The 263,441-nt window shown below is 39.9% G+C and overlaps 13 protein-coding genes across 22 annotated transcripts; 5 read left to right on the top strand and 8 right to left on the bottom strand.

Moving 5' to 3' along the window:
• The first annotated feature begins 2,281 nt into the window (after positions 1 to 2,281).
• Positions 2,282 to 5,029, top strand: LOC143732280 (phenazine biosynthesis-like domain-containing protein). The gene is made up of 9 exons (XM_077223199.1): positions 2,282 to 2,517; positions 2,632 to 2,728; positions 2,806 to 2,904; positions 2,989 to 3,098; positions 3,207 to 3,236; positions 3,320 to 3,408; positions 3,572 to 3,747; positions 3,844 to 3,906; positions 4,032 to 5,029. The coding sequence occupies exons 1-9, from the start codon at positions 2,434 to 2,436 to the stop codon at positions 4,142 to 4,144; spliced, it is 861 nt and encodes a 286-aa protein (XP_077079314.1). The 5' UTR covers positions 2,282 to 2,433; the 3' UTR covers positions 4,145 to 5,029.
• Positions 5,030 to 7,568: 2,539 nt separating this feature from the next.
• On the bottom strand, positions 7,569 to 12,893 carry unc119b (unc-119 lipid binding chaperone B). The gene is made up of 5 exons (XM_077222601.1): positions 12,556 to 12,893; positions 12,049 to 12,162; positions 10,360 to 10,468; positions 9,806 to 9,978; positions 7,569 to 9,382 (listed from the first exon to the last, which is right to left on the bottom strand). The coding sequence occupies exons 1-5, from the start codon at positions 12,782 to 12,784 to the stop codon at positions 9,270 to 9,272; spliced, it is 738 nt and encodes a 245-aa protein (XP_077078716.1). The 5' UTR covers positions 12,785 to 12,893; the 3' UTR covers positions 7,569 to 9,269.
• A 765-nt stretch (positions 12,894 to 13,658) lies between these two features.
• On the bottom strand, positions 13,659 to 23,806 carry mlec (malectin). The gene is made up of 6 exons (XM_077224408.1): positions 23,407 to 23,806; positions 22,416 to 22,620; positions 20,593 to 20,771; positions 20,236 to 20,412; positions 17,537 to 17,594; positions 13,659 to 16,692 (listed from the first exon to the last, which is right to left on the bottom strand). The coding sequence occupies exons 2-6, from the start codon at positions 22,615 to 22,617 to the stop codon at positions 16,451 to 16,453; spliced, it is 858 nt and encodes a 285-aa protein (XP_077080523.1). The 5' UTR covers positions 22,618 to 22,620; positions 23,407 to 23,806; the 3' UTR covers positions 13,659 to 16,450.
• A 1,010-nt stretch (positions 23,807 to 24,816) lies between these two features.
• cabp1a (calcium binding protein 1a) lies at positions 24,817 to 44,458 on the bottom strand. Its single transcript, XM_077224082.1, has 7 exons — positions 43,532 to 44,458; positions 32,209 to 32,239; positions 31,890 to 32,033; positions 31,696 to 31,805; positions 31,513 to 31,587; positions 27,246 to 27,318; positions 24,817 to 25,792 (listed from the first exon to the last, which is right to left on the bottom strand). Exons 1-7 carry the CDS (start codon positions 44,222 to 44,224, stop codon positions 25,767 to 25,769), a joined length of 1,152 nt encoding a protein of 383 aa, XP_077080197.1. The 5' UTR covers positions 44,225 to 44,458; the 3' UTR covers positions 24,817 to 25,766.
• A 4,496-nt stretch (positions 44,459 to 48,954) lies between these two features.
• Positions 48,955 to 61,276, bottom strand: asphd2 (aspartate beta-hydroxylase domain containing 2). 4 transcript variants are annotated; one of them, XM_077224113.1, is made up of 5 exons: positions 57,750 to 57,972; positions 57,423 to 57,571; positions 55,860 to 57,060; positions 54,723 to 54,836; positions 48,955 to 50,172 (listed from the first exon to the last, which is right to left on the bottom strand). In XM_077224113.1, the coding sequence occupies exons 3-5, from the start codon at positions 56,743 to 56,745 to the stop codon at positions 50,063 to 50,065; spliced, it is 1,110 nt and encodes a 369-aa protein (XP_077080228.1). In that variant the 5' UTR covers positions 56,746 to 57,060; positions 57,423 to 57,571; positions 57,750 to 57,972; the 3' UTR covers positions 48,955 to 50,062. The 4 variants fall into 4 exon arrangements, with proteins under 4 accessions (XP_077080228.1, XP_077080226.1, XP_077080224.1 ...); XM_077224111.1 differs by lacking the exons at positions 57,423 to 57,571; positions 57,750 to 57,972 and adding an exon at positions 60,997 to 61,276; XM_077224109.1 differs by lacking the exons at positions 57,423 to 57,571; positions 57,750 to 57,972 and adding an exon at positions 59,282 to 59,565.
• Positions 61,150 to 80,725, top strand: ggt5a (gamma-glutamyltransferase 5a). Of its 2 annotated transcripts, none has more exons than XM_077224107.1 (12): positions 61,150 to 61,540; positions 67,868 to 67,995; positions 68,089 to 68,184; positions 68,484 to 68,673; positions 68,799 to 68,959; positions 69,036 to 69,182; positions 70,677 to 70,807; positions 71,110 to 71,294; positions 71,459 to 71,550; positions 72,610 to 72,722; positions 79,016 to 79,126; positions 79,216 to 80,725. In XM_077224107.1, the coding sequence occupies exons 1-12, from the start codon at positions 61,374 to 61,376 to the stop codon at positions 79,360 to 79,362; spliced, it is 1,668 nt and encodes a 555-aa protein (XP_077080222.1). In that variant the 5' UTR covers positions 61,150 to 61,373; the 3' UTR covers positions 79,363 to 80,725. The 2 variants fall into 2 exon arrangements, with proteins under 2 accessions (XP_077080222.1, XP_077080223.1); XM_077224108.1 differs by having other exon boundaries at positions 61,177 to 61,540; positions 79,220 to 80,725.
• A 10,859-nt stretch (positions 80,726 to 91,584) lies between these two features.
• ggt1a (gamma-glutamyltransferase 1a) lies at positions 91,585 to 117,286 on the bottom strand. Its single transcript, XM_077224267.1, has 13 exons — positions 117,025 to 117,286; positions 115,449 to 115,622; positions 115,240 to 115,370; positions 114,764 to 114,853; positions 114,058 to 114,250; positions 113,633 to 113,793; positions 113,386 to 113,535; positions 98,852 to 98,988; positions 98,444 to 98,631; positions 98,106 to 98,233; positions 97,882 to 97,994; positions 93,677 to 93,790; positions 91,585 to 93,581 (listed from the first exon to the last, which is right to left on the bottom strand). The coding sequence occupies exons 2-13, from the start codon at positions 115,616 to 115,618 to the stop codon at positions 93,435 to 93,437; spliced, it is 1,722 nt and encodes a 573-aa protein (XP_077080382.1). The 5' UTR covers positions 115,619 to 115,622; positions 117,025 to 117,286; the 3' UTR covers positions 91,585 to 93,434.
• Positions 117,287 to 124,909: 7,623 nt separating this feature from the next.
• On the top strand, positions 124,910 to 183,918 carry lrrc75ba (leucine rich repeat containing 75Ba). The gene is made up of 5 exons (XM_077224266.1): positions 124,910 to 125,598; positions 146,257 to 146,385; positions 160,983 to 161,095; positions 179,503 to 179,848; positions 181,675 to 183,918. The coding sequence occupies exons 1-5, from the start codon at positions 125,326 to 125,328 to the stop codon at positions 181,900 to 181,902; spliced, it is 1,089 nt and encodes a 362-aa protein (XP_077080381.1). The 5' UTR covers positions 124,910 to 125,325; the 3' UTR covers positions 181,903 to 183,918.
• A 5,916-nt stretch (positions 183,919 to 189,834) lies between these two features.
• gpx8 (glutathione peroxidase 8 (putative)) lies at positions 189,835 to 193,217 on the bottom strand. Of its 2 annotated transcripts, XM_077224450.1 has the most exons (4): positions 193,129 to 193,217; positions 192,487 to 192,719; positions 192,101 to 192,362; positions 189,835 to 190,202 (listed from the first exon to the last, which is right to left on the bottom strand). In XM_077224450.1, exons 2-4 carry the CDS (start codon positions 192,691 to 192,693, stop codon positions 190,039 to 190,041), a joined length of 633 nt encoding a protein of 210 aa, XP_077080565.1. In that variant the 5' UTR covers positions 192,694 to 192,719; positions 193,129 to 193,217; the 3' UTR covers positions 189,835 to 190,038. The 2 variants fall into 2 exon arrangements, with proteins under 2 accessions (XP_077080565.1, XP_077080566.1); XM_077224451.1 differs by lacking the exon at positions 193,129 to 193,217 and having other exon boundaries at positions 192,487 to 192,761.
• A 576-nt stretch (positions 193,218 to 193,793) lies between these two features.
• anapc5 (anaphase promoting complex subunit 5) lies at positions 193,794 to 202,916 on the bottom strand. The gene is made up of 17 exons (XM_077224449.1): positions 202,362 to 202,916; positions 202,137 to 202,216; positions 201,938 to 202,041; positions 200,181 to 200,403; positions 199,300 to 199,360; positions 199,103 to 199,204; positions 198,831 to 199,021; positions 198,598 to 198,679; positions 197,705 to 197,797; positions 197,359 to 197,540; positions 196,149 to 196,284; positions 195,928 to 196,002; positions 195,718 to 195,839; positions 195,252 to 195,359; positions 194,557 to 194,704; positions 194,183 to 194,345; positions 193,794 to 194,096 (listed from the first exon to the last, which is right to left on the bottom strand). The coding sequence occupies exons 1-17, from the start codon at positions 202,560 to 202,562 to the stop codon at positions 193,885 to 193,887; spliced, it is 2,283 nt and encodes a 760-aa protein (XP_077080564.1). The 5' UTR covers positions 202,563 to 202,916; the 3' UTR covers positions 193,794 to 193,884.
• A 1,358-nt stretch (positions 202,917 to 204,274) lies between these two features.
• Positions 204,275 to 212,932, top strand: rnf34a (ring finger protein 34a). Of its 2 annotated transcripts, XM_077223094.1 has the most exons (9): positions 204,283 to 204,423; positions 205,764 to 205,982; positions 206,941 to 207,128; positions 207,232 to 207,430; positions 208,834 to 208,896; positions 209,568 to 209,769; positions 209,971 to 210,000; positions 210,194 to 210,235; positions 211,445 to 212,932. In XM_077223094.1, exons 1-9 carry the CDS (start codon positions 204,418 to 204,420, stop codon positions 211,627 to 211,629), a joined length of 1,134 nt encoding a protein of 377 aa, XP_077079209.1. In that variant the 5' UTR covers positions 204,283 to 204,417; the 3' UTR covers positions 211,630 to 212,932. The 2 variants fall into 2 exon arrangements, with proteins under 2 accessions (XP_077079210.1, XP_077079209.1); XM_077223095.1 differs by lacking the exon at positions 210,194 to 210,235 and having other exon boundaries at positions 204,275 to 204,423.
• A 290-nt stretch (positions 212,933 to 213,222) lies between these two features.
• kdm2ba (lysine (K)-specific demethylase 2Ba) lies at positions 213,223 to 234,856 on the bottom strand. 4 transcript variants are annotated; one of them, XM_077223092.1, is made up of 12 exons: positions 234,780 to 234,856; positions 234,524 to 234,592; positions 233,295 to 233,343; positions 219,977 to 220,243; positions 219,328 to 219,471; positions 218,963 to 219,049; positions 218,148 to 218,465; positions 217,057 to 218,063; positions 216,146 to 216,309; positions 215,899 to 216,060; positions 215,567 to 215,785; positions 213,223 to 214,647 (listed from the first exon to the last, which is right to left on the bottom strand). In XM_077223092.1, exons 3-12 carry the CDS (start codon positions 233,301 to 233,303, stop codon positions 214,457 to 214,459), a joined length of 2,568 nt encoding a protein of 855 aa, XP_077079207.1. In that variant the 5' UTR covers positions 233,304 to 233,343; positions 234,524 to 234,592; positions 234,780 to 234,856; the 3' UTR covers positions 213,223 to 214,456. The 4 variants fall into 4 exon arrangements, with proteins under 4 accessions (XP_077079207.1, XP_077079208.1, XP_077079205.1 ...); XM_077223093.1 differs by lacking the exons at positions 234,524 to 234,592; positions 234,780 to 234,856 and adding an exon at positions 233,442 to 233,538; XM_077223090.1 differs by lacking the exons at positions 233,295 to 233,343; positions 234,524 to 234,592; positions 234,780 to 234,856 and adding an exon at positions 225,219 to 225,702.
• On the top strand, positions 234,539 to 246,248 carry orai1a (ORAI calcium release-activated calcium modulator 1a). The gene is made up of 3 exons (XM_077223097.1): positions 234,539 to 234,871; positions 242,257 to 244,416; positions 244,564 to 246,248. Exons 1-2 carry the CDS (start codon positions 234,758 to 234,760, stop codon positions 242,800 to 242,802), a joined length of 660 nt encoding a protein of 219 aa, XP_077079212.1. The 5' UTR covers positions 234,539 to 234,757; the 3' UTR covers positions 242,803 to 244,416; positions 244,564 to 246,248.
• The last annotated feature ends 17,193 nt before the right edge of the window (positions 246,249 to 263,441 follow it).

The following is a 263,441-nucleotide window of genomic DNA, read 5'->3' as shown; positions in this document are numbered from 1 at the left end:
TTTAGCAAATTGCAACACACCGGCACAACTAAGGTTTCTGAGGGAGTGATTTCATAGAATCAGGAAGTCAACCAGTCATTCAAATGACAAAGAAGAAAGCGGCTTACAATAAAGGTGAAATTTATGAAAAATAAGGCTTTAAAAAAAAGCACAAAGACATGTTATATTGCACCCCATAAACACAATCATGCAAAGAAAAAAAACAGTAAACCACCCCTTTAAAGACTCTTCACTGTCAGCTTCTAGCTCATATTTTCTACCACAGTTTTGAGGTGCAACTCTTACAACTAGTCTTAGTAAACCCCATTGTTATAGCTCTAATATATCGTCCTCCTCAGCAAAACAAGGACTTTTTAAGTTAACTTGATGTAGCCTACTAATGGGCGACTTAGTACCCAGGCATGACAAAATATTGCTGCTGGGGGATTTCAACGTTCATGTTTGCTGTGCTTCTAAACCATCTTCTGTAGAATTTCTAAATCTGATTGAGTCTTTTGATTTTACTCCAAAAAAAAAATCAGTGGGTTTCTGGTCCAACACAAATCCATGGCCACACCCTTGATCTGATTTTAACCCATGGTTTCTCTATTTTGAACAGAAATCAATGTGCATCTTTCTCTGACCACAGGCCTGTACTCTTTACTGTCCCTCTCACTGGACGAATTCTCCGAAATCCATCGCTGGCACGTTTAACTCGCTGTCTTACTCAACATTCTAGTGAAACATTTTCTGCAGCCTACCATGATGTACCTATGTAACTGTTTGGAGTCTAACTCTACTCTGTATAACCTGGACGCTGATGCACATCTTAATCTTTTCAATTCCACCTGTGCAGATATTATGAATTCTACTGTGCCTTTGAAGTTTAAAAATCATAAGCCCGCACCAGTGCCCTGGCACACTGACATTACCCTTAGACGGGCTGAGCGCCAATGGAAAAAGGACAGATCATGTCTCTGTTCATGGTATTTAACACTCAATTATATATTTTGAAATATTGTCTTGCACTGTCAATATTGATTGATTGATCCAGATACTAGGCCTACATTAAGCATCAAGATTACAAACTGATATGGCCTGATGAGGAGGAGGATGATGATGAGTAGGATACGTGCACTGGATACACAGAAATGCCCTTTCTTAACACACCAGCTCGAAATTCAGTTTTGGCTCATATAGTCAGCCTAATGGTGCACAGAATTAAGCATTCATGATGTATTTATTTATTAATTTGTTTATTCATTTATTTATTTAACATGTATGTTTGCATTAAAAGTACCATTTCGGCAATGAGAACATTTCTGAGCCAAATGAAGATAAAGGTGTGTTCTGGTGACTGGCGTGTTTATTGAACCAATCAGATCAGAGTAAAACGGGTGTCAGCGAGAATCTCATCTGATTGGCTACATGATGAAGTTGGACCCGCCCTCCTCTTCGCACTTGCAAACCTCTTTTTTTCTTTTTTTTAAACACGCTTGCAGAACTCAAAAACTAAGCCAGAGACTTTTAGATTAAGCGCAGGTAAAAGAAAGACGCAACTGTACAAGTCGGGTTATTTCGGAAACGTTTTGCCTCATGCACACAAGTCATCTAGACATTTGCAACAGTTTATTTTACCCAAATAATTTGTTTTGCAGTTCCTGCCTGGCTGCCTCAGTTGTTTTCGGTTGCAAATTGCGGTTCACGGGCTTGCAGTGCTTTTGGCCGCATTTGCGCGCAAAAACCGTGCCAACAGTAGGCTATAAGCGCGGAAAAATTAAAGTCTGAAGAATACAGATCCTATTTATTTTGCTTTAACATGAAGCTGCTGCTTCAAAATACATGAATTACACGAATAACAGTTCAATGCTGCAAATATTTTTTTCTTACACGTGAAGGGCGATTTACGCCTTTACAAATCTTCTCTTGCACATGCAAATTTAATTTACGCTTGCAATTTTATGTACACTTTCACAAATCTTAACTTGCGCATGCGATTCTTTATGTGATCATTTTACCTTCATATTCTTCATATTTATTGAAAATAAAAGCCTTTCCAATCTAATATGCGATGGGGAAAAGGAGACCAACGAGATCGCAACAGGCGGATTCGACCTCGGGTACGAATTAAAACGCCTTACTCTCTACGCAACTGCGGGTAAACAAACTAGGTCGTTTATTTTTTGGAGCCTACACCTCAACCAAACTTTACTGTGTGAACTCTGGAGATAGTTTGGCAGAGACAATGATGCCTTTTTTGGTCTCATGAGGTGGAGCAAAAAGCAAAGCGCCCATTGGATGTATAGCGACAAAAAAAAAGAAAAGAAAAGAAAAAAAAGAGGTGAGGTAGGCCTAGATTGAACGAGTCAGATAAACAGCTGGCAAAATAAAGTAAAATCTCCTGAGACCTAGCTGGAACTTCGACGAGTCAAAGACAGCGAATTTACCACGACAATGGAAATTCCAATATTTACTGTTGATGCTTTTACCAATGTACCTTTCAAAGGTAATCCTGCTGCAGTGTGTCTTATAGAGAATGTAAGTAGCTATTACACTATCACAAGACAGTCTTCTATATACGCCGTCAACGTATAGAAATGTAAATGTGTTAGCGTTACAATGTAATAGAATGTTTTTCTCTAATATATTTAGGAGCTGAAAGATGATCTTTACCAAAGCATTGCTGCAGAGATGAATTTATCAGACACTGCTTTCATCACAAAACAGAATTCTATGGATTTTACCTCAGGTATTCTGCTGCTGAGATGCATCTTGAAATAATCAAACAACGCTGATTTACATTTTGGATATGATGTATTTTTTAAGGGGCAAGGTTTCGGTTACGCTGGTTTACCCCCAAAAGTGAGTATCCACTTTGTGGACATGCAACACTGGCCTCAGCAGCAGTGCTCTTTTACCTTAAAAGTAAGAAACGCTCGTCCTGACATTAATCTTTTACCAAAAACAATGGACTGGTGACTATTCTAAAAGCACAATATCCTCACACAGAGAATGTCAATCCTGTTGTGGTGTTTGATACTATGAGTGGGGAGCTTATTGTGCGCCAGCATGAAGAATCTCTAATAATGGACTTCCCCTTAAACAAACCAAAGCCCCAGGTATGACCAAAAGACACTTTGTGGACACTTTCTTCAACAAAACAAAAATGGACTCAATCAAGCTGTTGCTTTTGGTCTGAATTTAAGTTGTGGATGTTTTATTTGCAGGAGCAACATGAAATCAAGGACCTTTTGAAGGTAACACTGCCAGTTTTATTTCTGTTTTTAGAATGACACAAGCAGAGACTATTTTTTGTCACCATTTTGCCTCACGTTTTCAGGCTGCTGTTGGAGACTTACCCATTCAGGATGTGTGCTACAGTCCAGCCATAAAAAATCTAATGATTCGTCTAGCTGACACATGCAACAGGTACTGCTGGACATTTCTGAAATTAACAAAGAAAATTACATCGATATTTGTATGCATTAAATGTGAAAACAGCTTTGCATAGAAAAAGAAAAACGTATCTATTTTAAATTCTGTGTGAAGTATGTTACATTCTGCAGTGTTGTTAATTCTTTATTGTTGGCAGGTCTGATCTTATGTCTTTGAGGCCAGAGGCAGAGACTCTTGTGAGAAATGAGACCACTGGTAAGATTAAAAGTCTCATCGTTACGTTGAAAGGAACACCGACCTCTCAGTCTGGATATGACTTTTACTCCCGTGTCTTCTCACCCTGGGTTGGCGTCCCTGAAGATCCAGTCACTGGTGAGCAGAACATGAGAAATGTGTACAATGTAAACTCATAAATATTACTAAGCCAATACTAATCAATGCATCATACTACAACTTTATTTCTAAAAGGGTCTGCACATACAGTCCTTGCTGGCTATTGGTCTGAGAAGTTGGAGAAAAAGAAAATGATGGGTAACAGCCTCCTTTTCCTTCATGTCATCACAAACACTGGAATAAAAAAAAGAAGTTATTCTAACATCAACAAAACAAGCTGCTCAGATTAAGACATTTATCTCATCTATTTTTGTTTTTTTTAGCTTACCAGTGTTCCAGTCGTGGTGGCGAGGTAAAGCTGGAGATGAGAGATGATGGTCGAGTGGACATCATTGGTCAGGCGCAGATCATTCTTCAAGGAACTCTTAAAATCTAGACAAACTTGCGGATAGTTTTGATGGAAATGATTCGCATTTAATTTCTACTTTTGTTTATATTCTTGTGAAGTGCATTCTAAGTTATGTGCCATTTGATCAAATTTATACAAAAGTTTGTTCTGGTTCTCGATTCTGATCTAATTTTGTCTCTCATATTGTGCCCTTCTTTCTGTGTCAAGGAATCTGCTCTTGCACAACACAGTCTTTCTGCTGCTGATCTGGGTGACTTTTCTGACATAGGATGTTTAAGTGGACACATTACATCAAATATTCTATTTATAACAAAATGATGAATTCTCATGATTTTGGGAATTATGTCTTTACTTAAACATGACTTTTTTAAAAAAATTCAAATTATTCATAAATGAAATGGAAAAACTCAATCTTGTCACAAGTTTACAACCCTGAAACAATGAGAAATACATGTGATGGGATTGAGTTTTTTTGCTCAAAGTGGCCACTGCTCCTCCTGTAATGTAGGAGAGTACATCATATGGCAGCAATGAAATAAGTAATTATACTTATGAATTTAAATAAATAATTTGAAAATAAAATAGCGATATATTCTATAATATACTATGTAAAACTTGCAGTATTTTCTTTGTAATAAATCTGTAAATAGTAGTTAGATACTATTTGCATCTCAATATTTTAGTATAACAGTGCTGCAATAATATATTTAGTGTAAATGATTATATTTATTAAATTAAAGCAGCAGTTATTTGCAAATAGCGTTAAATGCTTTGTCATATTTATGTCATAAGCAAAATATTTTTAGATAGGATTTAAAATGATTTGCTGTCCAAGTGACGTTGCTGCCACCATGTGGTACAATGCTGGATTTTACTGTGGAGTCAAGAATAAAACAGATAAAGTTTATAAAATGTATTTCATTTATTTCTCTGCAATTGCAGTTGATTTTGGCAAAATCTTTTGATCCGGGGGCCGATACGTGTGTGTGTGTAGCCTATATTAATTTTATTTAAGTAAAATTACTCAACTTTTCTGCTACTGGTGTTCCCATCATACACTGGGCTTTGAATAATTAATTAGGTTGATTTTTCACTGTTTTCCAGCTGTATTTACACGGTTTTATCATTGCTTTTGTTGTTAGGGGTAGTAACTACCATTTTGTGACATTTGGAGTTCATTTTCTACTCAAAATGACACATTCAAACACAAAAACGAAACATCAAATGTTACCGTCATTATTGTCTGCCAAATATTGAGGCTTCTGCGTTCAAATAATAGTTTACTTCTGATTTGTAGAAATATCTCACTCAATATCTATTGTATTAATTGCTTAGATGTTTTTAAATGAAGCATATACTTAAAAAGTGTTATAATTCAATGTTATATTGTTTGAATGAAATGTATTTCAAAGGAAACCTGAACTAAATAAATATTACTCAACTTTATAGCCAAGTTAAAATTACTTATTTTATTTGTTACTTTCACTTAACTTAGTTAAGTAGAGTTTACTTAATTCCATTTGTGAAATTTACTTAAAGAATATGTGTGCAAAAACTTGCCAACAAAAGTAAATTTTACTTCGTTTTTTTCACTGTATCTGCCAATAGACTCAGAAAAACGTATTTCAAATGAAAGTTTTAATCATTGACAGATATTTGTTCTTGTTTTAAGCACAAACTCGCTTAATTTTAAGCACAAACTCGCTTAATTTTGTCAAATTTTTCCAAAACTTAATTTTGCATTTGCATCTGTAAATGTATCTTCACTGTAAAAAATAAATAAATACAAAATGATGCTGCCTTAAATCTCTAAGTATAAATCAACCTGGATGTTTCAAGTAATTTAAACTTAAATTACATTAAACTGACTCAAAAAATAGCTAAATCTTGTATAACATAAAAAAGTTGAAAATTGCTTAACCTATTTTGATGAGTTGGAGTTGAGTTAGCAATGTAAAAACATATGTTGTCATAACTTGTTGATCCTTTTTTACAGTGTGGATTTAAAGATGTTTAGCTTTTTTTTTTATTGGGAAAACAAGACAAAAATACTGAGGAAGATTTTTTGCAATGAATGCAAGATTTAATGCCATGACTTTATGGATTTTTTGTTTGCCTTAATTTGTGCAAGGGTGAATTAAGACTTAATTCACAGAAACCATAAATGGCTCATTTAAAAAAAAAAAAAACGAAATGTATTCCAGTTGACATTACACAACAAATGTAAAGCATGAGCAGTATTCCTAAAACAGCTGCTATGACTAAATCCACTCATTAGTGTCCATGATATAGAATAAACTGAATATTTTAAAGAATAATAAATACATATTATTATCTGTCTCAGTAACTCTAAGGGGTTACAACATAATTTGAAGACACTAAAAAGGGAGGAGCATTGATCAAACCAAAATATGTTATCTTGTTTGCAGTTTAACAAAGGTAATGGATCAAAATATGTGTGGGAAATTACTCCATGTAGGTTACAGCATGTCAACACAGAGATGGGCTGGGTAAAACAAACTTGACGATTCGATTAAACTCTGATCTCGATTCAATTTAATTCGACTCTCTTGTCATCAGGCATACATCGCTGGAGCACGACACATTAAAGAGCACCAAAGCGACATTGTTTGAAGTTCGTGATAGGCCTACATTTGACGGCATTTGAAAGCTAAGACTTTGTTTCATATCAAAATTAATGAAACTTTTTCAATTTATTTTTAGGGACACGCTAAAAATAACATTGAGTGCGTTTTGTTCACTCATGCAGCTGAAAATAGCATATAATTTTGGGATTTATGAATCGATTAAAATCGAGAAATCAACATTTTCAACCCAGCGGAAGCCCTAAGTACCTGTATCGAGTATAAGCATCAGACAGACATGCAACCACGAATAATTCACAAACATGGGTCCTGTAGCCTCATATTACAACTTCTCTCTATTAAGGACACTTAAAAATGTAAAAAAGTCACCTGACCAACTGACTTGTTTGTGAATAGATTGAGAGTTGATGACTGCCTTTGTGAATGAATAACCATGGGTATCTTGCAACCGTCACATGATTTGCTTTGATCATGAGTAAATCAAATCAAATTTAAATGTATTAAATATGTAAAATTGGGCATATCTTGGTGGGTATCCAGAAGCTTTTTTAATTTAGTTTTTCAGCCAATCACATCGCCTAATTCACAACCGCTATTAAACATCATGAATCAGAATCGGATCAAAGGTAAACATCAAAGCTCTGATAGAGGCTAAACAGCTTGAAAGGTGCACAAGGACACCATGTTGGGAATCCCATCCCTTTCTGTGTGTGACACGAGTGAAAACATGGTTGCTGGATGTATGCACAGCTGAGCCTGACATTAAAAACCCTCGTACATGACACAGACAGATGCCCTACGATCAAATCCATTCGAGATCCCTGCAGGACTGAAACTACACACCATAAGAAAGGTCCACTTTTATTTTCAATCAGAAAGACTTGAAATAAAGCAGTTAGACAAAATAAAACAAAGTACATTATAAAATGGTCAGTTTAGGGTTGAACATTTTGGGATTAGTTTTTTTTTTAAGATATTAAAAACTTTTATTCAGCAAGGATGCATTAAATTTCTCATAAGTGACAGTAAAGACATTTATACTGTTACAAAAGTTGTTCATATAAATGCTGTTCTTTTGAACTTTCTATTCATCAAGAATCCTGAAATAAATGCATTGTTTTCCTATAAAAAAAAAAATTAAGAAGCACAATGTTTTCAACTTTGACACAAGAAATGTTTCTTGAGCATTAAATTAGCATATTCAAATTATTTTTGAAGGATCATGTGATGCTGAAGACTGGAGTAATGATGCTTAAAATGCAGCTTTACCATCACAGGAATAAATTACATTTTAAAATTCAAATAGAAAGTTATTTAAAATTGTAATATTACACAATATTACTGCATTTTTGATCAAATACATGCAGCCTTGGTGAGCATAAGAGGCTTCTTTCAAAAACATTTTAAAAATCTTACTGACCCCAAACTTTTGAACGGTAGTGTAGTTATATAAAACACTGCTACTGTTTTAGGGTACGTTTTACAACAACAAAGTACTAAAAATGGAAACGTTTTTCCCTTCCTGTTTTTCACAAACAAACAACGTTGTCAAAACAATCCCTGTTCACACAGATCTGCGAAAACGACTAAAAACGCTGTGTTCTGCTGCCAGGCCAGTAGTTGGCGATGTCACTTTGTAAAGAAAAACTACAAGCCTACTGAACACATAATGTGCATGCGCATGACGTCACCGTTTTAACAGATCCGTGTTTTTGTAGTTTAAAAGGAGGCGACAACGGTATAATTTTCAAAAACTTGCACTATGCAACCCGTTTTCAAACGTTTGCATTTTCAGGCCCTCAAAACGCTGTTGTCATGTAAACGAACAGCCAAAAAGCATAAAAAGTTTTCCGTTTTTAGCTGAAAAGGTGTCATGTAAACACCCCGTTTAGGGTTATGGTGAAAACAGATCATATCCTCTTTAACTGTACTGTCTGGACATACTAACCCTGATCACGTGTCTGAGTGTTGCAATCTCAGTGATGATATACCCCAATACTGCCATTCTACCCCTTTAATGAACTACAAAAACTGCAAATCTGTGCAAAAACCCTCTTTTTGTTTAATAACCAAAGATTTATGTGGCAGGATCGCTTAATTTTAGCACAATTGAACAAAGCTGTAGCATCGAAAGACCCCATTCAGATATTCAAGATTCAGTTTGGTTAACAGGACTTCAGAGCTTTAAAAAACGTCACAAAACAAGACACAAGGTGGTGTTGGGGGCAAGACGTAAGAGAACAAACATTACAAAACAACAACTCTTCTATTGTAGTCGCCCCTAAAGCAGGATGACAGGACAGGAATTCTTCAGTTCCGGCTAGTCGAGGAGAAAGGCTCCGCTTTTTTGGCCAAACCCACAAATAGTGCGTGCAGTCTGTGGAATGCAGGCTGGGTCGATGCTGCCAGGTGGCAATGCTGGTGACAACACCGTGTGTTGTTGGTAGCGAGGAGACGGTCCTGCATTTGCATTCCACGCAAAGACTTTAAGCAAAACCACACGGTCACTCCAACAAACTATGGTCAGGTTTCCTGCTGAAGCAGCACTACTGGCCCCCGTTGTAAGCGTAGTCTGCCTTGTTGTGCATGATGAGTTTGTTGTCCACAAAGTAGAAGCTGTCTGATCTGGTCTCATACGGGTGTTCAATCATCAAGCGTACTGCAGGAAACAAAGGAACGCCACTTTAACAAATGAAAACCAACATGTACAGCGCTGTCCACTATCTGAGCACTGGCAAGAGAGTGAGGTCTGAAATTTGATACAAGCCTGACAGGAAAAGTGAGATGTCAGACAAAGTCAGGTCAATGTGTTACTTGTAAAGCAATTGGTTACTCTTTTGTATAAATTAAAATGTTACTGCAAAACGAGACAAAATTACGAAGTAAAAAATTACACTTTTTTGCAGTGTATTATCTGTTAAATTCAATAAAATAAATTTGCAGTACAGTTAAGTAAAACAAACCAAAAAACCAAAACATAAAACCAAACAAAACAGCACATCTGGTTTAAGAACTAAAAGATCTGATATATTCAATACCAGGAGGCGGTCTTGAGTTAGTAAATAGCCACCAGAACACTCACTGAGGTCATCTGGGAGCTGAGGAAACTCGTAAATATGTTCGCACGTGTTCCGACTGTTCGGGATACAGAAGCCGAAGTCAAAGTCAAAATTCTTCAGGAGGCGGTCTTGAAAATAATGCCTCTCAATCATTCTGAAATTGGTAACCGGTCGATCGCCCACTGTGAACTCCACACTGAGAGAGTGTGAAAGGAGATAAGAGACATTACATACCAATGCACAAGAGTATCAATCCATGCACTAAAAACCCATTCAGGTCAGTTTGCTTATTGCTAAACAAGTGCTTTATGTCATCCAATAACACTAATTTAAACCGATAACATGACAATCGACAACACAGACTGAAGTTTGCTCATGTTTACTGCACAACTGAAAGAATTACTGAGGACAAATCATGATTAATTCATGATTTCTGTGGGATTTGGCTAATAACATTGCTCAAGTGTTGCAGCGGATGACACAAGCTCCTTTGTTTCAAAACATGAGCTGGTCAACTGGATTTCAGAGCCACTGAGGTTTGTTTACACAGCAGAATGCACATGGCCGACAGACTTACGTGGCTCCGACTGTGCGTAACTTAAGGAACGCCGCTGTGAACTGGTATCGAACGAAACGCCCGGCACTGGTGTCAACATCTCCGTTTTCCTCATCCTCCTCATTAAGGTCTGAATGCCAGAAGTTGAGAAAGAGTGTATGAGTCAGGGTTATTATAGTTAACTAAAACTAAACCATAAAAAAATATATATATTTCTTGAATAAAAATATTTTTTAATTTTATTTCAGCTAGTAGTCAAGGCAACATATTTTTTTCATTTTCATTTATGTTATGTTGAAGTACTAACTAAAACAAAATAAACAAATTTAATAAAAACTATATAGGCATATTTTAAAAAGTAAACAAAACTCCTAAAACTTTAAATTAAATTCAAATGAAATAAAAATCTAATTCAAAATATGAACAAAACCTATAATTTATCAATAATAATAAAATAACAAACCCCTTTTGACCAATTTCTATTACTTTTCCCACTGTTCATGATTACGGTATAAGCATTTTCTTTAAATCATTTTACAGAGATTGCTTTATACTATTATATTTATGAACAAAAGTAGCCTATGTCAAAAAGGATAAAAAAAAGGATAAAAAAAGGATAAGAACTGAATGTGGCTCAATGGAGACTCAGAAAGACAAATTGTCCTTGAATTTAGTTATTTAAATTGAGTTTATTATAGTTAACTAAAACTAAACTATAAAAAAACAATTCTCATTACTTGAATTGAATTAAAATTATTTTATTGCAGCTAGTGTTCAAGGCAACTATTCCTATTCTTATTTAGTTTATGTTGAAGTATTAAAATAACAAATAAAATAAACAAAAACTTAATTTAAAAAAAACTATATAGAACTTAAAGTAATGAAAATAAAAAAATTACTAAAACTTTGAAATAAATTAAAACTAAACAGAAAAAAATCAAAATCAATATATTAACCTATAATATATCGATAATACAAAAATAACATGAGTGAACCGTGGCAACACAACCTTTTTGTCCAATGAAGTTCCATTACTTATCCAGCAGTTCATGATTATTGCAAAAGTATTTAAATTATTTTATAGAGATTGTTCTATGCTATTATACTTATTTATGAACAAAAGTATTTATCGAAAAGGCTAAAAAGGATAAGAACCGAATGTAACTCAATTGAGACTCAGAAAGCCAAATTGCCCATACAGAGCAAAACCGGAAATATAGATTCACTACAGAAATTCCAATGAACATTACATGATACAATTCCCTCATATTTTCAATAGCAACAGCAGCAGAAACCTCTAAATAGATTTGATACCATAGAATTGTGGTGTAACGTAAGTAGCAGCAGATCTTTTCTTCTGTATTTTGATAAACATATGCATTATTGAAAAAGTAAAGAAAAATGTAGGTTGTGGCTCTCTATCCATCGGTTGTTGATCGGACGGAGGCAAATCTGAATACGAGCTTGAGGTCAACTGTAATTAAAGCACAGGGTTTCAACACTAAATGATTTGAGAAGTCCAACATACATCACCAACAAGTCTGTCGTTTTACTGTAATATCTACTTACGGCACTGTTACTAAAAATAATGATGTGAAAAGAAAGAAAAAAACTCACTTACGTTAAAAGTAATAACGTTTGTTATGTTAAAAGAACCATTGTGTGGTGTCACCTATTAGTTTAACTTGAGGACAAACAAAGGAAACATACCACAGTGTGGAGGTTTAGCAATCTCAAAAAGGACTGTCCCCGTTTCCAGGTCTCTGATCTTAAAGCGTGTGAAGTCAATGTTGTAGATGTTGTCCTCCAGTTTACAAAGATAGTCTGTGGAGAGAAAATGTGGCATGTACTTCAGTAAAACATGGGAGGAAGATAGTATATACTAGTAATCTCTGAATAAGAGACTGAATGAATTGAGTAAACGCATGCAAGAATATGTGCACTGAGAAAGCTATTTAGTAATGCTCTTAACATGATGAAGTATCCATTCCACAGTGCTTAATTAGCCATGTTTAAAATAGACAAGTGCTCTCTGGAAACTCATTAAAATGTCTTGCATGGATTGGGCCTCTAACTATATAACGTTAAAGTAAGTAAGTTAAAGAAAACACATAACGTTACTCAGAAGATGCTGTAACTCATTGCAAATGTACATTGAGAACATCTGAAGAGTTGTGAGATGAAGCGGGTATTACAGCGCTGTCCCACAACTCTTACCGCGAGTGACTGCGCGGAGTCCCAAAACTTCATCCGGAGTGATGTCTCTCCCCAGCGCCCGCAGCTCTTCCTCCGTTACAGGCCGTCGGTCCACTGGATTTCGTCGCGATTTCAGCCTTTTCAGAACGCCGCCTCCGGTTTTGCGTTCTCGGGAAGCCGCCGCCGCCATTGAATCCGAGCCGTTAACGGCGGCGGCTGCCGTTTCGTTGCGGGAGCTCTGACTGTTCATCTCTCTGAAATTTTCACTTGGTGTAGCGACGAAGCGCGAACTAGTCTGCGTCCCTACTGAACTCGACGCTTGCTGAATGCAAGATGGCGTAGCGCGTCACTATGGAGAACCTACGCTGACAGGGATGCGCTCTGATTGGCTGAAGGCGTTCGAAAGTTGCTATGGTTACCGTAATTTCTGTTTGCTTTCTTAAGTCTCCCCTATCAGCTCACGTCAGTTTATTAAAGAGAGTTTTGTGTTTAGAATGTTATTATTCTTCTGAGCCAGTGCAGCTATTTTTTAAACTATTAATTTATTTTAAGTATGCAGCCTCTATATACTTCTATCCATTTCATCTAATTTTCTCTTAGCCCGTGTTATGTCTTCCACATCTTGTTTTAATATTTTTTTTTCTTATAAATAAAAAAACACGCATTACATTTTATTTTTCTGCATTTTTAATTAATTGTTCTTTATATCTATTTTTACTAATTGTATTTTTTTGTAAATTGTTTATTGATTAAAAGACCTTTAGCTTTTCGCAAGGCTCTTTATTAGTAAAACCAAAAAAATAATTGTTTATATTTTTTAACGCATTGTAACTTTTTTACAGTTTAAATGTATTGTTAATTAAGCAAACTTCAGCTTTTGGTAAAGGCACTATATTAGTAAAACATAATGGTTTTCTTACATATGTTTACTACTTTTTTGTTCATAATAAATTCATTGTTCATTAAGCAAACTTCAGCTTTTGGTAAGGCACAATATTAATAAAAAATACATTACAATTTCAATGATTATAGAATTGATTTATAATCTCAAACTTAACTAGTTGTTAACTGACATATGAATTATGAATGGATGAAACAATGAAAATGATACCCTCAAGGCCAGATAGATAAAATAGCACATTTATTAAAAAGAAACAGCAATAATTTGCAGTTCCCACTTCAGAAACCTTCTCTAAAGACAGTGCGGGCGGGCAGGTAACTTTTCCAATACTATTTCACCATTTTATGTTCTCTTCAGTTCTGAAGGAGGAGGCTAAAGAGGGGACAGGTAGTTTAACATGACTAACATTTTAAACACAGAAACTACATCCCTCATAAACGCAGCAGTTGGTGTGGTGTGGATGGAGTAATACACATGAGCTCTTCATGAAGGAGGACACAATGAAAGGCCTCCATGTGGTCTTTGGCTATTGTCCAAGAAGTTGTGCATCTGTGCAGGAAAAACTGAACAACCTGTTTTTCAGATGACAAAACGATGAAAAACTGAACAACCATGCAAAAACACAACCTACAGAAATAAAGATCAGAGCACAAAAATGGTAAAGCACACGAGGATGTATTCAAATTTAAGGCAACAAGGAATCAAAAGTACACAATGCATGACAAAAATAAAAATAAACAATCACACAAACAAACAAAAAAATGATTTTAAAACCACACCAGGCAGTGCAATAATTCACACTAGTAAAAACTCAAAAATACAAATAAATTCAAAAGATCCTGAGGAAATAAAAAAAAATCAACTACTTACTTCCTGGAAAATAAAGTCTTTCAATATTTTTAATATTCAAACCCTTTTGCTTAAATTATACAACATAAAAAAACAACAACTGTAAATTAACAAACCTCAATACAATCCAAGCTCTTTCTGACGATGGTCAGTGTGTCTATGTGGATGCAAATTAAACCATTATCATGATCCACAACCAAACAATTTTTCAAGGCCAGTCTTTCACTTGGCCAGATATTTAAGAACCCAGAAACCCCAATAGTAATTATATGAACGAAAAAAAAAGAAAGAACAATATTCTGAAGAGAAAAAATAATCGTATGGCACAACAAACCAAGTACCTTATATACACATGCACCATGTAAAAGTTTTAAAAAAAGAAAATAACTTTGGCGACGATAAGCAATCAACTTTCTGCAACTCCGAAAAAGTTGCCTCAATGTTTTTATGATTGTTTCCTATTAAACCAAGGCAAAACCTGCCCTCTCATCCAACTCCTCTTGAGAAGGTGAAGGCCAAGATAAGTTACAAGTTCACACAAGAGACGGGATCAAACAGACAGGAGGCGCTCGCATGTCAGACAGCACAGTCGCATGAGCACTCGATTGTGGTCTGATGTTTCAGCAGTGTGAGAGTTGGTCTCTTGATAGCACACTAAAATCACATTTTAAGGCAGGCTTGCTTGAGCGAAACAAAAAGGAGCATTTTGAAAAACAAATAAAGGGGGGGAAAAAACAAGCAGTAGCGAGGGATGCAAACAGTCTGAAATAGAAAGACGTGACAAAACTATACCAGTTACAGAATGTGCTGAGAAAAACAGCGATGGATGAGTTGGAATGCAAAAGTTCATTTAACATATGCAAATAAGTAGCTAAATGACAGCACTGAACTTTGCCATCTTATGGACCCTTTCACAGTGTGTGGCAGGCATGCATCTGTCGAATTCTACCGCCACAAGTATTCTGGTGGTTTTCTGTGAGCCGCTTATCCAAGCATCTTCAGTGGCGTTGTTGAAAATGGCCTGTCTGGTTGAACCAAGAGGAAACTAACAGTGGTAAAAGCAAACATGGCAACATGACAAAGAACATCCTGACTAAAGCATCTATCGTTCGTTTCACCGTGTAATAGGTGACCGAGCCCTTGAAATGATGCCAATACTAAGATGCTATCCCAGACACATCATGTACCAATGAGAGATGAGAAATTAAAGGAATTTGACACTTTAAAATGCACATTAGTCCAATAATACAATCTTTCTGGGACCCAAAGGCCAATGTATTAAAGAGCCTCGGTTACGAACTCATGTTTCCATCTAGAAAGGGAAACAAGTATGCTCTCGTTTAAGAACGCATGCAGTTATTCAGAGACCAAAATGTCTCTGTAAATGGGAAAAATAATAATTTATATCTCCTTTGTGCAGCTGGAGATTCAATACGTTTTGCTGTGGTCTGAGAATATGTGATATGCTTTTCATATCTTACAAACAATGAAAGAAGCTGCAGGAAATGAATGAGAGAAGCTTGTATGGTTGTGAGGGAAATAGAAACCATGGTCTCAAAAACGCTTTGATTCACCACTGAGGTTCAGATGCATTAACCAAATGAGTGACAAAGTGTCAAAAAGGGTTCTGAAAATTATTGTACAATTTGTGCCTCCAACCAGAGCAATACAACCCCCCCCCCCCCCCCTACCCCCCACCCCCAGCTCCTAGCCAATAACTTTCCATGGGTTAGGACACGTGATCTAGGAGTGTCCTCAACTTTTCCTCAGTATATCCTGCTAGACCAGACAAACCAGGTTTGTAAAGTGGTTAGTCCTGTGCGTGTATGTGCATTTAGTCGGTACCTCTCAAAGTCTGATCTCCTCGAACTAAAAATGGTATTAAATGTGTACAAACACAAGTACAAACACACACACAAAATGAACTTGCATTCGAAATCCATGTATTTTCAAGGTCTACTCTTTAAAAAAAACAGCAATATCTGAAACCTCCTCGTTTCTGCATGTCCCTCGCCCGTTATTTGCTCTCTCTCTCACTCTCTTTCTGTCTGTTGTAATGTCAGTCTATATTTCTGCCTGTCCCCAAGGCTGTGCGCCCCCCCCCAACCCTCCACAGCCTGATGTCCGTCCTTTCTCCTCTCTCTCCCTCCTCTTCACTAGTTACCCTCAAAGACGGCAGAGGCAGAAGAGGGTTGGGATGAAGACCCCGAACGCCACGAGTATAGGGAACATCAGGCTGCTGTTGTCAGCGGCGTACGGGTTGGGGGTGCGCGGCCCGGACCGAACCGGATTCTTTAGAGAGGTGGAGGTGCTCTTCTTTTCGCCTTCTACACCCTCCCCCTCCTCCTCTTCCTCCTCTTCTTCCTCTCTCTTTTCTAGTCCAGGATGTGGCTGTAGTTTTGGCACATCTGAGAAATAAACCAGAAGTTATGAGAAAGTGCAAAAAAAAAAAGATAAAAAACAGCAGAATAGATACAACAGAGGAAACACAAAGAGTAGGCCGCTCTGAAATCGTTTTTACCCCCAAATTCCATTTCCCCCTCTCCAAATTGAGTTTTATTCCATTTTAATTTTATGGATTCCATTTTTTCCGCTTTCATTTTTATGGATACGGTTAATGGTTAAACAAAAATGTTCAAGTGTTAAACGTGTAACATTTTCATTTACACGTGTAATTAAAATAATTAAACTTAAATTAAAAGGCCCCTAGAATGAAATCAGTTTTATTTCCCCCCAAATTCTGCTTTATTTTTTTTTTTCCAAATTCCATGTTTTCTAAATTCTTTTGAATGGTTTGATTACATTTTAATAATCAAAAAGCATGTCTAATCAATAGAATTAATCAAAGTTTAATTAATCATTTATTAAAATTTGTACAGTGATAGGGCCCTATGAAATGTTATTAAAACATGGAAGAAAAATTATGAAAATCATTGATAATAAGTGAATAAAATAAGTATGTGTAGTAGACAAAACAGGGGTACACCTTCATACAGAGACACACAGAACATGCCTACTTTATATTTATTTAGCAGCCTTTGCTCTTTAATATTAACAGACACTAGTAGTGACTAATATCGTGATTTAACTGTACAGCCCTTTTGATTTATTAATCCAAAATTTGCCAAATTCCATGACATTAAACGTTATACAGCAAATTCCAGTTTTGACTAAATTCTGCGATTCTATCCGCTCTTTCCACATTACGAATGGACAACTTGCAACCCAACCAATCCCAGGGGTTCCTCTTACCCTCTAGCTTGCCCTTCATCACATATAGTGCACATATCTTTGGGTTGTCATAGTAACCCTGTGGACACAAGAGATAGATAGATTAGGGTTCACAGTGCTTACAGTGGATGAATGCATGCAAACACATGGAGAAAATATGCAAATCAATTCTGGTATATTCTGTGTGGCGGTTGGCCTGCAAAGTTTCTAACAGTGAATAAAAGGCCGAGGCGTGCAAAAGGTCAATTCTGCGGCTCTTTGAGCCGTCGTTTCGAACCTCAAAAACAGATACAAATACTATGCAAAGTTTGTCAAAGCACTGCATATCGGCAGGTGCAAAAGCATCACAATTATTCATTTTACGAATGAGATGTTTTAACCGGTGACTGACACATAAGCTAATGTGTGTCGCATCCTCATATCCATTAATGTCCCCTTCCCTCTGGATTTCCGTCATGCTCAATGTGCACGGTTCCGCAGAGACTAATCGCTGACAGAAACCCCACAAGCCAAATCCATTTGTTGTTTACATAAGAAAAAGGAGCTGCTTTGAAATAATCAATTTAATTACACTACTGGAACAAAAAAACGCTCCAAGAAACAATTAGTTTTCACAGAATTCGTCTTCTTGGAAATACTAAGCTTCAGTGTGTGTGACTGGATAACTTCATCACAATAATCGATCAATATTTCTTTAGTGAAAAAGAACATAAATAACGAGGCTTATTTAATTGATCAATGTCTTGTGTATTCAATAAAAGATGGCTGCAAAACAGTCACTGAAAGAGTTATGTTTGCTTTTAGGGATTTTACCACGCTGAAGCGGAAATCGTTGAGTAACTTGCATTCTGTTCATGTGAAAAATATCTTGTTATTGGTAAATCTACACTACTATTCAAAGCTTTGGGGTCAGTTATTTAAAAAACACTTTTATATAGCAAGGATGGCATTAAACTGATCAAAAGTGATGGGCAAGAATTTCGTATGAATGTCTATTTTTTTTTAAATGCTGTTGTTTTGAACTTTCTATTCATCAAAGTATCCTGAACAAAATGTAAAATAAATGTTTGGGGTTTTTTTGCACTAAAATATTAAGTAGCACAACTGTTTTCAAGCCTGATAAAAATCATCAAATCAGTATATTATAATGATTTCTGAAGGATCATGTGACACAGAAATGATGCTGAAAATTCAGCTTTGCAACACAGGAATAAATTACATTTTTAAATATATTAAAACAGAAAAGTGTTATATTAAAAATATTTTAAATTGTAATAATATTTCACAATATTTCTGTTTTTAGTGTATTATCAAATAAATGCAGCCTTGGTGAGCATAAGAGACTTCTTTCAAAAAAAAAAAAAAATATATATATATATAGGCACACCTGTGCAATAATCATGCTGTCTAATCTTCTCGATATGCCACACCTGTGAGGTGGATGGATTATCTTGGCAAAAGAGAAGTCCTCACTAACACAGATTTAGACAGATATTATCTCTCAATATTTGAGAGAAATAGGCCTTATGTGTACATAGAAAAAGTCTTAGATATTGGAGTTCAGCTCATGAAAAATGGGGGCAAAAACAAAAGTATTGCATTTATAATTTTGTTCAGTGTATATATGTATGCATGTATGTATATATATATATATATATATATATATATATATATATATATATATATATATATATATATATATGCACACACACACCTTACAAACCCCAATCTTTTGTACAGTAATGTTGAAAAATGGGCACTAGAAAAATGCATGTCCTAATCTCACTGACATACATTGTTTTCATGCAGGCACTTTTTCTTCACTTTATTACGTGAAAATGTGCAAAATGCAGAAGATTACAGCTATCATGCAACTCTATAATTTCACAATCATACTTTTGCTGGAAAACAACAGTTTATGCAAAAACATACTATTGGTTTGTAGTTTTCAATACATTCTTACTGATACTTCCAAGACTATCAGAAATCAAATTCAACAAAACCCACGTTTAGAGTAGCAGATCTTGCAACAACAAAGTGGTTAAAGTGAAAACCAAGACCATGACAATTCAAAATCAATTAATGCAAAATTTTCAATAGCCGTTTTCATTCAAATTTGCAAATATAACTTATTAACAAAAATTTAATACCGCATAAAACATTTGCGAATAAAGCAGCGTTTCCATCCAATGTGTGTCAAGAGAACAAATGCTATCTTGCTGTTTGGAAATGCAATCATGTGAGACGCTTCAGGGAGATCATTATACCAAATCATTCTGATTGATCAAACTAACATTTGAGATGCTGTGCGATGAAATTGGCCACTGGTTAGTCCAGTCATCCAATCGCATCCACTGTTGAGGTAAAGCCACATGAGTTCTTTGTTGTGCATTGAGGGATTTATTCGGTAAATGAGTTTCCACGATAGTAAATGTGCATGTCTTATCAGATTAAAAAAGTATCCACCTCAATTAAGCGTGTACAGGGTTTTTTTATGCGTATCTTTGGAATTTATGTGCATCTTGGTATTTCCATCCAGCATTTTTTAATGCAATATTCCAAAATGCACATTAAAAAAAAAAGCTGGATGAAAACATATCTAATGACAGAGCAGCACTGGCTTGAAAGGGCAAGTAAAAGGATCGGGTCAACTGGCTCAAAACTCTCTCACACTGACCAGCAGATCCATAAAGGTAATAGGAAAATATAGGGTGACTTACCTTAACAAACTCTACCGTGAGTTTTCCATTAAAAGTGGAAACTTCACCGTGCACACTCAGTTTTCCTCTTTTTATCGAGAATGGCACTATTTCATCATGAGCCGTGCTGTGACCCACACGGTCAAAGATATCCAGATCCTTCACCACAACATGGCCATTTAAACGCACATCAAAAACCTGAGAAAAGCAAACAAAGGGGTTTCAAAAGACAATAAAAGAAAGGAGAAGAGAGAAAGAGATGAGGGAAAACTATGAAATAGATACCTTGGAATATCATGAATTATTAATCATAACCACATTCAAACATCGACTACCAAGAGTGATTGTGTGCACCATGGATGTGAGCGAAATCCACACCTTTTGTTGAGACTGAGCAAAGTAAACCTCAGCATATTTCATGACCAGTATGTAGTCTCCTTCTTCTCTGATGGGTACTTCATAACCGAATGTATCCTCGTTGTATCGCTCCGTCTGGTAGAGAATCTGATCCTCCGGGCTGGAGCGCAGGATAGGCAGACGGACACCATAGTCTGATGCTGGAGCAAAGTGGGAAAAAAACACCAACAGAGCCAAATGGTGAGTTTGTGTGCAAGTGTTGTCCCATTTCTTGTTTTATAACATGCTGAGCAGATGTCAAACCAGATTAAGGATTTCATAAAGAAGCCTTGTTTTGTTCCCATATCCATGTATAACCAACGTAGAGCCGAGTGGAAAATTAAGTACCACGTTTATTAATACGGATCATTATCTGGTGACAATGATGCAATAATGTGAAATAAGACAAATAAACATGTCTTTACAGAGCTTTAAAATGCACTATACAGGCCCTGACATGTGCTCACTGCATTTCTCATCAGACTCAGGAAGTGACAGTCATCAAATCTTAAGCGACACGAACTTCCTGATATGATCAACAGCTCTAATAACAAACTACTATGAGCCAGATGAGCTGACAAGCAGTTCTTCTCTTCATAATATAGTATGATTAGACATTCTTATTACAATTTAAAATCATATTGTAATAAAACAAAACAGTGCAACCAGAATACCTTTAATATTTTTTAATTCTTAAGGGGATAGTTAACTCAAAATGACAATTCTGTCATCATTTACTCATCCTCAAGTTTACGAATCCACGTGATTTTCTTTTTATCAGAGGAACACAAAAGATACCTCAGTCACCATTTATTTTTATCTTTTTCCTTCTAATGAAAGTGAATGTGGACTGAGAAAAAAAATCATTGGTTAATAACTCCTTTTGTGCTCCATGGAAGAAAGAAAGCCATATGGGTTGGGAATGACATGTGGGCAAATAAATGTGTGTGAAAAATAAGTAACCTTTAGCATACTATACTCAAATTTATAGAATATTCACTGAATTTAATGTTTTCAAACACTTAACTGCTTGTTATTTACAATTTTAAAAAATGATTTACAGCTATACAACACAATTGAATTTCTTTAATTTTTAATTCATTGTTTTAATTGCATTACAATACATTGCTTTGATAAAACCTTACAATGCTGCTGCTTGGAATTCATTTCAATTTGACACAGGACATGGACACTCGTTCATTCATTCATTCATTCATTCATTCATTCCAGACCACCACTAACAATAGTATGAAGGTAAAAGAGTTGCAAAACTCAAGAGCATGTAGATGTGAATTTGAGAACTTGTACAATAAATATTTGTACGCTAAAATTTACACTCACAGCTCTGATGTGAAAACCTGCGAAATAAAAATCTGAAGTTGAATGTTGAGATTTGCACTCGCAGACAATAGCCACAAATCTATATTCTGAATTTGAAGCTGCAGACAAGCAGTCACAAACATGTAAAATGTAAGAATAAGCACAACTATGTACTACCAATGTGTGAATGTCATTGCATTTCTGTGAATGACGTTTTACACATTTGTGACTACATGTCTGCAGCTTCAAATTCAGAATACGTTATATAGAAAGATTTTTATTTCAAAGGTTTTCACATCAGAGCTGCGAGTGTAAATTTTACAAATATAAATACAAAAAAATAAATACAAAAAAGTACACATATGTATTTTAAAAGTTTTGCTATTATTTTACTTTCATACAAAAGCCACCCCTTCTTTTGCAGTCAAATATGGAGGGAAATAAATAGCACTCCTCTGCCATCCGTCACGTAGTCAAGTACTCACCTTTCCCCAATTTTCCTTCCAGTGGATCTTTTTTGAAATTAATGCCGTGCACGTCAGTGTGCGCGTCGCCGCCGGAGTTAACAGCCCAGATTACTCGCTCGGCCAGACTCGGGGCCCCGCTCTCGGCCTGACACACTTCCACCAACAGCCACAAAGCTGCAAATACGAGCCGGGCAGCACAGCGCAATGTCACCCTCCTCATAGCCTGCAACACGAGAGGAAAAGTGAAAGAATGAAGAAAGGCAGAAGCGGGGGAAAGCGGTCTGTAAGGAAGCCGGTGAACTAGGCCTACAACTGACACTCGCGTGCGCTTTTCACCCAGCGCTTGACCTGGGGTTTAAAACGACAATAACGCGGTGTTAAACGTAGGGTGAATGGCCATTTTTAATCCTGGGTTAATTTTAAATGGAGTCAACATCACGTTTAACCCTGGGATAGCCAGGTTAACATCTAATTATATTAACAATGGTGCACGAAGTAAAACGACTGTGCTAAAATGTGACAGCACGTTGTTTAGCAACAAACAACCAATCATAAACTGCCTCGCAGGTCAACTCATTAAATATTCAGACGCCTCTTCAGTTGAAGAAACTTTCACGCACTGTTTAGTTTCATTGTCCGAGAGAAAAATGTGAAATAGTCTAACTTATGCATTCCATTCTTCGTCACTATTTTTTTTAATAATATGTAGCTTTTTTTCTAAACGTGTCGACATTTACACAGATAAACGGGCAGTTAGCTCGTGGACGTCTCGAGCTGTATGCGTCCAATCGGCTTTACCGACATCATGCATATTCAAATGAGCAGGTTAACCCAGGCTTTACAAATGTGCAGTGAGAAATATGTCTAGGATTAATACCAAAACCAAGCAGGGTGAAGAGCAATGAACAGTGTGACCATTTGAAAATGATAAGATATGTTCCAGAATGGTTAACAATTTCATGTGTGAAAAGTCCAAACCAATATAAGCCAATATTTATGTCACTCTTACTGTGTAGTCTGCGAAATAACTCTCTGTAGTGGACGGCCGGCTCCGTTCAGATGCTTGGGTTGCTCGCTGTTGTTGAGCCGTCCAGATCGCCGCACATTTACCTGCCTGATAGTCGAGTTTAGCTCTGGGTGGTTAGCTGGCTAACTGACTTCCCTCTTGCTCTGTCATCAGTGTGGCAGCTGTAGTCTGCAGGTATATTCCCTCACATATGCACCCCTGTGTACGGCGTGTGCTCTCTCTCGTTTAATAGATGATCACACCGAGGTTATTCAACGCTTATATGCTGCTCAACACAGTTATTTTTGAGCTTTTTGCGCCTGAAATCACTGCAATTTCTGACCGTGAGGGCCGCGTCAGTACTGTGGGTATGTGTGCAGTCAGCAGCGCAGGTTGAAGGGATGGAACAGTAAGGAGAGGCAGACTAACTTGATAGTCAGTTTCCGGAGCGGGCGGGATTTTTGCGGAGATCAGCCAATCACACAAAGCCGAGTGACAGGTTCTCCGACTTGATTTGCTTGTGATAGCAATAGACTCATAAAGTACGACAGATTCTGACCAATCACAATCGATGGAAGTGTCTGGAACCAGCGAATCAAGTGTATCAACTTTCACTCACTTCCTCGCATAAATTAGCTGGCTTCAGTTCATTGGTAACATTGTACCTACGCAGCAAAGCTGGGCGGGATTAGGCAGAGAGAGAACAGACCTGGAGAATGAATTAAGTTTTATTTTAATGACCAACGTAAAGAAACAGAAAAGCAATGTTACCATATTAATTTTTTTATTACGTATACTTATTTATTCGTACGTATATAATAATTGTATAATGAAATCATAAAACAGCAATTATGTTTATATGTATAACAACAATATTATATATTCAAAAATATTATTATTGTTGAAACGATATATTTATTAAAAACACATTACTATGAAGGAAGTTTCATATTTGCCTTGCAGAATGTTTTATTCATTAATTAAATTAATACAATCATATATTTCATTATAGATTACATTTATTTAAAACGCAAAATATGCTTCTTTTTTTAAAAATTTAGATGCATGTACATGGTAAAACCATCATGATGACAGTTGCGTGTCTTTTACCACACGGTGGCATTGGCATTATTTTGAGCTCTCGCTAGCTGCTGTATTCACAATGAAAACGTTGGAAAAAATAAATTCTGTCCCGTTTTGGTCCGGAGGAAAAGGCCCGTTGCCATGACAACACGTACATTCTGTTCCAGCCGCTGGGAAAGTGATGCTCGTTGCTGAATGATTTGGAGAACAGCTGAGCAGACAGCAGCCAAATTGTTGCTCATTGTGTAAAAATAGCATTTCTTTAGAGCAGGTAAGGCAAACCTTTAGTCGAGTAAAAACGAATAGAGTAATGAGGCTTATACACAAATGTGGTGATGAAAAATATACGCTATTAATAGACACAGTTTTATTTGCTTATTTTGTTACAAGTTATTAAAACCACTATATTACATATGAAGGTCTTTTTGGCATGCAATAATAAGATCTGTTAACAGTTAAGACTACAAATGCCTCTGACAAAGATCACGCAAACAGACATAAAGAGGCTCAAGTCAAATAACTAAATATTCACTGTCTTTTTCTTAACCATATGATCAGTTATTGAACATTTGCATCGATTCAAATAGGCCTGTGTAGTGTGAAACTGTGCTCTTGAAATTAGTTGCCTGAAAAGTATGTCATGGCAACTAAAAATAGTGAATCAAAAATTTCTATAGAGGCCAGCAACACAATTTGGTTCCATCTTGCACAGTGGAATAGATTTGTTTTAAAGTCATGCACTGTGATTTTAGAACAGAAACAGACAAATAGTTTGACAAGGACAAATAATAATAGAGTCAAAACTTATGAGCTTGACTCTTATAACATATTATCAGGAAATCAATGCATTTACACCATTACGTTACTGCTAACAAAATAGACATCACAGAGTGTGACTGTGAAAACTTTCTGATATCATTTTCTTCGCCTAGCTTATCACACAGAGACACTTATATAGAACAACAGGAACAACACTTAATGTAATATTGCCATAATCAAGCATTGTACTCTGTGCGTGTAAAAAACTTTGTTTGGTCTTGCATGGTTGAAAGTGCAGAGACACTTGGCTACAGTATACTTGTATACTTTTTTTGTTTGTGTGTGTGCGTATGATTTTTTTTTCTCTCTCCAAAAACTCCAGTTTTCATTTTTATACCACACACCACTGCCTCAGCAGTGCCTTTCTTGCAGTAGTCTAATATTCTGTCTGCTTTGACCAGCAGGAAGCAGTACACCATCTCACTTTCTTCTGTTGGAGACACTATATGAATGCTGCCCTTTCAGCGGGACACCATTCGCACAAACTCTAAAAGAGACAGAGAGAAAATAAATACAGAGACTTTAACTTAAAAACACTGCATCTATTGTCTGCTTTTACTTTTTATTAGCAAGGCCGTAACGCCGTCTTGAACATTGGGGGAACCAACGTGGTTGAGGGGGGCGTAATTAGTCTTTTTTTAAAAAGTCCCCCTGTGGTTAAAATTAAGTTTTTAAAGTTGTTTATATATCTGTGTGCATGGTGTTTTTATTGTGCTTTAAGACAAAACCATGTGCAATATCATAAGTCAAGACCATTGCTTAATGAATTTCTACTTAAAACTGCAGTGAAAAAAAGACAGTCTCAAAAACGCAGTTTGAAATCGGTGGTGTTTTTGACGTCACAAACTACTCTGTAGCCAATCATGTCAACGTGCTGGCGGGCTTTAGCATTAACCGCGAACTAACAGTGGAGTCTCGAGAGATGCCATGTGATCCCGGTATATTTTTTTGTTTATATGAAAAAGCAATATAGCGGGAATTTAGCAATATAGTTGGTGTGTGATGTGTATTACGATGTATTGATGACCTATATGCCTTTTTCCACTGACGTTCTGAGTTGTTCAAAGCGTTTCTGATGATTGTTAAAAGGCAGACTGAGATGGCGAACGGGAACATATAGCTTGTGTAACATTAGCAACACATTATTGGCTGTTTGATAACATAGTCAAGCAAAAGGCTTATCATATTCATTACTTTTATGTGTCCGACGTTGTAAAGATATATACCATTGTGCAGCGTTTACCTCAGTAAGAGTGAATCTGTAAGCCGGCGTGAATGAGTGGATGTTGGGCTAATTGGCATATCTATGTTTCTGTGTATTATAAATGAAGCAAGGGTTTAGGGTTGCATTCAAGCTATTTTAATGCTGTAGAATTTTTTTCAGAGGAAAAAACGTAATTTTTTAGATCAAAGATGAGTTTTAAGGGAAAAAATGATTGACTAGGGGGAGTTATAAAGGAATTAAACCATTAAAGGATTAAAAGGAATTTAAGGGAAATAAGAAAAATAAACAAGAACAGCAAAAAAAAAGCTCACAATCTAATAGTAGTTGTGAAGTAATACGTTTAAAAAAAAATGCACACAATGACTCTTATTCAAGTGTAATTCAAGTGCGAGACGCGAGTGCAACGGTCATACACGTCCATCTAGCGTGTGTTTACATAGAAAAACAATGGAAAAGTTGCACGTTGGAATGGAAAAACGTGTTGTGTGTGAACTGTCCCTTAGACCGCTGAGGCAGACCAGCCTCAAATTTTTCCTTTTAAAACTTTTTGTCATCTGAACAACAAACAGAGCGGAGCGTAATGAAGAGCGCAAGAGCAGAATCAAGAATATCAAATATCGGGGAGACAATTTGACCATTTCTAATTATTGGGGGCACTTGTCCCTCTCAATGTCTATGGTGGTTACGGCCCTGTTACTGTTACTGAGATTCTTACCTTCAAAGTCTACTCGGCCGTCTCCATTCAAGTCAATGTCTCTCAGTATGTCCTCTAGGTCTCGATGACCAACCTAACAAAAACAAGAATAGATTGTTAAAAATCAGGTGACAGGAACCGTTCAGAAATGTGACTGATCATTCTGGTCTTTTCCTCACACAAATCTAATCAAAATGTGGTCACAATGGAGTGTCATTGTATGGAAAAGAACTGTGTGCAGATTTTTCACAATTAGTAAATCCTAGGTAAACAGCATTCAGGTTTGAGAAAAGGGTGGCACTTTATTTTACAGTATTGTTCCCCATGTACATACTATATTTTAATGATTATAATAACTGGGTCTAACCCTGAGTCTACCCCATAAACCTATTCTTAACCCATGCAGTTGCCTTATATTATTTATATAGTACTTTCTTGGTAAATACACTGTAAGTACTTTGAAAGTGCACATGCTGTGTAAAATAAAGTGCAACCGAAAAAACATGAGGGAGAGTAACCCAATTGCAGATGTTTCATTTTTTGGGTGAACTTTTAACAGAGATAGATCTTTTCTTCTGTATTGTGACATACAACCTACATTGAAAAATTGGTGGGCACTTGGTTCTATCGGTTGTTGATTGGATTTGGATAGAGGTGGATCTTCTGAATGCAAGCAGTCAATTGTAAGAAAGGGGCGGGGTTTAAGCTGTTTTCACCAGTCTATTGAGTTGTGAAATTTTGATTGAAAATTACAAGGACGAAAAGAAAAAAAAGTGAAACATATGCATGGATTCCATCCATCCACCCATCCATCTTCTTCCGCTTATCCGTGGCCGGGTCACGGGGGCAGCAGTCTAAGCCAAGATGCCAAGACTTCCCTCTCCCCAGACACTTCCTCCAGCTCTTCCGGGGGGACACCGAGATGTTCCCAGGCCAGCCGGGAGACATAATCCCTCCAGCGTGTCCTAGGTCTTCCTCGGGGTCTCCTTCCGTTGGGACGCGCCCGGAACACCTTCCCGGGAAGGCATCCAGGAGGCATCCGGAACCGATGCCCGAGCCACCTCAGCTGGCCCCTCTCGATGTGGAGGAGCAGCGGCTCTAGTCTGAGCACCTCCCGAGTGACCGAGCTCCTCACCCTATCTCTAAGGAATTGCCCAGCCACCCTGTGGAGAAAACTAATTTCCCATAGACCCACAACTAATGACCATAGGTGAGAGTAGGAACGTAGATTGACCGGTAAATCGAGAGCTTCGCCTTGCAGCTCCTTCTTCACCACGACAGACCGGTACATCGACCGCATTACTGCAGAAGCTGCACCGATCCGTCTCTCAATCTTCCGTTCCATCCTTCCCTCACTGGTGAACAAAACCCCAAGATACTTGAACTCCTCCACTTGAGGCAGGAACTCTCCACCAACCTGAAGTGAGCAAGCCACCCTTTTCCGACTGAGAACCATGGCCTCAGATTTGGAGGTGCTGATTCTCATCCCAGCCGCTTCGCACTCGGCTGCAAACCGTCCCAGTGCATGTTGAAGGTCCTGGTCTGTTGTGCCACCACGACAACATCATCCGCAAAAAGCAGAGACGAAATCTTGTGGTACCCAAACCGGACATCCTCCGGCCCCTGGCTGCGTCTAGAAATTCTGTCCATAAAAGTTATGAACAGAACTGGTGAAAAAGGGCAGCCCTGTCGGAGTCCAACATGCACTGGGAACAATTCTGACTTACTGCCGGCAATGCGAACCAAGCTCCTGCTCCAGTCGTACAAGGACCGGACAGCCCTTAGCAAAGGGACCCGTACCCCATACTCCCAGAGCACCCTCCACAGGACACCGCAAGGGACACAGTCAAATGCCTTCTCCAAATCCACAAAACACATGTGGATTGGTTGGGCAAACTCCCCTGAACCCTCCAGCACCCTGGAGAGGGTGTAGAGCTGGTTCAGTGTTCCACGACCGGGATGAAAACCACACTGTTCCTCCTGAATCAGAGGCTCGACTATCAGCCGAATTCTCCTTTCCAGTACCCTGGCATAGACTTTCCCGGGGAGGCTGAGATGTGTGATCCCCCTATAGTTGGAACACACCCTCCGGTCCCCCTTCTTAAAAAGAGGGACCACCATTCCGGTCTGCCAGTCCAAAGGTACTGTCACCCGACCGCCATGTGATGTTGTAGGGGCGTGTTAGCCAAGACAGCCCCACAACATCCAGAGACTTGAGGTACTCAGGGCGGATATCTTCCACTCCCGGAGCCTTGCCACCGAGGAGCTTCTTGACTACCTCCGTGACTTCAACCAGGGTGATGGACGAGTCCACCTCCAAGCCCTCAGCCTCTGCTTCCTCAATGGAAGACGTGTTGGTGGGATTGAGGAGATCCTCGAAGTATTCCTTCCACCGTCCGACGACATCCTCAGTAGAGGTCAACAACTGCCCACCTCCACTGTAAACAGCGTTGGTATGGCACTGCTTCCCTCCCCTGAGGCGCCGGACGGTTTGCCAGAATCTCTTTGAGGCCAACCGGTAGCCCTTCTTCATGGCCTCACCGAACTCCTCTCAGGCCCGATTTTTTCCCTCCACAACCACCCGTGCTGCAGTCCGCTTGGCCTGCCGGTAACTGACAGCTGCCTGAGGAGTCCCACAAGCCAGCCAGGCCCGATAGGACTCCCTCTTCAGCTTGACAGCATCCCTTACTTCCGGTGTCCACCACCGGTTTCAGGGATTGCCACCTCGACAGGCACCAGAGACCTTACGGCCACATCTCCGAGCGGCCGCGTCGACAATGGAGGTGGAGAACATGGTCCACTCGGACTCAATATCTCCAGACTCCCTCGGGATCTGGTCGAAGCTCCACCGGAGGTGGAAGTTGAAGATCTCTCTGACAGGGGGCTCGGCCAAACGTTCCCAACAGACCCTCACAGTATGTTTGGGTCTGCCAAGTCTGTCCAGCTTCTTCCCCCGCCATCGGATCCAACTCACCACCAGGTGGTGATCAGTTGACAGCTCCACCCCTTTCTTCACCCGAGTGTCCAAGACATACGCCCGGAGGTCGGATGAAACAACCACAAAGTCGATCATGGACCTCCGGCCTAGGGTGTCCTGGTTCCACGTGTACTGATGGGCACCCTTATGCTTGAACATGGTGTTCGTTATGGACAAGCTGTAACTAGCACATAAGTCCAATAACAGAACACTGCTCGGATTGCACGGACTGCACGGGGAGGGCGTTCCTCCCAATCACACCCCTCCAGGTGTCACTGTCGCTGCCCACGTGGGCATTGAAGTCCCCCAGTAGAACGACGGAGTCCCCAGTTGGAGCACTTTTCAGCACCCCTCCCAGAGACCCCAAGCGGGCCGGGTACTCTGCACTGGCGTTCGGCCCGTAGGCACAAACGACAGTGAGAGACCTATCCCCGATCCGAAGCCACAGGGAAGCGACCCTCTCGTTCACCGGTGTGAACTCTAACACATGCCGGCTGAGCTGGGGGGCTATAAGCAAACCCATACCAGCCCGCCGCCTCTCACCATGGGCAACTCCAGAGTGGTAGAGAGTCCATCCTCTCTCAAGGAGTGTGGTTCCAGAGCCCAAGCTGTGTGTGGAGGTGATCCCGACTATCTCTAGTCGGTACCTCTCAACCTCACGCACAATCTCAAGCTCATTCCCCGCCAGCGAGGTGACGTTCCATGTCCCTAAAACTAGTTTCCGTGTCCAGAGATCGGGTCGTCGGGACTCTCGCCTTTGACTGCCGCCCGATCCACTCTGCAACAGCTCCTTACGGTCCCTCCTGCCAGTGGTGAGCCCACGGGAGGGCGGCCCCACGTCGCTTCTTCGGGCTGGGCCCGGCCGGGCCCCATGGGGTAAGGCCCGGCCACCAGGCGCTTGCATGCGAGCACCAACCCCGGGCCTGGCTCCAGGGTGGGGCCCCGGCTGCGCCATGCCGGGCAACGTCAAGGTCCTCGTTTGCATTTCTGTCATATGCTTGGATTATTTGTTCAAAATAAGCTAGAAAAGGGTCAATTTTCATTTCATATCACTTCAAAGTCAGCATGAAACGGAAATTGCATTAGTCTTTTCTTCCCTATTGTGATGTATATCCAAATAAAATTGCTTCTCGAACAACAACAACAACGAAAATTGATTGGTGTGGTTTGCTATTGCTGTGATCTTATGTGAGTGACAGGTCGTCATGCCCTCACGCCAGTAAACACGAAGTTACTTTGATTATAGATAATGAGTGCACATCATTTAAAAAAAAAAAAAGCTAAATAATTCTCTCTACCAAAAGCACTAACCTGTTGTCCCAGCAGCTTCCTCATAGCTTCCCTTAGCTCTCCTGTGCTTATTTCACCATCTCCATTTGTGTCAAACTAAAAACATATTAAACATTTTAGTTAATATTTCTTTATTTTTTTATTTGTATATTATATTCTTTATATTATACAGTAAATATTTATAATATATAACTCTCCACTCACTTCTTTGAAGGCATTTCTGAGCTCTTTTATGCCGATCATGTCCGCTGTCTCAGCAAGGAGTTTAGGTCCCATCAACCCTACAAAGTCCTCGAAATCCACATGGCCACCTACTAAGAAAAAAAGACTGATGTCAATATTTCGTAGTGAAAAAACTTAGCTGATAAGATTATGGCTGTGCGCATCCAGAAGCTTACAGTTCATGTTGATTTGCTGGCTCAGTTCTATTAGTTCCATCTCTGTGGGCATGTATCCCATAGTTCTCATGCAGTTCCCCAGGTCTTTACAGCCGATAAAGCCATCTTTATCCTTATCAAACTCCTTAAATGCTTCTCGCAACTCTTCACTCGTCAAGACAAACCAAACACATGAATGGCATGTTAACACACAGGTTAAATGAAACATGAGGTCTAATTAAACAATAAAAGGTTCAGTTGTAGTTGTAGTTTACACAGGTTTGAAGAAGGTAAAGTAGCTAAAATAAGTTTTCAAGCACATTTGAATCATCTAACTTACCATCAATCTCCTCTGGTCTCAACTCACGATTCTGTAACAACAAAAGATGAGGGGAAAAAAGTCAAAACAACATAAGCAAAGGTTAAATTTTAAAGACAAAACATCAAAAAATTCAAACTCTGTCCCTCACAATAAAATCCAGGTCATCCATGAAATAAAGTTCTTCTGGAGATGGTTTCATTAGCAGAACACCTTTAACCAGTGATGCATCTAAACCACCCAGAGCAGCCATTGTTGCTTCTAGTCGTTCAAAGACACCCTAGGTGTATTAAGACTCGTTTTATAGTGTTTATAGTGCGTTACAAAAAGGTGAGGTGGCCCTGGTCACGTGGCAATGGCATTTCTCCAGCGTCACAGCTAAGTGAACAAATCCCGACAAGTGAGACACATCTGTCCTCATCTAACAGTGACAACCTTTAAAGGCGATGAAGGAAAGAGAAGGAGAAAGATGGAGAACAGAAGCTGTAGCATTCACCACGGGGGAAGAAAGGAGTATAAACATGCCGTCTTTATTGACGTAAGACCATGACATTCACGCACACACACATGTAAAAACATGCAACCTAAATTGTAGACCAAAACAAAGGAGAAGCAATTTATGCGACATAAATACATACGCCTACGCAACAGCATGCAGAATAAGAAAATCTAAATTGCTTATGTAAGTAGTATCAAACATTCCAAGGCAAAGCCACACATAAGCAAGTCCGTATTTACAGTAACACATCAATCACAACGTGCGTGACACTGCAGTAGGTCTATGTGTGTGTTCGGGTATTTGTTGTTTCTAAATTAGAGCTTTCACATCATTCATTCATTTGGTAGATGCATATTCTGGGTCTTGAGTGACCTGGGACCCTCTCTTAGTCTCTTATGCTCAGCAAGGCTGTATTTATGTGATCAAACATACTATAAAATATTGTGAAATATCATTACAATGTAAAATAACTTTTTTCAAAAGTTTAGGGTTAGTAAAAACTTTTTGAAAGAACGTAATACTTTTATGTATACGTTTATGTATAATGTTTATGTATATCAGTTTTACTTAGAGGAACTTACAACTGGTCTTCTGGTCATTTATTTTCAGATACAATATGTCTCTGTTTGATTCCACATCCCAGAACACCCTGACTTTGTATAGCTCAGAAATTTAACTATCAGACTATTTCCCCAAAAATGTCTGTGTTAACATCATCTATCTTTGTTACAACACTTTTTCCAGGCTCTTGAACATGCTCTATAAAAAGGAAAGATACTTTGTGTTGTGTTAAGCAGACAAAGACTCCTGAGGGTGAATGACACCAGAGAATAGTTCACCATGTGGTCGATCAGGAGCTCAGAAACAACATGTTGCACTGATAGAAACACCTTGCCACACTGTCAATGAGGCTCCTAAGAATTAACATGTTAATATAAACACACAAATCACAACAAATATGTTAACATCTATTTTAGCATTATTCCTCCTTTTCTCTGCATTGCTATGTTTTCATATCGTTCAAGGATAGTCAACATTAATGGTAGTAGTCAACAAGACCATCAATTAAGAACAGCAAGTCAGGTCTGTATATGCATTTCAACATTCAATCTTATGCATAACACAAACACATGAACTCACAAAACATCACTTTTGTTATTTATACACTGCCACATCACATGTGTTGTGAATGTCACAGAGAAAGGACTGTCTGTCTATGTGTGAATTTGTATGTGTGAGAGAGACAGATCCCTCAAAGCATTCCCATTATTGAACATTTGCAATTCAGCCAACATTTTCCATTCATTCATCATAACAGTTTACTGAACACATTGTGTAGACTGGCTCTTCAGATCTATACACTCTCACGGTGACTATAAACAGAGGAAGGGAAGGTGAGTGTGAGATAGATACAGGGAGAGATACAATAAAAAACACCAAAGACATAGAAAAGACATAACATACATTATCTGGTTTAATAGCACTGGGGAACAAAATAATGTTAAGAATTTATTAGTTAGAAGACTATTTAAAAGAATAGTTACGAATGTTAAGATTACTACGTTAAAATGAATAAGTTATCATTTAATATACAACACTAAGATTAACAGTTCATGTTTCATATTCATATGGTTAAAACATTCTATATGTAATTATGATTTGTGAATTTACTTCATTTCCCAAGAGGCATTGAGCAATGGAAAGGGCACGTGATGCCGAAAAGTTTGTTGGTAATTTGCAACAATCTTCTTGTGAACGATTTGCTGAACAAGCACGCTATATTTCACTTTGTTTCCTTTTTTTCATTAAACGTCAAAACGAAGCAACGTCTCATCGTCTTTCCTAGTCTATAAGACGATAAATGTACAACAAATAATTCAGTTAACGTGTTCAGTCTGACTGTGTATGCCACAATGAGGTATATTTACAGTTAGTGAATTCAAAAATTTGTTTTATCAAAAACAGCCCATAGATTAGAGAGAGACAAACTTTATCGACATTTAAATCTCTTAGACATCACATTGTGGAAAAAGATAATATAAGTATCAATGTGTAACATGAATGTATTGTACATATCTACACTGTACAAAAATTAGGGGACTTTTTTGTAAAATGTTACCAATTAAATAAGTAGCACACTCAACACACATTAATAAACATCTGAGGCTGGCTAGATTACAGAAAAATCAATCTCAATTTAGTCCATAACTTAAATACTAAAATGTAGAAAACAAATATTTTTTGAAGTTATGAATACAACAAAGATTATTGCATTTTACAAAGTACCAAGACCCTGGATGACAAAACCAGTCTTATGGGTCATTTTTTTTAAATTGAGATTTATACATCACATGAAAGCTGAATAAATAAGCTTTCCATTGATGTATGGTTTGTTAGGATAGGACAATATTTGGCTGAGATACAACTATTTGAAAATATGGAATCTGAGGCTGCAAAAAAATCGAAACATTGAGAAAATCCCCTTTAAAGTTGTCCATTTATGTTCGCGATGGTGCTGCATTCACTCACAAAAATAAATGTTTTATACATTTACGGTAGGAAATTTACAAAATATCTTCATGGAACATGATCTTTACTTAATATCCTAATGATTTTTGGCATAAAAGAAAAATTTATAATTTTGACCCATACAATTTGACCCACAAATATACCCGTGCTACTTAAGACTGGTTTTGTGATCCAGGGTCACTAATGCTAGTTAATGCATTAACTAACATTAAATAACAATGAACACTATGTTTGATATAATTTATTAACCTTATTATAATTTTAATAAAAAATACACATGTTCATTGTTAGTTCACATAGCGCAAGTCCATGAAATAGTAACACAAAAAAGCAACAAAAAAAACACAAAGTTAAAAAATGAAATAAAGATTGTTGTTTTACAGGAAAATAACTTAAAAATGTAATGTTGAATTCAATGTGTTACTTGCCATGTCTTTTAATTTTTTTGTGAATTTTAGTAGCAATTTTTGAGCAAAAAATTTAAATACTACACAAAACGTTCAGTACAGATGCAACTTTAGATTTTAATAATGCATTAGTAAATAAAATCAACATTAACTAAGATTAATAATTGTATTAAAGTATTTTTATGGTTAGTTTTAAAAATTAAACCTTGTTGTAAAGAGTTACCTATTATTACTTATTTATTTATACTTAATTTATTTATTTTTTTTATTATTTTTTATATATATATATTTTGATATTATCACAATCTCTCAAGAAAATCTCTCACAATATCTCTGCCTTTGGCTCGGTTAACTCTTATTTTGACATTTTGCCTTGTTCTTTTCTGTTTCCCTGCTGTTCAGTTTTGGTTTCCTCTCATGTTTTGGTCAGTTCTTCTGTCAGGGTTGTTTGCCACTGAATATATACTCCCTGTTCAATTCAGTCCCTTGTCAGTTCTCGTTTATGAATTATGTGGTTTTGCTTTTTCTCCTACGCTTCTCCTGGGATCTCCTGACTGTTACGGAATACTGATAACAGAGTGGGGAAACGGGAACAAATGTCAAAATAAGAGTTAACAGAAACAAACATAAACCTGACACTATCGTGATGCTATGGTATTTTTATTTCACTATGTGGTTGCTAGGCTGTTCTAGGTGGTTGCTTACTGGCCCAAATCAAAAGTCCACCTTCACATTTCCATTATATTCAGGTCCCTATACATCTGGCTCAAATACCTCCTTCAATTCCTTTGTTTTATCATCAGTCAGGTGAAAATCGTAAGTAAGATATCACAAGCCGCCTGGTTTGTATCATTAATGTGTAAATGGTAGTGCCACACCACTAATAACCATTATCTGGAAACTGATGAGAACCAAGGTGTATGCAAATGAAAATAACTGGGACACATTTCAAAATGTAAATTCACTCCCGTCTTTTGTTTGACGTGCAGAATGAGGATTCCAGGCTTCTGCAATCAGCATTCATAGGCTCTAAGATTATTCAAAGATTTGCCCTGAAAGCCTGAATTCATTCAAAGTATGCCTTGATAGTACAAAAATATGGTGGTCTTTACTGATAATTAAAGCTAAAAATAGCTCAGTCAGTGAAATAACAATGGAAAAATGGGGCACAAGATGTGCTTGGATCTCAAACAAATTGGGAGAAAACATCATGAAACAGAACATAACACCACTCATTTTTACTTTGTAATCTTTTTGTATAACATGTTTTTTCTTTAAGTGTAGACGTCATTAAATGGGGTTATTTACGGGCTCTTGGTAAATTCAGTACATTGGGAATCAGTGCAGTATGAGGTGTTTCATTAGTCATTGGTTTAAGAGAAATATCTGCAAATGGGAGAGAGGAGGGTGTAAATGAGAATCTGTGTGTGTGCTTAGAGAATGGGAGGAGAGTGGGTCTCATTCAGACATGCATATTGCCATTCTCACAGCTGACACAGCGGCACACACACACACACACACACACACACACACACACACACACACACACACACACACACACACACACACACACACACACACACACACACACACACACACACACACACACACACACAGTCACTTTAATGCTCACAAGATGCAAATCAACCAATACTGCTTTTGTTTGATTCTGATTCTGATTATCTGCTTAGATATATATATATATATATATATATTTATATGGTTACACTTTGTTTCTGTCCCCTCAGACAATAAGTAACTTTTCACCGTGTCAACTAACTGAAAGCTAGAAGTATGAAAGTATTAGACTATTAACTGTTAGGGTTAGAATAAGTTGACATGTTGCCAACTATAGAGTCAGTAACAGGTCGGTTGGAGGAGCATCAAAATAAAGTGTTAGCAGATATTAAGCAGGCAGTCTATAATACTCTAATGAGAGTTAGGTGATATTTAGTTTAAAGTTAACTATAGTCAACAGAATGTCTAAAGGAGACCATCAAAATAAAATGTTGACGAAGAGGAAACCACGAGGAGATTTGCTCCAATGAAAAGACCTCAAACCAGAACTCAAACTCGCAACTGCTGATAAGCAGAATTCATTTTCAGATGTTTTATTACTGATTGCACAATAACTAAATTATCATTAGAATACGACAATAAAAAATATCATATGCATTGTGAATATGTTATTATTTTAAATTTAAATTATAAAATTGTGTAATTATCCAAACAATACATTAGATAGGCCACTTTACATGTGAATATTGGTGCATTGAAAGCCTCCTGGGAAATTTGTATTCACGAGTTGGGAAGTCGTAATTACAACGTCACGTGTGTTCAAATAACTTTGGTCGGAGCAAAATGGCGATGTAGGCTACCTTTCTTGCATAAAATTCAATCCGGTTTTTTACCTCTACATCTACAAAATGATGAATAAAGAATGTGCATTGGTGTTTTTTGCTTGTTTATGTTTTCATTCAATTTAAGACGGTGCTGTAAATTGAATCTGTATATTTTAGCGAAATATCGAAATATGTTTTGTATAAATACAATAGATACATTGACGATTATGTTCAGTTGGTTTCTTTTTCACTCTTTGACCTGTTCCTGTTTACCTTATTTCCTAGTTTCCTTGTTTGTTAGCCCCACGTCTACTCATGTTTATGCTACCACATTCCTTCTTCGCAGTGGGATAGTCTTCTTTGTTTTTAATAAAGCTGCAACTAGATCCTTCTCCTGCTTTTGCCTGACCTCACCAATATATATATATATATAATCGATAAGTGAGCTAAAATGTAACCATTCAAAATGGTCGGCAAACTTGGCACAAACCACACTTATCCTTGCTGTAAGTGAACCTGCTCTTAATGAATTTTGTATTTTATCCTGCAGTTGTGTTTATTATTTCTGAGAACACATGTTGGCATTCGCAGTTAGCATTGTTTTTCCCTTCTCATCACAGTCCTGTCAGTACAGACCTATTACAACCCACCTTTGAGTTGCAACTTACAAAAATTGTAATGCAGGTTGCAGTTGCTGTCCTTGTCCTTTATCCTGAGCTTAAAAGTATTCATAAACCTTTCAGAAATGTCATAGCCACGCTTTCATATACAAGCCATGACTATGACATCAAAGCTTTTTGAGTGGATACAGAGGCCAATTAATGGTGCTTCTGTTTATGTTGCTCGGTTATCTGTGACACACAGATAAATGATATTTTCTGGCTCTCATTTTGTTCCTTAAGAATCTCTTTCTCTCTCACATACGCACATATGCGCATCTTTTTATCTGTCATCCTCCATCCATCTCTATTTCCCCCTCGTTTTTCTCCATGAGATGATTCATCTTGAGAAACAGACTCAGGGGCCAAAGCCCTTCTCTGCCTCTTCTCCTCTAATATGTTAGTTTTATCTATCCCCCCGTCCCCTTTTCAAGCTCTCTGTGAATGTGCAACCTACTTTTAACTGTCACCTCTCATCCTGTCAGCAGACACAGTCACAAGCTCAACATGTACTCAAACACACCCATCGCATTGCAATGCATCTATCACACAATATCTTTCATAAGTACACCTAAACAAACAAATATGTGCATAGGCAAATAATTCAACGGCAAAAGCAGTTTCTAAAACTGTCATAATACTGGTGCATGCATTATTGTAACAGGATAAAGATGAGGCAAGACTTGGAAAAAGAGGATTACTTTAAAGCTGTGATTCCCAACCGGGGAATATTTAAGTGGAATTATAAACCTGCGCACATATATTCAAACGCACATAACTATAGAATCAATTCTTAATGCGCATGTGAACGCCATCAGCGTCTATCACAGGTTCACGTTTAAAGTCTGTTTAGAGAGAACGGTGTCGTCTTAGCGGCCCCTAATTTAATAACAAACTATAATTTAACCGGAAGTGAATCAATCAAAACTAACTTTAGCTGGAAAAAGCATTTTTCAAGAGCCACTATAAAACCAAACCAATCTCTGTTACCTTAAATTATATGTTTATCTCTGTAAAGCTGGTTTGAAACAATCTACATTGTTAAAAGCGCTATATAAATGAGGATGACTTGACTTGACTTGGTTTCCACGGGGAACTTGTTGAAAAGATGTTGTTTTTTCCCTGTTAAACATAACATTTAATAGATTAAATTAACTAATCATATTTTGTTCATTTTCGTTTTAAGGAAACTGTTTTATAAATGTGTGTGGATGACACTCATAACAGAATGAGTAAGTGAGTCTGATTTCCACCGTCATTATTGATTGTTCTTTTTATTTTTTAGTTTATTATTAGTTATATTAATGCTAGTAATAACCTATTGCTAACTAAAAGTATACTGCTGCATCAAGATCCACCTCTCCTCTCCTTCGCCTGTCCACCATAACAATGACAGAAATTTTAGTTTAGACGTTTATAGCAGAGATGCTAGAGCCTTTGACAAGTGTTTGACAACAGACACAAAAACATATGAGGGGAACGACACACGCGCACAAAGGGTTCTGAGGCTAAGAATAGCGCTAAAGAGAAGGGGAGACCATATCTGGTTTAACATTTACGAGATTCGTGGAGGGAAAGAGTCGCATCGGCCTCAAAGGACAATTTTGTCAGTCTTATTTCAACACCCGAAAAGGCAAGTGTTGGGAATTCAGACAGGTGTGTCACCCATGTTATCTGAAGCCTGTTACACTGCATTTCTGGTAAATTGTGTTTACACACACCAACACACACACACACACACACACACACACACACACACACACACACACACACACAGTGAGAGACTGTAAGCCAGCCTCACTGATTCATACAGCGTCTGAGGCTGACAGCCTAAACAACATACTTGCAAACAGAAGGTTTCTCCCAGTGATGTGAGATTCCTTCACGAATGCCAATGAAATAGACCAAAATTTTACACATGAATGATGCATAGGCAATAATGGTGATTTTATATTAACTGTTTAGTAAATTTAATACATTTCAAATTAAGTAAGAAACCCCATAATAACCATCGCAATATAAACAATGACAGATGGAGGGTTACTGTGAGAAAAGCTCTGACCTCGAAGGCGAAAATCATAATTGGTCTCATTTGTCGATGTTTTCTGACTAGCCGCCAGGTAATTTGACCCTTTAATCTAACAAGTGGTGTTTTTTTTTGTAATTTTTATTTTTACGATTTGTACATTGAGAATAGCTCTGACCTTGGACCCGGATATAATTAATTGGTCTGATCTGGTCTATGTTTTATGACTAACCATCCAGTTTGTTTCCACCCTCAAAAAGAAGTCTGTCTTATTAAAATGGATTCTGAAATGGAGCGATTTGGTTTTAAAAGCTTTCCGGATAACAATAATAGGACGACCCACATTAGTGTAGCTGCAAATGAATGCATGTGTGTTTGTGTGTGATGTTTTATAACCGTATCAAAGTCATTGTGCCATCAGACATCAGAACCGCTTTTCATCATTTATACACAGAATCTCTTTTTGATATATATGCCTAAAAAAGATTTGCATTTCACAATGAGACGTTGTATTTATCGATTCAGCCTTTCGGGTGTCTAAAGCAACAAAGGAGCATCCGGAGCTCATCCTTCCAGCAAAGACTCTTTTATTATTAATGCAATTGATTTTCAAAGCAAACTTCTGTCATTTGTGTATACCGAAGGCAAGCTTCCACAATGTAGACAGCCATTTAATCAGCGGCATCTAACAGATGTTTCCTGTCAGAAAGCGTTTGATCAATAAGGAAACACTGGGATACACTGTGAAAATGAATTCATATTCATTCCGATAATATTGCTTATTATATGTTCCTTAATCAAAAACATCTTCCTGGGTTACATATTTTGTTGATCCTGGAGCAACATTCCTGTACAAAAATGTTGTCCATATACCCCTAAACCTAACCATATATCCTTAACTTCTCCCTAAAATCAGAGGGAAATTATAGGATAATAACACTGATGTAGAAGCACATTACCCAGGTTGTAAGCCTAAACTTGACATAAACTGTAAACCTGTCCCTCAAATCTGATTGGTTGATTGGAATGTTGGTCCAGGATCAGCAAAGATGAGGATCCAGGAACATGTTGCACTTGGTGAAATCAGGTTTTGTAATTTGTGTTACTCGAGACACAGATACTGTTTCATAATAGGGTATCATATGCCAAGATATTGAGTTGAATGGTAAACTGGTCTCGGCAGCCAAATTCGTGATTCCCACAGGCAGCTATTTTCAGACTTGAATGGGGAAAAAAATGAAATCTTCGTAACTGTTTGTTGAAATTCTGTTTCAATGACATATTTCAAATAATAAAATCTGAAACCAATTGCATCATAAATTGTGTTTCTTATAACAAATCAGTCAAGCAAATGCAGGATGGTCCAGCAAATACGTTTTCATATTGTTGAATGAATAAATGTGATTGGCTATTTTAACTGTAAAGATGTCGTCACACTTACCTTACAAATTATTCTGTGTGAAATCCAGTGATTTCAACAGGAATTCACACAATCCAGAACTTCACATGAGGGCGAAATATTTCCCCATGCGGATTTCTCAGCGGGTTCAATTGGTCATGCAGATTCACCATAGTGACGAACTGAAAGATTTTGGGGTTCGAACGTGTCTTGTAACTATTGACAATAGACAAAGGACTTTTTGGCCTGCAAAACTATACAGAAATTTTGCTAAAGTGGCCACACGCACCTTGATTTCTTAAACAACTATGGAGGAAGACACATCATTGCCATATTACAGGATGACAATGTAAAGATTCATCAAGCTCAAACTGTGAAAGAATGATGTAGTCCAAACCTTAAATTCATTGTAAGTGTTTGGGGTGTGCTGGAGGAGACTTTACAGAGTGCTCGACTCTTGCATTGCCAATTCAAGATCTTGACAAAAACTGTATGCACTTCTTGAAGGTAATAACATCACAACATTTATTTCCATCAAAAGGTGCATCAATTTTTGGTCAAGATCTTGAACTGTTGCCAAACATATAACACAATAAAAACATAATAATCACTTCAATAATTATCCAACAATAGACTCTTCAACATTTACCAATTACCGATTTCTTTTTCTTTTCTTTTTTTTGTCCAGGCAGTGTATTTGTGCTAGTAGGGCTGCCATTCTGAATTTTTGTTTAAAAGAAAATGCTGCAACAACACTATACGACCAAAACAAAATATATTAGGCTATACTTAAAATTTTCAGATTAAATGTGCCCTCTTTGGATTGATTTGATCATATGGAATATGATGACATCCATTTTTTTCCCCACACAATGGCTTTGTCTGTCCGCCATTGTGAATTTAAAACTTACTCTTTCAAACTCTTTAGACATTTAGGTACATTAAACAATTGTAATATTCCAAGAAGGTTAATGTTGACATCCAGCAAATAATAACATCATAAGGACATTCCAAGAATGTTGTTCTAAGGACATTTTCTTTCAACATTTGAGAACATCAAGTGGGTTATAAATAACATCATAATGTTCTGAAAATGTTGTTCTCAGAACAGCATCATAAAGTCATTCCAAGATATTAATATTAATAATGTTATAAGAATGTTGTATCAATATTATTTAAATAACGTTTTATCTTAACATTTACATAACATTTAAAAAAAAAAGTGAAAGTTGTGGGAACATTCCCAGTTAGCTAAGATTCCACCAAATGTAACTTGGTGACAGATTTGTAAGCATTTGATTTAGCCTATTGCCTGAGTAGGCTAATTGTATATGACGTTTATACACTTCGCTACTAAAATCATGACTGACTAATAACATGCTAGTAGCATAAAGTTTGTTATTGACGTTATTGGCCTTACAAAAGCTATATTTAAATAACAGCCCTTTAAAAGTCGTATTCTCCGTGTGTGTTCGAGCCTTACCTGTCCGAACACTGAGCTGAGGAACGGACGCAGGTTAAAATCCGCTTCAGAAGATGCTGCGCTGGACCGCCCTGATCTCCGGGAGGAGCGGCTGGAGGATGCAGGCACCGGCGAGGATGAGGCGGTGGAGGGGGGACACGCCTCTCTGCTCGCTGACGACCCTGGTCGAGCCAGATGAGGTGATTCAAAAAAGAGAGCCGTTTCGTCTCTGGACTCGGAAAAAGACTGAGTTCTGGTGGGCATGCGAGCGGCGTGAGAGTGTTTGGGTCGGGGTTCTTGGGGCAGGTCGTCCCGGGTGGACCGGTGGTGGTGATGGTGATGATGACGATTATGGTGATGATGATGATGATGATGATGATGGTGCCGTCTGGTGGTCCTTCGTTCCCTTCCACCTGGAAGCTCCGACAGGTCCTCCTGACTGTGAGCCGTGGAAAGAGCGTGTCCATGGGAGTGGGAGTGTTGTGGGTGGCTCTTCTGTGCGCTACTCCGCGTACCGACCAGTGAGGGGTGACACAGGGGTCTCCGCGAGCTCGCATCGCACTCCGCCGAGTCCGCTCCAGATGACGCCGTGGATCGCTGATAGTGTGTCCGCCGAGCTCCGGGGTGATCGGGCGGCTGAGCCGCGCTTCTGGCCGGTGCGGAGGATCTGAGTAAGGAGGTCGTCGATTCGCTTTTGGGGAGAGTGAAACTCATATCCTCCGCTTAGTAAAATGCCCTTGAAGGTAAAGGCTGAACTCTGAGGTGTCTCATTATTATCGTTTGAATAGAATAGCCCAGCGTTGAGTGCTGAGAGTACATCGGCACCTCCTCGATGGCATGTTGAAATGATGCTGTCGAGATCTCCTCTCTGAGTTGGTGCCACCTGATTGCTCCGTATGAGAGCTATTCTGGTAGGACGCGTAGGTAAGGGGAGATGGGCTCGGAAATAAACCAAAAAAGATTCAGAGGGAGAGAGAGAGAGAGAGAGAGAGAGAGAGAGAAAGGACACGTGGACCGTTTTGTGTGCATCATCACATGCCTGTGGGTGACACAACACAACATGCAATGTATGGACCAAAAACATGTTGAAAAAGGATCCCTCTCTCATTGTCTATTTGTGATATTTGTTAAGGATTCTTCATATGCATAAGAGAGTTGATGGATTCATATATATTATAAATCATGTTAACCACTGTCCACCCCTTATGGGCATAATTAAAAACTTTCCAAAACACATTAAATATTATTCTGGTACATAGAAGCAAAGCACATTTATTTATGTATATTCTGAGCTCTTGTTTAAAGATAATATATATATATATATATATATATATATATATATATATATATATATATATATATATATATATATATGTGTAGTTTTGATGGAAAATGTGTATTTAATATTTAACTTTTGAGATAAGTTTATTAGACAAAATATAAATAAAGTTTATAATGCATGTTTACTAAAAAACATGTATTTAATTGCCTATTCAATTATGTATGTAAACTTCTGAGGTAACAGGTTGATCAGATTAAATGTAAATAAAATCATTTATAATTTATGTCCTGTCTATGTGCAAATTCTGAGCTAACTGGATTATCAAAACATATATTTAATATTTGATAATGTCCAGTATTGATAATCACATTTCCACTTAAAATTGTTACATTAAAAATTCTATTCATTAATAAGCTTATAATGGCAAAGGTAAAAAAAAATAGGAGATCATCAAAAATACTTGTCAGAGGAGTTTGACATTCGACTTCCCTTTTTACATACAGACCTATCGGATTTTATTTCTAAGCCCAGACATCTTCCCTAAATTGACCAATCGTGTCGATCACGATCACATAACTGTTGCTAAGAAAATCTAAAATAAAATAAAAATCAGTAAGAAAATCTAAAATCAGTTTATGCAATATGGTCTGTTTGAACTTTATGTTAAGAACTTTTTGTTTTCTTTACAGAGTTTTCTCATTTTTCCAATGCTCAATTTGATCATTTTAGTCTTCAGTTTTTTATTTATTTATTTATTTATTTTAAATTCACTTCCACCATCTTGAATGTGCTCTGTGTCCCCGGGGTGGTAAAGTTTTCAGAACGCATCATGTTGAGGAGTCTTCTCTCGCCCACAGATTCTCACTTGATTAAACACAGAATCCCTTTGCACAGCATGTGCAGGACATCCCAGCCTCAGGCCACTCCATGGTCCATTTATTCCTTATGAACCAGAACTGAGATAACCTGCATAAAACATGACATTTAAACTCAAAAGTTCACCTCTGCCTTGCACATTTCCAAGCCTTATTTCTGAAACCGCATCTTCAAAAGATGTATGCAAGCATACACAACATAAAAGGTAAGGCTGTAATCTATAGAGTTATATTATTAGGAAATTGAGACATTGTTGTTCTCTTTTGCCTGTGCTATCATGCATGAAAAGAAAGAGTCATCAACATTCTTTTATTAGTCTTTCTTATAACAGAATAAAGTACTGTAAGTACTAAGAGAAAATCGTAGATTCTGATTATCCTTCAGAGAAAATCAACCTATTTCTCAATAAGCACAATTCTCCTCAATAACCTGAATTCTCAAAAAGCATAAATTCTGACAATATACTTCAATTTTCTTCTGTTTATGTGTCTAGACGATGCATTTCAGGTTCTTTCAGCAAAGGGCCTTTTGTTCTTTACTAACAGGGTTTGATGCAAATTACAGACATACGATGTGGTATATCTGCACCTTGACTTTGTAAATAGGGTGTATAATCAGAAGTTTATTTTCTTCTAAATATTCCTGCATGATGAGTGTTGCCAAAATAAATGTTGTCTAATGCAAAATTTAATTTGACATTTTTTAGCGTCTCCCGTCTTGCTCACTTTTGTTGTTGTTGCATTCGCCCAGGTTGTTAGGTTACAAATGGTTCTATGGTGCGTAGCCTAAGCGTGCGTGCGTGCGTGCCTGCGTGCGTGCGTGTGTGTGTGTGTGTGTGTGTGTGTGTGTCTTGTCTGCTGTTGCTCAGGGAATGTGCCCTGCAGTGTCCCTGTCTGCTTCATAATGTCGCTCCACTACGTTGCCAACCTCCAACAGCTGTCGCGGTTTTCTCTCTCAGACACTGCTATTGTTTAAAGATGCCCTTTTGTGCTAATGTAGGCCTTGCTCATCCAATTAAAAATCCTAACCTTGACCTTCAGAAGATGAGTGGAAACATTCATTCAGACTCGTTATTAGCTGCTCTTTCAGATGCCCTGTCACTTCCATCTTGAAATGACTATCTAGCTCCCCCTTGCGGCAATTATCCTACATCGCAATAAACTGATGAACGTTTCTGTGCAAGCGCAATCAATATCACACAGAACGTCTTTTTTCAATGTAATATATTTTAACTTAAACGCTTTCGTCTAGAGCATGTTTAGCCTACGTGCGAGACTTTTAACATTTTTGCATTGCACCAATTCTAGCATCACTGGCTGCCGGTTCGCTTTAGGGGTGATTTTAAAATTCTCTTATTTGTTTACAGTGCCTAAATAACCTAGCTCCCCCCGACCTTTCTGAGCTATAAGTGCAATACAATCCCTCCAGAGGTCTCAGGTCAGGGACACAGAAACTTTGAACTATCCCACGGTTCAGACTAAAACTAAGAGGTCATCCTGCCTATGCCATTGCGGCCCTACATTATGGAATAGTTTTCCTTTTCATGTTAGATCTGCGTCAGTCACGTCTGAAAACCTATTGTTACTCAATTGCTTTTAATAATCTGTAATTTGAATTGTTATTTGAATTTTGTTTGTTTGTCTGTTGTGTACTTTTACGCTGTTACGTAAAGCAAATTGGTCAGCTTGCCTGTATAAATTGTGCTATATAAATAAATTTTGACTTGACTTGACTACATAGAAAATTAGTGAAAAAGCTGCGCAGTGGAATGAAAAAAGAAAAGAAAAAGTATGGCGCAATATGTACATTTTCTACATACATTTAAATAGTGCTATTTGCTTAAGTTAAAGGTGCATTGTGTAATATTTCTGAGGATCTATTGACAGAAATGCAAGATAAGATCCATAACTATGTTTTCAGTGGTGTATAAAGATCTTGCATAACGAACCGTTATGTTTTTATTACCTTAGAATGAGACATTTATATCTCCATAACCGCGGGCACCCCCTTCTATGGAGGTCGACATATTGTGTCATTATGTTTCTACCGTAGCCGACAGCGAACAAACAGCGTTACAGAACGTATTTTGTCACTAAAAAGAAGTTTTCAGTGGTGTATAAAGACCTTCCTTAATGAAATGCGCCGACATGTTTCTACAGTAGCCCTAAACGGACAAACGCGTTTGGTTACTATGTTGCTCTTCGTGCAAGGAAGCAAGCTTAGTTCAGCGAATAAAACACTGTCACAATGATGAACAAGTAACAATAATATTCGCAATAACATATACTTTACTGAATAATTAAGTAAACATCTTTCTTAATTTATCCTTGTAAAGAAACCTCATTGCTGAACTGGCTACTCTCTGCTGTCTCAGACCATGACATATTTTCCAGTCAGCCACCGTAACTTTTGTTGGTTGCAATTCGTAAACTCACCACTAGATGCCGCTAAAAAAAACACACTGCACCTTTAATGTGGCCCGGATGTGACAAGTTAAGCTAATGGGGAACATTCTCAGAATTTTGGCGAAGGTTCTCTCAAAGTTATGAACAAACAACCTTCCACTAAAGTTAATAGAATGTTTGTTCAAAGTTATCTGTCTCTAATAACATTTATGTCCCCATAACCAAGAAAAAACGTTTTTTAAACATGCAAAAACCCAGACATTTTGAACGTTCAGAGAACATGAACAATATGAACATTAGTATATTTTGTTGGCAGGGAAGTGTGTCTGCTGCTGGGAATTGGATTCGACATTTTACATGTTGGTTCAAAGGCCATTAATATTTACATAAGAACATGTAGTTTGGAATGCCATTCTAATGATTTTCTGCAGTATTAAGGACTTATGAACAACAACACTGACTGAATATTAGATCTGCAACCTCTGCAAAATGCAATCTGGAGAACAGAAATGGACCGTAGGTGGATTGCATCTGACTTTTATCTACCGTTTTATTCATCTACTATTTATCTCTCCCTTCTGTGTTAGCAAAAGAGGAATATGTATTATGTAAATCTCCAGAGCTGCAGTCTGATAATGTCTGTGCTTTGCAGCACTAGCCTTCTATCTGCCACCCCCATATACAAAATCCTCCAAACATCCAGCGTGTTGCTTTAATGTTGGTCCAAATAGCAGGTGTTCCTGAGAAGCTAATTTTATTGCTACCAGATCTTTTTCATACCCACCCACAGTTAATTTGCATTAACACAAAAGACCATGTCACAATATATTTTCGAACACATTTAAATACAAGCATTGTCACAAAGTACACAAAGCCAAATATTGAATTAGTTCTTTATTAAATCAACAGAATTACTCAATCCATTGCAAAGTGAGTCCATGGCACACAATTTGGAAACATGGAAGTAGGAACATTGTCATAAAATTGATCTGCAACTCCAAAAGTCTCACGATGATATAAAATGTCACTGCTCACGAAACGGTCTCAAAACGGTCTGTCTTACAAAAGGAATGTACCAATATTGATGCGACAACCACGAAAGCTCTGCTTACAAGCAGTACGACAAAGCACAATAAGGTTGAACCCATCACATATTAACAGCCATAACGTTGCGTTTTCCGGAAATTATGAAGCGCCCTGTCCCTCTTAAGTTTCACAGAGATACAAAGTGATTGATAAGTTTTGAATCGTTTGGAAAATTCAAGGTAGGAAAGAGTAAAGTGGAAAGCAGGCTGATTTGATGTGCTCGTATTCTTCCCCATCGCAACGATCCGACCCTGACTTGGACGTGGCGGAAAAATAACTTGCCACTAGTGCGTTTAATGGAGGAGGTCATTTTCACTACAATAGCTGGTAGTGCTTCAGTTCACTTCGCATACCATCTCTGCCATATATCCACATACCTTTGCTGTAAATGTCAAATCCACTGTCACTGCAGCATATGTCGTTTTACGACTGTTTAGCTTAGCCTCTGTAAGCCTAACCTCAGTTATGATGTACAGACCAAACATTGTACGATGCTTCCTATACAATCCTACCAGGCTTGGCAAAAAGTGCATTTCCATGTGCGATTTACTGCCAATGCTTTTGGTGAAATGATACTATGACACTCACTGGGTATAAAGTGACCCTGCAGCTAAATTGTAAGAACAACATGAACATTGCGAGGGCTTTGTCTCAAGCACAGTTCACCAGCAGGTTTTGGCTATGGTTAAACTTGAAGAGGTCTGTAAACATTGATAAATGTACAATAGTGACGGTACATCGGAGTCTCTACTGAAGCAGTGCCAAGAAGGATAGTGAGAGAAAAGGTACGTATACTAGAGGAAGAGACTGATGCTCTCCACACTCTGTCTTTCCCTTAGCACTCATCTCAAACTGTTAATACAATAGAAATTGTTAACCCTTTTTGCTTCTCCCAGCTCTCTTTCAGCGTCCAGGGGTGAAGATGTAGTCCAGTGCCTGTCTCTCGGCTGCTGCCACGTTTGGATGCCACAGGTCCACCATGAACACGACTCTCGGGCCATCTTCTGCAGAACCTGAGCACACATACAGTATATGGAATTCATGGAATTCAAAACTTTTCAGCATGTTACGAGTGGTTGCCAGGGTGTTGCTAATGTGTTCGGGGTGGTTTCCTGTAGGCCATTTTATAAAATGCAGGCCATTTTATAATCCGTCTATCAAAAATACTTAAAAAGTCGGCATGAAACAAGTTGCGATAGTCTTTTCTTTTTCTATTGTGAAGTTTATCCAAGTGAAACGGCTTCTTGAAGATGAAAACATTTTAGGCGGGACTTGATTTTGTTCATCGGAAATCGATTCGATGAGTTTGGTTTGCTAATGTTGTGATGTCATGTGAGTGACAGGTTGTCCCGCCCTCACGCCAGTAAACATACGCACAACCGGCGCAACGTCATAGAATGTCTCTGAATAGATTCACGCCTACTTTAAGGGGAAAATAAAAAGACTTCCCATAGAATCAATACAAAACAGCATTACAAAACAAGGTCCGTACACAGCCGACAGGCGTGAATAACTTAAGAAATCACTAAGATTAAACATGTCAAGTAATTATATGTCCTCAACCCTGCCTGCCATAGAGCGTGAAAGATGCATCAACAAACTTAATTTGGTCAATTTAAAAACATTTCCCTTCATTCTCCCAGGGATAAATTGGTGTAACAACTCCACCCAGTGGCCATAGGTGTCTTACCCGGACATTTACTCGTAGTCGTACCTCATCGAGTAACCATGGTAAGCACGTGAATGATTTTACTTCGTTTTCTAAAGTAAACATCTTTAAATACATATATTATTTCTCATAATATACATTATAATATATCTTATAATATATATAACCCCACTGGGTGGGGTTGTTACACCAATTTAACGCTGGGAGAATAAAGGGAAATGTTTTTAAATTGATCAAAATTAAGTTTGTTGATGCATTTTTCAAGCTCTATGGCAGGCAGGGTGGACGTATAATTACTTGACATGTTTTACATTAGTGATTTCTTAAGTTATTCACGCCTGCCGGCTGTGTACGGACGTTGGTTTGTGCCGTTATTTTGTATTGAAGTCTATGGGAAGTCTAGTTTGTTTTCCCCTAAAAAGGGGCGGGGACGAAATTGACGGTAGTACGTCTGTCATTAGAGAAGAGAAAAGATGACGCTGCAATGTTAAGGGGAAATTATTTTGATTAAAGAATTTGAGGGCACATTAATAACAGGTATTTGGTGTGAATAAAGAGTTATTAACGGGTATTGTTAGGGGTAGGTGTAGGGAAGGGCTTTAGGGACAGGGACAACGTCCCAATAAGCTGCCATCCATTCATGATTTTAAGAAATATAATCATATATACTGAATATATTGCTATTTTTTTATAATATGGTTTTATAATATCACTGTTTTATAATATACTACAATACACTGAGGTGCAAATAGTATTTGCCACTATTTGCACTAAGTGTAAATAGCATCCAACTACTATTTACACTTACGGTGAATAGCAGCTGCCCATTTAAAAAAAATAAAGTGCACAGATAAATCATTCATAGTAAACGCTGTAGTCTAGCAGAAGAAATAGGTTCCCATGTACCCGTTGGGCATTTTTTTGTAACCCGGTTTTTTGGAACCCTAATGATGTCTAGTTAAGAATTTTTGTGTCCCATGGGGTTTGTTTGGCGGCCATCTCGAAGTGATGTCATCTCCTGAACCACACAACATACAAAGACAAATTAACCTATTTTTTCATATAATTCCGACACCAGGAATTAAATGGAAAGGTCATTGACATGGTACAACCACTCTTTATTGGTGAAAAATAGGCAAATAACACATTTTAGGCATAAAATTATATAACTTTTGCCATTTTGTTTTTGCAATAGTTTCCTGCATTAGTCCTGTTTGTCATATAACCACGAATAAGGCGTCAAATCGTGTGGATTATTGAGGAGAGGTGTGCTATATCTTTTATAAGTGATCTGGCGTTATTGGGCAAAAAATCCCATAGACTTAACATTGCAACGAATTTTGGCGAGTCATAGCTCTAAGCGAGGATTTCGTAGAAACATATGGGCTACCACATTTGAAAAGGCTGGCAGGCTCTGTAAGAACATACCATACAATGAGGTGTAAGTTGTACACCTGGGGGGGGCAAGAGCTGCCCAAATTTGCCCCATAGACATACTATGGTGAATGGACGGCAAATGAAACAGGGATTGCGCATACGTGTTTATCCTACTATGTAACTTGCATAGGAATTTTGTATCAAACATAGGCTAACTCTGGATCTGGAGACAGGGGTGGTCTCTCAGGATCACTATTAACCCTTTTAGTGTCACCCCCCTTTTTTTGAATATACATGAAAATGCACATTTCGAACTTAAATGGTTGTAATTCAAGAATGCTTTGGAATATAGACGTAAGATTGGTCTTGTTTTAAAGAAGACATTTGGCAGATTTTTGTAGAAGTTAAATAAATTAAGAAAGTGAAACAGAAAAAAAAGTTATAGAAGTTTGAGTTTATGAAAATGTACAATGTAAAAAATTTAATTATTCATATTTTATATAAAATATATTTTTTCAAAACCTGGGCGACTCTAAAACTGCAAAAATATCAAAGGCAAAAATCTGAACAAGTTGTGTTTCAAATTTATTTGAAACAATATATATTTCAAAAAATGAGCTTTCAGTAAGATTTTGTTTGGGCGCAGTACCAAACTTTTTCACTAGATGACAACCAGACTCCATTACTGCCCATATAAGGGCGCCTCCATTTCCATATGTGTTTTGAGTGATATGAACCATTATTTCCACAATTTTCATACAATTTATGAAGTAGACATCCTATTCAGAAGTAATATGAGAAGTTTGGCAGATTTTGATATGATTTCAACCTCTAAGAAACATAAAAAGAACACGCATGTTCATCACTATTTCAAAATAAAGGTCTAAGAGTATGAAAATATTATTGTTGCAAATTGATAAATTACAGCTCCTCTGTAATTTATTTTGAAAATCAATCACCAAATATGGAAACTAGAGATTGTAATCTTTCAAATGATATATCGTTTGTCAAGATTAGTTTAGGTTTAGTATAGGATATTACTGTTTTAAAAATGTAAAGGATTTGGGCCCACCGGTGGGCCCGTGACACTTAAGGTTAAGCCATCAAGCCATGCCCTAGCAACCATTTAATTGGCAGCTGAATTGACCAGCTGAGCTTTAATAACGGTCTCAACATAGCCTGAACTCAAAGATATCTTTTCACAAGTTTTTCCAGTTGGATTCATATCTAAATATTATGAAATCAAAATTCTAACAATAAAAATGACTTTTGTCAAAGTTTAATATTTTTTGTACTGAAAAAAAAAAAAGTTTTTCAATAATGTTACATTATGATTAGAATCAAACCTGAAAAAGATAAAAGTTGAGTTTTTAGTTTATCATTTATTTCAAACTACTTTTTCAATATAATAGTACAAATGTAGTCTACACTTCAGTTACTAACTGTAACAGAACAGATATGTACAGTAATATTATATATTGAGTACATATTATTATTATTATTATTACATACATATTATTTTTAAATAAAATATGATTAACAGAAATAGTGACGCTTGCCTTAGTGAAACTAACGGCACACTAGATATATTAGCCGATATTTGGCATTTTTTAATTATTTGCATCGATACGTTTTACTGTTTGGCCAAAAAGTGTCATAAGCAGGACTTGTATTTTGACAGAGCTGAGAAACGCAGTGCTTGGATACAGATGCATGGAGCTCCTATTCTCAGCCTTCATTAGTTTACTCTCTGAACATAAAGCTCTCAGATTTCATCAAAAAGTTCTTCATTTGTGTTCTGAAGATGAACGAAAGTCTTACAGGTTTGGAACGACATGAGGTCGAGTAATTAATGACGGAATTTTCAATTTTTCATTTCACTATCCCTTTAACAGTTCCGTCTAATAACTGAAAAGCAAATACTATAATACTTTTTCATATGCTGTCAGCATTCCTCAAATACGCATATTAAACAAGTCTTTAAGCATCTAATAAACATTTAATGCCCAGAACCTGGCAAACTGCGACATAACCAGCTGTTAGATCTAGTGTGCATAGTCTGTATAAAAACATGTGTATTGTGTGAATTGGATGCAGACAGGAGAGTTCAGCTATCACTGGAAACGAAAGAGCAAGTATACATTTTTTTTTTCAAATTATGCTGTGCTACATCCAGTTTTTCTTTGTCATATTCATGAATCATGACACATTCACTGTGTACTGTAAAATTAGTGTTAGCTGTAAAAATATGATTCCTAATGTGCAAAAATTAGATTACTAAGTGCACTGTTGGTTACAGTATTTACTAGCTTTTAGCCTTTTTTATTAATGAAAAATACTAACAGGATTATTATATTATTATTTATTGTAGATAGTTAGAGACTACATAATTAATAAATTCCTCTTTAAAGTATAAATTTAGTTTTTCAAATGTATTCATTTTCAAATGATTTGTTTCTAATTGCACCACAATCTATTATACTTATTCTGCACACTGTTACTGTTTCTGTTTCTCACCATCATGAAATGCAGTGTGAAGAAAAGAGTCATCGAACAGCAGGCAGCTTCCCTCAGACCAGCACTGCGGCTCTCCACCAACTACCAACTCACAACCAGAGGGCACCTTCAGTCCTGCGCGCACACACACACACACACACACACACACACACACACACACACGGAAAACGGCTATAACTTAAACAGGCAAAGACTGCTGCATGTCACATATAATGCATACATTGCCAGTCAGATGTTTGGAAACATTCGACTAAAGTTTATTTTTCTCATGATCTTGAAAATGCTTGAAATCAGTTCTGTAGAGAAATATAAACTTATATATTAATTTCTTTACATATCTAAAAGTTTTTTAGTAAAAGTAAAGCATCCAACAAGTGTCCAGCAACTCCTTTAATGCTGATGAAGTTGGGTGGTGAATCTGAAGAAGATCAAATATGATTTGTTTAACATTTCAACATAACACTACCATTAAAAAAGTTTAGGTTTGGAAATATTAAGATCTTCTGCTCACCGAGGCTGCATTTATTTGATTACAATACAGTAAAAAACAATATTGTGAAGTATTACAATTTTAAGATGCTAAAATGTAATTTATTCCTGTCATGGCATCATTTTTCCAGTCTTCAGTGTCACATGATCCTTCAGAAATCATTCTAATATGCTGATTTGCTGCTTAAGAAATATTTGTATTATCATCAATATTTCAAACAGCTGTGCTGCTTAATATTTTGTGGAAACCTTGATGCATTTTTGTTCTAGATTTTTTGGTGAATAGAAAGTTTAAAAGAACATCCTTTATTTGAAATATAAATAGGGGTGAACTCAGGATGATTGGGACACTTTTTGTCATTGAGATGACTGGAAAAATTAATTTAAATAAAAAATAAATTTTAAATGTCTTTACTGCCATTTTTGTGCAATGTAATGCATCCTTGCTAAATAATTTAACATTTGAGTGGTAGTGTAATTCAATATTATTATAAAAAGTCCCATACATCTATCTGTGATACAGTATAGATGACTATTATTTGACTTATTCTAAAATGTCAAAAACAGTTGTAAATAATAAACAATAAGTAGCTGTGCCCAAACTTTCAACAGGTAGTGTACATAGATTCACATCCTTTGACTTCTTACCAAGATGGCAGCGCAGGCGTACGTTGGTTGGGCCGTAGTGTTCAGTGATGGTTGTTCCAGGACTGAGCACTGAGAAGCAGGCGTTTCCAAACACATTATTCGCAATGAAGGTACGGAGCTGGCCGAGCACCCTCCACGTACGCGGGCATCGCCTTGCGTTCAGCACCATCGGAGTTCCCTGGTTCACCAGATAGAAGGTCCACCACTGGCCACGGGGTGTGCTGTTGGCCTTCCAGCCCAGTGGAAGCGAGGAGCCGGTCCGACTTGACTGCAGCCGGTACACGCTCTCGAATTCGGCCAGAAGTGCAGGGAAACTTCTCTCCAGAAGCTCCACATCATGCTTCTGCGCCTCCCGTGAGAAGAAAGGAGCCGAGGGAAGGTCCGGCAGGAAGAAGACCTCGGGTTTCTGGATGGAGGGCCGGCTGCAGAGCAAATAGCGGCCCTGCTCGCGTACGCCCTTGTGGACGCGGCCCATGCCGGCCCAGGTGTAGCGCTTGGCGTACTCCTGCAGGCTATGGTAGAGCCTCTGGTTCAGGCCCTCGCCGGGCTTGGAGCAACGGAAGCATTCGGTTGACTGGCAGTAGGCAAAGCCGTTGAGTTCTTCCTCGCTGACACCGCTTCCTCCGACCTGACGGAGTTTCGACGAGCCTCCGCGGGCCGAGAGATCCGAGGCGAGAACTCCACCAGGTAGGACTCCGCGACGTGGCTCTGGGCTGAAACCACCACGGAGCGAAGGGACGGCGTGCTCGCATCCCACGCGGTAGCAGTACCAGATAAACAGAAAGGCGAGACAAAGAGCAGTGCCTAGAGCACTGGTCTCACACTCTCGCACCGACTGCATCCCACCTGCCACCCATTCCCTCATCCGCTCTAAAGACCACTCCATCCCTGCATAAGAACATAGATTCACACTCCAACTCAAACACACACTCTTAGACGTACAGAGATATGATTTCGAGTATTGATGTCTGTTGGGTTCGGTTTGATTTGGTGTTTTAGTAAAGTGACGCTGCCTCGTGTTTTTGCTTCATTTTCGAGGAGCTTTTTGTCTAATTGGATCACGTTCCAATCGCTTTGGTTAATTCAAGCGAGCTTTTCTCATCCGTTTCAATGCTTTCGGAAATGTTGATAGTGTGAGGTGTTTCAGCTGCTCCTCGCCTCCTGATCCCAGCCAACAGAGACACAGTGCACCGGAGGGCACCTGGAAAAGAGAGGAAAAAAGGGAGATATAAGGACATTTTGTGATAAAGTGCAACAGAATATCACCAAGCCGACATTGCCGATGAGGCAAACTGCATCACACCTGCCTTCATAGCCCGGTTTGACCACGTGATCATTATTATATACCACCCACCCACACATCCCCCCCCCCCACCCCCCACCCCCCACCAACACACACACACACTCACGCACAGACGAACCGGCAGCTTGATAGAGACCGCAGCACACACAGACGGGCATGACATTTCAAATTCAGTCTTTGAAACACCTCCGCACTGCACTCTTTAAAATCATGAGTCAGTAGAGAATTTCAAGGTATACGGCAATTCAGTCAACACTAACCTGAAGGAACAAATTTGACCATATAGCCTAATTGGCTGACACGAAGAGAAGCGGGAATTGTTGCATTACTGTCGCATTAGGACCCTTCAGATAGAATGCAATGCATCCTGACAGACAAGTAGAGATGAAGACAAAAACAAACCCGGCATCTGTCAACACAGACAGATTGAGAGAGAGAGTAACAGCAGGGGAATGCGTACAATAACACCACAAAGAAAAAGAAACCCCAGCTACCTAATGCAACATTTAAATCAAGAGATTCAGCATGCAATAATACGATTATAACGAGTCAATGCGCAAATGACGTTCATTCAAATTGATATTTACCGAGAACTGCACTGCACTTCTTGTCTGTCAGATTTTCAGCGACTGTTCCGCCCGGCAATGCCAGTTATCCTGCCTCTACACTTCCCTCTCAGACACCCCCCTGTCGCTGTTTCATTGCAGTTTCTGGTCCTGCCCTTATGTCCGTAGAGCGCTGTCAGACGACGTCCATAACGCCAGAGACAACCGGGCAGAAAACAACATGACAGACGCCCGACGTCTCATCATTGAAATCTGGGCGTTTAGAAGACTATGACTGACTGGCTACTGAAACCATAACAAATACTTAATTATAATATTAATATACTGCCTATAATAGCACCATTGACATGGATAATATTTATTGTAGGCCAAATAATCATTTTAAATTAGCTATTAAAATCAAGCTTCCCCTTATGCATGCAGGTTGTAAACCGCAAAAAGAGGGTTGTAGCCTAACTGTCAGTAGTGTGGTGAGGATTTTGAATCATCCCAGTGACTCGAATCTTTTCTATCCGTTCAAGAAAATAATTTGTAAATCAATTTATTGTTATGTTCAGTAGAGCCTCTCTGCGGGTTATATCGTTAACCGGTAGGTGGCGACAAGCCAGTGATTTTCTGCTCGAGCGAGTCGAAGATGAAGATGAAGATGAAGATGAAAGATGAATCTTTAACACAAATGATTCGTACAAAACAATGACTCGTCCATGGTAGAAACAAATTATCCTTCATTCGAATTTGCGTGTCCACCAATACCAATAAGAGAAAGAGTGTTTAAGTTTCCCTATGAATTACAAAAACAATATTGACTCGTTCATTTCAACAGCCTAACCAAGACAACAATAAATTAGGGTAAATACATTAGCCTAATAATTAAAATAATGAGTCATTCACACAATCAGAATTCAGTCTCCCTTCCCTTGTTAATTCAATAGGCTACGCAAAGGTGTCAAGGTGAAAAAGGTTTGCGTTGGTCAAAACACTTAATATTAATAAATAGATTTGAAAAAGATTCAGAAGATTTCAACGATTTGTTCATTTAAAATATGAATTAATTTGGATATAACGTGCAACAACAACTAATCACGGATAATTATGATAGAGTGAACAAAGTAAATCCCGCTTCTGCCAAGTGGTTATTATATGTGACAGCTTTATTCGCACAGTGCGTGTTACAGCCCAATAAAAGCATAGTAGCTGTTACAAGTGACACAACAGCCTACAATTCCCATGGTGCACTGTACGCCAAGCCGACAACTTCATATGACGTCATGCTCATGAGACCAGTTTCCCCGTGGAATCGCCAACAAATGTAACGCTTTGTGGATTGTTTATAAATATCTTTATAGTAGGCTATGTTGCAAATGGTCTTCGTCAATTAGTTTTTTGTTGTTGTTGCTCTTATTGGTTTCAATGCCATCTCAGTAGGCTACAGGTTTGCGGAAGTCTGCTTACATTGTTATAGGAGTATCCTGTTCAAAATGGTTTGCAGTCGCATAAGTTAAACCAGCCATTTTTCAGAATAGGCTACAGTCTGTGACAAATTTGAAACTTGCCTTGAGGTGACACACGAGATGAACCGTTTCCTTATGTGCCGTGGGTTTGCGTCAGTGAGCAAATCTTCAAAGATAGATTTCATTAAGGACCTCCCCTTTCCCCCAGCCCTCATACGAGATAGCCTACCTCACAAAATACTACAAAGCCTAGGCTACTTGAAAAAGTTTACAAGTCATATGCAGGTTTAGTTTTAGTTACGCTTATCTATAGGCTAAATACAATTTTGCTTTCTAACATCTGTCATGAAATCACAATGGACAGAGAAGGTTACTGGCGCGAGGGCGGGACAACCTGTCACTCACACGAGATAGCAATAACAAACCACAACGATCCAGTCAATTCCCTTTAAAGTCCTTACATTTGGTCTTATTCGAGAAACCATTTAAATCGGATGATCTCTTTCTTCATTATTGTGACATAGGCTATATCAACATCATAATTAATTGATGAAATGCCAAACATTTTGAGAGCCAAAGTGAAATTTATTAATGAAATATAGTAGCCTACTTTAATCAATACATTTTGTTATGCATGCATTTCTTATTGTCTTAAGACTATTTTATTCAATAGTTGATTATAAATATGATAATATGTAACAAATTCAAACAAACTCTGATTTATGCCAACGATTCTTTCAATTCAATTTTAATTTCACAATAGAATTTTAGTGGAGGCTATGAATTGGCCAATACAATGTTCCAGTCCTGCTGTATTCCATGACATGAAACATATTCAACATGTCACTGTCCAACGATCCTATAGTGGGTTTTAATTTTTGTTGGATAGCAAAATGCTTTTCCTTAGATAGTCAGAGCTTTTCCCTTTTCCGAATAGCCTATGCATACTCCCAAAATTCTGTATAGTATACGAAATATCTATGTGCAGGCTATGCGCATCCAGTAGACGCTTCAAGCCCAAAGTATACTTAAGTTTTGGTACAAACACTTATCATGTGTAGAGTTGAATGCATAGCCTTTCAAAATACTTTGATAGCACGCTCAACATATGGCTGCACGTATTCAGTATGATGGTGAAATTTACTTCACTTGCACTGTATATTTCCTAACATAAGTGTAAAACTTAAGTATACTTTAGGCACATACTATGCTAATGACATCCAATGATAATTACATTTAGCGTACACGTTAAAACTAAAGTAGTTTGGGCTTTACTGTCCGATGAAGCCACATGAAAGGAGTCGTTATATTCATAAATGGAGGCAGGGAACCCTGAATGACTTCATCACATGACATGGCCTACTTGGAGAAAGTAGTGTTCAGATTTGATTATACCTGTGATTCCCCACCCCCATCCCCAAACCAGTTTTTTTCCCTTGTTTTTTTTCTGTGATTGGAAGACATTTTACAATATGAATGATTTCTGATTAAATAATTTGTTTGTTGACATACAGTTTGATACGGAATTGTTTCTGGTTGGAGAAAAATGACATGTTGCAACTGTCCCAGGTCTCCCCTAACATCTGATTTGACGGATACATTAAACTTACACATATTTTACCACAAAATTACTAAATCAAGCCCATTACACAAGATTACACCAAAAAAAAAAAAAAATCATAAAACAGAGTTTACTTAGAGTAATCTAATGTAAACAGGCTGGGATTTTATAGTTAAATATTTTTTCACAGAATCAAACTAAACAACAAAACTGTTAGTAAGCGTCATGTTAGGAAGAAATGGCTAAAGTAACTCACTTTTCACGTGGCAGGAATATGATCTCATCTCTCTGAGACCCAACATATGTGGGGGTGAGAGAGAAAAAAGGTTGTAGCCTAAATGTAACTCAAACCCCAGGTGGTCGTCCAGCTGTCCAACCCTTTAAGTTACTCCAGTGGGAATGTCTCTGTATGAGTAAAGTCTGCCAAATAGCATTTGGAGAGTGCGAAAACGCTTCTTACAGCAACACTTTCGGCAATCCGCTTTAGACTCGACCTCTACACCTTGACAATGCGCTTAATTAGGCGTTGACAGTGTAAAGAAGGGGAGGGATAATTGTGCGCGACCGCAGCTGCTGTAGGCTACGCGAGAAGAAGTTCAGCGATAAAGCAAAGACGCTCTGGGTCGGGTTACAATGGCCAGACGAAAAGAGAAAGTTTGTTTGTTTATGAGTATTCCGCTTATATGTATTATTGTAATTATTATTATTTGCGTGGCTCACTTTAACGAGGAGTGCGCTGAGGGACTCTACAAAAAAGCAGCTGTGGCAGCGGACTCGGAAACCTGTTCAAAGATCGGGCGGTGAGTGATGGCAGATACACGGTGCCTTACTGTAGGCTAGTCTATACATGAATTCTTTGCCATCTGAAACGTGTTAGTTCAAAATCATAAATAGTGTGCTTTTGGATGATTACTTACATTTTTTAGAAAATACTTTAAAATAGCTTTCGAATCTTTCATTCGAACATGCACAATGATGTGGAATATCATGTTTTCCCTGGAAAATGACAACAAGGTTTTTGTAATCCTGTGTGATGGCTGGGTCAGGTAAATTTGAGGACACGAGTGGCTAATGCGGTGAGACGTCCGGTTAGATGTTCACAGAAAGTTGGAAGTTAATCAGTTGAAAATTCTTCACAGGCACAGCCTAGTAATCCTCTCTTGACACCAATCTCACTAAAGAAACATTCCTTGACAACAAGTGATGATCATTTAGCCCTATAACGCCAAAATCATCAGTATAGGCTACGATTACTTCAACAATATTGTAGATTTAAGTTTTGCTTGCTATAAATAAAAGTCAATTGTTTCAGTAGAAGTAGGCTATAGGGACATGGGAACCGTTTGAAAAGTGGATTTACACATTTAGGAATGGGTCTTTGAAAGGTGACAGTCCTGTGGTTAGAAAGTAGGCTAAGCATTAAAGATGTATAATATGGATCATTTCATTTGTAAATAAAAATCATTGGTTATTCCGCCGTATGACGGGTCTCGACGCGCCTTTGATACGCGACTGTCCAATGTTTAATTAAGATGTTTGGTACTGTATATTTTCCATGTTACTTCCTCTTGTGTTTATTTTTATTTTTTTTTATTTTTTTTTTTTAATATCTCTCATCAACAGTTGCTCGAAAATTAGACCTGGGGTTGTTAAACAGTCGAGGGAAGGCAAAAAAGGATCTGTTAAATTGTATTTCATTGCAGACAAAAGTTAACATGTCAATTTAACATGTTCAAGACAACAGTTTTTAACATAGACTGCCAAATTATTGATTATATTGACATGTTTCACTCGGAAATCATATGATTAATTGTGATAGTTTTATTTTAATTTTATTGACCTCTATTATATTTTGACAGCAGCTAAAAAGGATGATTTAATTCTAGAACTTTTTGAGTTATGGCTTGAAAGCTTTTACCGATGTATGATTTGGTCAAATAGTGTGTTCGGGGAGACCAGGTATGGTTTTAACGCTTCTTGCTTCAGCATGTAGCTCAATGAATGTTTGAGGTAGAGTGCTAAAACTTTTATACAAAGTACTGGCTTTTTTTTTTACTACAAAATGCACCCATTCAAACCTCTATCACAGCCATTGTGAGTTGTCAAATACATGGTGTGCCTTTGTTACAAACTATTCCATCATACCAGGTTTGGTTGTAACACATGCTGGGGTAAGTGTTACAAATAGACAAAAGAAGCAAAAACAGCAGCCAGTCCATACAATATTCTTCAAAAACATGTTTACTGAAACAATCCCAAAAAAGAACAATACAAAAAAATTCCTCTTTCTGTGATCGACTACAGCTCGAATACACTTTAAAAATACACAAACAAATTTCCTTAGCAGTTTTTATGCTTAATGAACACTCATAAGAACATGTAGGTCTAACAATAACAACAAAAAAGGTTTAAATTAGTGTCTATGTGTGAATATTCTCAAACAGAGTAACAATGGTGAAAAATCTATGCTGCCGAATGCAGGTTTGGTGGGCCCAGAGACTGCAGGGCAGATTTTACCCACACTTCCTTTTACTTTGAGTTGCCAAATGGCTCCATACAGACAACATAAACGTTTTCATTGTATGAGGTCTCAGAATCCTCTGGCTTTCAACATTGTTGTCGCAACTGATCTCTCTGACCTGCCCTTCTTTGAAACCTCATCAGTTCCTTTTTATAAAACACTGGCATGCCTATTATAAAATTATTTAAAAAAACAAAAAAAACTGTTGTTAGTTGCATGTAAGGGACAGTATGGTTGTAACAATTTTTAAACATGTGTTACAACCTACCTCACCCCTGTCAGCCAATATAAATTAAGAATGTATCATAATTTTTCATGACAACTGTGAAGTGATGTGAAGTACCAGGTGATATTAAAATAGCCTAGTGTGCAAATTAGCTAGCCGTATTAACATAATGGTTTGAAATTAGCAGGTTAAAAATGCACTATATTTTGCCTGAGAAACTACAATTTATTGTAATATAAGTTATATGATTTTATCTGCAAAAGTTTAAGTACTAAACAAATATATAGTTTTTGTTAAATATATATATATATATATATATATATATAACCTAAAAATCAGCTTTTTCTTTATATGTAGCCTTGCCAAACATTCATATGGGATCTGGGAGGACGTGGATAATTAATGAAATGATCATAGGACTCCTAGCTTATCCCTGATTGGTGGAATTGGTGGTGTTACAACTCTCCCTGTTACAACCATACCTGGTCTCCCCCTACAGGTTTGATTGTGAGGTTCAAAATGTCCTCGCTGTTAAAAAAAATATAGTGAACCTGCTGAACACGGACAAGTGAGCCGGACCTCACAGTTAAAGGCAAGCACACACACACACACACACACACACATGCGGCCCCATATGTGGAGGGTGAACCTGCAGGGTGGCTAGAAATTGCACTTCCCCTTTATAAACACATTTAAATCGATTTTCTTGAAAAAGTTTCAAGTTATGTGTCACCGCACAACCTCCACATCCCAGATTAAACGCTCCCGATAAAATGTGTTATTAAAGCGTCTACGTTCACAAGCCTGTTCATTTTAACAGAAAAAGAAGCATACAAGCGCTCCCTTTATAATCACATAAAATCTGTCACTCAGTTCATTGCAATCTCACAAACTTCCATTATAGTCAATGAAGCTGACTGCACAATGAATATTTAAAAGACAAGTTCGGTATTTTACATTTAAAGGCCTGTTTTAAGATCGTTTCTGATGAAATAGAATGGTTAAGATTGAAATTTGGACAAATGCTGCTGTCCCGAGAATTTTCAGTATCTGTATTAGCATTTGAGGGGATTTGATGCGCGTGCAGAACTCCGAATCCACTCACCACTCAAAACGCCAGTGTTTTTAATCAGTGCTAACTTAAACACCTCTGATTGGCCATCACGTTCAAGAAATTGAACTTGAAATTGGCCACACTGCTCAACGCTGCAAAAACACATTGCAAATAGAAACCTTTGACGTTCTCCTGAGCGCAAAAAGACACTCGCGGGATCGTTAGACAAAAGTTTCGCCGATATGCTATTATTGCAAGGCAAGGCAAGGCAAGGCGAGTTTATTTATATAGCACATTTCATACACAATGGTAATTCAATGTGCTTTACATAGAAGAAATTAAAATAATCAAAAGAAATCAGAATAATTAAAACAGTTTAGAATAAAAGATAAAATACAGAAATAATCAAATGAAATCAGAGTAATTAAAACATAAAGTAAAATACAGTACGAACAGTCGGACGAACAGTGGCACAGTGCTCATTCAGTAAATGCACAGCTAAACAGATGTGTTTTGAGTCTGGATTTGAATGTGACTACTGTAGGAGCACATCTGATCTCTTCTGGAAGCTGGTTCCAGCTGCGGCTGGCATAGTAGCTAAAAGCAGACTCGCCATGCTTAGAGTGAACCCTTGGTATTTCTAGCCGATGTGATCCTAATGATCTGAGTGATCTGTTGGGTTTATATTCACTGAGCATATCTGCAATGTATTGAGGTCCTAGGCCATTGAATGATTTATATACCAGTAATAATACTTTAAAATCAATCCTAAATGTAACTGGCAGCCAGTGTAAAGACCTGAGGACTGGTGTGATGTGTTCATATTTTCTGGTTCTGCTCAGAATCCTAGCAGCAGCGTTCTGTATGAGCTGCAACTGTCTTATGGTCTTTTTGGGAAGGCCAGTGAGAAGTCCATTACAATAATCCACCCTACTGGTGATGAAAGCATGCACAAGTTTTTCTAAGTCTTGACTGGAAACAAAGCATCTAATTCTTGCAATATTTTTCAGGTGATAATATGCTGATTTAGTTATTGCTTTGACATGACTACTGAAACTAAGGTCTGACTCCAGAGACACACCCAGATTCCTGACTTGATTTTTAGTTGTTTGACCCCTAGACTGAAGGTATGCGTTCACCTTGAGAACTTCATCTTTGTTTCCAAACACAATGACTTCAGTTTTGTCTTTGTTTAACTGAAGAAAGTTTTGGCACATCCAATTGTTTACTTCATCAATGCATTGGCAAAGGGAGTCAATGGGGCTGTAATCGTTAGGCGATAGGGATAAGTAGAGCTGTGTGTCGTCTGCATAGCTATGGTAAGCGATTTGGTTCTTTCTCATTATTTGGCTCATTGGGAGCATGTACAGGTTGAATAGGAGTGGCGCAAGAATTGAGCCTTGAGGGACTCCGCATGTCATGGATGTCCACTCAGACTTATGGTCTCCTATACTCACATAATAACCTCTGCCTCCTAAGTATGACCTGAACCATTTTAGGACTATCCCAGAAAGCCCAACCCAGTTTTCCAGCCTGTCAAGAAGTATTTTGTGATCGACAGTGTCAAAAGCAGCACTGAGGTCGAGTAGTACCAGCACTGATAATTTGCCTGTATCAGTATTTAAGCGAATATCATTTATTATCTTTATGAGCGCGGTCTCTGTACTGTGGTGCGGTCGGAAACCAGATTGAAAATGGTCAAAGTATCCATTCGAGCTTAAGAATTTGTTCAGCTGATTGAAGACAACTTTTGCAATGATCTTGCCTATGAAAGGAAGATTTGAGATCGGTCTATAGTTGTTTAATATGGTCTTATCCAGATTGCTCTTTTTCAGGAGGGGCTTGACAACAGCAGTTTTCAGGGAGGTCGGAAAACTCCCAGAGAGAAGTGAGGCATTTACCACTTCCAGGAGATCTGCTTCTAAGCTGTGTAACACATTTTTGAAAAAAGATGTGGGAAGTGCGTCAAGGGCGCAGGTTGATGTTTTTAGTTGCTGTACGGTTTCTTCCAAAATTTTGCCATCAATTTCTTCGAAATCAGACATAGTGGCTACTTTCTCGTGCTGTTGTCTGATCTGCCTGACCCCAGCGCAACTCAAGGAGGAGCTGATCACCTTTCTGATATTAATGATTTTCTCAGAGAAGAAAGAAGCAAACTCACTGCACTTTCTCACTGAGAGCATTTCACTGGGAATCTGGCTTGGGGGGTTTGTCAGTCTCTCTACAGTAGCAAAAAGAGTGCGCGTGTTGTTTATATTGCTGTTTATAATATTCGAGAAAAAAGTCTGTCTAGCTTTGCCTAGTTCCTTATTGAAAGCATGGATGCTGTCTTTGTAGATGTTATAATGGACTACAAGTTTTGTCTTCCGCCACATGCGCTCTGCTTTTCTGCATTGTCTTTTCATATTTTGCACTGCTGTTGAGTTTCTCCAAGCTGCTTTTTGTCTGCCACTCTTCTTCCTGACTTTCACAGGAGCAATATCATCAATTACACTCTTAACTTTTGAGTTAAAAGAATCAAGGAGAAATTCAACAGAGTCAGCAGATATGCAATTCATATTGCGGATATGCAATTCATATTGCGGAGATAACTGATCCTAGACTTGCAGTTTTGAGCAGCTTTCCCTCTAAAAGCAATCAGAAGCAGCAGGCAATTGGTTTGAACCTATGGGCGGCCCTGAACGATAGCTGCCTCTACGATCAGTACGATGACAAAAAAGTTCTGCGAAAATGACTCGAACAATACAATCTGAACAGAATCCTGCAGGAGAAGAGGGAGCAATCAAACTCTGGTTTGGACCAAATGTGTATAAAAGCCCATTCACGTCAACTATAAAGAAAATAACTGTGATAACTATAATTTGCATCTACACCAAACGCACGATAACATTCTGTTTATTAAACTAAATGAAGTCAGTTATGTCATCTGCCGATCAGGGTGGGTTCTGATTGGCTGTCAATATTTTTAAAATTCATTAGCTAAAAAATAATAATTTTCAAACTGATTCCAACAAATTCTTTCCTCTGTGCTGTTTTCGTTATAACTGAGATGTCTGCTGTTCTATTACATTTAGAATGATTTTTATAACTAGGCCTGTATCTGCATCGTTATTATTGTTCTAGTTATCGCCCTTGGTGCGAAAGGGCCTTGACAGATACGCTGTGAATTTTTTTCAGTTCTTTAATTTTGGAAACAACACATTTTCTATATTGTTACATAACTATAGCCGCCTTTAAATTTTAGGCAAAGGGCCCTTTGCAGGGGGATCGTCATATTTGGAGTACTTTGTATCCCACAGCTCATTTTCAGTCTTTTTTTCTCCCAGAGATATATTGCAGTCTGGTGGGTCAGCGGTAGATGGCGCCATTGCTACTTTACTGTGCACGTCAATCATAAATCCCCAGAGCATGGGCATTGGTGGAGGCTGTATATTTACAATACGGGAAAAAAGCGGTGAGATTCATCCTACATACCTTAAATTACTTATTATTTCTGCCGGTATAATGTATATTTTTGTTATTATTTATCAATGTCTCTGTTATCTAGGCAAAGTGAGAATAATCAATGCGAGAGAGACTGTCCCAAAAGCTTTTAAAACAGACCTTCTTGCCATGTGCCCAACAACAATACAGCCAATGGAAGGTGAGAGTGCGTTAAGATGGATGAACTTTTGTTTCTTGCAACCACACAAAGTATTCTTTCTATCACACATTATTTACCTTTAAATATGCTGATAGTGTAAATAAAGTGTTTCCTTCATAAAAAAATATTTGAAATATGATACTCTTAGATAAATATATACAATGCCCTTGGAGGAAGATGCAATGCACTATTTCTTTTTTTACTTACAGACATTGTTATGCTTTACACAGGAAGTAGCCATCTCATTTTTCATAGATACACATGATAGCTATAGTTTCTCTCTTTTTCTCTCTCTATAGGGGCTCACTGGATTGGTGTCCCGGGTGATATCCGCGGCTATGAGCGAGCTCATAAACTGTATGGACGTCTGCCGTGGGCCAGTTTATTTCAGCCCACTATCAAGATGGCTAGAGAGGGCGTCCGCATTCCCTATGTGCTCTCTCGATTTTTGCCACTTCTTTTAAAGGAGAAGCCAGACTCACCACTACGGTAACACATGTACTCCCATTCAGAATGAATCCAGACTCATAATGTTCCCTTTTACACAAAGAGGGTTTTTTTTAATTAATGAAATTTAAGACCGAAAAAGTCACCTGGATGTGTGTGTTTTATAGCCAGTTATTCCAGAATGAACAAGGTGAGCAATTGAAAGAGGGGGACATAGTGAAATTTGAGAAACTAGCAGATACACTTGAGATCATCGCAGAACATGGGGCGGATGCTTTATACACTGGAGACATCGCCAAACACCTTGTCAGTGATATACAAGCTGCAGGTAATTCACAATTTCACTCTCTACAATTCTGATTTGTATACATATACAGGAATCAGTTTATTTATTGTGTATTTAGGTGCAACAATTACTCTGGAGGACTTGAGTTTGTTCAAGGCGTCTGAATCGGATGCCTGGGAAGTGAATCTGGGAGAGTATGACATGTACTTTCCTCCACCGCCAGCAGGGGGAGCTACACTTAGCTTCATACTCAACACCATGCTAGGTGGGACAGCTTATTAACCTGTTATGTCCTTTATTAGTTGTTCTTGCTACGAAAAGCATCACTATTAATGTTGTTCATATGTACGTTTGATGATTAAAGTACCTTATTAAATTTAGGGGCAGAAAATATTCCTTAAGCATTTGTGCTACCAATATGAGTAACCCGACCATATACATTGCCATTCAAAAGTTCGGTAAGATTTTGCTCACCAAGGCTGCACATAATATGCTGCTTAATATTTAAAGATTAATATTTTTTTGAATGAATAGCATGTTGAAAAGGGCAGTATTTATTTGAAATAGAAACTTTTGTGACAATGTAATAGTACTCTCGTTTTTGATCAATTTGATGCCTCCTTGCTGAATAAAAAATATTAAGCCCATAAAAAAAATTACTGACCCCCATACTTTTGAATATGGTGTAAAGGGGCCAGAATATCATAAAGACGTGACTTGAGCTCTTTTGACTTTGGCCACCAGGGCTTGACATACATTTTTTGCTCAACAGCCACTGTAGCTAGTGGTTTTCCAAAGTTACTAGCCACTCAGCTTTTTCACTGGCCACAATTTTGACATCGATACCATGGGGAAATACTGACATATAGATATTTGTAATATTATCTCATAATTTGGCAGCAGGTATATTAGGTTTCAGTCACTTTAAGACCTGACACACAGATCCATTATGCTGTTACACATGCTTTTTCTTTCTCAACTGTTTACATTTATTTAAAAAATAACTGACTGTGTTTACGTGAAAACTCGCCAAGACCGTCAATTTGACATTATTTTGCTTGTATGTTACTGTTTAGGTGCAATAAATTACTAAATTTTGTAATGAGGGGTGGCTTTATGTGCGCACTTAGGCACAAAATCTGTGGGAATGAGTAAAATTATGCGCAAGCCCTGATACAGCAACAATACTCATCCAGAGCAAATTAAACGAGCGAGTGAGGGGAGGCTGGTTTGTGTGTAAACTCGCTGTCAGAGAAATGAGATGAAAAAGCGCAGTTGGTATCATGTATCTATTCTGTGGAAAATGAGTATTGGATGCATTTCATATATTTCAGTATACATATCGAAAAATCAATATTTTTGACAACACTACATTGCACTTTGTTTATTATTTCAGATGCCTTTTCGAAAAGACTACAATTGTAAAATGTATATATTATATATAAAATTAAACCCTCAATCCAGCCGCATCTGGTGAGTTGGCGGGTGTTAATGTCAAGCCCTGTCTGCCACTAAGAAAACCATTGAGAAACAACATCGCAACCACAAAACAATGTGCTAAAAACACTTGTAGCAACCACAATGTTGCTATTTTCTATCACTTCTTTTTTGTCAAACGTCTTTTGGTGCACTGTGGTATCCTTCAAAAGAGTAATATATAGTTTCTTCGATCATATTAAGTTAACGATCAATTTAACAAAATCTTTTTTTGTTGTTGTTTCTAAACTGTTAGACTGATTAAGTTCTCTGTGCTCCTCAGGTTTTAATCCAAGCTCTTCATCTCTGGACGGGGATGAGAAGGTCTTGACATTCCAACGTTACGTAGAAACCTGTAAATTTGCCAACGGTCTTAAGAAGTTCATGAAAGATCCCAACTTTGCCTCTCAAACGGTAGGCTCTTTAGGACTAACTCGTTTGTTTTACATATTAAACTTCCGTGTAAGCGTTATAGGCATGACACCATTGGTCAGGCTCTGCTTTAGTAACTCAACAGAAACATTATAGTCATTACACTCTCTAGAGGCACTGGTGTAATCTGCGATAATGACTTAAGTGCTGTGTTCTGGGTGATCATTACTGCAGGCAGTAGGGTACAGCACAGCAACACTGCCATTATTGCTGGCAACCCACTGGTTGGCACACAAAGTCATGCATTTGTTCATCATCCTCGACGTTCTGTGTGGCTTGAATAGGAGGCAGTTGAGATCATTCAGAAGCATTTTGCGGACAAAGTGAGAGCAAAAATCAGTCCTGACCGCACTCATGATGCCAGCTACTACAACGTCACTCCATACCTGGACTCACATGGCACCACTCATGTGTCCGTGCTCGCTGAGGATGGGATGGCGGTATCTGTGACCAGCACCATCAACCAGATGTACACTCAAGTATCATTCAAATCTTTTATACAAGCTCTAGAGCACAATGAGATAATATTGTCATTATATTATTACTTTACTACTTAATGCAATGCTATACTGGAGAAAAATGGTACTTTAGAAAGTGTCAAAACTGACTAACTGTTCTAAAATTATTTTTTAGATTTGGATCCAGAATTTTCTCCTCCAAAACAGGCATCCTGCTCAATAATGAACTTGCAGACTTCTGTGGAAAAACAGAGCAGATTCATGCTGGTTAGTAAACTTTCACAAATGGCTGATTTCTGACATATACAGTTCCCAAAATTAATGGAATATTTCAGTATCGGCAAACATTCTATCGGCATTTGCAGTTGCAATAGGACACTTACAAGTGAATACACACTGTTTTTTAGGAAGCACAATAAATCGGTACAATATTGGTTAACAGCCAACATTACAGATTATTTTATTTATCATATCAGACGATATTGGATATTTAATTTTGCATGCTAATTTCCTCTATTTTTTACATTTAAATGACCTATGCCGCTCACTTTTTTTTAACAATTATGAAAAATTATATTTTCACTCAAGTTCAACATCATAAGTTCAACATCAACGGCAAGAAACATATTGTATTAAATAGGAAATTTTGAAGTAGAAAGACTCCTTATATTATCTTAATGGATAATCTTTGTTTTATTTACACCATCGAAAAATCTTTTTACAGTGTTTTTACATTGAATAACATTAATCTTTATAATAATGTAATCTTTAGCAAATCTTTAGATTCATATATATTTTTCATCTGTACATTCTATTGTTGCCTAAATTTGCTTGCAATATTTAAATGATTGGTTTTAGATTTTAGTGTTTTATTTTTTATTCAGACAAAAGAGTACAGAATTTTAATCTCTGCCATTTATCGCTTATCAGACATAATATAATTACAGGCTTACCAGTATCATTCATAATTTAAAAAATATATAGACACATGATTTAATAATTATACATTTAGGTAACCTAAAACATGTGATAACAACTAATTGGATTTATTCAAAATGTCTTTTAATCAGACTAAATTAAATTAGGTTGCACCAACACAAGTCATTTTTATAGGTTAGATCAAGTAAAAATAGATCCCTGCAGTTTTTTCGTTATCCCAACATCAAAAAGGTTGATTCAGACAGCTTCACAGCTCAAGTAATACATGGATTGTTAAGAAATAATTATTGTAAGTGCTTTATTGAAAATACAAATACTGGCGATAAAGTTTAACTTGTATGTTATTTTTGTGGTATAAGTATCTGTTCTGTGTGTTTCTATGTGAAGGTGAGCAGCCGCCTTCCTCCATGTCTCCAGTGATCCTTTACTCCCGATCTCAGAAACACATCGTGGTCATAGGAGCCTCAGGGGGCAGTATGATCACCACCGGGGTGGCGCTGGTGAGTTTAATCTGCACTTTTAGGGCCAGATCTACTAAACGGGACCAATTAGCATTATCCCATAGAAGAGCCGATGGAGTGGAACGTTTTTTTTCTCCTTCATTTTTCCCATTGGGATTTATAAAAAATTGAGATTAAGTGTTATAAGCCATGAACCAAGCCAACCAGCTACGAATCCCAACACTACAAACTTTGATTTGAATTGTGTTTGGGAAAGTTTTTTTTTTTTTATTGAAAATCGGACAATAAGGCAAAAGTACAAGACAGAATTACAATCCCATGAAGCATTGCGAACAGCATAATCGAATTAAAATTAAGAAATATAAAACTTATTTACAAATGTTGATTATATATAAAATCAATATATTTTAAGTTTTTTGCAAAATATACAAACCTGACTGTTGACCATAGGGTCGAAAACAAGCAGAGGCGATGATAATCAGGTGTGGGTAATCTAACACAGCAAATTAAAAATAATGTGGCTTTGCAGGCTATATGTTCGGATAACATCTTCCTTTGGAATTCCACATAAATAAACACGAGTGGAAAAAAAAAATTCTCTACCTTCTACCAGACACTCTGTTATGTGCAGTGCCTCCTCCTAACAGCAACTATCACTGTCATGTCAAGCGCAAAATTACAACCCCAAATCAGAAAAAGTTGGGACATTTTGTAAAATGCAATAAAATCAAGAATCTGTGTTTTGTTCATTCTATTTAACCTTTTATTAACTGACAAAAGTACAAAGAAACGTTTTCCAATGTTTTCACTGACCAACATAATGTATTTTTTAATCTGAGCAAATTTTGATTTTTATGGCTGCAACTCACCCCAAAAAAGTTGGGACAGAGACCAAATAAAAGTGAAAAGATTATTCAAATTAGATTATCCAACTATTTTGAAACGGTCCACAATGAGCAGGTGAATTGGTAATAGTTGAGGGTATCATGTTTGAGAGTAAAAGTGCTTCTCAGTCTTTTTAAGCAAAGATGGGTCATGGCTCATCACTTTGTGCCAAATATCATGAGAGAATTGTCAACAAATTAAAAAAATCCCATTTCTCAATGCAAGATTGCAAAGAATATATGCCTTTCATCATCTTCCATACATAATATTGTCACAAGATTCAGGGAATCCAGAGAAATCTCAGTCTGTGTTGGGTAAGGCAGTAGACCACTGTTGAATATGCGTGACCTTTGACCCCTCAGATGGCATTGAATAAGATACCATCATGCTAATCCGTTAAATACAGCCACATGTGCTCAGGAGTAATTTGGAAAACCGTTTTCACTGAACACAGTCTGACTCTGCATTAAGAAATGCCACTTGAATCTCTGTTACGCAAGGAGAAAGCTTTACATCAGTTCTATGTGGAGATCCCAGCGAGTTCTCTGGGCCTGAGCTCATCTCAGATGGTCTAGAAGACAGTGGAAATGTGTGCTGTGGTCAGATGAGTCCATGTTTCAGCTTGTTTTTGGAGAAAAAAAATAGACATCAAGTTTTCAGTCCCAAAGACGAAAGGGACCAACCAGACTTTCACCAGCGACAGGTGCAAAAGCAAACATCTGTGCTGGTATTAAGGGGCATCATTGCAAACGGTATGGGTATCTTGCATTATTGTGAAGGTACCATTGACATGGAGGCATATATTTGGATTGTACAGAGACAAAAACTGCCATCAAGATCAAGATGATCTTTCCTGGGAAGCAAGACAATGCCAGGCCTCATTCTGCATGTGCTAAAACTGAGTGGTTTCTAGACACTCCTTACCATAGAAGGGATGTGCCTGTTTACTGCAGTCCAGATATGTCTCTTATGGAAAATGAATGACCCATCATGAAAAGGAGAATCAGGAAACGATGACCACAGACTGTTAAGCGGCTGTCTTGTATCAGACAAGATTGGGCAAATATTCCACTAGCAAAACTCCAACAAATCACAGATTCTTGATTTCATTGCATTTTTCAAAATGTCCCAACTTTTTCTGATTTGGGGTTGTAGTTAAGACGTGCTGTGCCTGAAATCTCATACTATACAGCAATGTTCCCTCTAATTGTTTTTCTTGCTGAGCAAAACTTTTTTCTATTGGGCGGACATTTTTCGCCACCGGAGCAAAAATATCCTTTATACCTGACCTGAACAGCATATGTAGAAACACAATGCTTTCAACATTCAGTTGTAACTTTTAACTTGAATGTGCCATTTCTATTGTATTTGACCCTTGATGTAACTTATTGGTATTAAATCATATTTTTGAAAAACAAGCAGTTAATTAAGAAGTCACTAAATGAAGCACATTTTGGGTTACCTGATATTTTTTTCACAGTGCTGTTAACTGTACAGTCTTTACCAAGAAATCCTATGAAAAATAATTTACAAAATCTTCTGCAGGACAGTTCAATTCTTTACAATAATAGAATATAGTATGAAAGAAAAGTAAGCTGTTACACTGAGATGGTTTGGGAAACCATAAAGTGTTTTTGTACATTCAATTAATTGTGTACAGGAAGCATTAAATCATCAAAGTTAAATGATTGTTTATTGCTTATGAATTTGAATTTGCACACGAGTGGGTATGTAATTCTTACCATTCTGTGTCCATCAACCGTTATTTTCACCACTTTAATCAAAACACTCTTCTATAAAACATGATGATGTGATTTTATTTCACTTGTCTTTGTGTTTCTCGTTGCCTCTCGTATTGAGCTATTTGGTCCGCACACAAGACTCACTGCCAATCACACGTGCTCACATCATTCTCTTTCTATGAAACCTGTAAACTGCATTCACCAGTTTTCACTCTATAGCTGTTGACCAGAGCACTAAAATTATTTCTCACTTAAACTACAATCAAATGGATTTCCCCACACATTTCGCGTCAGTCCTCTGCGTGCTATTTTATTCTTTTCTGCGCGGCCGCAGCTTCAGAAGCTGTGCGGCCGCGCACGCGCGCAGCTTAGAGGGAACATTGCTATACAGTAGCCTAGGTACTGCGTTTGGTTTGAAACTTACTTTGTGACTGTTAAAAAAGTTCATTCTATTTAGTATGAATGTGTGTAGTATGCATGAAATTCTGGTATACTACATCCGTCTACATCCATCATGTTGTCACTGTCATGTGACTTACGGCGTCAGCTGCGTCACTTAACTGCCATTCACAACTCCTCTCCAGTGGCCTCATGGGACATTAAAGTGTCCATCTAATGCACATTTCACATAGACTGTAAAAAAATATGGACGTAGTGTCCATGACGTCACCCGTAGGTTTCTGAAGAGCGTTTTTGAAGCCTAAAGTGGGCGGAGTCGCTCGTCGCCATTTTGGAAGCGCATCACAGTGCGTCACTCCCGGATAAACGAAAATGGGCAAAAAGGCGGGACGTGGGTGGAGTTGAGGTGCCTGGATGCTGAAACTACGCCCACCTAGCTCGACGTGATCGAGTTTGCTCAGGCTAAGCTAATGTGCTACTGGCCTCGCGCTAAAATGACAGCTGACTTGAAGTAGACCTAGTTAAAGTTCATGTTCTTGCCCTTTGAAATACTATAATAGTTAAAAGACATAACTAACCGTGAGACTATGTGTATTGTGATGCATTATTAATCTCATGCAGGAACTGACAATATTTGCTCTGAGCGTGTGTGTGAGTGTGACAGTGATTCATGCGCATACATGTCAGTCAGCGCGTCATCGCACGTCAAGTTCGTAGAGAGCTTTATTCAGTCCATTTTCAATTCTGATAGATATTACCGAAGAAGTTCAAGTAATGCACTAGAAATCCGCGCTCATTTAAGGGACGAAGAGAAAGCACTGACACCTGCAGGATTTCATCTGACGGTACTTTTTATTGAACACTAAAAAGTTAAATAAGCATACTATAGTCTATCTGCTCCGTAAGATCAACGGCACCGCAGAACGAGTGTGGCCTCTAGATCTTAGACGTTTTTAAATCTGAACTCCAAAAAGCAACGATATTGTCAGACATCTATGAGTGCATGTTGTCACAGAGGAAAACAACTGAAGAACAGCGCTGGTTGTTCTCTCGATACTCGACAACGACGGAATCCAACGGCGTGGGCGAAGGTATAAGGGCAGCGTGTAATAAACTGTATGAAATAATCCCAAAAAAAGTACAAACACGGCAGAGATGACAAGTTCAGCAGCTGGAATCAGCTGAGGTGACATGATGGCTAACAGAGAGCAGACAAACGGCTAGTAATAGCAGCGGCAATTCACCTGTCACTCAAGTGGCCACGCCCTTGATTATGCAGCATTTTAAGGCTTAATATAATTTAAACGAATGAGTTCTAAAAAAAAATGCACCCCCCTCACAGTTGTCATGAAGGGCAAAATTAGCTGTATAGACCAAAACAACTTAGGACACCAGGCTGTAAACATATTTTTTTCTGCGGTAAAGTTGGGCATTTTAACATGGGGGAGATACAGATTTGACTCACTTTTGCTGCCAGCCTCAAGCGGCCAGGCGATGAATTGCAGTTTAATTCACTTCCGTGTTGGTTTCAAGAGAGAGACAGGGAGGTTGCCGCTTGGCATTTGAGTACCTTGACAAAAGTATTAGGTCTGTTAAGAAGATGAAAAAGCTGAAAGAAATTTTTAAAAAGTTTCAATAAACAAAAAGTTCATTTAATGACTACAAACTCAGGTAATCCACAAAGATGAAGGCAAAGTAACAGCATGTCTACACGCAAACATGAACAACGACCGTCAACTGAAGGGTGAAACAGAGCAACTAAAATACACAGTGATAATGAGATGATAACGAACTGGTGTGATGATTAGAGAAGTGTCCATGACAATTGATCATTGGCAACTAAGACAAAGGCTGCGTTTACACTTGGCATTAACATGCGAATTGTATCCGGATGTTGTCCACATACACATTGAAAAGACAAGTGTAAACGCACTTCTGATCGGAATGTTATCCGATCAGCGTGTCCAGGTTCGGAGGTAGTCGAGGACGCATTGTGATCGGATCTCAGTGTAATGTAAACGCAATCCAGCCATCGTGTCTGCATTCACAGGTGGACGTAATTTAAATCCCCGACAGTCTCCCCGCGTGGCTGTCAGAAAATAATGGCCAGACGCAGTTTAGACAAGAAATTAAACTTATTTGAACCTTACAATAAACGTCAATCTTTAAAACAGTTTATTTAGACTTACATGATACTATGTGTGTCATTTTTCATTTTAATTTTGCAACATTATCTGAACGAGGCGATCGCCGGCCTGTACAATCATAGTCATTCATGAGATATTAAAGAGCTGCACGCTGCTTTGCCAGAGGAATAATCGGAATCGGATTTTTTTTTTTATGTTTTAAATGTTGAATGTTTTTATTGTTTCAGCATGTTTATCAATCTCCCATCTGTCAATATAGTCATTGCACGCTATAAGCTTAAACCCAGATGATCGATGTGACTTTAACATGATCAACCCAGTTATTTTTGTATGATCAACTCTGGATGTATTCCTTCGTTCAAAAAAATTAATTTGATCTAATTACTGGAGATTGAAAGTAAATTGAGTGAGTGAAAGCAATTGGGACATTGTTTAATTTGTATCATCTTTACTCTTAATCTGGTGTCGTGCCACAGACCTAATTTATGCAGGAAACAGGAATCCGATCGGTTATCCAGATACAGAGGCTACTTAATGTGAACAAATGTCCACACAATGTCCACAATGTCCTGATTGTCTAATGATCCGATCTGCTTGATCGGATCACGGTGATCGCATGTTAATGCCAAGTGTAAACGTAGCCAAAGACACATGTGAAGTCCATGGAAACAGAAGTGAACATTAATGTTACAAGGTCATCCGGGTACTTTTTCCCTACTGTTTTTTGAATACTATGTATTCGGGTATGCTACTCTGTTGGCTTACTATTTTTTGCATACTATATAGTAGGAAAGTATTCGATTTTGGACGCAACAATACTTTTTTGTGCTTTAAATAATGGTACAAATACCAGTAAATTGACGAATACAAACCTTAGTAAATCATGTTGCATTATTAATTTAAATACTCTCCTCCCATAAATGTTGTGTCTGAAAGGGAAACACCTACAAATGCATGTGCAATAAGGTCGGCTGGAAAAATAACAAATTTTTAAGCTAATTTTTCACTGCGTGTCTTTAGTCAATTCTGACTGTAGTGTTTTAATGCCAAAAAAAGGTTTGTGCTGGTGCAAGCTGTTTGTAAATCTTACCCTTAAACTGAGCAAATTTAACGCATTGTGCATTAGTAATCCAACTCTGACTAAAACCCCTCTGGCTAGACTCTCATGAACTTCCTGTGGTTCGGCAAGACGGTACAAGATTCCATCGACGCCCCTGTGGTGTTTGTGGACTCCAAAAACGTTCTCAACTTTGAGCCCTCGTTTGACAAGGTAAGTAGACACAAATGTCCCTGTAGTAAATTGTTTGTAAAGGATTTAAGTGATATTTTCGAGCCGCTTTAATCTCTTTTCTTCCTCAGATAGTTGTGGAGTCACTTAAAATGATTGGACACAAAGTCAAAATCCCACAGATGTTTTATAATGTGGTTAATGCAGTATCAAAGGAAAACAACTGCATAGAGGCTGTATCTGACTCGCGGAAAAATGGAAAAGCTGCAGGGTATTGACCTGGAGTGCAGCTGGAGACTAATTCACACCAGATCTCTCAACTCTGCTTGATGCATCTGTGCCGTGTGTGGATGAAGTACCCTGGGCGGATGACAAACTGACAAATAACAGCAAGCACCATCAATATGTGAAGTTTTGACATTTTAATGTAAACATTATGAATGAAATGTGTGTGTACACACACAGTATACAGTATGATATTTTATCATGTGCGACACTATTTTAGGGGCACATTTAAAAAATCACTGTGTACTACAAAACTTGTATAATATGAGTTGATTTGTATGTATATAAAATGAGTTGATTTGTGCCATCTAAAAGACCCTCTGGCGTCTGAGGTGTTTTCTGGGCACTCGAGGTGTTCTGACATGCTCTGACATTTGTGCTTATTTCTGTTACTTGTAACATTTCCATGGCTAAAGTCTGATTATACTGTATTCAGCACAAACTCTGCTACAGTAATATATCAACAGAATTTATGTAAATTTTTTTAGTTTTGAGATAATGACCTTTATGCGTGGTTTGTGAAAAAAAATGTCACTAAAATAAGGTCATGAAACCCATACTGAAGATTGTGTCACGTAGCCTAGAATATTTGCTTCAAAACTATGTGAAAAACATCATGTGTACTCATTCGGATAAAACAATATATTGATTTAAAATTTGTAATACATGTTTTGTGTAAGAAAGCTGTATGCGAGGAGGCATTAATCATCATGAATATTGATATCTTTCACACCTGAGAAAGGCAAAGACCCTCCCATATTGGCCCTATCAGGTGCTATCAGGCCCTATCATTATGAGGAACCTTGCACAAAGAATGAGGAGAGATTTAAAAAAGAATGTATTTTTGATTGTTTGGATTTATTTACAACACAACATAATCCAAAGCACATTATTGAACACCTTGATCTAAAGACAGAGACTTGAACGGTCACACACCTTTGTACCATTGAAACATAGTACATATACCTGTCATTTCCAAGGTGTTTGATTTTTCATTTTACCATGTTCATGTACAGAGACTCATGTGAATGTTTAAGTCAGCAGGACTCATCAGTGGCATCTGGTCCCTGTAAAAAAAAAAAAAACCGAAACAACTGTGAACATGATGATATCAAGAACAATAGGGCTGCATGATTTTGGGAATACATTTAAGATTTTTCTGGTTAAAATTGCGATTTAAAATGTACAAAAAATATATATAATGAACACCAGGTTTGTTGTGCCTTGTAGTCATATGCTTGTAGGGCTGCATAAAATAATAATAACAATAGCCTGTAGCAGACGGCCTACAAATGGTTAAAAAGGAACACTTTAGTAGGCTACACTACACTGGAAATAAATATATGGATTATCATATGTTACTTCCAATGTTTCCATTCCTTATGACATTATGAAATGAGATTGGAGTAAAAACATGAAGCCTATTGTTTTGCTTTTTTTAAATGCACGGCGCCAGTGACTCAAACTCACAGCGTGTGAAGAGAGCATTTACTGAAGCGATGGAGCCGCTCCGAACAATGAAACATAATTGTTACCACATTATACATATTTACGTTTGAGCAGATATCCACAAACACAGTATTTAAAAGTAAACACTGGTCTAAACATTGTAATATTCACCACATTAGAGTAAACACTCATACTAGCCTACGCTAGCCTCATACTACTTTTATTTCATGGGGTTTTATTATCGAACATAAAAACATCATCGTGTCCTACAAGTATATAAATTTAGCATTGAAAGGGGGCCTACCTGTCTATAGTTCATATTTCAACATGTTTCTGTCTATATATATACACACACATACATTTTAGTCTGGCACTAGTTTAACTAGTAGCTACAATATGAAGTTTATACAACAATAACATGCTTACTATTATGAGTGGAAATGTCTTTAAAAATCTTTCTCATCTTCAAATCTTGTTCTTCTAATTCTTCTGAGGTAAATCCAAGGTAAACAGCACAGCACAGCACAAACACAACATGTCTTCCAAACTCGATGAAAAGCAGGGAAGCACTGAAGTCTCTGATTCTTTGTTCCCTTTCGAGAGGTCTCTCCTATTGCGTAAGAACCTTATGCTATGGGAAAACTCGAGAATATTGAAGTCTTTATGTAAAACGCATTGCAGCTGCACAGCAGACAGCAATGAGCGAAGGAGCTCGGTCATTGGCTGTGCTGCGGCAACTTGCTGGAACCAATGACGGGGCGACTCTGAATGCGCGACCAATGAGCGCGCCGCGCGCGTCAGAGCCCGCCAAGATGGGCGTGGCCAAGAGCTATATATTGGGCGCCCTGTCATGAGAGTTCTTTAGATTTAATCTCCTTCAGCGAACACCTTCTTCGCTGAATCCTCCGGATTATTGAAAGCCTTCGCCGCCGTGGAAAAGCATACCAGCGGGATTGCTACGAGGACGTCGGCATCTTCAGCCGCCTTCGAACGCCATCCTACTGAGCCATCCGGCGCGCTACACGCTACACGCAAGTATTTACATCTGTTCGCCCCGCGACATTTGTAAAAGAGCAAATTTCTGAGGCGTTGTTTCAAATGCCTTCCTGCGCGTCGTGCAGAGACCTTCTTACGGACGGGCATCGTCACATCATCTGCGCTCTCTGCCTGGGCCGGGACCACGCAGAAGCTGCTTTGACCAAAGGCGGATGCCCGGAATGTGACGACCTGGGTCTCTCCGCACTGCGGGCTCGCTTCACCGCTTTCGCCGCGAGCGAGCCCATCGCCGACACCCCTCTGTTTGAGCCGCGTGTTAAGAAAAAGCGCCGCTCACAGAGACTTCCTGAATCTGAGCTCAGTGACGTCACGCCGAGCCAGTCTCCGTGTGCTTCACCGCCACTCTTGTCTTCCCCACCGCAGGTTCAGTTCACTCAGCCGGACCCACACCCCTCTAGCAGAGTGGTGGGCCTTGTGACTTTCGGCGCGTCCGAGGACGACGGGGGAGTAGATGACTTTTTGTCCATCGACGCTGCATCTGAAGACTGGCCGGTCTCCACTTACGACCCTGCCCCGTCGACGCTAACTAACACGAGTGGGGGCTCCTCTATGGATACAGAGATTGTCCGCATCCTCTCGAAGGCCGTGGAGGACCTCGGGCTCGATTGGTCTTCTCCCGAAGAACCAACCCGAAGCCGACTGGACGAGTGGTTTCTGCAGGGGCGCCAGCAGGCCCCTCGGCAAAGGCCTTCTCCTTTCTTCCCGGAAGTTCACGACGAACTCACCAAGTCATGGAAAGCCCCCCACTCTGCGCATCTGAAGCCTTCTTTTTCATCGTCGCTCTCCTCTGTGGACGGCGCGAAGGAAAGAGGCTACGAGGGAACGCCGCCCCTCGAGGAGGCCGTGGGCAATCATCTCTGCCCGCCCTCCACCACCGGATGGAAAGCCAAGGCTTCCCACCCCTCGAAGGCCTGCCGCACTACTTCGGCTCTTGCTGGTTGCGCCTACGCCGCCGCCGGCCAAGCTGCGTCAGCGCTTCACTCAATGGCGGTACTTCAAGTGTTCCAAGCCAAGCTTCTCCGCTCCCTGGACGAGTCTGGCCCCGAACTCGGAGCCTTCAAGGACCTACGCAGCGCGACTGACATAGCCCTGCGAGCCACGAAGGCCACCGCCCAGTCTATTGGCCGCGCCATGGCTAATTTGACTGTTCTCGAGCGCCATTTGTGGCTGACTCTGACGGAGATGAAGGATGCGGATAAGGCCCCGTTTCTCGACGCGCCTATCTCCACCAGCAGGCTGTTTGGACCGGCAGTTAAAGGTTTCGCCGAACGCTTCACTGAGGCCCAGAACGCTTCACAAGCTATGCGCCATTTCCTGCCTAAACGCTCCAGCTCATCGCAGAGCAGACAGAGGCCGCCACAGCCGCAGCGGGCTAGAGCAGCCCCCACCGCCTCTCAGCCCGCGCCTCAGACTGACGCTCGACGCCGCTCGTGCTCCCACAACCGCAAGCCGCCTCCTGAGCGACGGGGTCCTCGGCCCAAGATTGTGCTGAACCCTGAGCCTCGAAAGCCTTCCTAGCCACAGGAATGAGAAGAGAGAGCGCGTGTCTCGCAAAAGCCGGACCACTCTCTCTGCAAAATCTCAAACATTACCCAGTCCCCGTACAGGTGGCTGGAAATGTCTATACAGCAGTCAATGGGCCAGTCACAGAGCTCGCTCACCTGCAAACAAACGCCGTTTTTACGGCGACACACTGAAAACACAAAAAGAGTCTTTTTCTGCCTGTGTCACTAAGGGTTCACATGTCCACAAAGTGTGCATTCCAAGATACTGTCAAAACAGTGCCAAATTCATTCCCAGCTCAGGCTGCACGCCCCATGAATGTAGATCACGTGCCTACGGTCATGTACGCACCACTACACATAAGCACTGTTCACACAGTTATGAATTCATCCCCAGTAAAAGCGGGAAACATTATAAAAGTGACGCGTGTGCCTACCACTGTCTATGCACCCCCACTTATAAACACTGTCCCTACAGTGTCAAACACAACCCCAGCTCAGGCCGCGAGTCTTACAGACATAGCGCGCGCTGTTGTAATCACACACGCGCCCATTCACTCAGCTGCTCAGCGCGTGCCCGCGCCTCTGAGAGCTACGAGCTCAGGCGATTCGCTGGCCGGGTCCCTACGTCACAGCGGCCCGCCCCTAGCCTGTATTCAGCCCATATCTGTACACGCAGCGGCATGGGAAAACATTCCAGATATGCCGAAATGGGTGTTGAATATAATAAAGCACGGATACTCGCTCCAGTTCGCTCGCAGACCACCACGTTTCACGACTGTGGTCGAAACGAAAGTGAGAAAGGAGAGTTCGCATGTTCTACGCACCGAGGTGCGCAAATTAATAGAAAAGGGCGCTGTGGAAACTGTTTCCCCCTCTATGAGCGGGGCAGGTTTTTACAGCCGCTATTTTCTCGTCCCGAAAAAGGATGGCGGTCTCCGCCCCATCCTAGATCTCTGACACCTGAACAAAGCACTAATGATTCGCTTGTTCAGAATGTTAACAACCAAACATATCCTCGCGCAAGTACGCCCAGGAGATTGGTTTCTCTTAGTGGATCTGAAAGATGCTTACTTTCACATTCCAATAGCGCCTCATCACAGGCCTTTTCTGAGATTCGCTTTCGAGGGACAGTCTTACCAGTACACAGTACTTCCGTTCAGCCTGTCCCTGGCTCCCCGTACATTCACGAAATGTATGGATGCAGCACTTTCCCCCTTGAGACGAAGGGGAGTGCGAATACTGAATTATCTCGACGATTGGCTGGTCCTAGCACAATCAGAGAGTCAGTTAATAACACACAGATCTTGGATTATCAGCCATCTAGAATGCCTGGGTCTAAGATAAGCAAGTATACTTGCAAAAAGTATACTATCTCCCAGCCAGAGGATTTCTTTCCTGGGAATAGTTCTAGACTCGATGCAAATGACAGCTCGTCTCTCATCAGAGCGCGCGCTCACCATCCGGCGCCTTGCAACATCATTCAGGGCGGGCGCGCGCGCCCCCGTCAAGCGGTTTCAGAGGATGCTGGGTCTCATGGCCTCAGCATCGGCCGTACTCCAGCTAGGATTGTTGCATATGCGTCCTCTCCAACGCTGGCTCAAGAGCCGCGTCCCTGCTCACGGGTGGCGTTCGGGCCACCTTTTAATCAGAGCGAACCACGGCTGTATAAAAGCCCTGACGCACTGGAAAGCCGCTGACTGGTACCAGTCAGGCGTGAGTCTGGGTGTGAACACAAGGAGAAAGATGATCACAACAGATGCCTCCAAAATAGGTTGGGGGGCCCTTTACGAGGGCAGGCCTGTCTCCGGCTTTTGGTCAAACCCGGAGAAGCGCCTACACATAAACTGTCTGGAGATGAAAGCGGTCGCTTTGGCTCTCAGAGCCCTGCTTCCACATCTAAAAAACGAACACGTCCTGGTCCGAACGGACAACATGACGGTAGTGTCGTACATAAATCGCCAGGGTGTACTCAGGTCGAGCTCCATGCATTCAATGGCCAGGAGACTCATCTTAGGGTCCCAGCACAACTTGCGCTCGCTGAGAGCAGCGCATGTGCCAGGCGCGCTGAACCAAGGGGCAGACATGCTATCCAGAGACAAGATTCTCCCAGGAGAATGGGCTCTCAACCCGCTGACGATTCAGTGGTTATGGAAAGTCTTTGGCGAGGCGGAGGTCGACCTCTTCGCCTCCAAGGAGAATGCACACTGCTCTCTTTTCTTCACGAAAAGCACGGACACGCTCGCCCAGAGCTGGCCGAGCCGCCCCTTATATGCTTTTCCCCCGATCGCGATGCTGCCACAGGTCATCAGTCGGGTCAGAGAGGACAAAAACGCAGTGCTCCTGATAGCCCCACTCTGGAAGAACCAAACATGGTTTCCAGAATTGATGCAAATGCAATCTGCACCACGGCCGATTCCACTGAGGCCAGACCTCCTCAGTCAGGCCAGCGGGATGATATTTCATCCCCGCCCCGATCTGTGGGCCCTTCATGCATGGCCCCTCAACGGGTTCCCAGGAACCTCACGAGTGGAGCGCTAAAAACCCTCGCTGAGGCGCGGGCGCCCTCCACGAGATGCTTATATGCCCAGAAATGGAACGTGTTCAGTGACTGGTGTAACGCCGAGGGCCTGAACCCTGAAACATGCGAGATTACGAACGTACTCGCTTTTCTACAAGGGCTTCTGGAGGCGGGCCGCTCCCCCTCCACGCTCAAAGTATATGTGGCGGCCATCACAGCATCACACAACCCTGTGATGGAACGGCCATTGGGAAGAAGCGACCTAATTATTCATTTCCTAAGGGGCGCTAGGAGGATGAACCCTTCACGCCCCCCCCCCCCCCCCAGTGCCGATCTGGGACCTAGCTACTGTCCTTGACGCCCTTAAAGGGCCCCCGTTCGAACCACTCCGAACAGTGCACCTTAAGCAGCTCTCGCTCAAAACTGCGCTCTTGCTGGCACTCGCCTCGGTCAAGAGAGTGGGCGATCTGCACGCGCTTTCGGCAAGCGCTGCCTGCTTGGAATTCGGACCTAACGACTGCAGGGTCGTCCTTAGGCCAAAACATGGGTATATTCCTAAAGTGCTCACCACTCCCTTCAGAGCACAGGTTATCTCCCTAACTGCGCTATCGTCTCCAGCAGACGAACACGACCCTAACCTACTCTGCCCCGTTAGGGCTCTCAGAGTGTATTTGGAGCGTTCTGCTCTATTCAGACAGACAGAACAACTGTTTGTATGCTTTGGCGGCCGTACGAAGGGTTCCGCCGTTTCAAAGCAGAGAATCTCTCACTGGATAGTTGAGGCTATAGCTCTGGCTTATGAAGCCAAGGGACTTCAATGCCCCTGGGGAGTCAAAGCACACTTCACCAGGAGTGTGGCTTCTTCCTGGGCGTGGTCGAGCGGGATACCGATCGAGGATATTTGTGCGGCGGCAGGCTGGGCCTCACCGTCCACATTTATCAGGTTTTACAACCTACAGGTCCCGACATTGCATTCCAATGTACTATCAGCATGATGCTAGTAGAACTATGAGTTCGTATCTAGATTATGTATGTGCTTGTGTCACACTGAGCGCCTTCTAGCCGCTCTTTACTTTTTTACCACATATAAAGCTCGCCTCTGCCGCCTAGTTGGATGATAACTTTGCTTTTTAGCTCAGGCACCTGCCTCTGGCTATCATAAGGCGAAGTTCAGCACGCACGGCGTTTTGCATGGTGTTCCCATAGCGTAAGCTACTTACGCAATAGGAGAGACCTCTCGAAAGGGAACGACTCGGTTACTAACGTAACCTCGGTTCCCTGATAGGAGGGAACGAGTATTACGTAAGCTGCCGTGCTTGTGCTTGGCTAGTTCGCTTCAGTCGTTTTAACCTAAAGAACTCTCATGACGGGGCGCCCAATATATAGCTCTTGGCCACGCCCATCTTTGCGGGCTCTGGCGGGCGCGAGGCGCTCATTGGTTGCGCATTCAGAGTAGAGGCTGACATTTTTTCGGGAATCCCACGGGTCACGGGATTCCCGTGGGATTCCTGCAGGATGGGAGTCATCTTTGCTATCAATCACGGGATTTGGACGGTACAGGATAAATGGTTAACGGGAGCAGACGGGAGCGGGAATCAACCAATAGCAAAGACGACAAAAAAAGAAAAAAGTAAATGCATCATTTTGTAGTTTCCTTTTAATACGCCTACAATGTAACGCAATTAAAAAATAACTACACGACCCAGCCGTCCCAGAAGCCATCAGTGCTTTTTGTCACGGCTTACCGCCGAAATTCAAAGAGCAGTGATGGAGGGAGCTAACAGCCGCGGAGAAGTCGATGTGGCAAAAAATGATTTACAGCGCAAAGTCAGAAGTAATGACATGTCTATTAAGTTCACAGAACTGGTCGGAAAGTCTGAAATATTAATTAAGTTTATGAGAGTAGAATGTGACGGTGATAGCACAATGTACGCTGCTTGTAAGACATGCTTAGTCTTAGTCAAGTGATTCAGGGACGAGCGGTCTGAAGAAGCACACTTGCAAGGCAAATTCGGGAAAGAATCAGGCAAGCATCGCTTCGTTCATCAAGCGAAAATTGCCGTATATGGGAGCGGTACAGGAGCGGGAGTCAGTTTAAACAGGAGCGGGATGGGATTGGGAGTCAATTTACCAGGAGCGGGATGGGATGGGATTATTTTTTAAACTTTGGTCTGGGAGTGGGACGGGACAAGATTTCTTTCTATGGGAGTGGGACGGGACAGGAGTGAAAATCCACTCCCGTGTCATCCTCTAATTCAGAGTCGCCCCGTCATTTGTTCGAGCAAGTTGCCGCAGCACAGCCAATGACCGAGCTCCTTCGCTCATTGCTGTCTGCTGTGCAGCTGCAATGCGTTTTACATAAAGACTTCAATATTCTTGAGAAAAGGAGTTTTCCCATAGCGTAAGCTACTTACGCAATACTCGTTCCCTCCTCTCAGGGAACCTGAGGTACCTTAGTAACTGAGTCGTTTTGAGGTGATGAGGGCGTTTACAGGTCTACCTTCCTTCACGTGCACGATTTGAATGTCAATTGCTCTTGCACGTTTGAGAAACTATACATCTCGTTACTTTCATACCAATTACTTAAACAGAGTCTGTGTGCCAAACATTCGCTGAGTACAGGTCATTTTCTGTCGAGTCTCAGAATGAACTTCACATTGAGAGAGACGTCAGAACGCGCATCAAGTTTATTTTCTTTATTTTATGAAAAATACAATATTTTGTTTTTATTATGAGTGTACACAGATAAAAGAAGACAATAAACATTTTTGAATGATGTATAACACTTGACTGTATGACAAAAATCGACTGAGTTATTTGAGTCTCTTTTGCACTGATAAGATAAAAAGCGAGCTGGTCGCGACCGCCGACCCCACCTATTTTTTAAATTGTAATAATATTTCTGTTTTTACTGTGTATATTTGATCAAATAAATTCACCCTTGTTAAGCATATAAATTTTACTGGTTAGAAAAAAAAATTTTCATTAAAAATTACATGATTTAAATGAAAATATTTAATATGTAAAATATTACTGTGAAAAATCTATATTTGAATGTTTAAGGGTTGTGTATCTATATTATAGTATCGTACATTATAGTGTAAGCTATTCTATTCTATATATTCTCATATAATATTAGCTGAAACACATTTCCTAATTTTTGGGAGGCCACATTCCCCAGGGGCCCTGAATATAATATAACATCTATGTGATTGTTTTTACTTGGATGTTGCTTGAAAATCCCATATCTTAGATTTGAAATTAGATTGTGTCAAAACATTTGTAATGGTGTACAATAGGACTCTACAGGCTCTTCAAAAAGTCTTCAGTCACATTATTGATTGCTGACCGCCTGTCACAGTTCTTGGCAACTCTCAATAGCTCTGAAGTGTGCAGATGGATGGTCAAAGGGAATGTTTAGCTCAGCTGCTCACCAATGATGCCTCCACAGCAAGACACCCGGCATTTCTTTATAATTAACTTACAAAGCTCTGAAAATAGGATGTGTCTGACTCATGAAAATGCAGCTAGATCCCATCGCAGGCTATGAACAATGTGAGTGATTGCATTAGCTTTGGCATCATGATCGGAAAGATAAACAGAGCATTATGAGCTCCAGCTATTCTTGAGAACAAGAAATAAACGTTGTTGTGTAATCGCTTGGCATAAACACTAAGCATAACTTGAGTGGCAGTCAGCAAACCCTAAGAGCCTGCCGTCTGTGCAAGCCTAAATCCCAGTAACTTCCATTTGAAGTCCACAGGGGAGCTTTAGTCCTGATTCTGCCTGCTGGTACCCAAAATCTTTCTCATTCTCATTCCTTTATGCTTTCCATCCTGGAGCTGAGAGCATATGGAAGCCAGAGGGTTTCCTGTCTGACAGTAGAATACTGAATCATCTCTCCTCAGTTCAAACTTACTGTCACCCTCAGCAACTGCCAGCTGTGTGACAATACAACTGTCAGACACTTGTGCGCTTTTGGACATTACCTTTTGTGTGTCAATCAGTGGATTTTTCTTAGTGTTCAGCTCATTCAAAGTATGAATGTGCGCACTGAAAACTCTTTGACAGAACATTCATGAATCTTAACAAAGTCCCAGTGAGTTATGAGCATTTGCTGGTGACGACACTCCTGTATGTGAGTAGCTTCAGGGCTCTTATGGAAAAGAATGCTTCCTTTAATATTTTGATACTGTCTTTTCCCTGCTGAGGAAACTCAACATGGAAATATGCAAATCACACACAGACAAAGCCTGAGGCACTTCACTTAAATGTTTTACAGGCTGCTACTGCATTATGGAGTAATGCTTATGATATAAAAACAAGTTATGCACTTTTGTACAAAAATATACATATAATGTTCTAAAGTTGGTCGGTATGATTTATTTAAATGTTTTGTAAGGTCTCTTATTCTCACAAAGGCTGAATTTATTGAATCAAAAATACAGTAAAAGTTATATTTTGAAATATTATGGCATTTCTTATTATTATCAATATTGAAAACAGTTCTGCTTCATACTTTTGTGGCAATCATGAGATTTTTTTTTCAGGATTTCTTTAATGAATAGAAAATATTGTGTGAATATGATATTTTTATGACAATGTAAGTAACGAAAGTATACATTTCTTTCACAAAAAAAATCTTACTGACCCCCAACGTTTGAATAATAGGCTACTGTGAAAAATTCGACAAATTAAAGATTAAGAAAAATAGCTATGATAAAATGAAATTATGGCTGCTTCTTGTGGTTAAAAATGCTGCCTTCGGATGATGCATTCTAGTTAGGAAGGTGTCGAGGCATGTCCAAAACCACTGTTCCTGTATCCTGATACTTCATTTTTGAAGACCGCATAGATGTATCCCACAATCCTCTGCTTTCCATTCCGTGACAGTTGAGCTTAAAAAATAAGTCTGAAAGTTGTGGTTGGTTGTTGGTTTGCAATTGTCATGTTTGACCAACGTTTTCCACTTCGGATGTCATTTTCTAGAGAGATATTACTATTCAAGTTATTAAATATTTTCTTAGTTACCACCAAAGCTCGCTTTATATTGTATATCATTACATTGTTGCCTCAGAAGTCTGTCCGAAGTCAGTTTCGTGAGGTACCTTCGTGCACAAATGCTGCCTGGAAAGTCATTAGCCTACCTGACAAGGCAGCATGGCAACAAGTTTTTTTTTCCTGACGCAGTGTATGGATATTACACTAGAATAAATGTCAAAGAATAAAGATGTAATTAAGGCATCTTACCAGCTGGGGCTATTGGAGCCATGACAAACCTTGATTGTTTACAAATCAGAACGTAATAACTTTGATTCAACCGGTGGCGTGTGTTGGGGACGAAGCCGGACGACCGACCAATAACAGAAGTAAGGAGTGAAACCTGTATGAAAACAGTCCATGTCCAACATGTCCAAATATGTATAGGATACTTCCCTACTACTATGCAAAAGGAAGACTTTGCTAACTGGGCATGTGATAATTTAGGCTATCATGCATTTCAATTTTCAAAACATGTTTTTGCCTCAGAGCTGGTTCAAATGGCACTGTTTCATAGAATACAGCTTGCATTATTTAGTAATTAGCTCTTAAAATATTTATACAAACACTTATGAATGCGATGGCAAACATCTATGGGTCCAAAACAGTTTAATTAACAGCATAGCAACAGCCAGACCGACAGTGGATGTTTAAAAAATATATACACAAATGTATTTTATTTGTCAGAATGCACTTAACATTTCCACCACAGTGTCATTTCATGATATTGACATGACATTAACATCTCTAGCTACATGAAATAGCTTGAATGTGATATACATTATACAGTATGATATTGCAGTTTTATGATTTGGTAACAAAAAAAGACAACATTCAACAGTCTAGTGATAGCTCATAATGTAATTCAAAATAAAATCAGACTTACATAATAACAGGGACTTCTGATGAATATTATGTTTAATATAAGATGTTGTTATGATGGACCTGGGTATCTCTTAATAACCTTTTTCATGGCCTGACTTAAATGTTTTTAAGTCACAGTTACACAATGTTACATTATATATTGCCTTGCAGACTTCTAATGTAACATTCAGACCTGAAGTGAACAAAGTTTTACCTTAAAGATCAGGTCTGTTTCATGTACACAAGTCATTTACTTATAACAGAAAAACAGTTGTTATTGTCGTTCAGCATTTCACATTATGAAAGTCGTCTCGGGAGAGAATGGCAGTAGACAGAGTAGCATGTCCAGTGAGGTAATCTGATGCATTGCATGCCGTTCTCCCAGGATTATACTTATGAATGGCTCTGATGTCAATAACAGCTTCTCTTCACCATAAGAACAATATCATTCCAGTTCACTATTTAAAAATGAATATGTTGGTTGCTGCTTTAATCGAACATTCAGCTTATAGATAGTTATAGTTTCCTCACACATTTTAGCAGTGTCTTGTTATCCAGTGTGTCTACCATAAAAAATAGAAACTTAAAGAGGTAGTTCACCCAAAAGATAAATGGTTTTCCAACTTATATGACTTTTTTCTTCTGTTGAACACAAAAACAAATTAAATTTTATACAAGTCATACTGTCCACCATTTTTGAAGCTTGAAATCTCTAGTAATTCATTGTTACTGCTCTGAGACTATCAAATAGCACATATTTTGTGTTCTACAGTAGTACATGGGGGGGCTATCCCTTTGAAAATCAGCTAACACAAATATATTCTAAGAACGGTTTGCTAACATTCCCTTTATTTCTGAATGTTCTCTGAACGTTCAAAATTTATGAATTTATGAAGTTTCTTAATAAAGTAGGAACCTTTAAAAATGTCCAAATAAAACGTTTCAGAAAAATAAGTTCTATGATCAGTGATGTATCGATAATGTTTTGTGCTAACGTTTTGAGAACATTATTAAAGACCCTGATAACTTTGAACAAACAATTTATTAATGTTACTGGAGAACCTTGCCAGAACGTTAGCCAAAGTTCTAAGAACATTCCCTGTTAGCTGGGAAGAATCTCAGTCCCATGCAGTCAGCATGATGTACAATACATTACTGTAATATTTTTATTTCATACTTATTTCCCTGACTTGAACAAGAGTCGCACATCCTCATTTTGGAGCACTCTCAACATGGATCCCATGTCCATCAACCAAAAAACCTCTATTACAATGGAACATGATATATTACTTTTCGTGCCTACGGCTGAATCATTACAATGGAATCAGGTAAAGAACCCCCACATACTGATAATCAACACTCTTCTCTACACACAAAAGGAATAAATAAGCTTGGTAAAACCATAGACCGTTCAATATGAAAATAAGGCACTATTGATACCGATGAAACATTTTCCTGTCAAAAAGAAAAGTTAATAAATACAGGGAGTCTTTGTGCAACCTTGTGCATTATGGTCCATGTTGATTGTTGGGCTGAAAGGTGTATTGCTTTTGAATGTGTACATTAGTTTTTCCTGGATGTCACCAATGACCGAAAGTCCACAAAATGTGAGAAAGGCTAGAGGGAGTGGCGTTCAGTATCCCGCAGGATAGCCGCCTTTCCTGGGATCAGATTCAGCGCAGAGTTTGTCCCCTTGTCGCACGATGGCCTGCACTACTGCTCCTGGCGTCCTCAGCAGCTCCGTCACATGATTCTTCTGAGCCAAGCCATCAAGAACATTCTGTAGAATCATGTCACACAGGCGTTAGAGAGTTAATGAATTGTTTTATCATGACTTCAATTCAGAAAATTCAGTGGTCAAGTGCAGAAACCCACTTGCTCAAAGTCCTGTTCCACAACTGTCATGTTGGGGTTGAGTTGGTTGTGGACTCTTGGCTCTGTAACCGCTTTCTTCAGATCGTAGTGAAAGAACAGTGAGTTCAGGATCACCTGAGAGAAGTGAAATAAGTGTTATAAGGGAGAAAGTGAAGGGAGACATCCAAATCACAGTAGCAGTACGATATTGCTGTATATCAGCACTTATGTGATATACTTTTGATATTATATATTAATTTTCGTCCCTACGGCCGAATCATATATCTGATATAACAGATCGACGGCACATATGAGTAAATAAATAAGAAACAACAACTGTGTCTGTAAAAACCCTCTTTTGTGCAGAATTACTTCCTTCTGCCATGGATTCAAATCTCAAGTTGACAGTTTAAAAACATCACTTTAGAACTAGTAACAAAGGAACGTCGAGTCCCTTCGTTGATTATTAGAGAGAGATTGGCTAAACGAGTGTATTACTTGCATTCATCTTATATAGCATTCATTCTTCAGGTCGCAGTTCCCTTTCGAACGGTCACTTCGTATTACATAGCTATACGCAGTGGGGAAAATCCTTTTACTCGATTTACTGAAGCTTTTGTATAAAACGCATTTGCAGCTGCACAGCTAGCACATTGAGCGTCTGGCTCGCTCATAGGCCGTGCTGCGGCAACTGCACATCCAATGGCGTTGGCGTCACAGGTAGCCCTGTGTCATTACACGTCAGAGCCTGCCACGGGGGGCGTGGCCATAGCCTGTAATATTCCCCCGAATTCGCCATTATAGCAAATTTTACTCCTTCAGCGACAACTTCATGTCTCTGACTGTTTTACTAAGCCTTTCGCCGTTGAACAAGCCCTTCAGCCTGAGCGAGCATCATCTCAGCAGACTACGCCTTCTCAGCCGGTTTCTCCTGACGCCGTCTCACCTGTGGCTATCCGGCGACGACGCTATATCCTTTCTATTGTATATCCTGTGTTTAAGTGTACGAGGCGTTGTTTCAAATGCCTCGCTCATCTTGTTTCACGTGCGGATGCACGGGCACACAAAGTGCGTCACAGGCCTGGGAACCCCCCATGCTGAACCGCACTCTATGATGGAGGCTGCTCTCTCTGCGAGAGTATGCCTGTTCGGTCATAATTGCATCATGCACTCGCGGCAAGCTCTCCTTGTGGACGACAAACGGCCTCTCGCGCTCCCCCCCCCCTTCTTCCCTCGTCGCCTCGATGGAAGAAGTACGCGGGTAGATGCTCACGCGGCTAGCTCTCATTACAACACAAGAGAGCTACCCCGCCCTAAAAGTACATCATGTGCTCGCGGCTAGCTCTCCTTTGGGACGGCAAACCGCCTCTCGCACTTCCTCCCTGTTTTTTTCCTCGCCGCCTCAACGCAAGAAGCGCGCGGGTAGATGTTCGCGCGGCTAGCTCCCTTTACAACACAAGAGAGCTACCCCGCCCTAAAAATACACCATGCGCTCGCGGGTAGCTCTCCTTTTGGACGGCAAACCGCCTCTCGCGCTCCCACGCGTTCTTCCCTCGTCGAGCCTCGACGGAAGAAGCGCACGGGTGGATGTTCGCGCGGCTAGCTCTCTTTACACCACGAGAGCTACCCCGCCCTCTGTTTTACACATCACACGGAAGAGCATTTCGAACAGAAATGTTATTTTCCTTTGCATGCCCGCTTCCTTCCCTCATTGTGCAGCGACGGAAGAAGTGCGTGGTCAGATGTGCATGCGGCTATCTCTCTTTACAACACAAGAGAGCTACTACCGCTCCCTTACATTCTGTTCATCACGCAGAATCTCCTCCGTGATTCAGACACAACAGCGCAGGTTTTATGCCTGGAATCAACCACGCTGAAACTGTTATCTCTCACTGCAAAAGCTATAAGAGCTCTTCTCTGTCAATCCCCCCTGTGGTCAGTGGTGGATTCTGAGATTCTCGCTACAGAGACCCGAATTCGGATCTCGGCTTCACTGAATTTATTTATTTATTTATTTACTTCAGGGAGTGCGCGTGCTAAACTAATCTCGACGACTGGCTGGTGCTGGCACAGTCGAGAGCCGAGCTACTGGCTCACAGGGATTTGATTCTCGGCCATTTAGAATGCCTGGGTCTCACAATCAGTGTTACAAAGAGCAAACTGAACCCCAGCCAGAGCGTGGTCTTTCTGGGCACAGTTATAGACTCCGTGATGATGACAGCGCGGCTCACACGAGAGCGCGCCCTTAAAAAAATTTCAGAAACTTCTCGGTCTCATGGCAGCAGCATCGTCAGTACTCTAGACGGGATTACTGTGCATGCGCCCGCTGCAGCACTGGCTGAAATGCCCTAAACGGGTACCCAGGGACCTTCTTGCGAAGGTCTTAAGCACTATCTCTGAAGCAAGGGCCCGTCTACCCCGTCTACCCCGTCTACTCCAGCTGGAGCTCGAAAAATCGTGTTGACCCAGAGTCATGTGAGGTATCTGTGGTACTCTCCTTCCTGCTGGAGCTGTTGGACGCGGGCCGCTCCCCGTCCACGCTCAAAGTGTACGTGGCAGCCATTGCAGCGCATCATGCTCTGGTGGCTGGCCAATCACTAGGAAGAAACGACTTGGTGGTATGGTTTCTAAAGGGTGCTTGGAGGATTAACCCCTCCAGACTTCATTCTGTGCCACCTTGGGACCTCTCCACGGTCCTTGGGGCCCTGAAGGCCCTGAAGGCCTGACCGCCTTTTGAACCGCTCCAGTCGGTTGATCTTAAACCTCTCTCGCTAAAGACTGCTCTCCTGTTGACATTGGCATCTATCAAGCGAGTGGGAGATTTGCACTCTCTCTCTGTGAGCCCTTCGTGTTTGGACCAGATGATTCCGGAGTCATTCTCAAACCCAGGCATGGTTATGACCCCAAAGTGCTCTCAACGCCGTTCAGAGCACAGGTTATTACACTATTAGCCCTACCCCCTTCTGCAGTGGATGGGTAGGATCTTCTCTGCCCTGTCAGAGCGCTGAGAACCTATCTGGAGCGTTCTGCGTCTTTCAGACAATCAGAACAGCTTTTTGTCTGCTTTGGTGGCCGATCTAAGGGTGATCCAGTCACTAAGCAAAGACTGTCTAGATGGATATTGGTTTCCATTTCTATGGCTTATACCTCAGTGGGTCAGGTGTCGGTATCAAGTATCAAGGCCTATTCAAACAGGTGGCATGGCTTCGTCATGGGCCTGGTCATCTGGCTTTCCCATTCAGGACATTTGTGATGCGGCCGGCTGGTCCTCGCCTTACACATTCATGAAGTTCTATAATATGGAGGTGCCTTCCCTGCAAGCGAAGGGGCTTTCGGTATGATTAAGGCTGACAGCGTCTGGTCTTGTCTAAAAGTGTTACTGTGCACAATCACACACACACATATATATATATATATATATATATATATATGAAACCCGCTTTGGCCGGTTGTTTTTCCTATGCTAATAGGCTATGGCCACGCCCCCCTTGGCGGGCTCTGACGTGTAATGACACAGGGCTACCTGTGACGCCCGCGCCATTGGATGTGCAGTTGCCCCAGCACAGCCTATTAGCGAGCCAGACGTTCAATGTGCTAGCTGTGCAGCTGCAAATGCTTTTTAAACAAAAGCTTCAGTAAATCGAGGAAAAGGATTTTCCCCACTGCGTATAGCTATGCAATACGAACTGACCGTTCGAAAGGGAACTACTCGATTACTATCGTAACCTCAGTTCCCTGAGATAGGGAAAGAGTATTGCGTAGCCGGCCGCACTATAGCAGCCTGGAGAGTTGTCGCTTCAGTCGTTAAACCTGCTATAATGGCGAATTCGGGGGAATATTATAGGCTATGGCCACGCCCCCCTTGGCGGGCTTTGACGTGTAATGACACAGGGCTACCTCATTGGTTGTACGTCAGAGACGCCCGCGCCATTGGATGTGCAGTTGCTGCAGCACAGCCCATGAGCAAGCCAAACGCTCAATGTGCTAGCTGTGCAACTGCAAATGCGTTTTACACAAAAGCTTCAGTAAATCGAGGAAAAGGATTTTCCCCACTGCGTATAGCTATGCAATACTCTTTCCCTATCTCAGGGAACTGAGGTTACGATAGTAACGAGTAGTTTTGTTCCTTAAAAATTTCTGCCTCCGGCCGAATCACATCCGCACTAATATATATCCATATCACACTGCTACTCGTGTATTAAATAGATTTTGATATTTGTGGTTACCAGAGCAGTTGCTGTAGTGATTTTCGTCCCACCTGAGGCCCCAACCACCATTTTGACTCTGTTGTGTTTGTCAAATATTATCGTGGGGCACATCGATGAAAGAGGTCTTTTACCTTGTCAAAAGAAAAAAGCAGTATGTTAATACATTTTTTTTAACAGTGTGTGTATAGAAATAAAAAGGGGTATTATTTGTCATTTATTTTAGGCTGTAAAACCCAAGACACCTGGCTGAATGAAGTTGTTGGGTGAAGGGGGAACCCCAAAGCCATTGGTAATGTAAGGAGAGCTGAAATCATCCATCTCATCATTAAAGATAATCCCAGTTGAACGTGACATCACCTTAGAGCCAAAACTGTGAGAAAACAAGAAAGATCAAGATAATCAAAATCCCCCCTGAGGTCCACTTATAAAGTTTTTTGGCACCAAAAACAATCATAATTTTCTTTCTCAGGGATCCAGACTAACATGTGAGAGCAGACTATATAAATATTGTTAGAGGAACAATGTTTTGGAAAATAAATAAAGTGAGAAACACAGGTCTGGGGCCCTTTTTTCCTCTTACTAAAGGTTGATGGTGCTGGTGGCCGCTACCGCGCTCCCATCCTCTGCGATGACTGACAGGTGAGCCGTGCCGTGGTCATCGGGTACAAAGTACTCGGGATCATAGTAGGTGTCTGGGTGAGTGGTGTCATCTGTAATTTTACTCCTGATGTTATCTGCAAAGTAGTCTGAAGTCATGTTTTGGATGAGCTGGGAAAGGAGATAATTAAAAAAGAGATTTACAAGAGGTCATTGAACTTGTAGGTGCAGTTAGAGTCCTTGGGAAAATATAGTCAGACAATAAAAGGACTCTTTAAACCACTTCACAGATCTTGAGTAAAATTGCATGAGATCGGGTTGCTTTAATTCCCATAGCTCCTTGGGTAAGGCACAAAAAAAAGCTAAATATGTACAAAATAGTTGAACTCACGTCAGTAATGTTGAGGAAACGCGGGTCTCCCAGTTTACTCCTCTTAGCATAAGCAAAACGAAATGCCTCAACGATGCGGTGATATGTCAAAGTCTTCTTCTCTGCTGTGGACACACTGCTGTTGGAGAAGTTGTAACCTAGAAAATGAGATTTGAATGCTTGATGTGAATAATTACTGTAATACATTTACATAAGATCAAAACAAGAGGTTGATACATTGAAAAATATATATGTTTACATAGAAAAACAATGGAAAAGCAACATAGTGTAATGCAGAAACATCCTGTGTTATAGTTACACGGCTCTCTGGAATACTCTCTGGAATATGGAATTCTGCAGTCAGATATTGTCTAATATTCTCTATCGTCAATGGCAATGCCGTGTATCAGTCCAATCGTTCCTCTTGTTTCATGTAAACAAAACTGGCACTGGCATCTTGAATCTCTTTCATAGATTGCAGTGAAAATGACCTCAGTATTCATATTTTTATGCATTATTGAGTTGGATTCTTGTTTTGTACATCATGATGGATTTAAAAAAAAAGATTAGATCAAAGTCAACTTTATTGTCATTTTTAGCACATTGCATGGCAATTGTTAAAAACGAAACACAGTTCCTTCAGGGAAGACTGAGACTAAGAAAGGACAACAGTAATGTAAACAATAGATATACAAAAAAAATGAACATAAATTATAAAAATAAAGCAATATATTAAGGGCAGCATTGAGGTACGAGTATTTTTTAATATAGATATGTACATATATATATATATATTATAATGGGGTTATGGTCACAATCTTTAGGTAGGTTGGCGGTGGTTAGGTGCACTCAGGCATGCGGTTCAGAAGTCTGATCACTTGCGGGAAGAAACTGTTTTTGAGTCTGGATGCCTCCTCCCAGATGGGAGGGCCTGCAACCAGATGTGGGAAGGGTGAGAGAAGTCCTTCAAGATTGAGGTTGCTTTTTACACACACCTTGTGTTGTAGAGATCTTCAATTGCAGGAAGGCTGGTCCCAGTGATACGCTGTGCCGACTTCACTACCCGCTGTAGGGCTTTCCTGTCAGATGCAGAGCAGTTTCCATACCAGACCCTGATACAGCAGCTCTCAATGACACATCTGTAGAAAGCAGCGAGGATAGAGGGGGTCATGCCAGCTCTCTTTAGCCTTCTTAGAAAATATAGGCTTTGTTGGGCCTTCTTTACTAAGGAGGAGGTGTTCGATTACCATGTGAGGTCAGTGGATATGTGCAGGCCCAGGAATTTAAACTTCTGTGTTGTTTCGAGATCTCTGCCTTTGATTGATAAGGGCTGGTGTGGGGCTTTGGTGCGTCTAAAGTCAACAATCATCTCTTTTGTCTTGTTCACATTCAAGGAGAGATTATTGTAGTCACACCAGGCTATGAGTTGGTCCACTTCATCCCTGTATGCTACTTCGTCATGGTTGATGATAAGCCTCACCACTGTAGTGTCATCTGCAAACTTCACAATGCTGTTGCTTTGGTGTTTTGCAGTGCAGTCATTGGTCAGAAGGGTGTATAACAGTGGATTCAGTACATAGCCTTGTGGTGAACCCATGGTCAGTGTGATGGGCTGAGAGGTCTGTGTATTGATTTTGACAACCTGTGATCTGTTGCTCAGGAAGTCAAGAATCCAGTTACACATTGATGTGCTCAATCCAAGTGCTGACAGTTTTTCAATTAGTGTCTGTGGGATGAATGTGTTAAACGCTGAGCTGAAGTCAATAAACAGCATTCTAACTTATAAGTCTTTGTTCTCCAGATGTGTGAAGGCCGATGAATTGTGAAAGCACTTCATGATCACAGGGGTGAGTGCAACAGGGCGATAGTCATTTAGGCACGACACCGTGAACTTTTTAGGCACTGGGGTGGTGGAGGTGTGTTTGAGGCAAACTGGGACGACCGCTTGCTCAAGGAAAATGTTACAAATGTCTGTAAAAACATCCACCAGTTGGTAGGCACATTCCTTGAAAACACGGCTTTGGATGCCGTCTGGCCCGCCAGCTTTGCGTAGGTTCACCCTAAAAAGGGTCCTCCTAACATCACTCGTAGAAACAGACTGCACAGGTGACCACTTGGTGGCGAGGTGGACTTGACCACTTCCCTTTGGTTAGTTGCTTCGAATCGTGCATAGAACGCATTCAGTGTGTTTGGTAAAGATGTTTCATTCATTGAGGCAGAGTGGTTTTTTAGCCTGTAGTCAGAGACATGTTGAATGCCTCTCCACATCCCCTGTGCAACATTGTTGCTGAACTGTTCTTTTATTCTGGAGGCATAGGATTTTTTGGCTGCTAATGCCGCAGTTGAGGTTGTTCCTTACTTACCTGAGTGCCATCCTGTTGCCCGATCTAAAGGCTTCATCACGGGTTTTGAGTAATGAGTGGACTTTAGCATTTAGCCAGGGCCTTTGGTTGGGCCATATAATAATGTGCAAGTCTGATTACAAAAATTATTCATTTACATTTACCTGTATTCATTATTCATCAAATAGATTTCATTTACATTTATAAATTTGCCAAACACTTTTATCCAAAGCAACTGCACTACATTGCACTGAACCAATACATTTTCTGTTCATGCATTCCTAAGGAAAGAAACCCATGACCTTGATGCTGCTAGCGCCACGCTCAACTGTTTGAACTACAGGAATGTGTTAGGTAACATTTTTATTTTGATGGTCCCTTTTGAACATTCTGTTGACTATAGGCTAAGTAACTTTGCAACTACATGTCAACTAAATCTCATAAGAATATTAGTAGATTATCTAGATGTTTTTAAGATTATTTTTATTACTTTGATGCTAAAATTGATATTTCATTTTAATTTTTACAAAATTCATTTTTATTTAAAAATTATTTAACTGTCCAGGTATGTGTACACCATGCAACAAAGGCGTAAAATGGGACATAAAGCCACAGATGACAATATGGAACATTGTGTTTTTTTATTTTGGCATGTTATGCTATGTATATCTAGCCTAGAAATCTAGACGCACTCTAGCGGCAGCAAAAATTATTTTGCAGCAAAATGTGGTCAAAGCCCGTCTACGGAAAGCCTGACCACTCCCTATTAAGCCCTATTGTACCGAATTTTGGTTGTAGTTCCACCAGAGTTCCACTGGGGGGGCGATCGTCCGAGTGCAAAATGAATGGGAGTCCATGGGGCTAGACGGCTAAAGAAAGTTGCCATTGAGAAATCTCAGATTTGAATGTAGGTTATGCAAGTTCAACATTGGTTATAGGTCGAAAGTTGAATGAACGAGTACTTATGTCCTTTTGATTTCTTACAGGTTGAGTTGTTGTTGCCCATAACACGCTATCATTCTGCTAATGGACGCTGATTGGTCAGTGAAGGACTGATTACGACCAGACATACCGCCTGATGGCATCGTGGCATCCGAAGCGGGACCAGAATGTTAAGGCGGACTTAACTCTTCTAGCACGTGTATTTACCTGTGTCAGCTGTGTTGTCGATGGCTCGAGAGAAAAGAAAGTGCAGATCGCGAAAGCACCAAAGTCACTGAAGGATTGCCGTAAAGCTGTTCTCTGGTCGTACGATGTGTATGACGTCATTGATATTTTAAAAGACTTTTTAAAGCAAATAAGTGACTCTAAAAAATCTAACACCCAATAATCTGTAATTTGTTTGCATCTCCTTTCGAAAACAAAATTCAAATTACTAGACAAAAAATTATATCCTGAGAAAGTGGATTTTTAGGGGTATATCTCCATAGACCCCCATTCATTCTGCACTCGTCCTGTGAGCGCCCTTATATGGAACCAGAGTGGAACTGCAACCAGTTCAGAACCCAGAAGTTTACTGAGAGTGAAACTTCTCCCCATATTAGACATTGGCCGTTTCTCAATATGCGTTCTTGTCTGTACTTGTGTTCTTGTGGACTTGTGAAACGTCATCAGTCGCTGCCCAAGTACTGTCTCAATACACAAGTTTGCATTTTGGCAAGAACGGTTAAAAATCCCGGAAGAGTTCTTGACACGCCCATTTTACCGAGGATGCATCGGTTGGTAACTTGTGTGAACTTGGCAGAAATATCCCAGCATTCATTTCGGCATTCAAGGAAGAAGCGGGGAGCAGAAAGGCAGAACAACAGTAAGTCGTTTTTCTACAATTTCGTATGCTGTTTCATCACTAAATTCACTTCTGAGAACATTTGATGCTGAATCTACTGTGTAGATTTCAAATATTGCCATTTTTACGAAAATTTATGGCGAATCGAAAATATGCTCAAACATTTTCGGTAGTGAAGAATCTCCATACGCGCACGCGGGTGTAGCTAGCGAGCCAACCGGCCAGTCATGCTAAAAACCTGGCTGTTATCATCAATAATTCTTGTGATGTTTGGGTACTGAAAACGGCGCTGTGCGGGGGTATTGCGCAATACCATCAAGAACACATCGCCTCAAACTGTCAGCAGCGTTCTGTGTGCTCGTCACCTTGTAAGTTCATTCTTCCAAGAACAACTAGCAAGAGCGTTCTCCCCAAGAACACAAGTCCGTTCTTTACATTCTTGGTTTTGAGAAACGGCCCTTCTCTGGTGTGGTCTAGCAACTCTCCGTTGGCATTCGAACTGGAAAAACCAAACTCTGGTCAGGCCAATCACATCGTGTATAGAGTTGGTGGGCGGGCTTAACATAATGACGGCAGCGTTGTGACGGTTCCGCATGATTTCTATAGGTGATTTCCTTGCTACTTGAAAACAAAGAAGATGCTGCTGGCGAACAGCGGTCTTTCGAATCGGCTTTGGCCGCTACTCTGGATGACTTGGAGTTAAGAGAACGTCACTTAAATCATTCTTAAAAAAGGAAGATGTGTTCGGTGACGACCGGATACGGCAAAAGTTTAATATATCAACTAGCTCCGCTGGTGGAAAAACACATGGGACTCACTCAGCAACAGCCGTTCGTTGCTCTGGTTGGTTGTAGCGCTGTCCTAGTGCGTGCAGAGGGAATTTGAAAGACAACCGTTTATCCCGCCCCTCGGATTGAGGTATGCCAATATTGAGTTCCCAGACCCAACATCTTGATGTAGATCTGGCTTGCCAGGCTAATGTATATCAGCTCAGTTATTAAAAACAATAATTTCACAAAATAATAACAATAAAACACATATTGTAGCAAACTATAACGGTAGTTACATATATGCGGAAACCTATAGCAATATGGGCAAATCATGGGAAAAAAATCATTGCTGATTGGAACAACTTATTGTATTTTCATCTTACTTCATATTGAATAATCTCTTATACTATCACACAGTCACTGCGCATGACCAATTCTATAGCATTTACTTTACTTTTCATCTTAAATCACTAGAGAATAATGACAAATATTGTCTGAACCTCTCACTGAGAGAGAACTTATCAGTATGTTTTGGGAAAGGTTCCTGATAAGAGCAAAAGCTCGACCAACTTCAACCTTGAAGAAGCTATGTATCTGTGTGCGTGTGCGTTATTATTCTTTGTTACAGGTCCTGTATTAGTGAGGTGAACCACTAGTTCCCTTTCGTTGTCACTCCGAGTTACGTCGGATGACGACGAATGGGGTTTCGCTTAGAAAGCCTATCAACTTTGAGTATTACAAAACGAGCCAATGGCAAAGAAATGCCATGGGTCTGCGGAATTTGCATGGCGTAACTCCGCCCCACCTCGTGGGTATAAAAGGAGGAAGCCGGCAGCAAGCAGATATGTTTTCGCTTCGGAGCCAAGTGTATTCTTCTCTCCACAAGCCATCTCTGAATTGTCAGCTTTACAAACGAGTACCTCGAGTGTTGGTGTGACGGCGATCTACGGTGAGAGCGTGCTTCCTGCTGATCTGTTGCAGTGGTCTGCCAGTCGGTGCGTTTCTCCCCGGCTGCTTCAACACTTGAGTTTTCTCTCACTAAAAGAGCTTACACGTGGCACGTCTTTTTAAAGACGGCTCGTCCGTGCATTTCTAGTTGCAGCGGACTGGTTTGGGCTCTGATGGGCACGAGCGCTGTCTAGTGTGTTTGGGCTTTGATCATGCTTGAACAGCGCTCGTGGGTGACTCATGTTCTCGCTGGGAACGTGATCATCGCGTCATATATAGGTCGAGACTCGGTGAACTCGCAAGAGTGAGAGTCCCCTCATCCACCCCCCGATCTTCGGCTGGTGGCCAGGGTGACCTGAGGGTTACGGTCTGGATCAAGGCGCCGACTATGTGTCCGTGACCCCAGCCCCCCTCTTCAATGACGGTGCCCGCTAGTGAACTGCTGATTCCCGCGAGTCTACTCTCTGGTGGCCCGCGTGTTTCAGTTGAAGCTACAGAGGAAGATGCCATGTCTGTTGCAGCATCGCTAGGTGGGTTTGAGTCTTCTGGAAGTGAGGGCTCGTCACAGCTGCCACCTTCCGGTGTGCATACGGCTGTGCCTGAGTCTGATCCGGAGATGACGACCATGCTTTACTGGGACGATGGGTTTTGGGTAAGGCCGCCGACCCTCGTCCACAGCAAACCCCAATACCTCTCTTCCCGGACGTGCATGATGAGATCTCGAAGTCCAAGAATGCCCCCTTGTCTTCTCGGGACCGCTCGCTGATCTCATCCGCCTTTCCTCCCCTCGATGGGGCTGCTGCCCATGGGTAAACTGGGGTTCCCCCGGCTGAACGCTCTGTTGCGATGCTATGTGTCCTCAGAGTGCTTCTTCTCGGCGCAATCCTAAGCACCCGCCCGTGGCCTGTAGTTTTTCGTCTACGCTTGTGGCGAGATCCTATAGCGCCACGGGACTGGCAGCCGCCTCACTGCATGCCATGGTCATTCTGCTGGTCCACCTGACCCAGATGCTCATGGACCTGCACGAGGGCGGGACTGACCCAGGGCTCTTCACTGAGCTGCGCGCCGCCACTGACCTTGCTCTCTGAGCGACGAAAGTGGCCGTACGCTCCCTGGGTCAGGTGATGCTCACCAGTCTGTGGCTGAACCTGTCTGATGTGCTGGATGTCGCGCGGACCCGTCTGTCCGACATTCCCATATCCCAGGTCGGCCTCTTCGGCGGTGCGGTTGAGGGCTTGCCCAACAGCTCTCAGCCGCCCATGAGCAGAGTGAGGTTGATTCTGTCCCGACGGCCCCGCCGTCCGCTCAGATCCCTCGTCTGCCCACCGCCGAAGGCGCCCTCCCGCGGCTCCCACCCCGCCCGTTCACGGGCCGGCTCTGGGGGCCGCGGGCGGACGCCACAGCCCTCTCCAGCCCCGCCCCCCACTACACGCCGGGTTAAGCGGCGCTCGTGAGACGGGCACCTCGGCGATGGAGCAGACTGAGGTTGATTCTGTCCCGACGGCCCCGCCGTCCGCTCAGATCCCTCGGTCTGCCCACTGCCGAGGGCGCCCCCCCGCGGCTCCCACCCCGCCCGTTCACCCGGGTCGGCTCTGGAGGCCGCGGTCGGACGCCACAGTCCTCTCCAGCCCCGCACCCCGCTACACGCCGGGTTAAGCGGCGCTCTTGAGTTGGGCTCCTCAGAGATGGGACTCAGTTCTTTCCAGGAGTTGGTAGCAGGACCACTCCTTTCCCCGGGGAGGGCCGGGGAAGAATCCTTATTCTCCAAAGAGCTGATTCTCCCGTCTCTGAGCACAGAGTTCTCGGACGTCACAGAGCGCCGCCCACAAGCCGTGCTCTCCTCGTCCCCCTCTGTCCCAGAGGTGGTTGACATGGCGTGCCGTCCACGGACCGCTTCGCCGCTGTCCCCCTCTGTCGCCAGACCCCTGGCAGAGCAGGCCCCCGCGGGACGACCAGCCTGGTCCTCCCCTGGCCCCTCTGCCAGGGCGCGGTTGCTAACTGTGCCCCCACATCGGGCCGCTATGCCGTCCACGTCTGGGCCAGTTACTCCGCTTCGCTGCCCCTCCGGGGGGACGCCTGTGGCTCGCATGATCCCGTTGGTTCAGTTCCTGGGAGCCTGGCTAGAGCTTCCCCGTCTGTCCCACTGGATCGCGCGTACCGTCAGGCTCGGCTATGCGATTCAGTTCGCACGGTCTCCTCCCCGCTTCAGGGGAGTCCGCTCCACTTTGGTCGGTGGCAATGCCCCTATCATGAGAGCAGAGATTGCCACCCTGCTGGCGAAGGGTGCAATCGAGACTGTCCCTCCAGCCGAGATGAGGTCCGGCTTCTACAGCCCCTACTTCATTGTCCCCAAGAAAACCGGTGGGTTACGGCCAATCCTGGACTTGCGCGTGCTGAACCGCTCCCTTCACAGGATGCCGTTCAAGATGCTCACCGCCAAACGCGTTTTTCGAATGCATACGGCCCCAGGATTGGTTTGCAGCGATCGACCTGAAGGACGCCTACTTTCATGTCTCCATTCTTCCTCGACACAGACCGTTCCTCCGGTTTGCTTTCGAGGGGCAGGCATACCAGTACGCGGTACTCCCTTTCGGGCTAAGCCTGTCTCCTCGCATCTTCACGAAGGTCGTCGAGACGGCCCTTGTTCCCCTTCGAGAACAAGGGGTTCGCATCCTGAGTTATATCGACGACTGGCTGATCCTAGCTCACTCTCGAGATCAGGTTTGCGAACACAGGGACCTAGTGCTTCGGCACCTAGCCCGTCTGGGCCTTCGGGTCAACTGGGAGAAGAGCAAACTTTGCCCCGTGCAGAGGATCTCTTTTCTCGGTATGGACATCGACTCGGTCGCCATGTCCGCGCAGCTTACGAGCGAGCGCGCGCAGTCACTGCTGACTTGCCTAAGACAATTCGAGGGCAAGAGTGCGGTTCCACTGAAACTTTTTCAGAGGCTCCTGGGGCATATGGCATCTGCAGCCGCGGTCTCGCCGCTCGGATTGCTTCATATGAGACCGCTTCAGCTTTGGCTTCGCGACCGAGTCCCGAGGTGGGCATGGCAACACGGCACGTTCCGAGTACCAGTTACTCCGACCTGCCGTCAGTTCTTCACCCCGTGGGCGAACCTCGGTTTTCTCAGGGCCGGTGTCCCCCTGGCACGAGCTTCCCGGCATGTTGTTGTCTCAACAGATGCCTCCTCCATGGGCTGGGGCGCCATGTGCAATGGACATGCTGCTGCGGGCTCCCTGACAGGACCCCAGTGGCTGTGGCATGTCAATTGCCTCGAGTTGTTGGCAGTACGCCTTGCCCTGCACCGCTTCCTGGTGTTGCTCCGGGGTCAACACGTACTAGTCCGTTCAGACAATACCGCCACTGTAGCGTACATCAACCATCAAGGTGGTCTACGCTCCCGCCGTATGTCACAACTCGCTCGCCACCTCCTCCTATGGAGTCAGAAGCATCTGAGGTCGCTTCGAGCCATCTTCATTCCCGGAGCGCTGAACTGTGCAGCCGACGAGCTCTCACGGCTTCAGCCTCTCCCTGGAGAATGGCGACTCCATCCCCAGTCGGTTCAGCTGATTTGGGACCAGTTCGGGGACGCGCAGATAGATCTGTTTGCCTCTCACGACTCGACCCATTGCGCCCAGTTCTATTCCCTGACCGAGGGCACGCTCGGCACGGATGCTCTGGCGCACAGCTGGCCGCAGGGCCGCAAGTATGCGTTTCCCCCAGTGAGCCTTCTTGCGCACACTTTGCGCAAGGTCAGGGAGGACGAGGAGCAGGTCATTCTGGTTGCCCCTTACTGGCCCAACCGGACCTGGTTCCCCGAACTAGTACTCCTCGCGACAGCACCTCCCTGGCCGATCCCTCTGAGGAAGAACCTTCTTTCTCAGGGACGGGGCACCCTATGGCACCCTCGTCCCGATCTTTGGAACCTCCACGTGTGGCTCCTGGATGGGACGAGGCAGGTTTGAGTACCCTACCACCAGCGGTGGTGGCTACCATCACTTCCGCTAGAGCGCCGTCCACGAGACACGTCTATGCGTTGAAGTGGAACCTCTTCATCAACTGGTGCTCTTCTCACCGAGAAGACCCCCGGAGATGCTCGATCAGTGTTGTGCTTTCCTTCCTTCAACAGGGGCTGGAGCGAAGGCTGTCTCCCTCCACCCTGAAGGTCTATGTTGCCGCCATTGCCGCACATCATGACCTCATCGAAGGTAAGTCGGTGGGCAAGCACGACCTGGTCATCAGGTTCCTGAGAGGAGCGAGGAGACTAAATCCTCCTCGTCCTCCTCTCGTTCCCTCTTGGGACCTCTCAGTGGTTCTAACTGCCCTGAAGAGTGCTCCCTTTGAGCCCCTGCAATCAGTCGAGCTTAAGTTCCTGTCTTGCACTGGCCTCCATCAAGAGGGTTGGGGACCTGCACGCATTCTCCGTTGACGAAGCGTGCCTGGAATTTGGGCCGGCTTCCTCTCACGTGATCCTGAGACCCCGGCCTGGATACGTGCCCAAGGTTCCTACCACTCCCTTTCGGGACCAGGTGGTGAACCTGCAAGCGCTGCCCTCGGAGGAGGCAGACCCAGCCTTGGCACTGCTCTGTCCAGTTCGCGCTCTCCGCGCCTATGTAGACAGAACGCAGTGTTTCAGGACCTCAGACCAGCTCTTTGTCTGTTATGGTGGGAAGCTGAAGGGAAAGGCTCTCTCCAAGCAAAGGTTGTCTCACTGGATAGTGGACACCATTGCTTTGGCTTACCAGCAGCAAGGTCGACCGTGCCCCCTTGGTGTGACTGCCCACTCCACCCGGAGTGTGGCGTCCTCTTGGGCTCTAGCGCATGGCGCCTCGCTAACAGACATCTGCAGAGCTGCAGGCTGGGCGACACCTAACACATTCGCCAGATTCTATAATCTCCGAGTGGAGCCTGTGTCCTCTCGTGTACTCGCTTCAACCAGCTAGTACCGGACCCGCTCAGGTGTCTTCGCTTGCTCGCCATTCCACTCCACGGACTGGATACGTGCGATATTTTCCTCAGGTGAGCTTCTCCGAAAGCCCTGAGCTCCTCCAGCACTCCTGACGTCGGCGCCAGTGTCTATTGCCTGTGCGTCGGCTAGGTGCCTCCCGTGTGCATGGTCCCTCCTCTGAGCGACCCCCACATGTGTATTTCCACTGTAAGCCTCTCTGAGCGTGTGTCTTTCCCTTGGCAAGCCACCTTGCCACCCCTGGGGTTGAAATATTCCACCTGTGGCTGGACACCCCAGTGTTTTCCATATGCTTCCTTCGGGTCATATGTGTATTCTCTAAGTCCCCCCCCTCCGGGCTGGCATTAATTGCATACTTCCCCTAAGCTTGGGATATGCTTCCCAGTGTACCTTGGTATTCCTGTGTTATATGGAGTCCTTTGTCCAGGCTGACAGGGATCTCGATTTACGCAGGGCACTGGAAGACAGCTGAGAAGGTGGCGTGATTAGACTGGTAACCCCATTCGTCGTCATCCGACGTAACTCGGAGTGACAACGAAAGGGAACGTCTACGGTTACGTATGTAACCCCCGTTCCCTGAGTAGGGAACGGAGACGTTACGTCTGCCTGCCACTTTCCGCTGTACCGCGGGGATTGCCTGAGCTCAGTCTTGGCTCCTCAGCGAAGAAACATATCTGCTTGCTGCCGGCTTCCTCCTTTTATACCCACGAGGTGGGGCGGAGTTACGCCATGCAAATTCCGCAGACCCATGGCATTTCTTTGCCATTGGCTCGTTTTGTAATACTCGAAGTTGATAGGCTTTCTAAGCGAAACCCCATTCGTCGTCATCCGACGTAACGTCTCCGTTCCCTACTCAGGGAACGAGGGTTACATACGTAACCGTAGACGTTTCCAGACAAGCTGGATTCTTGTGCTATCCAGATGATCAATGGAGATATTCTTCTGACGAACAGCCATATGAGGAACTTTTTGGTAAAAAGTTGATCTGTGTCTTAACTAATCAGAATCATTCATCCTGTCATGATGACGTAGTGACTGTGTGATGGTATAATTGTTGCTGTAATGTAATGTACGCAGATCGGCCTATGAACTTGCTGAGTGTATTCTTCAGTAAAATGTTCGGTTACACATTATTTCAATAGTCTACTTTAGACATTCTACTAACTATAAGTAACTTTTCAACTACATGTCAACTAACTCTCAGAGTATTAGTAGGCTGTAGCAGACTGTCAGTAGACTGTTAGTTTAGGGTTTGGGTTAGGAGAATAAGTTGACATGTAGCTGCATAGTTACTTATACTGTAGTTAGTAGAATGTCTAAAGTGGACTATCGAAATAAAGTGTTACCACATTTTCTTTCATTTATTGCATCTCTTTACTCCTGGTCTTCATTCATCATATCTGGTCCTGGGTATCCTTATGGACATTTTTGTCCTTTTCAGTTTTGTTTTTTTTGATCACTTTGCCTGTGTTAATGCTAACTGCATAAAATTTGGCACAGGTGTGTGTTTTTATTGGAATTTTACTATTTCACCACCATTTTCTTAAAAAAATCTTTTTTGCACTAACTACACAAAATACTCCCACTTAGCGCCTTTTGGACAAAAATGTCCCCATTGAAACCCATTAAAACTGCAATTTTTAATCCCAGGGCCATTTAACTATAAAATGATGCAATTTTTGTTAAGAGGCTTTCATTCTGTTGACAAGGCTTCAAAATTTAAAATTTTACTATTTTTTATCAGATGGTGCTATTTTTCCAGGTTTGGCCTATAAAACAAATACCGCTTTATTCCTGTTTTCTGCTTTGGCGTATTATAGAGCCAATTGGATAAAATGTGCAATGATAATTGTGTGGGTGTGTTGGTATGGATGTCAGATTGTGGTTTGTATGTGTGTAATAAAAAAAAATGTGTGTGTATATGTGTTTGTGTGCTTGTAATATTTGAGAGACAAAAACTCAATTGCAAATCTAAAATCCAATCACTGTGTGCACCAGTGGAGTTTTGCTGGCACCCAATGGGGAAAATCTGTTACTGCGCACAAACAAACTCACCGAAAGCTAATTTTTTGAGATATCATCCTCAAATTTGGAACGCAATTTATTTAGATTTATGGCTTTGAATTTATATTAGTTTGAGAGTTCAACATGTTTCATAAAACATATATTTGATATAAAATAACGATAATAATTGTCATAAATAATTTTCATAAACTTAAACCTCTATACAAAATTTTTGGTTTTACTTTTTTCACTTGTTTAACTTCAGCAGTAATCTGCTAAGGGTCCTCTTTGAAATGAGACCAAACTTAAGTCTTTGCACCCAAACCTAACATTTTTATGACAGTTTTTTGACATGGACATTTTTGTCCACTTTGTAGCTATGTGTAACTTTTTTTTTATGTTAACTGCATGAATTTTGGCACAGGTGTGTATTTTTATTGTAATTTTACTATTTCACCCCCATTTCCTTTGAAATTTTTTTTTTGCACTAGCTACACAAAATACTCCCACTTAGCGCCTTTTGGACAGAAATGTCCCCATTGAAACCCATTAAAACTGCAATTTTTAATCTCAGGGGCATTCAACTATAAAATGATACAATCTTTGTTAAGAGGCTTTCATTCTGTTGGCAAGGCTTCAAAATTTTAATTTTTACTATTTTTTTATCAGATGGTGCCATATTTGGGGGTTTGGCCTATAAAACAAATATCGCTGTATTCCTGTTTTCTGCTTCAGCATATTATAGAGCCAATTGGATAAATTATGCAACGATATTTGTGTGGGTGTGTTGGTATGGATGTCAGAGTGTGGTTAGTATGTGTGTTATAAAAAAATATGTTTGTGTGTGCATGTGTGTGTTTGTAATATTGAGAGAGAAAAACTCCAACTGCGAATAACGAATGCAATCACTTTATGCACCAGTAGAGTTTTGCTGGCACCCAATGGGGAAAATGTGTTACTGCGCCCAAACAAACTCTTACCGAAAGCTCATTTTTTGAGATATCATCCTCAAATTTGGAACACAATTTATTTAGATTTATGGCTTTTATTTTCTTGCTGTTTTAGAGTTGAACTTGATTTATAAAATATATATTTTGTATAAAATAATTTTCATAAATAATTTTCATAAACTTATACCTATATAACTTTTTTTTGGATTTACTTATTATAATTGTTTTACTTCAGAAATAATCTGCCAAGGGCCTTCTTTAAAATGATACCAAACTTAAGTCTGTGCTCCCAAGCTTCACATTTTTATGACAGTTTTTAAACACGGACATTTTTGTCCTCGGTGTACCTATGTGTAACTTTTTTTAATTGATGCACAAGGGTTAAATGTAAAATCCCCTACAGGGTGATACAAGATCTTATCCTGCTCACCTTGTTGATGTTTATTTTGCAATAATGATCAGCTAAATGAACAGTACTTTCTTTCGTAATGCATAAAATGATGCTGCTCGCCCTCATGAATGAAGCTCTTTTGCGTAATCCTGGGATGACTCAATGAAAACGTCACTCTGACATAGCTTATCTGACAGAGTTAATATATGTCTGGGGTGATGAAGGATTATTACATAATCAGGTAGTCCAGGTCCTGCTCAAAGAACAACATGTTCTCTCATAGTTATCCATAACTCAGTTATCTATCAAATGTTTAAACATGATCTCTAAACACTTAAATGTTGTAAAGAACAATCCATCCATCTCCTTGATGCAAGCATGCAGAAAGACTCACCATCCACTATGTTAAGAATCAGAGCGAGTACAGGTCCACTGGATGGAGCATCAGGAATATTAATGGTGTACTCCCCCACAGTTAACTTCAACGGGGTCTCATTTAACACTGGCTTATATTCCATTAGGTCCTCAAGTGTTATAATCCCTCCTGTAGTGACAGATTGATTTGCGTATTTTATTAAAATGAGTTCAGGTGACCTTTAAGGCATGATAAATAGGGTTAAGCAAAGAAAGTATGAAGTGACCTGCAGCCTGGATATCATCCACTATATGCTGGGCCATAGATCCGTTGTAAAAAACATCCGGCCCTTCTTCCGCTATCCTCTCATAGGTGTCAGCGAGTTTGAGAAATCTAATGATATCATTTTCCCTCAAGAGGTTTTTGTTTGAGTCACAAAACACTTCACTGGAACACAGAGACAGGGCAAGATGAATATGATTTCATTAAAACTACTAGTAGAGGCAGTGTTTATAGAGTGTGGTGAGTTAGATTAGTTATTTGTTTAATATCAGTAGAATAAATAATGTATGATGCAACATGATGCAATACACCGTATACCTTGCTACACTTGTTACTTGACGCTGAGAAACTCAATGTGCCATTTTCATTTATGATAAGATTTTCCTCACAGATTGCTTTCTGTACAGCGTCCAAAAGATAAATCCTTACCACAACATCACGTCACTCAGAATCGTTTCTTTGTTTTTTGCAATGGCATTGGCCAAGGACTTGCCAGTTGGAAAACCATTGCGTGCCAGTTCTATACTGGGTTGAAACAGTTCCCTCCATGGCAGTCTCCCATGTCTTTTGTGCGCCATCTCGTAACCACGGATTTCTCCTGGTATGGCGATGGACAACCCTCCTGCCATTCAAACAAGACACAGTACAGTGTTTTCATCATTCAAGGGCCAGAATTGTAATAAGGCCAAAGACATGACGCTCATTTTATGTCCTATCTGTTCATTTATTCAAAAATACTTTGAACCCCTTAATGCAATTTAAAAAACTAAAAAAAGATAATTTCTTGAAACAATTCTGAAATAAATTGATAATTTTATTCAGTTTTGCTTATTTACTTATATTTTTTTATTGCTTAAGTAAGAGTGTTGAACTGTCTTCTGCATCATTTCACTGAATTTCATCATTGAAATGTCCTTGACATTTGCAAAAAATAGAACCCAGCCCAGGTGTGAAAAAGTAATGCAAGTGTAACGTAATTGATTACTTTCCATAAAAAGTAACAAAGTAACGCAATTAGTTACTTGGGGAGTAACGCAATATTTTAACGCATTATTTTTTTAAATTAACTTTGCCCAACTCATGCCTTTGCCCATGAGTGGAGGCTGGACTTGGTGATATATTAATGGTAATGTACCTTTCCGTGACAGCTGGGTGTTATTGCCAAACATGTTCTCTGAAGCATTCATTGGAGCAGTTTCTCTGGCATCAATTGTCTCCACTTTTCCTGTGGACAAAAACATGGAATTTATTTATTTCATTGTCTGTGTCATTTTGAGTGTTGTTTGTGAAGATTTGGGCTTGTGAGTCACCATCAATTGTTGTTCACCTAATGAGGCAGTGGTTATTCACGTCATTTGCTGACATTTACTGCCAAGTAAGAGTGACGCAAGATTTGTGGTCACTATGATGCTGAGTCAAACCATGTGCCCTTTTTCTAGGGATGTACAAAGGGATGCACATTTTGTGAAGCCCAGCAGTTTAAATGATTTTTCGAAGATTATTGGAGTATGTTATACATTTAATTCAAAGTGTTCAATGAAGGCAACGCAAAGGTCATGGATTGGATCCCTAGGAAAGCATCAGCTGAATGCATAAATGTCAGTGTTTTACCTGTTGCTGCATTGTATATGGTGAAGAACAGCCCTCCTCCAATGCCCATGCTGTGTGCATTAAACAGCCCAACACACAACAGAGCAGCAATAGAAGCATCAACTGCTGAACCATTGCGCTTTAAGATGTCCCTGCAAACATAAAGAAAGCTGGGTGTATAAGTGACGTTCAATGGCATGCAAGGAAACTCTGGATCTTTGGACTCTTACCTCCCGACCTCAGAGCACTTCCCGGCATCTGCTGCCACTGCTGCTTTTGAGTAGAAATGGTCCGGGGATACAGCAAGACTGCTGTTTCTGATCCCCAAATACACACCCATGAAAAAAAAAACTACAGCCACAAGCAAGACCACCAGCCCAGCAAGAGACTTCTTGACCATTTTCCTGAATGGATACAGAATGTGAATAAAGGACGTCTGAGATAATCATATTTGAAGGTGTAATTTGATGTATGCTTGATTAAATTTATGAGATTATCACTCATTACAATAAAAATATTTTTATTTATTTTGTAGACTGACATGTGCTTATCACCACCACTTCAATTTAATTTCCTTCATCATTCTCAGTTGATCAGTGAACTGTATTTACAGAAACAATGAGTTTCAAATATATGCAGCAGTTAGCGTGCAAATTTTTGTGATCATAGAGAAAATTTCTCCCCCCAAAATAAGCATACAAGTTACATCACCTTTTCAACATGTACTGTTCACGAATAGAAGCACGGGTGTAAACCTCAGGTAATTTTTTTAGGAGAAATGGATAACAATGAAATGTCACCCAGCTCAAAGCACCTGTTGAATAAACCCTTTACAGTAACCCATCACTATAATCATTACTGTTTACAGCTGTTCTGTAAGTTTAATAATAAGCTGAAGCATTCATTCTACAATGTCATGGCACTCTAAATTGTGCTCTGTATCAACCCTGTAACCCTGTAAATCCAAGCCATACAACAGTCACACAAAATACAATCCCTGAGTTTTATCCTCCAGATTATAGTCCAATATTATATGCATTTTGAGACAGTTAAAAGTTAAAACAGATGTTGTGGAAGTAATTAAAGGCAGCCAACAACATCTGAAAAACCACTCACAGTTCAATAAGATAGATGATAGATAGATGGAGACCGATCGATAGACAAAGAGTCAGATAAACAGACAGACAAACAGAAAGATGCTAGATCGAGACAGATCCATAGACAGAGGGGTAGACAGACAGATGACAGACAGACAGACAGACAGATAGATAGATAGATAGATAGATAGATAGATAGATAGATAGATAGATAGATAGATAGATAGATAGATAGATAGATAGATAGATAGATAGATAGATAGATAGATAGATAGATAGATAGATAGATAGATAGATGACAAATTGACAGACACAGAAGACTGATAGACAGGCAGACAGAATTAGATACACAGACAGAAAGATGATTGACAGAGACAGATTGATAGTCAGACAGAGTCGATAAATAGATAAATAGATAGATAGATAGATAGATAGATAGATAGATAGATAGATAGAGACAGAGAGATGGACAGACAGAAAGATGAAAGATAGACAGACAGTGATGAGACAGACAGACAAAAAAATGAAAGATAGAGACAGACTGATAGACAGAGAGACTTAGATAGATAGATAGATAGATAGATAGATAGATAGATAGATAGATAGATAGATAGATAGATAGATAGATAGATAGATAGATAGATAGATAGATAGATAGATAGATAGATAGATAGATAGATAGATAGATAGATAAACAGACATAACCTACCTCACAGATGATTTTGTCTGGTATCCTTTTTCCTTGTATAAGTGATGTATCAACACAAGAGTGAATGGGACTGGGGACAGATATAATCTGTGCTAATTAAAATTTAACTCCAGAGGTTAAAAATCAACATTACAAGGGGATTGGCTAAAACAGCATTATTTTTCAAAAAGTCCTGATGGTACAAACAGGTATTACTCACATGAAACCTCACCCTGTTTTTAAAAGCTTAGGAGCTTCAGAGGTAAAACTACTGCAAGATTGTGATGACAATGCATTCACCCCTCCCTTAATCTTTTAGACATTTAAAAAACAACAACAACAAATAACAGTGGGGTCAAAAAAGTCTGAAACCAGATTGAATAAAAAATAATTTAAAATTGTAAAAATGCCCAGACATTTTCTCGGATTAAATATTGTAAAACATAAAATAAATAAATAAATACAAAATATTAAATAGTAAGTAGTATTTCTAGGTCACTACTCAAACAAGTAAATGTGTTACATTGGCATGTAAATTCCCCTGTACAAAAGATCAAATGTTATTTCTTCCAATGAAGAACAAGACACTATTTGGATCATTCTGAAATCATGACGGATAACATGGATCGTCGGTTTTCAAATGAAATGTCTGTGACAACTTTAGCACCAGCTTATACAGCAAAATGTCTTACACCACATTCTTAGAAATTGTCTAAATTATTTTAATGTAGCCATTAATGTAATGTTATCGAAGTATTGTTTGTATTTTTTTTATGCTGATAATATCATTTGTAATGAATGTGGCCTATAGAATTAGAAAATAATGCATAGAAGCATTTTCACTGGTGGTTATAGACTTTTGGACATCATTATTGAAGCTTATTTATGTGAGTCAGCATTTCCTGTTACGTAAGATTTGAAAGAAACACCTCTGATGTAGCATGTTGGTGATGACTCACAGCTACATGAGTGACTTCAGATGAGGGATTCTTGACTTTGAAATGTCATGTTTATGTTTGTAAAGCTTCCAGGAACTTTATTCAGGAGGAATTGCTTCATTGAGGAATGCTAAAGATCATTTCAGGCCTTTGGCACTTTATAATACCAGTGACAGAAAATTCCATGACATTGTAACTGGCGTCAAAGAGCACAGTTACATAAAAATGTTATTGTAAAAACAGCCGGTCAGCACTTTTCAGTGTAGGACAAGACACTTTAAGCATCATTAGACCTGTTCAAGAGACCTTTTGTCTCAAAGTTGTAAATTTACTAAGTGCGTGTCAGCATGTCTTCAGCTCCTCCCATTATGTGTCACACAGTTCCGGATTTATTAATATGCTTTGTCACTCAGCAGTCCCTTCAAGCAATAAAACTTCAATTAATTAAGAAATTGATAAAGAGCACGTCTGTGCATGACTATTTGTGTGTCAAGAGTTTCAGGGGAAGAGAGAGAAAGGGAACTACTTACCTAATAGGAATTCCCAGATTTGATTTGGAAATAAGTTTGATAACATATCATGACACGTTACTTTATTAATTCATCCTATTAATGCTGACAATCGAACAATCAATCAAGACAGTTTGAAACAATTAAGACAACTTCAGCCCTTATTTATCTTAGTACTGAATTATCTTAGCATGAATTGAATTAATAAATGATACATGCTCATAACGCCCTTTTAAAAATCTTATAATCTCGCTTTCATTCTGATATATGTACAGTTTTGTTTCAGTTATTTAAGGGGAGCAGTGACTTGGACAGCCAGATGTTTTGGAAATTAACAATCAATGAGCCACTGGGATTGCTGAGATTTTCACATATGACTATATGAAAATATATTAATTATCTACTTACAAGGTGTAGCAACACAACATAAGCACTCATTTGTAAAGCAACAACGTGCAGAGCCAAATAACTGATTTTAAAGCTACACTGTGTAAGATTTTGTCCCATCTAGCGGTGAAATTGTATATGACCACCAACTGAATATTACTTTCTATCCCCTCCCATTCCGAGGGCATTTTAACTCCTACGGTGGCCGTATTATTCCAAGATTAACATGGCTTCCAGTTCGACTTCGTCCATGAGTGTTCCTTCAAGTGATGAGGTTACTTTAGAAAACTATTATAAATTGCATTTAGTTATTTAGTCAGTTAACATGTAGGCTATAACCTCTATGTAAAACGAGTAATAGTTTTACGTTTTCATTATTTTGGTTCAATTTCACTGCTAACATCAGCTATCAGGTTCCCAAATGAATGCAAGCTAATGTTAGTAAAGTATCAGTGCTCTGTAAATTGTACGAGATTGTGATGGTCAGGATTTAAGCCACACAATTCTTATATATTCATATTTGCATTTGATCAATAAATAAAAGGACATTACTATATTGGTTTGGTTTAAGATCTTTATTTGTCATTGTACTGAGTCAGTGCACGGGCTTAGTTATTTGGCTTAAAGGGTTAGTTCACCCAAAAATGAAAATTCTGTCAGTAATTACTCACCCTCATGTTGTTCCAACCCCATAAGACTTTCGTTCATCTTCGGAACACGAATTAAGATATTTTTGATTAAATCTGAGAGCTGGATCACTCCTCCATAGGCTTCTAAGGGATTGAAACTTAGCGGCCCCAAAAAGTTATTAAAGACATCTTTAAAATAGTCCAAGTGACTACAGTGGCTCATTCTTAAGTTTATCAAGCGATGAGAATACTTTTTGTGCGTAAAACCCCCCCAAAAATAACGACTTTATTTCAATTATTCATTTCCTTCTCTGTGGGCCTCGAGTAAGTTCACGTAATGTAATAGCGTAGTGCTTCTGTGTTGTACGTCACACATAGGCTCACTATTGGCCGACGCTGGTCATGTGTGTGATGCGTGTGACGTACAACACAGAAGCGCTACGCTATTACACTTCGTGAACTCACTCGAGCTGGTGGAAGTAATTACACATGAATGAGCACATATAATTTTGAAAGAACAAAGTGTTTTTGCTAAGAACAAAGTGTTTTAGCTAAGAATCAACCTAAAAAATTACACAGTGTAGCTTTAATGTGAGAATGTTATGTTTTGACCCATATGAGTGGAATATGCCATGTTTACTGGCATATTCCACTCATGCTACTACCGCCAGCAATTAAACCAACCCTCAGTAGGAACTCATTTTGTGTGTACATAAAGATTGCCTTCACATTGGAAATAAAAGACAGATTAAACAGATATTTTGAAAATAGACTGCAAATCGGACGGGGGCATCAGTAAGGTCTGTTGCTAAGGTCTATTCAATCTATCATGTCACTTATAAGATAACAGATAACAAAAAGCTTCACAGCAGCTAAATAAGAAAAGCTTAAGTGACCGTAGGCCACATTATTAGCTATAAGGCTTTCAGTGGGAGAAAATATGTCATGGACATTCAATGCCAACAGAAGACCTGTGATATGGATTGAATCTTCATGAATGTGTTAAGAATTTTCCTTTAACAGTTTAATATTTATTACACATATTCAGGTTAGAGAGCATTTCAGTGCCGTACCTAGTGAATTCCTTAATTTAGGAGAATTAACACTAAATGACCTTCCACCTACAGCAGACAACTGGAAACTAGGGATGGACAATAAACCAAGTTCAGCTGATCTAAGGGACCGGACAGGGCGGTAAGAGTAAAGTAGATCAGACAGATATGGAGGTGCAAGACCATTTAATGCCTTAAACGTTAGAAGTAATACCTTAAAGTTAATACGTGATGCCACGGATAGCCAGTGAAGGTAATGAAGCAGAGGAGTAATGTGAGCAGAACGCCTGGTGAGATCTCTTGCTGCCGATTTTTGAAAATACTGTAATCTTGCAATAAGTTTTTTGGGCAGACCAAGAAATGCAAGAAATGCATGAATTAAGGTTTCAGCATCAGCTAAAGTGAGAGAAGATCGAAGACAATATAATATTATGAAGATGGAAAAAAGAGTTTTTAACGAGAAGAAACGTGAGAGCCAAAGTTGAGTCGATTAAGACCCTAAGGTTACGAATAGATTATGAGGCTTAACATGAACTTCATCAATATCAAAGGACAGGTCCATCCTTTTGACTGAGGCAGCAGAGACAATCACCAATATCTCAGTTTTTTTTATTATATAATTTGAGGAAATTCAGGGACATCTAGTGCTTGATGTCCCTGATACATGCAGTGAGTGAGTCAGGTAGGGATGACCTATCGGAGCTGGTGGTAAGATAAATTACTTTGACTTATCTCACAATTCTGACTTTTATTCTCAGAATTGTGATTTAAACTCGCAATTGCGAGTTATACATTTTAAATTGTTTAATTTTGAGGCGTTAAACACGGATCCTTCCATACTTTTTTTTTTTTACCCTGTAGCGATGAATAAAACTGCCAGTTACATATCGCTGTTTTGATAATAGCCTACTGAAGTGGGCTTTGACTCTGCTACTCCGCAATAATCTGTTTGTAGCCTACCTAGGCCTACATGGCCTAGTAGTTGCTCACATAGTGACTGGCTTAATTTGAAACCTTCCTCTATATCCAAGCTTTGAAACATTTACAAATCTTTTGTTTCCAATTGGTTCGGATCTTGTCAAACTCGCCAAGTCACGCGATTTCAGCAAACGAGGCTTCTTTATGTCCAGAGCCGTTAAAAACTTTAAAAATGGCCCTGGTTACGTCTAATGTTTCGAATTGTTTTGTGGTTTCGAAACATTTCAAAATTCAGATGGTTCGCCGCTAAATTGCATTGAGCTGGTGAACGATTGAACAACTCTTAACTGATCTCAGGTCAGTTTTATAATGAAGGTTTGCATTAATTGAATTATCTGTAATACTTACGTGTGTAGCCTTACGTGCGTATTTGTTGTAATTTACCTATTTTGCCCTAACAAGCAGTAAATCAAGCAGTATACATTAAAAGCACGGTCATTGGCTGTGCTGCGGCAACTGCACGAACCTATGGCGAGGCGGCTCAGACGCAGAACCTATCAGGCTGAGCCCGCCAAAATGGGCGTAGACTAAGCCCTTATAGTGGCCCATTCAGCCAAAGCAATCCAGGTTACGTCGACTGAAGCGATCCCCTGATCAAAGCACAATAGCACGGCGGGTTACGCAATACTCGTTCCCTCTTCTCAGGGAACCGAGGTTACGTAAGTAACCGAGACGTTCCCTTTCGAGAGGTCTCTCGTATTGCGTAAGATTAGCTTACGCTGTGGGAACCCCCTTCAAAACGTTGTGCGTGCTTAACTTCGCACCATACAGTAGCCCGAAGCCAGATGCCTGAGGCTAATAAATGAGTAAGTTTATGAATCCCAATAGAAACCGGTCATTTGACGAGTCTCGTATGGGAAAAAACAAGGAAATGGGCCTATTAGGGCCAAATCCTTATAATGTATGTATATAAATATATATAAGGACTGTAGTCCGAGTTTAACCAAGACCAGATATGTATCGGGTCCTAAGGCCTAGGGGGGTTTGTGCTTGCACTTACACTGAAAGAACCCTCGCTTGCAAAGCGGGAACTTCCAGATTATAAAATCTGATAAATGTGGATGGCGAGGCCCAGCCGGCTGCTGCACAAATATCTTCCATGGGTATTCCACTTGACCAAGCCCATGACGAGGCCATGCCTCTTGTGGAATGAGCTCTGACACCTAAGGGGCAATGCAGGTCCTTAGAATCATAAGCCAACACGATAGCGTCTACAATCCAGCGTGATAATCTCTGGTTTGTCACACAGAGCCCCTTGGTGCGGCCAACAAAGCATACAAAGAGCTGTTCTGACTGCCTGAATGAGGCTGAACGCTCCACATATACTCTGATAGCCCTGACGGGACAGAGTAAGCTTGTGTCTCTTTCGTTTTCTGGTGAGGAAAGAGCTGCTAGTGAAATGACCTGTGCTCTGAACGGAGTGGAGAGCACTTTAGGAACATAACCGTGCCTTGGCTTAAGGACAACTCTGGAGTCGTTAGGCCCAAACTCAAGGCAGGAAGCGCTTATTGACAGCACTTGTAAATCGCCCACTCTCTTGACTGAGGCGAGCGCCAGTAAGAGAGCGGTCTTTACTGAGAGATGCTTCGGGTCTGCAGACCATAGCGGCTTGAATGGGGCACCATTCAGCGCTTCCAGGACCGTGGAGAGGTCCCAGATAGGCACAGAAGGAGGTCGCGAAGGGTTCAGCCTCTTAGCCCCTTTAAGGACATGTACGACGAGGTTGCTTCTTCCTAGCGATTGGTCGGACACAAGAGTGTGAGAAGCTGTTATGGTCGCCACATACACTTTGAGCGTTGAGGGGGTACAACCCGTGTCCAAAAGCCCTTGTAAGAAGGCGAGTACACTCGATACTTCACACAAATAGGGGTCTAGGCTCCGTGCAGCGTACAAGCCAGAAAATACCACCCATTTCTGAGCGTAGAGGCATCTAGTTGATGGCGCTCTTGCCTCAGTGATCGTTTTCAGCACCCTTTCCGGGAGACACCCGGGTATCCATTGAGGGGCCATACATGAAGGGCCCAGAAATCGGGACGCAGACCACAGGTATGTGGCGCTACGAAGGTCCTTAAACGCCTCTGGGTCAGGTCCAGACTCCTCCATTGAGCGGAGAAGTTTGGCCTGAAACACTTGCAAAACAGCCATAGTGTGAAGCGCCGAAGCAGCTTGGCCAGCGGCGCCGTATGCGCGGCCAGCGAGAGCTGAAGTGACGTGGCAGGGTTTGGATGGGTGCGACGCTTTGGCCTTCCATCCTGTAGCGGTTGGCGGGCAGAGGTGCGCGACCACTGCTTCCTCGAGGGGAGGAATCGACTCGTACCCCTTTTCCTGAGCGCCATCTACACCAGAGAGCGTCGAGGAAAAGGTAGGCCGGAATGCACCAAACGAGACGTATAGAGGGGTGCTGGTTCGCCTGTGTGAACATCACCGGTGAGGGGGTTTCCCTTGACGAGAGCGAATCACATGGGGACTGACACGGCGTGAGTTCGCACGTGTCTGCCTGCTCTGGTTTCCTTTGTGAGCGGCGCTTCTTTTTGCGCGGCTCGATTGAAGGGAAAAGAGCGGGAGTCGTGGGGTCATCCTCGGCGAAGACAGCCAGTCGAGCCCGCAGGGTGGGGAGATCCATCCCGTCACACTCGGGGCAGCTGCCCTTAGAGAGTGCAGCTTTCGCGTGGTCCCGGCCCAGGCAAGAAGTGCAGAGGATGTGTCGATCTTTGCCGTAGAGAGAGCCTCTGCACGAGGCGCATTTGGTGCGAGGCATTACAATGCCTCGGAAAATTCTCTTTTAGGTAAAAAGTGTGACACAGCGGCGAACACACTTTTATGCGATTAAAGGAAACTGCGCGCCGGATGGCCCAGCGGGCTGAAACCAGGAAGCCAACGTCCTCAAAACTGCAAAGCAGGTGGCTTGTCCCGTTGAAGGCTTTCCAAAGGCGGCGAATGCTTTTTTCCAGAGATCAGCGAAGAGTAAAGTTCGCTGAAGCAGACAAAATCTATATTCCTTTGGCTGAATGGGCCACTATAAGGGCTTAGGCCACGCCCATTCTGCCGGGCTCTGACACTTGTTGTAAAATGTTTCCCTAAATTAATAATATTAGAGCGCATAAATAGGCCTATTTTTTTTGGATGAATTTGAAGAAAACATGTACGCCTAACTGAAATTTCAATAAATCTGAGAACAGTGTGACTAATAAATCCTTGAATTGTCTTTTTAAACTAAAGAAACATCTGAGAGGCTGATTTCATTTTTTTCAAAAGTCTCAAATCAATTCACTTTTAGTGGCTGTTTTTGTCTAGAACTGATTCTAGTTTCTTTCAAATTGGACATCATATTCAACATCAGTTCCTCAGTTTAAAAAAAAAACTAAAAACTTCGATTAAAATTCTATAAACATGTTTTGATTTCCCCTCACCACCACATATCTTTTTTTTCTTGGCATGTGGGGCAGACACGAAACGCCGCGAGCCAATGGCAGGACAGCAGAGCTTCAGTAATGATCCACGCGCTGTGCTGGAGAGCATCACCATCATCCACTGAATACCAACCAGAGCATCAGGCGGACGTGTCCTACTGACAACAAACACAAATACAAGGACGTGAGAGCTGGCATAAAGAGCAAAACACTGACCAACCCGCAGCTAAAACTACTGCGTATGTCGTCGGGTGAACTGTACAAAGAGACATTGGCTGTAAGCAGATCGAGTGTGTTACCCAAGTTCGGACCGTTGAGAAGATCGCTGGGCGTTATTGTCCGTGCTGCCATGGTTACGCCGTGAGAGGTAAAAAGGTCGTATTTAGAGTAACATTGTGATTTTTAACGTGACTGAAATCATGGGCTCTAGGCTCAGCCGACAAAACAGTCTCGACAACGAAAATTTTTCAAGGAGGCGACGGACGCATCTAGACAGCACGGGAGAGAGCGATCGGAGCGGAGACTTCTTGTTTACATCCCTGATGCTCAGGTCGGATAAGCTGCCGGGGGTTCTGAGGAGAGCCAACACCAGCCCGTATGTCAGACGAGTCGCCTGGGTCCAAGAGATTCAGAAGCTCCTTCGGGAGAGGAAGATAGAAGATGCGACGGACGTGCTCAAACTGTTGAGGAAGGTGAGTGCAAATGTCCAGCAGTGCTTAATAAACAAGTGCATCTTACACAGGCAGCTGTAAAACATGCATGAGTTCTCTCTCTCTCTCTCTCTCTCTCTCTCTCTCTCTCTCTCTCTCTCTCTCTCTCTCTCTCTCTCTCTCTCTCTCTCTCTCATTGATTGGCATATTGCATTGGTAGGTCATGTAGTTGCAATCACTGACGCAAATAATGCACAAGTGCATCAGTTGCCTGAACACACAAAGACATCATAAAATGAAATTCATGCAGAAATCACCTCTTCTATGTAAACATGTTCTCATTTCCTAAATTAGAAGTCATTCTGATGTTTTTGTGGGGCTTAAAGTAGCTCTGGAGAAAACATTCAAATGTCCATTTAGATTCTCATGAGTCTGTCAAGGTCAGTAAGTTTTTATTTTTATTTTTTGTTATGACCTTTTAAATAATTGTTTTGTGACTCAAAATTCATGATATTTGTATGTATAGACTATATATATATATATATATATATATATATATATATATATATATATATAATAAAATAAGTAAATAAACAAAGTGATAAGAAGTAATAAAATAAATAAATTCAAGTTGTGCACACTCATGTGTATGTTAGGTGCAAGGAAAACATTTGAATACTTTTTCCTTGATGGTTGCACCACTTGACACTTTGCCTTTTTTTTTTTTTTTTTTGCATGTAAAAACTGCTATAAATGTTTTTCAAACATATAAAATTACCGTGAATACAAAAGTTATATTTCTAAAAACATGCCACATGTGTTTTAAACTACATTTCTCATTTTCATGATCTCAGACATCCTTATGTGTCATTGACCCATGTATAATGTATCTAGTAAAGTGAAATGGCATTTCCACTTCAGACACCGACCGTGCAGCTCACTCTGCAGTGAGTCACCTTGCAAGAAATCATTTCCCTGGATTTGTTGCTGCTATTATTTGTTGTTGAGACTCTTCACAAACACCTAATACTAATGCCTGGATGCTTCTATGGTACATTTGTTCTGTCAGTGTGACCCATGTGCTCAAATTCAACACAGAGTGCCAGTAGCACAGAACAGCAGAGAGAGAACTGACCACTGATGACAGTGGAGATCAGGAGGTCACTTACTTAAGTATGTCATGTGTATGTACGAATAAGTCAAAAGCTTATGTTTGTAAAAGGCAATGAAGTAAATAAACAATGTAGTATGTTATATGATATTTAAGGCATGCCTAGATGCTTTAAATAATAAATTGATTATTATTGTAATGCTCAATTGTCGTATTCAATTCAAACAGGTTTCTTAAACACTCCCCTCATCAACTATTGGTCAGACAAAGAGATAGCCCCCTGGTTGCTGTGTTTATTGTGTTTTGCTTTTGCAGGGCAGTATTGTTGTCTATTTATAAGCTGGGATAGGAAAGTGTATTTTAAAGGTGCAGTGAGAAATTTCTGAGAAACCCTGTTGAAAGTGTATCGGACCAAGCACCACAACACACTTGTAGCCAATCAGCTTAACGTTACATCACTGTGTATTTAAATATATGACCTACCCCAACCCCGTCCCTAAACCTACCCGTCACTGGGGTCAGATGACCCCAAGATGACGGTTCGTTTTGGCGTGGACATACACGTGGATAGTTCAAAATGCGTATAGATAACACGCCACTTGACTTGAAAGTGGCGTGTATGTTTACGCAAAGTCATGATGTCATGTTGCCAAAAGAGAAAAGATCAGAGGAATATCACTGGAAAACGTCTAGGTTACGACTGTAACCTCTGTTCCCTGAGAACAGGTAACGAGACAATGTGTCGATGACGCTATTGTGCAACGCCCTCCACGTGAACCGGTGTCTGAAAAGCTATCCAATCACGGCAATCGAATTTGACCGGCTAGAGAGCCTATGACATCACTACTAGTGCGACCAAGAAGTATAAAAGTGGCACCTAGAGAACAAACATGTCATCCACTTTCATCTGAAGGGACTGTTCAGCAGGCATCCCTGAGGCATGGCTAACAACGCTGTGTCTCGTTCCATGTTCTCAGGGAACAGAGGTTACAGTCGTAATCTAGACATTACCTTTTGAAAGGGAACTTGCATTGTGTCGATGACGCTGTTGGGGAACGAAGTAAAATCCCACCATACTGAGGGGAGTGCATGCCAATTATGGCTCATGACAAAACGTCAGAACTGGCAGTTTCAACCTGAAACGCCAAGAAAACACTCCCCCTTCGGGTCATATACAGCCTGTCAGTGACAGTATTCCCTACGGTCACTGCCCAAGCTATAAGCCTCAAAGAGGCCTCCAAACAACGAAAGGCCTACCAAGGCTGCTCAAAGGCTTGGAACCAACAGCTTCCAAGGAAGGGATTCCTTTAAGGGAATATAAGTTGGCAACTAAGATGGCGGGCGAGTGCAGCGGCTCTGCTCTTCCCAATGTGGTTGTGTTTGTTTGTTTTGTTTAGTCCCGTGTCTACAAATACCCGGAAATATAATCGACAGGAACTTTTAATGATTGGGACACTATATGGTGAATTAGCTCTAAGTAAAACGTACTACTTTGAACATCTATCACCGGAGATCACACGAACAGCAGGGAGCCAGTGGATTATTATCCTGGGAGATAGACGCAGGTGGCGGCGCAGAGACCGACGACAGAAGCGAGGTTGTAGAGCTGGGATTAGGGTCCGGCTAAGGAGGGCACCATACAGGCCCGCACTACCCAGTCTTCTTGTGTCTAACGCCAGATCACTATGCAACAAGATGGATGAGCTGGCGATGACCCTCGAGGCAAACAGATATGCTAAAGACTGCTCACTGGTAGTGATTACAGAGATGTGGCTGTACTCTGGAATTCCAGACGAACATATCTTGTTAAGCCCCGTTCACACTACAAGCGACTTTGTCGCTGCATGTCGCCAGTGGCTGGCGATGAGGTTGCTAGTGGGCGTTCCCACTACTAGTTGCCTTTATGAATGACATCCAATGATGTGGAGAAGGATCATGCGCGCTCCGCTCTTATTGGTTGTCGCTCCCGAAAGTCGCTCTTCATTTGCATAAAGTTAAACAGATCTCAACTTTGTCGCGTCGCCAGGCACGCCCAATCCGGTCGCCAACGGTCGCTGTCACGCGTGTCGCCGGAAATCGCCCGCTCCCCATTGAAATGAATGGTATGGTGTCGCTTTGTCGCTTGTAGTGTGAACGGGGCTTTAGCGGGCCGTACAGCACACCGGGCCGACAGAACCAGTAACTCCAGAAAGAGCAAAGGAGGGGGGCTCTGCATTTATTCTAACAACAGCTGAAGCACCGATGCCACAGTGACAGAAAGACACTGTTCACCAGACTTGGAGTTTGTCACCCTGAGATGCCGACCCTTCTACCTGTCGCGTGAGTTCACGGTTGTTTTTATCACAGCTGTTTACATTCCACCCAGTGCTAATGCTAGTGTAGCTGTGGACATCTTGCAAACTAGTGTTAATAAACTACAGTCCACGCACCCGGATGGGATTTTTATTGTGGCAGGGGACTTTAATCATGCTAACCTGCGTTCTGTCCTTCCCAAATTTCATCAGCATGTAACATGTCCAACCAGAGGTGATAAAACTCTGGACCATGTTTACAGTAACATCAGAGGGGCATTCAAGATCTCCGCTCACCCCCATTTAGGGCAGTCCGACCATCTGACCCTCTTTCTTACACTAGCGTACAGACCTGTGTTTAAGAGATCTGTGCACACAGTGAAATTAATAAAATGGTGGCCTGCTACTGCGATTCCACAACTGCAAGACTGTTTTGAGTGCACTGACTGGGCACTTTTTCACAGCAGAGTCTTGAGGATTACACCTGCACTGTTCTGCACTACATTAAGACCTGCATTGACAATGTCACTGTTGAGAGACAGGTCAAATGCTATCAAAACAACAAACCATGGATGACCAGGGAGGTCAAGCTGTTGCTGAAAAAACGTGACCTAGCCTTCAGGTCCAGGGACCTGGAACTATACAGCACCGCCAGATCCAAATTAAAGACAGGCATCAAGGAAGCAAAAGCAGCCTACAGGAGGAAGATCGAAGGGCACTTTAGTGAGGGGGATCCCCGGCGCGTTTGGCAGGGAATCCAACATCTCACAAACTTTAAGGGTTCAAAAGACCAAAACCCAAGCACCAACAGCAATTTGGCTGAGGAGCTCAACTATTTCTTTGCACGCTTTGAGGCGAATGGGACAAGGACTGAGTCAACATCGGCCACACCAATAACACTCTTGCCCACAGATGCCCTGACACTCTCTCTGAGCGCAGAGGAGGTCAGGAGGGCATTTCTTGGCGTGAACCCCAGGAAGGCTGCCGGGCCTGACGGGATCCCTGGGAAAGTGTTGAGGGACTTTGCCGGCCAGTTGGCTGAGGTATTCACTTCCATCTTCAACCTCTCGCTGTCTACCTGTTCCATCCCCAAGTGCCTCAAATCTGACATCATTGTGCCGATCATGAAAAAATCTGCTGTGAGTAGCTTCAATGACTATAGACCTCACTTCCATTGTCATGAAGTACTTTGAAAGACTGCTGCTAAATCACATAAAAGTTTCCCTTCCCTCCGCACTGGACCAGCACCAGTTTGCCTATAAAGCAAACAGGTCAACCGCGGATGCCATTAACACAGTGTGCTGACCCACCTTGAACATCCTGGCACCTATGCAAGACTGTTGTTTGTGGACTTTAGTTCTGCATTCAACTGCATCATCCCTGAAAGACTGGTGTCTAAGCTAAATGGACTGGGTATCAGCACAAACATCTGCAGATGGATCCATGACTTTCTCACAGACCGTCCCCAGTCGGTTCGTCTGGGCTCCCAATTTTCCTCTAATCTCACACTCAGCACTGGGGCCCCTCAGGGTTGTGTGTTGAGTCCCTTACTCTACATTTTATACACTCAAGACTGCACCCCAGCTCATGAAAGCAATACTTTTATCAAATTTGCAGATGACACCACTGTAGTTGGACTTATTCACAATAATGATGAGTCCGCATACAGGGATGAAATTCAAAAACTCTCCATCTGGTGCTCCAATAACAACCTGTCTCTCAACACCTCTAAGACCAAAGAGGTGGTGGTAGACTTGCGCAGGAGGAGGACCGACCTTGGCCCGGTCTACATCTATGGAGACACTATGGAGAGGGTTAAGGACTTCAAATTCCTGGGGACATGTATCTCACAGGACATCAACTGGGCAACCAACACTACAGCCCTTGTGAAGAAAGCTCAGCAGCGGCTGTACTTTCTCAGGTCACCTAACAAAATGAACCTCTCCCAGGAGTTGCTTTTATCCTTTTACAACTGTTCTGTCCAAAGTATCATCTCACACGACATTATGGTGTGGTTTAGCAGCTGCACCACTGCTGACAAAAAGGCACTGGACAGAGTTAGGAAATCAGCACAAAACATAATTCACATACAGCTCCCCTCACTCACTGACATATATCACACTAGATGCCTGCAGCGGGCACAAAACATAATTCAGGACTGTTTCCACCCAGGCCACAACTTCTTCACATTGTTGCCATCTGGAAGGCGTTATAGATCTTTCCAGGGTCGCACTTCTAGATTTTTGAATAGTTTTTATCCAAATGTTATAAAACACCTGAACTCATGCCCTTTGGCTTGTACTGCATTTTAATGATTATGTTGTTTTCTTTTCTTTTTTTACTATTTTTATAATGTATTTATTTATGTATTAGTGCTGTCTTGTCATAATATGTGTCAAGCCCAGGGGAAGTGCAATTGAAATTTCGTTGTTATCCGGGTGGGAATTATGTAATTTTAGGGGCAAGGCCATTTCGCCTCCACCTTTTCTTTTTTTGGGGGAGCACCAAGGCCATATGACAGGGCACAAAGGACATTGAGTACAATTCGATGGTTTTCCCATTCAGATTGATACCATAACATGGTAATTCCCTGTTCATCATGGTGAGCCTGACTGGCCTTACTGCAATGGATTCAGAGAAATCAAATTGTGCAATTTAGGAAATGCACATATGCTGGTCTGCAATGTATTGTCTATGGAGGCCTATACGCTTGTACAAATAAGAAAATTCAGCTTGAGATCAGGGCTTGTCAAATTCAGCAACCCTTGAATGTATTGAAAGAGGTCTCTGTTTCCAACTACAACCTGTTAAGCTGCAACCCCACTTTTGAAAAATCCCCAGAAATGGCATACCCAGACTGAAACAGATACAGTTCATGAACCCTTTGTACTAAAAGCACAAGTATGATCTCATTTGAAAGCTGACACCTGGTAGTTTATTGTAAATGTAGAATTAATTATTGTCATAATGAAAAAAATAGTTATAAATAGATACGATCACACCGGTGTGATCAGTCTTGGCTGGTTCCTGGAGCGTACGATCACACTGGTGTGATTAGAACGGTCAGTGCATCACGTGATCAACTGCTAAATTCAAACGTGTACATTATTTTATGTATAATGCAACGATGATAAAGTCTATCGATTAGCATAACATTATACATATAATCTATTATTATGAAAATGCCTGACATGGCTCGAAGAACACAGGTAAATCAAATATCATTGCAAAAATGTTTATTGTCTTCAAAACGACGTAATCTGCATGTTACAGCGATCTGTTAGCTCTGTTTGTGGTTGGGGATTTGGGATTTCCTGCATTGTCGAACGCTCTTCTTCATGTGTTTCAAATATGGATTATAATGTTCAGTAGAGCGCCCTCAGGCTGCTGGTATGAATTGAAAACACAGCAAATCAGTATACAGCACTCATAATGATTACATCGACGCATTGGCGCTTTATACACGGAACTTGGACAGGGCCTGGGCACAAAGGCCACTGTGGCCGTACAATGATTTTTTTTTCACGGGGCATGAAGGCCAAAGTGTAGGGCAACGGCGGCCGTGGCCGCGGTATAATTCCCACGCTGGTTGTTATATGCAATGACAAATAAAGGCAATCAAACAATATGGCCAGGGGGTCCGAAAGGACTCCTGTCCAGTCACTTTCTGAGGGTGACATAAACTCAACCCCACATGTCACAAGTGAGGCTGATCTGATCAAATATACTGACCTAGTCTTGCCAACAACCTTTCTGTTTTCCCTAACAGAGTACCTCACAGAACCAATAGTGAAACCGGAACATAGAGACAGGTATCCTGGAGAGTAGAACTCAGCATAGTGCTTTATAACCCTTGCAAATGAGGGGAGTAACTCTACTCAATCCTGGATCTACACAGTTCTTTAAAACATTGTGGAGGCTGGGCACTCTAAAGGGACCCCTAGATAAGGGGAGGTCCTCCAGCTCTAGGGCTAATCTAGTAGGGAGTCCTCTTGAGAGTCCTTCAACCTTCTAACCAGACTTAGGGTACCTAGGGAAATAATATATATATATATATATATTTGACCAGGCTGTGGGCTAGAGTCACGGAGGCTCAAAAGGAGCCTACAATGTGATGATCTTATTGATTGCTAAAAACCCACAAGATAGTGTAACCACCTTCAAGGAGGCCTGTGAAAGCCTACTACTTGACAGAGATACTTGTTAGCAAAACTAGCCTTCAGATATCATAGGTGTTCTCATATAAATACTATAGGTCCGGTTTTTCCTACTTTACATTGCCAATGGACAGTAAACTCAGCTAGAGCACTATCGACCCTTTGAATAAGGGGAGTACAATCAGCTGGAGTGACCAGCCGATTGTTTTCGACAAGCCACGAAAACGGACTCTTCAGGTTGCATTGTTTTTTGCTCCATACGTCTGTAGCATTGGTTCTGATTATGTTTCGCAGAACCAAGATATGCTGTTGTTGTAATGTTAGCTATAGTAACAGGACAGTTTTGAGGGTCATTGTTTATCTGGAGCTGGTGAACTGCTGATGACTAACAATGAACTCTTGCTTGTATATTCTCTAGTGTACTGTATGTTCATTTTTGTTCTTCCTTGTTCTTCCTCCTTCATCTGCACTTTCTTTTTCTGCGCTTTACTCTTGAATTATGCGTTTGTGCATTTTTGGGTGAGGGTCAATGAAGGAGGGGTGTGTTTGTTTGGATTGATTTCAAAGATCAACATTGTTGCTCAGAAATTATTTACTGCACCTTTAACATAAAAAAAATTCACATTTATACACTTAAAAAAAAATCCAAAATGTTTTTTATTATGTTTCCTGGAGCAAAAAGAAAGCTTGACATTTTTTCTCTTGCTGTGTTAAAAGTGTTGATATGAGGGCAGAACTTTTCACAGTTAATGAGTTCCCGTTCTCCTTACAATCTCTTTCTGATATCATACAATTAGTGTCAAAATATGAGGTAGCTATTCCTTATCTTAATTGAGTTTAAAAAGTTCTTCCATTATTTTCCTCCCAAAGATCCATCCATCCAACTCTATAAAACTTACATCCAGCCATTTCTCTCTCTCTCTCTCTCTCTCTCTCTCTCTCTCTCTCTCTCTCTCTCTCTCTCTCTCTCTCTCTCTCTCTCTCTCTCTCTCTTTCTCTCTTTCTCTCTCTCTCTGTCGATGTTCTCGTTTTTGCAGCTGCTCATCTCATTATTCCAAATGAACTCAAATGCTGTTGCTTTGCTCATCTAATTTGGCTACGGTTGATTTTCGTCTGTTGTTTTGATTGAAAAAGCATCTGCCAATTATAAATGGATCTGTTGCTAGCTGTCTTATCAAAGATATACAGTGTATGTCTTTTAAATGGTAAGAAGAAACAAGAATTTTGAAACAAATTTCTTTTTACAGTAAAATTGTGTTAAAATTTGGTGCCCTTTAACTTTTAAAATGGTAAAAAGAAGAGGATTCCAGAACTTCTTATGTGATGCATCCCATTTGATTAAATTTTGTTATTACATTTTATATTTTCTTATGATATTTATTTTGTCTATCAAATTATATTAGTGTCATGTACTGTATGTTATGAAATTATTTTTTATTTAAAAAAAATGAACGTAACTTTATAAAACTGAATGTAACTTTTTCAGAAACTATCAAAAATATGCCATTACAAAAGAAGAAAACACAATGAAAATGAAAAAAATGAACTTCCAGGTCAGAGAGCACCTGTCCATCAAAAGCTCACTATCCAATCAGAGTAGATCACTGTTAAGCCCACCCCCACGAGAGGTTCGTCTCAAAACAGCAAACGAAGAACTGCGAAGCGTAAGCAAAATCTGTGGCATTGCATTTAGAATCCACGATTTGCGAAAACGAATCTTTGAAAAACATTAACAAAGAATGAAGCATATTTGAAGAGCCTGTTAAATTTGTGCAACTGAGTTCATTTTTTTCATTTTCATTGTGTTTTTCTTCTTTTGTAATGACATATTTTTATAAAGTTACGTTCAGTTTCATAAAGTTACGTTCATGTTTTTAGAAACAAATGTAATTCCATAGTATGTTATCCTGATAGGGTTTTGTTTTTGTGTGAGAAACACTGTACACTGCCTATGTTTATTAGCTACTGTATTGATCACTGAGATCATCGGGAATGTTTTACCACCTATATTATTACAGTGGTCTGAAATCATGAAATCATGGTAGGCCTATATTATATATCACTAAATTAAATGTCGTCCCATAATGCTGAGGACATCATTTTACTGTGAATGACATATATTTTACTTTAAAGTAATTATTATTATTATCTTAAATATGCAGTGTTAAATTTAGGAGAAGTAGCTTTCCAGGTATACAGACATTTTATTTTTTCAAAAAAGGTAAAGGGTTTCACATGCAACTTCTCAAATTATTAATGCATGTTCATGTATATATTTAAATGAAACAATTTTACTCCTTAGATTTGCTGTTAAATGTAACTTTTGGGGCTCTAGCGGTTAATAAACAAAACTGCATGCATCTTGTGGAAGTACATATAGCCGGAGCTACTTCTCTCTCTCTGTTTATGTCTATGACGACGAGTCATGCAGGTATTGGGCAACTTCACAGCAGTTGGCGTCCTGTTCGGTCTAACATAGTCAGAATATAAACAATTATAGGCGTAGCGTGAGTTATTTAGGATAAGACAAAAACATGGTTTGGAAGATGAACAGAAATAAATAGTTACATGATTAAATTTGTTAGGAAAAGTGCATGAAGTCTTCCAGCAGTAGGTAGACATTTTCTTATGACAAAATACCAGACAGGACATGCACAGGCCTGTACATATCTTATATCTATTAGTCACTTGTGCATATTTATTATTCACACTGTGCCCTCTATCCTCATGTATTCAGTCTTTTATGTAATTTTCCTCCACAGTTTGCCTGTTGTCATCCCTTTGTTTTTGTTTTTTATGATCCTCTTTTCATCGTCTCCCTCTCTCAGGATGTGCTGTTAATTAGACTGAGAATTTTACATCCCAGAGCAGAGAGCGTTTAATCTACACAGAGAGATAGTCTTGGATACCTATGCGGTGATAAGCATGTCACCAGAGATTCACGGTGTGGTCCTCTGTGTGCATTCTCAGTCTTTATTAAGGCTTTCTCCCATTAGCAAGAAACAGAGAATTTAAAATAGGTCTCATGTTTCAGAGCCGCTAACAGAACCTAACAAAATTAGAGTGGACTTGGAAGGAACTGATAAGAGAACAAGATAACCCCCTGTACAACAACATGATGATGAATTGCAACGTGTGAATTTAGCATGTGCAGGATGATGATGCATCATTCAATATATTATTAGGGGAAATAAATGGAAACATGTGCTAATATATTTGTTATAGCAATGAAATTGGGGTATGCGAACCCTCTAGCAGGCCCCTTGTAGTAAACAATCATTTACAGAAATACGTCAGTTGTTTAAATACATTTATTTAAGTAGTTTAGAAAAATAATAAGCAATATAAGTGTACATTTACACAACTATGATGTACTAAAAATGGAAACGTTTTTGAAAAGTTATACAGACAACAATGTTGTCAAAACGATCCCTGTTCACAATAAGTAAAATTTACTTAATTTTTATTTGGCAAGTTTTTGCACACATATTTTTTAAGTAAATTTCACGCATGGAATTAATTAAACTCTGCTTAAATAAGTTAAGTGAAAGTAACAAAGAAAATAATTCATTTTAAATTGGTTAGTAAAAGCTTGAGTAATCTATTTAGTTGAAATTTCCTTTGCAATACATTTCACTCAAACAATATAACATTGAATTAACCCACACTTTTAAAGTATATGCTTTACTTAGAAACATGTGATTAATACAATATATATTGTGTGAGATACCATGTCTAAATATTAGAAGTTATGCATCACGTGAAAGCAGAGACCTACTTGGTAGACAATACACAATGAAGGTAACATTTGATGGATCGTTTTTGTGTTTGAATGTGTCATTTTGAATAGAAAATGTACTCCAAATGTCACAAAATGGCTGATCCTACTGATCCTAACAACAAAAACAGTGTACATACAGCTGAAAAAATCAACCTCATTAATTTTTCAAGGCCCAGTGCATGATGGGAACACCAGTATCAGAAAAGTTGAGTTATTTTACTTCATTTTAAAACGTTGATATTTACACTTTAATTTCTACATGCTTGAATTGATTACTGATATAGAATTTACTTCGAATTTTAATTCTTGCCTTTTTCATATAAATTACATTGTTTTTTTTCTGTAGTATTTACTTCACCACAAAATTATTTTTATCACTGCAGATCTGCAAAAACATCTAAAATCTCTGTATTATTCATGCCAGGCCAGTAGTTGGCGATGTCACTGTAAAGTAACACTTCTCGCCTAGAGACTGAACATGGAAACTCTGTCCAAAAGCTTCTACCTCTACCTCACCAAACTACATTTCAGACAGACTTCTGAGGCATTGAACGGTTTAATGTTCTATAGCAAAATAGAGCTTTGGTGATAAATAAGCAAATATTTAAGTACTACAATAGTAATTTCTCGCTAGAAATGACATCAAAGGAAAACGTTTGTCAAAAATTTACATTTACACACAAACTGATGACCAACCGCAACTTTCAGACACCATCTTTCTTTCTTTAGCTCAGCTTTCACAGAATGGAAAGCACAGGATTACGGGATATCAAAAGCAGTGAAATATACATTTATGCTATGCTATTTCAAAAATCGATCAGATGAAGGTCTCTCAAGAGACAGGAAGTGAAGCTAACTTTGGATTAGTCCATTGTTGTGTAAGTGAATTCTAAAACACATAAAAAAGATTTCCGTTTTTATGAAAATGGTGTCGTGTAAACAGCCCCTAAAATACCAAATCAAATTTTATTCAGTATCAGTTTAGTTTATATATTTTAGTGAACATATTTGCAATATACCGTAAGATTACATTAATTATTTGGAACACATATTAATTAATTATTTAAATGTGCAAATAGACATTAACATGCTGGATTTTAATTGATTGTATATGATGTAAATTTGGAGAGCAGTATTATTCAGTGACAAAAAAAATTGTAAACTAAGAACGGGTGCGCAACGAACTGAAAAGGAGGTGGAAAGGTTCATCTTGCTAGGAGAAAAGGTGCAACACTCTCTCTGGAAGAAACATGAATTCGGCACTAACTTCAAACCTGTTCAGATAGAATAAATCCCACAGAAGATGATGTTCAGATGTCAACTTAGACGCAATAGTAAATGCACTTAATTCTATGGTCAAGTGGAATTTCAAGCAGAGGGGGACATTCTACTCTGGGGGCATCTTGCCCGGTCTTCCTCTAGATGTGTGTTGGTGACAGGACTGCTAGTGATCTCACATTGATGAATAATTCTTTTGGGATACAGAGATACCAGCTAGCCAGACTGCATCTTAAAAACAGTTGACAGCCCCAGATCTCGTATGATATAACTTGAGGCAGCCCTCTTCCGGTGCTTGGTGTTTTACCCAAGTCTCTTTCTCAAAAGTGTGTTGTTCATACTAAGATAAAATGGTTTGTTTAGGTAAAGTGTCAAGCATCATTAGACACTCACAAAAACAAACAAAAAAACATCCATCTTGCCCACTCTTTGAGACGTGTATGTGCACATAACTGGGCCTACATATCTTATGTGCTTTTTTCATATTCTGCTCACTTGCTGTCTGGATTTCATAGAACACTATTGGCATTTACATTACTTGGACACAGTTTAACTCTATAAATTAAAGTCTTTTATTAGCTTTTACAGACAATGCATAGCTACTAATTTGCACCAAGGAAACCAACAAAGGATCATTGGAAAACATACAATTCACTGCAGTTTCCAGTTGAAATGAAAACCAGAGGCAGTAAAAACATATTTTTTAAAGTTAAAATGGCATGGTTGCTTCAGCAAATGTGATTTTATCTCATGTTTGCTTTTTCTAAACACAATCGGTTAGGGTAGGTTAGGGTAGGGTTTAGTGTACAGTATTTGTATGTTATTTTCAAATGCAATAGAGAATTCAACTTTTAGGGCCACTCACTGAACATTTCATTTCCAAACTGCCGCATTATGTACTGAATCTCAACCAACGTAATACAATGTTGTCAGATTCACTTTCACCTGTTTCAGATTAAACTGAACACACTTTTAGTGCCACTCATTTGACATTTCACTTTGAAAGTGTCGTGAAATGTGCACAAAACACCGTAATATCATTTAGCAAAAATGTTGCCACAGGTACATTTTTCCAATGAGCCTGGGTTGAAAGAAACAAGCTCAAATATCAATCCAGCACTATCCAATATTTATTATGGAAATTCATGCTGGTCCAAGCTGGGCTTTCCAGAAGCTGAATTGACCTCTGTGCTCTTTTGAGATTCAGCACCATAATTGGGGAAAAAAATGTTTGGTGCCAGATGGATGGAGAAGAGTAGGGAACAGAGAGGTGGGTAGGTGTGGGCGTCTCTTTTCCTGCAGCTAAACACATTTAAGCATGCACACTCCAACTGCACTGAGTGCAAAGACCTGTTCCATCCATTTGCAAGTCACCATAGATAAAAGCATATTGTTTCTGAATATTAATAGCCCAATGGAGGCTGTTTCATAATCCCCTCTCTGTTACTGAAAGTCTGTGCCTCTCACTCAAGATTTTAAAAGTTGAGAAAGTTCTAAATTAGGACCATTTAAGCCACAATGGTGGATTCTACATCCTACTCTATGCAACATGGAGAGTTTTGCAGTCAAAAAAACAAAATATGCGAAATATATTACCTATTTTAGCTTCAGGTTCTAAAGGGTTAAGTTCCTCCCCTGTCATACTCAAGGGTCGGGGTTGTCAGCCACCCAGCCGCAACCGGGTCCAGCTTTTCAAAAGAGAGAAACTCAGAAACAGAGCATGGCAAGTCGTGCTCCCTATCGGAAATACTAGGGACCAGCGCGCCACCCTCTACCACCGAAGAAGAAGCTGGATCTGAGATCGCTGATCTCAGCTAAGAAGAAGAAGTCCTGAGGCTTTTGCACCCAGGACTGAGGGGGTATGCCGCCCTCCAGGACGGGGCACGTACAAATTCTAAAGCGAGCTCCTTCCCGACACCCTCACACCGTTTTTCCATCCCTACCACCTCTGGTGGTTCGGGGGGCAGCGGTTTTCAGGGAAATGTTAAATATTCAGTTACTTCCTGCCGGTACCCAGGGCAGGGGATATTTAACATTCTCCCATCAAGACATTGTGTCACGAGACGTTGAGTCACAAGATGTTGCGTTGCCGACACTGCATCAAAATTAGGACCCCTTTCAGAGAAGTTGGCAGCGTGGAAACTCCTGCCAAACATATCTCCTTGGGTTATGAGATCCGTAGGAAAAGACTACAGGATACCGTTTGCGTGCCATCCTGCGCATTTCAACGGCATGGTCTCCACTACCATGAAGCCGGAACAGGCTCACTTGCTGATACAATAACTACGAACTCTGGTGGACTAAGTGGCCATAGGACATGTTCCCCTCCCAGGCAGACAGTCAGGTTATTACAGCTGCAGTTTTCTGGTTCCCAAAAAAGATGTGGTGTTGTATTCAATTCTAGACCTTCCCAGTCTGAATCGTTCTCTCAGCACATTCAAGTTCAAAAGGTTGACAGTCAAAATGATTGTGTCTCAAATTCAACGCAACATTGGTGTCACAATATGATGTTTTATTAACAAAGTTCGGGAGAAGCCTCAAATTGATGGCTGTATTTCTGGCCCTGAAATACTTCCTCTGGCAGTCAAGGGGCTACCATGTCCTGGTGCGGGTGGACAACACTGCGGTAGTTGCTTATGTAAATCGCCTGTGTTTGCGCCGTTTGAACAAACTAGCGTAGCAGGATCTGCTTTGGGCTCAGGACAGTTCCTGTCCCACAGGTCAATTTACATTCCTGGAAGCACAAATGTTGGAGCAGATTTACTGTCCAGATGGGAGGTGACACACGGGGAAGCTCCATCCCAAGGTAGTCAGTCAGATCTGGGAAAGCTTTAATGAAGCAGAGGTGGACCTCTTTGCTTTGCTTCACAACACAATGTCCCATTTACTTCTTGCTGACTCCTCCAGCCCAGGAAATGTCTCTATGCTTTTCTGCCTTACGCCCTGGCTAAGGTCCGTCAACAAGGGTCTTGCCTCTTGCTGATAGTGCCTTGTGTGCCAACCAGAGTCTGGTTCTCGGAAATAATATCCCTCCTCGACGCCTCGCCCTGGGCGATACTGAACAGAACAGACCTTCATTCTCATGCGGAGGGGACGATGTTCCATGCTGGCACAAGCTATGGAACCTTCATTTTTGGCCCCTGAGTGGAACTGGCTAAGAGATGCTGGACTTCCAGCGGATGTAATAGAGACTATTCAAGGACTCCCTCCACTAGAAGAATGTATGCTTTTAAGTGTTGCGTCTTTGAAAGGTGGTGTAATGTACATAATGCAGACCCAGTCCACTTCCAGATTGTTTTAGTGCTGGAATTTCTGCAGGGAAGCAGGTAGATATGTCAGCAGGCATATGTCCTGCTATTCTCAGAGGATTTGTGGTCGCTATTTCGGCTTTCCACACTCTGATTGACTGGGGTTTCGGTGGGGAAACGCTTCATTCATGAAGCTGGGCGACAAGGACCACCCATCTGAGTGAAAGTTCCCTCATGGGACTTAGGCCACGTCCACACGAAGCCAGAGCTTTCCCGATCCGATCTTTTTTTACCTCGTTCTAAAAAAAATTTTCCGTAAACACTGCGCCGTCTCAAGAAATATCTGCGTTAACACGAAACCACTGGAACCGACTGAAACTGATGTAGTATACATGCCAGACCAGTATGAGGCGCTGTATTTCTGACACAGATACACTGAAAACAGAGAAGAAGACTTGCGCATAAACCTTGCGCGCTGTATACAATAATATTAGGAACAGTAGCTTATTTTTTTCTTTCTTTTTAACCAAGAACTTTATTGAACAATATGGAAAACCATAAATGGCCTGGTACAAGATAGGAATGAGTCACGATATTCGATTAGTTAGCATGATGCATAAAGCTTGCCACAAAGAACAGGCAAATAGCCAAATATTATGAATGTGTCAAATATAGCAAGGAGACATTTTAATTATTTATTAATAAACTAGTGTTTTCTGTGACGATGCTGACTCGCCACCTTCGCAGTAGGTGAAGTTGCTTATAGAGATAAATGCACACTTCATACGGATTATAAGAGAGTTGTCTGTTTGTTTTCGTTTTGAATTGTTTTGTTTAAAAGTAGACATTTTAAGCTTAGATATATTTCTGAGTTTCTGTTCATTTATGAGACAAGCTCCAGTTCACGTGGGGTGCAAGTTATATCGCGTCGAAGCCTCCGTGTCCTGGTGGCTATTGTCTGCTATATTTGCTTCTTATTTATTAAATCAAGGCAATTGGTTGATGAAATATTGATTAAAATTAAGATACAATTTATACAAAACGAAATTCACTTTAAAGAAAGGCTTCATATAAAACAAAACTTAATGAAGTGGTCAAAATGATGTATCTCGATATTGCGCATCTTATGATTAGGCTACTCACGCTGTTCACTTTTCATATAATAAACATATATGAAATGGAAAAAATAACATATTATTTAAACATAAATATGAAACTAACTTTTCTTTAATGGCTACAACATGTGGGCCTACAGTACAGAGAAATTTAATGTCGGAGCGAACGCCGTGTTACCGGTGAGCATGAGGGGGCAGAGGTGCGTTTTTTTGAATAATAATCAAATAATTCCCAGCGATCGTCGAATATTATTTTTGCTTGAAATGCCCATCCCTACAAAATACGAAATGTCTTAATCAGACAAAATACAAGCATCATAGCATAAGATACAAGCATCATAGCATAAGAAAGAAATATAAACAAATAAAGAAGTAAAATAAAGAAATAAAATACATTAAAGTAGCCCTAAATAATAAATAAAGAAATAAAAGAGGCTCAGTAGCTTCTGAAGCATGAACTCAAGCAAGTAGTCGCAGTTGTTGTTACTGTTAACCTAGTGATTTAGCGCGTCTGACTAGTCGACACGTGGGGTGATGACATCATCGTTTCACAAAATATACGGATTGGTCGTACACACAAAGACGCAAGGGTGTCGTTTTCAGATTTATCCACCCTGGGACCCGGTTTAAAAAAATAGCGGTTTCAGTCTCCCAAAACACCGGATCCATCTGGACGAAACGCTGATCCGATAAAAAATTTGTACGTATTCAGCTAAACGCGTCTCCGTGTGGACAGGGCCTTAGCCGTGGTCCTTACAACGACTATCTTCCCAAAGTTCCATTTTCGACCGTGCTTTCAGTCATTCTTGAAGCTTTCTGTCCTCCGCCGTTTACTATGCCTCAGCAGGAGAAACTCTTTTTTGAATGGGAACGTTTTGTGTTACTTAACTGTAACTCTTTTCCCTTAAAAAGCAGGAACGAGATGTTGTAATGCATTGCCAGATTCAGCGCGTTTTCAGGATGTTCTTCAGACAAAGTGACCTGAAAGCTAACCTGTTTCACATCTATTTATAGCCTCTCACGTCATCATCAGAGGTTATTTAATATTAACTCTTGGTGTGTTTGCCACACGTGTCCATAACCAGTCAAACATAGATGTTTTCCTATAGTTCTCTTAAATCAGCGCACCATCTCGTTCGCGCTTTTTCAGGGAACAGGGTTACAGTCAAGTAACCTGAGACGTTATTCTTGTTAAATTAATTATTTAATTTTTTGTGCTAGTTAAATGTTCTAATTGCAGAATTAAATAGTAGCCTTTCATTTTAATCACCTGAAAGACATTGTGTCTAATTTTCGAGCAGAAAAACCAAACCAAGCGCAAATGCCACCTGCCGTTTCTAAAGAGGAGCCCAATAAATGTACGCACTTAAAACTCACATAATCCCTACTATTACAAAAACTGTTGTGTTTTGAGAATGGCACACATATATATATATTTTTATTTTATTTTTTTCCAGTTCAATCATGACAACTCTCTGTTATGACAAAAATAGTTTTAGCATGTTATTGAATATGTTACTGTTGAAGGTGCAGTCTGTAAGAATGACAATGTAGACCAGCACTAGAATAAAGCTAGTGGTCGAAATAGGTACTGCGGTATTATTTCAAAATACACAATATTGAGATCGTTTTTTCCCCCACCCCCTACTCCTCAGACTCAACGCTTACGCGGGTTGCTTGTTTGAAGAAACGCAACAGGAGCGAGCGCAATTGACAATGAAGGCTGAGGAGACTTACACACTGTAAGTTGAGTTGATTTATCCGCGTTTTAATATGCTCTCGTTCATAGATTTTTAGATGGATACTGAGGCTTTTTAGAATCAGTGACCCAGTTTAAATACGCTATGTTTCCTGCCAACTGAAATCCCAGGGTGTCAAAATACTATTGGGGTATTGACTGACAGTGGGCGAGATCTCACAGACCAAAACAAAAACAGACATTCCAACACGGAATGCACATTTTAAAGTAAAGTAACTGGCTGTAGAAGTGTTTTTCAGAGAAACAAGTATGTGAACTCAGCATGTTTCCTAAATATCTACAAACATATTATGGTATTTGTATGCTTTAGGAGAGTGAAAAAGTTACATACAGCACATTTTAATGTATTTGGTCTTGGGGGACTTAGGGTCCTATTTTAACGATCTGAAACGCAAGTATCAAACGCGAAACGCAAGTAACTTTGTGGACGGATCTCGGACGCTGTTGCTATTATACCGGCGAGATAAATTACTCTAAATTAATCTAAAATGGGTTGGTCTGAAGTAGCTACATTACTCATAGGTGTGGTTTGGGCGTAACATGCAATAAACTAATCAGAGCGTTATCTCACATTCCCTTTAAAAGCAGGCAAGCTTGTTCCATGGCTGATTGCTATTATAATGGCGGATTTGCCAGGCGCATACCAGGAGCGGTTCACAGCCAAAGAAACCGATGTTCTCATCAGGGCCGTAAACTTAAGACTAGGTTTTTCCTGGTCTGTGGCGGAATTGTTTTCTGAAACTGCAAAAAAGCACCAGGGAACGCTTGCACCGCAACACGCCACCTCTTTTCGCTGAACCGCCCCCAGGAGCGCAAGTTCATTCCCTAATTTACTGACGTGAGTCTGTGGATGGAAAAGTCCGTTGTGCGCAGGGTGCAAAATAGGAATGATACATGCGTCGGTGTACAAAGTGAATTGCGCTGGGTGCAAGATAGGGCCCTAGATAGCTATGTTGCTGCTGCTGCAGAGCAAGTATGAACTTGCTACTGCTAATAGATACACAGACACACTGCTGTGAGCATGTAAGATATGTATAGACATGCATAGCTCCAGTAGCAGATCTAGTCAAGTGAAGAGTTTCAGAGGAACTCTGACAGTACGCTGGAGGACTAGCTTACAGCAAACAATAAACCAGACTATTTAAATGTTGAGAAAGCAATCTCAATGGCTGCAGGATCAGAGCGCCCTCTAGAGATACATGACTGAACTAAATATTTTATGTAGTTATGGTAGTAATAGGTTATTTGTTTTCAGCATAAATTCCAGGGGTACAAATTACTTTTTTTTTTAAATGATGACACACCAAGTCACAATTATAAAACACAAATTGACAAAAATTCAGATTTATTAGATATAGGGCCATATTTACTTACAGCTTGCACAAGCACCTTCTTTTGGCATTAAAAAACTACTGTCAGGATTTACTAAAGACATGCAGTGAAAAATGTGTGCTATAAAGGTGTGGACAGGGTTATTTTTGCGGCTGACCTTAACAGTTATTTTAAATTGTAGTACAATTTCACAATATTAATGATCAAATAAATGCAGCCTTGGTGAGCATAAAACAGACTTATTTTAAAAACATCTTACCAATCACAAACTTTTGAATGGCAGTGTATATTAACTTTTCTGCTAACTCTGGCACATTTACATTTTGAGTGAAAACAAAAAAAGTCAATTGATGTGCATTGTCCCTTTTAAATAAAAGTAAATAATAATAATAATAATTATATATATATATATATATATATATATATATATATATATATATAGTTTCTAGTAGTTTATAGTAGTAATATTTGAATAGTTTTCAGCATAAATTCCAGGGGTACCAGTTTGAATAAGGACATATATAAACATGCATGTATGTAATTCAGAAGCGATTAAACTGTCAGAAAAGGCATCTTGAGTGAGTGACTGATAATATGTGCTCTCTTTGTGTTTTCTTTTCTTTTTCAGGACTTGGGATTAGAGGGTACGTCACTCAATGATATTCTCTATAAGAATGCATCATTCCTTAACCTGGTGGACCCCATATCTCATGAGCTCCTGCTGAGTCTGGCTAGAGACATGCAGTGCCCAAAGAAGGTGAGTCATTCAGTTTCACTTGAGCGTGTAATTTCTTCATTTTGTTGATTGCTACTCAGAGTAAATGAAAAGAAATGTGTTTGCATATAGTGTACTGATTTACTGCAGCCATCAAATTGAGCTCACAAACAATTTTGTAATCCACACATGGCTCACAAATTAAACAGAAGACAAGACTAGGAACGATAACTAAGGCATCTGATTTGCATAACTAATTATAACTAATGCACCTAATAGTGTTTCTTCATGTATTCATTTAAAAGCTAGTTTGCATTTAAGAAGGTTAGTTGAGTCTGTTCATTCAAATCATAAAGACTTGATTCATTCAACTTTTAAGCACAAGTCTTGATCAACTCAAAACAGATGAGATTAAACATTCTATTGTTGGCCTTTTTGTAATACCTTGTGTCACAACCATTCCTAAAATGAATAAATCCTCTGAAAGATTCTCAGAGTGTTGTCTTGAGACACTGTGTCTGAATTTGCTGATATGCTGAGAGTATGATATGATTGAAGATCAGAAAAGCGTCAGTGCACCTTAAGTCAGCCCAACAGCTAGCCAGGATCTTTGAATCAGCACCACAGGGCATTCTGAGACTGATTTCCTTGTTCTGCTGAAGTCTTGATTTGTAAGCCATACCAGCTGTAGGGCACAATAGAAACTAGCAGTCTGATGAAAATGTACTCTGTTACATACGTAACCTCGGTTCTCTCCAGAAGACGGAACGAGTATTGCGTAAGTTGCTTACGCTACGGGTAAAGTCATCTTTTCTCGAGATATTGAAGCCAAAAATTATCCTTAATTTTGCATTTATTGTCAACGCAATGCAGCAGCCAGCAGACCTAGAGCAGGCTATCTTGCGTGCTCATTGGCTGCCGTGCGGCAACTACTGCAACCTACCACTGAGCCTCGCGCGTGACGTCACGCCCTCTACGCGTCACAGCCCGCCAAAATGGGGGTGGCTTAGCGTATAAAAGTCAGGCTCGGAGGTTGCATCACCGGTTTCATCAGCTGAAGCGAAAATCACTCGTGGCGCCTGCACGGTTGGGTTACGCAATACTCGTTCCCTCTTCTAGAGAGAACCGAATTTAGTTTGTAACCGAGTACGTTCTCTTACGAGAGGTTCTCGCGTATAGCGTAAGTTGCTTACGCAACGGGAACCCATTGTCAACACCGTGCGCGCCCAGCCTCCACTTCATGAGTCCCAGGGATTCCCGGGGAACATAGATAAGTGGGAAACAGGTGGCCAGCAATCCGGGCCAGCACATGTCATAAGCACATACAGGGTATACAGAGCGGCGTCGCCGGTCCATATAACTATTCACCATATAGTGCAGCTCAACCAGGAGAGCTAACGTCGCGTGAGAGTAGTCTGCGCATGATAAATCTGGGCAGGATAACACACTGCTCACCATGACAGAAGTCTAGCCTGCAAGGCGGGAACTTCCAGGTTATAAAACCTAACAAATGTGGACGGAGAGGCCCAGCCTGCCGCCTCACAAATGTCTTGAATGGAAATTCCACTGGACCAAGCCCACGACCAAGGACCAAGCCCAGAGGCCACGCCTCTGGTGGAATGCGCCCTGATGCCCAAGGGGAATTGCAGACCTTTAGACTTATAAGCGGATGAGACAGCTTCCACTATCCATCTGGACAGGCTCTGTTTCGAGGCGGCTCGACCCTTGGTGCGCCCAGCGAACGAGACAAAGAGCTGTTCCGAATGCCTGAAAGAGGCGGAGCGCGTAATTTAAGCCCTCAGCGCCCTAACGGGACAGATGGGATTAACATCGCTCTCACTATCGGATGCTGGCAGAGCCGAAAGAGAAATAACCTGCGCTCTGAAGAGTGTGCCCAACACTTAAGGGACATAGCCATGTCTTGGCTTAAGGATGACTTTAGAGTCATTCGGCCCGAACTCAAGCGCATGTAAATCCCCCACACGTTTGACTGACGACAGAGCTGTTAGAAAAATGGTTTTGAGCGAGAGGTACTTTAGATCCACGGAGTTTATCGGTTCAAATGGGAAAGCTTTCAAGGCCTCAGGACCAATGAAAGATCCCATATGGGAACCGACGGGGGGCGAGGGGGATTCATCCATCTGGCTCCTCTTACGAAGCAGATGACGAGCTCGTTTCATCCTACTGACGGACCGCGCGTCGACTCAGCGAACGCTGCGACGGCCGCCACATAAACTAGCGTGGATGGGGACCTGCCCTTATTCAACAGCTCTTGAAGGAAGCCAAGCAACCACGGGACCCCACACGTCCGTGGGTCTAGATCTCTATCAGCACACCATTTGGTGAGACAGCCGCATCAGTTCCGGGAACCAGGTTTGATTCTCCCAGCGCGGGGCTATAAGGAGCACCGAGTGGCGCGTTTCCCTGATCCTCTTGATTTCCTGTGGCAACAGAGAGACCGGAGGGAAAGCATAAAATGGGAGGCTGGGCCAGCTTTGGGCCAGCGCATCCTCGTTCTTTGAAAAGAACCTCAGGTAATGAGCATTGTCTTTTGACGCAAACAGTTTGACTTCCGCTTTGCCGAAAAGGCGCCACAGTAACTGGACTGTCTGGGGGTGCAGGGACCATTCCCCTAAGGGGGAACGTAGTTCCTGGATAGTTTGTCTGGACCGTCGTTCAAGTGGCCTGGCACATGCGCAGCTCTCAGCGAGCGCAGGAGGCACTGAGGTGCCACCGCCCTGACGGTTTATGTAGGACACCACAGACATGTTGTCCGAGCGGACTAGCACATGGTGGGTCCTGTATGAATGGAAGGAAGCGCTTGAACGCGTTCTCGACCGCTATCATTTCCAGACAGTTTATGTGGAAGTGTCTCTCTTGCTCTGACCAGAGGCCAAAGGCCGGTCTGCCCTCGAAGACGAAGCCCCAACCTAAGTTGGAGGCGTCCGTCGAGATGACCTTTCGGTGTGAGACAGCCCCCATTGTCACTCCCCGCTGGTACCAGTCGGCCGCTAACCAAGGCTGCAGAGCTATCAGACTATCAGAATCTGAAAGTATGCATCTTTCAGATCGAGAGAAATAAACCAGTCCCTCGGGCGAGTTTGCGAGAGGATTTGTCGGGTCGTGAGCATTTTGAACTGCCGTCTCAGATAGGTCTTAGAGCTCCATCCTTCTTGGGTACGAGAAAATAATGGCTGTAAAAGCCTGACTCGCTCAGAGAAGGAGGTACTGGTTCTATGCTCCCTTTGCACAGCAATTTGGCTATTTCTGCACGGAGTAGATGCCCTACATCCGCTTTCACTTTCGTCTCGGTCCGTGCTCGAAAGCGAGGGGGACGGGGAGCGAACTGAAGTGAATAGCCCCATCTTATTGTGCTCAGCACCCAATCTGACATACCTGGAATAGCCTTCCATGCTTCTACATGTATGGCTAGGGGCAGAATGCGCTCCGGGTTCCGATCGCCGCACTTTGCGGGCTCGGGAAACTGTTTATGTGTAGGGCACTGACTTGTGGGCACTTTTTCTACACTTAAAACACCATCGGCGTGAGCCGGATAACCAGAATTTACCACCCTGTCGATGCTGCGGAGGCTGGGGCCTAGCTGGGCGCTGACTAGCGTGTCGTGCAGGCGGCTCACGTGGGCGGCTTGCAAAGGAGCTAGAGCGTCGAGGCAGGAAAAGGTTCATGGCCTGCGAGTCATTTGTACTTTGGACAAGCGGTCGACGATCCCTTTCACCGCTGGGCCGAAGAGACCAGTAGGGGAGAGCGGCGCGTTGAGAAACGCGGAACGCTCCGACTCCCTCATATCCGGATTTCGTAGCACGAAGGGAGAGATCCGTCGCGCTTCTGAATTCCGTGATGGCGGCTTTTCTCGTCCCATTCGCGGAGGAGATCAGCTTGGAGGATTTGTTGCACAGCCAACGAGTGCAGGGCGGAAGCAGCTTGTCCGGCGGCAGTGAACGCGCGGCCGACAAGGGCTGACGTGGTCCTGCAGGCTTTGGACGGGAGGGCAGACTTTGAGCGCCGTCTCGCAGAGGGATGGCAAAGGTGCGCTGCGACCGCCTCTTCCACTTGGGGTGATAGCTTTGTACCCCTTCTCGGCGGCGCCGTCCACTTGGGAGAGCGCCGAGGAGACATGTGAGTGGAGCCTCACGGAGAATGGTGCGTTCCACGACTTTGAAAGCTCGGCATGAAGCTCTGGCAAAAATGGGAACGCGCAGATCTGGAAACGGGCGGGGGGCAGCGGCTGTGAAGGAAACAGTCGTCAAGCCTATTGGGCGCGGGTTCCGTAGGCGATGACCAATCAAGGCCGAGTTGGTCGAGTTGGTCATCGTCCACGCCAGCCCGAGTCCTGCTGGATTCCTGGATCGAGGAGGAGGCGGAGTGATGGGAACTCGACCACTCCTCGCTGTCCGATGCAAGGATGGAACAGCTGTCACCTGGGAACGCTCCTTAAGCTTTGTCCCCTGAGGCGGTGGCAGTGAGGGCCGAAGCCGGCAGCTGCGCGTCCGGGAGAAGGAGAGAGTGAGGCTGGCGGGATGCAGTCCGGCGAGCATCCTCTGCGCACGGCACTTCTTCTTGCGCGGTCCAGAGGGTGGAGTGACAGCGTCCGAGGTGAAGGCTTCGAGTCGAGCCAGCAGGGTCGAGAGCGGAAGCGCTTCACAATGTTTGCAGCCGCCCGAATCCAGGGTGAGGGCTGCGTGGTCTGCGCCCAGGCAGATAACGCAAATCACATGGCGGTCTCCGGCACTGAGCAGGGCTCTGCATGAGCCGCAGGAAAGGCGAGGCATTTTAATAAAAACACTCGCGCTATTTTAGAGAGAGAGTGAGTGTCGCAGCGGCGAACAATCACAGAAGCAAGCACAAAAGGTACTCCACGCCAAATGGCGTAGCAGGCACGGAAGGCTGAAGGTGGCGAAGGCGGCCGGCTTCTTCAGGCGCTTACCTCTGCGTGCTGGTCGCTAGATTCGACGGTGGAAAAGGCTTCTCTCAAAATCCAGCGATGCGGAGAGCTTCGCTGAAGATGATGAAATCAGTGATGCAACCTCTGAGCCTGATTTTTATACGCTAAGCCACCCCCATTTTGGCGGGCTGTGACACGTAGAGGGCGCGAAGTCACGTGCGAGGCTCAGTGGTAGGTTGCAGTAGTTGCCGCACGGCAGCCTATGAGCACGTAAGATGGCCTGCTCTAGGTCTGCTGGCTGCTGCACTGCGTTGACAATAAATGCAAAATTAAGGATAATTTTTGGCTTCAATATCTCGAGAAAAGATGACTTTACCCATAGCGTAAGCAACTTACGCAATACGAGAGAACCTCTCGTAAGAGAACTAAAGTCTCCTTGCTTCTCTCATATTCTTGTTCATTAAAGATTATCTTTAATATTATGCTGATTTTTTTTTGGTACTCCTTATGATTAATATAGTTGCAGAACCCTGAGACTGCTGCTTGGTGTAAGAGTAGATGCATTAAATTATTTCCTGCAGGAATACATTTCTGTCACGATGCTGCGTGTGGAAAATACAAAAGAGTTCACAAAGATGAAGTAAATCCAAACAATAGCGGTTTATTCCAGAAGACGAAGAGTACACGCACACATAAGGGTGATACAAACAATACCGGACAACAGACAGAGCACAGGCAGGAACTAAAATACACAGAGATGATTAACAAACGACTAACAGCTGTGATGAAAGTTATTGGTGTCCATGTTGACAGATCAGTGGAGGGAAACACAGACAGGGAAACTGTTACAATTTCCTAAACGTGTAGGCAAATGTGCCGCTGCTCCGATATTACAGCAATAGCAGGAGGTCCCTTCAAACAAATAATCCTTAAGCATTTGTTGTACCCAGGACTACATTTTGTTTAACAGTAACTTATTGTCAGGGCAATAAAGTTAATGCAATGACCAGAATAACCAACTTAGCATCTTGAAATGAAATGCTGGGCCGAAACTGAAAATAGGATTAACTGCAAACTGAAACTGAACATGACTTGAAAAAAAAAAAAAAATTGTATTGGTATAATATATCACTATCATTGTAGGCTAATACTTTTTAATTATTTCTTGCATTTTAGTGATGCACCGAAATAAACTGAAATTATCATTTTAATTTAGCCAAAAACCAAAATGAAAAACGAAAATAACTGACCAATAAATTGTATGTATTAATCAACACTCAAAAAACTGAGGTGTACAAACATTTAAATTGCGCATAAGGCAGTTTTTATATTGAATAAATATAGGATGTTAATATCTTTTTAGGCCTGAAATGTTTCTAATCCAAAATAAAAATAAAGATCTATGTTATTGGCTAACTGATAGATTTATTCAAACATAGCCTACATTAAATTATGAAGACATCACTAACATGTTAAGTAAAAACATAATGAATATGTTAAGAGTATAATAGTAAAATTCTCTTCTCTAGAAATATTTTTAGCTAATTTTATATCGAGCGATGGATATTGAATAGGCTAGCTTTTCTGAATGTAACAGTAAGTTACGGCTGTTGAGGTCATTCCGAGGTTGAGATTGAAAAACTTCATGAGACATGATACATTTCTGTAAGTTATTGGCCTACTGTATCTTTCAACATACCTTCTGATATTTCTTCATGTTTATTTATTGCTGTAACTAGTTGTAGATCAACCGAGCTGTTTGATCTGTGCTGCTGCTTGAACGCTAGTGATCTGTCAAAAGTAAGAGCACCAAAACGGTAGGCCTATTTCTTGTTTGAATTTCATGAAAAATCAACAGAATCTTAAAGCTGAGACTTTGTTTAACAAAGTAAAGCTTTTTGCGATTATGGCAGACGCACTACAAATGTTTAGGCTAGTGAAGTTGTTCATGCATACAGAAAACAGAAAAGAGTAGCCTTTAGATCTAAAGAATCCGGCTATCAGTATTAAAAGCAAGAAATCAATATTGTGAGACGCTTTAGTGTCCACACAGCTGACATGATTACCTGTTGTAGTTTATCCAAGCAATGTGCATGAAAATGAACCATCAGAGGGGCACTTTAATTAAACATCACTTTCGACTAGGGGTGTGACGAGACACTTATCTCACGAGACGAGACGAGACACGTGTTTGGGTTCACGAGAACGAGACGAGACAAAATTTTTTTCAGAAATCCTCAATGACAAAATTCATGGGACAGGTACAGCATGGAAGAGGGGGTTTTGGGCTCAGTTTAGCTCCTCCAAAATGGCACAAGGCAGGCCCAGCTCAAAGGAGGAAGCTGGTAGTCATCGAGGTGCGAAAGCAGGAGGAGAGGATGAGATGTATAAAGGCCATTTCCCAGGCCAAGCAGGGAGAGTGGATGAGATGGTAGAGTGTGGAACAACGCAAAATGGGTTGGCAAGACCTTTGGCCAATGGAAGAGAGTAGGATCAGTTTCCTTATTAGGTCAACATATGATGTTCTCCCATCACCGCAGAACCTAAACCTCTGGGTAGAAGAGGATCCCTCATGTCCTTTGTGTTCATCACCTGCCACATTAAGGCACATTTTGACAGGATGTAAGGTGGCTCTTAGCCAAGGTCGGTTTACTTGGCGCCATGACCAAGTATTGCGATGTTTGGCTTTAGCATTGGAAGGCAAGCGTAGTATGACCAATAAGTTGCCACCTGTTCTAGCAAAACATTACACGCAGAAGACAATAGTCCTCCGCCCAGGCGAGCAACCACCAAGAAAAGGTGCTAACACCAATTCTCGCCCAGGACAACTGGAAGCTGCTAGGGACTGGAAGATGCTGGCTGATCTTGATCAACGGCTTATTTTTCCACCTGAGATTGCCACCACTAACTTACGACCAGATATTGTTTTGTGGTCTGGATCAGCACGCATTGTTCAACTGATAGAGTTAACAGTGCCATGGGAGGATGCGGTAGATGTGGCATATGAGAGGAAGAAACTGCAGTATGCTCATCTGGCCACTGAAGCAGAACAGCGAGGATGGAGAGTCCAGGTTTATCCAGTGGAAGTGGGTTGTCAAGGTTTTGTGGCACACTCTACAACCCGGTTCCTCAGAGACGTCGGATTCAGTGCCCAAGAGTTGCGTCGCACATTAAAGAACTTATCTGAAGCAGCAGAAAGGAGCAGCAACTGGCTGTGGTTGAGACGGAGAGATTCTAGCTGGCTGTGTACAGGCCGCCATGCTACGGTTTCGTAGGATACTTGAAAACTTGAAGAGTCTGTTGGTTTATTTGTATAGGTTGTATAGTATTTACAGTCATTACATTCCTGTGTATATTGCGTGAATGACGGGTGGTTGGGCAGATATTGTGTTTTGTGGTAGGTGGTATGCCATACGGAACCGTTGCCACTGAAACTGCATATTAACGCACCAGTGGGGCTCGACAGCCTTAGTCAAACGGGTTGGTGCGTATGGTTGGGTTGCGGAGAGATTGTTAGATTGTGGTTAGTTCTCAGCAGCAAGAGGGAAGTAGAGGTCAGTAAGCTGGGCTGAGTTGAGTGGGGGACGGAGGGGGGTGACTCTGGGACGCCAGAGTCACTGTCGAGCCCCCTTGAGGTGTCGTGGGCCAGTCGACGAAACACTGAGGACGGAAGGTGCCCACTTGAAGTCCCTAGAGATGTTCCCTACTCCGCTCAATCCAGAGGGTTGTTATGGGGGGACCGCACTGTGGTTGCAGCCGTTGTGTGTGCTGAAAATACACTGCAGCTATTAACACCAGACAGAAGGAGAAATCTAGATGCACCCTAGCGGCAGCAAAATGTATTTTGCAGCAGTGCAGTGTAGCAACGTTGGCTTTCGAGCTGGAAAAACCAAACTCTAGTCAGGGCCAATCACATCGTGTATAGAGTTGGCGGGCCTAACATAATGACGGCATAGTTGTGACGGTTATATGTGAATTCCCTGCTACTTGAAAACAAAGAAGATGACCGCTGCTGCTGGCGAACAACGGTCTTTTGAATCGGCTTTTGCCGTGACTTTGGAGGACTCAGTAGTATGTTCCTGCACAACCGGAGGCTGCAGTTTCAGGACCCCAGTTTTAGGACCGCAGTTTCAGGACCCTAGTTTTTTGTGACAGCGCCACCTAACGAACTGGATGATGTAGCGGCGGCAGCGGTTTCAGGACCGCAGTTCTAGGATCCAGGTTGTTTAGTTTGTACATAGTATCAAGATCCACCTATTATCTTAAGTCTTGTTAGAAAAATAAAAAATAAATAAATTAATATATATATATATATATATATATATATATATATATATATATATATATTAGGGATGCTAATATATATATATATTAACAAAGAAGATTATGGAATAGAAAAGCTCCTACGGCAGGTGGATTAGAGCAAGTAGCATCAAGCTACATGACACAATTTAAAATATTAATATTACACTTTTACTTAAAGCTCACTTTAAACCACCATCGAGTATTTGTATCATATTCCGGTCGCGGTTTAAAATGGTTTTAAGTTTTAAAAAAAAGATGTTGAAATATGTTATATAGCATTTTATATGCAGCTAATGGCTATACTTTGCTTAGCAATACTATGATATGTAAATATCGAAAATCACACACAAACCACATATACTCGAAATCGTGCATTTATTAGCTTCTTGTTTCAGGTGAAGAGATGTGTCTTAGCTTTGTTATCACGAAGGTCAGAATGAGGAAGTGTACACAGCAGCGCCATGCAGAAGGGCAGGATTGTTGTCACGTTCAGCCACGTGAGATGATTGACAGCTCTATAACGAATAAGAGAGACTCAAATCAGGAAGAGGAGAGATAGATCCATAGGCATATCTCACTGTGTTCGCTGTTTGAGCTTCAGATCGCATAATTTAGTGGAACATGAAAATCATTATTTCTCCAAATATGTGCACCATTGGACTAAGAGCCCTGGCGGATGCTGTATGTATGTGAACACAAATAAACCGGAGAAGACGTGAATGACTGCTTTATGAGTGATGATTTCTATTCAAAATAACGAACGTTACAGATTAATAATTTTGCACTCCTGTCATGAATTAAGAAATTCACAAATTAATGTCACTGCAAACCAGTTTTATCATAAACAGTGGTCAACTATCGAAGCTGGAGTTTTAAATATTTCTAATGATGCTCAGTTTGTCCAGATCAAATAAGTAAGAGTGTGATGTTTTAACAAATAATGAATGTTGAACAATAATCTGGGGCCGGCCGTCAGTGGTCTTTGCCACGAAAGGGGTTAAATGATGAGTGTTTTCGGTGATCCAGTTCGGTAGGTGGCACTGTAACACAAAACTAGGGTCCTGAAACTGCGGTCCTAAAACTGGGGTCCTGAAACTGCAGCCTCCGGTTGTGCAGGAATACCCTTCTCGGAGGACTTGGAGTTAAGCTTTTCTTTGAGAAAAGAACAAAGAACGGCACTTAAGTCATTCTTAGAAAAGGAAGATGTGTTCGGAGTTTTGCCGACAGGATACGGCAAAAGTTTAATATATCAACTAGCTCTGCTAGTGGGAAAACGCATGGGACTCACTCAGCCACAACCGTTCGTTGCTCTGTTTGATTGTAGCGCTATCCTATTGGTGCAGAGGGAATTTGAAAGACAACCGTTTATCCCGCCCCTCGGATTGAGGCATGCCATGCTGAGTTCCCCAGACCTAATATCTTGATGTGGGTCAGTGAACTGTGATTCTAACTGCACTGACGGCTTCTCGTGCTGAATGAGCAGAGCAGACTTTTACATTAGTTTATAATGTTTTTTTTTTTGTATAAAAACAGCAAAACGACAGTTGAGGCGAATGTGAGTGTAGTGGTGGAATATTTTATGCTTATTTCACCCTCACGCTCCATCATTGGCGATATCGCGAGACAGCTTTTCACTCTACAGGAAATCTCGCCACATTTTATTCTCACAAGATCTCGTGGTACGAGATCTCGTCACACCCCTACTTTCGACTGATTTCAGCCCTCTAAAACCATTTCGGCCGCAAATTTTCGGTAGCCAAAATTTGGGTGCATCAATTGATATAGGCTAGGCTCATGTAAAATCCAGGTCTACACAGTAAAAAAATGTAGAATGACGCCGGGTTCACACCGGACGCTGAAGCAACGCGGAACGGAAAATCACGCGCGGTCTGGCGCCTACCTGTTCACACCAGACGCGTATTCTTCGCGGAGGTCGACAAGCGCTTCTACTCAGTTGTTGTTTATTCAGAGCTATTTTTTTACATCATGGGTAAGTAAATAACCTCATAATATAAATACACCATGTTTCTGTAACCAAGAAGTTTGTACACTTCTTTTATTAATCCGTTGTCGAAACACACACAGACAGAGAGAGAATATGGTAGACAGTTATAGTAGTGTGTATATACCGTTGAAATATACATCCTCTCTAGAAATTTATTACATCTATTTTCCTCTTCCTGTTTCCCAGTGCGAGTAGACAGGAGGAGAGCCCTTGCCCTATATCTTTTGATTATAGGGTAGTATAGGGTATTTTAATTTGAAAATTGCTCATATTTTGACAATTGAGCGGATGGTCGAGTGTTTCTTGGTGTAACTTCCTGCCGGAATTGACGTGGATCACTCGCAGCTCGCGGAAAAAATAGACCAGACGCCAAAACTGGCGCTTCACGGGGCGTGCCGGCTGCGCCGCACCGCGGCGCTCCGCGTCTGGTGTAAACTACACCATAGGTTAACATGGGCGCTGTAAGGAAGCGGTCTCCGTTCCGCGCCGCTTCCGCGTCACTTCAGCGTCCGGTGTGAACCCGGCGTGAAAGAAAAAAAATTTGCCGTTACCACGCCCCGATACCACGTACATTTTGCGAAACGAAACTGGCCGCCGCGAGTGCTTTGTCGCGGTGAACTGAGGCATAGGGACGTGCACTCCCAACGCAAAAGAGTGCGGCGCGGCACTAGATCTGATGGCCGAGCGAGAGCGCGGGCGCGGGCGGTAATGCACTCACTCTGTGTGTGCGGGTTCCGGGAGAATAAAACGATTCGCGGGACTCCCGCAAACTAGAAATATGTATGAATACAACATATTAAAACTAATAGATTTTCATTCATCTGTTGCCTAAAAGCAAGAAGAACAACTAAAACAAAATAGAAACGATTTACAGGCCAGAATTTCTATTCATAACATGTTTGCAGCGTTGAGCGATGTAGCCAATCACAGACATGTGTGTTGATTTCTTGGACGCAATGGCTAATCAGAAGCATTTACTGTAAGATAGACTCCCCTCACTGCTCAAAACTTTTTTGTTCAGTGCTGAATTCTGTATGCTGGCAAATCCTCTAATTATAACAAACAAAGTGTGGATATTATGAAAGATTCATTGTGCAGTCAGCTTCATTGATAATAACAGATGTGTGAGATCGCGATGAACTGTCAGCTTTTTAGGAATTAGACTATTAAGGGAGCGCACTTTGGGCGCATTCAGTCATGTCAGACCATGCACGCAGTAACTGCTTGCTTTTATGTTAAATTAACAGTGGTTTGTGTGTTAATACATTTATTATTTTACTCATTATTATTTATTTTTAGACTTGTTAAAACAAGCAGAGAAGAAAATAAAAACAGTCTTCTAACCTGTGTTCTAAAATAGTCTTCTGTCGTCTTTTCTGGGAGCCTATAGTTACTTTTGCGGTAGAAATATCGGTATCGGTACTCGATATCGGCAAGTACACAAATGTAAATACTCGTACTCGTATCGGTTTGAAAAAAAATGGTATCGGCCCATCCCTAGTTTAGTGAATTTAAAAATAAAATCATTTTTGTTTTTAGATTGTAGTGTTACAATGTAATGTGATTTGAACCCCTTATGCACATTATATATTGCATAGCCAACATTACATTCACTGGCCTATATTTGTTTTCATAGCCTTAAAAAATTCTTAGTAGGACATCATTGGGCAGGATGTAAAATAGCAGATTCTTTTCAGAAAACACAGGTAACAACAGTACAATCGTTCAGAGGAATTTATGAAGATAATAGATGAAGCAACATAGGTAAATGTCACTGTGTGAGCAGGCACTGGAATGACTTCACTTGAGTTAAATAGCTCTTGTAACGTGCTGAATAGACGGGGACAGATGAAGATGCCGTAATGTGAGGGTAATTTAAGACGGTAAGTTACTAGATTGATCTGCCTTTGAATCGTGAATGGCCCAATGTATCTGGGACTCAGCTTACGGCAGGGCAGCCGTAGACAAATTATTTTGTCTTTTTTGAATTTAATAACGAAACTCTGTCTCGTATTCTGTCCAAACATACCGCTTCATCTACGTCAGGTGACCTGTAAATGCGCAAAACAAATTTCCATTGTAGTTTTGCGAAATATTTATTTTTCGAATTGCCTGAAAAACCACCTCATACGAGCATAAAAACTTTTTACGATAAATGTGAGTTTTTGCAAAATTGACGTGTTTCCATTGGGCGTATTTTCAATTCGCAATTTCAATTTGCGCAATTTGAAGGGTAATGGAAACGCAGCTAATTACTTAATTTGAATGCACAGTACTTTTTAAAATCACATTTAGTATCCACTTTAGGCTGGTTTGCAGTCTAAATATTACAGACTAAATTTTTGCGGCTGTGGGTAAATTGAATTTGCACCTCAGCTTTTTTGCATTTTTGCAAAGTTATGGGCATTTGTTTCACAAGGGTATTAAATGCCGTTGGTTAAACATCACACTTGTTCCAGCATAAATATTTGATGACATGATTTATTCCACATCCTACAGTCAGTGGATTCTTACCAGGTTTGCATCTCTAAATGTGAAACCTCGCTTGTGCCAGTGGGAGGTCCAGAGATTTCCATCTAAGCAGGGTGCAAGTTATTAATAGAAGGCAACAGTGAAATTTTGGTTCAGAGAGTCTGGTTGTATCGTGACATCAAAATCCACAACAGCGACCCACAGTAATACATTTTGTACATTTTAAATCCGGGGTTAACAAATTGTGTCATCTATACGACCATGCTCTGGTCCAGTGTGATCATGAGTAAAGTTAACTACAACAACCATACTGCCACTGTTCAAGGCAGACAAACTTCAGCAAGTGTTCAGATGACATTGTATAGATGTAAATAAAAATGGACTTTCTCTGAAATTAAAATCAATGAGTTTTGTAATTTGATTTAAAGGCACAAAAGTGTCACATTCAATGACAACTCTCTTATACACTTTATCGAGATACTTGTAGACAGCACAAACAGAGATAGATTGACCTGCCAAAACAAGCTCATTCGTTTAAAGATAATTTAAAATTAATCATCTGTCTGATTTGGCTGGTACACATTGTAAGAGTTTAATGATTCAGAGCATCAAACGGCCATCTTTGCAAAACCACAAGACAAAAAAAAAAAGACACAAAGCCGCTCTGGAATATATATATCAGAGGAGATTACTGTTTTCAGTCTCAGAGAATATTCTTTTTCTGATGTATTTTTGTCCAAATCCAAGTATAGATCTAAAAAGTGCATCAAACTTCAGAAAAAAATATTGCAATAAGAAACTGCCCTGATCTGCTCCTTATGTAGTGAATTATTTTGTTTACTCGCAGAATATGAGAACTTCGTGCTGCAGGCCCCACATTTATCTTGTCAAGTTTAATCAAATGACTATTTTTTTCATTCTTATTGTGCCTTTCTAATCATGTTGTTCTTTCAGGACTCAGAGACGCTGAAGTCGACTGATAAAATCTGCAGACAGCTCATCTACCACCTGACCCCTCACTCCAAGTGGCTTAGAAAAAGTATGACCCGGCGAAAGGCCCAGGCTTGGTGAGAAACTTTCTCTGTTTTACATGGCATCAAAACATCAGAATATGCTGTTATTGGGTAAATTATTTGATTCCATCCCTTAGCATTAATGCTAAAACAGATATACTATTTACTACAGATTTTATATTATATTATATTATATTATATTATATTATATTATATTATATTATATTATATTATATTATATTATATTATATTATCACAATGTTACATAGCCCCCCTCCCCCTTAAGGAGCATATACCAGACCCATCACATAAGCGCTTATCAACCCGTCACATAAGTCCAGGAGGGAGGTGGAGTGGAGGCGGACCTGGGGACAGGACGGAGGGACAGATTCACGGAGTGGAGGCCAGACTGGAGACTAAGGTGTATCGGGGTGACCGGGCGGAGCCGGCAAAACATGTGGCCATGGCGATGGAGGCAGGGCTAGTGGCAAGGGCAGAGCAGACGGGACTGAAGATCTCCACGGTGGAGCAAAAGACCACCACAGCAGAGTAGGCGGATCTGGTGACCACCACGGTGGGGCTGAAGACAACCAAGTCATAGCTGAGGACCACCAAGGCAGATCACGTGAAACAGGGCAGGCAGGACATTCATGAGTGATGTCAGTGGCAAGGCAAACATATTCTTTAATGGCGGCTTTCTTGACGGGATGAGACGAGACTTGGAAACTTAGACCTAACCTCTGGCAGAGACGAGACAGGCAGAGAATTCAAGGGCGACTTCTGTGGTCGACACAGGATGGACCGGGAACTCTAGGGCGACCCCGTCTGACCAGGTGTGTGAGCCAGCTGAATCGTCCATTGCCGTGGGAGTCCTGATGGAGTATGAGGGAATGTAAGCGAGCCCTGCCAACCTTCCCGCCACTGAGTGTGAGTGTTGGCTGGACTCTATGGAACCAGCCTCCCTCTCCCATCACCTCTCCAAGCTCCGTTACGGCCGTCTAGGTCTTCGGTTACTCTCCATCTCATCGCTCTCCTCTCTACGCTGTGGGCTCCACCACCATCACAGTTATCGCCTCCAGTGGTTCCCAATGTGACGTTAAACATCTTCACATGGCTCCTCCCTCCAGCTACGCTGCCATGGTGCGCATTCGTGGCTGTGGCCTGGGTCTCCATCCGCACGGCCCTGTTCAAGGCCATCACCTGGATTCATCCACCATCTCCAACATCCTGGACTGGCCTGTTATCCATCCCCCTCCCGGATCTTCGCCCTCCACCAAAGGCTCCTCCAGTCTGCCTGTTCTCACTATCCTTTCGCCCACTCCTCTCCAACCCTTCACCATCTCCTTGTCTGCCCTTAGAGCCCCCGCCCTCCTTCCCGTCTTCCGGGAGGGGGCATACTGTCACAGATTCTATTTGTTTTGACTGTGTTCATTTTGCACTGTCTAATCTGTCGTAATGGACACTAATGTGATTAGTTATTCAGTTCAGGTGTGTTTCTTTAATTATCCTCATTTACATGTGTATGTAAGTTCCCTTGTTTCAGTTCAGTGTTGTCAGGTCTCGTCAATATTATGGTTGTGTTTGCTCTCCTGCCTCTGCTAGGATTTACCTGTGGATACTAATAAAGAATAAAAAGATTCTACTCAGTAAACTGCAAGACAAATATGTTTAGCTTTATCTCACTCAAGTATAATATAAAATGTGAAAATACATATTTATTAATATGTTTATATGTTTAGCTTTAATTTTTTTGTTGTAGTTTTAGACATTTAGTATTTAAACATTTTATTTCAGTCAGTTGACATGGCAACATTTCTGTTTATTTCAGTTAGTTGCCAAGGTAACAATTCTTATTTATTTCTACACTAACTTTAAATTTAAATTAACTTATTTAACTTATTTATAATAAAATGATTTTGATAGTTTATTAGTTTTAGATAACACTGGTCCACATCAATTTTCCATTTCCTTCCCTATTAAGACCTTGGAAATCTTCTGAAATTTGCATAAACTACAGATCTGTTCCATAAGTTATTTGGTAGTTTAAAACAGTGTGATTATAGATGAGTGTAACAAATTGCAGCTTGTTTGATCTGCCACCACTGGCCTATTAATATCAGCCCCCCACGCCCCCCTTCATTTTGGCTATTGATTGGTAGTGTTTTTAACAGCACCGCTGCTGGATCTGGGAAGTGCTGTCTGAAGAGAGAGCCACAAATGCCCTTTGTAACGCACTCCTGACTGTAATACTCCCGAACCTTAGTTATCCAACATAAATCTGTTCACTTCACCTGATTAATTAAATTAATTAGAGCAACCAGTTTGCAGTGTGTTGTACAAGCACCAGTCAATGGTTGCAGAATTTATTTTGGAAATGTGTGCTTGTTGAAAAGTGAATAAATGTACGTGTACTACCCACATGGCCATTACTTGCACCCTCAATCCATTGCCTCTGCTCAATGCAGTTTTTCCACATACTGAATTAAACATGCTGCCCTGCTCCATTACCTTTAGGCTCTAAAAGAGAGAGAGAGAGAGAGAGAGAGAGAGAGAGAGAGAGAGAGAGAGAGAGAGAGAGAGAGAGAGAGAGAGAGAGAGAGAGAGAGACATTTTCACACTAATATAGTCTCATGTGTTATACAGGGTTCCTAAACATAAGCAACTGTCACTGTACTGGTCATTTTGAAACAAGGTCATATCCCTTATAAAAAAGATAATGTGGCAGTTCCAGTGGTTCAGTGATGCTATCAAATGGCTCAGTGACAAAAATATTTTACTTTATTCATTTTGTTGTCCAGTAAAATATGTAGACATATATAAAATAAGATATTATTAATAAATTATGAAATATCTAAAAGTCCTCAAAACAAGATAAATTAACTTGAGTCACAAAAACATCTCGGTTACAAATGTAACCCTTGTTCCGTGAAGGAGGGAACGTGAGATGTTACGTCGATATGACAACGTAATTGGGATCACTTCAGGGAGCCCTATCATCTTCGACTGTCTACAGAACGAGCCAATGAACATTGGCGTACGTGAATCGTATAAACAGAAAGCTGGCGCACGGACCTTTGTTTTCACTGAGGAGCGAGATCGTGACGGCCGTGCAGCGATGGTCAGCAACCATGGCGACGGGATGTAACGTTTCCCGTTCCCTCCTTCAGGGAATGAGGGATACATTTGTAACGGAGACGTTCCCGGAATCCCGTGACGACGTAATTGGAATCCCTATGGAATACGTCATGGTTGCTGACACATCCAGCGCCCTACACAAGACTCTCAGACCCCCAACTGACTGGGGCCTGCGTAGAGGGAGTTCAACCTGTTGTACCGTTATACCCCACACAGTGGAACTCTTGGATAACACTGGGAAAGCGTGCCTTTCCAGGGGAGAGGGACGTTGCGGAAGCCACATCCTGCCCGAAGGCAGGTAACGTGGAGAATACACAAATGGACTGGCCGGTAAGGGGCATATGGCATATTGAATGTCACTGGGGTGGCTCCAGCCTGAGAACGGGGAGACTACACCGGGCAGTGATGGCAGAGCGGACTTTGCCAAGGGAAGACCCGGGCTCACCGCAGGGAGCTGGTCGTGGAAGAATACACATATGGGATCGCCGTAGGGATCACAACATTTAGAACCCAGCCTAACACAAGTTACACAAGTGAAAAGGGTATGAGAGGGATGTGTAGGTGGCTGGCTTGAGACCAGTGGAAGTGTCGGTAAGAACAATCCTTTCCAGTCACTTAAATTACACAGATTACTTTCTTTATTAGGTGTGTGTGTGTGTGTGTGTGTGGTTTCTAGGAGGGAAAAGATATGGGATACAGTTAGCTACATGATGCCACAAAACAAGGCCACAATCCATTTGAACGACAATCAAACATTTGTACAAGAACTTAGAATGCAGGAAATTAGCTAGGTAGCCTACAAACAAAGTCAATACATAAATTCCCTCTGCCCCATACTTAATGAACTGATAATGCCTATAAATACTCAAATGCACATATTGTTACAAATACCACAGTGAGTCACATGAGCAATATAAACTGTTCAATCTAACAGTACATTTAAACAGACAGACTGAAAGGAATGCAAGGTTTGTGCACATTTCTCATAATTAACTTAACATATCAAAGGAGAAACGTATGACACTTACATAGTTCAATAACGCACACAAGGCATGAGACACGGCATTTCCAGCAACACACAAAGATTCCTCCATGTGGCATGAACAAAGAGAGAGGGCTGTGTGTACAGGTGCTGTGTAATAAAGTCTGTGGCTGATTTAAGCTAATTAGTTGAAGGTGTGGTGAACTGCATGGGGAACTGAGTGGCAAAGAAAAATGGGGCTAGGCAACTGCAGGACAGAGGGGAAAACTTCCAAACAGCCGCCCCCAAATTTGCCTTGCAAATTTGCTAGAGTGGGAGGTCATTGGGGTTCAGGTAGGGCAGGAAGTGGGATGAGGCGGGCAACGGGTCTTGTGTACTGTTTGTCCCCCACCTGGACATCTGCAACCCTACAACGCCCGTCCTTGCCGGGATGAAGGGAAATCACTTTACCCACTGGCCAGAGGGACCGGGGGAGCTAAGGGTCAAGAATGAGAACAACAGTATTTAGTTGGAGGTTAGGATTATCAGTGTGCCACTTCTGTCTAGACTGGAGAAAAGGAAGATCATTTCTGATGAAGTGGGCCCAAAAATGATCGGAAAGAATCTGACTATGACACCACTGACGGTGGCTGCACAGCTCAGAGTCAGGATACGTTACCAAGGCAAGGGAAGAGTGATGCCGCCCCATGAGCAACAGGTTAGGAGTCACCGGATCAGGATCTGCAACGTCAGAAGAGACATAACCTATGGGCTTTGAATTGAGGATACCTTCGATTTCAATCATCACTGTGCGTAGCACCTCTTCAGTGATAGTTTGGGCACCTAGAGTGGTCTGCAGGGCAATCTTGATGGAACGTATTTCACGCTCCCACGTCCCGCCGAAGTGGGGTGCGTGCAGGGGGTTGAACTTGAATGAGATCCTCTATTTGGCCAGGACTGCCTTGAGGGATCGGTAGACTTCCTGTAGCTCTCTGTTGCCTCCGATGAAGTTTGTACCTCTATCAGAAAGCAGCTCAAAAGGTTTGCCTCTGCAAGCTATAAAGCGCCTTAGTTCCAGGGTCGAGGACAACTGGATGTATGGCATCAGGGGGCAGGTCACTGCTTTGTCGTAACCTTGCGCCTACTCGAATGAGACCTGAAACTGGATCTAGTTCCGGAGCAAGGGAGAGAAGACGACTGGAATATGGAAGGGATTTGTGGGTCTGAAGGCATGCCAGATCATTTCCAAAGGAATCCAGCTGGGTCTGTCTTAGGATGGCAATCTCTGCATCAAGGTAGGTTGCTGCCGATGGTGTTGCAGGAGGCTCTGTAACCCCATGATGGGAGGCAGCGGTAGAGTCAAGGAGATCCTGAAAGGTGGTGAACTGGGTAGGGTCAGAGATGGAGGGATTTTGGCCAAGATATACGGCACCACAGAAACTGGGCTTACTTAGCTCTACAGGATCTTCGGCCTGATCTATTATGGGGTTAGTTGGCCACAGGTCAGGGGGTTGCAGGAGGAGGCAGGTCCTTGGTTCCACCTGCAAGGCTTACTTAAATCAGACAGCTGCTTCCCTCTAGTCAGATCGTTAGCTGTGTTGTTCTGGGAATCCACATAGCGCCATTCCTGGCTTTTGGTGAGTTCCTGGATTTCGGCAACCCTGGTTCCAACAAAGACCTTATAGCGGCATGATTCTGAGAGAAGCCAATAGAGGACGGTGGTAGAGTCACTCCATAAAGTAGCCTGTCTGATGTTAAGAGTGAGCACTGTTTGGAGAAGGTTGAAAAGTTGAGCTCCAATGAGGACTGTGCACAGTTCAAGACGAGGGATAGATAGTTGTTTTTTGGGCGTAACACGGGACCTCGCCATTAGAAAGGACACATTCACCTGTTGACCATCTTCAGTGCGCATGTAGGCGACTGCGCCATAAGACTGCTCAGACGCATCATAGAAGATGTGCAGGTCTTGGATGGCTGAGGCGGTGTCTACTGTCCTATGGATAAGACAACGGGGCAGTACTATTGAGGAGAGATTAGGGAGTTCTCCTTCCCAGGAAAGCCAGGCTTCTAGAATGTTGTGGGGAAGGTTTGGGTCATCCCATTCTATTGCCTTTGCCCACAGGTGCTGGACAATGATCTTGGCTCTTGTTGTGTAGGGGAGGATGTAGCCAAGAGGATCGTACTGGCTTGCAAGAACTCTGTAGATGTGACACATGGTTGGAGTAGTAGCTTCAATGGCTCTGGGCTTGTATTTCAGGGTGTCGGTATGGCAATTCCAGTGGAGGCCTAGAGTAGATTCCATGGGATCAAGGGAAGAACCTAGCATTAGGAGGGAGATCACAGATGACTTTGGGGTCATTACTGGCCCATTGTCTTATCTCAAAGCCACCAGAGGAGAGGGTTGCACGCATGCAGTAAAGGAATTTACTGCACCTCCGGGAAGTATGGCACCGGGGCAGCGCGCTGAGAGCCAGCACGGCCCGCCCCAAGAAACCAATCATCCAACTGAGATGGTTCGGGACGTGGTGGAGGATTTCCACAAAAAACTGACCTTCTCGGCGGCCCAGGAAATTATAGCCCTCCATTTTGGATCGGACTCGGGCAACGCTACACTCCCCGAAGGGGGTTACGCAGCCAAATCCTCATCTCCAGAGGACTGTAGCTCCCCCTCCGATGCTGCAACCGACATCTGGTCGTCAGGTGGAGCTCCAAAGGACTCGACTGGTCATCCATTCGAAGGACCAGCACGCTCCTTTTGCGTTTGTGAGGCGTGAAGGAGCCACAGGGTTGCCTTGGCATGGAAGCCCTCATGGTAATCCTCAGATCACCCTAGCTAAGCGCTGAAGTAGGTCTATTCTAAGATCCAGAATAGGCACTGGATTGGGGCATAGGCGAAGGGACTGCACCTCACTTGAGGTAAGCGATTCTCAATATTAACGCTGTCATAGTTATATTCCCTAGCAAAGATTTCACCCAACTAACTCACTTTGTCACTGTGCTCACTGTGCGAAGAGTTTTGAAAAAGTTACCTAACTAAGGAGAATTGTGTCCTAGTGGTTTTAAAAACTGTACTATATGTATCTGCAATATTATTTACATGGTACTCCAAACTACTTCAAAGAATACCATTGTACATGTTCATAAAACATGCTATTGTGGTCATACACGTCAAAAAACATGATAGTACCATGGTCATTTTGGTGTTGTGTGTTCATCTAATTTGGCTGTATTGGCAGTGGTGCCCACCTTCTGTGTGATGAGAGATTCAGACAGGATTGCTCTGCAGTGTGTGTGTGTGTTGGGGGGGCTCTGCTTTGGAGGATCTGTTATAGTCTCCCTAGAGCTTTGTGTTCATATAAGTCAATCTGACAAACAGAGAGTCTGCAGGTCCTTGCTGCTTTACACTACAGAAACCAGGTACAGACAGAGGAACATGCTCTTCAAAAGAGTGTGAGAGATAGAGAGAGAAATGAAGAAAGAGTGTATGGCCTTAGAGCAAAGGACTAGACAAAACGACACAGAGAACCTCAAAAAATAATTTCTCAATCAGTATTGTTTCTCTTTTTTTTACAGTACAATACCTAAAGATGAAAAAAACAGATGCATTTACTTGAGAAGCAAAACTGCATATGTTATTAAAACATGTTTTCATGTCAATTTGTTGAGTTATTATGTAGGTTACGTCATATGTGTGCTTGTTCATCCACTATTTTTTATTTTATGAATGCATGCTGGTCCTATTAGATGCCATATCACTGTAATCGAGCTCCATTTCCATATAAATGAAGAACAAAATGAGAAAGAGGCTTGGTTATATTAGAATTGACAGATTTATATGTGTCTGTTCACTTTTGATGGATCTGCATTAGTGTGCTCCGTTTTGTAGAGGCATCATCAGACTTTCATTGGGGTTTCAATTGTGTGAATGGTGACTTGCGCAGGGAGCGTTCCTTGTAGCATGGAGACATTTGTGACAGATGATTCAGAGGACATATACTACAAGGAACACTCCCTGCGCAAGCAGGTTGTCACGTTGGTTATGTTGACGGAAGGTAGCCTTTTTTTCAGGTGCTGCGTCATATCATTACGCCAGCTGCACTCATGGTACGGCAGTAAAGTTTCTTGATTATTACCCAGGAATGAGAGTATAGTTCCCAGCCATATCAGCCTAGAAAATCGCAACTTTACATTTTCCGTCGGTCTTAGTGCACGATGTAACTACAAAAGAGTCAAGTTTTAAATAGGAAAAATATCTAAACTCTTTGGTCATTTTTTTTTGAGAAATGCTAATGGTCTTGTCCACTTCAATGATGTATGCTAAGCTATGCTAAAAGTGGTACCGCCAGAACCGGAGATCAGCTGAATGGATTCAAAAACGGTAAAACTCAACACTTTAACTCTGGGGGAGTTGTAAAATGAGCCTATTTCCAAAAAAAGTGGAGTATCCCTTTAATGGCCTCAGTCTGCTTTTGGACTGTTGAGAACTGCTGGGAAAAGCCCTCGACAGTGTCAGTGAAGTGGCCACCTTGCGAGTTGGGGTCGCCGTGAAAGCGGACTTTGTCGGCATCCTGCATTTCTGTAAGGTTCAGCCAGAGGTTCAGGTTCCTGGACCACCAAGGTGGACAACGTCTGGTCGAGGGCCCGCGCTCTGACTTCCTTTGCCCAGAGGGCAAAGTCAGTCACCGTGTGCAGTTCCTGGATCAACCCCGGCTCAGAACTACCCTCGTGCAGTTCTTTGTGCTTTGGCCTGATGGAGTTGCAGGATGGCCACTGCATGCAGGTTGGAGGTGACCTGTCCTGTGGCACTGTAAGCTTTAGCAGCCAGGGCTGCCTAGTCTTACAGGCCTTGGACAGGAGACGTGGAGGGTTCTGCCAGGTGACGCCATTCAGGACAATTGTGAGAAAATTTTCTGTGACCTTTGCAGGAATGTAATATAAAGATTATACAAAGTAACATGTATCTTTTGCAACACTGTGAAGGTGAATAGCACTTATCATTCAGATACCGGTATAAACTTAAATAACTATTGGTACAGTATGTGTGACTATACATGCATCATTGTTTTCAAATACCTCCATTTTCACATTCCAAACTACAACTCGAAAACAACGTTTTCAAATCTTCAAGACTTGGGAGTGAGTCTTCAAAAAGCTCAGTTTTCAGAGGAAAAGACGACAAATATATGTAAATGTATGCCTAAGAGAGTGAACCAACAAAACTAGAATGTTTCCATAATCAACAAGGCATAGAAACCACGAAACAAGAGAAATAGAGAGCTTATGAATATTAATTATGTGACATGACATTCACCCAGTGGTCCTGCCTGATTAATAATTAGGGACTAGCATAATAACAGATTGCAGCTTACTGATTGTGTGTTCATTTATTGATGTAACCATTTGCCAGGGATTGTCAGTTTATGCAGCAGGGCTAAAAAAAGTATTTGCACTGTCGCCAAGCAAAATATAACTCCTAATATATAATGATTGTTTCCCTATAGGTGAACTTAGAAATTTCCCTGCATACAACTTTCAAGCTGTAAACTTAATGTGGATTGCATGGTCTCAATAATCTGGTTTTGGAATAATTTGATAAGCAATGTTTGAGTTCCTGTTGCAATGTCTGGTTTTGATTGTGAATTGGCTATTGGCAAAAATAACCAGTTTGTGACACTGTTGAAAATTGAACTCTTGGAGACACATGTACGATTACTAGGGTTTATTTCTCTACAGTAAATTAGAGATCCCAGAGATTTTAAAGATTACTTTACACAAACAAATGACAACACTGTCATCATTTACTCACCCTCATGTTGTTTCAAACCCGTGTTTGTGATTTTAATGTCAGCGATTGGTGTTTCAGTTCTCAAGTGGCATGTAATTGGTAGTGTTTACACTTCTGTGTGTTGTATACCTGTGCTCAGTTAAGGCTATAATGTTAGTGTTATTGGCAGGCCTTCATATAAAGACAGACCAGCATCTGCTCCTGGAGGCGGGTGTAAGTCTGAATCTCACACTGATCAAAGGTGTGAAAGCATCAACTCAGGTAGAAAACAGCCATTGCCATGCCAACAGCGGTGGGAGGCATGTCTTTGCAGCACTTGTCTTCCTTTTCTCCATCACTCATTCTGCTTGGTTGGTTTTTAGCTTTCAGTATATCCTTAGTATCATCTCTCACCTCTCAAAGCCTTTCAGACCCATTCAGGGATGAAGAGCAGGCCCCTGAAAACCAGCTTTTCTGCTTGTGTACAGGTTTTACTAAGTTATCACTCTCAAAATCATTTTTGCTTTGTGGTGGAAGACTTTTGATATGTCCCATTTGTAGACAGTCAGCATAGTCAGACAAACACACGTTGTGTTTTCATGTACTTTCCATAACCATGAGGATTTTTACACTTTAAAAACCGTATAATCTATCCCCTTACACCAACCCTAAACCTACCCAATCACAGACTTTCTGCTTTTTTACGTTTAAAAAAAACATCACTTAGTATGATTTCTAAGCTGTTTTCCCCATGGAGACCAAAAACGTCCGCACAAGGACAAGGATTTCGGATATTGTCATTTTTGTGGGGACCTTTTGTTCCCATAATGTAGGGTTTACTAGGCCACGCACACACACACACACACACACACACACACACACACACACACACACACACACACACACACACACACACACACACACACAAACACTCACACCCACACACAACAGGGAGACCTTTAATATGATGAGAAAGTTATCTGTTAGTGTATCGATTCATCTGTGTCAGTCGCTTGACTATACCCACTAAACACTGGACGTTGGATAGACATGCAGATCATGTCTATATTGGGTCCGTCGGTCCATGATCAATTCTGGACATCTATTCGACGTCCAAACTAGGTCCAATATTTGGACGTCCAACCATGACCCAACTTGGACATCAGGTTGATGTTCAACATTTGACCTTTGAACTGGGTAATTTTTTTGGACCTCATTTGGACGTCTATTACAGGTGCAGGAAATTTACATGATTAATATGTCATATTTATTTATTTACAAATATCAACATTGCTGTTATCAACATGATTAATACATATGAATACAGATTATTTATAATTATTTAAGATAATTTTCCAAAAACTCCATTTGACCGTCTCAGCAGCATGTGATAACTGGAGACGCATATTGTTGGTGCTTGCAATGCCAAGATCATGGGTTCGATTCCCAGGGAAAGCAGGAACTGATTGGAATGTAAATGTGTAATGCATTGTAAGTCACTGTGGATAAAAGCGTCTGCCAAATGCATAAACGTAAATACATGATACAGAAAACATGTCCTCCACCCTTTTGAAACATGGGAATACAGTTATAGAAGTTGTATAGAAATGACGTCCAAAATTAGTCTAAATTAAATGTTGAAAAGACGTCCACAAACGACCACATTTGGTCCTACGGACGTCAACATTAGACGTGCAGTAGACGTCGAATAAAGACGTCGCCTGGCGTTACAAAACAACCCCTTCAGTGCACCGACGTCACATTGCTCAGTGGGTAAATCCGTGGGGGACAAAATCTATCATGCAAAAAAGTTTTGAGGACCTCAATGTAAATTATGCCTATAACACACTAGTACCGTTCAAATGTTTGGGGTTGGTAAATTGTTTTAATGCTTTTGAAAAAAGTCTCCTATGCAAAAGAAATTTATTGGCAGATGCACTAAGTGGAAATAGCAGTATTGTATTTGCTCTTGTTGTTATATTTATACTTAGTGCAAAGAGTGGCTATTTGTACCCCAGTGTATTGTAGTACATTATAAAACAGTATGCAATAATAACATATTCCGTGTATGTTATTATATTTGATAAAATCATAAATGGATGCTGCCTTATTGGGACATTACTTTTCCCTGTCTCTAAAGTCTTCTCCTACTTTTACACATTAAACACTACATTCACACTATTAAATACCCGTTAGACACTTTATTTCACTTTTCAAATATTTTCTTCATTTTTATTAAAAAGAATGAAATATGATGGGAAAGGGGAGAAGAAAGAGTTTGTAAAAAGGCGGATTCAAACTCTAAAGCCAACGCCACCAGCCTTACTCTCCATGCCTTACTTATCACAGAGATTTCTTTTATAACTTTGTTTGGCTCAATCAGACACTGGTGGGCGGAGTTGGCGTAAATGGCCTCTGCCAACAAGGTGGGCTATTTACACTTTCAAGTTTAGTAAGTAAACATTATGTAATTTATTATTTTAAACCACTTACAAATATAACATATTAAATGTAAACACATTCATAAAGCAAGTTTGGTGGGGGGGGGAGGGGGTTGGGGGCGTTTTGTATGTTTTTTGTCCCAAAAGGACTCTTTTTATATATATATAGAACATTTCGAGATGCAGATCTTTGGAATTTATGAAAGACGCTCCCCTTTTTATGCTGACCTAAAGATTTTTTACTTTAGATTTAAATGTGCTCTTTTACCACAGAATTTCATGGGAATGTAAAGAGTCATGTTTGGTTACAACTACCCACTGTACTTCTAATGATCATAAGGTCTTAATGCTATTTTCTTTTCATGCTCGACTGCCATGCAACTGGTCTTTTCACTGTCAAAGCAGAATAGTTTTTAGAGAAAAAGTCTGTCAGATTAGGCTGTATCTGAGAAAGTAGAGCTTGACTCCATACATGTGCCTTAGCATAAAGTCATACAGGTGTTAAAGATGTCAAATCTGCTGCTTTGACGCAGTTAGTTGGTTTCTCGTGCCTCTGATGAGCATATTAGACACGGCTTCCCTTATTCCTTTGTTCATTTAAACAGATCGCTGAATGCGAAATTCATATTTAGGTAGGATTCTGCAGTAATGCAAGAATACATTTTATTACTATTTATTATACTATTATTATTATTATTATTATTATTAGATACTGTGTTATGCTGTTTGCCTCTTTTCAACCATTTGTGAACAAAACAGATTGCCTTGACACGATTTCCTTCCTTAAATGAAGCAATTTAGAATGTGAGAATGAGAAGAGCGCGTTGATTACTGATTGTGTAATATGCCAGTAAAGCAGAAAAGATTATTTACTTTCCCCTAGTAAATTCTCATTGCCACAGATGTCAGAATAATAAAACATCAAAGGAAATATGGAAATATTTTTCCTTTTTCTTCTGTAATTTTGATATAGTTAGTGGGGCAGTCAGTTTGATGTATTAAATAATCCAATTTGTGCATGTGTGAAGAGACACTATGTACCTTTGGGCCAGAATTAATAATTGAGATATTTTGCATCATTGATGACTCTGCAAAAACAAAATGGAGTGAGGCTTGAATCAGACACGTCAGGGATGGCTAGAGGGAGAAAATGAAGTGCTAAGGAGGAAATCTTTTCAGCTCTGCGTTGCCAAAATTTTGTCTTCTACATGTTTAGAAACTCAAATACTTCCATAGACTGGAAATGTACTGCGAAGGGAACACACATTGACGCTGTCGGAGTGCAGAATGCTTGGTCTCTTTGATTGTACGAAAGCTGACAGTAAGGAAAATGAATGTCACTCATAGACGCTGGTTGCCAAGGAACGCGAAGTGAGCCCGAAGTGACTGTAATTCAAACTGGCACCCAGTCGCGAGAAAAATAAACCAATAAATAACACATTCAAATTAATTATATTATTCTTTTACCCATCCTGCACTGGAAAAAAGGCACATTTGCGTCTCAGTTTATGTTTCAAAACCTGGAAGTCACAACATACATACATTATGTCACTCAATTAAAAACTGCGATCGATCGATATAACTACAATTAATATAAAAAAAATTATATGAATATATCAAGATATAATGTAACAATTTAGTGAGATTATGCTTAAAGGGGTCATCGGATGCAAAATTCACTTTTATATGGTGTTTGTAAATAAATGTGTGTGGACGTAACCACCGTACAATGAAAAAAAATCCATTCACTAATTTTTTTTAATCCTCAAAAAGTCTAAACACTCTTAATAATCAAGCCGATTGGATTTCCTGAGCAATATGATATCATATTGCTCATGCTCCGCCCACGACCACTGACGGACTGTCCCGTATTAGCATATTTCCGCCCTCAGACATTTGTGTCGACATGTGACACACATACTCGGGTGAGTAGTTACTCATTAAAAGAGGTAAAAAGGGTGTTGTTTTACACAACCATTGAGGAATTTTAACCAAAGTATGTTACAAACTTTACATGAAGACCCTAAAGAATCATACCAACTTGTTGAAAATGGGCATCTGAGGACCCCTATAAAATCAAGAAAAATACGGTAACACTTTATTTCGACAGTCCACTTTAGACAGTTCTCTAACTATAAGTAACTTTGCAACTACTTGTTAACTACCATTCCTTAGAGTTTTATTAACTGTCTAATATCTAATAACACTTTATTTTGATTCTCCACAACAGACATTCTACTGACTATAAGTGACTTTGCAACTACATGTCAACTTATTCCACCCAAACCCTAACCTAACAGTCTACTATTAGTCTAATGAGAGTTAGTTGACGTGCAGTTGACAAGTTGGTAGAATGTGTAAAGTGGACCATCAAAATAAAGTGTAACCAAAATATGCATTTATGTTCCTCAAGTAAATCCTGTCTTAAGGTTGTTTAAATGTTTTACTGTTAAAATAGATACAATTATTATTAATTTGACCTTTTTACCATGCTTAAACTGGCAAAATCTAAAAAAATATTTGTTTTTAATAACCAATTTGTCCTTGTCTTTTTTGTTTGGCAGGTCAGACTAACCTTATTTTCTCTTAAAAGCACCTCCCTTATCTGTATTGATTCCTAACGCATCTTCAAAGAACTTCTTCAGCATTTCATCAAAGCATGCAGTCTTTTCATGGGCCAACCTATTGCTATTTAATCACAGAGATCCCTCAAATGTCACTGTTTAAAGGCAAAGCAGATTGGCTTGTGACTTAGCAGAAATGAGGCAGCAAGCTTAAAAGAACCACTGTTTGTCAAAATATAGCCTTTGGACATTCGTATACAGCATAAACCCCAGGGGGTTTGGACCTGAAGTTATATTTGGAAAAGAAATTGAATTTGGGCGCAAACACAGTAGAGTGATACCACCTGCTACCAGTAATGGGAAAATAGAGGAAGACTGTCAGTAGGATTTTTTCATGAAGAGATATCACCCTTCTGAGAGGATTGTAATAATTCATTTGCATCTCAGTGTGGGTGTGTGTGTTTCCTTGGCAAATGAATATTCTTTTGATCTCTGTCCTGTGGTTTGTGTGGCAGTGTATATTGCAAGACTCGCCATATTTCCATTTCAAACTGTGCATTGTAACTGTGTGGCCCAAATCATGAAAAATGTATCATGTACATCTGAGGAGCTGAGTGATTTTCAAGCAGATGTATGTCTGTGTTTGTATTTTGTTGATCCCGTTAATGGAACTAGGTCAAAATGAAGCACACAGACTGGCAAAGACTATTTTTTTCCCCTTACATTTACTTTATTTTTTAAAGATTATGTGTTTAATTTTCTTACGTGTCTGCAGATAGATTTCACTTGGTTTTAAAAGTGGTGTACAATTTTAGAGCCATAACTGGCACCAAATGTAATTGCAAAAATAATGTTTTAAAACAGGTTTCCTGCACCCTGTCTGCTATTGGTCAACCAAAGACATAGCCACATCTCAGACTCACACCATTGGTTAGCAGGCTAGTCTAGATCCTCATACTATCAGATCAGTTTTAATAGCACCACAGACATTGTATTAAACCTACATACATGCCTTTAATAGTACTTATTATGGAAAAATACACTTTAAAAGATTATACTTAATTGTGAAATGAATGTAATGTTTTCAGACATATAATTGCTAGATGTATTATATTGCAATTATCTAAACTTGAGAGTTATTTGACCCACTTAAGTAGGATATACATCTTCATATGTCATTTTATATAATAATTCTATTGTCTTTGAAATGTGGTTAAAGTGTACAGTTAAAATCCACTGACAAATTTTTATAGAAATCTAAAATATACTTTGATGCCATTTCTATTGAAACTTGTTTGTATATTTGGAATTTCACATTTGTAATGATGAATTTGAAATTGAGTACATATTAACTTGAAATGTAATGTCAAATAACACTAGTTAAAATTAAAATCAAGTACTTGTACATGTGCTTTAGGATGATAGTCAACACATCAAAATAAGATCTTTAAAACAATAATTATTTAAACATAATGATTTAAAATTCACTTTTAAAGTAAAACTTTTCATTTGACATTATTACAAAGTGACTAAAGACTTTTTAAAGGTGTATTTAAATGTGTAAAGAAACATCTTAAAATTGTACTCTCCTCAAGTACACTTAAGTGGCATTCCATTTCATTAATATTATATTATTGGCAAGTTGTATTTTTTTTTTAATTTACAAATATATAACAAATACAATTAAGTGCACATCTTTTTCACAAAGGAATGGCATATATTTTAGTTTGCAAAGACTGGGAAAGGAGAAAGTATGTTGACATTGAATTACACCTTCTAATAAACATTTGCATCTCTTTTTTTATAATTTCTGTTATATTTCTAAAATAATCATGTTTTTTTTTTTCAATCAAAAGAGCAAGTGTTGACTAGTCTAAATCTCAAATCCAAAACGTACAGTTCAGTTGAATGTTAGACTTTGAACTAAATATGAATTTCTTAGCAACTGTACATTGAGAGTGAAAATAAGATTTATTGTGGGTGAGTAGAAAGGCACTGATGCCTGCAACATCATAACAGCAACTTTCATCAGCAGCAGGAATCCACAGTTTGGCAGACCAATAGTGAACTTTACTTCAGAAATTATTTGAGAAGAAAATAATACTTTAGGAGGTTTTATCTCCTCTTATTGACTTATAGTTTCCCCAGTACAACTTTGGCTGTCGTCCTTTTAATTAGAGTCAAAATAAAGACAATCACATAACATTTTTGCAATTTAATTAATTTGCAAGCAAATCTATGTTAAAGTACTTGAGAAGATTAAAAAAAAATCACTGCACAACTTGTCTCTACCCAAGTCCTCAAAGGAAGAAGCTTCACAAAATAAATGTATTTGCATGACTGAAGTGTGCCAGATAGTTATAGCTTTGCCAAATAACCTCATATCAAAGAGCAGTACAGTAGAAGCATTATGGGCTGCATTTCTGTCTTCAATCATAAAGCCTACAGTACTATGAAAGCACATCAGAGAGTACATGAGAAGTCTTTGAATGACTTTGGACCTTGCAACTAGCCTAAATGCTCAGCAATTGACTCAAAGAGAAGAAACAAGCGGTTTGGATTGGCCAAGTCAAAGACTTGTAACAGGCAATACATGCAAGAAAGCTTTTAAAGCTCTTATCTGATTTCTGCAAAGGCTCTCGATGCCAGCTACTGAAGCTAGAGGACATGTGCACATAAATTGTATAAATGACTAAGTCGTTGAACAAAGAATTTCAAAGGATAATTTTCATTGAATAGATGTTTATCAGTACATTGATGCAGTAGAAATGAAATGCACATACATGCCAGTGCAAACAGGTGCTTCTCACGATAGCAATAACTAACTGTGTACTCAGTTTTTTTTATGTTTATTTTGCTTTATTATGCAGTGTTGTTCCCAAAAGCTACTTAACAAACTGTTGTACTAAACAGTGAAATTACTTGCCTACGACTACGGAAATAATAATAACAAGTTTGAGAACACTAAATGTTATAGCAGGGTTCAATTTCAGTCTCTGAGAACTCTCTGTCATCTAAATACTGTCACTTGCCTAAATTAACACATTTTATTTATTGGGTCTTTGTTGCAAAGTCCCAGCAATTAGAGAGATTTACCATATCCTCATATAAAGAAGCCAGGCTTACATATTGTATTTAAATGATTTACACTTTTATTCCCTAGAATATTGAAATGTACAAAGTACTCTAATTGCTACATTTGTAATGAATTGTTGGGTAAGACATAATCTTAATGCAATCCATACAGGCAAATATGCTGAAAAACATTCGTTTTGATTAAGTGTAGCCTACTTTTACTCAGCACATTATAAAATTATAGATTGTTATGAATTCTGAAATGATTGCAACTCGGATTTGATCTTTTTTGGACAAAGTCTGGACAGTAAAGTACATATAACACTCACTGTGTTCTTCCTTTCACGTTATTACAGAGCCCTGCTCTTAGCCTGAAGAGAAACATTTTAATATAGACTAAATAACCAAATCCTCAACCTCAATTTAGTTAGAGTCGCAGCATTATAAATGATCAAGAGTCAAAATCACCTCTTTTTTAAGTATTACTCAGTATATAATAATTGTTTTTTTCCACTTTTCAGTCTTAAAACAACACTTCAGAAGAAGCTCTTCAGCGACTCGGTCGACCTCTCTGGCATCCCTTTATCAACTCGTGACATACGGCACGTGGCATATTACCTCCAGACCAGTGGGGGCGCTGTGATATCCGTGGATCTTAGTTTCACTGAGCTCCGGGACGAGGGCCTACGTCTACTTCTGCCCTTCCTGGGTGCATTGCCCAAACTCACAACACTGGCTCTCAATGGGAACCGTCTGACTCTTGGCATCCTTAAAGATCTGTCTGAAGCCCTCAAAGAATCCAAGATGTTCACTTGTCTTGCCTGGATTGACCTAGGCAACAACGTGGACATTTTTACCATGCCACAGGTAAAACAACAGAATCTTAAAATCAATCACAGTCCCTCTTATGTAGTATTAACACCGTGATAAATGCTTCATTTCGTGTATAAACATGGTTGTGCTGCCTGATATAAGGCACAACATGAATTAGCCAAGTAGGACGTCCTTGATGCTCCTGGAGCAGTATTCTTTGAACAAAAAGTCATAGCCCTAGCCTTAAGCCTAACTAACCCCTAAAATTAAAGACAAGATCTTTGTCTACATATCATACCTAACCCCAGCCTTAAGCATAATCTTACTGTAATGTTCCCAACTGTAATGTTGAACTAGGACCATCAAGGATGTTGATCCAGGAACATGTTCTTCTTGGGTGAATCACATTGTGCAAGATGAATATTTGTTTGACACGTTTTCTGTCACCTTTTTCAACTGGCAGGGCAAACCATTTAATTAAATTCTATTTGGATGGGACTTTTCCCTGAGGAGAAGAGCCCTAACAGTAGTTAATTCTTTAGGTGTCTTGAACTAACAATTAAGTAATTTTACAGCATTTTTAAATCTTTGTTCATGTTAATTGCCTTTATATGCTAATATTTTTTTCTTTTTGCATAATAAACAAACATGAATTAAAAATAAACAATAAGAAGAAATTAAGGTAACAATTTATTTCGATAGTCCACTTTAGACATTCTACTAACTTTGCAGCTGCATGTCAACTAACTGTCATTAGAGTATTAGTTCACTGTCTGCTTAATATTTGCTAACACTTTATTTTGTTGGTCCTTCAACAGACATTCTACTGACTATAAGTAACTTGGCAACTACAAGTCAACTTATTCTCCTAACCGAACCCTAACACCTAACCATAATCTAATAGACTACTGACAGCCAACTACAGTATTCTAATACTCTCATGACAATTAGTTGACATGTAGCTGCAAAGTTATTTATAGTTAGTAGAACAATAACTTTGCTAAAAATGGACTAGTAAAATAAAGTGTAACAGAAATTAACATTAACCTAGATTAATAAATAGTGTTGCTTATTGTTAGTTCATAATACCTAATGAATTAACTGATGTTAAAACTTTTACCTTATTGCAAAGTGTTACCATTGTTTTTTCATCTCATTTAGTTTGATCTTTGTTGAATATTATGAATAAAACCGATTTTAGACCATTTAAACCAAGTTTCTGGGTAGGTAACAGTTGCCAATTACTCAAGTAATTATTCAAGTACTGGTGGTATCCCATCTAATATAAGAAATTAATTATGTAAGGTGAGCTCATCCAGAGCACATACACTTTCTGTAACATACACATCCAGACAATACCTTAATCTGCACATTGTGTAACGGCAAAGACTTTATATATAGAAAAACGGTGCACTCATATTACTATGAATGGGAGAAAATATAACACACAAAATGGTGAAATAAGTCCCGCCTTCTAAATGAAAGAGCCAATCTCCAGTTGGTAAAGGCATTGCTTCACTTCAGCTGCCATTAGAAGTTCATGACTGCACATTGGCTGGTCCAGCCTGAAAAATGCTGTTTTTTTTGTCATGATTTGAGCATTTAGAAATACAAATGTATGAGATAGTTATTGTCAGATTTCATTGGTGATTTCAAATATGAAATTTATTTGTAAGCTTGGTGATCAGCTTTGGATAATTTAATGTTTCCCCATTCAAAGAGATAGGAGCTGTACTTGCATGACTGAAATAGCTACCCGAGAGAAATTTCAAAGATGGCCGCCAAGTTAAATGACTTGCCTTAAAAGGACTTTAGTAACAATCATTATCTGTAAGTAATTGTATCTCAGTGTTGTTTAACTGTTTCTACTCTGTTCTTAGTCTCTACTGGTGTCCCTACGGCGACGCTGTAGTCTAAAGAGCAGTCTGCCCACCATCTATGAGTACACAGAGGGTCAGCCCTATTGCTACCGCATGGAGAGTTCCATTGAAGAACCCAGCCACTACGAAGAAGAGGAGGATGATGAAGAAGAGGAGGACCTGGAGCCATGGTGCATTGGGGAACAGAAAAGTTCAGGTAGCTTTACCCTGCGCCATTGCGAGAGGTGAACCAATCACGTTCATCTGACGATGGGATAAAGAAAGAATGGGAGAGCACAAGCAAGAGATTCCTCTTCTCTCTGTTCCATTTCTCCCAATCAACACCTTTTACCATCTCCCTCCTCCACCGCAGCTCCATGACCTTCCCATTGTGGTTATGTGTGAACCAACAGCATCACATATAAAGAGCCACCTAACCGCCTGGATACAGCAAACGGTGAAACACGGCAGTTTGAAACGCTCTAAAAGCTGCACCATTGACTTACTGTGTTGGCAGATGACGCTCCTTGACTCAAGGTGGGGGTTCATTGGAGGCGGCCACAGAGAGATGCTTTCTTACGCCCCTCTTCGGTCACAAAGAACCAGTGATGGATAGGAAAAAATGCCAATTAAAAATCCCAGAGTCAATCGACTGGCTGATGCATACCAACGGTGGATGTGAAGCTCTATGGATCCCGCTTTTAACTAAGGTATGGTAAGGAATTTTGTGGGGTCGGGTCAGGTTTGGTCGTATTTGTCAGAGTTGCATTGCTGAGGCCGTCTCTGCCGCAGCAGACTGGACCTATCACCACTCTGTGTGTGCTCTACTAATCTCCCAACAAAAGCCATGAAACCAGCTCAACAGACTATAGAGATGACCCACGTCACGTGACGCAAGCAAAACTGCTATGTCAAGACTTTTGCATTTTACCCCCCTTTCCAAAATGTTCACATGTGAATACCCGCGCACCACTTGTCGTGTAGTTGTCAATGATGTTGTATTGCCAGCGGCTTGTTTTTGTTGTCCACTAATGATGAACAAAGCTATCTTAGAAGACAAAAGGTACATTTCAACACTGACACGTTTTTGTTGTATAAGATACGTTTTTTGTTATATATGAAAGTTTACTGAATGATAATAGCTGCTTATTTATGTTTAAGTCATAGTCTACATCCTAAATATACCTCTTAAAGTCTTGCTGTGTCAAAGCATTGCTGTTTCCTTTTGAATGGTCCAATGAAATATGGCGTTTTACTTCTGTATGGTGTATTTAAAAATCTATTCTACATTCTAGTCTTGATTAGTCACGTCTGGTACACTTTACTAAAAGTGATTAGCCACGTCTGGTACACTTTACATTTTGTTAACTGTTCTTAACCTCATGCTTTTTAAATCAAATTTTGGCAGACAAGTAATTAAGGTCAAAATAAATGGACCTTGAGGTAATGATTGTTCCATGGCCTTTGATTACCTGAGCACTTTAGTCTGTTTTCATCAGGTTTGTGACTGAAACGCTTGTTGTAGCTTTGTCGTCTTGTGACATAAAATTTTTACGTAATTCTGAAACAAAAATGAGCCAAACAAATAGTTACTACTAACTAGCACTTAGTTGTTTAGGGATAAATCACAGATGATCAAATAGTTAAATGTCAGTGTTATGTATGATATATGTATTCTTTTAAATGTGTCAGTTTTGTGTGTGTATTTGTTTAATGTTATCTTAATGTTTTCTCAGTGTTGTTGTTAACTTCAGACTATATTAGGCTATATGTAATATTACACAACAACCATCTTCACAAGGCCTCAACAAATTCAAATTATACGCAAAATAACCTTTTTAACTTTCCAAGGCTGAATATTAAAATATTCTGGAGTATTCAGAACTTGATGTCTGATGTTCAAATGTATTGAAGCGGCTTGTCTTTGCATTTGTTGTTTGGCCCTTTATAGATAATTACAAATACATTACAAGGCTTGGTAATTGGATGGTTTGATTGTGCTTATCTGGGATGTTTAACCTGCGTACTGCTATATCTGTTACTCATAAATGGCATGATGGTGTCAATACCCACAATGCTAAGCAAACTAATACACTCAGTCAGTGGCAGGTTATTGATAGAGGGCAGCTTATTTGTCATGTTGTTTATGTGTAAGTCTGTCTGTATCACACAGTGTCCTCTTAATCTGTGCTTCAAACATCCTGTATTAAACAGTTTATAAGACTGACTGTTAAACGCTTCTGTAATAAACTTTTATTGATAATACCATGGGCGTGGCAAAATAATACTGTTTATTTTTAAGAGATGGCAAATCGGCGTGAAAACGTTTGATGGTTGAAAGTGTCTGTGGGAGGTTGGTGAGGTGCCCATCTGCTGATTGATGAGCTGGAGAAGAGATTCAGAGAAGTTTTTATGATGGGAGTTGTGCTAGGATCTGTGACAGCCTGAGGGAATATTACACACACACACACACACACACACACACACACACACACACACACACGCGCGCTCTTCTGAAATGTTAAAGAAATAGTAAGACAAAAAAAAATCACAATTCTGTCACTTACTCACCCCCATATGCACTGCAGTTTGTTTGTTTTTCCAGAGAAAATGAATTTTTGAAGAATTGTGATGAACTTTTTTTTTAAATACAGTAACAATTCCTCTTTTAAAGTCACCATGAAGTCAAAATGGTAAATTCTGATTTTTTTATGGAATATTGCATTTATTATAAATGATTTGTCTGTGAACATCGTTATTATTTTCAAATTCATGTGCCTTCATAATCTTTAATCAAAATAACTTCTCTTCTCTGGTGATGTGTTTACTGGTGCGAGGGCTAGACAACCTGTCACTCAAATGATATCACAGCCATAGCAAACTACAACAATCCAAGACATTCTCAATGTGCAAAATCAAGTCATACCCTTGCATTTTTTCTTGTTTGAAAAGCCGTTTCATTTGGATATGTCACAACAGGGAAGAAAAGACTATTGCAACTTTCATTTCATGCATGCCACCTCAATCTAGATAAAATAGACAAAAAACACCATAACATCCTACAGAGAAGCCATGCAATATACTATAGTTTGTGTGAGGAAGAGACCAAATTTGCCTGTAAATATTCACTTTCATATACATTTCAGTTCAAATATGATTTGACCTCAATAGCATTTGGTCATGAACCACTGGCATTTGATGTCAAACCACACATGATATGTCAGTTAAATCTTTTTCTTATTCAAACCTGTTGGCTTTAGAAGACTTGGAATATAGCACACAAATAATATGGATAGCTTGATTGGAGTAGTAACTATAAACTATTACATGGAAAGAAAATTCTTCCAATTCTCCCTTTAAGTTTCATAGAAAAACAATACGGAGTGTCTATTTACACCAAGTGACCACCAATGTCTGTTTGAGCCAGACAAAATTACAAAAGAAACCTGTCTGATAACAGGAGCAGTGACATGTAAAGACCACAAGTTCAATTCTAACTTATTATTTTCCCTTTTTCGATGCACATCAGCTCGGAGAGGCATTTATTTTAAATAAAATGAAGAAAATATTCGAAAATTAGTAAAGTTTATAAATAAAGTACCCAATGGGAATAGTGTTTTAGAGGTTGGGTAAAGAGTAGGGGTATGTTTTAAAGATATGGGATAAGTAATGTCCCAATAAGGTGGCATCCATTTATGATTTTAATCATATACACTGAATATGTTGTTGTTATTGCATACTGTTTTATCATTTACTACCATAAAGTTAGTTGCAAATAGTATCTGCTACTATTTGCACTTTTTAAATAGCATCTAACTACTATTTACACCTAGTGCACAGAAAATACAGTTTTTACTTAATGTAAATAGTATATATATCGCTAAGAAAACACTGCTTCACTTATTGTACATTGCATCTATCTCTATTTGCACTTAGTGTAAATAGCCTCTGGTGAAAAAATAACAGCAACAGATTTGGAATGAAATTATGAGGAAATAATGACAAAATGTAAAAATATTCGCCCTTTTGTATTTAAGTTGTATCATCTTTCTAGAAACATGTAACAGGACGCACATGCCCAGTTCCACTCAAATAGGGAGTCGCTTGAATGGTTCTTGTCAGTGTGTGTATATGATAGTGGTTATAAAGAGTGTGTGTGTGAAACATCTGTAAACAGATCTTCAGCAGTGTGTACACTTGTTATTGTCACTGTAATCTCGAACAAGAAGACCAGGCTGTTCTGCCCTGTTACATTTGGTTGTATAAACAGTGATGCTGTAACAGCTTTCGAGACAGTTCGTTTATGGTCTTGGGAATTATGCATGTCATGGTGCGTGTTGATGTGACAAGCATACAGACCCACGTTACTGCGGAAGAAATACTGCCAGAGTCCTCGTCTGCCACCCCATGGCTAAACAAAACCTTCTGAAAAAATAAAATAAATGTCCAAAAAATAAAAATACAAAAAGGAAATAAAAAAATGCTTGTTCCTAAAAGGACAGTTAACCCACAAATTCTAACTATTTGTCATTATTTACTCATATTTACTATATATCCCATTCACAGTCTTTAAGTCACACGATAGCTTTGAGTAAAGAACGGGCCTGAATGTAATACTTAATATGAAGGAACATTTACAAACTTGTATCGCGTGATTGAAGGCATGACTGTACAAATACAAACAAATAAATAAGTGGACATCATTGTACTTGTAGTCGGCATAAAACGGAGATTGCAATAGTCTTTTCTTTACTTTTGTGACATATATCTAAATGAAACAGCTTCTCGAACAAGACAAAATTTAGGGCAGGACTTGATTTGGTCCATTGGAAATTATTGGATTGTTTGGTATTGCTGTGATGTGAGTGACGCATCATCAGACAAGGGATGTCACTGCAAGAGGGAGAAGTTATTTTGATTACAAATTTTGATTTTGACTTTAATATTAATTATCTTAAAGCTTCCTTTAAATTGTAATACTATTTCCCAATATTAGTGTTTTTACTGTATATCTCATCAAATAAATTAGATTAAGACACTACTTTCAAAAACATTAAAAAACCTTAATGTTTCCAAACTTTTGACCGGTACTGTACATTAAAGGTTGGGTATAGGCCATTTATTTATAAACACTTTATGTTATAATGGATATCTTCACATCCTGATAGCAATCAATAACAAAAGGGTTCTAAATATTAAAAATCTACATACTGTATATCTTCTCTGGAAGTCTCAGGAGCAAAACATTTTCATCCAATAATTTATGTCCTGCCTGTCAACATATGTATTTCCACACCTCCGCCAAAGCCACTTGTTGGCAAGCCTGTAACCTTATCCGAAAGAAAAGTAACAATTAAAGAGGCTGTTTTTTTTGGGGTTGTTTTTTTTAATGTATGTCAATGGAGGAGAAGGCTTCATGCTGAATAAACCACTTATCATTTAATGAATCGCCAGGCCATCGGATAATCTTCAACATGTTTGCTCATAAACATTTGTTTTGGATTGATCCATTTTTAGAGTTTACACTGAAAAAAAATGCTGTTTTATAAGATAGGTCACGGACAATTGCGCGACAGGTATGATTCAGTTTACAGCAGTCATTTCAATGGTATCCGCAAACAGGGGCTGACTGTCGCACAACTCTGAACGAAATTCAATGACGTCAAGGCTGTAATGTGATTGGTTATCAATAAGGCACACATGATCCAAGTTAGCTGTTATGCTTTGTCAAATGGTTGAGCCTCTGACCTCCCAATAATAAGACCATTCTTCCTCCGCTTTCCCTGCTCGCAGAGACATCACACGATGATATCATAATGATTCATTGACCAATCAAAAGATAATCTTCTAACAGTCACATTTTGTGTTCCACAGAATATGCTATGTCTATGTAGCTATAACTAAATAATTTTATTGACATGGCAGCAAGAAAATATTTTTCATGTATTTTTCATTCATTATGCTCAATCTTGGGATGGAAAATCCCATGGATTTTTATGCCCAGCAGTGCACCTTATGGGGTCTTCAGTGCTGTCAAAGCGAGCGAGGCCTTTTGATCAGAGCTCACAAAATGTCAGAGCACAGTCAGGCAGCGAAAACCCCACCAGGCTGAACTTTGAAGCTTAAGAATGTACACTTTCACTTGTCTGGACACTTGGTACATTTAGTTCTGAGGATGTTTTTCCTCTCAGAACATTCGGTTCTAATAACAAACAGCATGAAAGACTGGCTAGGCCAGGCTGAATCCGTTAAACACGAGGGCAGGGAAGGTGATTGCTACAGAGTAAGGCAGAGATGGACATCAAACTCATTACTCTGGTCTTTGTAAAGTCTCTTTGCCATTTCTGCCTCTGTACTCAGTCACATCAGTCAGGAGGATGAAGAATGAGCGTACAAGGGCCGTCGCTTTCTAAGAGATCTCCTTATGGCCTCTAAGAGAAAAACAGCTTGAACAAATCAAATGATATATAAAAATACAAAACACTGGACAAAAGCAAAATATTTATTTAAAAAAGGGGGAATACAATACCCCCAACCCCCACCCCAAAAAAGAAACAAAAAACAAAACAAACAAAAAACAGTGTCTTAGACTAACCCTAGAATGAGCCCTGACAAAAAAGTTTGCTAAAGTTCACATTGTAAACATTACATCTATTTCTGAATGCTATAATGTACATCTAAAATCTACATAGCCTACTTTAGAGAATGCTAAATACTAATGCTCACTAATATTAAAATGTAGCCTTAATTATAAAATGTACATATAGGCTTATATCTGTATGAACTCTATACATTATGCTAGTAATTACTACTTAGTGCATTCTACATGCAAAGTATGCATACTCTTGTACCGGTCAACTTGACAACTGCAAAACCTGTGGTGGTAGCCCACGCCAAATTTGTGTGTGTGAATGCTGTTTTACGTGAATATTACGACACGAGTGAAGCACAAAGCCTAGGTTACAAAATAAATAGGGCTAATAGGTTAGCAATTAAATGTTAGGCTAGGCCGAATGAGAAAGGGTAGGCTACATGAGCCAATATATGTAAGTTATTCCACAAGGACATGGACTCTGTTTATTTTCCCAAATCTTCACTCACATAATTTTCACAGAGATTATAAACGTTTCTTCCTATCGTTTACTTTAATTGTAGCCTACTATTCTTAGTCCATTCTACAAAGAATGTACTTTTCTTTTCTAATTTCTTTCCCTTTACACAAAGTCCCACAAACATTAAACAAAATATAAAACCTCTCACTTAAAGCAAGAGCAAATCTATCAGCAAAGTCTTACAATGTGAAAAGGGCGACATGAAAGTGTGTGAGGGGGATTTGTGAAGTTGCACGATTTTGCCATCTAGTGGACATGGACGAAAATGAATTATTGGACCATCTTTTTTGTTGGTTTTGTTGGTTTTATCAAATCAGCTAGATTTAAATTGGTTTAAAGAAGACAAGTGTTTAAAAATTCGAACAAACCTCCACATACTAGGCTATCCAAGTGGCAAAGGACTGTCATAGAATCAGTGAAGATAAAACAAGACTATGACATTAACAAAACTACAGCAAATAAGGGGAATAATAATTAAATATGCATCAAGAGTTTTGTGTTAGGCATTATGTTTTTATGAACCAGAGGAAATTAGCTTAAAATAAGCATTTTCTTGTAATGTAACCTTTGTGAATCAAACAACATTCATTTGAAATAAATTATCATTTTGATGATGGATTTTGTTAGGATTAAAAGGTTAAAACAACTCAAAACAAATCAAACATGCAAATATAACTGTAACCAAATTGGTTGTATTTTTGGAGATGTTAAGCATAACATTCTTTTACTCACCCAGATGATCCCATGCAATTTTTAGATTCATATTTTATCATCAGCCAATGGCAAATTCAGCTCTTCTTGAATAAGCATTTATAAGCAAGTTTGTAAATTATTTTCTTAAATTATGTCATTATAGTAAATTATGAATTTGTATTTATCTGCAATACCTTCCTTTTATTCCAAACGAGGGACATATTTAATAATGATTGTATGACTGATTGATGACATACTAGAAAAATGATCCGAAACGTGCATTATTGCATATTGATCACAAGAATCAAACTTGTAAAAAAACCGTCAAAAATACAGATTTAAAAGGAGTTTTTGTTTTGCAGAATCATACTACCAATCACAAAATTTAAAATTTTATTAAATACACAAGCACACAAAGCCAGGCCTCAAGGGATCATTAGTATCATTCACATTAACCAGAATTATTCATTCTCATTGATGTCACTGCAGGTGAAGCCCTCCGCATTTGACCACAGATGATCTATACGCACTTAAATGTGCACAATGCTTCACTTATGAGTCTCTAGGGGGGTTGTGCACATCATAGCTCCTGTCTTTTTTTCAGTATTATATTCCGCACAAGCGCTGTGGCTTCCTTTCGAATGTCCTCTATGGACTCCTCCGGCTTCCAGAAATGCACCACCTGGCCTTCCGAACTCACAAGAAACTTCCAGAAGTTCCATTTGGGCATTTTCCGTACTGAATCTAGAAGAAGAAAAAAAAGGTTTTAGATATATAAATATTGAGTTCACATTATTCAATATTACTATAAATGAATTAATTTAGAAATGTCCTCATATTTTAAACCAGAGATTATGTTTTATGTTACTATCCCATAGCTGGGCTGTCACTAAAATGTACAGGTCTGGGATCAAATATTTATGGGTGGGTTCCCTGTGTACAATGAGCAACCATAAGTTGTGTCACAATTCCCATCAGAGTTTTAAAGCACCTCGCCCTCCGCTGCATAAAAAAAGTTAAGTACATGTAGAGGCCAACAAGTGTCTACACTTCGTTTTTGAAAAAAATAAATTGTTGGAATTTTCAGTGTGAACCAGGGACGGTGTGTACCTATAGGTAAACTAGACAGCCGTCTTGGGTGGCAAGAAAGAGGGACATTTTTAATATATATATTTTTTTTTGGACATTCGTTTGGAATTATTACATTTAGGCCTATATCAAAAAGTTATCACCCCATTAGTTATTCTAAATCTAAATGAACTTTCACCACCAGCCACTGGCGTCATGATGCGAGAAAGTCGCTGGCAGTGTGAACGCAGCTACAGTCTTCACTCCTATTGGTTGTCGCTCGCAAAATGCGTTTAAAATTTTCTTACATTTAAAAAAGGTTTACATTTTCGGAACTATTGTTGCATGATACGACTACCAATGGTATATTGGTATAATGATATTCCGTCGCCAATGGTCACTGTCACCCGTTTCACCGGAAGTCGCCAGCTCTCCAATGAAAATGAATGAGATCTAGGGTTGGGCGATATTGCAAAAATATCATATCAAGATTCTTTTTTGCATGTTGGTTTTACTATTTTGCAAGTGCATTACAGTCAAACTAATGTCCCTATTTTAAAAACAATGCCTTACAAGGTATCAAAATATAAAATAAAAAAGAATAGCAGACATTTAGGCCAAAGTGTTGAAGATAAAAATCTTTGTCATTTTTTGTTTGTTATTAAAAAATAAGAACACAGATACACATTACATATACACAACATAATATACAAATTAAATAACCAGTGCTTTATTTTTTTCAGGTACAGGTGAATTTAGCATTAGCACTCAAGAAGGAAATTAAATGAACAAATATTAAAATTGATTTCATTTTTGTGAAACTCTTAACATACAGTATATTTGTGAATGTTTAATTTTTGTGAATCTCCTTGCATTTATTTGTGGATCATAATCTAAGTATTTGGAATAAAGCAACAATTCTAACCCCATGTGTGTGTGTGTGTGTGTGTGTGTGTCCAATAATCTAGAGATAATTCGTGAAGTTTTATTTTTAAAGATCGTGTTTAATCGTGAGTGTGAAGTGTGGTGTGGGCGGCCCAACAGTGGCCCAACAGTGTTTTGCCTAGACCGGCAGTTGAGCTTGCACCAAGGTGTGAACACAAAACTGGTGTGAACACAAAACTCACACTATTCATACCGCAAAATGGCATTGAATAGTGCATGAATACATGAGTTAGGATGCACCAACAACCCACCTGAAGCTACTGATGTTATGTGATTGTTTGCGAGGCGTTTTGTTTGGTTTCCTTGTGTTCTTTTAATGTACTTTTATGTTTATGCTTTTCATTTTGAAAACTGACTGTTCTATATAAAATAAATATACTGCTGTTACTGTTATTATTAATAATTTCTTACTATCAAGTAGTAGGAACTGGTCACATGATGTCGAAATGGCAGCGCCCATAAGGGGTCGCCCTTCCCCGCTCTAAAGAATAAATCTAGAAAACACAAAAGTTTTCAGCTAATTGTGACTGCAAATCGTTTTGAAGTTATTTCTCAAAGGTTTTTCAATTTTTATTTTGTGTAAAATTTAAAGTTACTGAATGGAGAGATTATCCTCAGGTAAAACCTACCTGTGATGAATCTGAATGCTGGCTCCGCCTCAGACCCCATTATTTTGATCTTGCTAAAGATGGGGAACGTTACACCATAGTTGGATTTGGCAAAAGCCTCGATTTCTCGACTGGTGCCTGATTCGGTGTCCCCATATTGCGAGCAGGGAAACGCGAGCACGTTAAAATGAGATGTGCCGAGGTCTCGGTGAAGCTCCTGCAGAGCCCGGTAATTCTGCTCCGTTAGCTCGCTTCCACTCGCCACGTTTACAACCAGAGAGACCTGTTATCAGAGACAGCGAGCCCTCGAGTCAACATACTGCAGAACAAAACGAGGGCAATTATGTTTCTCAAAAGTCTTACAAATTAAGTAAAACCACTTAAAACAGAAAAAAAATGCAACTTACTTTCCCTCGATACTTTTCCAGTGAGACAGCTCTACCTCTCGCGTCCTTCACTTCATACGAGTAGAAATCTTTGGCTTTTCGCGACTTTGACAGTTTACTCTGCAGTAGGTACAGTGAGCCCATGCACACGGCCACACTCAGTAGAACCTTGAACAGTCCTGCTCTAGAAGCAGATGATTTGGTGGGGTATCCCCCAAGCGCCTCCATGATGGAGGATAAATATGTGGAGAAATCTGGAAGAAAAACTTCAAATATGGTTCTTTTGCTGGTCAGAACAGTGGGCGTATCTAAATGAAAGGGGGCGTGTCAGAAAGTTATTCGGTAGAGAAAGCTATTAGTCACACACACATGAAGGAAAATTGAAGGGTAAGCACCTTAAATTTGCATTATTTCATATAATGCTCGTTTGTTTTTATCTACCGTGAGTTCATCATTTCTACTCCTTTATTTTAGTGTCTTGGAAAAAGGCGAATGAAAAAGACTGCAAATTCCCACGTTGTCAGTCCACTGACTAGATCACAAAGGATTTCCCAGCTGTTGCGAATGGTTTTAAGTTTAGTGCATTTAAGTTCCTGTTTGTGCATTGCACTCTGTCTCGCCTGTTGCTAATGTTTCTGAGTTAATAATAATAAATTCTGATACCTTTCAATCATCTTCCTTGGCTCTTTCCATGACAACAGTCCCATGAGGCCTAGGGAGAAGATTTGTGAATGCCAGTGAAGCAACACAACTGACCTTGGTAGGTCACATGGTAATGACAACATGGCGAATGTAGTATCCAGATTACATTCATACTATTAAGACATGCTTTTTTTAGCGGTCATGAAGTAATTACTTATTTAAAAAAAACATGCGATTTTGGATGCAGACGATTTTAACCGAAGAGCAAAGAAAGCAATTTCAAATTAACGCAATTTACATTTTGTTCCGGGCCAAAATGTTGCTCACTCCGGCCCAGCCCAGAGCACACCCACCTAACATCATCACGGGCCATTTACGATTCAAAGGTAACACCACAGTAACCCTTGTTTTTACCAAAATACTGCAGTTATTGCAACCAAATTGTATTAAATAAAAATGTATTTGCTTACTATTCATTAATTCGGTACTTTGAAATAGTCATTGGTATGAATGTACCGTGAATAAAATCTACTATTTGAAGTATTTAAAAAAAAACATGGTACATGACCAATAAAAATAAACATCTTAGTACTTTGTACATTTTAAATGAGCATGACACACAATTTTTTTCCTTTTTTTGCTAAGTTGCTTCCCCCATCCCCGCATGTATAAAAAAAAAGTCAGAATTTATTTTTTCACTTACAAAATAAAATTTATTTCCAGTGTGCACACGGTACAATGTCTGGTGCCATCCATTAACACCATAGCAGATGTTTCCTAAAGACGATTGAGCACAGTCATCCCCGAGGACGGCAGCTCCTGATCCAGCAGGCGGAAGAGCATGGCGTATTTGTTGCGTTGCGAGACGTTGCCGAGAGTGTGATGCAAGCGTGTCTGTAGATAATGTACGTCCCTCATACGCTCTTTACAGTCTAGACGAGAGAAATACACAGCTGCCTCCTCTAAAGTGTGCACGGCCTGTTCCAGTGCTGCAGGAAAGAAAATAAATCACTTAGACATATGAAGTATGACTTGAATGCAGTGAGAATTGTGTCAAACAGGACTGAGGCAGTACCAGTCAATCTGTGTTTCTTTGCAGTAGTTCCTGCTAAAGTCATCTGACAGCGAGCGGCCAACAGCAGAGCTCTGCCCTTGTCTATCAGAGAACCGTGAGCCAAAACGGACTCCAACACGTCCTGCACCAGCGCAAGAGCCTGCTCAGGGATCCCCAACATCAGCTATCAAGAGAGATGATCAATATCAGACACTCCTAGCTTGAAAATGACACATTTTCTTCATCTTTTTAGAAACAACAAACACGCAGATGTACTTAAAAACGCTTCAGTTAATTAATAGGTTGAATTAAGGAAGTAGGGAGATGTTTTTTGAGCATTTGTCAGTCATTATCAGGTGTCTGAGCACAAACTGTGAAGGTTCTTGTTGGTGCACCTGTGTAAATGCCAGGTGTAACACAGTCTCTGAGGTCAAGCTCTGCAGGTTGTGTTGGCGTGACAGAGCAAGAGCCTGTAAGAGTAACGGCAGACCTGACGGAAATCCAGACGAGTCCCAGTGGAGTTCTGCAGAGGCCAGCATCACCCTGCCACACAAACACACTGAAGAGTTAAAAACTGACATGGGAACACTGCCGTTTCAACAAGATTTCGAATATACACTTCAAATATTTAAGTTCATCAAGATTTTTTTTAATATACAGTGAGCTCTAAAAGTCACAAGAATCAGTGAAAATGATTCAGGATTGGGACAAGTCAGCTGAGAGAAGTGGGTCATATCGCAGGAAGAGCAAGTTATGACAGTTTGATTAAAGATTTCAAGGTTGAAATGCATACACAATGGACAAACGATAAAAACATTTTTTTATGTTTTTGAAATAAGTTATGCCCACAGGCAGCATAAATTCGATAAATACAGTAAAAACTGTAATCGTGTGAAATATTGCAATTTAAAATAACCGTTTTGACAAAGCTGAATTTTCAGCAATAAGCCGGTGCAAGTCTGACTTCTGACTTTCAGTCTGACTTCCATTTCTCTAAACACTAAATCATCACTTATTTCCAGGTTTCAATTAGATCTTGAATCCCAGATTTTCAATGTGATCTCAGACTTTTCTTTATGAAAAGACATACCTGATGATCATCTCTGTTTTCTTACTCTTCTCACACTGCTGCTGCAGCTGCTGTAGAATCTTCGAGGCTTCAGACGTCTGATTCAGAGCTTTCAGCAACTGGGCTTTCCTGAACAGACAAGGACATTAACAAACACTTGTACAGGGCAATCTACGGTTTACAATAAGGTTCATTAGATAACATTGGTCAACATCATCTAAAAATTAACAATAGTTCTTAAGCATTTATTAATCTTAGTTAATATTAATTTCAACATTTACTAAGACATTATTAAAATCAAAGGTTGTATGTGTTAACATTAGTTAAAGCACTGTGAACTAACAATGAAAAGTTGTTTTTTATCAACTAACACTAAAATGTATTGCTCATTGTTAGGTTCCTGTTAGTTAATACATTAACTAATGTTAACTAATGAACCTTATTGTAAAGTGTTACCCAAAAAGCATTAAAATGTGCAGTTATCTACCTGTACAATCCCTCAGTGCTGTTTAAGGCAGAGATAGCAGTGACATGAGGTTCAGCCAAATGGTATTTTCCATCATTCATAGCCTTTTCAAACTGAATTTTCAGATCGCATAGCATCCAGAGCTGTTAAAAAGAGAAAGAAAAATCATATAGCTGCTTGTGCTTGATGAAGATTTGTGCTTAATGAAACCTATATTTTGTTCAGCAGTACTTTGGCATGTTGGGTATGGGGAGGAAACTGCTGCTTCAAGTGTTTCATGATGTCAGTCACAACAGCATAAAGGCCCTGAGGATGAAAAAAAGAATCACAACTGGAACTGGAAAACATGCTAATTTAGCATTCAATACATTTTGACACAGATCAATACATGAAATCAAGCGTATGCACCAAGGAGCATGTGTGTTCATGTACTTGTGAGAGAGGTCGGGTACCTGCTCAGCATGGAGTTCAGACAGATGGCAGAGAGCGACGGCAAAGGCCTCAGTGTTGTTCTGCTGCACACTAAAGTTCACCGGCTCCAGACTGTTCATATTCAACAGGAGCTGAGCCTGCTGCCGTGCCATAGTGCTACAGAGAACGCAAACAAATCTGCGTAAACTACATCAAACCTGTAAAACTGTATGAGATGTAGCACTAACAGTGTGAGCCCTTACAGCCTGTTTGAAGACATTATTTACATATGATTGAAAGAAATTTCATTTCACTTCACTGTTCTCTTAAAGAGGACACATGAAAATCTGACTTTTTCCATGTTTAAGTGCTATAATCGGGTCTCCGGTGCATCTACAAACTCAGAGAAAACGTGAAAAGTGACAACCCAGTAATGTTGTTTTGGTAAGCCTTTCTCTGAAAGCATGTCAAAAAATAAGTCGATCAGATTTCGCTCCCCTTCTGATGTAGGAAGGGAATCTTATCATAATATTACCGCCCCATAATCTGCAGGTTCCCACCCACGCCACCGCCATTTGGTTTACGCAAGCGACAACAGTATAACCAGTTCTAACGCAATGGCAAAAGTTCGAGCAAAGCATGCAAACTATTCTGTCGTTTCTGCACGGATGAGCAAAGAACACTATTTGACCAAAAAATGTCACAGTTGTCTTATGAAGACTTTTGTAACTTTTGTAAAAGTTAAACATGACACTACATGCAAGTCGATGAGATGAATTAGTGTAACTCCACAACAACTACATAAATGTATCCACTAACCATTCAGAAATGTCCAGGTGCGTATAAAAGTTACAACCTCTTCCTGAGTCTCTCCGTAAGGCTGCACTCCGCAACTGGTTATTTCTGAGATTTTGGATGAGTGAGATTATTCGCGAGTTTTGTTATTGCCGGTTTATCCAAAGCTCGTGTAAAGGATCGGCCGTCTTCTAAACGGAGGCGGGGAGGAGATGCTCAAATTGCATTTAAAGTGGGACACAGAAAACGGCACGTTTTTTTAAAACACACCCAAAAAGGGGCAAATTTGACAAGCTATAATAAATGATAATAAAGCTATAATAAATTATCTGGGGGGGTATTTTGAGTTGAAATTTCACAGACACATTCTGGGGACACCATAGATTTATATTACATCTTGCGAAAAGGGGCATAATATGTCACCTTTAAATTTCATAAAAAGATGTGTTATCTGACCTTTTGCCATACATTCTCCATATGGAAGTGGTCTGTGCCAGGCTGATTTCTATCAGCTCAGAGAGGCTTTGCTTCCAGTGCATGATGTCGGTTCCTCGCAGGGCGTCCAGCAGCTTGTTGGCAGGCATGCCCTGTTTTGCTCCCTGCTGGACCAGGGACTGGATGCCTAGAGAAGCTAAATACTGCAAAACACAACGGGGAGCATTAATTATTTATTTCATTGTATAATAACCTTGCAAGAGATTAATATGCCCTACCTGATGCCATTTATTATGTATTGTGGTTATGCAAAGCAATTCCCTATTATAAGGGCATTAAAATAGTTCCATCTTAATGAGCTACTTACAGGGAGGCAAAAGTGAGCTGCAATTTTCACAGAGTCTTCTGTTAGTACCACACTATCAGATCCTTTCATCTGTTCTAGTGTGTACAGCCAACTCTAAAAATCACAAATTAGAAAAACAATTAGAATACAACAGTGACTGTGTTAAGTATAATACACACACACACACACACACACACACACACACACACACACACACACACACACACACACACACACACACACACACACACACACACACACACACACACACACACACACACACACACACACACACACACAATCATCAAACCTCTACGGACACTGAATACGATTAATTGCTGTTTTGATTTTTTAAACCGTTCTTTGAAACAAACTGTCCGAAAGAATAGGTTCGCGGAAAAGACTTTACATCACTATCTATGTATATATATGTGAGTGATTTACTCACATTGTAGAGGGCTGATAATCTGTAAGATTTTTTTTTTTTTTCACCAATGCTGCATTTGATTAATAATACAGTAACTTAACCTTTATTTAACTGACAAAAGTAAAAAGAAATCGACCTTTGATTATATTTACAAAGAAAACTATTAAGTTGGTCAGTGAAAATATTGGAAATCTTTTCTCTGTTCTTTTGTCAGTTAAATAAAGGTCCAAGAGAATGAACAAACAACAAAATCTTGATTTTATTGCGTTTTACAAAATGTCCCAACTTTTCTGGAAATAGGGTAGTAATTGAAATGGGGTTGGTATTAACATTTCTTATTAGAATTAATGTTAAAAAAAACTTCAAACTGAAACAAGTGTATGTCACTGAAAGGTCATAAAGGTAAAGTAGAGTTTGCATATGTTTATGATAAATCTAATAACCTTTCAAATTTAGGGCGGCAAGGAATGAGAGGAACTGTTCTTACCAGACAGTGCTGGAGACACACATGGTCATTTGCTTCCTGTGCGATGCGGATGGCTTCCTGCAGAGCCAGATCAGCCTGTTGACTGCACAAACACAACCATAGAAATCAGCTTTAGTCATATAACAACAGTTCAGTTCAGACTCAGAGGCTAAAATTCTGATTTGCTGGCACTTATATTTGCAACAAAAATAAAATGCTCCTGACACAATGTAGAGCTCAAAACTAACACTCACTAGTGTCCAAAACGACAGTGCAAGGTTGCCAGATTAAGGACAGCGTATCGTAAACTGCGGCCATAGCCTTCATCTCCATTGCTTTTCCCCTCTCCACCGGAAAGAATGAGGCGGTCGAAGTAGTGCAGGAGGCTATGAGTGGAGATGAAGATGTCCTGCACTCGCATACTGTTCAGATAGCTGAGGTAATGCTGTGGAGAGACAGAGAGAGGCTCAGTTATAGTAAAAACAGATTAATCATCTGTTTCTTGAAAGGAAGGTGTACAGCTTACAGCTTCGGCAAAGTCAGGATTAAATTTGAGAATGTTGTTGAGCTCGTCCTGTAACTTAGCTGGCGACATGGCCTTGTTTTCATCGTTCTTAAGGAGGTACGCCTGGAGAAAAAAACAAGATTGCAATCATACAGGGCAAAATAAATCATAGACAGCTGTGTTTATGAAAGCCAAATCTCTTCTAGTTTATAACAAACCTGTCGTGCAAGGAAGTATTCTGCTTGTTTCTGAGATAAAGGACCTTGGGTCTCATCAGCTCTGATGAAAACAGAAAATAACCCCCACAGTCAGTTCCATTCTTATTCAATAACCCTCTGCTGATTGGGTTCAAATTGACTTCCCATTAGTTTCCATGCAGACTGACAAAAGTAGACACTATGGAAAACACTAAACATTCATGTAAAAACAGAAAACATCTATTGTAGTTTGACAGAGACTAAAAATATGTGAGAAATTGAATAATTTTCCATCTATTTCTATTGTGTTGGGGTCAATTTGACCCACATATATTTATTTGCAAAATTAGCCGAATTGACACAAACAATATCATGAATTCTTGTAGTAACTATTTGCACACTGAGAAGCAAATAACTACAGCTAAGTATAAACAGTATCTATCTAAAAATATTTGCACGTAGTATAAGTAGTATGTATGTTATGTCTTATTCTCAACCCCCTGTGAGGGTAAAATGGGTTTCTTGCACTTCTTTTCAGTCCTGCAAGAGTCAAGTGCATGAGATCTCATGTATTTCATATTTTAGTCTTTGACCAGCTACAATAAATGACAGGATACAATACATTTTTAACCTGACTCTTTTCGGGTTTTTTAAAGTGTTGGTGTTTGGTGAATTGCATGAAAACCAATGGGGTCAATTTTATCCCTAACACAATTGAAGTAACCACAATGTGTACAGCCTTTCTAAAACACATGAGTTAAAACTTTGCATGCACATTCAAGGCCCTAAATGAAAAATAGTCACAAAATTACTAAAAATAAAGAGTACGAATACGAGTCAAACTGACCCCAACACAACCCTGATTCCACTAATAATACAAGTAACACATGATTCCCTCTGACCTCAGTTCGGACTGGTGTAGAGATGTAGTGTCCAGCTCATCTTTGTCTATGCGGTCGGCGCTGGGGTCTTCATTGCTGGTCAGCTCCATGTCTTCTGTGGGCAGAGCCGACGGCTCCGGCTGATTTCCACGATGGCAGAACTGCTGCAGGGACTTGTACAGCTTATAAACCTGACTGAAGGACAGTTTATTGTAGGCCAGCAGCATCTGACGCATGAACAGACCTACAAACACAAAGAGATTAAGGGTTCAGATTCACAGATGAATCTGTGTCACATTAATCACAGATGTTTTCTAACTTGAGAAAAAAAATAAATCAAGATATTTTGTATTCCCCAAAATAACCCCTTTTAACACTCTTTTATACTGTTAGAAAGTGATCAATGTACTTCAATGAAGAACACGATCTCATCTGACACATTTTACATCATATGATTCTTCAATTAAAATGGGTTAATAGGTGGACAAATGGTGGAAACGTTTAAAGGCAGTTAAAAAAAAAATATATATATAAATAAATAAAGATTAAACAAGTTAACTAAATACATTTTCTTAAAACAATACATTGATTACAATTAATAAATAAAGTTCGATTAAAATAAATAACTAAAACAAAAACATTTATTTAAAATAAATAACATTTGTAAAATATGAATTTAAAAATAACTCGATTTAAATAATACATTTAGGCTAACCATACTACAGAGAATAGAAAAACCGCAATGTAACATAATTGACATTTTTAATACTAATATGTACACAGTATTAATTAGGTCTTTATACTTAAAAATATAGAACTGTCTTTTAAATTTTAGGGTGGGGGTTCCTAGCATGAGGACGATCATATTAGCGGGCCCATGGCACCTAAAAGATGGAAAACTCCTGGGATATTACATAATAAGAATATATTACATAAGAAATATATTTGAGAATTTCCCTTAGAATTTTTCAGGAATTACAGTTACTTACAAACATTTTATAATATAATGTAAGAACTTTTTCTTAAGAAGATTTTCACAAATCCAGCCACAGAACTCTTAAAAGGTTAGTTCACAAATTAAATTTTTTTTGTCAAAAATCGAAGATATTTTAAATGAAATCTGAGAGACTTCTGTCCCTCCATTGACGGCTACGCAACTGACACTTTGACACTTCAAAAAAGTTCATAAAGAGATTGTAAAATTAATCCATATGAATTGAGTGGTGTAGTCCAAATTTTCTGAAGAGATTCAATCACTTTATATGATGAACATATTCAATTTAAGCTTTTATTCACATAAAAACATTGATCAGTGAACATAAACAGAAGCTCAACCATTCTTGCTTAAGCGAGAACGAACGCCATTGGATCTCGCACGTCAAACGAACATAACTGATGTGTGCATTGATGCATTTTAATTTGTGAATAAAAGCCTAAAATCAATCTGTTAATCATATAAAGCGATTGAGTCTTTTTAGAAAATTTAGAATAAACCGCTCTATTCATATGGATTCGTTTTATGATCTCTTCATGAACCTTTTGAAGCGTCAAAGTATCAGTTGTGTGGACTGTCAATGGAGGGACAGAAATCTCTCAGATTTCATTAAAAATATCTTCATTTGTGTTCCAAATATGAATGAAAGTCTTAAAGGTTTGGAACGACATGAGGCTGAGTAAATAATGATAGAATTATCATTTTTGGGTGAACTAACCTTTTAAATTGGGCAATATTTGATGGTCATTTTGGTTACGGCCCTGAAAGAAACACATATACGTACCAACAACACTAGTTTTGAATGCCTCCGAGTCACTGAAAGCATTTGGCAGGATAGTAAAAAAGTGCTCCATGTCCTGCAACTCTCCATCAGCCATTAAAAACAACCTGAAAAACAGAATGTGATAATTATATGTACGATTAATATATAAAAACCTACACAGGTAGAAAAGCTCTTTATAAAGATAAGATGCCTACTGTACCTGAGTTTAACAGCATTGACCATGCGAAGACAGCACTCCTCTACTATCTTCACAAACTGCTCCAGGGTCAAATCTGCACCCTGGTCATCACAAACACGAATCAAACATGTGCAGTATGGTTTAATCTAGAAAATTAAGTGTCTGAAAACATTACATCATTTTTTTAAATGGTCATACACGGTAGACATAAACAGCCCTACAAGAAAACGTGCTACATAACGTTACCTGTTGTAAAGGGAGGATTAGTTTGTTCAGGCGTCTTCGGTCTAGAAGTGCCATTGGTTTGGTTGTGGACATCTCATACAGTAAAGCTAACACTGCGATCTTGTATGGAGTGACCCAATCCTTTATACCGAAGATATTGGCATGAACAACCCCATTTGTCATCATGGGGTTGAAATACAGACTTTCATGCACACCTGCCATTGCCTCTCGGGACTTATATTCCTCAAAAATCAATCAAATTAAGTATATCGGTGCAGTAAATACTCTAGTTTAATAGAAAAAACAACAACTATGCTGTTATGTGGTAAGCTAGCCTACATTATTTTTGATAATACGGTCAAATATAAACGGTGTTTCAAATGCAGTCATAGCGATTTGAAGCCTTTCTTCAATGTGAAAATCTGTAAACATAACCAATTTGTTTTATGCCTTAGGTTATTAAAAAAACAACATGGACATATTCGAATATATTCACATGGACCATTAGCTAACAATCAGACGGAGACTTTTCTTCAAAATACCCTCCAGTTCCGTTTACGTTTCAGGACGCAATGTAGAGCACAGACGAATCGATTATGTTTTAATGATCGGTTCTTTGTATCGGTTCTTGTGAACAATTCGTTTCAATGAGTCCGTTACGAGTCGGGCGTCTTTGAAAACGACGGATTTCAGTTCATTGACACTCGAGACATTCAACGATGATGATAAATCGTTAAAATCAGCTTTGCAAAACGGTTCAATAGATTTAGTGTAAATATACCACTCGTTTTAGTACTCGCTGCAGAGTGCTGAAAAATCGATTCCGATTCCTTAACAACAACGTTTATACTGTATTCCAACCACTATATAATGACATTTTATATAGATCATTGATTCCAACACAGAGTTAATGATAATTTAACAGGTTTCCGGCTAATTATCAATATTCCTGAACCAAATAAATATATATATATATATATATATATATATATACATATATATATATATATATATATACATATATATATATCAGCATACAGTAGAGGTCGCAAATATTGAATGTTTACATGACATGCAATGGTATTACATTTATTTGTGAAAAAAATCCTACTAACTATATGTAAATTATTAATATGAACAAAATCTAAGAGAATAAATAGTTCTAGGATAGGATATTGTGATATTATTGTTTCCAAATAATGTGCTTGTGTTAATTATGTCCAATGAATTGTACATTTCTTTTCCACATCTTTTTATATCAACTAATATTTTTTTCAGGATGTCAGTGGATTTTATCAAGTGATGACTATGCCTACATTGTTCAAAATACATTTACCCTTCACATTTGTAAACAAGCACACTAAACCTGAAGGGCCAGGGGACATAATATTCTGGGGAATTCTTTTGAACTATCCACAAAGACTAAAGAGGTTCACGAACATCTTGCTTACTGTTTGACAACACACAACATATAGGGTACAACTAAACAATCAGTTTACAGCTAAGTCTTAAACATAAAGCTTAAAAGTGATCAATTATGGATTGTCATCTGTTGGAACAGTGACTAGTGACTCAAGTGACACTCATGAATTATTCAGTATCAAGAATCAATTGATCTGTTGATAAACATTCCTCAAAATAAGTGTTAATAAGTGATAAACCACAAGAAATACTTAAACCACTGTTGTAATATCACTCTGTGTGATGACGCTAACTTTTCGCTCATATAATAATTCTGTCTAACAAATAATAAGGCAGGATGAGAACTAGTTACTCTGGGGTTAAGCTATCAAGCTAAAATTACGAAAGCAAATGAAACAAATAAACAACAGTATGAGAAATGCACAAACTTCCGCTGCACTACTGGAGGTACGAGATGATTGGATGATTAGTATTGCGTCAGAGGATATCCACCACTATGATTGGCTGAAAACGCTTAATCACAGTCACATAGCGATCCTCCTGGTGCGGCTGTACTAGACAGCGACTGTGAAATGAAGAGTTAGCCGTTTGTGAGCAATGTCCTGGCTGCCTTTACATACAGCTGGGTGACATCCCGTGGTGTCTTTGAGCTGCTATGAAGGTACAGTAATTTCTCATAATGCTTGTTTAGTTTTTGAACTTGTTTCTCTGCTGGCTGTGCATCAGGCTAGCATTAATAATCTGCTACATTTGCTATCAGCTGATTTCCAGTTCATGCATTATTTGTGTTGTGTGGTTTTGTGCGTTGATGACATCTTTCATGCCTATATACGCCTTTATATATATATATAAAGTAATGTGATGAGTAATGTGTTTGTTTGTTTTTAACTCTTCTGTTCTCATGTTTTCATTTGTTGGGAGGTGAGACCCAGCAACAAGACCGATCCTTCACTGTGTCACACAATGACAATTGGGAGTTGATTATCCTGTTGGCTCCCTATGAATATAAAAACACCATGGTTACTCTCTGTTGAGTGTGACTAAGGGCACTAGCTGCAGTCAGAAGTAATTTAAAGCACACTAATCCCTTGTTATGGCTTAGCCCTATTCCCATCCATCTGTAATGAGATTGATCCCAGTCAATGGGAACTAATTCTGGGCAGGACATTTTGAATGGGAAAATAAAGCACAACAGCTCAGACTTACTTTGTTATATTGTTATCATGCACAAGGCAGTATCACTCTCACAATGGCAATTTTCTACATGTTAGATGTGTCTTAATCAGGGCTGTCAAAAATAACGTGTTCTTTTCGGTGATCAATATTTTCTGTTTAAAGGGGACCTATTATGCCCTTTTAGAAAATCTTGATTTTGTTTCTGGGATCTGCTAGATTCATGGTTGAATGTTCAAAAACACATTAGTTTCCACATAATTTAAAATGTTACAGCAAGTCTTTTCCCTGTTTTTCAGTAACGTTATGTTTATTTTAGGTCTCTATGATGCCTCCTTGTCCGAAAGCACAATGTGCTCTGATTGGCTGGCTGGACAAATGTGTTGTGATTGGCCAACTGCTTTGAGCATGTTTCTTACTCCCCTTGCGAATTATTGCGCATAACTGCATATTTCAACAGACTACTACTGCAACTCAACCAGGCCTTGCCCATTTTCTTTTGTAATTTAATACAATTAACCCAGCATGCATTGCAGTACGTGATCACACTATCTGGGTTTCACTCACCAGCTCCACAAAGCGAGAGAGCGACCGACTGAGCCTGCACGTTGGCCTATCTTATGATCATCCAATAATTTTTTCAAGTGCTTTTAAACCATTCCAGCATAATAAGACACAAAAGAGAACCTATTTAGATACAGCCACACCTGAAACGTGTAAAAAAAAAAAACATTGTGCTTGACAGCAATAGTCTTAATACAACCTCATAGCTTTGAAAACCTCATCATTTGTTTTTAAAGTCTTTAGTGATTTTTTTTTTCCGTGCAGGCGGGGGCCTCGTCCATGTGGGCATCATGCTGTGGACTGTTGAATGAAGTGATGGGTACTGGGGCCGTGAGAGGGCAGCAGCCAGGTTTCGGGGCAGGTGCGGGGCCGTTTCGTTTCGCTCCCACTGCGGGATACTCCACATACCCACCTACCAACTCCACCAACACCAGCCTGGTGTGTCAGTCCTGTAGACAAGCCTTCTCTGTCTTTAGGAGAAGGGTAGGTAGATCTACACGCCTGCCATTGCCATACAATCTCATTTGTTCCGCACATTAAATCTAAAAGCATTTTTTCGATTAAAGACCCCATGAAATGGCTTCACAAACCCAAATTTATTTTTAAAGTTGATGTATTTCCTACTGAATATGTAAGTTGGGACAATGTTGACGGCTTGTACATGTTTTACTCTTGACTTACAAAATAGATCACTTGCACTGCTTCACCTTGGTTTTTTCGACAAATAGATGACCTTAAATTTAATATACATAAACTAAAATGCACAAATCTCTCATTTTGATTACATGGGGCCTTTATCTTTGTGAAAAAGAAGTACAGTTTAGCGACATACTTTTAAAAAGATGACTTATTTTATAATGATATACTTTAATAGAACATGCTTAAGTGCAAACTGAATGTAATGTTTTCAGACTCGTAATTGCAAGTAATTTGCAATTAAAAATGTATCATAGTTTTATTTTATATTAAATGCAATTAAGTAGGACTTCATTTTTGTACGTAATTTCATAATTCTATTGTCTTCAAATATGGATAAAGTGTACTGACAAGCATTTAAAATAACATCAAAATAAGTGTACTTTAAAGCTTAAAATGCTATTTTAAGTTCTAATTTTTACATATTACGAAGTGCAGATTTTAAAAGTAAAACCGTCATGAAAGTGTACACTTACATTGCCTTTAACTTCTTGAACATTATCTACATTTTTTTTAAATATACTTTTAAGATTTGAAGTAAATGACATTACAGTACAATTAAGCACACTTTTTTTTTTTACAAGGGTAGTAAGTACATTCTGATGTTATTAAAATGTATAGTAGAGTTAGGCAATAATCCACAATCTTCATGTCTTATCTCAAACGAAAGAGATTGTAATTTTATTACAGCTTTGCTTTTTGTCCTTTTGATTAAGCACAAATTCCCTCTTTTTCTCCACCGTAGCACATCTGTTGTGACTGTAAGGAGAGTTTTTGTTCACTGTGCTCAGTACTTCAGGAAAACCAGCGCAGATGCACAACGTGTCAGGTGCTGAAGGGCACTTCATTCCAGCGTCCACAGCTCATGCGTTTGCGTGTTAAGGACTTGCGGCAGTACCTTACGTTACGCAATATTAACACTGATACCTGCAGGTACTTTCACACAGGCAACAGTATGTGAGCATTATTAATAATTGGGTATATTATGACCATATCACTAGTGTCTTTGAGTTGTTTGAATGCTTTGAATCCATAGGGAGAAAGAGGACCTTGTGGACTTGGTTCTTTGCCATCAAGGTGCCGAAAGTGAGGATGATCCAGACACGCCTTCTCTGCAGTCACGCCCCCTGTATAGCTCACCCCCTTCAATTGAAGAGCCCACTTCTCCTCTCTCAGCTCTCTCTCCAGCTCAAGGAGAACCAATCAGTAGGAGCAACAGCTCCGAGTCCAATCAGGTGTGTCCAGGTGATTCTAATCTGTGAGCATGGCTATTTGGAATAACATGTTTACATTAGGGGTTAAACGGAACGTAGTTGATCCGTGATCCATACAGATCCTTCAATCAATCCGCACGGGATTCGCGGATTGATTGAAGTTTAACCTTTATAAATTGAAAGTTTATAATTGGCATGTGTCTTACCAGTTTACACATTCGGTAGATTTTAAACCATTGCAGCACTAGAAGAGGCAAAAGAGAATTTAATTCTGTATTTGTTTGCAGTTATCTGCGCACACAGCCGCACACACATAGAGGTGCGTTTCAGATAGCGCGCAAACTTCGAATTGATTCCTCTTTCACGTCTGCTTGCAAAATTGTCAAAATACCTGTCTCTGCAAGTAGACAGCCGGTTATGTCTTAAGTGAACATAAACAGTTGAGAAAATAAATGGATGTGTATCATTATAATGGATCTGTGCATTAGGCCTTAAAGTGACAGCAGCCTATAAATACCTGCTGTTGTCTATGCCATTAATGTTAGTCAAACCACAAAAAACACAGTTTTAACAAAGAATAATCTATATTAAATTTATACAATGAACACTATAGTGTTATTTTAAATTTAATTACTGAATTTCTGTAAATGAAATGAATACTACTGTTAGACTATGTCTATGTATAGACTAGTCTATGTATAGACTTTAGAATCGCATCGCTTCATGTGCCGTATCGCATCGTAGGATTATATGTTTGTTTCGGAGCATTTCGTTTTGTAAACTAGGCACAGTGAAATTGAATTTGCAGAGAAACTTTTGATGATTGAAAGATAAAGCAGCCAACTGTATTAGATCTGACCATTAGCTACATGAGCCAAAATAAGTTAGAATCAAGAATAAACAGAAATACACAGCATTTCAACAACTTCTGCTCATGAACTTGAAGGCTGCTATTGGATCATTGAGGATAAATGCCATATTAGTTTTCACAAGCATTACTTAATAGAGAACCTAAGACTCACTAGCGTACTACCTTGAACAAATGGTGCAACCAAATAAAGTGCAGTTAGTTATAAACTAGCTAGTAGTTACTGTGCCTGTAGTGTGGACTTGCAATGATGCATTCCTACCCAGAATGCACTGATGTGCACAAAAATCTGTGCTCAAAAAACCTGTGCAATTTAATGAATTGGAATTGGTTTGCACAGTTTTGGCACTGGATTTAAGTGTACCACCATTTGTACCACTATCAACAAGAGGGTTGAATGATGTTGTAACTGAAAGATACTTGGCTTACTTGTTTTTTTTTTTTTTGTGGCAGTCAATGGTGAATCCTTTGTAAAGCTGTTCTTAGCATGGATGGCTAATTATATTCTTTCTGTGTAATTAAATTATATTTCTGTGTAAACATTTCTTGCTGATAGGATATTGAGGATTCCACTTCAGTCTCACTCCTTAACCTCGACCAGGCAGAACACACGCCAGAGGTGAGTTAATTCTCTTACTGGTAATTGAAAGGACTAACATTGTCATGAACTGTAATACTTACTTTCTTTGGCTGGTCAGAAGAAGAAAAGCATCTCCACACATTTGACTTTAACACAATTAAAATGTAAAAAATGTCAATTCAATTCAATTTGTTAGTAAAATGCATCACATTTATCTGTCACATTCAGTGTTATTTATGTATTATTAAAGTATCTATTCATAATTATATTCATATTTATTTTTGTATTTTGTTTACTTTTTTACCTACTTACCACATAATTACTCTACACCATTAGCTTGCATATGAAATATTACATTTTTTCTGAAAAAAAAAACGTGCGTGCGTGCGTGCGTGCGTGCGTGCGCGCAGGTTTGTTCCACATTACATTCTTGCTTTAGCACCAGGCATTAATTTCTGTGTGAAAATTCAGATTTATGCTGGATTTATGGATGTTTCTTTTTTTTAAATGAAAGAAAAAATTAAATTTTTTGCCTTTCCCGTTTATTGTGTTTAGATCGAGAATGAAACAAAAGTTTAAAAAAAACTCATGCCAGTGAGAGGAAGGGAACAATGCTTTTAAGGGAAACATCAAATGGGGTCTGAACGGACAATATGAGGGTTGAATTGCAGAGATTATATAACATGACTAGAATGTCCCGTTACCATCAGGTTAGTCCTCAGACGCGGCGGCGGGCTAGAGCTTCTCTGTCAGATCTGTCCTCCCTTGGTGACGTGGAGCAGTTGACCGTCAGGCAGCTGAAGGAGATCCTTGCGAGGAACTTTGTGAGCTTCTCCGGCTGCTGTGAGAAGTGGGAGCTGGTGGAGCGCGTCAGGAGGCTTTACCGGGAGAATGAGGACAATCGCAAATCTAGTGAGTACTAACACTGCTCTGCACTAACACTGCTCCATAGATAAAGCGACACAGTCTAAAAATAAACGTTTGCCATACCTGCCAATTGTGAGAGAATTGAGAATGGTGTCGATAAAAGTTTTATTAAAAATTCTTTAAAAAGACTCTGAAATATATGTATATTCCTTTTGATAAAAGCATGCTCTTTTCTTTTTTTTTCAGTGGAAAATGTGAGCAACCCCATCACTACAGGTAAGAAATTATTTCACCTCACAGTTTGAATAAAAAAATTCATTAAAAGAGTGCAAATGCTTTTTTAGTTTTTAAGGTCTGAGTTGATTTCATTAATGATCTGCTCAGGTTACACAGTAAATGAAATGGACTGTTTAACTAATAATAACTCCTAGCTGAGTCTAATAGCTGTGCTTTGCTCCTCCCACTTAAGTGGTAGCGTATCCCCCTCCAATCTGCAATGGTGGAATCGGAGGTAAGGCTTGTGATTGGTGGAAATACTCCCTGGTTACACCCACCAGTGCACTGCAATTTGTGCTGTCATTGCACTTCAACCCCCTCCCTGCATGGCCACTACCAGATAGCATGTATTCTCAAAGAAAAAAGAAAAATGTAAAGTGCCATTGTTTACACTGCCATAAATGATTTATAATGTAATAATAATTTTATTGGTAGGGTTTGGGGTCATAAAAATGTATCTTCTGTGACGGTTTACCCCCATTATCCCATTTCATCCATGACCTTCATCAAGTATGTTATTTGTATGACTGTATTGAGTTATATATGTATATGAGTTTATATGAACTTCACAATGCAAGAGTTGGGATGTAGTGATGCAGTGAAATGAATGTTTTTACCGAAACGGAAAATAAAGTTTCGGTAATTGGTTTTGGGTAATTTTGTAATTGAACTGGGTGTGCTGTTCATGGTGTAGTTCACAGGAAATAAATTAGTCATAGGGCCGCTTCACAGAGAACATGTTTTTTGGCTGTTAAAAACGTGTGACGCAGGTCAGTGGAATGAGTCAAAGCTCAAGGTCTACAGATGCGCATTTTAAAACTTCTTTTAATTTAAACACAGTGTTTTTATGCAGTGTCATGCGCAAGACGCTGCAAAAGACATAAGCGCAACTTTTAAAGGCGTCCGTCTACTCTAGCGCATTTACATTGAAAAACGATGTAAAACGTTCTGTGTGAACAGCCCCTTTCTTTCTTGTCGTGCTGAACACTGTGTTGTGCATGAGATGAGACACTGCAAAAGATGTGAGCACAATAATTAAGGATGTCTATTTAGAGTGTGTTTACATTGAAAAACCTGTTCTGTGTCATTGAAGAAGAGTTAACTGTTTTTAGGCAATGTTTTAGGCCCGCCAAGGCTGAAAATTCTGTTATTATTTTTATTGCCATTCGATTCCGGTGCATAACTATTTGGAGGTATCTATCTTGAGTTGTGGCCATCTCTGGTTGTGATTGGTTCTTCCCCAGACAGCAACATAGTGTCGGCCCAGATCCGGGCCACATCTGGTACATGTGGATTTAACGCATACCAGATGTGGGCCGGATCTGGGCCGACACTTATGTTGCTGTCTGGGTTAGAACTGACATGAACCCATTGATGAACTCAAGATCATGTTCTTACAAATGCATTGGCACACGTTGTAATGGCTCGTTCTCTCTCACTGCAGATGGTTGCAGGACTCAGTTATCAAATGACGACAGCCTGTGTCGCATCTGCATGGACGCTGTCATTGACTGTGTACTGCTGGAGTGCGGTCACATGGTCACCTGCACTAAATGTGGGAAGCGCATGAACGAATGCCCTATATGCAGACAATACGTTATCAGGGCTGTCCATGTTTTCAAGTCTTAATACTTCTGGGAGTACGTCCTGTTCCACCTGCAGACTGCATTAGGATTCGGTGAGGACGCACCCAGTCTTCACATCGAATTAGTAAGGAAGATAATGTTCTCTGCTTAATTTTTCACAACATTTGAGGAAGACTTCAGATGGTGGGCCACAATGGCTTTGTCAATAAATGCTTCAGTAAAAACATTCCACAAGCTCTTTTAAGAGGCTCTGTAATAATATGCAATTGTTCAGCTGCAACACCTCACAGCCTTGACTTGATGTCCTACAGCTTTGAAGACATTCTGCTCGCAGGTCACATGAAAGCACGTGTGAGAAAGAAAAGAAAAAAATATTTTACTCAAGTGGGTTCACCATCATGCCCTATAACTCAGGATGGAAGTATCCGAATGTTCCCATAGCTCTTTTATTTCCTTTTTTTGTTTTGCAACATCTGTGAATGGGCCTTTGTTTCCTGTTTGTATTGTGAAGCCTTTTGGATTTTTGATCAAATTTCTTCCTACAAGTCACATTGTACCTCCTGATAATTTGACAGTGGTACCATTCAACAAATTAAAAGTGGCATTTGTTGGCTTCTTGAATATGTGACTGGAAAAACAGCCTATAAACCTGTAGTTAAATCAGTGTAAGTGGTGACAAACAAGAGAGGATGAAGCTGTTTTTTGTGCACCAAAAACTTGTGTAGGGGGTAAATGTCATAATTGAAAAGTAGGACCATAAACGGGTACAATATTACTGATTTAAATCGATAACATTTTAAAATGTGCATTTTATGTATGTGCATAGTAACCATAACATCTAAATTATGCACTGTGTAAAAAAGAGGGATGATTTGGGTGCCAAAAGGTGCATTTCTGTCTTTTAATGCAATACTATTGTTGTTGGTACTTGAATTAACGTAAGAATCATAAAACCTTAAAAAGTCAGACTTTGAGAGTGATGACCCAAACAAATGATCTACCCATATTTTGTAGCCATTAATAATGTGTATGATAAACCTGATTAGAAGTTGCATCATGGCACATCACTGACAAGCATCAGCTGCACCACAGCAATACCAGCCTCTCTTTTTGTGTGATCTATTTTAGGTGTATATTCAGATTCATTACATCCTTGTTTACCTTTTATGTCTGACATGTCTTTAATTCCCGTGTAAATGTCTATTCAGATAAGTTTATTTTTCTTAACAAAAAATAACTTTTTCTTTTGGTCAGTTGCTGTTACTTTAATATAGAATTAACAAACAAGTTATGTATGTTCTTAGTTACTTGTGATACTTAAATAAAAGTGCTAGGAAAGATTTTCACTGGACTGTACTGCATTGTGATTATTAAATGTCAATTTGTTGTTCCGGTTCATTATTTGTTAAGTCAATATGAAATCAAAATTGACTTTTTGAAAATGTCTTAATTGTTCCCACTAGGAACTATCTAAGATTACGTAACTAAAACAGATTGCTAATGGCACTTCACATTGGCTTTAAATTTTCCCTGCTTTAAGCAGCATTTTAAATTTCATATTTTAAGTTTTTCTAATACGAGCACCTTTACATTTGTTTTTGGGAGGTGTGAAAAATAACTTCTTTTTTCAAATGCCTCACGGTACATTTGTTTTTAATTACATACAAATATAAATAGCCGAATGTACATTAGAATGTTTTAGATAGCGAAAAACGCCTTAATTTATAGTGATACAAGTATGGTGGCTTAGATCAAATGGCAGACTCCCTCTTTCTGACAGTAAATATCCTGAGACAAAACTCACAATAATACACACCATTAAAATCATCTGTCATCTTAACAGTACCATTTTACAATAATAATCACTGTGGAAGGAATAAAAAGCACACGATGACTCATAATATGCAGTGACAAATAGATCATGACAAATACTGCATAGAGGTTCAGCAAAGTCTTTTTTGACCTCATGGGGAAAAATGTAGAACTACCTGATATGTTGAACAAAACAAATTACTTGATTACTAACACGATTAAATAATCAGCAATTTGTTTGGTCTAACACTTGTAGAGCTGTGCTCTATACAGGCATAGCTATGAAATATAGCGTACTGATATCTGAAGGCTTGCCTGTTACAACTGTAAAACAACAGATGGAATATGGCACTGGTTTATAAATAGACCTCATAACAAATTCCACTTTTATACCTTTTTGAGATAAGAACAGCAAGTACTTGAAATTCAAAGCAGTCAAAACTCATGACTGAAAAATGCTGATTAGACTGGGCCATTCCAATACTGATTACATAAAATGGACAGAGATATTTAAAAATTCCATTATATTAAAAAACAAAATAAAGAACAATACATATATCCAGGACTGAACCAAATATAGCACAGACATCTGAACTGATACATCTTTTATACAAAAAATTGTTTGGAGGGTTTTGAATAATGTACAATCATGCTTACTCTCTCATTGATTAAGTGTGTGTAGTATCCAGTGAGTAGGTGGATGTTGTGTGTATATATACACACCCATTGCTTCCTCTGCTTTCTACTACACCACCATTTAAATACAATTTCTTGGTAATAACATATAAATCTCCTCTTAAAGATTAACAGAATTTGAAGAATAAAGTCCATCATCATTAGAATACACCATTCAGAATAGGAGCAGAATTATGTGCCTTTAAATACAATATGTCTGCTCTTCTCTCCAGTTTGAAAGAAGATGACCAAACGCTTTGTCCACATACGTGTTGCAGTGCTTTTTTTTTTTTATAAGTGTGCGAATCGAGTTTCAGTCCGAACACATGAGTGCACCTGATACATGGTATCATTTTAGACTGGTGTTCATTTCCTCCCAGACACTAGGGGGTGCTGTGTAGTTTTTGGAGCAGTTTATCCTCTTGCAGTTTGAAGGGAACGATGACCGACATCTCAGCAATGAAGCGCTCACATGCCTGTCGGCTCACCTGCTTGCAAAATCGCAGGTCAATGCGGCAGATGCTTCCGCAGCGTTTGAAGTAACTCAGTGACTGATCAGTGACCCTGTTGCACACTAAAGAGAGAGTTCAGAAAGAAGAGATCAGTAATCAGTGAGGGGGAATTAAGAGTTTTACGGCATTAGACTCCTAAGGTCCTAAGTAAACCAATGCAAATCCTGTGGTACACAGGTTTAACATTTAAGTAATTTTTTTCATAGGCCCCCACAGAGTAACTATTTTAAATTTTTCACTGAAATAGTGCCGGTTCCAGGGGATCTCACTCTCAACCTGCCTACAAATGTTATGAGCCGAATGACATAACCTGCCCACATTGGATGCTTCCTGAGTTGACAGCTTCACTGATTAAAATGAGAGAATTTTCCGCTAGTTGCTAATGTTTTTGGTTCGAGGCCAGTTCACACTGCAGACACCAGATTTCAATCAATGCGACAATCATCAGGGGCCAGTTGCATAAATATAGCCATTATGTTAAGACTGTGTCTTAACTAGTGCGAACAACTAGGAGTTAGTTAGGGGTAATCAGTCTTACTCTTCGTCATCAAATTAGACCGTTCAACGTTTTTATGTAACGGACTTGAAAAATATATGAACAGTCTTAAAGAAACCAATTGATGACTAACTTGTAAGACTATTCTTAGCAGTGATGTAAAGGGACATTCTACGACTGACAAATGCAGATTAAACATGTTCAGTTGGTGAAAACAACAGACACCAACAGGGGTAACATACTGACAATAAAACCCAGTGAAAACATCTTTTGGTGTTGTAGCAGTGTGAATTAGGGAACAATAAGAAGCCAAATTATCTTTGGTGGAAACAACAGTTCAAGATTGGGCACTGGTCCAGCTCTGGCACCAGCACTGTGTTGGTGAAAAAGGGATATTAACTTGTGGTGAATATTAACAGTTTGAAAGCATTTGTTATAGTATTACAAATAGGACTTGTGACTAAATATTTAAACAGTGCAATTACCAGAAAGGTTGACATCGGTAAGGGAGTCTCTAGTGGTGGTCCCTGCAGCAGTCAGCAGGTTTACTGACTGGTCATTGATATGGTTGCAGTAACTCAAGTCCAGATGGGAGAGTAGAGGCATATTTTTAATTATGAGACGCAGAGAGCAGTCCGTGATGTCCAAACCAGCCAGACGCAGGTCAGTAACATTCCGTAGTTTGCTGCGTGTGTCCATCTGACCTGTTAGAGAAAGCCAAATTAGAGAATATGCCATATGATTAAGTCACTGAATTGTATGTATTTGATTCTGGGTCTTGGTTATGCGCATATCGATCTGAAGTGTTGTATAATACCTGGTCTGTTGTCAGTCGGAGGGGATAGTAGGTCCCTCATCTGGGGGTCTTTGAGACCCTCCACCCACTGCAGATCTAGAGTTCGCAGTAGAGGACAGCTGGATGTGCAGAGAGCCGAAACGGCCACCCATGAACAGCCCGATAGGAGGAGCACTCTCAGTCCTGTATCCAAACACACAAGCATTTATTGATAGCTGCACAGAGTTGGATGACATGGATCTACATACTTGCTCGCATGAACACTGACCTGGTAGTCGGTTAATAAGCCAGCTTAATTGCTTCTTGGAGATGTTGGTCCAGCTCAAGTCCAAAGTTATGGGCTGTCTGCGAATTATCCCACTCAGCATGAGTGGTGTGATGGACTTACAACGCTTCAAATCGATTTGAGTCCACAATTTCTTGTCACAACACCTAAACAGATAAATAAAAAGATGCTAATTAAAACCCACACATCCACAGCTCTAAAAGTGACCAACTATAAAATGTCATTGTAATAATTGTACATAGGACCTGTCCCAAAATCGTACTTCCAATTTTCATAGCCTTTTGCTTGCACATGTCTGTTAAGTCCATGAGATTGCAGGGCAGGGGTGTATAATCCTGCGGCTGAAGGGTCAATTTCCTGCAAAGTTTAGCTTCAGTCTGTTTTTGGAAGTCCTGAAGATCTTGAGTAGATGATTGAGGTGTGTTTAATGAGGGTTGAAGGTAAACTCTGCAGGAAGGTGACCCTCAGTAAGAAGAAATGGACACCCCTGCTGTAGGGTGTCCTATTTGTCATTTCATGGTTGAGATGGGATTTTACAATGGTCTACTACCCCAGTATTTCTCAACCCTGTTCCTAAAGGCACAACAACAGTTCCTATTTTGGATGTCTCTATTATGTGATCCATGCATATCAGGTCTTAGAGTCTTGGAGCTGATGAGTTGAAACAGGTGTTGGAATAGGAAGAGTTCGAAAATGTGTTCTGTTGGTGTGCCACTAGGAATAGAGTTGGGAAACACTGTAAACTTAACTGTCCTTGCAACATTATGTCACCAAAGTGTAATTTAATTGAGAAGGACCGGAAGAGTTGAGGGTGACGTTTGGGACAGGGCCAGAGGTAAGAAGTCTCAAGTTTGAAGTGTGAAAAGATAAACCAATCTTTAGGTTTTTCTTACCAGCGATTCCATGTCCTGCACACGCGCATGCACACACAAAGTTCACGATGGCTCAAGTGACTGAAGATAGCCAACCATGCTTCTCTGGGAGCAATGTGATTACGCCCATCAGCTAGTGGTAGCCTATCAGGTGGAGGGCAAATTGGAGGTGGGCGGATTACATGCCGCTCCATCTGAACACACTTCGGAGGGGAACGTGCAGGAAGTGGTCTGACTGTAGGTGAACTGCGGTTCAAGCCAAGTGGGGTGATCTGAGGAGGGTAGAAGTGCCGCAGCTCCCAAGACGTCCCGTTCATCTCCCTTGCTCGTAAGTGTGGTCGCTCCCCTCCTCCCTCTCCGCCTGCTCCCCTTTCTACTCCTCCCCCTCCTCCTCCTACAGTCCCTGTAGTCCCATTCCGTAAGCCTCTCTTTGGTTCCTCGTTCTCGCTGTCCTCGGGTTCACTCTTGAGTGGCTGCTGGTTCTCATTGGCCAGAGAATGCTCCGTGCGACGGATCTCCATGTTAAGCTGCTTGCTGAGTTCTGCGCTAAGCTGGCGGTTAGGGGGCTTGCGCCGGTGTCGCCTTGCCCGAGGACGTGGTGCCTTTTCTTGCGTCTCACTGCCTTCACTGCTCGGCCCTGCCCTTGGGGAGCTGCACCGCGATGCGTCACTCTCATGAGATAAAGAATGGTTCTTCGGTGTAGGGCTCCTGTCCCTGCCTCGTTTGCCATTACTCTCATCCTCCTCTTCCTCATCATCTTCGTCTTTGTCTTCTTCTTGGTCTTCTTCTTTCTTTAGTGTGTTAAACTCCTTTAGGGATCTGAAAGGTGAATCTCTCTCCTCCCGTCTCTCTTCTTCATGCACTTCCTCTTTTCTCACTGTGCTGTAGTCTTTCTTAAATGAACGGCGAGGCGGTTCTCGCTTCTCCTGCTTCTCTTCCTCCTCATCAGAGTTGTCTTCCTCCTCTTCTGTTCTCATGTGAGAGAGTTTGGGAATCAAAGGCTCTTCAGACCTCCAGGGTTTCTTCGGCTAAAAATGTGTCAACAAAGTTACTAAATGAAAAACTACAGCAGATTAGTTTATGCAAATAATGCTTGTCTGTGTAAATGTTACCTTCTTTTTAGCACTAGCCTCCTCTTCCTCTTCATCATCATCAAATAACTTTCTCTTCTTCCTCAAGAAGTTGGGAACTTCGGATCGTGGTCTTGGCAGGCCACTGGGGGTCAAGAGTGGGGGTAGACGTGAGGGCAGATCCTCAGTCTTCAGCTTGGGAGTTTCCTCCCTCTCACTCTTCCTTTTGATGGATGCTGCACCTGTCAATGTCTGTTCCCCTTCCTCTCTACCGTCACGACCTGCTTTTTGCTCCCTCAGCAGGGACCCTGGCAGGTTGGATGCGTACTTAAAGCCTGGGCCCCGTTTTTGCTTGCAGGCCAAAGAGTGGCAAGAAAATACAAAATACAACTTTATACCTTATGATTATTATAAACTGTTCAACAAGCATGAATTGGTATGATATATGACATTTCCTATTTAATTGCTAAAACATTTCAGAATTTATATTAAGGGAAAGAGCTTGGCAACATGTCAGTTACTTAACGGAATTAAAATGATCACATCACGACTATTTGCATTTTATTTGCATCTAGATCTGGTTTGACAGTTTGCTTAAGGCCTTGTAATTCTGAGTAAACTAAATATGTGAGGCAACAAGTTCAAAAAGTATGAAATGAATGAAAAAAAGTTACAAAAACATATCACTGCATACATATCACCCTGTTCCTAAAGGTAAAAGTTCCTAAAGTTCCTAAACAGCATTACATATTTGCACCCTCATAATAAAGGACTTTGATGAACACTCCAATATTTTTACATTACATCTCAATTTTTATACTACCAAACCACTGTACTGCTGTTCCCCAAATACTCACTTTTCCAGTTTTCCCAGCATAATTGCATTTTGGACATTCCCAGCAGTTAGGAAGCTCATCATTTACTACCCCGGCTGCATCCTTCACCTGTATAGGCAAGAGACCGAACTTAGAGCAGAAGAGATGTCTAAGAACGTTTATGAAGACACACTTTAGCCAAGTAATGTGACTAAATTACACCTCCACACACTAAAGGGGAACTAAAGGGTGTTAAAAACAGAGCCACCCACTAACATGCACTTCAGTCTAATCTCTTCCTTCCTTTTGTGCCCACGCAAAACAATAGAGCACAGTATACACTGCAATCCATTTACTTTAGAACAGTTCTTAACTCAGTGGTTACATTAAGGTTCGGTCAGTCTGACCTTGAGGCAGTTTGGGTGGACAATCTCGTTGCAGATAGAGCACTCCATGAGCATGGCGTTAAATTTTTCATCTTCATCATCAAGTGTGTCTTCTTTACCGGCTTCCCCACACACCACACACACTGCTGTGTGCGGCAAAACAGGCTGTGGAACATGCCAACACATTAACATCTAAAATATCAACATTTTGGAAAAATTGTGGTTAAAAAAAACATGAATAAATAACACACGCCTATTTGGGTAAACACATTTTAAGGTAATGGTTAATAAAATTAAGCTGACTATTCAACTGAATTAAAGTTAACTTAATTTGGTTGCAAAGTTCTCTTAGCAAAGATCTTAGTTTGATGAATGACTAAACGTCTGTATTGATGCATCTCCATTAACTACATCTACATCTGCCAGTTCCTCGTACATTTGCTCTATGAAGTAAGTGCTGAAGGAATTCCAATTCCTTCATTTCAATGAAATAAAGATAAACAGCCCTGAGGTCTGGCTAAAGTAGATTCCTCACAAAGACTGTTCCTACATCATACTGAGTCTAAAAAACGGGTGTCTCTTGAAAAACATTCTGAAACGGGGTTGTGATTTAATGCATTACATTTGGTTCATGAATCATCTCAGTGTTGGTTTGAATTGAGTTTCTTACCGCTATACATTGTCTCATAATGCAAGACTGTTTCATTCGACCAGGTCCTCCAAACTTCTTCATGTCCTTACAGAAGTGACACTCTCCACATTCCGTCCGCACACATGCCTCGCACTTCCGGCATCTTGTGCGCCTGCGGCGAGCTCCAGAGGAGGTTCGATTGGATGGCAGCTTGACCGCTGTAGCAGTGGATGAAGATGTGGTTGCTGCCGGAGTTGTTGCTGTTGATGCAGCCATTTTAGGCTTGGGTCTGTTGGGTAGCCGTTGCTAATGGAAAAAATGAAAGTTAAAATAGAAGACAGCCATGTAGAAGAACTGCTTCCCATAAAACACTAAAATAGGGTCCAGCTCCAGTCCAAAGGCTAATTTGAGACCTAAAACAGAAGAATCTCCTACATGCTTTTAGAAGTACAATCTGACAATTTTGATGATTCTTTTATTTAGTGTATTGTTTAACATTTGCATTTCAAACTTGCCATTTTAAGTGTACTAGACACCTGGGAACAAGGGTGAAATTGGATCATAATTTTGTTATGAGCTGGTTCTATAGGAGGTTTGATAGTAAACACCTAATTTTGCTGTTTTGTTGGATGCTAATAGGCTATGTTGGCTGTTGGTTTAACGTTGCTAATAAAACTAGCCAGAAAAATGCATAGCTGCAGGCCACATTGTCTCCTTTATACCCTTTGCTTGGCAAAAAAATATAACAAATGGCACAGGCACCTGGTTCAAATGTGATTAGCTCACTGGTAAAAAATATGTATTGAGTATCACAGGTGCTCTTCTGTAATAACTTAATTCTGCACATTATACAGCTCTCCATTGTTTCAAAGCTCTTTCCAGTCCCTCTTGTTTACCCACACACCATACCTGTATGAATCTACTGCACTATATGCTTCAAATAAAAATAATTTATGTTCATATCCTTTATTCTTCCACCCTTGAGATTTCCAACATTCAAAAGCTATTGTTTATCATAACTTCTTATGCACGCATATGCAGCTCAGCTATTGAAATATAACCCATTTAAAAACTTAATTATGCTGCTCTGTTATTTGGATCTCAGTGATTGCACTCTAATGTGGTAATAAGCAGCAGAAATGGTGGATTCCAGCTAATTTGTTCTGGTTATAGAGGAGATTGTGTAATAGTACTTTGGACGCGTAATATTTAAAATACTACCTAGTTGCCAATACAGAAAGTGAAGTTCAGGACTCTGGTCTAGCATTACTGTATATTAATCTCTGACTCACTTAGCCATGGTGCAATCGCTACTATTTCTATAAATGAAATTGCCAACAATGCCAAATCAAGATAAAAATGTATTTCCAGATAACATATATTATATAATATACTGAGAACTAGAATTAGGTTTACATTTACATTTTCTTAGCGGAGTAAATAACGTTGCATATAATGTGATTTAATCTTAATTTACATTACATTTAGCAGATGCTTTTATCCAAAGTGACTAACGATCCAATTACAGATTTAACAAAGGGTTCCTGCAGGAGAAAGGGGATTTTCACTGGTACCCGGTGCTACAGACGCACATGTGTGAGAACAAATTGTTCTTTATTACTTCAAGATTGCATTTTTTCCCCACTGTACAGCATCTTGCTTAACATTACTATGTCTGCTATTAGCATCACCTCATCCTCTCTAAAATAATCCTAATATCAGCTTTCTCCATTACACTGTGTCATTGTCTTGCCTCCTCAGCTCAGATAATAAATACATTACAACACAAGCACAAAACTGCAGTGCAGTACTGGAAGTCTGTCCTTCTGCAATGTAACCATGGCAACACAGCAGTTCTTGCTGACTGGTAGAGTGAAGGAATACTTCTATTCAACATTTAATTGGCTCAGAAGGGGGAAGTGGTTGACGATTGGGTTTAACGTCCTTTTTTTATGATTTCGATTCCAGTTGCATTTCATCTGAGATATTTCCTCTGAGGTACTAAATAGAAGCACTGTAAAACTGAAATGCAGTCAAGATCAATGGTGTTATATTCATCTTAATTGGATGTTTTATACATTGAAAGCAAATACTGCCGTAGAGTATTCCTGCCCTTGCAAAACCCTGTTGTCTTCCATACGACACCATTTCCTTCACATCAAAACAACTAGAACACAACCATTCCCTGGCACTATGTTTCATCACAACAGATTCAGGGAACTGCAGAGCGGGACAGACTGCAGACTATAAGAATGCTTACTATAGAGAACAACAGTGTTTTTGTTCTTTGGAGTGATACATCACAGCTGTGACCTCTATTCCTGCTGTCCGAGTGTGGAACCCAATATGAAAGATAGTAATTTCAAAAAGAATGCTCTATCGTAGCCAGTATTCATCAGCTGTCCAATGGATACACATGTATGAGGATCTAAGACTTAATCTCTACCTCAAACAAATGACTGTTTGGACTGATGAAGCTGAACCTAGATTAGACACCAGCTCATTCAGATGTTCTCCAGTTACTCTTACATTATATATTGCAACATCAATGGATGTGAACTTTAGGTCTATCTACATAGATACCTCTGAGTCCAGCAAAATACATGAATAAAAAAACAAACAGCACAAACTGTACTTTCTGAGGAGCCTCATTCCTTTTAAAGTCTTCTGAATACTTGTTGTAATATTCCATCAATCAATAGTCTTCAATCTATGATCCCCTATTGGGTCTTGAAGGAATCATTCCGTCACAATGGCCTACACCTGAGGACATCATGTTTCCTCCTCAAGGCTCTTCATTCCTGTCAGCATGCAATTCACCTAGACATGTTTTTTCCAAACTAAGTCCACCCATAATTATTCTCCATTCTGGAAAATCCACATGTATCATGTTGCGGTGGCATTCAAGCCCTAATTGGGAGGATCCTATTTATGAGTTTGGAAATAATAATTACACTGTGATGTCCATTCAAGTGATTTTATTTAATATATATGTTGCCACAAAGAATGATGGGAAATGAAGTTTGGTCACACAATGTGATTTGAATAACCACACATCATCCCATGTACTCACCAATAGAAGCACAATTACAGTGTGTGTGAATGTTTATAGGCATGGGTGAGAGTTTGTCTAATTCTTGGCAATTTATAATGTCCATGCCATGACACAAGTCAAAGGACACAATGAGTCATAAGGCCTCATTGCAAACCAGTGATCTTGCAGAAGAGTGAAAACTACTGCCTCTGGACAATAGTGATGACCAAGTCAATGAAAACATGTTGAACTTTGTTGAGGTGCTCTGTGGAAGAAACAAATATTTGAAGATCAAAGTACTGTGCAATTTGTGTAAATCAGTCTAATCTATTAAAGCTTTAAGGTGCGGTCACATTTACCAGTGTTTAGCCAATTTTCTAAGAAATTCATTCATTTCAAGAGGAATCCACTTGATCAGAAATTTTGTATGAAGTCGAAAGATTTCCCCATGCAGATTTCGCAATGGGTTCAAGTTGATCAGGTGGATTCACTATAGCCCCTTTCACACAGAGATTACGGAAAGTACACAGATAAAGTGACCCGGGATTTGACCCGGGTTCGTTTGATTTTGGTTAATTCACACTGCCAGTGATTTTCCGGAATCAGTTGTGTGCGTTCACACACAGCCCGTAAAATTCCCGTAAAGACACGTGACATCGATGTGACATGTAATGTCTCAGCAGCGTCTATAGTTTGCTTATGAGCTGCGATTTCTCTCTCGAGAGACCACGCTTGCGCATTTTTTTCTCTGATTCGATCATAAACTAGCGGATTACGTACCGTTTCACTAGCCTGCTTTCACTTCACTTCAGCATCATCATTACGACGGCATTGGTTACGGCTTTTGTTCACACAACGCGCGTTCCGGGACTGATCCCGGCAATGTTACTAGGTCCCCAACCCGGGATCAATCCCGAGTCGTGTTAGTGTTCACACAGAAGGTGTTCTGGCAATTCCCCGGGATCAACACGCTGTGTGAAAGGGGCTTATGTTGACCGACAGAAAGTTGCTAGGTTTGAAAGCGACTTCTGAGTGAAATGTACTTACTACATCACTTCACTAATAGACCGTTTTTCATCCATGAAATTTCAAAATGTATCATTTGACTTCTAGACTACCCAAGATGAACCCAGACAGGGGGCCCAAGAACAGCCAGGCCTCCTCCTCCCTCTATTGTCCCCCCCAAAAACACACACTTTGCTCCTCCCCTCCCCCAGTCTTCAACAGCCAAAGAAACTGTTTTAAAGATTCAAGACCCAGTTATACATCACAACAGGGATTAAGAGATTTGAAATGCACACATTGTTAGTGAGCACACGTGGCCTACTTGGTTCAGTGATATAAACATATATTTTGGTGTGAGGTAGCATGTACATATATGGATATGTCTATGTGTTCTATATGACTTATCTATACTGATTATGACATATATATATATGACTGTTGCACAAATCAGCATGTTATGTTCACCTATGTGTACCTAATTATTTTTTTAACCTTTCAAATGGGTGCAAAAGAAAAACAGTTTCCTAGTCTAGATTTTGTCTGCACTTAAAAACAACAAACCAAGCATGATGTTCCATTTTCTAGAAAACAGTTTAAGCAGCAACAATGCATCATGGGAAGGGAACTTAAGGGCAACACATGTCCAGTCATGCTGCTGCTTAGAGGAACTTTAGTCTTCATTTAATACAGGTTACACTCCCTAAAAACCCTGCACATTGGTCAAAGTCAGAGTACAGAGTACATCACAACCCAAAAAGTCTACTACCTACAACTGTTTAGTTCTCCCAACCAAACCAATGAGATGTCAGTAAAAACCACATCTAAACACAAAGGTAAATTAAAAGGGACATGCTTTTTTCCTTAAAGCAAGTCTTTCTGAAGGAACCATGCATGTGTCAAACCAATCACAACTGATAGCTGAAGCTCAATGGAGACAAACAATAAGACAGAGGCTCAATGGTGATACCACTCTTCTCTATTGTATGCGTTTTCTTTCCTGTCACATGGAAACCTCTCCAGTCTTATTACTACACGTTTAGTAGTCCACAGTCCTACACTGTCCTATTACTAACTGTTTCAGGGAGAGAGAAGAAAGATTGTAAGGAAGGTGAAGAAAGCAGGAGGTGGAGAAAAAACATGCCTTGTTTCAAATGTGGGCACGGTGCTACAAGGAAGGGAATCTGAGAAGGCAGCTAATTGTTTGTGTGTATGTGGAGAAAGAGAGATAGAGTGTGTGCTGACCTGTTCGGCTGTGTCCGAGTCGTAATCCTCATCGTCGGCGCTCAGTGACATGGCCATGGCTGCCTGATCTCATAGCCAGCCAGACAAACAGAAAATAGACATGGCTACCACAACCCCCCCAATCACAGTCGCCCTCCGTCTCCTCACCCGATTTCCTTTCTCTATTCCTCTTCCTCTAACCTTCCCCAATGTCTCGCTCCTGTTTCTCTCCCTCTCTTTTCCTGTCTGGAACAAGCAGCTGCACAGGCACACACCAGCCTGCTACCTCATGCATATGCACCAGAAAAAGAAGACGGGGGAGAGAGGGCCTCGACTCAGCCAATCACAGACCACTTGGCGTCCAGTTACAGGCTTGCCTACAAAGAGCACACATTGTACTGTGTGTGTCTGGGTGGTAGATGGAGAGGGGGAGGGGCGGCACTGCTGCACACAAAAGGACTACTGACATTACCATGCGAGAGCAAGGTCTCGCACTGCGAGTGATTCAGAGGGTCTGATGTTGTCTTCCTCTTACAAATACAGGAAGTTATCGGTTAACTTGGGTTTGATTGTTTCGGTCTAACGTGTTGCTTTCTGCAACCATCAGTGCACGAAAGTCTTACACAGCAGTGAAACATGGTGGGGTGCTCATTTGAATGACAATGGTCAAATGCATCACATCTAAGGGCCTCTATTTCATTAAGGAAATCTCAAATAAGTCAAATTAAAGGAAGTGGGTTTTGTTTGGATCAGTGAATGCAACCCATTCTGCTGAATGGCAGATTTGGGCATCCTCATTTGGGTAGATGTTGTTTGAACTAAAATACTTGTATTGAACTGTTTGAACTAAAACTTGTATTCATCAAAAGATAAGACTGAACTCACCAGAACAACTTGTTCAACATCTTACATCTATTCAGAAATTCTCAAAGATGAAAAACAATAAGATGTCGCAGAGATACTAGTATAATGTAAAATTTAAAAGTTTAGGTTTTATTATAAATTATAGGCTATTGAAAGTTCCCAATATATATAATATTGGGCATAATTGGGGAGACTTAGTTAACGTTTATTTTATTTCAAGTAACAAAAATGTTTGAATGGTTTTAGTTTTAGTTCATTATAATAACCCTAAACCACAGTCAAATTACACAACAACATTTGTTTTCTTAATCTGTGTTTTTTAATCAACACCTTAATTAGTACCTTAATACTTTAGAATTTAAGTTTGGAGGATAGAATTCATAAAGACTGAATGGATGAATAATTTGAAAATAAACAGGGTTAATTATGGTTTCATGCAAACTCAATTTTTTTCAATTATAAATACAAGATTTATTGGCCAAAAAAAATGCTTCAGTATTTTTGCATACTACTTTTTTGATGTTTCATAATATTGTTTTTTCCATAATGGTTTCTCCAAACCAGTTAAGCGCAAACCCCACCCCACAATATATCAGGATGTGCAACCAAAGCTATACTAAGGTTGAAGTTAAGCTGTAGGTGATGCTCCAGAAGGAAATATGGTGCATTAGGAGCCGGGGGCTGAAAAACAAAATAAGTCAAATTTGGACTTCTGAAGTTATTTATATATATATATAAATAAAAATATAAAAATATATATATATATATAAATATTTTTTTAATTTAGTGCTGCCCTTCGGAAGCAACAGAAGATACTTACATGTTTCCCGGAAGACAAATTAAGTACAGTTTACCTTCAATCTTCAAATTCAAAAAGTTTTCACCCCCAGCTCTGAATGAATCGTGTTTACTTGGAAGCATCAGTGAATGTTTGAACCATTTTTAATAGTTGTGTGTTTGAGTCCCTCATTTGTCCCTAGTGTGAAAAGATGGATCTCATAATATTACAGTCACTGCTGGAAAGGGTTCAAATATTCTAAATATGCTAAATATTCAGGAAAACTAAAGAATTTGCAGGACCTGAAGGATTTCCTGAAAAACATTGGGCAGTTTAACTGCTCAGGATAAACATAGGACTCAAAAACAACCATAAAAAAAATAATATATATATATATATATATATATATATATATATATATATATATATATATATATATATATCCAATGTGGCTCATCCAGGTAACAACACGCAGTATTAAGAATTTAAACTTTTGAAAAGGTAAATTTATGAATTAAGCTTTTTTTGTCTGACTAAACATATTTTATGTAAAATATCTTATTGAAGACAGTAGGCTACTAAATACAAAATAACATGCATTTTGTATGTCCCCTCTTATTTTGTTAAAATAATTAACATTCTGCAAAGTGTATGCAGGACTAGAGGCCTACCAGCAATATAATGTATTTCCAGTCAGTCGTTTCTAACAGCTGAGGTAAACGTTCAAATTTTCATCATTCAAAACATTTTATTAAACTAGTGCAATGCCAATGCAAAATCTGTTTTTGTGTATTTTTAGTAATTGTTGGTTTGGTATGTTTGAGTTGCTGAATAGCCTAGGCTACTATTACACAGGAGCCTAAACTCTGAGAAAACGATAACGTTAAGCACATCAGAATAAAATATAATATTCAGAATTAAACCGTGTAGCTGACTTACAGATTCAGTTAACATCCACAAATGAATAAGCACGACGATTCAAGGGAGGTTCAGACCTTGGCTGGAGCAGCTACACAGTGAACTACGAGAAAACGCTACACTTGAGCAAACAGTTTGTGAATAGGCTACTATAAATGATGGCGTGAATAAAATATAATATTCAGATATTTTTAAACCACAACCCTCTAATGTCAGAATATTTATTTTGGGGAGTGGCCACTCAGTGTGCAGTGTGAGAGTGGCCAGCGGCTAGAGCGGCAAAAGCCAATGTGTGCTTCTTTTACGGATATAATTAACGATTTGCATTTGTAATCCAGACAATGAAAGGCAGTTAGCGTCTTTTATGTTTAGTTGGTCAATAGCATAGGCTACTATTACACAGTAGCGCTAATGTTAAGCGCACCAGAATAAAATATAATATTCAGAAGTAGTACAGTGTAGCTGACTTACAGATTCAGTTAACATCCACAAATGAATAAGCGCGACGATTCAGGGAGCAGCTACACTGTGAACTCAGAGAAAAAGCTATTGAGCAAACAGTTTGTGAAAAGGCTACTACAAATGATGGCCGTGAATAAAATATAATATTCAGATATTTTTAAACCACAACCCTCTAATGTCAGAATGTTTATTTTTAAATCACAACCTTCTAAACATCATCTAAACATATTCAATGTGAGCTTCTTTTACCGAGATATGCGAATAACAGACACACAGACAGATTTTTCTGTAATTTATAGATAGATGTATGCGTGTCTGTGTATAGGCTATATTATATATATATATATATATATATATATATATATATATATATATATATATATATATATATATATATATATATATACACACACATACACACACACTCACCTAAAGGATTATTAGGAACACCTGTTCAATTTCTCATTAATGCAATTATCTAATCAACCAATCGCATGGCAGTTGCTTCAATGCATTTAGGGGTGTGGTCCTGGTCAAGACAATCTCCTGAACTCCAAACTGAATGTCAGAATGGGAAAGAAAGGTGATTTAAGCAATTTTGAGCGTGGCATGGTTGTTAGTGCCAGACAGGCCGGTCTGAGTATTTCACAATCTGCTCAGTTACTGGGATTTTTACGCACAACCATTTCTAGGGTTTACAAAGAATGGTGTGAAAAGGGAAAAAACATCCAGTATGCGGCAGTCCTGTGGGCGAAAATGCCTTGTTGATGCTAGAGGTCAGAGGAGAATGGGCCGACTGATTCAAGCTGATAGAAGTGCAACTTCGGTTCCGAGGTATGCAGCAAAGCATTTGTGAAGCCACAACACACACAACCTTGAGGCGGATGGGCTACAACAGCAGAAGACCCCACCGGGTACCACTCATCTCCACTACGAATAGGAAAAAGAGGCTACAATTTGCAAGAGCTCACCAAAATTGGACAGTTTTAGACTGGAAAAATGTTGCCTGGTCTGATGAGTCTCGATTTCTGTTGAGACATTCAGATGGTAGAGCCAGAATTTGGCGTAAACAGAATCAGAACATGGATCCATCATGCCTTATTACCACTGTGCAGGCTGGTGGTGGTGGTGCAATGGTGTGAGGGATGTTTTCTTGGCACACTTTAGGCCCCTTAGTGCCAATTGGGCATCGCTTAAATGCCACGGCCTACCTGAGCATTGTTTCTGACCATGTCCATCCCTTTATGGCCACCATGAACCCATCCTCTGATGGCTACTTCCAGCAGGATAATGCACCATGTCACAAAGCTCGAATCATTTCAAATTGGTTTCTTGAACATGACAATGAGTTCACTGTACTAAAATGGCCACCACCGTCACCAGATCTCAACCCAATAGAGCATCTTTGGGATGTGGTGGAACGGGAGCTTCGTGCCCTGTGCATCCCATAAATCTCCATCAACTGCAAGATGCTATCCTATCAATATGGGCCAACATTTCTAAAGAATGCTTTCAGCACCTTGTTGAATCAATGCCACTTAGAATTAAGGCATTTCTGAAGGCGAAAGGGGGTCAAACACAGTATTAGTATGGTGTTCCTAATAATCCTTTAGGTGAGTGTATATACTGTATATTATACGCGTGCGTGTACTGTATATATTTTTTAATCGCGATTAATCGATTTGACAGTATGTATGTGCAAAATCAGTTTTTGTGTGTGTTTTTAGTAATTGTTGGTTGGGTGTGTTTGAGTGCTCATTGTTACAATTACACAGCAAAAGTTCAGTGACAACATCAGGCTACTTTTTTTTTTTAATTCATTAAAATTCACTTTTTTGTGCATGGTTGAAAGCAAATACTGATACTGACACTGTCACTTAACTTTTGCTGTGTAATTGTAACAATGAACACTCAAACACCAAACCAACAATTACTAAAAACCCACACAAAAACTGATTTTGCACATACATACTACCAAATCGATTATTCGCGATTTAACAAATATACAGTACACACACGTATATTATACAGTATAAATATAATATAGCCTATACACAGACACACATATGCTACATCTAAATTACAGAAACGTCCGTCTGTGTGTCTGTTATTTGCATATCTCGGTAAAGATTTTTAAAGTGGTTTTAAAAATATCGGAATATTTTATTCACGGCCATCATTTGTAGTAGCCTATTCACAAACTCTTTGCTCAAGCGTAGCATTTCAGAGTTCAGGCTCCTGTGTAATAGTAGCCTAGGCTATTCAGCAACTCAAGCATACAAAACCAACAATTACTAAAAATACACAAACACAGATTTTGCATGGGCATTGCACTAGTAGCTATAACTAACTACTGAAAACTAACTAATTCAGAAGTAAACAGTGTAGCTGACTTAATGTTTAGCTGACAGAATGTTTATTTTTAAACCACACCTTCAATGTGTGCTTCTTTTACAGATATAGGCTATTTAAAGGGGTGGTAAAACATGATTTCACTTTTTTGACTTTAGTTAGTGTGTAATGTTGCTGTTTGAGCAACTTTTGAGCAAAAGTTACAGCACTCAAAGTTCAAAGTAAACCGAGACATTTGCTTTTAAAGAAATCAATTTCTAAAGACTACAGAAAACAGCCGGTTTTGGACTACACTACATTCCTCCAGGGTTGCTGATGTCAGCAAACCCCAATAAACCCCTCCTCCGAGAATACGAAATAAGGGGGGCGAGGCCATTTTATATTGCGTTGGAGAAGAGTTATTGTGGTATAGGAGTGTTTTTGCCGCAATGCCGTCGAAACGCTGTTATTTTCATCCGGATTGCAGGTCCACTTTGTTCAGCCTTCCTAGGGTCGGGGGAGTTAGGGATCAATGGTTAATTATTACCCAAATCTCGCTCTCTGTGCTGCACATTTTACGGAGGAAAGCTTCCACAATCTTCGCGAGTTCAGTGCAGGATTTGCACAACGGCTTGTCCTGAAAGATGGAGCAGTTCCAACTTTAAGAACAGAAGCAGTTGTTTACGGGCCACAACCTGTGAGTATGATTTATTTTTCGTCGATGTATTTTCCTGTAATAGTTCGTATTGTTGATTGTACGTTGTAGCAAGGAAGTAAACAAATGACAACACTGTTTGGCTCTGCAAACCAGCTTCTACAGGCATGCTAAACATGGTTCTGTGTTTGATTTGGCTACTGTAGTAAATCCAATGTTTAGTGTTTGTTTTGGGTTAATAGTTCTGTCGACAGATATTTTGCTACAATCGTTCTAAAAATACAAAAGTACCGGTGCCATACAGTCAGTAACGATCACTATAGATCCACAGTCTTTACTTAAAAAAAATCCCTTTGAGGACTATAGTATAATTTGTTAAAACGATTATATGAAATTCTTGTTTATGAAGCTTATTTTTGTGTAATACTATCATAATTAGTACAATTAAATCAAAGCGTATCTAAAAGGTAATGAGACAACAAAAACAAACCTTTCTGAAACGTCGTTTAACAGCCGTTCTTGAACAGGTTCAGCTCGATCATCTTCACTAACATTCTCTGGGTCTGATTCGGGCTCAAATTGGTACGGTTTTATTGACGCCATCATTTATAATACACCAAAGCACAAACTGGCTACCGGTAAAGGTACGGGGCGTGACGTTTCCGGAAAACTTGCACTAGGAGGTTAGCGAATCACAACACACTGGGCCAGCTAACCAATCTGAGCCCATTGCGTAGTTTTGAGGGACTGGCTTCATAGAACCCGGAAACCATCAGACCATTTTTTACAAGGAGGGACAGAGCAGTGTAGAATAAAGGTAAAATATATGAAAAATAATGCAATTTTTTAAAAACGAAGAATGAACATGTTACAGTGCACCCCACAAACACAATCAAGCCTTTGAAAAAATGTGTTTTACCATCCATTTAACGATATCTTTTGCATTTATAATCCAAACAACCTCAAACTTTGCACTGCACTTACTCTGCTCGTATCAAGACACCTGTCAAGTTTGAAATCCATCGGACAAACGGTTTGAGATGCGACACACACACACACACACACACACACACACACACACACACACACACACACACACACACACACACACACACACACACACACACACACACACACACACACACACACACACACACACACACACACACACACACACACACACACACACACACACACACACACACACACACACACACACACACACACACACACACACACACACACACACACACACACACACACGAAATTTATAGATAAAGCTAATAAAAAAGTATCCTTCAGTAGTATTGTTATCTTAAACATATCACATTAACAGCCGGCTGGTCTGAAATCTTTGTGACACGCAAATCAATTTTTCTACATTTTATACAGTAACCACCAACTACATATTGGTGCAAAAAGACGGGAATTTTGAGCGTGTAATCGCGATTTTTTGACAGTTCTCCTGACCTCACTCTCCTTCTTTTAATAACTTTACTGATGGTAACGTTACTGGGGTACATTGTGATGTTTCAGTGGTATCTAAAAAATTGGGCCAGTAGAAAAAATATTGCGTTGAGCCCGGCTGGATCAGCTCTAAATATTCACTGTGCTATTAAATTAAAGATAAAATATGATAGAGCAATAGAATGAACGGTGAAAGCGAAAGTAACAGAAGTTCCTAAAAGGTATAATTAGGCCTTTTTAAAACGTGAAAATAACTGAAGGAAATTTCTATTTGCTAAACGAATTAAGCAAACTAATTTGATTCATATTCTTTTGGTTTCTCGACCCAATATTTTTTTTTAATTACAAATGCAATGAATTTACAGGTATCGGTACTCAGTATCGGCAAGTACCAAAAATGAAAGTATCGTATTGGACTTGTTCTGGAAAAAGTGGTATCAGTGCATCCCTGGTTATTATGGTCTTGAATACCACAGTAATGGTTATAATGCCAAAATGTAAATTTTAAAAGCAGATCTTACACACAACAGCATACAGAATAGCTGATATATTTGGCTGTGTACTTCATAATCAGTGGTAGAAACATATAAAAAAAAAAAAAAAGTTGAGGAAGAGAGATTACCTTAATCATTCATCATACAGATTCCTAATGCCATGTTCAGATTCTGCACCTTAGAAAAACAATAGCAGACATTGGGTTTAATGGAGCAAATAAACTTATGGGTTAGGAATTTAGATGTCTAATAAGAAAGAAATCTAATAATGGTAAATTTTTTCTCCTTTTGCAGCCAATACAGCATCATTTCATCTTGGGAATGTCATTCTATAGTGGCCAGAGCGATTTTGAGCCATTCCTCTTCCAGCTCAGTGACCAGGTCACTATGTGGTGCTGGTGGAGGAAAACATTTTATGAATTGCTCCTTAAAAAAACCTCAAACAGTCTCAATAATATTCAAATCTGGTGACTGTGCTGGCAATAGATGTTCAACTTCACTTTTATGTTCATCAAAACATTCTGTCACAAGTCTTGCTGTGTGTATTTGTTGCATCATCATGCTGATACACGGTACCACCTTCAGGGTACAATGTTTGAACCATTATGTGCACATGGTCCTCCAGAAGGGTTCGGCAGTGATACTCCCATTAAGAACAGGGAATGCCATGCAGCCCAAACCATCACTGATCCACTCCTGTGCTTCACTCTGGGCAGCAACAGTCCAGGTGTTAATCCTCTTTGTGGCTTCTCCACACTGTAACTAAAACAGACGTGTGGGAAAGACAGCGAAGGTGGACTCATCAGAGAACAATACATTTTGAAATTGTCCACAGCCCAAGATTTGCGCTGTTGGCACCACTGAAACATTTGTGATCGGCACGAGTGACCAAAGGTTTGGTTAAGATATCTTACTCTTTCGTCAACAGTTACTCCTGTCGGATGGGGTTTGTCCTACGTGGTGGTATGCTGGCATTAACCTGGATACCATACCTCTCGATACAACACAAAGACTTGCTTTCCTGGTCACAGATGAGCCAGTGAGACGCACACAAACAATTTGTCCTCTTTTGAACTCTGATATGTCTCCCATTTTGTTGTGTGGATTGCAATAATTAATGCACAGCTGTGCTATTGCTCTGCTAATTCAACCTTCACACTCTGCTCTTACAAATCGAATGGCTGAAGATTGGCTACCAGATTGACAAGCTCCAAAACTATATTGGCCAGTGTTTGCTGGGCCCTGTCTGTATGTGTCTGTGTGTATATACTCTCTGCAGCAACATAAAATCAATTCTAGGACATGACGGTTCAAATACAGCATGAAAAAAAATATTTGGACTACAAATCCCACAAACCGTCAGCTGCGCAGTGATCGTCAGCGATGCGTTGTGGGTAGCTCGACTTGTAGTTTCCCGTGGGACAGGCTGTAGAACAGGGTAACTGGAGTTAGTCATCTTACAATCTGAGTATGTCACATCGGGTTGAAGGGCTAAGGCAAATGTACGAAGGGTAATCAAGAAGATACAAAGGCGATATCAGATTAAAACATAAAGTTTCATAACTTTTTAACTAACATCAAAACGCGCGCTATGAGTTCTAACGAGCACTCACTTCAAGCTTTGTCATGGAGAAAACTTTACTTGAGTCGAGCTAAACTTAAAGCGACCAGCAGAACCTCTGCCCTGCTCTCCGGCTTTGCTATGGTGAGTAAATAAAATGAATTACTTAACACTTTGTATGTAAAGGAGAACCGTACATTGCTCGGAAGCCTGGCAAGTTTTTCGGAGTTATAGCGTTGTAACATGACGCGTGACATGTCAATCACTCTGATATGCAAACGACACCTGTCATGGATATAGCGTAATCAGAGGGTAGAGAGTTTAGCCCTTTACACTAGCCTTGTTAGTCTTCGACATAACTCTCAAAAGTGTTAGTTGGTGGTGCTCTCAGTGGTGGGGATTTTGATTCATTCCAGTGATTCGAATCTTTTGAATCAGTTGACTAATAGATTCATTATCGTTCAACGATTCAGTTGCCCTTTCTGCACTTTACATCGGTAACGTTATCCCGATAGGGAGCAAGGTGCGTGTGTGTGTGTGTGTGTGTGTGTGTGTGTGTGTGTGTGTGTGTGTGTGTGTGTGTGTGTGTGTGTGCGTGTGCTAGGACTATTGAATCATTCACTCAATAGATTCGCGTACCTAACGATCTATGAAGCATCATCCTGAACGAACGTTGTCTCACTTTCATTCAGTCCGTCTGCCGATCGTTTAAAGGTGGGGTATGTGATTTGGAAAACGACCGGCAGATTTTGAAAATATAAAATTCTAATGGTCCTACCTTCTTTCCTCCAACGCTGGCCCTGACTCCACCCATTCGAAGAACATGTACGCGCAATCATGCACGAGCGAAAACTCAGATGCGCGAGAGATTGTAATGAGGATTTACTACTAACAGAGCCCATCTAACGAAGAGCCTTGGCACTGTCTGCCGCACAAGCCCTGAAAAGTGAAGCTAAAGCGTCTCGATCGCCCCCCGGTGACCGCTCCTAGTATAGCTCATAAACCCCGCCTCCCCATGTTATTCAATGGGACGTGAGACCAACTAAACAATTCAATTACAATTCACTTCTCTTTTTCCAAAGATAGTTTCTGTTATTTACTGTAGTTTTCATCATGCTGATGTAATTTCAAGTGTTTGTTTTTAAAATAAGTTTGTTTTTAGTTAGTTATTTGATGCTATAAAAACGGCGCTGTGGCGTACATGATTGACAGCTGTGATTAGGGGTGTCACGATTCTCCAAATCCTCGATTCGATTACATTTTCGATTCTAAGGTCACGGTTCGATTCGATTTTCGATTTTTCCTCTTTTTTTTTTTAAGCACAGGTTGCTGTTGCTCCTAAAAAGCTGAAATCAGCTCATCGCGATCTCACACATCTCTGTTATTATCAATGAAGCTGACTGCACAATGAATCTTTCATAATATATAGCCTACACTTTGTTTGTTATAATTAGAGGATTTGCCAGCTTGCAGAATTCAGCACTGAACAAAAAGTCCGTTTTGAGCGTTGAGGAGTCTAGCTAAATCGCTCAACGCTGCAAACATGTTTTAAATAGAAACTCTGGCCTGTAAATAGTTTCTATTTTGTTTTAGTTGTTCTTGTTGCTTTTCTGCAACAGATAAATAAAAATGTATTAGTTTTCTATGTTTTATTCATAGCTATTTCTAGTTTGCGGGAGTCCCGCGAATCGTTTTATTCTCCCGCACACACAGACTGAGTGCATTATCGCCCGCGCTCGCACTCGGCCATCAAATCTAGTCCCGCGCCGCACTCTATTGCGTTGGGAGTGCACGTCTGTAGATCAAGAGCCCGGCCCGAGGGTAGAGGATAGTGACGGGAAATATCTTCCCGGGTCGGGCCAAGTTCGGGCTCGGGGCCTCGGGCATAGAATCTAAGTTAGACGACACAGCTTTTCAACACGTGTGTTTTTTTTCCGCGCCGTGATGAGTCATTCATGAACGATCCTCAACGATCCAGGTTCATTGCCTCTGTCACGCGACAAATGAACAAAAGACTCGGAAGGTCGAGTAATTATTAATGTTCCCTGTAAATTATTTTTGACTGCATTATAATGATTTCTTAATTCAGAATATGATCAAGATTGCGTAGGTGGATGTGTTCGGGGAATTTGCCTGTTTAAAGTATAACATTTAAAGCCCCTGAAATGACTAGAAAAAAGATTAGTTAATTTTGATGAACGAGATTGAACAATAGAGTCAGTAAAACTTTCCATCACGGGCGCGACATGGGGGCGTGGCAGCATCGACGATTCCATTTTTTATTTCGATTTTTGAGATTGTGAATTAATTTCGATCGATTTCGATTTAAAATCGAAATCGTGACACCCTTAGCTGTGATTGACAGGTTCTCTGAGCGTAGTCGTCACTGAAGCACCAACGGACTTTTTTTCGGGGTCTTTGGAGGACTGAGGAGATTGGAGCTTTGAATTTAATATCTAAATTTCTATAATTAATTATTTCACACCGACATAATGGTTTGTTCTGCAGCAGAGACGCGTGCTTACGATTGAGCTCTGGATTGATTCAGCGAGAGTGAGGGCGGGACCAGCTTCGCAGCTTTACTTCCTGCTCACTACTGCGGATGTCTGGTCCCGAAATCGCAACTGCGCAGACTCAAGTCCCAAGATGTCAGCGCCATATCGGGACAATGGCGGCTTCACTTCTCGCCAATGGAAGAGAGCGAAGAGGCGTCGTCCATTTTTTTTTACAGTCTATGCTTCGCACTTCCTGTTAGCCCCATTGTATCATCTTTGTTGCAGTTCCATTAGACTTCCACTGGAGGTGATCGCGGGCAAGTGCAGAATGAATGGGAGTCTATGGAGCTAGACGGCTAAATGTATCTCTTTCTCCTGCTTATCGTTGAATCAACGTAGATTTTATTGTTGATTCCGCAAGTTCAATATAAATTATAGTCCAAAAGTCGAATGAACGAGTACTTATGTCCTTTCGATTTCCTACAGGTTAGGTCGTTGCTGGCCGGAACACGCTAGCATTCTGCTATTATGTGACGTCATCACATTTTTGAATGGATTTTTAGAACTGATAAGTGAACTTAAAAATGCAATTTTCAGCTTAGTGTATAATCTTAGCCCCCCCTTTTGAATGCAACTTTCAAATTACTTGACAAAAAATTACATCCTGAGAAAAGTGGATTTCTAGGGGTGAAACCCCATAGACTCCCATTCATTCTGCACTCGCCTGGGAGCACCCCCGCATGGACAGAGACGTGTTACTGCAGCCAGTCCAGAAACCGGAAGTAACCAGACAGTGCCAATTCTCTTCTATGAGACATTCTCTGCTACTAATCACCGGCTTTACTGATGAGATGCGCATGCGTCACAAGCTTTGAGTATGCGCACGAAGGGGGTCACGCGCGCTGGGGGTAGGGGGGTATGGTACGACCGTTTGATTGACGATTTTACTGCCCAATGATTCTAGGTGGTCTTGGAAATGATTGGCTGGAGTTTTTCGAGTCCTGCCGGTTCCACAGATGATTAAATTGCTTAATTTTCATTTCAGTGCTTCTAACTCAGTGGCTGTAAGTGGGTTAAGAAAAGGATTAAGTTATTTTTTAAAAATGGACAAAAAAGAGAATCACATTCCCCACCTTTAATCGTTTAAGTTGTCATGAGTCCATACAGTTCACGAAAATAATTATCTCTTTTAGCCCTGCTCCGAGTGCAAACAGCGACTTGTTCAGTGAGGGGGGCGTATTCGTTCACCTGGTACAACCAATGAAATGTTGCTTCACAACACGGACTTGAATGCTGTTGGTCTGTCTTTGAAGGCCGTAATGCAATTGCTTCAAATGCTTTGAGTGAACTAAAAACATTAGCCAGTGCACGAGAGTAAACGAGAACGATTCGTTCATTTAAAAGATTTGTTTAAAACACCAATGAATTTAAAATCTAAACACCGCTAAATTCAATTGACATTCCATGCTTAAAGGGTAACTAAACCCCTGGTCAGAGCCTGAGTCCACCCACTGGCAATATTTTGAAAAATGCTGGAAAAGTGGGCAGAGCCGAGCGGAGGGGGGGGGGGGGGCGTGCACCTGAGACGCATCTCTCTGTAGGCGAGGGCGTGGTTAGCTGGTACCCTCTGACGTCAGAGGGTACCACAACTTCCAATAGGAAAATTCAACTGCAGTAGCCACTGTTCAACCTGAAGAGGGCAGCACTCAGACATTTTTACACCATATATTGTAGAATTAAAACATTTTAAACCCAAATGTCAAAAGATGTACTCGAATCAATGAACAGCATTTATGAAGCTCCATTCTTACAGACCATTAACTAAAAAAAGTTGTTTTAGTGTTTAGCTACCATTTAACTAATTTGTTTTGTCTTTTACCAAAGTAATATTTGGGTAATCATAGTATACACTAAATTACCAAAATTACTACAGTAACTGTTATACAGTAAAACAAAAAGATCTTAATTTTCACACGGAACTTGGTATTGACTACCACTAAAATCAAAAAGAAAAAAAGATTAACTTCTTACAATGTTGTGAGGAAGCGTCATATTAAAAATTGTGATTGTAAAGTAGTAACAATAGCTGTATTAGCTATAGCATTTTGGCAAAAACTGCGGTCATGGTTGACGTTTGTAAGGGCCCCAAATATCTTCACTGTGGAAGGTTTCCGTTTGCTGAAAGATGAAGATCCCTCGCATAGCATTACATCATGGCAACAGGAAATGTACTTCCTTTGGTAGTGTTGTGTTTGGTAAACTGATAAAAGTCCATTACAAATGAAATGTAAAATATAATATGGATACTAAATAAAAGTATTTCTGTTATCATTTTGCATAAAATCACCTTCAGTGATTGACTGCTAAATGTGGACAATTAGGCGGTATTATAAACATTACAACATTAAGTTGTTTCGTGAAAAGCACTATACAAAGTTGGCTTGACTTGAAATTCTATTAAATCAGTTTAATAATAAATTGACATTTGTGTTTTAGCTGAATACAGCTATTCCCTAATGACATTTAGAGTTTTTCACAATACACAAAAAACTATTTGCTTTTGTGTTTATATAAAAAATCAATTGGTGAACCAACACAAAATTTGTTTATTCTACAAAAGTAAGCTAAAATGTAAAAATATTAATATGAGGACATGTCTTGCAGTGTTTATTTACAAAGATTAATTTACACTGAAAATCTGTAGAGTTGGACTGAATGCAACACAGCCTTTCATCACAATGATGAAAGAAATGGGAAGCATTGTCTCTTCCCCTTTAAAAGTTGATAAGCATATTTATTTTGTTCTCATAACTACTGTTTCCCTGCTGAACAGACCCTCAATCCACCTGAAAACTAGAGATGTTTTTCCGGCAATGTGTGTGTAAAGTGATTGGCAAAAGGTGAAATATTCTTTCTGAGGGTGATTATTTCGCTTGAGCTTAGTCTCTTTACTATAAGCGTAGCACAGGAAATGAACTGTAGGAGTGGCTGGGGGAAACTGCAGTTCTTAATAATTTCAGTGGTAGTTTTTTTATTTAGATGTACTCACTGCACAAGAGTAGAGCACTATTCATAACCTGCTAATGACTTCGAAACACCTTTTCATTTCTGTGACCGCAACTTGTTGGGCTTCTTTCTGGCCTTTTCAGGGCTTTGTGGTCTGTGGTGTTTTCAGAAGTATGAGAAAAACAGCTTGGCCCTATTTGCAAAATTAAAATGGAATATATATATATATATATATATATATATATATATATATATATATATATATATATATATATATATATATATATATATATATATATATATATTCTTAATCAATACAAAAATATTTAAACATCATTAAAATATGTAAAATCATTTATATTTATGTACATTTACATTTATATTTAAAAATCTTTAAGGTCAGTGAAATTAGTTAGATGTTGAGACTTGCTTTCAGAGAATATAAAATCGATTTCTTTTGCTTGCTCATTTATTTAATTAAAATGAGCTAATGCAGCAAAATACTGGAACATTTAGTCACAATTCCATTCCATACAATCACGTTAAATATATTTGGAAGTTTAATCTCGTCACGGTATCTCTGTGCATCCAAAATGCCATCAATAAAATGCACCTGGGTTTGTTGTCCATAACATACGCCTGCCTGTACCATAACCCAACCGCCACCATGGGCCTCTCAATCCACAACGTTGACATCAGCAAACCGCTCACCCACACCACGCCATACATGCTGTCTGCTATCTGCCCTGTACAGTGAAAACCAGGACATCTGTGGCATTGTGCTGTGTGATAAAACTGCACATTTTAGAGTGGCCTTTTATTGTGGCCAGCCTAAGACACACCTGTGCAATAATCATGCTGTCTAATCAGTATCTTGATATGCCACACCGGTGAGGTGGATGGATTATCTCAGCAAAGGAGAAGTGCTAACTAACACAGATTTAGACAGATTTGTGAACAATTGAGAGAAATAGGCTTTTTATGTACATAGAAAAAGTCTTAGATCTTTAAGTTTAGTTCATGAAAAATGGGGGCAAGAAAGAAGCGTTTATAATTTTGTTCAGTGTATATACCAAACTAACTAAACTGAAATAAAAATGAATAAGAACAATATATTTAAATCAAAAAACTAATACAAATGACAAAAACACACAAAAATACTAAAACCTTAACTAAAATAAATTGAAAAATAAAAACTAATTCATAATATTAATAAAAAATATAATAGTATCTCAGTGATACTAAAAGAATGATGCCATGTCATTTAATTTAGTACTCTACTACAATAAGATTTGGTTATTTCCTTATTTCCTGATTTATGCCAGAAAGAAATCTGTCAATAGCCAATGATTCATTTTAAACAACTGGTTTAAAAAAACCCTCATAACTATAGGAATATTGTTCAGTATAATATAATTACATAGTGACTTCAAAGCTGTGCAGTTGGTCTGATGTATTAAGTTTTTCTCACATTAAGCTAGGGATACACCAAACCGACGCCAATGAACTAGCGCTTGTGAAACCCGACTGTGTTGTTGCCTGTGATGAGAGAAAAAAATCTGTGCTTGAACACACCGAAAGGACAACAGGCGACTGTCAAATAACACGCGTGTTCTGCGCTTGAGTGTAAAGGAGATAACCGTCTATTTAAGATAAACCATACAAACCATAAACAAAGCAGCGCTTGCTAACCATTTTGAAATCAATCAATCATGCTGATCACGTTCTTTACTCCACTTAGCTCATGTTATTATGAAAATATTTGTGCATTCGAATGCTCAGGTAAGATGACGTAAAATTAGATCAGCCTTCTGTCTGTGCGTCATGACTTCTTTGCTCGCTTTCATCACTTTTGCTTTTATTCTCGTGCACTGACTTGTTTGCTAAATTGAACAGGTAATCAGAGTTCTCTCTCTAACCGACAGGCAGATGCCGATTCAACGTGTTCAAAATTGAATTTAGTTTTTGCTTAAACCAACTGTTGAGGTTGACTGTGATGTCTTATGTTACCAACTCGTGTGTTTTCAGGTAGCGATGGTGGAAGTGCAGTTGGAGGACGATCACTATTACCCTCCTGCCCTATTGATTGCTTTCAGTGCCTGTACAACAGTGTTGGTGGCCGTCCACCTCTTTGCCTTGATGATCAGCACATGTATCCTGCCAAACCTGGAAGCCGTGAGCAACGTCCACAACCTCAACTCCATAAAGGAATCGCCACACGAGCGGATGCACCGTCACATCGAGCTGGCCTGGGCCTTCTCCACCGTCATAGGCACCCTTCTGTTTATTGCAGAGGTGGTTCTTCTCTGCTGGGTGAAGTTCCTTCCTCTGAAGGATGTAGAACCTCCCCCGCCAAAGAATGATAGTAGTATAACCGCGGGGAAAGCCGCAGCAATCGCCTCTACCGTCATAATGGTGCCCTTTGCCTTGGTGTTTATCGTTTTCGCTGTGCATTTTTACCGTTCGCTGGTCAGCCACAAGACAGAGCGGCAGGACGAGGAGTTGCAGGTTCTGGCCAAAATCACACAGATGCATAACCAACTGGATAACAGGGGAGACACAAATTTTGCTTAGTCTACGCACTTAGATGAGTCCTTGTTCTCACACCAAACACTTTCGTAAAATATGGAATGTTGTCACAAATTAATGGACGCTAGATGGTAGGAATCAGGGATTCTGCAATATGTTAGTATCACAATATTGTGATGCCTTGTTTTTCTTGTTAACATACAAACCTTGATACAGATGGGGAATCTGACATTTGTAACGCCACACTATTGTAAACTGCCCTCATCTGTTCCGCCACAAATAATAATAAGAAATTCAGTTTTAAAGAAACCATTTTGTTGCAAATACAAAATTCCCTGCTGCTGTTGGCTGTCTAAACTTGCTGATCTTTTCATTTCGCTCTCAGCGCTTTGGATGCTTCCAGCATAGAAAGTGGCAGTCAAATACAGTGACGGTTACATAAAAGTAATAAACATTTAAAAATGTAGGCTTTTTTTTACATCCTGAGTCCGTAGTTCATTGAATAGTAACACCAAAATGTTTGCCAGAGCTGTTTGGTTATTACAGTTCAGTTTCCGTTAGGCCAAATTGTTACATTCAAATGTTTTTCAGTATTATTATAATAGATTCATTTTCTTTTCATCTTAATTGCATAATGCAAATAAGTCTAAATACCGGTAATGCATATAAGTCTAAATAGAAGCACACTGTGTGATAGTTAATTTAAAAATATGATTAACTGGCTTAGAGATTTACCCTGGAAGTGATTTAAAAAGGCTTTTCACACTGCACTTAACCCCACGTTATGGTCGCTCTAAATCAAGCTTTTAACCCAAGGCAAAGGAAAGTTTTACACTTGTAATTTAGAAGCAGGGTTATTCAAATTAGTCGAATTGTGACAGAGAATGCGACAATTGGAGTGAAGAACTCTTGCCTTCATTCTTGCCTTTTATAGCCTATACTGAGTTCATCCAATCAGTGACACTGACACAAATATGCAAATAGGTTAGCCCAGGGAATATTTTCATAATAAAATGAGCAGAGAGGAGTAAAGAACATGATCGGCATGATTGATTGATTTCAAAATGTTTAGCAAGCGCTGCTTTTTTATGGTTTATATTCCTGCAGTCTTAGTTTCGCTTTTCCCGTTTTAAATGACGAATATATAGATGAATATACCTGCTTAAATAGACGGTTATCTCTTTTCTTTTTCTATTTTTTTTCTCCTTTTTTATCTCCTTTACACTCAAGCGCAAAACACACATGCTAGTTGACAGTCGCCTGTAGTCCTTTCGGTGTGTTCAAGCACAGATTTTCTGCCCTGACGCAGGCGACGTGAAGCGATAACACCGTCAGCTTTCATTAGTGCTAGTTTTTTGGCATCGGTTTGGTGTGTATTTTAGTTTTAATAAAAATACCACAGCATTTTAATAAAAAAATAAAAAAATGCTGTTTTAAAGAAACAAAATGCTTTGGTATTTTAATAAAAATACCACAGCAAAACCAAATACTAACTAATATAAATTTCAAACATTATTAAAGACAAGTAAACAATCAGTAATAAAATAAGAAAAAATAAGCAAATTAGCAAATTTACCTGGTACAGTTTCAGATACAGAAAAGTTACAATTAAAAATGTAATCAAATGTCAAATAATTAGTGCTGTCAAAACGATTAATCGTGATTAATTGCGTCTAGATAAAAGTTTGTTTATATTATATTTATTTATATACATACACACACACACATATATATATATAGATGCATAGAAAAAAAAATATATATATATATAATAAACACACATATAAACACAAATGTTTATGTTAGATGCGATTAATCGATTTGAAAGTACTAAAAATAATGATTATTTTTATCAATAAAATATAGATTAATCCTTTTTAAAGTTACAAAAGTTATTCAGTCAGGATCAGTGAGTGATTTTATTTTTATTTTGATCTTTGGTTAACATCAAACAGCAGCAGTTGTGTTAGGCTTCTGTCACTTTAAGACCGAATGCACAGATCCAATGTACTGTTAGTTACATATGCGTTTTCTTGCATTTATGAGGATATTGTGACATAAGTCTGTGTGTATTTGTCCGTTCAAGCGTGCTCATGCTTTGGATGTGTGCGCAGCACAGAAATCAGCATGCAAGTGCAAAATTTAGTTCTCTTTCGTGTATTCTTGTGCTTGAATGGTTACATTAAATTGCACACACAAGAATCAGTAAGTGGAATCGAAATATGTCTTTTCAAATTCACGATGGTTGGAAATTTGGAACCGGTTCTCGATACCTAACCCGATAAATAAATTCCCAGGATTAACTGTTTACCTCAGGTAAATTATGAGCAGTGTGAAACTGAAGCAAGATAGCGAAGGGTTAATTTTCAAGTGTGAAAAGCCCTTCATACTTAAGTTTTTATTTAAAATGCAGCTTTAAAAAAGTGTCGTTGAAAAGATCGTATAACATTTTGATGACCCGTTTTCCTAAAACCTGTTTCATAAAATTTTGTGGAATTTTTATAAATTAAATTTTGTAATTCAGCCAAACAGTTGGTTGTGGCAGGGTTTATTTCAATCATTTATGTGCCTGGCCACATGAAAACATATTTACGTTGCTGCTGTTGAGAGCATCAAGACCCGAAATAATGTTGTTGTTGTTGTTGTTGTTGTTGTTGTTGTTGTTGTTTTTTGGGAGCGTTATCTTGCTCGAGGCTTCAAACAGCTCAAAATCTATATCATAAATATTGTATATTATTTTGTTTGTTCAGCATGTATTGTTTGTGTGAATACAAAATGTGGATTGATTTTTTTTTTTAAAGAGATATTTTAAAAAGCCTTTTCCTGTGAAGAGGCTATTATAAACAGAGGCTGGTATCATTTGTTTACAAATATAGTCATGAGTAATTTCAAGAGTAAAACCTTTAATAGGTTTTTGCACATCTACTGTAAAGTTATTTGGAAGATTTTTTTAATATTTCAAATGTTTCGGGCCACCTCCACTTGTGTGTTACATCTTATATCTTATATATTTGCTACGTTGGTTAAGTGTTTTATTATTTTGAAATATGTACAAATGCGTGTTTGATAATAAGCCTTTGAAAATTATTTTTTTGTCCTTATGGCAAAAAGGTACTATTTTTAAAACTAGAGATACTGCTTTACTGGCAGACATTTTAGTTTATGTGCTTTTTCATAGTGAAGTACTTCTGATGTAGTGAAGGTTATGGAGATAAAGAAAAATCAGAGCATCATATTTTTATATTTTATATAACAATTTATTTTTATCCTATAATTGTCTGAGTAGCTCTTCTTTGTGAATCTGTAAAATATCCCCACTTAATGGGGGTTTAAAAAAAGCCTTACTTTCATATTTAATTATTTTTTAAGATGCTTGAGTTTTATTTTATGGCACTTTTCAGCAATCTCCCGTCGTTTCACTTTTCTGTGCCCCTGACAGGTATTTGTCAAATAGAAAATGAACATTTCCCAAATAAAAATATGTAGGCTAAGGTGTTGATTGTTTCTTATTGTGTGCAGTTTTAAGAGGATTAGCTGAGATGTATCTTTGTTTTGTTTTTCTGTAACTATTCCAAACGTTAAAGAGCTCGCCTATGCGTGTATTGAATCATGTAACTCAGCTAATGTTGGATTTATTATCATTTCTCATCGACATGGCAGGATGAAATGAAAGCTACAGGTGTGTTTTTGCTGGTCCCTTACCTATATAGTCTTCTAGTACATCATTTGTACAGAACAAAACAAAATATAATCAGAGCCCGTCTACGGACATTCTCTGATACAATAGAACAAAACGTCCAGAAAATGTCTTTTGAATGCAGCACAATCCTATATGGGGAGGCTGCAGACCTGGAGCCGGCAGATATACGCCCCTGACAGTTTTCGCACAATGGAGGATTGGACTTTCTAAGCCCTGTGCGCCCTCTTGAGGAAGACAACTAAACAACAACTGAACTAGTAAAGTTAATACTAGTACTACAATACTGTAATTACACTTAGTGAAACTATAAAATTATTGATTAAAGATGTCAAGGATTATTGGAAGCATTTTTAGAAATAACTAAAAAGATGCTACCTGTAGTTTTCTAAAACAAACCATTAAAAAAATTAATTAGCTACTTAAAAATGAAATAGACAATAACTTAAAAACCTAAACTTGATCCAATCCAGCTAGTTGGCAACATTATTCATTTTCGTTTATTTGACGTAGGCCTACTAGAATAACAAAAAAAAGAAATAAACTTAAAACTAAATTATTTTGCATTTTAGAATGCACGTCAGCTTCCCTCCGCTTAAAACAGGATTCACCTTTAAATGTTTAAAAATTGTTGATTTTAAATACTAAACTGAGAGGCTGTCATCCAAAATATTCCTCAGTTTTCTTTAACCCGAGGACAAATGTATTTAAAAGGTCCATGTGACCTGCTCAATTCTGTATGCACAACATATGCAGATTCCTAGACAATGTATCTTTAATTTAGCCAAAATCAAACAGGTAATTTTCTACAAGCAGAGATTCTGTTGGATAAACGTGTTTGTGCCACACACACAATTAATGTTGTTCATTGACCTTTCATGTGTCTGTCTTGATAATTAAGAAAATATTGTTTGGAGGAAACATGGTATTGGGCTGTTTAATGCTATTATAGATTATATAATATTTAATGTTAAGTATATTTGAAAAGTTATTAAAAGTAAAAAATTCCAGACTATAACTATAACAAGCCATAACTTAGCTAACTGTTTTAGCATGTGGGTTTAAAGTTGCATTAATGCAAAGCATAAAATTAAACTAGAGAAATAGCTACAGATTATGCAAGTAACACAATTCAATGATTGGCAAAAAATTATCTTGATAAGATTATTTTAGATAAAAAGATAAAACAGAAAATAAAAACTAATTCAAAATATTGACAAAAACTGAAATAATAATGATATTTAGCCTACTAAAATGCCATTCTTTCACTCTCAGCATTTAGGTATATAGGGGAGACGGGGAGTGTAATACGGGCTCAGTTGTAACACTGTCAGAAAAGAGCTGTGGTGATGCCATCAATATCATACACTTGCATAACTTTTTTGAGCTCACAGGAGTGTTACTGTGAGCAAAACTGTACATTTTACAAACAAAAAAAGGATTTTCAGGAAGGAAAGTAAAAAAATCTTATCAAGATTATTTTTTGCCAATCATTGAATTGTATGACTTGCATAATCTGTAGCTATTTCTTTAGTGTAATTTGATGCTTTGCATTAATGCAACTTTAAACCCACATGCTAAAACAGTTAGCTAAGTTATGGCTTGTTATAGTTATAGTCTGTTTTTTTATTATTTTTTTCTTTTTTACTTTTAATAACTTTTCAAATATACTTAACATTAAATATTATATAATCTATAATAGCATTAAACAGGCCAATACCATGTTTCCTCCAAACAATATTTTCTTAATTATCAAGACAGACACATGAAAGGTCAATGAACAACATTAATTGTGTGTGGCACAAACACGTTTATTCAACAGAATCTCTGCTTGTAGAAAATTACCTGTTTGATTTTGGCCATATTTAAATCTAGCGGGTTTGATGTCTCGCAAATACAATGACGCTGGTAGTGACGATTCTGTCTGTCTGACCAATCAGTGATCTACAGTGCTTCCACGTCACATTTTAGTATCGGTACCGTACGCTTGGACCCTCAACAGAGGTGGTACCATTTGGCGCTTTTCCACTGCATGGTACGGTACGGTTCGGTTTGGTACGGCACGTTTTGGCGCTTTTCCACTGCATGGTACGGTACGGCTCGGCTCGGTACGGCTCACCTCTGGCGCTTTTCCACTGCATGGTACGGTACAGTACGGCTCGCTTTAAATGGTACCACCTCTGTTGAGGTTCCAAGCGTACCGTACCGATACTAAAATGTGACGTGGAAGCACTGTAGATCACTGATTGGTCAGACAGACAGAATCGTCACTACCAGCGTCATTGTATTTGCGAGACATCAAACCCGCTAGATTTAAATAGCCAGTAATAGCCACTGCTGTAGCACCTGTTTTAAAACTAATTGCTTGACTTGCTTGAAGAAAAAAAAGTTCCAAAAAAGAAATGGCTGAATCGTGGTCAGTGGACGAGAAGCGCAGACGTTCCTCTTGTTGGTAGCTGAGGAGCGGATAAACTATAACGATCAGTAATCCCACCCACTTTGAAGCGGTACTAACTGCAGTGGAAAAGCAACCGAGCTAAAGCGAACCGAGCCTTGCCGCACCGCGCCGAGTCGTAACACGCAGTGGAAAAGCGAAGCGAGCCGAACCGTGCCGCGCCGAGCCGTACCATGCAGTGGAAAAGCGCCAATTTAAAGCGAGCCGTACCGTACCGTACCATGCAGTGGAAAAGCGCCACAAGTGAGCCGTGCCGAGCCGAGCCGTACCGTAGCATGCAGTGGAAAAGCGCCAAAGCGTGCCGTACCGAACCGAACCGTACCGTACCATGCAGTGGAAAAGCGCAATTTAAAAGGTAACTAAACCCCTGGTCAAAGCCTGACTCCACCCACTGGCAATATTTGAAAAATTCTGGAAAAGTGGGCAGAGCCCAGCGGAGAAAGAGGCGACGAACCGAGGGCGGGGCTGAGCGGGGGGGCGTGCACCTGAGACCCGCAGTGACAGCTGCTATCAAAGTAGCTAAAATAGAGTGACGCAAGTAGCTTTGCAACAGAGCGGTCATTTGAAGTCGAGAACTTTTCTCCCCCACCTTCACCTAAAGTGGAGGAGGGTGAATTGTCTGTGGACACCAGCTCAAACTGCGGTCTTGACTCCCGCATCGCGATCCCGCATCCGATTATTCTTATATTCAGTCATTTTGAGGTAATTTTTTCCAGGATTATTATTACTATTACGTTCATTATATTTTGCTGCTATGTGAAAAAAATAATCAGCAAATCGCGCCGGCGCGTTTGTCGACACCAGAGGATTAACTTTAGCCTAATAAGAAGGAACATAAATTGTGATTAAAAATATATGCTCACTCACATCATGACGCCGCTGCGGTGGTGGAGTTCATGCAAGAAGAGCAGCGTTTGGCAGCGCGAGCTGTGTGGAGAAGCCCATTTCCACCTCCATTGTGTTGGAGAATCAATCCCACGTAAAATGCAGGTTGCACACTGGAGCGATAGGCGAGACTACCTAGGCTACACGAAATAATCTAAATAACTATATAAATGCTATGCTAACTAGATGCTAATATATACAGTATCTATCCGGATCGTTTTCAATACTTGTAATTCCAACTCCTGACTCGCTACAGTAGTTTTGACGGAACCAGATGCTTTTATACCAGGGGCTGCCAAGGGCGTGGTGAGCTCGAACCAAGGGCGTGACAGAGTGACGTCAGAGAGTATTCTACGTCAGAGAGTACCCCTACTGCAGGAGCTTTCCGTTTAACCTGAAGAGGGCAGCACTCAGATGTTTTTACACCATATATTAGACAATTAAAACACTTTATACCCAAATGTCCAAAAATGTACTCGAATCAATGAACAGCATTTATGAAGCTCTATTCTTACAGATAATTAACTAAAAAAAGTTTTTTTAGCCTTTAACTAGCAGAGCATTAATTTAATTCGCTATTAAATAAGAGATCTAGCGCTAAAATGTGGTGTTTTTGTACTCAAGCTGCGTACAAACTCACGGATACTGGCTCGCGCAGTCTTCACTCGAACGCGCGCTTCAATCTATCGCCATTGTGGAGACTCTCTATTCATTCTTTTCTATTCATGAAATCTTAAAATAAAATCCACACAAACCTGTCCCTGTTTGATATAGACTGTAACCACTGATGAACATATTCAGTTTTGATGAGAGAGAAAAAAAAAACTATACAAGTGCAGATTAGAACCTGTAATCTCTGACACGCTTGGCAAAAGATCAACCACTAGACCATTAAAGAACTCAAACACAATGTGCAGATCGATGGATTTATTTACGGGTTGAGCAGAGAGGCTGCACAGTTTGGCAAGTTTCAGTGACGTGCGGTCTGGGTATAGTGCAGCAGATTAGTAAAAAAATCGTTCACTTTGGTATAGAAGCATGAAATTTGGCACAGATACTCTCTAAGGGCCACTATTTGGGAAAAAGGCGTTGGCCACTCATAAATTCAATGTGGCGGCCAATTTTCAAGATGGCCACCATTGCCAAAGGCAAAGCCCCAACTTTTGTTCCCAACCCGCATCTCCTCCCGCAGCTTTTGCCACAGACCCACGAATGAGGCATCAAATCGTGCGGATTATTAGGAAATGGTGTGCTATGACTTTTATAAGTGATCGGGGGTACGATGTTCGCCCCAGGGGCGAAAAAGTGGCCGAAAAAAATCCCATAGACTTAACATTGCGACAAACTTTGACGATTCATAGCTCCGAGCGAGGATTTCGCAGAAACGTGCGGTTTTCCACATTTGAAGAGGCTGGCAGGCTCTGTAAGAACATACCTCACAATGGGGTAAAAGTTGCACCCCTGGGGGGCAGGAGCTGCCCAAAGTTGCCCCATTGACTTACTATGGTGTAGGACGGCCCATGAAATTGTCACGTGATGAGGAAAATAAGGAAGACGAGGATTCAAGTGCAGGAAGGTAAGTTTAATTAAACGACTACAAAACAACATGAAAACTGAAAACCAAAACTGCCCCGTAGGGGAAAACCAGAGAGCTATCAGGCAGACACAGGAAACACAAGGGAAACAGATAATAACGAAACAACACAGGACTGCAAACACAAGGAGACTAAATAGGGAACAAATGACAGAAGGTAACAAGCAAGACAGGTGAGGGAGATAATACAATTAACAGGTAACGAGATGGAAGGGGCTGACAATAGACAGGAGAGCACATGGCACAAAGGAAACACATGACAAGCCATGTGCTCACAATAAACAGAACTAGAACACAAGAACATGACAAACGAGGAATGTCAGACCTCTGTCACCAACTTAAGCCTGGTTCACACGGCAGGATAATTAGGCCGATTTCAGCCCCGATTTACCCCTTCCGACAATCTTAAGTATGCTCTGATTATCGTAAAATAATCTGATCAGATATTCCTGCCGCGTGTGGTGTGTTAAGAGTGCTCACATCTGCTCGAAAGGACGTCGGGACCGCTCCGATCTCAAATCGGGGATATCCAACATGTTGGATTTTTCTGGCCCGATTTCTCCTCGTGTGTGGTGTCCCCTGGGGACAAATGAGCAAGCAGCCTGTGGACTGTGGCATGTAGCCAATCAGAAAGCGAGGTGACGAGGCGCAGAGGAAGCACCGGGAAACAAAATCAAAACAGCCGTTCTTTTGATAACTTTTTTTTTTCGGTTAAAAACAAACTACAAACTATCGCCACTGCATCCTCCTCGTCCGCCATGATTGTTTACTCTGAAGTCACGTTTGATCTCGAGGGATTTCGCGAGATTTTCCGTGTGACCTGGGAATGCTCGGGAGTCAAATCGGTTCGAGTGTGATGTGTTGATTTTGCCGTGTGGCTGCGCACCACACACTGTACGACCAAAACTGTTAGACCCGTGATTTTTTATCGCCCTGTGTGGGGTCTCTCAGGTTTCGAAAATCTGCCGACAATTTTAAAATCGTCCCGTGTGAACCAGGCTTAAGATAAGACCAGACAGAAGTGACAGAACCCTGGCAGAAATGGGCAGTCATACACATTGCATAGGGATTTTGTATTGAACATAGCTCTGGATCACAGTGTCATAGAGACAAGGGGACGTGCTCATTTTACTCATACGACCAATCAGTCTTTCAGGATCATTGTGAAGCTATTAAGCCATGCCCTAGCAACCATTTACAGCACCTTAGCAACAAGTTCCATTGACTTACATTGAAAGAGATAAAAGGGATATCTCTGGATAGAAGTATCATAGAAAGATGAGTGTGGTCTCGTTTTACTCGGGGCAACAAACATTCAATCATGAATTACCTGAACACTTCTAGCCCCTCCCTAGCAACCATTGTTGAGCACCTTAACAACCAAAATCCAAAGAGGTATATCTTCTATTCTGAATGTCACAGAGACATGGGAGTTGGTTTATATCATTCATAGTGACACGCAGCCTTTAGAGTTTCATGATTGGCAGCTGCCAAGCCACTTGGCGACCAAAGAGAGTACCCTAGCTACCATATTGCAAGACCTATACTGCCCTACAAAGGCAAAAGACCTTAACTCGCTAGAGTGTGGAACTAAGAAAAATGACTTTAAAGATTTTTAGTTGTCCCGCCAATTTAATTATAGGTAGGACACTTTAAATCTGGCAATTAGATGTTTAAGTAATACAAATTATCTACGTAAAAAAATCTTGAGCTCAAACTTGACTTTTGACCACTATTTTAAAGTTACTGTACTCTGCCTTTGTATTGTCAGCAAAAAGTGAGAAGTCATGCCAAGGCAATAGACAGTAACTTCCACATTATCAATATTTGGTTGCTGATCACCATTAACAAAATCATTATAGTAACACCTGTATACAATCTAGTGATCATGGCATTTATTTTGAATGATTTACAATTACTTATAGCTATCTACTTATTGTGCTTTGGTTGCATTCTGGTGGCCCTATTAATTCATTAAACATGACAAAATACTTCCGTAGTGGTAAAGAGTATAGGCTATCTTCAAGTGGTACTGAGTGGCATAAGACTTGCTAAACACGCGTTCAAAATGATCACAATAAAACAGATCCTCGTGCACATTCGACCCGGAAACTGGATTATAGCGATGGATCTGAAAGACGCATACTTTCACAGACGCTTACCGAGATTCGTGTTCAAGGTGTCACGCTCCTCGTCCGTTCACGAAAAATAGCCTATGCAGTGCTTTCCCCCTTGAGACTCAGTAGGGAGCGCGTTCTGGACCACCTAGACAACTAATGCATTTATAGCACAACCTTCTGTGTTCTGTGTCTTTTCAGTATGCAGTGGTTTCAGCTGCCTGTCTGCCCTATTATTGTGCTGGTGCACTTCGCTCGTCCCGCGGATTTATTCCGGATGCTGTGATTGTACAGGTCCTTCTCAAAAAATTAGCATATTGTGATAAAGTTAATTATTTTTCATAATGTAATGATAAAAATTAAACTTTCATATATTTTAGATTCATTGCACACCAACTGAAATATTTCAGGTCTTTTATTGTTTTAATACTGATGATTTTGGCATACAGCTCATGAAAACCCAAAATTCCTGTCTCAAAAAATTAGCATATCATGAAAAGGGTCTCTAAACAAGCTATTAACCTAATCATCTGAATCAACTAATTAATTATAAACACCTGCAAAAGATTCCTGAGGCTTTTAAAAACTCCCAGCCTGTTTCATTACTCAAAACCGCAATCATGGGTAAGACTGCCGACCTGACTGCTGTCCAGAAGGCCTTCATTGACACCCTCAAGCAAGAGGGTAAGACAGAAAGAAATTTCTGAACAAATAGGCTGTTCCCAGAGTGCTGTATCAAGGCACCTCAGTGGGAAGTCTGTGGGAAAGAAAAAGTGTGGCAAAAAACGCTGCACAACGAGAAGAGGTGACCGGACCCTGAGGAAGATTGTGGAGAAGGACCGATTCCAGACCTTGGGGACCTGCGGAAGCAGTGGATTGAGTCTGGAGTAGAAACATCCAGAGCCACTGTGCACAGGCGTGTGCAGGAAATGGGCTACAGGTGCCGCATTCCCCAGGTCAAGCCACTTTTGAACCAGAAACAGCGGCAGAAGCGCCTGACCTGGGCTACAGAGAAGCAGCACTGGACTGTTGCTCAGTTTTGCATGTCATTTGGAAATCAAGGTGCCAGAGTCTGGAGGAAGACTGGGGAGAAGGAAATGCCAAAATGCCTGAAGTCCAGTGTCAAGTACCCACAGTCAGTGATGGTCTGGGGTGCCATGTCAGCTGCTGGTGTTGGTCCACTGTGTTTTATCAAGGGCAGGGCCAATGCAGCTAGCTATCAGGAGATTTTGGAGCACTTCATGCTTCCATCTGCTGAAAAGCTTTATGGAGATGAAGATTTCATTTTTCAGCACGACCTGGCACCTGCTCACAGTGCCAAAACCACTGGTAAATGGTTTACTGACCATGGTATTACTGTGCTCAATTGGCCTGCCAACTCTCCTGACCTGAACCCCATAGAGAATCTGTGGGATATTGTGAAGAGAAAGTTGAGAGACACAAGACCCAACACTCTGGATGAGCTTAAGGCCGCTATCGAAGCATCCTGGGCCTCCATAACACCTCAGCAGTGCCACAGGCTGATTGCCTCCATGCCACGCCGCATTGAAGCAGTCATTTCTGCAAAAGGATTCCCGACCAAGTATTGACTATTGTGTGCATAACTGAACATAATTATTTGAAGGTTGACTTTTTTTTTTGTATTAAAAACACTTCTTTTATTGGTCATATTAGCATATGATGAAATATGCTAATTTTTTGAGACAGGAATTTTGGGTTTTCATGAGCTGTATGCCAAAATCATCAGTATTAAAACAATAAAACACCTGAAATATTTCAGTTGGTGTGCAATGAATCTAAAATAGATGAAAGTTTAATTTTTATCATTACATTATGGAAAATAATGAACTTTATCACAATATGCTAATTTTTTGAGAGGGACCTGCATAACCTGCTTGTAACAGCTGAGATGGTCTGATGTTGTATGCACCAGCACTTGTTTCATTATGTTGTATGCACCAATATACCCTTGTTGCTTCATTATTATCACTCCCTGTGATATATTTCTTGCGTCGGCTCGACCGTGTTCAGGGCGGTGCTGAAGGCCAGGGCTGTCGCGATAACCACAATATTGTAGTACCGCGCTACTGACAGGGCAGCCGCAGAGGAAGGCAAGTAACCGCAGCAACCGCAAACCGCGTTTTCTTTTTTCATAAGGCCACCCTTCGTAGTTCGTTCCATGTGTATTGAATGTTAATAAGTTAATAATGATAACAAGACTGTTTAGCATGGTGATTTGTACAGAGGCTTTGTGGATTTGGACTTAAGCCTAAACAGACAGTGAATGAGATCGACTGAGCGCGTGCGATTACCTGCGTGCGTCTCTTTGAAGTCAAGTATATTCGTGAAAAGTTTGCCGTTTCCAAGGAAAGCGAAATATTTGTCGTATCATCCTTTTAACGTGTGGTATTTACCATGAATGGCGTCAGCGCTGGTCAGCATTACACAGCGCGAGGAAGCCGTGGGGCGGGAAAGCAGCGAGTCACGCATTGAATCAATGCCATATGGTCTATTAAGTGTAGCATTGCTTCGGCTTTGCCCAAAAGTGAAGCATTGCTGGCCAGCTGAGCCTTTAAAAGTGGAGCTCAAAGTTAAAAAAAATAATTAACACCTTGTTTCATTACATCTATCATTTAAGGAATCAGCTTTTTGAACGTTTTCGTTGAATGAACGGTTTAATGACTCACTCGACAGTCCGTTGGCGTAACAATGTAACTGCGCGCTGAGTGACAGTCTTTCAATGCGCAGAGACGCTGTTTAGTTCGGTTACATAGTTTTTGTGAATGCTGACCATATCATAACACGTATTTATATAACAAAAATAAATAAAAATAAATAAATGGCGTAATACCGCATATCGCTCTATTGAGCTACTCAAAATTACCGCAAGGGAAATTCCTTCACCGCGACAGCCCTACTGAAGGCGCCGGCGAAGTTTTGGCACTCTGCCAGCTAGATGCATGATTGTTTCAACCAGGTCCGGTACCCGAACTGGGTGAGGCGGGGCTTTAGTTCTTTGTTGTATTCACCTGCTAAGGCATGTGTAACACTTTTCTGTCAGCTCTGAATATATCCTTCGCGATCGATAGGCCTATCACACGTTTGTCGATGGAGCGGGTTAAGAGCATACTATCTGACCGCATCAGTGCAGGACAAGGCTTTGAGGACATCAGAAGTTACAGGGACGGATGGCAGCTGTAAGTACACAGGCCAAAAATGTGCCAAAAATATCAATAACTCATTTTCAACCAAAAACGAAGTTACAGTCTTTTGCCTTTGCACGGCAGCATGTCTCTACATCAGAACATCGTATAGAGATGGGGGTTGGCTCTTTTGACTCATGCTAGCAAACAGGAGTTCCAACATGCTACACATGCTAGCTGTGAACAGCTACATGCTAATAGCGATTAAGTAAGTTCTCAATCATGCCAAGAAAATGCTAAGAACTCCAATAGTGACCATCTGTGACAACTACTAACCACCTACCAACACCATAACAACCACACAGAATACCCTAGCAACCGCCTACCAACACCATAGCAAGGACCCAGAACACTCTAGCAACCACCTGAACACATGAATAAGCCATATCTCGGCACCAGAACATCGTACAGACATGTTTGTTGAATTGTATGCAATCATGTACCACACCCTAGCAACCAAGTGGCGAGTTTTGCCACTGCAAGCGTCCACTCACGTTTTCTTCTGGAAATGTACATTCTATGGCCATCTTGAAAATGGTCGCCATCTTAAATTTTTGATTGGCACACACCTTTTTCCATGATAATGTTCCTTGAAGAATATTTGTACCAAATGTCATGATAGCATCACCATTTGAAACAAATATGTAAGGATTCAAGAAAAATGGTGGCCATCTTGAAAAATGGTTGCCAACTTGAATTTGAGGGACAAGCAGTGTTTTCCAAAAAAACATTCTGAAGAGAGTATTTTCACAAAATGTTATGCCTACATGATATCACTGTTTGAACGATTGACATAATGAGCATTTGACAGAAATAGCGGCCATCTTGAAAAAATGTCCGCCATGTTGAATTTTTCGGTGGCCAACGCCTTTTTCCCAAAAAATGACCCTTGGAGAGTATCTGTGCCAAATTTCATGCTTCTATACCAATTTGAACGATTCTATTGAGATATGCCATTAATCTGCTGCACTAGTAGGCAAACTAGGCACTACCCTGCCAAATTCGTTTTTTACTGTTTATTCTTGTTTTTTTATATATGCAATATGTGTGTTATTCCAATTGTTTAGACGTTATGATGACAAATGTGGCAGTTACGCATAATCAAATAAAAAACAAATGGTAGAATAAGAAGTGCTTTTACTGTCTACTAGCATTTTTCTTTTACTAGCATTTGTTTGTATGTTGCGCATGCGCACTTCGATCCTGTATTCTTCAACATGTACGGCAAAAAGCACAAATCTGCTGTGCCTTTGGACGTAAATATAGGCTTGTTCGACTTGAACCAGCGTTGCACAGACCGATCGGTTGATGACATCAAAGTACCGCGAGAGCGATTAGAGAGCAGACGGCTCCTTATGCTTTTGAATCGCTCTCGCGGTACTTTGATGTCATCAACCGATCGGTCTGTGCAGCGCCAGTTCAAGTCGAACAAGCCTTAGGCTTGTTCGACTTGAACCGGCGCTGCACAGACCGATCGGTTGATGACATCAAAGTACCGCGAGAGCGATTAGAGAGCAGACGGCTCCTTATGCTTTTGAATAGCTCTCGCGGTACTTTGATGTCATCAACCGATCGGTCTGTGCAGCGCCGGTTCAAGTCGAACAAGCCTCTTATGTTATGCCAGTAATCATCTCCGTTACGTATCAGACATGGACCAATTAAAATCGAAATATTACTGGACATTTGCGCAGCTAACGTCATTACACCACAGCTAGCCTACATAGTTAATCCCCGCCAAATTCAAAGTCAAAATGACAGCACCGTGCCGTGATCACGGAGTTAAGAAATATTTCTTTTACAAAATCTGAGTTAATAGCAAGAGGGAGGTCTACGCCAGCCTTAGATGGACTAATGCAGCAAAAGGGCCCAAAAATTGCCCGATCGTTTCAAACAGACTGGAATGAAAGAAAATATGTGATCGACGTCTTAACGAGAACGGCGGATGGATTTTATGTACAAATAATCTACCGATTGGTGAGTCAAAAACTATTTTGGGCTTAATATTGAATTGATAAATGTGGTTGAATCAATGCAAGCCATTTGCCTTCATATTCAATTGAGCAGTGTGTGATTTTACTTTTGCTGACTGACAAACATAATTGCCGCTGTGCAACAATTAAGGCTTAAGAATGGTTGCATTCTGATGCTGGAGTGGACATAACTACCGGTGTGTGCCTGTGCCGCGCTTGTGTGTGTGCGTGTGTGTGTGTGTGTGTGTGTGTGTGCGTGCGAGAGAGAGAGAGAGAGTACACGATATACATCCTGACTTGTACATTTCTTGATATGCCGCGCTTGTGCGTAACGTTTACTGTTATTACGTATTATTAGCATAAACAATAAATCAGGTAATCTGGCTTTCAACTCAGTGCCTAGCCTCTTTAAAACATCACCGCACGTCACTGACAAGTTTGTACCCAGCACTTCTGAAAATGCACTTCCGAATGCGTCTCTGTCTGTCCCCACATTTCAAACCAAACTGACGCCCGTGAGCATTGTTGGAGATGATCGTGGAGTAGTAGCTATCTTGTTTGCATTATGCTTGCCTTAAATCTATTGCTGAATACGGGAGAATAGTTGTGATGATGATGATGATCAAAATGACTGATGTAGTCAGATTGCATGAATGCATGTTGTAAATTGAGTAGCCTACTTGTCTGAAAACTTAAGTTTTTCTTCTTCATAAAACGAGTCGGACATCAAATTCCCCCCGGGGAACTTGGCAACACTTTGCTGATTAAATTCTAAAATACTAGTCAACTTGTAATACATTTCCGGTACAGTAGATGGCAGCGTTGATCAGGCTCAGGTCAAGACCCGGAAAAGACCTCAGTCAGTGCCTAATGTATATGAGCTAGCTAATTAGAAAAGCTGGAAAACCTCATAATACTGAGGCCTAATAGTTAGCTTTAACCTCTGTATCTATTAATATGTTTTGTGGATGATAATAATGATTTGCCTTTATCTCCAACAGCCTTGTGCTGCTATCAAATAAACGTGAAATAGCAAATTTTGCTTCTTTACTTATTCTTCTACATGCAAATTTTGCATGTAGCTTCTTCTTCGGCTCCTGGCTGATGTGCTGTGATCTTTCTGCTGGAAGTGCAGGTGAGCCTGAGTTCATGACTACTTCATTGTAGTTGCTCAGTTGCGTACAGACCCTTAAATGATGCTCGGGTTGATCAGTGATGTCTCTGTTAACTAAAGCATGACTGTGTTGGTATGCTGCTTTGCTTCTCGAGACATTCAGAGAGGGTCATCTCTCTCTCTCTCCCCCCCTTTCGTTATCTGTCTCTCGCTCTGTTTCTGCTCACTTCCCGTCACTCTATAGCTTTGATGGGGTGCCATGTATCTCTCACACTGGAGGTCTTTTCATTGGGAGCACCTGTCAGGAGGAAGTGGGGAATGGCGGTTTGTTGTTACAGGCTGCAATGGCCAGATGAGGCAGGCGTGTGTGTGTCTATTTGTGTGTGTGTGAAGGGAAAGAGATGTCTTCTAGGTGACATGAAGAAAGAGGGGAAGAAGTTAAGGGGTTTAAGACTGCTAAAGAGCTCCAGTCAATTTGGACACAGTTTTGCGTGTTGGCAGTTTTGACTGAATTTAACCGGAGCACCCACACACACACACACACACACACACACACACACACACACACACACACACACACACACACACACACACACACACACACACACACACACACACACACACACACACACTCACAGTTTGTGTGGTCAGAGTGCCGCAAGGGAGTGCTAAAATTTGAGAAAAAACAGTGTAAAAATACCACAAAAATACACAACTAAATAATAAAAAGATGAACCGTTGTACTAAATACTGTATATTAAATTTGGTAGATTACATGACAAAAATTGTATTAGTAACGTCATCCATTACATTACACATTTAAGGTTATATTATAGTCGGACTACTTTTGTCTTATTTTTAGATTACTTTTGACCTAACTCGTTTATCTCATTGATTTGAATAGGATAATCTTGTGCCATAATAATATAAAATTTCATAGAGAAAGAAAATATGTTCCATTCATTATCAAAAACATGAAGAGCATTAAATATTACATTATGTCAGGGTTTCCCAGACTGGGGTTTGTGAAGGAACTGCGGGGTGTCTGTGAATTTAATGAAAATCTAATAATGGAATAAATCATAAAAATGGTTAAAATCAATAATTTTAAGATAATAAAAATTGTGTTTAAAAGACAAAAGCATTCCAAAGACATAGCAATACATGGTTAAATCACACCCTGAGTAATAATTCAAATAACAATTAATGTGTTCATCAGGAGTTCATTCGATATGCAATGTTGAGAAAACACTCCTTAAAAGTGAAATTATTTCTGTAAATCCAGTGATCAAATTCTGTGCGGCTCTCAGTTTTCATGTAATTATAGGCACCTGACTATAGTCGCTGGTGTGTGTGTGCAATTTCACAAAACATGAAAAAGAAGAATTGGGGAGAATCAATAAGTTATGAATAATTTACTGCCATTGTGAGAATAACATAATCAGATAATCAATAAAAGAGTAACTGTAGTCTCATTACGAGTAAAACGTAATACATTATGGAATCTGATTACGTAATTCCAGATTACATGTAATCACTTACTACCCAGCACTGTAAATAAATAATAATAAAAAATACATAAAAATGATTCAAACAAATATAAATAAATAATATAGGCCATCTAAAACAGTATAAAAAACATAGTAATGTAGCATATAAACTAAATATTTTCCAGATTATATTTTATGTATATTTATTATATTCATTTTCAAAGTAGAAATTGGAAATGAATAAATTATTTGAATAAAATGCATAAAAAACTTGTTATTAAATGGATTAAAATAAATAAACAGTACAGTACTATAGTGAATATAAAAGCATATAACAACATAATGCGGTAACAAAAAGGTTTCATTTGTTAACATTAGTTAACATAAACTAACAATGAACAATACTTCTAGCAGTTAGTTAGTTCATTTCAGCATTTACTACTACATTTTCAAGGTCCAAATTTTTCTTTGTTCATATTAGTTAATGCACTGTGAACTAACATGAACATGAAAAATGTAACAAATGTTGATAAATGCACAGTAGAAATTAGGTCTTTAGTGAAAATAAAGCTGCCTTTTAAATTTTAGGATGGGGGTCCCTCGCAGCTGGATGATCATATATAGAGGTCTGTGGTATCTAAAAGACTGAGAACCCCTGCCATAGACTTACGTTGTTTTTCTATACAGCTATATTAACCCTGACAGGGAGTTTTTGCAATTCAAAACAAAAACAAAACATCATTTTTATTTTAAAATTTTTTTTTACAAATGAGGGCATCCCCCAAAAAAGGTTTTGTCAGATTTATATCAAATTTGTCCCCAAAATATGCTAAGTTACACACAAACAGTCAAACAGTTTTCTAAACTCTGTATGAGGGTGTAAACCCGGGACGTCATTCACTACTCTCCTCCTCATTCATTCACCTTTTTCTACAAAGTGGAAATGCCTGAAACACAATGATGAAGTGACGTTTCACTCATAGTTACTGCAGGCAGAAAACAAAAGAATAGGATGAATCATCAGCAAAACTTGAAATGACTGAACGCATTCAGATATAAGTGTCACTGTCACTTGATGGTGGATCTGGTGAAGAAGCTGTCAGCGATCAAAATATTGATTTTGAAGATGTTGAAAATGATAGGTTTAAGAAAATGTTTGAGCTTGTGAATATTATCCAGATGCTGAATGTACTGGGAGATAAATTCTACATTGTAATTGTATAAAACATCTTCTTAAACTGAACCCTTCCAAGCTAAGGTAACAAAATATGCTTTATTTTATTCTTCTGTAATTGTTACTCAAATATCAGGGGAGTTTTATATTATCGTGAAAGGTAGAGATCCATCAGTGTTAGATAGATCCGGGTCACTAAAGACCGCAATGTGTAATAATAATTGGTAAAACATTCATGCATTTAAAGCTGCAGTAGGGAGTTTTGAGAAAATGTTGACTTAGCCTGAAAATTTGAACAAGCACAACTTACAGGTCCAACCCCCTTGCTCTCTGCTACGCTACAGCCCTCCCTCCACAGCTCCTCCCCCACAGCGGAGCCTGCCGTGAACGCGCAGGCTAGTAAGCAGGACCACCGATGACGGCGGATTATAAACAGTTATGGAACATTCACTAATAGGGACGAAACATCAACAATATGCTTTACATTGACTATGGCCTGCCCATACTTTGACTACAAACTTGGTCCTCAAATCATTATGTATTTTGCAATACATGTAACTTTATAAGGTTGCACTCTTTCTATAAGTTATAGCTACTAAGATAACGTTAAAGGATTAGTTCACTTTAAAAAAAAAACTTTTGCTGATAATTTACTCACCCCCATGTCATCCAAGATGTCCATGTCTTTCTTTCTTCAGTCGAAAAGAAATTAAGTTTTTTGATGAAAACATTCCAGGCTTTTTCTCCATATAATGGACTTCAATAGGACACAAACGTTTCGAGGACCAAATGACAGTTTCAGCGCAGCTTCAAAGGGTTTTAAACGATACCAGACGATGAATAAGGGTCTTATCTAATGAACCGATCGGTCATTTCAAAAATAAATAAAAAACTTTAAGTTTTATAAGCACAAATGCTCGCCTAGCTCTGTTCTGTGAAGCACGTTCGTGATCCTGTTCGAACTCGTTCATCCAAATGAACAAAT

The sequence above is a fragment of the Siphateles boraxobius genome, unplaced genomic scaffold, assembly GCF_051911475.1.
Source record: "Siphateles boraxobius isolate OS27281-9 unplaced genomic scaffold, OSU_SipBor_1 9, whole genome shotgun sequence".
NCBI lineage: Eukaryota > Metazoa > Chordata > Actinopteri > Cypriniformes > Leuciscidae > Siphateles > Siphateles boraxobius.
The sequence above is the reverse complement of the archived record's forward strand: the minus strand, read 5'-3'. Positions and strand labels throughout refer to the sequence as shown.

Excerpts from the sequence above, each read along its gene's own strand:
- LOC143732280 (XM_077223199.1), top strand. The coding sequence starts at position 2,434 with ATGGAAATTCCAATATTTACTGTTGATGCTTTTACCAATGTACCTTTC. Across the intron at positions 3,237-3,319 it reads AAATCAAGGACCTTTTGAAG|GCTGCTGTTGGAGACTTACC; the intron begins GTAACACTGCCA and ends TCACGTTTTCAG. Across the intron at positions 3,748-3,843 it reads CCCTGAAGATCCAGTCACTG|GGTCTGCACATACAGTCCTT; the intron begins GTGAGCAGAACA and ends TATTTCTAAAAG.
- unc119b (XM_077222601.1), bottom strand. The coding sequence starts at position 12,784 with ATGAACAGTCAGAGCTCCCGCAACGAAACGGCAGCCGCCGCCGTTAAC. Across the intron at positions 10,469-12,048 it reads TGCTAAACCTCCACACTGTG|ACCTTAATGAGGAGGATGAG; the intron begins GTATGTTTCCTT and ends TCTGGCATTCAG. Across the intron at positions 9,383-9,805 it reads TCAGCTCCCAGATGACCTCA|TACGCTTGATGATTGAACAC; the intron begins GTGAGTGTTCTG and ends TGTTTCCTGCAG.
- mlec (XM_077224408.1), bottom strand. The coding sequence starts at position 22,617 with ATGAGGAGGGTGACATTGCGCTGTGCTGCCCGGCTCGTATTTGCAGCT. Across the intron at positions 17,595-20,235 it reads TCACGGTAGAGTTTGTTAAG|GGTTACTATGACAACCCAAA; the intron begins GTAAGTCACCCT and ends TTGTGTCCACAG. Across the intron at positions 16,693-17,536 it reads GATGAAGGGCAAGCTAGAGG|ATGTGCCAAAACTACAGCCA; the intron begins GTAAGAGGAACC and ends TTTATTTCTCAG.
- cabp1a (XM_077224082.1), bottom strand. The coding sequence starts at position 44,224 with ATGAGTTTCACTCTCCCCAAAAGCGAATCGACGACCTCCTTACTCAGA. Across the intron at positions 32,034-32,208 it reads GAGACCAGAGGAGATTGATG|AGTTGCGAGAAGCATTTAAG; the intron begins GTAAGTTAGATG and ends TGACGAGTGAAG. Across the intron at positions 27,319-31,512 it reads GGAAGCTGCTGGGACAACAG|GTTGGTCATCGAGACCTAGA; the intron begins GTTAGTGCTTTT and ends TGTTTTTGTTAG.
- asphd2 (XM_077224111.1), bottom strand. The coding sequence starts at position 56,745 with ATGGAGTGGTCTTTAGAGCGGATGAGGGAATGGGTGGCAGGTGGGATG. Across the intron at positions 54,837-55,859 it reads ACGCCTGCGCTGCCATCTTG|GACTGAAGGTGCCCTCTGGT; the intron begins GTAAGAAGTCAA and ends GTGTGCGCGCAG. Across the intron at positions 50,173-54,722 it reads TCACACTGCATTTCATGATG|GTTCTGCAGAAGATGGCCCG; the intron begins GTGAGAAACAGA and ends ATGTGTGCTCAG.
- ggt5a (XM_077224107.1), top strand. The coding sequence starts at position 61,374 with ATGGCCAGACGAAAAGAGAAAGTTTGTTTGTTTATGAGTATTCCGCTT. Across the intron at positions 68,674-68,798 it reads AAGCCAGACTCACCACTACG|CCAGTTATTCCAGAATGAAC; the intron begins GTAACACATGTA and ends TGTGTTTTATAG. Across the intron at positions 71,551-72,609 it reads AACAGAGCAGATTCATGCTG|GTGAGCAGCCGCCTTCCTCC; the intron begins GTTAGTAAACTT and ends TTCTATGTGAAG.
- ggt1a (XM_077224267.1), bottom strand. The coding sequence starts at position 115,618 with ATGGTCAAGAAGTCTCTTGCTGGGCTGGTGGTCTTGCTTGTGGCTGTA. Across the intron at positions 113,794-114,057 it reads CTGAGTGACGTGATGTTGTG|TGAAGTGTTTTGTGACTCAA; the intron begins GTAAGGATTTAT and ends TCTGTGTTCCAG. Across the intron at positions 98,632-98,851 it reads GTTTCCTCAACATTACTGAC|CTCATCCAAAACATGACTTC; the intron begins GTGAGTTCAACT and ends CTCCTTTCCCAG.
- lrrc75ba (XM_077224266.1), top strand. The coding sequence starts at position 125,326 with ATGGGCTCTAGGCTCAGCCGACAAAACAGTCTCGACAACGAAAATTTT. Across the intron at positions 125,599-146,256 it reads TGCTCAAACTGTTGAGGAAG|GACTTGGGATTAGAGGGTAC; the intron begins GTGAGTGCAAAT and ends TTTCTTTTTCAG. Across the intron at positions 161,096-179,502 it reads CGGCGAAAGGCCCAGGCTTG|TCTTAAAACAACACTTCAGA; the intron begins GTGAGAAACTTT and ends TCCACTTTTCAG.
- gpx8 (XM_077224450.1), bottom strand. The coding sequence starts at position 192,693 with ATGGAGGCGCTTGGGGGATACCCCACCAAATCATCTGCTTCTAGAGCA. Across the intron at positions 192,363-192,486 it reads TGGAAAAGTATCGAGGGAAA|GTCTCTCTGGTTGTAAACGT; the intron begins GTAAGTTGCATT and ends CTCTGATAACAG. Across the intron at positions 190,203-192,100 it reads AGCATTCAGATTCATCACAG|ATTCAGTACGGAAAATGCCC; the intron begins GTAGGTTTTACC and ends TTCTTCTTCTAG.
- anapc5 (XM_077224449.1), bottom strand. The coding sequence starts at position 202,562 with ATGGCAGGTGTGCATGAAAGTCTGTATTTCAACCCCATGATGACAAAT. Across the intron at positions 198,680-198,830 it reads CACTGTCGTTTTGGACACTA|TCAACAGGCTGATCTGGCTC; the intron begins GTGAGTGTTAGT and ends GTGTTTGTGCAG. Across the intron at positions 197,541-197,704 it reads CAGCTCACTTTTGCCTCCCT|TATTTAGCTTCTCTAGGCAT; the intron begins GTAAGTAGCTCA and ends TGTGTTTTGCAG.
- rnf34a (XM_077223094.1), top strand. Across the intron at positions 207,431-208,833 it reads ACAGCTCCGAGTCCAATCAG|GATATTGAGGATTCCACTTC; the intron begins GTGTGTCCAGGT and ends TCTTGCTGATAG. Across the intron at positions 210,001-210,193 it reads GAGCAACCCCATCACTACAG|TGGTAGCGTATCCCCCTCCA; the intron begins GTAAGAAATTAT and ends CTCCCACTTAAG.
- kdm2ba (XM_077223090.1), bottom strand. The coding sequence starts at position 225,275 with ATGGCCATGTCACTGAGCGCCGACGATGAGGATTACGACTCGGACACA. Across the intron at positions 219,472-219,976 it reads TTATGAGACAATGTATAGCG|CCTGTTTTGCCGCACACAGC; the intron begins GTAAGAAACTCA and ends CATGTTCCACAG. Across the intron at positions 216,061-216,145 it reads GCTTATTAACCGACTACCAG|GACTGAGAGTGCTCCTCCTA; the intron begins GTCAGTGTTCAT and ends GTTTGGATACAG.
- orai1a (XM_077223097.1), top strand. The coding sequence starts at position 234,758 with ATGAGTTCTAACGAGCACTCACTTCAAGCTTTGTCATGGAGAAAACTT. Across the intron at positions 234,872-242,256 it reads TGCTCTCCGGCTTTGCTATG|GTAGCGATGGTGGAAGTGCA; the intron begins GTGAGTAAATAA and ends GTGTGTTTTCAG.